The following is a 288,358-nucleotide window of genomic DNA, read 5'->3' on the forward strand; positions in this document are numbered from 1 at the left end:
CGTGAACCCGAAGCGTGGCGAGCGCAGCGAGCCCACGAGGGGCGGCGGTACGCGTCCTACGACCTTTTCATGCCCCCACTATCCACGTCGGCGTGGAGTTGAGAATAGAATAGTGTGGCGAGCGCAGCGAGCCACCGAGCCCGAAGCGTGGCGAGCGCAGCGAGCCCCGCGAGGGGACACGGATACCTTCACAGGTAAGCGCGTCCCTTCGCGGGCTTCCAAGGTGTCCACGTCGCCATGGACACCTGGGAAGCCCGCGAAGGGACGCGCTTACCTGTGAAGGTATCCGTGTCCCCTCGCGGGGCTCGCTGCGCTCGCCACGCTTCGGGCTCGGTGGCTCGCTGCGCTCGCCACACTATTCTATTCTCAACTCCACGCCGACGTGGATAGTGGGGGCATGAAAAGGTCGTAGGACGCGTACCGCCGCCCCTCGCGGGCTCGCTGCGCTCGCCACGCTTCGGGTTCACGTTGATAGTGGAGTGGCGTTCACAATGGGGATGGGACTGACATTGTGTCACTTTTTGTGACACTTTCTGGGGGTTTTGCACTGCTAAAATCGGGTGCGATCGCATCGCATCGCATGCCATGTGGTTAACATGCGATGCGACGTGATCACTTTACATGGTACCCGATGTAAAATCGGGTTCGGGTGGTCATCTCGTCGCGTCGCATCGCATGCCATTTGGTTAACATACGATGCGACGCGATGCGAAATCGGGTTCGGGTGGTCATCTCGTCGCGTCGCATCGCATGCCATTTGGTTAACATACGATGCCATGCGATGCGACGCGATGCGTATACGACCAAAAATCGGGCGCCCGGATAACTCACAAGTACCTGTCCTTCATACCAGTATGTCCCAAATAATACCACTGTAACTCAGCAGTAGCATTTCCCTCCTGCTATTGCTGTGAACTGCAGTGCATTAGGGCACACGCTGCCTGCACAGGGGGGCAGCACTCAGTCTTAGGGCATATGTCCTGCTTATTATCATGGGACACAGCAATTAATGATGGGCTGCAATGTGCCAGTGCACACACACACACATAGGCAGAGAGTTTGACACTTACCCGCTCTGATGCGTCCACTCCAGTCTGAGCTGCTCCACCACCAAGGACACAGCTGCGCTCTCACACAGGCGCATTTCCCCCTCCCTCCTGTGAGTAGCGCTCCTTGCACTATCCAGGAGTGGGGGGCAGAGTGCTCCCGGTCACTGTGCAGTGCACACTCAGCAGTAAGTGACCTGGAGCGCACAGCAGCAGCAGCACCATTCACCACGACGGACCTGCTCTTTCCTCTCTCTGGCTCCTATACAGCAGGTGGGAGCGGAGGAGGGGTTGACGACCGGCGGCACTGCGCTAGAGGGCAGACGTTCTCTGGCTTGTAGGCTGCCGCGCATGTGCTGAAGAGGCGGCTTTCTTGTTTAAAAAAAAAATTGAGGGGGCGTGGTCTGACCACGGAAGGAGCAGGTAGCCCAGTCTTGCAGCTGCTGCAAGCTTTACCTTAAAAATCCTGCTCACAGCCCTTTTCCACCACCTGGACTCACTTACCCTCGTCCAGCTAGCCGGCGGGGACACTCCGGATCCAAGCGGCACAAACAGCGGAGCCTGGGGACGATTTTACCACCCTTCCGAGTTTGAGGCCTACACTGAGCTCCAAGCCGCGGCCTCGATTTCTGCGGGCACCCGGCGGCGGAGCTCCGGAGCCGGATCACGGCAGTTCTGGGCGCCGGGACCCCTGGAGACCCCTGAAACGGGGCACAGAGGTAAGCGGACCCCCCCCCCCCCCTGACCCAGCACCGCTAAAGGAACCTGGGTGAGCGGCCTGGGAGCCCCCACACAGCGGAGGAGCCCAACTCACCCCCAGCCAGCTTACAAGCGGCGGCCATCTTGGATTATTCACTACAGCTGCAGCATTACAGTAGTGACTCCTCACTGAGACCCCACAGTGCCTGGCAGTCATCAGGGGCTATCCTTATGTGCAGGACCCCACACAGCACCCCCATAAGTTTTACTCCAGCTGCCCCTCAGTCCAGGAATCCTGTGGGGGACATTTACATAGCGGATGCTACTTGTTGCTGGTGGCCAGTGCTGGCACGACCACCCCATCTGGTCCCTCGCTAAACAGTAACCATCCTTACTACACTGTCCCCCAAGCCCTCCACTCCCTCAAAATAACACCTTGTATGCTCTTGGAGATGCTGACACTCACCTCCATTCCGCCATGATTTGTATCTAAACCGCGGTGGCAGTATGTCAGCGGGCCTACTCTAACTTTCCGACAGCTTAGCGTATACCTGTCTTTGAGCCTCCTCTAAGTCTAATCATCCCGTCATCTGCCCCTTAACCTGCGGCAACCATGCCCCCTAAAAAAGCGAAGGAAACAAGTGGCGTCACCCCAGTCAGCTTTTTTAAATCCTCATCTCAATCGCCTAACCCAAAGCAGGCTGCAAACAAAGGTTCCTGTATGCCTACTTTATCAGCACACAGCGCACCATTTGAGCCTAACATGGCGGGCAACAGTCAACAATCACCAGTAGGGGATGATGCCCCCCTTACATTGGGACTGATGAAACAACTATTGGCCTCATTTAAAACAGAAATCTCCACAGACTTTAAATCTGCTCTCCAATCCTGCCAGCAGGATATAGAGGCGGTCGGACGCCGCACGGACCACATCGAGAACAAGATGGATGAAGTGGTCAAATCCCACAACGAACTTCTCGCCCTCCACGAAGGAGTCCAGGATGAAGTGAGGGCACTACAATCCAAGATTTGCGACATGGAGGACAGATCGAGACGCAACAACGTCAAAATAAGAGGCATTCCTGAATCTGTTTCCAACTCAGACCTAACGCAATATGTTACAGATGTGTTCTCCAAACTGATGCCAACCACACAGATCGCAGACTTTCTTTTAGATCGCATTCACCGCATCCCAAAAGCCCGGAACGCCCCCCAAGATGCCCCGCGGGACACGCTCATGCGCCTCCACTATTTCCATATCAAGGACTCATTGCTCAGGTCCGCTAGACCATCCAACCACTCCGCTTCAGCCCTTGGAGATCTCCAGATTTTTGGCGATCTGTCCGCGGGTACTCTGTCTCTTCGCAGGTCGTTTGCCCCGGTGACAAAGGCCCTCAGAGAAGCGGACATTCCTTACAGATGGGGTTATCCCACAAAATTACTCATTCGGAGAAATGGTTCTACATTTGTTGCTTCTACACCCTCTGAGGGCTTACAGTTTCTGGCTTCCTGGAAACTAGAGGTGGGCCCCGCGAGGAGCCCTGAAGATCTGCGCCTCACCCAGGACTGGTCGGTGGCAGGCAGACCCAATTAGCATTACGCCATGCCCTGAGGCTTGACCCTGTCTCTCAACTACAATGGATGCCCACTCTAGAATAGTCGATATTGTTCTATGACTGACTATGTTCTCTTTCTAACAGTTTGTTTTGACTCAAGTTGTGTGATTTGGAATTGTTTGGGACCTTTACGGCCCAGTTAGTTTATATGCTACTGCTTAGTTTAATATCAATATATAGTAACTCCTGATGAGTCCTGGGTCGTGGCTCTCCTATAGAATAGAGCAAGCTCTTAATGCCTACGGTTACCCGCTACGGCTCAAACACTCTACCGGCAGCAGTCCCTTCCTCCCCCGGTCCTCGGGGTCGGTGGAGACCACGACTCAGGATCGTCTTACCGCCCTTATTATGTCTCATCTCTTTCCCTATGTTCCCACAGGAGTGTTGGTGGTGTTAGCTACCCCCTCACGCCCCCATTGTGTCACCTAAGTTGGTGGCCCTCGATAGCCCCTCTATGGAGCTATTTTACCCCTGTCAACCCTCCCCCTCCCTTTGTTTACTTGGCTCCTTTTTATACTTCCCCCTTATTTTCTTTTATTTATCTTTAAAATGCACACAGTTGTTCTACTATTACATGATGAGATTTGGCTGTGAAGTAACATGCCTACCTTACTGCTTAAATGGTTAAACTTCTATCACTGAACGTCAAAGGCCTTAACTCGCCTAACAAGAGACAGGTGGCCCTGAAGTACTTTAGCAAACAGAAAGCCCATATTGTCGCCCTTCAAGAAACCCATTTCCTCCAATCATCCCCTCCCCAATTCTCCAGCCCCCTCTATCCCCATTGTTACCAATCTAACGGGCCTAGCAAGAAGGCGGGTGTCGCCCTTCTGATCTCCAGGTCCTGTGACTTTGTACTGGAACAACAGTTCACTGATCGGGAGGGCAGATACCTCATTGTCACCGGGAAATTAAACAGTAAACAAGTAACATTAGCAGTCCTCTATGCCCCTAACTCCAAGCAACTCCCTTTCCTAAGGAAGTTCTGTACCACTCTCTCAACATGTCGGAAGGGGCTGCTTATGGTTTTGGGAGACTTTAATCTAGTATTGGTCCCCTCTATTGACAAAACTGTAAAACGCAATAAACATGGTAACCGCACAGAGCCCACTCAGTCCTCCGCTTTCCGGAGAATTATACACGAATACGATCTCTACGATGTCTGGAGAGCCAAAAATCCTAATGTAAGAGACTACACCTTCTTCTCCCCAGTCCATGGTACTTATTCCCGCATTGACTTAGCTTTCTCTGACAAATGGGCCCTACAACAGATTACTAAAGCTTCCATTCTGCCAGTGACATGGTCCGACCACGCCACATTATGTATACATTGGAACTTGTCCTCAGCCCAGATCCCCCCTAGCACCTGGCGCCTTGGCGAGTATCTATTGCTAGACATGGAGGCACAACAGATTATTTCCGAGTCTCTTTCTCAATACCTAGAAACCAACTCACCTGATGACACGTCACAATTTAATTTCTGGTGCGCGTTAAAAGCAGTTGTCCGGGGATCCGCAATTCAGGCGGCGGCCCGCATACGTAAGAGAGCAGCTACTCACCAGTTAAATGTAGAAACCCGAATGGCAGATATGGAGGCAAGACACAAAATGTCCCCCTCTGATCCTAAGGTTTATAAGGACCTCCTGCGGGTTAGGGAAGAATGGAATGTCATAGCCTTACAGGAAGTGCATAGATCCCTATCCAAATTGAAACAGAAATTCTATATACAAGGTGACAGGGCGGGTAGACTCCTTGCCAGAAAGCTAAGGGGGAAACTAGCCAAAGACCGAATACGATCAATCACAGACAACAGAGGTCTTAAAGTGTCTAACCCAGCGGATATAGCTAATGCCTTTGCTGAATACTATTCTACCCTATACAACCTGAAGGCAGACTCAGCAACCCCACAGCCCTCAACTTCCGCTATAGAACAATTCCTTGCCCAGATTACTCTCAGCATGAATGCCCTCCACACACTCTCCCAGCCCTGGTCAGCGGAGGAGATCAACTCTGTTATTGAGACACTCCCTGCCGAAAAAGCCCCCGGCCCAGATGGCTACCCCAACAAATTTTACTCCCGTTTTAAAGATACCCTTTCCCCCATTTTGGCCCAAATGTTTAATGAAGCATCCTCGTTGGGTAGCTTTCCAAAAGAAATGCTTGAAGCTAGGATAGTCGCTTTCCCTAAACCAGGAAAGAACCCCGCCATTATAACCAATTATCGACCCATAGCATTGCTTAATTCGGATGTCAAAATTTATGCCAAATTGATAGCCAACAGACTTAATCCCCTGCTCCCCACCCTCATTAATCAGGATCAAGTGGGGTTCGTGCAGGGAAGACAGTCACCAGATAACACTAGGAGAATAATTGATTTAGTCGAGGCCTTCTCTGGGTCGGGCGAACAGTTGCTGCTGCTGTCCTTATATGCTAAGAAGGCCTTTGACAGACTACATTGGGGCTATCTACATGCGGTTCTTTGTAAATTCGGTATAACGGGACGCGCTTTGACATCCATATCTGCCTTATATTCTTCCCCATCAGCGAGAGTATTTGTGAGCGGGCTACTGTCCTCCCCCTTTAGAATCTCCAATGGAACTCGCCAAAGCTGCCCCCTGTCTCCCTTAGTGTTTGCTCTGGCTATTGAACCGCTTGCCGAAACAATAAGATCATCAAATACCGTTAAGGGCCCGGAGCTATCGGGCGTGACGTATAAAATATGTCTCTTTGCAGACGACGTCTTACTCTCCCTCATTTACCCAGAGTATTCCCTGCCTAATCTCCATAAGATCCTGGATGAATATTCAGCTGTATCTTATTACAAATTAAACGGATCCAAAACTGAGGCTCTTCCTATAAACTACCATCATGATCTCCTACAATCACTAAGAACTAAGTATCAATACTCCTGGCAAACCAGTAGTCTTAAATACTTGGGAATTCACATTACCCCTTCAACTGGGGACCTAATCCAGGCTAACTATACCCCGCTCCTCCATAAGATCTCACTGATGACAACCGATTGGATGATGTTGCACATCTCTTGGCTTGGCAGAATTGCGGCTCTGAAAATGATGATATTACCTAAAATTTTATACCTATTTAGAACCATTCCCCTCCTGGTTCCCATGTCCCTGTTAAATAAATTCCAATCCGCATTTACTAAATACATTTGGAAAGGCGCTAAACCCAGATTGGCCCGGAGGATTCTATCACTCTCAAAATGGGAGGGGGGGGGTGGCATACCCTGATCTACATAACTACCAAATCGCTAGTATCCTCTCTCAAATAGGTGCTTGGTTCGCGAAAGAAGACCCTAAAGTGTGGGTGACCCTGGAACGTAACCTAATGTCCTTTTGCCCACTCACAGACTGTCTGTGGTTCCCCATTTCTGTAGACATCCGTTCCCTGACACCAATTTCTTCTATCATACACACTCGCAAGGCATGGCTGGAGGCGGCAAAATTAGCCTCAGATATATCACTTCCTTGTTCCCAGCTGTCGCTCCCGGCCATAGCCTCCCAGATACCAAATCTCTCCTTCACCTCATGGGTCTCTCAGGGGGTTTCAACACTCGCGGAAGCTACATCTTCGGGAACTTTACTAACATACGCACAACTCCAATCCCAATTCTCCCTCTCCCATAGGGACTTCTACAAGTTCCTGCAGCTCAGACATTGGCTGTTTACGGTAACCACAACTCCCCATGTCGTCCCCACACTCCCCCGGTATATTATGAATAAATTGACATGTGTGGGTAGTAGGGGAGGTATCACCTGGTGGTATAATTTCCTGATGGCGCCATCGAGCTTCAAAAAACACCCATCCTTGATAAAATGGGAACAGGATTTGAAGGAATCCATTAGTGAAGAAGAGTGGCACCAAATCTTTCAAATCTGTTTTAAATTGTCTAAATGTATTTCACACTCCGAACAATTCTATAAACTACTGCACCGTATGTATATGACTCCTGTATTACTACATAAATTCAGTCCAGCTAACTCGAATCTTTGTTGGCGAAACTGTGGCCATGTAGGCTCCCTATTCCACATATTCTGGGAATGCCCATGCATCTCTGGATTCTGGGCCTCGGTTTTTGCTCTTGTCTCAAAGGTATTGAAAATACCCATCCCTCCGTCCCCGAAAGTAGCTATATTCCATTTGATAGGAGGGCTTTCCAGCAATGATAGATATATCATGGGTCATATACTAATCACCTCCAAAACTCTAATTGCGCAGTGCTGGCGCTCCATCAGAATCCCAACAATATCTCAAATAGAACAAACTGTTCAGTATCACTGTGAATATGAGACCGCAGGAGTACGCTACTCTTCCTCGACTACCAACTCATTAATCAAATGGCTTAGCTGGACTGAATACTGGACCTCTAAAACATGACAGGCCATGCCAGAATTCACACTGTGATGATTATCTATGCGCTGTTCTCCCCCCAACAGCTTACTATATGTATGCCAATTACTGTATTTGAACAGTTCCTATAGTGATAGAAATATTGATTTGTTATAGAACGTCTGTTTCAATGTGTGCCCCCTTTTTATTTTATTTTTATTTCCCCCCTCCCCCTAATACCTGTACTTCCCTACCCCCCTGTAATTTAATGTGTAAAACTAATAAAAATTAATCTTTAAAAAAAAAATTGAGAATAAAAGGTGAAGGCTGGGGGCGGCTGCGCGGGCCACATGAAGAGGTCTGGTGGGCCGGATTTGGCCCACGGGCCTTGTGTTTGACACCCTTGTTCTAGAAGATAATACATAGTATCTGATTGGTTTCCCATAGCAACATCCCATGTGAAATAGAATTCCCATATAAGTAAATTTTCCCCTTTGCATCTATCTCAAAGTCAGCTGCTTTTGTGTTAGATATTTTTTCAAACAATAAAAGAATGCCATCAGAAATCTGTAATAGCCTGGCACCGCTATTTACACATCCATTACAAACAAGTCCCAATAATCAAGCGGTTGTAAATCATTCCACTACTGCTTAAAACTACAGATTCTGGGGACAAGCAAATGACAGGTGTATCAACAAAATCTTGTTTATCATCATCATCATCATCGTCATCATCATATATATATATATATATATATATATATATATATATATATATATATATATATGTCCACTCCTACAGAGACTTCCTACTGAGCACATCTCCTGAAGGCGAGAACTGTACCCTGAATAATCCCAGACTCTGTATTGAGGTTTTATATTCATTTCCAACATTGCCCTAACAGACATAGCAGTCTATTTGGGAACCCCGGCAGATCTGGGAGAAACGGCCAAGCTGGTCCATTTCAAATGAAACAGAGCTGTTAATATACTAACCTAATTAAGGTGTATCTATGTGTGAAAATTGAGAGGCTCCTATGCTGACCTATGAGTGAAAAAAGCGATAGAGTACCCTTGAACAAATTCTTTATAAGGACCTAACAAATAAACCAACTCATTGTAGACACTCCCCCTACCAAAATCGTTGGATTTGATTATAATGACATCCGCGAACCCCTGATGAAGTCCCACGTATGGACGAAACGCGCTGGGAACGTTCTGTTTGCTATCCTGAAATAAAATAAATATCGTGAACCTTTTAATAAGTCTGGAAAAGCCACCTACATTGTTGTGGAATAAGAGACTTTTTAATAAATGTTTATAAACTTTGGACTTTACTTTACTTGTTTTGAAGTTTGATTACAAGGCATTATTGACCCAATTGCTGAGGTCATAAGAAGGGCGCCATCTTACAATTGTCACCTATATATATATATATATATATATATATATATATATATATATATATATATATATATATATATATATATATATATATACAGGTCGAGTATCCCGTATCCGAATATCCGTTATCCGAATTATTCCGAAATACGGACATTCCAGAAAGTGAAAAAAAAATTTTTTTTTGCTAAAAACTCACTGGGGACATATGTAACAGCATCACTGGGGACATGATATGTAACTGGCACTATATATGTGCAAGACAATGATTGCTTGGCATTCAAATTCAGTGCTGAGATAGTACACACATTTTGTTTCACGTTTTGAAACCTTGTTTTTTGAACAATTAAAATATGTTTGTGTGTATTTTATGTGGTAATAAAATATATTTGTGTGTATATTATGTGTTTATACAGCATAAATGCAAGATACTTCAAAATACATCATTGAAATATTAAAATATTCCGAAATACGGAATAATCCGTTATCCAAAATTCTCCTGGTCCCGAGCATTTTGGATACGGGATACTCAACCTGTATATATATATATATATATATATATATATATATATATATATATATATATATATACAGTATGTCTAGTGTCTGTGTGACTTCGAAACACTGCCATCTGTTGGCAGTTTAACACGGCTAGGTATAACAAGAATTTGTTGATAAACAATAACATTCAAAATTTAGCATGCATGATTGATAAAATAAGAAAAGAAAGGGGTGTTGAGCTGCGCTTGGTATAACTTTGTAAAAAGTGAGGTAATGAAACCTGTAAAGTTGGGTGAAAAAAATGAGGGATTGGTTGATCTAGTACAAAAAGATTTAATGTCTAAAATACATATAGCCAGAATACATTGATAATTCTCTAAAATCACATAAAATTCATATCTCACCAACCAAACTGGGGAAAATGTATGGCCCGGAGAGTCCCAAGAGTCCTGTATAGGGCTGAGATGTAAATCGTCCTGTATGGAGCTGCAATGATATGCCCAATTGGAGCAGTAGGGAGGGAGGACTAGATGTAAGAATAAGGAGCGGCTTAAGTTGACACAGATTGCCGACTCCCTCCGCTGGATGGACTGGAGCGGGATGGGTCCTCTACCTCTACCTTACTGTAGGAATTTGTAATCCAAATGGAACCAGTGGAGGTGGTATTACCGGACTGGGATCTGTGCGTGGCCCAAAATGAGCCTTTAGTTGGTAAACAAATAACTGTTTGTATACTGCACCTCCACAAGAATGATTAGGAGCAGAGGGAAGATCACATGGAAGTCCGGTCTAATACCCAGCTGGTGGGGCAGAGTCCAGGCAGTTTTTGTATCCGTGTTCAAACAAACTCGGTGATGTTTAAGCAAGGGGTCCACAAGGTAGAGTAGGAATAGACGGTACCTGGAAACTTTCTTGCTGGTCCGGAACTACAGTAGCTCCAAGGATATTATGTCAAGGATCCTTACAAAAGCCATGATGGGGACTGGGACAGATGAGGATATGTTAATCCAAATTCTTATCACCAGGGCAGAGGTAACAGGCTATAGTTTGAGAATGGACATTGTGCTGCTAGGAGGACGCAGAGTGTTTCTCACTGATAAGATCACAACATGTGCTGTAAGTGCACATGAGAGTAACCATTTGCTCCCAAACACAGACAATGGGCATTCACACAAATTAGGGCCCTTATTCAGATCTAATCGCAGTACAAATTTGTTCTCAAAATGGGCAAAACCATGTGCCCTCCAGGTGGGGCAGATTTAACATGTGCAGAGAGAGTTAGATTTGGGTGAGTTATTTTGTTTCTGTTCAGGGTAAATACTGGCTGTATTATTTTTACACTGCAATTTAGATTTCAGTTTCAAAACACCCCACTCAAATGTAACTCTCTCTGCACATGTTACATCTGCCCCACCTGCAGTGCACATGGGGCATTATTCTGATCGGTGCGTACTTTCCCGATTTCCTACGGAGCGGTCCGCACGCCACGCTGTGCGGTGGCGTGCGGACATCGTCCGTAGAAACGCCCACCGGTCCTCCGCATTCGGACGGACTCACTCTTTAAGAACAGGGTGTGTGTACGGACGACATACAAACCATGCGTGTGCGGTGGACACGTACAGAATCTTGCATGGTCTTGCAGCGTAAGCACGGTCTTACCGCGTTAGAACGGACGGGAAGCTGGCCGTACGCACCGATGCGGAGTATTTTCGCTAAATACAACACGATTTTTCTGACCACACACAGCGATCACATGACCCACTTAGGCAATTAGGAAACCTCATTAAAAAGGGATTGTTATCTATTTGAATCAATTAAATCCTAATATATACTGAACCACATTACTACTACATTCATTACACACATTAACCCTTACAGCATGTGAACCTAACATACATCTATATACAGTATTTACATTTTGCTTATTTAAAAGATTATAAACAAGTTACACATATACTTTTCCATTTTAAATAAACACACAGACAACTTCGAACTGTAATAAACAATTTATTTACAATTCAAAAGTGTTTTTTAACGAAAAAAAAAAATAGAAATTAAATATCCCCATCCACGAGCTGGTCTAATTCCGCCAGGACCTGGCGCAAGTGGCCTCTTATACGTAAGAGGGCCCCACGGAGACCCTCTTGTGCTTGGGCTGGCTCATCTGTGGACAAAATAAAAATGGTAAAATTACTAATGATATTCATGCATACATTTAACATAGTCATACCTAAATTTTAAACATGCACCGTGACAGGTGTATATATATATATATATATATATATATATATATATATATATATATAGACACATATATAACTATATATATGACACATAGACACATACATCTATACATACATGCATACATACTACATGGAAAGCCTGTTTTTTCCCCTCTACCCTTTACTCTGTAGAACACCTCACAGTCATAGTGCTCCTTCTGAATCCAAACCCACCCATGACTAAGCTCTGAGAAGCATGTCACGCGCTGCACCAATCCCAATTCTGCAAACAAGGTTCAGTGTCTGTTATATGATGGAGCGTGGCAGGGGAGTTAGTCAACTCTCAGGAATGCTCAGTACATTTGTGCAATCAAGCATGGCTTGCCTGCTGATGGTCTGCTCCATAAATCATTGTCATAATGCCAGTTAGGTGAAGCTGCAGCACTAACCCACTCCCATGCACAAAATCATTACTAAGACCAAATCAACACACAATTATGGTGCCAAACATACATGCAGACCGCAGGTGGTGGTTAGCTAGAGGAGGGCCCAGGGGCACTGACCACTTGTTACTCCAGTCTAAGGCACGCCTGTCCATACTCCATTTATGCCATACTGAATCTAGTTTGGTCACATTAATCACCTGTAAACTCTACTCACCTATATGAGGCTACAGATTGTACGCTTGCAGTAGGGACATGTAACCCTTACATGAGCACGTCATCCCTTTCTTCCAGGATACAGATTAACTACACTGGTTCATTGACACTTAAAATCGACCTGAAAGACATCCCCACAACCTGTGTCATTAATATGTGTCCTGGATGAAAGGGATGGTTTGGCCACCCTATCTAACCCCTAAGTGTGTCTGTTGGTACCCAGTTTGTTTTATCACTTTATAGTATTTAAAAACACAATTGAATCACCAGTGCTACATAGCAAATAGTAGATGACAAAAGGAAAAATTAATCCTTATGTATACATACCAATTTTGGCCGCCTGGACGACCTCACAGGCCTTCACCTCCTCCTCTTCCTCAGGGGCCTCCTCTGGTGGCACCTCCTCCTCTGCTGGCAGCGCCTCCACAGCCCACCCCTCCTCCTCCACTTCCTCTGCCACCTCCTCCGCCATCCCTTCCTCAGGAAGCACCTCCTCGGCCCTTGGTTAGGCAAGCTCCTCCTGGGCCACCTCTGCCTCCTCCCGGGCCTGTCTTGCTCGATCCCGTGCTGTGTTTGTGAAAAAACAAAAAAGTGCCAATTAGGGGTCATTTGTATTTAGCCTTATCAAGCTATAAATGCAAAGGTTAAAAGTACAGATAATTGTACAGGCAAACAGCTCCTTAGTGCCCTTTACAAAACACAGCCTGTAACATGGCAGCTATGCTGTGACATTTGGCCCATTGCAAGCATCACAAACATTAATCCTCCCCAATAACATATTTTATGACCATTACAGGGTGTCAAACAGGAAGTAGCACACATATACTGTATGCCATGTTTAACTCATGATCAGGCTGGTGACCTTATTGGCTTAAATAATGTCATGTAAGCAATCATGTACAAATGGCCATTTAATGTATAAACACTCACATCTAGCAATCCTGGCCCTGATTTGCTGGAGCAAATCCGGCTGCCGACGCCTCAGGTCTGACCACCGCCGCTCCAGCTGAGCGATGGTCCGCCGCACCTGTGTGCGGGCGTATATGCGCCGGCGGGCCACCGCATAGGCATTCCGCTTCTGGCGGTTAGTGATAAATGGGCCCGCCCGCCCCAGCCTGGTCTCCATAACGGAGACCAGTGTCCTCAGCTCCGCAGCTGAAAACGGTGCTGCTCTGCCATAGGCCGCCATCTTAGCAATGGCACAATTCAAGCAATCATGTGCTGTCATTGGTTGATCAGAGTGATATTTGGTATTAACTTTATTGTTCATTTTTACACTAACAGCGTGTATGCGCCAGAACAGACGGCTAACCCATTGCATCGCAAACCCACACTTGCTGTACCTTTGCATAGTTTAGCACACCATGCCATTACTTACTATCTCCTAAACAGACAGTGTAAAATAAGATGGTAACCCATTATATATAATCTATTACATTCACCAAACATGGGTATAAGCAACAGGTGAAATAGTCTGCATCACTAGCCACTTATACCTAACTCAACAAGGTACTAAACAGCTTTATTATAGTGAAAGCTATGCAGCTGAAACATAGCAAATAGTGCCAGACCTTTTCCCAAAATTAGGCCATGCTGCCATGTGTACACTTACCTTCTACTGGGCCATACTAGAGAGGTGGAATGAAAAGTAGCTAGCATCAAGGCTGAATTTGGAGAGCTTTCACATGTGATTTGGATGCTAGCACTGATTACTTGTGCCTAAGTGGTGGAGTGGATTTACATATGGAATGGGTATTGTCATTTGTACTACATACCAAACAAGTGCTCAGTACAGATGTACATTCACATATACATTTCATGTCTGACCTCAGTTTTATTTGGTCATTGGTGTACAAATCTGCATTTACCTACTAAATCAGACTTACTAAGTTTCCCAGGTTTTTTTCAAATAATTTTCCGCAGCTAGGGGCGTGGCCTATGCGCTGCACGGTTGACGCTGCCGTACGGAACGCGGACGTACGGAACGCGGCCGTACGGAACGCAGGGTGTCGCTGATGTACGCCAATTACAGAAATAGTATATAAAGGTGTGTTTGACAAGTGCAATGTTGGAAGAGATGGCCGAGTGCTGCATTGCAGTCGAGGAGGTCCGGGGGGTGAGCACCATGGACAGCGAGTCCCCAGCGGAAGTCATGGCTTCTTTGCTTGAAGGTAATTATTTGCCATGCCATAAGTAGCTGGTTCTAATTTTGCATGGAATGTGTTGTAATTGTAATGTTCTCTTTCACCAGCATCCCCACCGCTTGGTCAAGAATCTCTTGAGGAGGTTGAGGAGTCTGTGCCACCTGGCCCCAGTAGCAGGCCCGTGCAGCAGCAGCAGCCACTGACCGCGGCTGAATTGGCCACGTGGGGGCATGTGCTTGGCAATATTCAGCAGCAGGGAGAGTCGGCATCAGAGCGGGTGCATAGGACCGAGGAGGTGTTGCAGGGTTTGATCAGCAGCCAGCAGACTATCGCTGAGAGCCTGCAGGCTATGACTGCCACCCAGCAATCAATTGCTGCTAGCCTGCAGGTGCTGGCTGATCAAGCCCTGCGGCAAAATGACCTCCTCCTCCGCCATAATGATCTTATGGTGGAGCTAGTTGCCAGCAATAGGGTCCTAATGTCATCCGTTTCTGGTGCATTACCACCATCAGCACTCCCTGCTGCCAGAGGGGGAAGACGAGCCACCCCCTCCCCAGCATCTGCTCCACCTGGCCCACCATCTGACCGTGGCCGTGGCCGGAGAGCTGCTGCACGTGGCAAGGAGCCTGCCAGGGGCAAACGTGCCCGTAAATGAACTTGTGTCCGCATTAATCTCCACCGTTATGTCTTCCCAAATCTTTCATTGAGCTGTGTGTGTCAGCTTCCTGTGTCCAATTCCGTGCCGAAAATGTTTCCCCCAAATGTGTGGTTTAATTGATACATGTAGAAGTGACATGTGTATTTGTATTATTAATATGAAGTTATGTTCATTATTTGCAGTGTAAAAGTGTGTGAAAAGTGCAGCATATATGTGTGTGTTTAGTAATGTTCCATTTAAGCTGCAATGGTTCCAATTGAAGCAGTGACAAGCGTGTAATTAACAAGTAATGAGTAAAGTAGGTGATTGTATTGTGTTCAGCTGACATTGGTTGAGGTGCGTCCGTCCTGATTAGGCGTTCCGATTGCCTAGCGCATGACCGAGTGGTGTCCGCAAAGCAATACTTGCTTATGGACACCGCATATTTCTTCCCTTTTTGTTCGCGTGCATTCGGTGTGCTGTCCGAATGCACGCCCACCAAAATAAGTGCACTCCCCCGTGTCCGCCCATGTTTCCGCCCAGTTTAGCCGACTTTGAAAGTACGCCCCTGTGTCATTCCGAATGACGCCCATAATACGCCCATATTTCCCGAGTGATTGCGGTGCACATTTCTGTATGGTATTAGTGAGTACAAGTACGTAGACCATGCGTGGCACATGCACATAGCGTTCCCCACGCATGCGCAGACGGCTAAAAAACGCCATCCGAAAGTATACGGAAAAGTACGCACCAACCAGAATAAGGCCCAATGTTGGGGTGCCTGATTCTCTATCTCTGATTCTGAATCAGTGGGGATTCCAACAGTCAGTACTCCTGGTGCTCCGACAAGGGGGATCCCGACTCACAGGGCTATTCTCCCTTGTGGGGGTCCACAATGTCCGCAAGGGGCATCTTTGTGCTCGCCCCCCGATCGGAGCACCAGCAGTCAGGATCCCGACGTCGGGATACTGACTGTTGGGATCCCCACTGTTGGAGCCCCATACCAGAGGCGTAGCTATGCTGAGGCAGCCCCCGCCATGGCTTGGAAGAGCCAGCGCCTGCTGGGCGCACTGAGAACTGAAGAAAGGTCACTGACTGCACACAGAGCTGGCGCTGGCTCGCTCTGCAGTGCAGGAAGGCACCGACCTGGACAGGCGCTGTCCCTGCTGCTCTTGTCAAACATCTGACAGGCAGCAGCAAGCTACAGAGGTGGAGAAGAAAGCTCTGCAGCCCGATCCCCCTGGCCGGTCCTCTCCCCCTCAGGTAAACACACACAGGCACCCTGCTCACTGCTGCAGTGTAACCTTGAGGCTGTTATAATCAGTTCCCATGGCCCCCTCTCTGGCAGGTTGTATACCCTCCCTCCCCCACTCTGGAGTCTCACACTTACGCACTTAAACCTCCAGTCCCAGCAGCTCCCTCAGAAGCTTCCTCTATGCATTTCCTCCTGTACGTGTTACTCCGCCCCCAGATCTCCTGCTACAGCTTCTCAGTTCTGCTGTCCTCCCCTGCTTACTGTAAGTCTAGATTCTATCCCTAGCTGTGCCACTGCCTCTACCTACCCCATGTGTGCCCCTGCCCACCCCATGTGTGCCCCTACCCACCCCATGTGTGCCCCTACCCACCCCATGTGTGTCCCTGTCCATCATATGTGTGCCCTTGCTCCTACCTACCCCATGTGCGCCCCTGCCCACCCCATGTGTGCCCCTACCCACCCCATGTGTGCCCCTGTCCACCATATGTGTGCCCTTGCTCCTGCCCACCCCATGTGTGTCCATCCCACCCCATGTGTGCCCCTGGCCACCCCATGTGTGTCCCTGTCCACCCCATGTGTGCCCCTACCCACCCCATGTGTGTCCCTGTCCATCATATGTGTGCCCTTGCTCCTGCCCACCCCATGTGTGTCCCTGTCCACCCCATGTGTGTCCCTGTCCATCATATGTGTGCCCTTGCTCCTGCCCACCCCATGTGTGCCCCTTCCCACCCCATGTGTGCCCCTACCCACCCCATGTGTGCCCCTGTCCATCATATGTGTGCCCTTGCTCCTGCCCACCCCATGTGTGTCCTTTCCACCCCATGTGTGACCCTTTGCCATCTCTACCTCTGACCCCCCATGTGTTCCTCTGTTGCTTTCCCCATCTGTACCTCTGCAGCTCTGCTATGTCCTTATGTGTACCCATGCCTTCTCTCCATGGCTGTTTGCTGCAAGACCAACACAAGACCATGTACAGCGCCACACATTTGAAGAATGCAGGTAAGCACAATTTTTTATTGGTAAAGCACTGGGGAGGGTCTGTGTGGATGTGGGGAGGGTTCTGCTCCTTCTCCCCATGGTGACTTACTGCCTGACATCTATTGAGTGTTACCTTATGTCTAGCGTACAGTGTAAGGTGCATTACAGTGTGTGGTGTGTAGTGTAAGTGGCATTATATGTGTGGCGTACATTGTAAGTGACATTACGGTGTGTGGCGAACAGTGTAAGTGGCATTACGGTGTGTGGCGTGCAGTGTAAGTGGCATTACGATGTGTGGCGTACAGTGTAAGTGGCATTACAGTGTGTGGCGTACAGTGTAAGTGGCATTATGGTGTGTGGCGTACAGTGTAAGTGGCATTGTGTGTGGTGTACAATGTAAGTGGCATTATGTGTGTGGCGTACACTGTAAGTGGCATGTATATGTACAGTCTCTGTATTATCTGATTATTATATGTATATTTCTCATTCAGTGTGCAATTGGGATACAAACTGTTTTTTTCCCTAACCAGATTTACCCCTCCCTGTTGGCACCTGAATGACATTACCTCTGATTGAGCAGCTTGCCAATAAAAGTGTTGTGCAGTTGAGAGAGGCATAGATGGGTCAGCATTAGGAGGGATTGCTGACACCTTAATGCCATTGGAGAAGCCAGGGGTATCTCCAGGTAAGCTGGCTCTCAGATGTTGTAAGCCATTATCATGTGGCCTTACACTGGGCTATTAGGCCCAAAAAAATTTGTTATTGTGCATGGGATGGGTTTGGAAGTGTGGTTCCCTCTTTGTTGGTATGGCTGGTCTGCTCCAGGTTAGCACACCCTAACACTTTATTAACATTTATGTTTTTCCCTATCACATTGTATGTATTATTTTAACCACACCTTCACCTCCTTACATAGCACTTATGTGCTTCTTATTAACCCCTACTAATTTTCATTTGTGTGCTGCCCTGGAGTAGTCAGCCTGTGCCGGCATATTGGGGGCCCACACCCCAGACCCATACCCAGTGTTAGGGACCCCCAGTGACAGAGATGCCTTGACGTACGGCGTGGGGGCTTAGCCCTATATCTGCAGATATATGCAACCAAGATCTCTGGGTACTCTTTACCTAGCACGGCGCCCACGATTTTAATCGTGGTCATCGTAGGTAAAAAATCGCAGCCATCGCGGGCATTGAATGCACTAAAAAATCGGGTGCGATGCGACCGACGCGATGCCCGCGATTTCCCATAGGGAACAATGTTAAATGTCTCAATTGACCCGATTTTCCTGTTCAATACCTCAATTGACCCGATTTTTCCATAGGAAACAATGTTAAATGGCCCACAGAGGCCAAATAGCCACCCTGAAGTGTGAAATGGCCCCCACAATTGTTAACGCCACCCCACGATCAACGTGAACCCGAAGCGTGGCAAACGGCGGTGGTACGCGTCCTACGACCTTTTCATACCCCCACTATCCACGTCGGCGTGGAGAATAGAATAGTGTGGCGAGCGCAGCGAGCCACTGAGCCCGAAGCGTGGCGAGCGGATGCGGATACCTTCACAGGTAAACGCGTCCCTTCGCGGGCTTCACAGGTATCCGCGTCCCCTCGCGGGGCTCGCTGCGCTCGCCACGCTTCGGGCGCGGTGGCTCGCTGCGCTCGCCACACTATTCTATTCTCAAATCCACTCCGACGTGGATAGTGGGGGTATGAAAAGGTCCTAGGACACGTACCGCCGCCCCTCGCCACGCTTCGGGTTCACGTTGATCGTGGGGTGGCGTTAACAATTGTGGGGGCCATTTCACACTTCAGTGTGCCTATTTGGCCTCTGTGGGCCATTTAACATTGTTTCCTATGGAAAAATCGGGTCAATTGAGGCATTGAACAGGAAAATCGGGTCAATTGAGACATTTAACATTGTTCCCTATGGGAAATCGCGGGCATCGCGTCGGTCGCATCGCACCCGATTTTTTAGTGCATTCAATGCCCGTGATGGCCGCGATGGGCGCCCTTCTAGGTAAAGAGTACCTCTCTGTATTATCTGATTATTATATGTATATTTCTCATTCAGTGTGCAATTGGGATACAAACTGTTTTTTTTTCCTAACCAGATTTACCCCTCCCTGTTGGCACCTGAATGACATTACCTCTGATTGAGCAGCTTGCCAATAAAAGTGTTGATCTATTGAGTGTTACCTTATGTCTAGCATACAGTGTAAGGTGCATTACAGTATGTGGTGTGTAGTGTAAGTGGCATTATATGTGTGGCGTACATTGTAAGTGGCATTACGGTGTGTGGCGAACAGTGTAAGTGGCATTACGGTGTGTGGCGTGCAGTGTAAGTGGCATTACGATGTGTGGCGTACAGTGTAAGTGGCATTGTGTGTGGTGTACAATGTAAGTGGCATTATGTGTGTGGCGTACAGTGTAAGTGGCATTACGGTGTGTGGCGTACAGTGTAAGTGGCATTATGGTGTGTGGCGTACAGTGTAAGTGGCATTGTGTGTGGCATACAGTGGAAGTGGCATTATGTGTGTGGTGTACAGTGTAAGTGGCATTATGGTGTGTGGTGTACAGTGTAAGTGGCATTATGGTGTGTGGTGTACAGTGGAAGTGGCATTATGGTGTGTGGTGTACAGTGTAAGTGGCATTATGTGTGTGGTGTACAGTGTAAGTGGCATTACGGTGTGTGGCGTACAGTGTAAGTGGCATTGTGTGTGGTGTACAATGTAAGTGGCATTATGTGTGTGGTGTACAGTGTAAGTGGCATTATGGTGTGTGGCGTACAGTGTAAGTGGCATTGTGTGTGGTGTACAGTGTAAGTGGCATTATGTGTGTGGTGTACAGTGTAAGTGGCATTATGGTGTGTGGCATACAGTGTAAGTGGCTTTATGTTTGTGGCGTACAGTGTAAGTGGCATTACGGTGTGTGGCGTACAGTGTAAGTGGCATTGTGTGTGGTGTACAATGTAAGTGGCATTATGTGTGTGGTGTACAGTGTAAGTGGCATTATGGTGTGTGGCGTACAGTGTAAGTGGCATTGTGTGTGGTGTACAGTGTAAGTGGCATTATGTGTGTGGTGTACAGTGTAAGTGGCATTATGGTGTGTGGCATACAGTGTAAGTGGCTTTATGTTTGTGGCGTACAGTGTAAGTGGCATTACGGTGTGTGGCGTACAGTGTAAGTGGCATTGTGTGTGGTGTACAATGTAAGTGGCATTATGTGTGTGGCGTACAGTGTAAATGGCATTATGGTGTGTGGCATACAGTGTAAGTGGCATTATGTGTGTGGCGTACAGTGTAAGTGGCATTATGGTGTGTGGTGTACAGTGTAAGTGGCATTATGTGTGTGGCGTACAGTGTAAGTGGCATTATGGTGTGTGGCGTACAGTGTAAGTGGCATTTTGTGTGTGGCTTACAGTGTAAGTGGCATTACAGTGTGTGTCGTACAGTGTAAGTGGCATTACAGTGTGTCGTACAGTGTAAGTGGCATTACAGTGTGTGGCATACAGTGTACGTGAAATGATGGTGTAAGCAGCATTATGGGGGGGGGGGGCAGATACTGTTTTGGCAGGGGGGATCAAAATTTATAGTTACGCCACTGCCCCATACCACACCCATAATGTTGTGCCTAGGGGCAGCCAGACTGTTAAATCCGCCTGTCTCGACAAGTGTCTCCATTCTTTAAACCAGGGGAATGTCACCTCTGTTTAAGCAGACTAAGGGGCAGATTTATTAAGCTTGGAGAAGAGATAAACTGGAGATAAAGTGGAGAAAAGGTACAAGGAGATAACGCACCAGCCAATCAGCTGTGTTTGAAAAAGGCAGTTGGGAGTTGATTGGCTGGTGCTTTATCTCCTTTTACCTTTTCTCCACTTTATCTCCAGTTTATCTCTTCTCCAAGCTTAATAAATCTGCCCCTGACTGAGGTCTGATAACATCACAAGGACAGTCCTGTGCAGAATAATATAACTCAGAGGCAGAACTACCATTGGTGCAGCAGTTGCAGTGCATCGGGGTTCCTGAGGACTTAGTGGCCCACTGCTGCCCATGTCACCTTCTGCCGCTTCCTTTCACCCACTGCTGTGTTGAATATTGTGAATTTACACCCCTTTCACACCAGAAAATGCAGGGACCCACCCGGGAACACAGCCCAGGGATCATGCAGGAGGTTCGATGGTGGCGGAGGCGGTGGACAGTACTCACCCCAGGTTGCCGGTCCTCGTTGCAGGCTGGGGATCCACACAGACGACGGGGCGCAGATGACGCAGCTCTCCGGCTGCAGTGAGGGCCCCGGAGAGCTGTGTCATCTTCATCTGCCGCCTGTCCTGTCATCTTTGCCTGCTGTGTGTGTGTATCCCCGGGCCTGATGCCCGCACCTAGGACCGGCAACCCGTGTAAGTACCCCTACCCCTTTCACACCGGCCAGGACCACGGGTTGAACCCGGGAACAACCCTGCCCAGCAAATATTCCAGGGATTTTGGCCCGGGAACCTTTCACACCAGCGCTAGTGGCCCGGGAATTTAAGCTGGTGTTCAATGGGTATTAGGTTGAGGTGGAGGAGGGGGGCCCAAATTGCATTTTTGCACCTAGGCCCACAAGTCCTGCTAGCGATGTAAAATATGCATAATGTATAATTCAAATGCACAGTCTAGAACCTGATCCCTAGTGGAAAATGTAGCCTCCAGGCAGTGGGGCCCACCAGATCTCCTGAAACCTAGACTGGGGACCTGGATTTTAATTTAAAGACAGCCACAGACCACAAAGTAGATAAGCAGTCATATAGTCCAAGTTCTGTGTCTACATCCATAATGTTGACACCAAAATGTTGACTCTCGTCTACTTAAAAATATATTAAAAATATTGATATCTCAAATGTTGACATTAGGCATACAGCCGAAATAGTGTCAGCATGACGTGGTCACTGTTGACCTAATACATAGATCAGGGTTGCCGACTTTTTCTGTCTCCTCTCCGGGAGAAGCCCGGAGAGGAGACTTCCAGCTGCAGGTCGGGGGGCGGGGCTTGAGCTTTACATCATTAAGCCCCGCCCCCAGAATGGTAAAACCCCCAATTCACGGATCTCCGTGGAGGGGGCGGAGCTAAAATGCCGCGATTTTAGCTCCGCCCCTCCTCTGACACCCGCGGATTGACGATTTCAATCTAAAAGGTATGGGGAAGACGCCGCAATCGGGGGGTGGCGTGGGGGTCCCCTGGAATCCGGGAGGGTTGCCCACCTTTCCGGGGGGCCGGGAGGAGGACCCGATTTTCGGGATCCTCCCGGTAATTCCGGGAGGGTCGGCAACCCTGACATAGATCTCGCATATGTAAATACAATTGTTTTAAGCTCTGTCAGGGTACAAGAAATTGTCCATATTTATTAATGTTTTCAGTAATGTTCAATATTCTTTAATGTATGGAAACTTATATTTTAGGTTGTATAGCCAGTGACTATTAAGAACTAAAGCATACTAAAGTATGTCAGTAATGTTGGTAGCAGAAAATAACTGGAGTTGCATACATGCTGTCAATGTACAATGCAATAAGTTGCTGGCCCCCAGGGCACTTTGGGGTCAGGAGCAGTCTCCTTACATGTCCCATTGATATTGAAGCTGCTAGGATCTTGGGAATTCTGAGGATGAGCCATACTTGTCTGCCTCATGGGGCCTTAACATCAAAAGACCTCTCACCTTTTGATAACGTTCCAGCTCTGGGAGCCCCAAGGTGATTGTACACAATTGTCTGCCTTCGAAAGGAATCTTGCAGCTGGTGGAGGGTTCTGTATGTAAGTCTGTGCTCAGCCTCACAGGAATTTTCTTTGCCTATGACAGGTGTTCCAAAGGGTCTGTTCCGGAGCATTCAAAAATCATAGTAAAGGGCCAGCATATAAATCAGCTACCAATTAGAATCTACATGTTGTAAACTCTGCTACTTCAGTTGATTTATTGGCTGACTTCCTGGTAAAGATTTACAGAAATTATTGAATTTACAGCATGAATAGAGGACAAATCATTTCCAGAGACATTGTGCTGCTGAGTAGCATAGCATGCAGGGCAGGTATCAAAGGCGTAACTACCATAGGTGCAGGGGGTGCAGCTGCTATGGGGCCCAGAGCTGAGAGGGGCCCACTTTGCCTGTCAAAGTATCATGTGCTATATACGTTTTTCAGCCTTAGTTGATGAATAGGGGCCCTAACAAACTTTTGCTATGGGGCCCACATGTATCTAGTTACGCCACTGGCAGGTATATAGGATTATGGCTTATACTGTCAGTGTTAAAGGAGCATGCACTGGTGTAACTAGGGCTCCACAGCCCAATCAGTTGTAGGGTGTAGCAGCCACCATGGGGTGCAGGGTCCCGACGATGTAACCTGCGGGAACCAGAGTCAGACGCATGTGTAATAGCTACACACACCCAGGAGACATGACTCCCGCAGCTTCCTCACTGACACAGGGCGATCGTCACCCCCCGGCCAGTTGCGTCACTAGGGGGGACTCCCACCTGAAGCCCCAGTGTCAGGATGTGGTGCAGCCCCTGCAGCGCCTCATAGGGAACTGGGCATTTGCTGAGCTCCGTGGGAAGCAAAGTGTCAGAAATCTACACTTTTACCACCATAAAAAGGATTTCTTCACCGCTTGTTGTACTGCCCTACGATGCTTCCTCCAGCGGTTTTGTGGGACACCGCACCACCAGTGGGGTCATTTGGGCCAAGTTGGGGTCTCAAACATCTTGATACCTCCACAGATTACTCCAGCGGCACCAGTTCAGGACACTGTACCAATAGAGAGGACCTGTGTTACTCCAATTCTTTCAAGAGAGAGCACCCTAGCTAGTAAGGAAATATATTTGGATAAGATTCCTTTCAGGCGGGTATTTATCCATCCACAGATACATAATTTTTACCCATTATATGGGGTGGGTCTCTCCCACCCTTTCTTTCTCAAAGACTACAGATATATATATTATATGGGGGGCACCAGTGACCTTTAACAGGGGGGAGAATTTTTTTTAGTTACGCCACTGGGAGCATGGCATACACAGGCACCAGACGGGAGTAGTGCCCCGGCACTCAACTGCTCCACGAGGGGGGGGGGGGGGCGGTTGGAAGTAAACCGCAGCCCCCCGCTCATGATGCTTTGGGCATACTATTCTATTCTCCTACCACACCCTAGTGTGGGGCATGAAATACCATCTGTCGGCAGATGTCGGCTCATAAAACTGTGAAAAAAACCATGTCGACCTCACAACCTGTCGACCTAAAACCAGGTCAACCTTGTCCCATGTCGACCTAGACACCTGTCGACCTTCATCCATGTCGACCTTGTTGCCTGTCGACCCAACGGTGTCGATCTAATGACTGTCGACCTAAGTCGTCGACAATACGACCGTATCCAATTAAGACAAACTGCACTAAGCCCAGGCCATAATTAAGGACCATGGACATTCTAGGGATAGCATTTGTAGGTACAAGCTTTGTAATTGTACTATTTAAGCATCAGACAAAATACAGCGTGGAATGTCCGGAATGTGCTCAGAAATGTATGCAGGACAGGACCATGTGAAGGGTTTGTGGCTATGTCTGCCATTTAGCTGTTTTTGCAAACAAAAGTCTGATTTGTAGTCAGGCTATCAGATAGAAGCGGTGCCTGAAATCTTGCATCATTGACTACGTGGGCCTTATTCTGGTTTTCTCTCAGAGGCAAATTCCTTCTCAAATGGACAAAACCATATGCACTGCAGTGGGGCAGATGTAACGTGCATAGAGAATTCGATTTGAGTGAGTTATTTTGTTTCTGTGCGGGGAAAATACTGACTGCTTTATTTCTACACTGTAATATAGATCTCACTTTGAGGAAAAACCCCACCCAAATCTAATTCTATCTGCACATCATACTTGCCTGCTTTTGAAAACTAGTTTTAGGGAGATTATAGTTGGTAGTAGAATTTTTCAAAGTGCCCCGTTGAGGGGGCATGTCATGCTACTCCCAAAGGGTGTGTCTAGTTCATGGACGTGCGGTGAGGTAAATGGCTCAAGAGTCCCTGGCAAGTACCAGAGCCAGATATGCACACAATATATGAGCCATGGGGTACATACCAGCATTATACACATGTGCAGCAATGTGTACTGCTGGAGAATCACTGAGTTTTGATAAGAGATGTGCAGAAAAGGTAGCCAGGTGAGGCACTGCCTCACCTGCCATAGACTTTTTACTCCAGCGTTTTGACTATAAAAATGATTAGAATAATAAAAATAAGATTTTTTTTATAAATTATTTGTATTTTTGACATACTTTATCAATTCAATACACCGGCATATGCGCTAGTATGACAGGAAAGGCTGTGCCTCACCTGCCTCACCCCACCGCAAAAGAGATTGTGAACGTGGCACATAGAAGCATGGGTGTGCACTGCTACATCTGAGAGGAATCTTTTAAAATGACTGTGGGGCCCATTTATCAAGTAATATTTGCGGCTAAATCCCCGAAAACGGTTAACCGCAAATACTAAGTATCACCTAAATGTATTAAGGGGAACCGCAGCAGGAATCTCCAATCCCTGCTGCGATCCCCCCCTGCAGCGCCGCAGGCCGCATCCCCCATAGGTTTCTATGGGGGATGCGAAGCTGCCCGATGTATCAACATCGGGCAGCCCGGCATCGCACCCCTGGGCTATCGCTATTCTGATATGGCAATAACCCATTGTAGCCCGAGCAGGGTAGTGTGGTAAGAGGGGTCGGCGGGGTCAGCGCATAACCACGCAAGCGCTGACCCCCCGGCTTCCGGGTTAGGGCTTCGCATGGACAGGCTCCTTTCGGAGCCCTGTCCCTGCGCCCTGCAGATAATACATTGGGGCGAAATGATCTCATTTTACAATGCGATCCTGGGCGGTAATATTCCGCCCAGATCGCATTGTAAATGCAATCAATGGTAAATGGGGGCCTGTAGCTGTGTACACACGGGGGCAATTTCAGCACATATCGCTGGCAATATGGTCGCTGAGCGACCATATTGCCAGTGATTTCATGTGCTGTGGGAGATAAATTGCTGGGAGCACGCTTCCGCAGCCAGCCCTTCATGGTCGCTGGTCGCAGGAGCATGCTTCTCCGATTATGGCTAAAAATTTGCTGGTCGCTGTGCACAATGCACTGTGCAACAGCGACCAGCGATTTCTAGTCAAAATGTGGTGCTTTGATAAAGCTACAGCCAGTAGTGAAACGCATCAGGTGTTTCTCACTCCAGGACTTGGATCCAGCCTTAATTAGATCACTGCTCCGATTGTGGAATCCTCCACTGGACTCAGTGTGGTTTTCCACCAAACCGACTCCACTTGGATGTCCCCAGGTGAAAAACTCCAGGTGAAATGTTCCATCCAATACCACCATAAAAAGGATTTCTTCACCGCTTGTTGTACTGCCCTACGATGCTTCCTCCAGCGGTTTTGTGGGACACCGCACCACCAGTGGGGTCATTTGGGCCAAGTTGGGGTCTCAAACATCTTGATACCTCCACAGATTACTCCAGCGGCACCAGTTCAGGACACTGTACCAATAGAGAGGACCTGTGTTACTCCAATTCTTTCAACATTCAGGAACAGCGATCTACATTTCAATTCCTTTGGTAAAGTGCACTTACCTTCAATTTACTTATTATTGAGCAAGTAACATCCATAATTTCATCTTGTCCTGGGAGTGAGCTCATTAATCAGTTTTAATAACCTTTATTGCAATATGTATTTTCTAGGGCCCTTACACTTGTGAGATTTTGTCAGATTTGACCCAATTCAGGTGGATTGGGTCAATTTATCTGATGTGCCTGTCTGACAAAATCTGATGTACCTGATGTGTAGGACCCAATGCACAATCCCGTGCCATTGGGTATAACCAAGAGAATGATCCTCCTGCACAGGATAAATCTCAAGTCAATCACGTCCAACTTGTTGTACACTATGCGATTTTCGGCCGATTTCATCCGATTTCGGCCCTTTGGGCCGATAAATTGGGTGAAATCGGCCCAAAATCGCATGTGTTTGACATCTGATCTGATCTGATGCGCGGTCCAGCGCGCATCGGATCGGATCACGGCGTCGGACCTGCAGAACATAAGATATATCGGAATCTGAGCCATCATCATGGGTGCTTTTTACACCCACGATGTTCAGATCCGATATATCTTTATATACAGCCCCCCTGTCTATAAAGCAGCGCCCCCGCATTGACGGCTCCCGGCGGAGGTATTGCAGGCGGGGACCGCAGGCGTCGCAGAGCAGAGACCGTCGGCGCGGCGGGAGAATAGGAAGAAATCCTATTCAAAAGACTGGGCGGCCGCTGATTGGCTGAGCTCAGCGGCCTCCCAGTCTTTTGAATAAGATTTCTTTCTATTCTCCCGCCGCGCCGACAGTCTCTGCTCTGCGACGCCTGCGGTCCCCGCCTGCACTACCTCCGCAGGGAGCCGGGAGCCGTCAATGCGGGGGGGGCGCTGCTAGTAAGACAGGGGGGCGCTGCGGGGGACACAGAGTTGGCAGTACAAGAGCCGGGCAGGAAAAGCTGTCAGCGCTGGAAAAAAAAAGCCCATACAATGAATGGGCAGCTTGTGATTGGCTGAGCGCTCTCTCAGCAATTGGCTGAGAGAGCACTCAGCCTATCACAGGATGCCCATTCATTGTATGGGCTTTTTTTTCCAGCACTGACAGCTCCCGCCTCCCCCTGCCCGGCTCTGTCACTGTCCCCCGTAGCGTCCCCTGCACGCTGCCTTAGCAGCGCCCCCCACCAGCAGCCCTGTTCTGCAGCCCCCCCCTGCTCCCCGGGTTTACATGTGATAAATCGAGACGATTTATCACATGTAAAAAATGGCACATCAAGTGTCAATCTTATCAAGCTCCCCCGGGGAGCTGCCGGGGAAGCTCAGGGGGAAGTCGGGGGCGACTTGTCCTCAGGACAAGTCGCCCTAGTGTATGGGGGCCTTTAGTTGGACAAGTGTAAGGGGGCCTTTGTTTTTTATATATAAACAATTTATTACCTTATTTGTTCAGTGTTATTCATTGTAGATAAGCGCTGCTACATTTGCATTTTTTTCTTTAATCAACGTCATACACTAGTGAGATTTGGTCAGATTTGACCAGAATCCGACGGATCGAGCTGATAAATCTGACCAAATCTCTTGTTTTGACATCCCATCCAACCCGATGCACATTGGATTCGAATTGGAGGTCGGACGGGCTGAACATAAGATAAACCTTATGTGCTGTCCGGAGCCAGGCAGGGGGAAGCTGGGAGCTGGTGGGTGGGTGCAGAGAGGCGGACGGAGGGATCCAGGCAACATGAAAAACTTGGCCTAATCATATTTGAGCCCTTCCTTCAGATAAATTGACCTAATTTATAGGGCCTTAACTGTCATTTTTCAGACACAGCTGATTGACTAGTACATTATCAAATTAAATGGGGCTGCTGCCAGCTTCGGCTGTTTGCGGACACTTCACGGCCAGAAGTTCCCACTATACAGAGGGCGACCCGGGTTTAACCCTTCTTATAACCCAGGTCAAATTGCCGGGTTGGTCAACTCAGATTATAAACTGTGGTACTTTCACACTGCTCCCAGACCTGGGTCAATACGTCACCAACCCAATATAATCCAGGTCCTAGGTGATGTGAAAGGGTTATAACTGTAAGCCAATGCCTGAGGATGACAAAGAGTGGTGGCTTTGTGGTGGGGGGACAACCTGACCACAACATATCCAAAGCCCATAGCTGCTGCATCCTGTGCAACCCTATACACTTCTTGCCTGAGGATATGGAGATATAGGGCCAGATGCACTAAGCTTCATAAGTGATAAAATGGAGAGTGATAAACTACCAACCAATCAGCTCCAGCCTGACATTTTTCAAACACAGACATGGCAGGTAGGAGCTCCATTTTATCACTTTTGAAGCTTAGTGCATCTGGCCCATAGTGAGAGCAGGTTTTTTTATTTAAAAAAGAAAAAAGTGGTAATCATGTGACATTGCCCCACCCCCAACTTCACTGGGCCTGCTGCAATACTGTGATAGAAGAAATAGAACCATCACTTGTGCATTGTAAGAGTTAACAGTTTTAAAGGTCATGAGGTCAGCTCTGTCTGCAAGTTCCCAGGTATAGTAATCAGATGCAGAAGTGGTTGCGCTGGGGGAGTGGAGCGATTAGTAACAATTTCATGCACTGGAGCAGCCTGACAGACCCCCTGAAGTTGGGTCTGTAAATTAGGAGAACAAGAGTTTTCTTATCATTATGTTTCAGCAGCTCTTAACTGGGACTTGGCTGGGCGACCCTCCGCTCACCCAGCAGTCCTAAAACATAAATACATTAAAATTCTTCCACTGAGCTAAAGAATGCAGCAAGGCAGGGAAATAATGGTTTTATAATTTATAACAACAAAGTAACAAAGGAAGAAGGGTAGAGGCAGGTTATAGAAGCAATGGAGGACTGGCCTTCCAAAATCACCATCCACATATGCTGTCCACACTGCCATTAATCAGTGGAGTGCATCACAGAGTGGGATGTCTGTCGCTATCAGACCAGAGACTACAGTGTAAAGCCTCACTTGGTGTATCCACAGCAAATATGTAATACATTCATAGTTACCTACCCTCCTGCATTCTGTAGGAGACTCCCTGAAATAGCAGCAATCTCCCTCTCTCCCTCATTAGTCTAGCAATCTCCCTCATTTCACCTAGCCCATATTACACTGTCATGAGAATGAGAGACAGATACATTTACATTGAACCATCAGAACCTTTTCCCGGCACTTTAGCAAATATAGTAGCTCTTGCTAACTGCTTTGGGGCTCATCTACATTCAGGGCAGGCGAGAGCTATGCTGGGCCCCAGTAAAATTGGAAGGCGTGGCCAAACAGCAGGAGGCGTGGCCACATCCCACTATAAGGCCACACCCCACAATTATTACAGGAAGAGTTAAAAAATCCTCTGAAGTGGAGGGGGGAGTGCTATTATCCACCCACCCATTCAGCAGCAGCACACACCTATAGCATGTGCTGTGCTGACAGCAGGCTCAGCAGGAACTCTCACGCTGTCAGTGAGACGCCCATGCTGAGCCTGCTGCTATACATGTGTGCTGCTGCTGCCCGGGAGGGATGGAGGGGGTTGGACCAGGGCCCCTCCAGCAAGCCTGGGCCCGGGTAATTAGTACCCGCTCCCCCCCCTCTCGGCAGCCCTGTCTACATTTGGATATGTCATTTAAAAAGATTCCTCTCAGATGTAGCAGTACACACCCACGCTTCTAGGTACCACGTTCACAATCTCTTTTCACAATCTCTCCATATATGGAACTAGACACGCCCTTTGATTGGAGCATGACATGCCCCTCAATGAGGCACTGTGCAAAATTCTAGGGCGTAACTACCATAGGTGCAAGGGGTGCAGCTGCTATGGGGCCCAGAGCTGAAGGGGGCCCATCTTTGCTGTCTAAGTAATATGTTTTGCATACATTTATCTAGTTGCTAAATAGGGGGCCCTTACAAACTTTTGCTATGGGGCCTACAGATATCTAGTTACGCCTCCCTTATTGCTCGTGCCTAACAATAACCACCAGTATATTTCCACCTATAAGTAACCCCCCGACCCTGCAGCCTAACAATAACCCCCTTCTAAGTGCCTAACCCTCCCCACAGCCTAACCCTGAGTCCCCCTAGTGCCTAAACCTAGCCCCTGATCATCCCCCTCTTTCCTATGGCCTAAATCTAAAGGTGCGTACACATGGGTATTTATCGCTGGCAATATGGTTGCTGAGCGACCATATTGCCAGCGATTGGAGTGTGCACCGGCGATAAATCGCTGGGTGCGCACTCCCGTTTTTAGCCCCCTTATGATCGCTGGTCGCAGGAGCTTGCTCCTGCGACCAGCTGATTCCCTCTGTGGCTCCCCTGGCAGAGGTTCCCTTTCATCAGCGACCATCTCTGGTCGCTGATGAAAAGGAGACACTGAGCAATATATTGCTAGCTGATGAAAAGAAGACACAGCAATATATTGCTGAGCAATATATCACCCCCGTGTGTACACAGCTTTACTCTTCCTTCATACTTGCGTTTGGCATCCCGGCAGTTGGGATTCCAGAGCTGGCATCCTCATTGATGTTGGCATAATCTTGGAAAAATAATGATACTATAGAGTGCCGTGATTTAAGAAAGTTTGATAACCACTCAAATAAATAATAAAGACCCATACAATTACACACTGGAGGAGTTAAGAAAAGATATTGGCCCTTATTCAGATCTGATCGCAGTACAAATTTGTTTGGTAAATGGGCAAAACCATGTGCACTGCAGGTGGGGCAGATTTAACATGTGCAGAGAGAGTTAGATTTGGGTGGGGTGTGTTGAAACTGAAATCTAAATTGCAGTGTAAAAATAATGCAGCCAGTATTTACCCTTCACAGAAACAAAATAACTCACCCAAATCTAACTCTCTCTGCACATGTTACATCTGCCCCACCTGCAGTGCACATGGTTTTGCCCATTTTCCAAACAAATTTGTACTGTGATCAGATCTGAATAAAGGCCATTGTTCAGTAAGGAGCCTTCTGAGCGATAACATTTTAAAATTCATCTAGTGTGTGTGCTCGATATCGTTAATGATGCACACTCAAGCGCATCGTTAACCTTCATGTTGTCTGTGCATGCAGCTCAATGTAATAACATCATCAGCGGCTGCATGCACTGCAGGGAACCGGTGACGTCACCAAACAATATAGTTCACTGTGTATGCGCTATATTGTTATATAGTTAACTACTGTGTTGACCTTTTCACCATGTCGACCTAATGCATGTTGACCTTTTTCGCATCTTGACCTTCTGCCTGTCGACCAATAGTGGTTGGCCTATTGAATGTCAACCAGTGGTGTAACAAAAGCCTTCAGGCCCTGCATTCGCAGGGAGGCGCTGAGTAAGTGTGGGCGCCGGGGGTCTGCGGGGCTATCGATGCGCTGTACTGCTGCTGAGACTAGTCTGTCTTACCCCTCTGCTTGCTGCCACCGAGACCTGCAGGTCTACTTGTTTGCGGTCCTGGCGCTACTCCAGGCTCCTGCTAATGAAAAATAGCCCACACAAAATGTCCGCCCACTTACAGCAGACACTTTTTGAGAATGCTAGAGGCTGCGGCCTCCTCTAGCATCCTCAAAAAGTGTCTGCTGTTAGGGGCAGCCTCCTCTAGCATCCTCAAAAAGTGTCTGCTGTTAGGGGCAGCCATTTTGTGATGGTCATTTTCATTATCAGGGACTGCAGACAAGTATATCGATGAGTCCCGGACACACGGCTGGGTAAGGCAGGGTTGGGGGAGGGGGATTTATTTTACAGAGGGGGGGCTTGATGAAATTTTCACGGGGTGGGGGTTCACGCACATTTTATAGTTACGCCACTGATGTCGACCAGCCCCCCCCCCGCCTCATGCATAGAGGAATGTCTATTCTACACAGCTAACACTCATCTCAGGTTGTTGTTATCTAGTCTATGATCCACACACTAATCCTCTGTTCATACAGGGAGCAGACGGGTGGCAAGAATGAGATAATTTAGGCAGCGCTGCGTGTGTTATTAGGATTTGGCAGCACATTTGTTTTCTCTCCCCTGTTTAGTTTGGATTGCTCCATTTTACTCCAGTTACTGACTCTGACCCAACTCCCTCAGCATTGTTTGCATTGTAGGATAAAATAACGGTGTGATCTTATAATAGCTTTATTATTTACATTAAAGCTTAAAGGGAAATAATAATCTTATCTAAAAATGAAAGTGTCAGTAACAATAAATATTAATGAGTGATGTCTTCCTCAGTAATTGCACAGGCCTGCAATGAAAAAATAGTTTTTTGTGTGCTATTTTCAGAAAACATACTATACCAAAACACCGTACTGGTGTGTTAATGTCTTGGAGAATTGTATATGTAGTTTCCACAGACACTGGTAAGATGAGGATGATGATGAGAATGATGATGATTATTATCTTCTATATCTATGACCTGACAAGTATAACATAGGGCTGTACATATCAGAAGGCACCTACAGTATTACTTAAGCAAGTCAAACGTGAGATTTAATAGGATGAGAGATTCAGAAAGTGAGAGATTTGGTAAGAAATCTCCAGGTTTTTTAAAGTGGCAATCATTTACACTTTAAAATCAAACTGGTTTTGCAGTGTAAATGATTGCCGCTTTAAAAAAACTGGAGATTTCTTACCAAATCTCTCACTTTCTTAATCTCTCATCCTATTAAATCTCACCCATTGTCTGAGATAAAAATAATACTAAGATATGTGAGTGTGCTATGGGCAGTGGCGTAACTATAGCCCCGCAGCCCCCGCGGTGGCGGGGAGGCGCTGTGGGCGCCGATCTGCGGGGCTATAGTTACAAATATATATAACAACCCCCCTTACTCCTCTGCATGCCGCCGCCAGCGCCGCCGCATTCAGGGTCCCGGCCGCAGCGCAGATCTGGTCATGGCTCTGTCTCCTCCTGAAGTACTTCTAATGAAAAATAACTATCAGAAAATGGCAGCCCCCTAACAGCAGACAGTTTTTTGGGATGCTTAAGGAGGTGCGGGCCTCCTCTAGCATCCTTAAAAACTGTCTGCTGTTAGGGGGCAGCCATTTTCTGATGGTCATTATAGAACTGCAGGAGGAGACGGAGCTGGCTGCGGGACCCTGAATGCGGCGGCGGCACGCGGAGGGGTAAGGGGGTTTTAACTTCACTTGGGAAGGTGGGTGGGAGGGCTAGGGGGAGGGGGAGGGCGGCGCTGCTGATATCGGCGGGGGGGCACACAAATTCTAGTTACGCCACTGGCTATAGGTGTGATTCAGGTGATTTTTGCACTGTTTGCACATTAGCCGTCTCCTCCAGGAAGGAAGTGATTGCCTTTTCAGCATTGGTTGGCAAAGGGTGGGGGCTGACGAAGCAGCAAGGTGTTGGGAGGGTGCAGTCTAGACAAAGCATGCGAGTCTGGACCATTTGGGGATTTTGGGGCTGTTCGTGGAGGCTGTCACGTGCAGCTGCTGCGAGATGGAAAATGGTGGCCCTACGCCTGTCTTCACAACAAGGCTGTGCAGGCAAGGGGCTACCATAGAAATGCAATTGCATCACAGGGAGGAACTCTGCATGCTGGGTGGCCATGTCCTGTGCTGGGAGGCCTTCAGACTACACTCGCATTTTGACTTTTTTAAACAAAACTGTGACTGAATCAGACCCAATGTAATAACTGAAACCAGATATTGATCAGATTTTATGCACAAACTGAGAATTTTCATCATTATAGAAAAAATTTGACAATATAATTAAATTGAATACCAGCTCTGTGTCTGAACAGAGGTGGGAGCACTCTGTCTCCCTCTGGTGGCATTACAAGAAAAGTGTGGTTTATTTGTTTTTTGACACATACAGCATTTTTACAAAAGATATACTGTATACTGTAGAAAAGACAGTGGGCCTTATTCTGGTTTACTCTCAGAGGCAAATTCCTTCTCAAAAGGACAAAATCAAGTGCACTGCAGGGGGGGGGGGGGGCAGATGTAACATGTGCAGAGAGAATTAGATTTGGGTGAGTTATTTTGTTTCTGTGCAGGGAAAATACTGACTGCTTTATTTCTACACTGCAATATAGATCTCACTTTGAAGTAAAACCCCACCCAAATCTAATTCTCTCTGCACATGTTACATCTGCCCCACCTGCAGTGCACATGGTTTTGTCCATTTGAGAAGGAATTTCCCTCTGAGAGTGAACTAGAATAAGGCCCTATGTTAACTGGGCAGTGGTGAAACTACTGTAAAGGTTCTCCGCTGTTGTACAAAATCTGAATTTATCCATCTGGATATATGGAAGTACCAACCCAGCCAATCCTGTAGCTAATAGCGAGATGTCGGTCTGTCTCAGTGGTGTAACTATAATTTATGCGCCCCCCCACCGAAATTTTTGCAACCCCCCCAGTAAAGTTAGACACACTCACATTCCCCCCCCCCCCCCCCGGCCGCCCATGCCCCCCTTGTGCCGCCTTACCCCTCTGCTCAGCAGAGACCCGCAGATCTTCTCTGCGGGGTGGTCCCGGCTCCCCTCCTGCTTCTGCTATAAAAATGGTCCACCACAAAATGTCCGCCCCATACAGCAGACAGTTTCACAGAACTGTCTGCTGTATGGGGGCGGACATTTTATGATGGTCCATTTCCAAAGCAGCAGAGAATGAAAAGTTAATGTCCCAGATGTTTGGGGTTTGCGCAAGTGTGTGCGCATTTATGTGCATGTGCAAGCCCCAGAAGCAAACAGCTTTGACGAGTTTCACACTCGCTGGGCCGTTGGCTCCAGAGTGGGTGGGTGGGGGCAGACATGGGGCTGGTGCAGGGGAACACCCAGCATTTTATGGGCGTCCCCGTAAAATGTTGGGAACGCAGGTGGGTTGATGCCTGCTCGGGGTGAGCGGCTGATGTCACTGACTTTTATTTCAGCCGGAGATGGCTGAAAAACTTCCCACGGCCCGCCTGCGAGAGCGTTCCCCTGCTCTGGCACGATGTTCACCCCCCTCCGGTGAGTGTGAGCATTATTACATTGACCCCGTTTTGTTTGATTGACAAATCGCAACCCCCTTCCCTCCTCCTTCCCTGCAACCCCCACTCCCACTCTTTTTAGGTTCTGAGCATGTTGTTTCCATCTTCTTCATATCTTATGCAACCAGGGGTTTGGACCACCCCAGGAGAAGCAGCACCTACCCCTCTCTCCCATCCCCTCCCACCCACCTCAGGTAGAGCACAGTACAACATCGTATTTTTCAGACCTGCAAGTCTTACACAAATAGTCAGGAAGCTATTGGAGGGTATATTAAGATATTTATAATTATCATTATCATTTAGTCATACTAATACCCCTTTCACACCAGAAAATATAGGGACCCACCCGGGAATATGGCCCAAGGATCATGCCTGGCCATTACCGGGTTGGCCCCTTTCACACTAGAAAAGGAGGTGGGGAGGAGGCGTGCAGGTGGCGGGTAGGCGGCTTGATGGTGGTGAGTACTCACCCCTGGTCCTCGGTGCAGGGCGCGGATGAAAGGTCAGGCGGCGGGCACAGATGACGCAGCTCTCCGGCTGTAGTGAGTGCACTGGAGAGCTGCGTCACCCTCCCCTGTCCCCCTCTCCCTGGCATCACCCACTGCCTCTCCCTGTTACCCTATTACTGGCATCCCCCATTTTTGTGAGTTATTTTGTTTCTGTGCAGGGTAAATACTGCCTGCTTATTCTTATGTTGTGTACACACTGTGAGATTCCTTTACTATTTCACTTGCTATGCAATTATTGCTAACTCATGTGCTATTTACATACAATTCATGCTATCTGCATTAGATTTCCACTATATAGGCATTGCAGCCCTGTCTATCTGGGTTTCGATTTGTGCTATCACGGGAGCGCGCATCGGGTTCACAAGGTAAAAACCTGTGCGATCTGCATGCGATCCAGATGCGATTTTGACTATTATATAGTCAAAATCTCATGCTGGATTGTACCGTGTGTACACACCATTGCACTGAAATTTTGATTTCAGTTTGAACACAACTCACTTAAATCTAACTCTGTCAGCACGTGTTACATTTGCCTCACCTGCAGTGCAGCATGGTTTTGTCCATTAGAATCCATGCTGAATCAAGCCCTGTATCTGTTAAAATAATCTCTTTGTAGATAAAGACAGTGACTTATACATTGCCAGCTACAGGAAATAAGGAGTGCAATAGAAAACTGTATCATTTATAATGTGAGTATATTTTTGGGGTTAGGTTAATGTACTTTTCCACATGGAAGACGCTGTTTACATGCTTTTAACCCATTCAATCCCTCAATTCATTCCATTCCAGAAGCAGAGAAAATGACATGACAGCCACAGTGATGAGATTCCTTAAATCAGCCATGATGATTGGTAGCCACCCAGGGTCTTCTGCACCTGCTGTGATCTTTGGTTCTGTAGTCTTGTCTTTTCAGCCCCCTTACCCCTCCTCTCAAGGTCCCAGCATAAAAGGGATTATTTAATTTGGCCCCACTTTCTTGCCTGCAGATCTGATAAACTTTTACACCTGTCCTCCTGTCTCTAGCCATGCTGCTCTCTCGAAGGGGAAGCAAAGCAGAAGATCCGGGCATTTCAGCACTGGCTACTCTGGCACCATGTCAGGGCTGTCTGTCAGCAGAGCAGAGATATCTATTCAGGTGCACAATGAGGTTTTACGAGAAAGGGAGGTTAGCCCACCCGTAGCCTTCAATCATTTATTGTTCCATAGATCCTTGCTCTATCCATTGCTACTATCACATCTTATCCAATGGACAGCTGTACATGTGTGCACATGAGACAGCAGATTCATCTAATTAGAGAATGCGGTACAGGTACATTGTACAGCTCGCTGCTGAGGCGGCAGGTTCATCTAATTAGAGAATGCGGTACAGGTACATGTAGCAAGTAGCTGCTGAGGTGGCAGGTTCATCTAATTAGAGAATGTGGTACAGGTACATTGTAGCAGTTCGCTGCTGAGGCGGCAGATTCATCTAATTAGAGAATGCGGTACAGGTACATTGTACAGCTCGCTGCTGAGACGGCAGGTTCATCTAATTAGAGAATGTGGTACAGATACATGTAGCAAGTCGCTGCTGAGGCGGCAGGTTCATCTAATTAGAGAATGTGGTACAGGTACATGTAGCAAGTAGGTGCTGAGACGGCAGGTTCATCTAATTAGAGAATGTGGTACAGGTACATTGTACAGCTCGCTGCTGAGGCGGCAGGTTCATCTAATTAGAGAATGCGGTACAGGTACATTGTACAGCTCGCTGCTGAGACAGCAGATTCATCTAATTAGAGAATGTGGTACAGGTACATTGTAGCAGTTCGCTGCTGAGGCGGCAGGTTCATCTAATTAGAGAATGTGGTACAGGTACATTGTACAGCTCGCTGCTGAGACGGCAGGTTCATCTAATTAGAGAATGTGGTACAGATACATGTAGCAAGTCGCTGCTGAGGCGGCAGGTTCATCTAATTAGAGAATGTGGTACAGGTACATGTAGCAAGTAGGTGCTGAGGTGGCAGGTTCATCTAATTAGAGAATGTGGTACAGGTACATGTAGCAAGTAGCTGCTGAGACAGCAGATTCATCTAATTAGAGAATGTGGTACAGGTACATTGTAGCAGTTCGCTGCTGAGGCGGCAGGTTCATCTAATTAGAGAATGTGGTACAGGTACATTGTACAGCTCGCTGCTGAGACGGCAGGTTCATCTAATTAGAGAATGTGGTACAGATACATGTAGCAAGTCGCTGCTGAGGCGGCAGGTTCATCTAATTAGAGAATGTGGTACAGGTACATGTAGCAAGTAGGTGCTGAGGTGGCAGGTTCATCTAATTAGAGAATGTGGTACAGGTACATTGTACAGCTCGCTGCTGAGACAGCAGATTCATCTAATTAGAGAATGTGGTACAGGTACATTATAGCAGTTCGCTGCTGAGGCGGCAGGTTCATCTAATTAGAGAATGCGGTACAGGTACATTGTACAGCTCGCTGCTGAGATGGCAGGTTCATCTAATTAGAGAATGTGGTACAGGTACATTGTAGCAGTTCGCTGCTGAGATGACAGGTTCATCTAATTAGAGAATGTGGTACAGGTACATGTAGCAAGTAGGTGCTGAGACGGCAGGTTCATCTAATTAGAGAATGTGGTACAGGTATATTGTAGCAGTTCGCTGCTGAGGCGGCAGGTTCATCTAATTAGAGAATGTGGTACAGGTACATGTAGCAAGTCGCTGCTGAGGCGGCAGGTTCATCTAATTAGAGAATGCGGTACAGGTACATTGTACAGCTCGCTGCTGAGATGGCAGGTTCATCTAATTAGAGAATGTGGTACAGGTACATTGTAGCAGTTCGCTGCTGAGATGACAGGTTCATCTAATTAGAGAATGTGGTACAGGTACATGTAGCAAGTAGGTGCTGAGACGGCAGGTTCATCTAATTAGAGAATGTGGTACAGGTATATTGTAGCAGTTCGCTGCTGAGGCGGCAGGTTCATCTAATTAGAGAATACGATATAATGTACATTGTAGCAGTTCGCTGCTGAGGCGGCAGGTTCATCTAATTAGAGAATGCGGTACAGGTACATTGTACAGCTCGCTGCTGAGATGGCAGGTTCATCTAATTAGAGAATGTGGTACAGGTACATGTAGCAAGTAGCTGCTGAGATGGCAGGTTCATCTAATTAGAGAATGTGGTACAGGTACATGTAGCAAGTAGGTGCTGAGACGGCAGGTTCATCTAATTAGAGAATGTGGTACAGGTATATTGTAGCAGTTCGCTGCTGAGGTGGCAGGTTCATCTAATTAGAGAATGCGGTACATGTACATTGTAGCAGTTCGCTGCTGAGGCGGCAGGTTCATCTAATTAGAGAATGCGGTACAGATACATTGTACAGCTCGCTGCTGAGATGGCAGGTTCATCTAATTAGAGAATGTGGTACAGGTACATGTAGCAAGTAGCTGCTGAGATGTCAGGTTCATCTAATTAGAGAATGTGGTACAGGTACATGTAGCAAGTAGGTGCTGAGACGGCAGGTTCATCTAATTAGAGAATGCGGTACAGGTACATTGTACAGCTCGCTGCTGAGGCGGCAGGTTCATCTATTTAGAGAATGTGGTACAGGTACATGTAGCAAGTAGCTGCTGAGATGGCAGGTAATCTAATTAGAGAATGTGGTACAGGTACATGTAGCAAGTAGGTGCTGAGACGGCAGGTTCATCTAATTAGAGAATGTGGTACAGGTATATTGTAGCAGTTCGCTGCTGAGGCGGCAGGTTCATCTAATTAGAGAATGCGGTACAGGTACATTGTAGCAGTTCGCTGCTGAGGCGGCAGGTTCATCTAATTAGAGAATGCGGTACAGGTACATTGTACAGCTCGCTGCTCAGATGACAGGTTCATCTAATTAGAGAATGCGGTACAGGTACATTGTACAGCTTGCTGCTGAGATGGCAGGTTCATCTAATTAGAAAACGTGGCCATCTAGGGGTGGCACTGCCGCGGCAGACAGGATGGCAATTTGAAAAAACTAGGCCCCAAAGAGCACATAATGCCAAAAAAGAGTTGCAAGGTGGAATTGTCCTTGGGCCCTCCCACCCACCCTTATGTTGCGTAAACAGGATATGCACACACTGTAACAAACCAATCATTTCAGCGGCAGGGTCTGCGACACGACTGTGGCTGAAATGATTGGTTTGTTTAGGCCCCCACAAAAAAAAAGCAATTCATCTCTCCCTGTACAAACTGGCTCTACAGAGGCAAGATGTCGCCCTCATTCTCCGATTCCTCACCCCCTTTTGTGTGTACATCCTCATCCTCACAGATTATCAATTCGTCCCCGCTGGAGTCCACAAGCACAGGTCCCTCTGTAGTCTCTGGAGGCTGGTCTTCGTTGTAGAATTGATAATTAATTTTAATGAACATAATCTTCTCCACATTTTGTGGAAGCAACTCGCTGACCAAGTTCCCGGCTGCACTAAAAACGCTTTGGGAGTACACACTGGATTGGGGACAACTCAGATAAAATAGATACAGTTTGTCCAGAGGCTTCCAAATTGTCTTTTTCCTGCCAGTACAGGTCTGACATGCCTACCTGGATGCTGTCACCAAAGTAACCCTCCACCTTTTTTTCATGGTGACAGCATCGTACGCAGTGACAGCGGACATGTCAGCAATTGTTGGCAGGTCTTTCAGTCCAGACCACATGTACAAACTCGCTCTTACCTGCCCTGCATCACCGCCAACAGGTTAGGTAGGAAATATGAATTGTTTGCTCGCAGCCACAGGTGTGGGAGAAAATGAAGGAGGAGCTGTTGCCGTGTCGTGGTCCGCTTCAGATGACAATCTCCCGACTAGCAGGTCTTTGCACCCCTGTAGACATGTGTCCTCCAGAAACAGAGACACAACATACGCTTTAAACCAAGGATCGAGCACGGCGGACAAAATGTATTCCTCTGACTTTACGATACTGATCACCCTCGAATCCTGGCAAAGAATATGAAGGGCTTCATCCACAAGACCTACATGTTTTGTGGAATTGCAACAATTTAGCTCCTTCACTTTCACTTTCTGCAACAGACTGATCAGGGCAATGACCTGACTGAAGCTGGCAGTGTCCAAACTGACTTCATGTGTGGCAAGTTCAAATGGCTGGAGAGCCTTGCACAACACGGAAATCGGTCTCCACTGCACTTGGGTCAGGTGCATCCCCCTCTTTTTGCCTATGTCATAGGTGGCTGTGTACCCTTGAATAGCATTTTGCTTGTCCTCCATCCTCTGCTGCATATAATGAGTGGAGTTCCAGCACATCACAACCTCTTGTTTGAGGTGATGGCAGGGCACGTTCTGGAGGGTTTGATGGTGCTCCAGTCGACGGCAGGCAGTGACAGAATGGCGAAAGTGTCCCGCAATTTTGCGGGCCACCACAAGCATCTCCTGCATGGCCCTGTCACGATTTAGGAAATGCTGCACCACCAAATGTATTGTGTGGGCAAAACATGGCACGTGTGGGAATTTGACAATATGTAATGCCCGCACAATGTTACTGACATTGTCCAAAACCACAAGTCCCCTGGAGAGTCTCTAAGTAGTTGTGAAACACAGCATAGCCTGCCTTGGAAGGAGCTGGCATTTCAGAGATGCTGCTGCTGCTTTTGCTGCAAAAGGTGATGCATCTACCCAGTGGGCTGTCACAGTCATATAGTCCTTAGTTTGCCCTGTACCACTTGTCTACATGTCTGTGGTTATGTGGACAATGCGTACAAGCACATTGTTCAGGATACTAAGGACACTTTTTTGGATGTCTCTGTACATCCTGGGTATTGCCTGCCTAGAGAAGTGGAATCTTGAAGGTATTTGGTATCTGGGACACAATACCTCCATTAATCATCTAAATCCCACTCCACCAATGGCGGACACCGGACGCACATCTAAAACCAACCTAGCTGTCAAGGCCTGAGTTACCCGCTTTGCCATAGAATGACTGCTGTCGTACTTTGTCCTCAAAGCAAACGACTGTTGGAAGGTCAATTGCTTAGTGCAGTGGTTCCCAAACTTTTTTGAATCACGGCACCCTGTAAGTATCAGAATTTTTTAAATGCCCCCCTGATATTCGAGAATTTGTTTATATTAAGTAAATTGTGTTAATATTTCATCTTTAGGTTTAATTATGTGAGAAGGGACTGGATTCACTTCTGCTTGTCCACATAGTTTAGGATTGGCAGCTACCAGCAGTGGTTTTGCCTATTACAATGACCGTTAATAAATTGCATTGGTCCTGGACCCCAAACCAGAGGCACCCCTGCAAAGGTCCTGAGGCACCCCAGGGTGCCACGGCACACAGTTTGGGAACCACTGGCTTAGTGAAAGAATTAGTGGTGTTCCGACTTCCCCTCTGGGATGATAAATGACTCCCAGCAGCAGCAGCAGTAGGCATAGCACTGTAGGATCCTACAGAGGAATTCCGGATAGAAGAGGAGTCAGTCATGCCGGTGACATGGCCTGCAGGACTACCTTTGGACTATATACATTACTATCACTGGACTGGACAGCACTATCACTGGACTGGATGGCATGACAACGGGACGGCGGACGGGCAGGCAGGTGGCCAGGACGCACTGCTTCTCCACTCTCCATGTCTGGAGTGAAGATGGCTTCCCTCTGCCCACCCCTTTAAAGGGTCCGGCTTTTGAGAGATCTGATGGAGGGATCTCGTGAGGTCCCGAGACCCGAGCGCCAAGCCTGGGCGGGCATTCCCAAATAGGCTTGGAAAGCGGTTTGGATTGGGGGTGTCTGGGGGTATCTGAATTCCTCTAAATGGAACCCACTCATCCTGAATTATTAATAGCTCATGTATCTAAAGCAACCTGTATTTTAGGCTTTTAGTGGCCCTTTAAGGAATCAAGTCTGCACACCTGGCATCAACACATGCATTGTCCAGCCTACACTAAAGCAGTCATGAATAACAAGTGGCCTATATCCTGACCGACCCTCTTGCCATGGCCAAATCCAGCTTTATTATAAGATGTATTTGTTAGAACTTGGAACTCAATATTAAAATCCTGTATACTATATTGTTACATACTGTAGAGGTGTTTGTTTGTCTTAAGTTTTGTTATTACCAAGGGAGGCTCCAGAGAGGGGGGCTGCACCACAGTTCAACATTAAAATAGCGGAGGCTCAGCAATTGCCACCAAACTACCATTCCAAACTGACTCATACCCCTTTCAGACATATGACCTGAGAATTTAGGGTGCTGGGTCATTTTGCCAGGAGCAGCCTGACCCCCTTACACACTGAATAGCAAATTCCCGGGTTAAAAATTTCGCACTGGGACATTTTTTGAATAATACGGGTATTTCTTCTGTGTCAAAGAGTCAACCTGGGTCATAAATCCAGGTCCTTAAACCTGGTAAATTCCAGGGTTGGGGACCCGTTATTTTTGACCTGGGTTGGCCTTTTTCACACAGAAAAAGGACCCATGTTGAAATTGCCAAATTATCAGGTAGAACTGCTACACCCGGTAATTTGGTTTTCTGTATGAAAGGGGTATCACTGCCATATGGTGTGACTCCCCATCTGAATTTTAGACTGTGCTGCAGCCCCGCCTCTGGACCCACCACTGCTTATTACTGTAATTAAGGGTAATGTACGGCCAATTTGATGATCAGTGGCCCACATACTGTACTGTATGCAGCCTCTGAAGTCTATCAGGTTGATTGCCCTATATTTGAACTCAGCGGCGTAACTAGGTTTTGGGCGCCCCCCCCCCGCCATTAAAGGGAGGGCGCCCAGCGCCCGCCCCGCCACACCAATCCCCGCCTCGTCGCCCATGCAAACCCCCCCATCCCCCGCAGTCTTACCTACGTTCAGTACGCGCTGGTCCCGGCTCCCTTCTTCTGCTATGAGGACCACCACAAAATGTCCGCCCCCATACAGCAGACAGTTTCAGAGAACTGTCTGCTAAATGGGGGCGGACATTTTGTGGTGGTCCTCATAGCAGAAGAAGGGAGCCGGGACCAGTGCGTACTGAAGACAGGAAAAGACTGCGGGGGATGGTGGTGGGGCGGCAGGGTGTAACTATAGCACTGCAGCTCCCGGCACCCGCACACTTACATAGCCCCCCCCCCCTCGGTCGCGGGGGCTGTGGTGCTATAGTTACGCCACTGTTTGAACTTCTAATGATATTAAGATTATGGATGCAAGTTACACCTGAGACCAGAGGCGGATTTAGACCTCATGGGGCCCTAGGCATGATATCAATATGGGGCCCTCCTGCCTTAAACAATCTTTGCACTATATGTTTGCTGCTGATTGCTGGCAGCATCAATAGAGTACATAGTCCACCTATAAATGGTCAGTTCCGTGAACATCTGCATTGCGTACAAATCTGAATCAGGATTGTTTGTTTGGAAGTAGGTTTAATACCTGTGTCACATTTAAAGTAAACTTACTGCCCACATATAGTGGATGAAACCATTTTTACATGTCCAGAACATTTTTTATACTATAATAGAACATGAAAGGGACTTTGAGAGTGTGGGTAGGGAGTGTGATGTCACAACGCCACGTGGTAGTCAATGCTCCTCTGGAAGTGTTTTTGATAGCCAGGATATTTTTGGGGGGCTCCTTGGGACCTGCTGAGCCCTAGGCAAGCACAAGTCTCAGCATGTCAGGCATTCATGGGACTTGTAGTCCCACACACACCTGTAAAAATAAAACTTTAATACATACTACCTCTGGTCCAGTATAATCCACATCGGTACCTGTCAATAAAAATCATACTCACCATCCTATCCCAAGTACCCTCGGTTGCCAATTCCCACCATAGAAGCCATGTTATATTAGTAACATGAGCTTCTATGGAGCCGCGCAGAGCCTATCAAGTGCAGAGCTCCCCCAGAACCTGCTCCTGAGTGGCATACGGGAATAGCCAGTGATCCGGTCATCCCCAGGGATTCCTTTAATATCGGGAAGGGACTGCAAGTGTCAATACACTTGCAGTTCCCTCAGTCCGCTGGAGCAGGGTATTCTGTTTATATATTCTTTGAACCCTGGATGTTACTTGGACCGAAGAGGACGTGATCAGATGGTATGAATTTTATTCACAGGTACCAATGTGGATTCTACTGGACAAGAAGACAGGCCTATGTTGGACCCTTTAGGTAATTATGTATGAATGTATGTAGTATGTATTAAAGTGTTATTTTTACAGGTGTGTGTGTATGTGCAGAGGCGTAACTAGATATTCGTAGGCCCCATAGCAAAAGTTTGTAAGGGCCCCCTATTTAGCAACTGATGGTGATAAATGTATGCAAAACATATTAGTTTGACAGCAAAGATGGCCCCCCTTCAGCTCTGGGCCACATAGCAGCTGCACCCCCTGCACCTATGGTAGTTACGCCCCTGTGTGTGTGTGTATATGTTCTTGGGGTATTGGTTCTGTAGTAGGACTACATGTCCCAGTGGGCCCTTTAAAGCTCTGCATGCTGGGACTTGTGGTTCTTCAAGTCCCAGCATGCAGGGGAGGCTTGCTGGTCCTTGTAGTTCTACTACAGAACCCAATATCTATTTTTAACATTTTATTTATCTATTTTAACACAATCAGCCTGGTATTTTAGTTTCGTACTTGTTTCCTAGCACGGCGCCCATCGGGTCCTATCGCAAACCTTAACTTAAGGTATGCGATGGGACCCGACGGACCTGATTTCGGGCTTTTTTTGAGGTTTCCCTACAAATGTAAAATCGGGTCCATCGCATGCCATTATAATAGCATGCGATGCGACTGACCCGATTTTACATTGTAAGCATTGTATGTAATGTTAAATTCCTATGTAAAATCAGGTCCATTGTATGCCATTATAATAGCATACAATGCGACCAATGCGATGGACCCGATTTTACATAGGAACCATTGTTAAATGTCCCCCCATACCCAAATTTTTATTGTATACCCACCCTAATGGGTAATTTCCATGTCAAATGCCCCCCATTGTTAACGCCACCCCATGATGAACGCGAACCCGAAGCGTGGTGAGCGCAGCGAGCCCACGAGGGGCGGCGGTACGCGTCCTCCGACCTTTTCATACCCCCACTATCCACGGCGGCGTGGAGTTGATCTTATATAGTGTGGCGAGCGCAGCGAGCCACCGAGCCGGAAGCGTGGCGAGCGCAGCGAGCCCCGCGAGGGGACGCGTAATACGTCTGAAGTAATGCGCGTGCGCTCGCCACGCTTCGGGCTCAGTGGCTCGCTGAACTCGCCACACTATATAAAATCACCTCCATGCCGACGTGGATAGTGGGGGTATGAAAAGGTCGGAGGACGCATACCGCCGCCCCTCGCGGGCCACTGTGCTCGCCACACTTCGGGTTCACGTTGATCGTGGCGTGGCGTTAACAATGGGGGGACATACAATGAAAAATGGGGTCTGGGGGGCATTTAACATTGGGGCCAATGAAAAATCGGGTGTCAAGGACCATTCAACATTGGTTCCAATGTAAAAAATGGGATCGGTCGGGTCAATCGCATTGCATGCAATTTGGTTGCATGCAATGCGATTGACCCAATTTTTTCAACCCGATTGCATACAATTAAAATCGGTGGCGCCGTGCTAGGAAACAAGTACCTTTAGTTTATATAATATATTTCTAGGAATGGGGTGCAAACAGCGCACACACTCTAGTAAATATAAACACAGGGGGCCCAGCATTCACTACAACAAACTAACTCACCTTAACATTCAAACAATCAATAAATAAATAATGGGGTTTTAGTTCATGAATTGATCAATATATATATATAAGCACATTTAGCATATATATATATATATATATATATATATATATATATATATATATATATATATATATATATATATATATATATGCTTAATGTGCTTTAATGAGATAGAGATAAGTATTAGTTAGCCAGGTATAGGCTGTCTAGTTCAGGTTAATCAATGCAGCACTATAAATATCTTACAATTGTTTTGGAAACTTGGAAATGAGGAAATGGAAAAATAAAACTCTTTGATTCGGATGTGAGAAAAGTCACCAACTATCACAAACAGAGCAATTCATTGGGGTGGCTGCATTTACTTGAACCCGTGCTTTTCGGAGAAATGAGGGACACATTTCTCAACCAGCCCATTTGGCAGCAAATTCTTTTTTCCATGATTTTTTTTTTTTTGTTGCAAGCTGGTGATCTTGATGAATAAGCTTTTACTACAAGGCAGATAAGGATTCACCTGCTTGATTGATGTAGGTTTACTACAAACGGTGAAAAAGAAGGTAAAACCCCTTCCTCTTTTAGGGCTGCTTTTCAAAGAATTATTTCATATTATCAGACAAAGCAAATACTTCCATTAGTCACAATAAATAATACTTAATAACAGCAAAAAGATGCGGGGTCCAAATGAAATGTACATTTTTGTCTACTTTGTTTAACCTGCAGCTCTATGAAAATGGGACTCTATTAATCATCCCTATTCTGGGATAGCATCAATTATTCGGTGACCTGTACAACTAAGAGCCTGATTCCGACCAGTTTGCTAGGTTGCTTACACTCGCAACCTAGCGAACAGGTAAACACCATCAGTCTCCTGCTGAGCAAATCCCCACATTTGCATGCAAGGGGATGTGTACGCTTACAAATTCCCTGGCATGTGGCTGTATGAGTGTGTAACATATATATATTCTCCTCTTTTGCCGGCACTCCCAAACAACTTGATCCGGTGCACTCCAATTCAATTTCATATAGATCCAATAATAGAGGCACAAGGACACAATCCAGCTTTAAATCAGTGTATTTAAAGGGCCTCTATATTGTGCGCAATTAATATTGTTTTATATTCCAGAATGTCCAGCAAAATACCGAAACACCTTATTTACAAAAATAGAAAAGGTGTGTTAATGTAATATCATTTTATGTCACAATAAAACTTGCAAAAATGCTGTATACTTATGATGTCACAGGGGAAAGAGATCATGAGTCACATGTTTCATCAGCTTGCTTGGCTGGCATTTTTTTCATTATGCATAGGTGCCACAGGTCTGCATTCACACCTTGGCTGATAGTGGTCCACTATGCATGCAAAAAGTCGCTAATGCACATGTGCAGGGCCTGGCAAATTTTTCTTTCGTCAAGGCGCTCACAGCCTGACTGACAGGCATTGGGCACTCCTGGGTGGACCCCCAGCGTTACATGGGATTTCAGCTATTCGATTACATACAAATACATTTTATGATGTCCCAATTTAACGCCCTAGGTTTGTCGGCTTATATAAATGTTTGTTTATTTATTTAAAATTAAACTCTGACACTACTGGTATCCCTATGAGGATTCTCTTTTTGATAATATTCAGGCTGGTCATGCGACCGGAACCAGGAAGTAAATTCTTTAATATTACCGTATATACTCAAGTATAAGCCGACCCGAATATAAGCCGAGACAGCTAATTTTACAACAAAAAAACTGGGAAACCGCATTGACTCAAGAGGGACCCTCACTCGAGTATAAGCCGAGGGGGGGCCTTTTCAGCATACAAAATGGTCTGAAAAAGTAGGCTTATACTCGAGTATATATGGTACTTCCTTATTTTTCGTTTTTACTTTTGCCCAAAACGATATTTGTACAATAAAAACTATTATTCATATATTGTTTTTAGCATTGTATTTATACGTTTGTCTTCCAACCTTTCTATAGTTTTATCATTTGTATTATTCATGACAATTGAACAAGTGATTGATTGCCTATTGTAGGATTGATTGCTTATTGGCAGGGGTATTTATAGTATACCAGTAGCTGCCACAGCACAAGCCACCTTTTAGAAAGCTACAGCAGGTGGTGAAACGCGTTTGGTGTCATTGCCACATTCCCAGGATTGGTCCATATATTTGGGATCAAATCATCTATACCGGGTCTTCCACCCATTTCCAACTTGGAGTGACCTATTGCTGCCATCACCCATACCAGTGCCAGCCTTATCCCTCCTCCTGTGGACATTCCCCGGTGGCTCAGATCCACCTGCAACAAAAAACCCAAGTTGCACGGGGTGCTGAAGTGACACGCTAGACAATTAAAATCAATAAAATTGATTGGGTACAAATAACATATATTAAATTTGTGCTGTGCAAATTGCACAACAATATTCACAATAAAAATATACACAAAATACAGCAATAGAGAAATATGAAAAATAAAGAAAATAAAAAAAAATATAAAAAAATAAATAAATAAATATGAAAATAAAATTAAAAGAAAATGAACAAAACAAATACAAATAAATATCTAAATGGGTGGGGAATACTCTGGAATTGAGAAAGCCGCCCTGTGAGCAGAGAAACGCATTTTCCCCGGAGTCCATCCCAGAAGTTGGCCGCCCGGTACCTCCACATCACTTGTCTGACCCGTGGGCATCTCCAATCGGCAGCACACTTGGAACTGTGGCAGAGTTCTCAGGTGTAGCTGCACCACGCGAGTCCAGTGATCAACGGAACACCGGCGCCGGGAGAGACTGAGGGGTAGATTTATTAAGCTCGGTGAAGTGATAAACTGTCTGGTTTTTATCACCAGCCAATCAGCTCCTACCTGTTATTTTTCAAACCAAGCCTGTAACTTCACAGGTAGGAGCTGATTGGCCGGTGATAAAAACCAGACAGTTTATCACTTCACCAGGCTTAATAAATCTGCCCCTGAGGCCAAAACCCTACACGATAACACTGGAGAGAGGCACCCACGCCAGGTGCGAATTCCACCGGAGCAGCACCAATAGCCCAGAGCGGCGCAGCCCTCCAAGAAGCACCGTGCACCTCCAGATTTCCAGCAGCGGCACCACTCAGGTTGAATAGCCGCACGTCTGGGATGGGTAATATACCTCTTATTGCCACTATCTTAACTGTTTGGACACACTGACCCTTTGGATAGTAAAAACATTGGTAGTTAGAACGATACCTTGCCTAAAAGTTCTAGCAATTTCTATTAAAAAAAACAGGATGCGGGTAATTGCACTTATTGTTGGACAGTGCCTCGCGCCTCACTCAAGGCTGACTCTCTATTCACACTAAACACGTGTTTAGCTTGTACCTAACCAGGCTAATATTTCCCACCCATTTAGATATTCATTTGTATTTATTTTGTTCATTTTCTTTTAATTTTATTTTTATTTTTACTTTTATTTTCATATTTATTATTTTTTTTATATATATTTTTTTATTTTCTTTATTTTTTATGTTTATCTATTGCTGTATTTTGTGTATATTTTTATTGTGAATATTGTTGTGCAATTTGCACAGCACAAATTTAATATATGTTATGTGTACCAATACATTTTATTGATTTTAATTGTCTAGTGCAGGGGTTCCCAATCTTTTTCCAATCACGGCACCCTAGAGTATCAGAATTTTTCCAAGGCACCCCTAGGCCCCAAAAAATATACATCAAATGAAGTAGATTGTGTTTATATGTGCTTCTTAGGTTCAGTTATGTGGTAAAGGGCAGGATTTGGTTCTGATTGTACACATTTTATGATTGTCAGCCACCAGCACTGGTTTTGTCCAGAAATAATTGATCATAAATAATTTGAATTGGTCCTGGATGACCAACCCAAGGCACCCCTGCAAGTGTCCCGAGGCACTCCAGGGAGCCTAGGCGCACAGTTTGGGAACCACTGGTCTAGTGTGTCACTTCAGCGCCCCGTGCAACTTGGGTTTCTTGTGGTATTTTTGGGGAGGTTGGCATTCCTCCAGCACGGTGGCTGCAGAAAGTGCACTGCCCAGTACACACTACCCTAGCCCCGAGCGCCGTAGACACTTGTTGTTCCACCTGCAACAACTCTCCAGGGAGGATGGTTGTTTTCAGCTGATACCACTACCCCCTTGGCACTTCCATCTGCACCCCCACTCTTATCTCCTCCGGTGGCCCAATATCATCTGTAACCACCTTGAGAGAGGGCGCTTGTATCCAGTGATTGGGCCTGCCAGCATAACGTTTCCTCCAGCGGCTTTACAACAGGACACAGCATCAATAGTGAGGACTCTGTTACCCACTTGGGGGTCTACTTCAACCTACCTACTATTGAGGCAGCAAAAAGTCACCTATGGTAAATTGTGTTACCTCTATTCATCTGACTTTATCTCACTCCAATACTGGATGTTCCATATTAATTATTCCTCAAAGTGTGGCATTTATATTATATGTATTTCTACTCCTTAGTGGTGTTTTTATATTTTGTATGTCTAATAGGAAGTAAAGTACTGTCCTTTATTTCATTCACTTGGTTTTATTTAACAGTAGCGCTGCTATTCTTTCTATCTTTTTTCCTTTTGGTTAATCTGTATCGACTAACTAACTCTACCAGGCAGGCAGGAGGTACAGGCCGGCAGCAGGGGCAAGGGCAGATGGCAGCAGGTAACTATAGCCCTGAAGACCCCCCGGCGCCCACATCTTCTCAGCGCCTCCCCACCACTGCGGGGGCTGCGGGGCTATAGTTACACCACTGAACCGTACTCCCTAGCGCCCGACCTTATCCTTAATTGAATAAAAATCTTGTAGTTTTATGGTAGTGCCCACAAAAACAGTGGGCATGCCCATAGAAACACGGGGTGGGCGCATGACATTTGGGCAGCTACAATCAGCCACTGAATGACTCCTGGTTTAAAAGTATTGAGCAAATTTGAATTTTTTTTTTTAAGTATTTTCATTTTAATATTTAAATTTTTTGAACTGCACTTCAATATCAATCTATTATAATCACTGTACTGCTTTCATTAGATTGTATGTTCTAGGTTCACATGCAGTGCTCTGCGCATAAATTTATTAGAGAAACAATACCAGGTTCTCAAATCATAAACTTTATCCTAACAGCAAACGTAACTCTAAGATATAAACATTTATATTAATATTTCATAACACTCGACTATGGTCTATAAATCTTTGACTGGTGAAATAATGGGCCTGATTCTGGTTCACCTGCAAAAGCAAATTCTCTCTCTAATGGACAAAACCATGTGCACTGCAGGGGGCAGATGTAACAGGTGAAGAGGAAGTTATTTTGTTTCCATGCAGGGTAAATACACTGCAATATAGATATCAGTTTGAAGCAAAAACTCCACCAGATCTAACTCTCTCTGCACGTGTAACATCAGCCCCACCTGCAATGCACATGGTTTTGTCCATTAGAGAGAGAATTTGCTTTTGCAAGTGAACGAGAATCAGGAACAATGGTTCTCATTCAGATCTGATCGCAGTACAAATTTGTTCTGAAAATGGGCAAAACCATGTGCACTGCAGATGGGGCAGATGTAACATGTGCACAGAGAGTTAGAATGCCCACACATACAAAAATGAATCTCCAATAAAACCAGATTTCTAAACATGTTTAAAAATCTGATTCAGCAATCGATTGGCAATCCCTATTAATTTTTGATTGGGATTGCCAAAAGGGGAGCCCACACATTAAAGACTAATTGTGACAATCATCACCAGAATGGAGGATTGTCACAATTAATTGCTGATATATGGGGCCCATTAGATTTGTGTGAGTTATTTTGTTTCTGTGCAGGGTAAATACTGGCTGCATTATTTTTACACTGCAATTTAGATTTCAGTTGCAACACACCCCACCCAAATGTAACTCTCTCTGCACGTTACATCTGTCCCACCTGCAGTGCACATGGTTTTGCCCATTTTGAGAACAAATTTGTACTGCGATCAGATCTGAATAAGGGCCAATGTGACGTCGTGAGTTAGAATTTACTTCTATTCTCTGCACTGTTTGTGGAAGAGACACGTACTGTACAATTCTAATTTCTAAATGGTTTGAAAAGGAAAGTGGAATCTCTGCAGGTTGGGAATCTCTTGCGATTGTGAAAGCATACCTCCCAACTTTTTAAATGTAAAAATAGGGACACTCGGAGCACTCGAAAAGTGGGTGTGGTGAACGCAAATGAGGGTGCAGTTTATGCAAATTAGGCCGCACCCTAATTTTCGGCCACTGCGCTGCTGAATAGACGCTGTCAGATTGGAGGGGCTCCCAACTGCCCCCCCCGCAGCGACCGCAGCGCCACGGGAGGGACGCGGGAACGTCTCCAAAAACCGGGACGTTCCCGCATTTAGCGGGACAGTTGGGAGGTATGTGAATGCCTTTATTGTATCAATGCATTAGAGGTGGAAGTGTGGGACTAAGCTACAAAGGAGCTGGGCTTTTCTATTGCTATAAACTGATCATTTCACACCAATTTCCTTTGTAAAAGCCTAGTCTGATATTACCACTACCTCACAGTGTATTGCTCACAGGCACATTCAGTTAATTATTAATCATTTAGTTGGAGAATATCTTTAAATCTTTGAGTGTCAAGGGAATTTGGCTAAATCGGCAAGCAGACATTTTTATTCATCATAATGACCTGCAATGTTTTCCTTATATAGGAAATATAATCATTTTTTACACATTTTTTATTTGAATTTATATAACAAACGTGAGTGACGCTGGCGTGTTTAGCGGATATTTTTTGCGCATCTCTCATAGAGATGTCGGCACTCAATGGGTTAAAAAAACATGGGAAGGAAAAAGGCAAATTTTTCTTTATTTCATAATACTACAAAGATTTGTCCAGCATTTCATACTATTGAACAAGGGTTCATCAATAAGTTAGCAAAAGCATAGGAAGAGGTTCTTTCCTGATCACCTGAGGTGGTAATAGCACATTCGAAATTTAAAAAATGTATTGTATGTCTTTCATACAATAAATGGCATCTGTAGCAAGTGGCTAATATATGGTCAGCCACCATAGCAGTGCAGATACCCCCTTCGTAGTGAAGCCGCAAACATGATTTAATTGTGCACACAATGGCCCAAACAGGTTTGAGTGCACATCCACTGTCCTACAGTATACGCATGCTTAGAAGAACTGAGTTGCGGGCCTATGGAAGTATGGTATACCACTGCAGAAATTCCTTATACAGAAGACTGAACTAACCATTCATCATTTAGAATCAGCTGCTCTGTATAATTTTATTGTACTGAGCCGATACAGCTGATTGGTTCCATGGGCCACTTCTCCACTGGCTCACTTCTCCTCCCTTATCACTGCTTCATACATCTGCCACTAAAACAGCTGGCAATCCACAGGGTCCTAAGTGGATAGCAAGGCTAAACTACCAGATTCAATCAGACTCAAATTCTATTTTGTTACTGACAATTTTCAATTATTATAATAATAATACCTCATTAAGGGCGGGATGTACTAAAGGTAAAACGGGGGTTTTACCGCATTTTTCTATGTACCATTACCCGTCCGCCCCATCTCCGCCTGGCACCCAGAGGGTGGCGATACCCTATAGAAGCCTATGGGCTTCTATCGCCGCCCGCCGTCCGCGCGACCCCCCCTCCCGTCCTCCATCGATCTCCTCCTCCCCCAGCAGGTGTCACAGCCGGGAGGACATCCGGCTGCAGGGGGGAGGAGGAGATGCAGGGGAGCACTGACAGCCGCCAGGATGTGACGGAGACCCCCGCAAACCACATTACAGGTATCCCGGGGGTCTCCGTCACCGCAACCCAATGCTAGCTGCCACCGGAGAGCTGCGTCATCATCATCCACCGGCTGTCTCGTCATTTGCGCCCGCCGCCTGCATGAATTCCCGAGGGACAGGACACGGAGGACACGGCAACCCGGGTAAGTATACCCTGTACCTTTCACACCAGCCAGGTCCCCGGGTTGAACCCGGGAACAACCCTGGTACCTAGCCGGGTTGAAATTTGCCCGGGATTTTGTCCCGGTACCCTTTCACACCAGCGCTAGTACCGGGTTGTTCCCGGACTCAAACCGGGAATTTAGGCTGGTGTGAATGGGGTATAAGGGGTCAATACAATTTGTTCTGAGTCTGTGAATGTGAATATTTTTCATGGAATTTACAGAACTCGGGTGAATGCACACAGCTGAGAATTATTTTATCCAATTAGAAATACCTATTCATTGTACTTGCAGCGCTGATTTACAAATTGTCTTCCAAATGTGATCTGAGAGAAGTGAATGACATAATGGGGATACCTTCCTGGACCCTAAAAGAAAGTGACAATTGCCTTAGCAGAATCATACAGAAGGCTGTTAGTAGGCACAAGGAAAGTAATGATTGATTTATTAAAAGTGTCAAATGGCTGATTTTGGCTTTTTTTTAAGTAAAAACAGTATATTTAACAAAGTTTGTTCTATTACAAATGAATTAAATGGAAAATGCAAACAAAAAGAAAAAAAGGTGATTTTGGTGTCATTTCATGTGACTTTTACATTTTGTACAAAAATTATAAAAAACAAATACTTTCATTACATTTGGGGTGCATAATAAAATAGTGATTTTGTCTGATTTTAGGTTATTTTTTTAACCCAAAAGTGTAATTATTGGCCCAATTAAGCAAATTGAAAACTTCCAAATGACTAATTAGTTGTTAGAAGGGTTTGGCAAGAGTTTCTGAAGCAAGTCCCAACATTTTTACCTTAAAGATGTTCCTGATATTTTCACACCCTCAGAACAAAATCTACAAATGACTGAAAATGTTTTAATGTTTGGGCACATAAGGGTGGATTGTGGAGTTACTTAATCGGGAAAAAATGCAAGTAGAGATTTAAAAAATATATATATATATATATGATGATCACCTGCACGATCTGGAGATTGTAAAAGTGCCAACAGACATTACTAGGGAGGCCACTCCTGGTATATTTAGCATAATGCAGCCCATACTGTAGGTTACAATTGCAAATGCATGTCTGAGCCTGATGTATTTGTCATTTTTGTAACCACAAAGAAACCTACAGTATAAGGTCTGCTTTTGCATTTGAAAACTTGGGATCTACCACAAACAGACTCCACATCCAGAGGGTCCTTTGTATTTCTGGGTAGCCCCAAAATTGGTGTTTTCCATTAATATCCTACGCTATCAGTCCCTGCCCCAGTGGAGCTTACAATCTATATTCCCTACCACATGTACACTCACACAAACATTCTTAATTTTGTTGGGAGCCAATTATCCTACCAGTATATTTTTGGATTGTGGGAGGAAGTCAGAGGATCCGGAGGAAACCCACACAAGTACAGGGACAATATACAAACTCCACACTCCATGGTAGGAATGAAACCCATGACCTCAGCGCTGTGAGGTAGTAATGCTAACCATTACACCATCTGTAGTGCCCCAAAGCACTCAGACTTTACAATATACATAAAAATATGGTGATGTAAGTTAACGAATGTAAATGGCATTTTTATTTTGGGGGAGGGTTTATTTTGCTAATTTGATATATTACAAGTTGGTAATGCATATATTTCATACATTTATGGGGCAAATTTAGTAATACCGTGTTCTCACTGTGACTTAGAAATACACGGCTTTTACCCAGCATTAAAATCCCGGGGACTGCAGGGACGGACCCCCGTTCTCACTGCAACGCAAATTCCCGGGTGAAGAAGTTCTACCTGGTAATTTGCCTTTTAACACGGGTTTTTATGTAGTGAGAATGGGTCAACCCGTGTCTGCATACCCGGATCTCAAACACGGGTAAAAAGAAGGGTTTTACCCGTGTATGAGATCCCGTTATGCGACCCGTTCACACTGCAAAAACCTGTGTTAAAAGGCAAATTTCCGGGTCGACGTGCTAGACCCGGGAATTTGCCTGCAGTGAAAACGGGGTATAAGATAGGATTTCTAGTTCACATGAGATGTTGCTATTGGCAACCAATCAGAATCTACTTCTTCTGCACCCTCCAGAACAGGCATGTCCAAATTGTGGCCCACCAGATGTTGTGAAACTACACATCCCAGCATGCCTTTCCATATTTTTAGCATTTCCTAATAGCAAAACTGTGGCAAGGCATGATGGGACAGGATCTGATTGGTTACCCATAGCAACATCCCATGTGAAATAGAACTCCCATCTCAGTAAATTTCCCCATAGTATTTTACACTGTTACTGGGTTTTAAATCCCTTTAAACTTAAAAAAAAAAATAGTTTTAAACTTTTTTGTGTGTTGTAGTTGCACTTAAATTCCTTCTGTCTTCATATTCCAGTGCATTGTGTGTGACATCCTGCTGTTATCTCTTCTGTCCTTCTTCCATCGGGAGATAACCTCTGCCCAGGAGCTGCCACCTGCAGGGGCTTTATCCCAATAATCAGGTCTCTCCCTCCTCGGCTATCTCTGCAGCCACCCATTACCTGCCGGGTCTCTGTCCTCACTAGAATACACTGATTATTGGCCGAACACCAATCACTGGAGACCCACATTATTTCCTTTGCCCTCCACCATGCAGCGCAGTGCTATGTCTGTCCTGTGCTATCACTCTCCCTTCTCCCAAGCCGGATCCCTGCCCTGCCCGCTCTGCATGCTTGTGCACAGTTGTGTGAGTCACAGGAGACAGTTCGGGTCAGACTCAGGGAGCGGGTGATAGGAGCTTGGCATCTGCCATTGCCAGGCTCCATTGGCTGCCAATGCTAGGGCACTGCAGGGACCAAGTTATAGAAAGTTCCAGCCAGTAGCCAAGGTGTGCCCCAATCCCACACCTGCGCTGTACCCACAGCCATTCCTATATACTGTACCGCATCTGTGCAATACAATGTGCAGAAATGGCTATATTTATTAAGGAGCCCTACCACCTCCGCCGCAGGTTCCCATTTCGGGTAATGCACAATTTAGAATTCTGGTAATTCCTCCTAACCCCCCTCTATATATCCCAATCGTCTTCCCCTCCTCCCCGTCTTCCCCTCTCCTCACCTCCTTCTCTCCACCCCCGACCCTTGTGTGTTCCTCCCAAACGGCTCTTCATTCTGTACTCGCAGCCTGCAGGACAGTGTTTGCCCGCTGACTGCGCTCTGGAGCCACAGGGATCCCATGTGCCCCAATCATTCCCCACTGTCCCAGCTCACGCTGAGTGGTGCTACTGTCCTCCCACCTCTCATCCATCCCCATAGGGAGAAAAGTGAACAATCCAGGCATTCCTCGGAGTTTTCTACTTGTTGATCTAGCTCCTTGTGTGTTCTTGGCTGCCTCCCCTGATTGCACTGAAGAAGCAGAATCTATGTGCTCATCTGTCTGGTGAAGCCCCTCACTCACCTTGTCAGAGAAAGCATGATGCCCCTGTCCAGGACTCAGCTGGGACTCTTCTTCATCCTCCTGTGTCCTGCAAACATCATAGGACTGTGGTGGTGAGTAGCCCCAGACTACGATCCTAGATGATAAGCCTGGCTGACTCTATCTCACAAGCTCCCACTTGCCCCACTCCACATGCCCAAGATATTTGATGAAGGTTATACACGGCAAGCAGAGATCTGTTTGGGGTTAGACTCGTCCTAAATGTTTTGTCAGGAGCACAGTGAAATCTCTAGGCGATTGTCAAGTCAGTGTAACTGGTTGCTGCCACAGATCAGTGACATAATGCAAAGGAGTCAGACAGTGGGACTGATGACAGACTGGGGAGCAATGCTCTGCTGCGCTGTGACAGCCATGGGATTACATATGATTGCTAAAAATAACAAATGTGATGTGTAGTTGATGGAAAGGAAGCAATACTCTGCAGAGGCTTTTCTTGTGATAATCGCTATAATAATGTGCATATGGGTTGAAGAAAGGTTAATAGCTGTCGCCGAATGTTAAATACAGTAACGCAGGTTTGCGCAGAAATGTTAAAGATCGACTGATTTATCACACATCGCATTCCATATTGTTATGGAACTACAAGACCCAGCAGGCCATAGCAATCCTTGGTTGCCAGTGCATGCTGAGACTCTAGTTCTTCATCAGATGGCAGCAGGCAAAGTGCACTGAGGACAACTGTCAGGTGGTAATGTAGCTTGCCAACTACTGTGGAGCTACAAGTCCCAGCGTGCCCTGCCATGGACTTACATAACGGCACTGGCTGCCCAAGCCTGGTATGCAGGCAGGATACTGTACTTAGGACAACGTCTGATAGAACGCACTGTATTTTTGCTTTTGAGATTGTTTTGTCTTTGTATGATCTTGAGCTCAGTAAATTAATTATTATCTAACGAACTATATAAAAAAGTTTATAGTGCAGACAAGTTGTACATGTCTTGGAATAAACGAGTTAATCAGCTCCGGCAGAATTAATGCATCACTTTGTTTTCCCAGTTTCTGGCTGGGGATGGGTTAAATAATTGCACAACCCAAAAGTTGTAGCTTTGCTACTGACAGTATATTTTAGTGTGTGACCCGGGAACAGAGTCTTCCTCAATCAGCAAGAGTTCATTTGGGATCCAGATGGGGCGCCCCAGGTGGCTCCAGGTATTGACCATCAGCTAGACTGGATGTATTGCCACCTTTGTAGCTGATATGTTAAAGTATCTGCGTTGTATTAATGCCCTCTAGCATCCTTTCTGCAAGAGCTTGCACTTTTTTCACCATAAACATAATTCCCCTGCTTATAGATATGTAAAACAAACAATTTATATAAGCCCCAAGTATCTTTAGGAGCATGTAATGTGTCCTCTTATCTAGCACATGAGCTTATTGCGAGATATTCATTGTAATCCGCTTATGTCTTTATTGTTTGCGTACTGTATATGTGTGCTGCAGCATTTACACTACTAGGAAACAATTACTGTGCATTGCTAATTATGTAAGGATGCAGCACCTGGTGATGTCTGATATTTTGTTGTGAACATTAACTCTTCAAGGTCCTGGGGTCTGATAATTGATTGGATGCTGCTTTAATATATTCCATGCGTTATTTTATACTACAGCGTTAATTACACTATCATCGGGTTAAAAGGTTCATAAAGTTACAGTTTGTAAAAGCAGCTAGCTACTGTATTACCTGTGTCTGAGAGGCAGATTTATTAAGCTCGGTGAAGTGATAAAGTGTCTGGTTTTTATCACCGGCCAATCAGCTCCTACCTGTAATTTTTCAAACCAAGCCTGTAACTTCACAGGTAGGAGCTGATTGGCCTGTGATAAAAATCAGACACTTTATCACTTCACCAAGCTTAATAAATCTGCCCATGAATTTCATAAGGAAACAAAGTATTACATAGATGTTTGCTCAGGAACGTAAATAAAAGTACCAACAAGCATTAGAAACATACAGTATCTGTCAGGGAGTGCGGTTGATTGCAGTTTTACACCAGTGGGAAAGTCATAACCTACAGTATTACTTCTGTTCTACTACCTTGGTACTTACAGTATGTTTCTATTTCCCTCTCCATCCTGCAGGTGTCACTGTAGTTATTGCTGTCAATAAAGTGGTTTGGATGGTGCCTGATATATCCTATTAGATAGCAACAGTTAAGGGTGGAGGATAGAAAAAAGAAACTAAGTAGAATTTTACTGAAATATAATAAATGTGCTAAAATACTTGTATTTAGTGTTAACCCCCCCCCAAAAAAAAAAAGTCTGCATGACTCTAGTCCTGTTCATCAAGTTGCATCTGTTCTTTAGAAATGTGAGCCATGTCTCATGAATAAAGACAGCAGGTTGCAAAGGAGTCACTTTTGAAGCAAAGTTACCATACTGCGGTGCAGGACAGTCATTTCCTGGTGTAAATTTGGTCAAGAAGAAATGATAAATTGTACTTTGCTAATAGTTAGCCGCAAGGAAGGATATAACTGCTTGTGAATACAAAGTGTGCAAAATGTGCTCAAAATGAAGGATCAGAATTATCAACGCTTAAAGAGAGATAAGTGGAGAGAGATAAAGTCAGCTTTTGCAATTTTACAGGCTGTGGAGCGGGACGCACTAACACAAAGATGCGGTAAAAATTGGAGGTTTTACTGCATTTTGTATGCACTAAAGCCCACACACTGGGGTACCGCCAGAAAAAGATAGCAATACCCTATAGAAGCCTATGGGCTTCTTTCCGCAGCACTGTGTGAAGGATCCATCACGGATCCCTCCCAGCATGCCCTGAGGCTGGCTTTTTCACTCTGCGCATGCACAAAGGGACTCCCGGGTCTCAACCCCTTAAGTCCAGCAATGGAGCCGCATCACAATCTCTTATAGCAAGAGCTGTCCTTGGCGCTAACAGTCGCATGTTAGTGCATATGCAATGGTTATGGATGCGGTAGCCTAGCGTATGCCGGTCAAGTAGGACTGCCCTGTGTTGGAAATCTATAGAAGCCAAGGGCTTGGTACGTTCTTTCTTCACTGTATCTTTCTCCAAGCTTTGATAACTCTCCCCCTAAGACCATTTTAATTCAGCGGTAATTACCATAAACTGCTTGATGCATTTATGGGCCCATTTATCAATCCCATTTGCAATGCCAAAATTGCTTTGTAGGATGCAATTCTATCATCTGAATATTCTAAATAGCAAATGCAGGGGCTCCAAAAGTAGCCTGTCCCTACATTGTATTCACTTCAGTGTCTGGACTCCTGCACACATGGTCTACTGACCACACATGTGCGACAGCCATTGCTGGGGCATGTTCCGGGGTGTTTCTGCAAAGTGAAACAGGTGCCATTAGCTGCGGGGGCCAAACTCCGGAATGCCTAGCATTCCGGAGCCTGGTAAATCCCACAGCATTACCCATTGAACCTATAGGGGCTACAGCTGCAGTTGGTAATGGAGGCATTGCTGTAGAGATCGCTGGTCTCTGTCATACAGTGAGATTAAATATTTGCTGCTATCAATGTTTTTAGGGAATTTTCCACAAATATTCAATGATCGGTGGACCCTGTACTCACAAAGGCTTTGTGATTAGAGCAATCGTTTACCCTATAGACCTCTGCAACATCAGGATCTGCAGGTCTTTCATTGGCCGATCCATCGCCACCACTAGATTAAGCTTTGGTACTGATATTTGCATCACTTTTTGGCATCTTCCATCATGTACAGTATGCAAGAAACAGGTGGTATCCAGGGCATCACAGACGGTATAATGCAGGGGTGGGGAACCTCAGGCCCGTGGGCCGTATGCGGCCCCCATAGCCGGTCTGAGTGTCCCGCCCACCCACCTGGTGGCTTTGCCTGGAGTCAAGCACAGAATAATTCTCGCGAGAGGTCGGTAGTTCTAGCGAGATTCCTCTTAATCAACAGCAGCCGGAGACTGTCAGTCCTATTCAACGGCAGCCGTCGGAGAGTGGGACTCTAAGGGGAATTTCTAAGAGAAATTTTTATATATGGCCCCCAAAGCATTTTTTCCCACTGGGGCAGGGACTGATGTGTGTGTTCAAATATCCTCTGTAAAGCGCTGCAGAATATGTGTGCGCTACTGTATATAAGAAACTGGTAATAAATAAATAACTTATGTATTTAGATTTCCCTGTTAACTTAATTATAGTAAATTGCTTTTCTGTAAGCACAAATTAAGTAACCTGCGATACACATGCATCAAAGCTGTGCAATAAGCTGCATACCTAAAAAAGATTAACACTTGTTAGTTATAAGGGCTCAATTATGGAAGACGTGCTACGCAGGGACAAGTGATTTGAGTCTCACTCGCCAGATAAGAGCAGCAAGAAATAATAATAACAGTGTTGGTTGGGAATCTGTTCACCACTTCCACTGATCTCTGGATTTAAAAGTGGCAGAGGTATTCATATCAGAGTGAAGGCCCCCACACTTCAACTGAAACCCACCTGTGCAAGAGGATGCCGGAGTAACTAATAAGTACCTAACATCCAGCAGAAAAAAGTAATTCTTCAAGCTCGCTTGGTCATTTTAAACGTTTGGGTTGGATCAATATTAAAATTGTTTCCTAGATTAAATTTACAACAAAGTATTTTGTTTCCATATTTGGTACACTCTGTGCATGTATTAAATACATTAAAATTTTAGTCAATTTATATGCTGGAGGCTGTGTTCCTGCATTTACACGCCATCTCTGTTAGTACAAGTAACAATGGGTTGTTACGGGAAAGGTGTATTCTGGAGAAACAAGACAGGGAATCTGTTCCTGAAATGTAACCACGGAATGGAGTGTAAAGACATATACTGTCCAGAAGACGTATAGATAATGTATAGATCTGTTTGTTGGTGTATTTATTGATGCCACTTTATGCCCTGCTAAAGTATTGGTAGCTGTACTGTTGTCTAATGAGAAGCAAGTAGACTGTGCAGGGAATTACTTGTCATGGTGTAATGCATATGGGGGTGATTCTAATTGACTTCCCACACAAATACCCACCCGCACAGCAGCCCTGCACATGCGCATATGCTATTATACCCATGAGCAGTACTTAACATCGGTCCCCATTGCCAATTCTCCGGGAACCGAATGATTTAGAATCACCCCCATGGTACGCTGAGCACAGCACATTTCAATTATTGGTGTATGTTGTACAGTATCATTTATACATTTCCTGCTGTTATAATAAATAGATGCTTTTTATTCGGAGACAAATAAATCTAATAGAATGAAGGGTGAATTCCACGAGATTTTGTCATGTCACTAATTGCTGACTGCTGGGAAATGGCGAACCAAGTGATTTATGCAGCGTTTCCCCTTATAGAACTACAAATTGAAAACTGTAATGATAACACATGGTCTTTATTAGACAGGATAACTGGGGGATGTACTTCTAGATAAAGCTTTATCATTACTGATCACTAAATAACCACTAAGGGCAGTATTCAATGCTCTGGATTCACCGTTTTTTTGGGGGTGCAAACCAGGCTGTTTTCATGCTCTGCGGTGAATCTCAACTGAAAATCTGATTCACCCTATTCAACGATCACTGTTCGCCGAAAGCAAACAGTGAATGCGGGACAGTTCTCCGTTTCATGCTCGCTGCAATTTACTGGTGTATTTCAATGGGGTTTTCACTGTGATTCGCCGAGAGTGTATTCAATGCTAGGATGGGGAATTGCTTTCACCCTGATTTTCTCCATGATTCACCGTTTTGCATTCACCATCTTTTTTTGATCAACTTCCGCCACATGAATTTTCCGAAACCGGAAGTGAGGTTGCGGCACCCTCCGCGAATGATAGAGAAAGAAGGAAAATCTCGCTGGAGATACACTGAAACACCAATAAACACTGACTTCCGGGGAGGTCCCGGTTTTTGACATACATCCCGCCCCTCTTTTTTCCCGCACTTTTCTACTATAAAGAGCAGCATTTCAGTAGCAATCATTAGCATTGATAAAGAGTCCTAGAGACTTGAAACGCGTTGGCCCAGGATTGCTACCATACCTAAGGACCCAACCCAGTGTCAAGCCTGTGGAGCCTGCAGGGTGGATCTTTTTGGACACTCTGCTTATACCATCTGTGGCTCCACCACCTACACTGGGTGAGAGAGAAATATTATGTTTTTTGTCTTTTTTCTTCATTAATGTTTTTATTGTGATGCTTTTACTATTTTACTAATAAATACCCACCTTGTCAGTTCACCCTTTGCGCCCAAGGTTTTATTCATCTTTCCCTTACTAGTCTTTCACTTGGGTGTCCTGGAAAACACCCAGAATAATTCCAGGGCTGCATAGGAGACCTCAGTTCATCTATCCAATCTCACATATCATTTACACTAGGATTTCTATGAATTTACAGTTTGGCGGAAGTTCCAGTGCCATTTCTAAAATAATACGAGAAAGGCCAATAGGTCTGATTCTAAGTGGGCTTCTAGGGGAAATGCAGACTGATCTGATTTTCAGCATAAGAAAGAAAATGTTGTGTGCACATGTGCCATATCTGGTATATTCACATGGACGGAGTTTGTTAGTGCATACTTATTAGAGTGCTCCATCACCAGACAGATCGATAAGTATGTGTAAAAAGGAAAATGGGTGTAACTGGATGTTAACCATATGAAAATGTGTAACTGCATGGTGGGTGGTGTGTGCTGGCTCCAAAGCTCGGTCATAGTGTGCTAATAGCAATTGGATCATACTTACTTACTTCTGAAAACTAGTTTCAGGGAGATTATAGTTGGTAGCAGAATTTTGCGCAGCGCCCAATTGAGGGGGAGTGTCATGCTTCATCCAAGGGGTGTGTCTATTCCATATATGGAGATATTGTGAAAAGAGATTGTGAACGTGGCGTGGGTGTGTACTGCTATATCTGAGATGAATCTTTTAAAATTAATTATATCCAAATGTAGATGAGCCCCAAAGCAGTTAGTAAGATCTACTATACTTGCTAAAGTGCTGGGAAATGGTGCTGATGTTTCAATGCAAATGTATCTATCTCTCATTCCTTTTTCTCACAAAAAATGTACCAGTGTAATGTGGGCTAGGTGAAATGAGGGAGATTGTTACACTAATGAGGGAGAGAGGGAGATTGCTGCTATTTCAGGGAGTCTCCTGCAGAATGCAGGATGGTAGGCAACTATGAATTGGTTGCCTGTTTCAGACACCCGGCATGAAGAAAGGCCAGGTATACATTACAATGTCCTGGATCATGGCTAACAGGAAGAATGAAATAAAAATACATTGGTTGCCCGTATACACAGAATGATATAGCGCATGAACTAGGGCACTATTATGGCTCAGAAATAATCAAATACACTATTATTAGGCATAACATTAAAAACTTATAGAGCAGGGACTCCTTCAAAATGTTGCTATAGGGCCTGACTACACCCCTGATTCACATGTGTTCTAATGTTATGATTTGTGTATATTGTGATTAATTCCCTAGTTGTAGGTAACCATATAGAAGTCAGTTGAAATTAGGAAATTATCATGTGTTGTAATGACCATTTGTAACATAATATGGAAGCAGCGGGCGTAACTAGAATTTTTGCGCCCCCCCGCCGATATCGGCAGCGCCGCCCCCCTCCCCCTAGCCCTCCCACCCACCTTCCCAAGTGAAGTTAAAACCCCCCCTTACCCCTCCTCATGCCGCCGCCACCGCATTCAGGGTCCCGCCGCACATATCTTCTCCCGGCTCCGTCTCCTCCTGCAGTTCTATAATGACCATCAGAAAATGGCTGCCCCCTAACAGCAGACAGTTTTTAAGGATGCTTCATTAGAAGTGAACTGCAGGAGGAGACGGAGCCAGGACAAGATCTGCGCTGCGGCCGGGACCCTGAATGCGGCGGCGGCATGCGGAGGGTAAGAGGGGTGTGTAAATTTACTTGGGTGGGAGGGCTAGTAACTATAGTGCCTCCTCGCCACCGCGGGGGGCTGCGGGGCTATAGTTACGCCACTGTATGGAAGGTAGATTAGTCCCTACCACTTTAAAAGCGGGCAGCCACTTTAAAGCCTAAATAGAGAATGTGTTATGTAGTGCCTCATGCCTTAAAAACGGTTCTGATGAATTAATAGAATACCAATAAAAATAAGTGTAAACCCTACCTGGGCGTGAACCTTAAAAGTTGGTGATGGAAGGTGTGGTGAACAATAACACACAGTGGATTCACAGTGCCAATGCTCCTGTGCTGAATAACTGATTACAGCTGTAGCAGTAATAATAATAATAACAATTTTATTTTATATAGCGCGCTTTCTCCAATAGGACTCAAGGAGCTTAACAGATATAATGAATGTAATAAAGTACAGGAACAACGAAGTACAGAAAAGCTTTTCATAAACAATATTTAAGGAAAATGAAGGAAATGTTTGAGTAAACAGTTAAGTCTTGAGTCTGTTTTTGAAGGATTCTAGAGTGGGGGCCTCTCGAACTGTGTGGGGAAGTGAGTTCCATAAAGTGTAAGCCGCATGGCTAAAAGTCCTCATCTACAGATTGCAGTAATCGGGTGGGACAGTATGGAGTCAGAAGCTGCTTCAGGTACCTTGGGCCTTGGTCATGTAGGGCTTTGAAACTCAGTAAGTAGATCGTGAAAATGATTCACCATTTTATGGGCAACCAGGGAAGGGAGTAAAGAATGGTACATGTAGTTATGTGACTAGAACAGGGTTGGTTGTTTAACAGTCTGGCAGCTGTGTTCTTTTGCTGGGAGACCAAGGTAGAGGGCATTGCAGTAATCCAAACGAGATTATACAAATGCATGTATGATTTTTGGCAGATCTTCAAGTGTTTGATTGGTGTGGGATCTGCAGAATGTGGGTGGCAGACACTGGAGGAATGGTTATTGAGATGAGTGTCTGTAAGTGAAATGAAGCCTGAGCTGCTGGAGGGACCAGGAGGTGGATGAGTAGGAGATTGGGATTGTGAACCAAGGCGGGGGAAGTTATGGAGGACAGTGATGGTGGTGGTGATGAGAACCATCAGCTGCGTTGTGTAACTGCATGTCATGTGTGGTGTGTCATGATAGACATTCAATTTTATGGGGATCATATAGGATCACTGTGGCATTGGGGGTGTACCTAGTGCTGGAGGAATAAGCTGAGGCTAGCAGCAGGCAACAAAGTACTTTGAGTTAGAATAGTCATTGTTGCTGAAAAAGCAGGTACAGTATCTTGATTTAAAAATCCACTACTAATGTGTGGCATAACATGTATAAGAAGTACTTCTGTGTGGCATAAAGTGCAAAGGGCACTACTACTGTGTAGGTGTAATGTGTAATAGGTAACCCTCTGCCTCTCCCCTGCATCACAATCTCCAAATAACCTCTCTCTTGTCACCCACTGCCTCTCCAAGCCATCACCCTCTTGCCGTTATATGCATACGGCATTCCCTTTGAGGCCACACTGCTTCTTGCAAGACCACACCCTTGTGAGGAGAAGCCCACTGCAGACACATATTGGGGAGGAAGGGTAGCACTCCAAAACTTCTCGCTCAGGGTGCTAGGAGGCCTGGAGCCAGCCCTGGTGGTAGTACAAGCTCAAAATACATAAGCATGTTTATATTGCTTAACTGTATTAGCCAGGTCATTCTGTATCAAATAAATATACTTTTAAACAATTTTTACCTCACCAGCTCAGAATTTTTTTCAAATTTGGAGTATGGAAATGGTATATTTATAAATAGAAAATATAATATTTTTTTACACAACATGTTTTATTTGGATTTATATAACAAATATGTGAGCGATGTTGGCACTTTTAGTGGATAAATTGCAGAGAGGTTGGCACTCAATGGGTTAAGCTAGAGAGGCGGTAGTGTTGTCATTTTCTTGTGATTGTATTGTGATTTCCTATGATATACAACACAATAGGCTTTGTGAGGAAACATATTCCTGCCAGCACTGGTTCTTATTGCTGGACTTCTGCTGCCGTCCTGCCGTTCTGTAAGTTAACTGTCAAGCTGCATTTTTCGTTTTGTAATTGTGATAAGCCGATTAGAATAATGTATGAGGGAGTAGTTGCGCTGTACATTTAGAGGGGTGTTTACACATACTGGGGCAGATGTATTAAGCCTTAACAAGAGATAAATGTAAAGGTGGCCATACATCAGAAAGATATTGCACCCAATCATACAATCTCAATTGATTGTAAAAGGGATTGTATGCAGATTGTGTGCACATTGTGTGTACACAATCATACAATCACACAATCTCCCGGGCAGGGAGATTGGAGGATTGGTCTTCTGATCTGACGTGCTGCACGTGAGATCAGTTGGGATTGGGGGCAGATTGCATGTGCTTTTAAGCACATGCAATCGGTCTTTAGATGGCTCATACAACTAGAGTCATGTGACACTCCCTCCCTGACTAGCAGAGAAGAGAGGTATAGCTGCCGAGTGGCCCGTTACAATGTAGATGCTGGGAGCCGCAGAAGTATCCAATCGTCAGATGGGCGGGATGCTGAAGAGAGCGGTGGATGTCCTTTTGCACAATTCTGTCACTACTCTGAAAACAGTTTTCAGAGGATTGCTGCATTCGGGCTATTTAATCATATCATAACACAGTAGTCGTGAGCAGATAGGTAGTTGCTGGCAACCTGTAAATCAAAAAAATAAATAAAAAAATAGATATTTGGTGCTCCTATCCTTTTGATCCTAGTAGGCCAGCCCCCTGTTGAAATGAAGCTTCAATCATACAATCATGCAGCAGATGGATTGTATGATGGATTGTGAGTACATTGTGTGTCCAAAAACCACCATTTTAAGAGATAATACAGATTCCTATATCAAGTTAGCGAACTTTGGGGGTGATTCTAATTTAATCAGTCTCCCGTGCGTTCGATTTTTGGCAACTGCGCATAGTTAATATTTAAGTCAGGGTGGTGGGGGGCGTGCGGTAGGTTTGTGAGCTGTGATAAGAAAAGCCACCAATAAACACTCCTTTTAGACAAAACGTGTTGGGTGATCCATTACTGGAAGTTCGCTAAGCGACCATATCACCGTGTGTACGGGGCAATTGTCGCCAAGAGCGCGGTCCTGAAACCAGCTCTTGGATGGTCGCTGGACGGAGGAGCATGCTCCTGTGATCAACTGTTTCCCCCGGCAGAGAGTCACCTTTTTATCTCTCCATCTCTGATGAAAATGGGACACTGAGCAATATATTGCTCCATGTGTACGAAGCTTAAGATGCATTTTTGAAAAAGATTAGAAAAATATGCTTAGTGCAAGAAGACTCTCCTGAGACCTGGCACGCCAAGAGGGGCTTTTTACCGCGACTGCACTAATAATGTATGAAGACACATCTGTAAACATCGAGTAAAATAGGAAGCAGAAAACTAGAACTGTGAACCTATCATTAATTAAGAGGAAAGTCTAGAAACAGAGTAATCTGTCCCTCTTGGAGAGGGTCATGTTGGGAGGTATGATCATGATAAGGTCCAGTAATACCTATCAAATATGATAAACTCACCATAGGTAACCTTTATACAAACCTATTTAAACCTTTAACCATAAACTTATCACTAAAATAACGAGACAGACACAAGCGCTGGAGTTTCAAATAGAATGTCAAATTTATTAATTGACAGCTATATCGGACTATAAATGGTGGTGGCACTAAAGAACGGTCATAGAAGAGGGGGGAAAGATCAACACACACCATTCAGACATCGTTGGTGTTCAACTCTCCCATCGCAACCCACCTGGGTGGATGGTGCAGCCCATCCCCTGTCCAGGGCATAGGCTAACGACATATCGATGTCGGGAGAGCGCACTCCTCTATCTACATACGATTTCCATATAAACAAGGACCGTTCTTTACCGCCGCCAAGTAATAGAAAAATAGGGATGGGAGTGTGGGGAAAAATGTTCCAAAGAGAAAGATCACCTGACTTCCTGCCTACTCCTAGCACATAGAACTCCTCCCCTGATCCCTAATTGGCTATTCCTATCCTTGAGAGGGGGGCCTTGCAGTAACATGCAAGAAAAGATTGATTAAGTCTTACCTGGGGCACGCTTTGATTTGATGTATTTAGTATTATTATAGTACTTTAAAACATAACATTTAATTGTTTTATTCTTAAAAAGGAGGGGTGATATTTGTCACTGTTTTTGGGAATATTCATTAAAGTAGTTTTGATATACCAAATAAGATTGCTGCACCTATTGATTAGGATGCAGGTATGAGTTAATCACATATATCTATCTGGTAACTTGCTACTTATACCCCTATCAGACCGCACTTACTATCCGGTATTTTGCCGGGTTTTTTTACCATTTCAAAATGGTAATATATGCGATCTGAAAGGTCCAGAGTGAATTTACCGTTTTAAAATAACTGGTATTTTAAAACAGTAAAACACAGGGTCCTACCTGTTTCAGACCCGTGTTTTTTGCTGTCTGAACGGGTCTGAAACGGTACCCAGGCAGCAGTGAGCACTATTGGTCCCACTCCTTACATATGTAATGAGCGGGACCTCTCATTACATATGCACATAGCCGATCATTAAATATGCACTGCGCTGGTGGGACCAGCTTATATTCAGACCCCCTACCCTAGCCTTACCCTCTGGTCTCCATTCAAAGCTTGCAGTCCGGGCTTATCTCTTCCCTGTTTCTGCTGCTTTCACACAGCAAATCTGTTTTAAACCCGTATTTACATGCGGTGTGAAAGGGGTTAAACTTGCTCTGGCCCATTTTAACAAACATTTTAAATACCGGGTCTAAGCAGGTTTTGCGGTGTGAAAGCAGCATTAGTGCCAGCATCTTGTACATATCACTGCCAATCAAACTGGGACTCTCATTGGTCATCCAATCAGGGGTGTAACTAGATATTTGTAGGCCCCATAGCAAAAGTTTTTAAGGGCCCCCTAGTTAGCAACTGATGGTGATACATGTATGGAAAAACATATTACTTAGACCGTGAAGATGGGCCCCTTTCAGCTCTGGGCCCCATAGCAGCTGCAATGCTTGCACCTATGGTAGTTACGCCCTTGCATCCAATGTCATATGACAAACAGCCAAAAGTAGAATCCTGATTGGCACTGTACTATATGTATGCTTCTTTCAAAAATTATTTAACTAGTTGCTCACCTTTCAGTTATACAGTACAGTATATCTCTGGATACCTGTTACAATTATGCCGACATGTACTGTATAAAGGGTGAAATAATTATCTGATTAACCCTCTATTCAATTACATAAGTATACCTTACCCATGTGACGGTTAACCCTCTTGTGTTCCAGAACAAGCCCAAAACTAATTGTTAAAACTGAGTTTTTTCAATTCACTGCATGCTTCCATCTGTTGGATAGTAGATATTGTTGATCCCAATAGTACTGTTGAAGACTTGTTTTACATCTAATAACAGGAGTTGTTTAATCTGGTTTTACATTTATAACACCATATTAATTGGAGCTGAATATGCAGTCCACTAATTTGCTCTGGGATCCCATTAGACAGTAAAAATAATGATAAGACCCCAGCAAGTTACTAAAGAAAATCAACACATCACATCACATGTAGTCAGTAGACAGCACATGCATGGCAGCATTGTGGAGACACAAAATGATGTGAGGAGTCTAAATAACAGACAGTTCAACTGATTTTTCAGACTCCTTGAATCACTGTCTGAGATTAGAAAAGTCATCAGCCTGATGGTCAGCAACATGGAGCCGCGACCCCATGCTGAGAAGGTCGGGACCCACAGTTTGAGAACCACTGTTCTAATCAGTTGTGCTTCCTTACTGAGGTTGGCTGATCTCCAGGCTCATCTACATGCATGTTTTGGTGAAATAAAATAAAAAAGATAATAAGAGGAGAAATCATGTTTGATGACAGAACCATTAAAAGAAAGTTCATCTGTAATGGTGCAAACACACGGTGAGATTTACTTTATATTAGACCACTATTAGATCTGGGTCTGGATCTGAGGGTACACACGGTGAGATATGCAATATTTTTCTATTCGATTTTGCTTACAGAAGAAAAATTTTCTAGAAATCTAATAGAAAAATAGTCTTGGCAGGCAAGACTATCTCCAGATCCAGACATAGACCCAAATCCAGACTCAAACTTGTGCAGAGAGAATTAGATTTGGGTGGGGTTTTAGTTCAAAGTGAGATCTATATTGCAGTGTAAAAATAAAGCAGCCAGTATTTACCCTGCACAGAAACAAAATAACTCACCCAAATCTAATTCTCTCTGCACATTTTACAGCTGCCCCACCTGCAGTGCATATGGTTTTGTCCATCTAAGAAGGATTTTGTCAGAAAGAGTGAACTAGAATTAGGGCTAATATGACTTTACAAGATTTTGTGCTTTTAATTAAATACATCCCTGATATAAAAAAGAAAATATAAATGTACATGAATGAAATGTGGATACAAGGATTTTCTGCACAGTATATTAAGAGACTGAGTTTACTTGGAGTAAAGAAAGTTCTGAAGCTCCAAGGTCAGCTCTTGTGATAGAATGCAGCTGTGCCCACTATATTATAGTTGCACTGATAAAGGTGGCGAACTGTGCATACTATTTACAAGGGAGTAAAACCTTGACAATCTATACAAAAAACGTAGATGAGCAAGAACCTGATTCAAGGTTATATATAATCATAAAAAGTGGATCCGTTCCAGAAAGATGAGACAAAACCTGTAAGTACTGGTTATCATTTACATAGCATGTGGTATGCACACTGCAACATGCTTCAGATGCAGATTGGAAGACAACCCTGTACAATCACCGTTGCATTAAAAGGCTGCATGCTCAAGTGAGGGAGAAGCTAATACCCCTTTCACAGCGCACCTAATTAACGGGTTCATACCGGTTCAACCTGGTAATTGGTGCGATGTGAAAGGGGTTTCCGGTTACAGCAAACCGGTAGCAACATGGCAATACGAACCGGTCAAAAAGAAGGGTTCTTACTAGGGATGTGCACCGGCCACTTTTCGTGTTTTGGGTTCTGATTACCTTCAGGTTTTGGGTTCTAATGGGTTTTGCCAAAACACCCCTAAACGTTTTGTGTTTGGACTTTTGGGTTCTGATTTGTTTTTAAAAAAAAGCATAAAAACGGCTAAAATCGCCGATTTTTTTTTTTTTTGGGCTCCTACGCTATTATTAACTTCAATAACATTTATTTCCACTCATTTCCAGTCTATTCTGAACACCTCACAATATTGTTTTTAGGGCAAAAGGTTGCACCAAGGTAGCTGGATAACTATGCTAAGCCACACAAGTGTGCGGCACAAACACGCGGCTCATGTAAGAGTGGCACTGCAGGATGGCAGTTTAAAAAACTAGGCCCCAAAAAGACCCCTATCTGGCTTGATCGTGCACTGTTTACCATGTGCAGCCAAGGAGCAGTGGGCATTTCGTGCAGCACAGAGTTTGTCTGCAAGTGTGTAACTGTGTCGATCAGTTTAACATCCAACAAGACCCCTATCTGGCTTGATTGTGTGATTATGATTATTAATTAATGTAATCTGATTGTTTAATTTTGTGATTATTATTCATTTATTAGCAGATGTCTCTTAAATCATTCTGAAACTGCCTTAAGCCCTCACAGGCTCCTTTCTGAACCACATCACCCCAATCAAAATATTGACAAGGGTGACACGGCTTTGAAAAAATTCCCGCAGCAGGGGACCCCTTTTAGGTGTATCAAAACACCAAGTAAAATCATCACTAAATTAACATTTTTTAACGCACACCATATAGCGTAATGAAAAAAAATAAAAATTCTTTACATATACTTTACTTTTTCCATCTCTTAATTTCCATCTAACTCTACACCAAAAATCAAGTACAGATCACACAGGTAGCATTTAAACTTGCCAGTTTAAGGGATCACAAGAGATAGGCAGCGCCAAAAGACCAACCAAATAATTAGTCTCTGAAATCATTGCCTAATGGGTGGAGGGGAGGGGGCTAATCAATTTTAAGGTGGCAGATGGAAGAGTTCCTCCACCTCTCTAGGACCCCTGGGTTGGAGATGTATAATTTTTCAGCAACCGGTGTCTTACTCTCTAACCGTACATGTATGGGTAAGCAGCCAACATGACACCTATCTGGTATGTGAGGGCTATCTGGCTGCTACTTCTCTCACTCAATTGATCGCTAGGGTGGATTCAGCTATCTGGCTCGCTAGGCGGGTATTTCCTTTCCTCCCTCACTGCTTCACATGCGTCAGGTGCAGCCCCGCTCCTCTGCCTATGTCGTAGGTGGCCGTGTAGGCTTCAATGGCCTTTTGCTGCTGCTCCATCCTCTGCAGCATATAGAGGGTGGAGTTCCAGCACATCACCACCTCTTGTTTAAGCTGATGGCAGGGCAGGTTGAGGAGTTTTTGCTGTTGCTCCAGCCTTTGGTAGGCAGTGGCACACGTCAGTGCACCAGCAGCATTTCAGTATTTTACAGTTCCACGCAGCACTGCAGGACAGGTATTATTTTTAAATTAAATTATATATAGCATACGATGTTTGGCAACTGCGCATATCCTTTTATGCGCATGTGCAGCCGCTATGTGCAAGCTATGTGCAGCCGCTATGTTTATATGCATGCGCAAGGGGAAATCAGCGTGTAAAGGGGGGGGGGGGCAGTCATGCGGGCGGCGGGCAGCATTTAGATGACCCGCAAAGCTGCAAATTTTGCAGCTTTGCGGGTCAATCAGAATGACCTCCTTAGTGTGTTGACCATTAAAACAAATTAGACTGGTGGGGTTCTTGGCTTAGTGGATTGTGTACACACATAATCCTGTACAATTTTTACTTACTAACTGGCTAAACTGCTGTGTCAGGTTGTTCTAATCTAGTGTTTTGCTTCTGCCTGTATGTATGGGGGATACGGACCCTGATAATTCTTTGTGGTGTAGCGTTGCCTTTCAAGAGCTGGGCATACCTGGCAATGACAATATTTGGCTGTTATATGTATCTCTTCTATGGCACAACTTTATTTGGATAGTATTTTTTATCTTTTGCACAATTCCGTAACAAGAGGGATATGGCCTCCCTCACATGAATTCTGTAGATATCTTCAGCTTCACTATGCTGTGATTGCTCAGTTTGAGTGGCCACTCGCATCATCCCCTTCTTAAGTCCATGTATCTACATCTGAGTCCTAAAAACAGGTATCCCCTATATCTACCTACCTGATTGTCTCCTCCCAATAACATTAAAGTGGGATGTGGATCTGAGACACTTTTATGAGGATTTGGGGCATGTTATTAGCTCAGTTAAAGACACCAGCCCTTGTGTAAACTGGAGATAAAGGAGATAACGAACCAGCCAATCAACTCCCAACTGTCATATTTCAAACACAGCTGATTGGTGGGTGCATTATCTCCTTCCACTTTTTCTCCAGTTTATCTCTTCTCCAAGCTTAATACATCTGCTCCCAATGAAAGGTATTTATATACTTATACAAATTAACAATCAAAATACTTCAGGGACTGCTCCAACGTTAAATGTACTCTTACTGTATCTCAGTTTTGTGCACCATCTTAAACAGATGTTTATGGATACATGTACTTAGGCCAGTGTTCTAGAAACTGTGTACTTAGGCTCGTGCAGGGGTACCTCAGGTTGGTGGTCCAGGACCAAATTATCAAAATAATAGGCAAAAATCAGTGCTAGTGGCTTCCAATCATGAAACACGTGAACAAAAATGAGCACACCTGTACACAACTACATAGCTGAAACGAAGGTTAACAGATCCAGTAGGCTTTTCACAAAACACGCAAGATTGTCTCCCTATTACAGTATTTTTACTTTTATTTTCTTTGCAAAAACTTATAAAAACTAGTTGAATAAAAAAGAAAATAGAAATATGATACCAGAAATGTAGGCATCCCGTCTCCTTTCTATAATACGTTAATATCTTAAAACAGAAATGGGGATCCTTTGGCTGTTGTGGAACTACAGATCGCGGCATACCCTGCTACAGTTTTGCTATTTTGCCACACTAAAACTCTTGCAAAGCATGCTGGGATTTGTAGTTCCACAACAGCTGGAGGGCCAAAGGTTCCCCATCCCTGATTAGGTCCAGATGTATCAAGCTTCAAATAGTGATAAAGTGGTGAGTGATAAATAACCAGCCAATCAGCTCCTGTCTGCCATTTTGTCATTGTCTGGCAGTTGGGAGCTGATTGGCTGGCTGTTTATCACTCTCCATTTTATTACTTTTTGAAGCTTGATAAATCTGGCCATTAAAGCTTCACTGCCATCTAGTAATTGTTATTTATTTTATATATTTTAAACTTGCCCATTTTCCCTACTGGAAACCCTACATACAGCCATTTTTTCATATTGCCAAAAAGATATTACGGCTTCTTACACTGCTCTCTGCCACAGTTTTTAGCTTCATAGATTAGCCAGATCCATATTACATATATACATAGGATTCCATAGAGCAGCTCAAGCAGTTCTGGCTCTAATGGGGCAAGTTAGCAAAATATTTTCCTAGAAGGTAAAGAAGTTTTAAAATGAATCTATTTGGATGTGTGAATTGTGGGAGGTCCAAACGTTCAGGTACTTAGGAAACTTTTAACTTTGGAACCCAGCACACATTAAAGTTACAAAATACAAAACGTAATGGATACTGTATGTAAAATCCAGGTTCAGTGGTGATAAACAAGTTCTTTTCTTTTGTTGCTCAGACATTATCTAATGGAAATAGAACATGTTTTTAATCTTTCCATCCGGATGCCGATGCGCACTCCAGTTCAGCTGAAATCGAAAAGCCAAATAGACAGTGCAGCAATGACTATATAGTGCAGATTGAATGTAGATAGTATGAATTTTTTGTAAATAGCTCATGAGATATGAACTATTATTCTATTCCATTTTGCTTATACTGTAGAAATAAAATGGAATAGAAAAATCGAATGGGCATTGAATGGTTTTTCTACATTCAATGCATATTCGATCCCAATGCGTGCTCCCATGTAGTGTAAATCTAATAGAAAAATAATCTTGGCAGCCAAGTGGAAATCTAATAGTAGATAGAGCAAATCTAATGTGTTCACTGCAGCATTAGATTCAAGCAGCATCTCCTGCTTGAAGCCATTGGAAAATCGAATAGAAAATAGTGGTAATCGAAAGGTGTAAAAAAAAAAAAGGTACTTGTGTAGTTTCACGGCGGCCGATATATCAATGTGATCCAAAGCAATTGTTTACCTGTTCATCACCCACTATCCATTACGCATGGAGTTGATTTTATATAGTGTGGTGAGCACAGTAATCCGCGTCCGCTCGCCACGATTCGGGCTCGGTGGCCACACTATATAAAATCCACTCCACGCGTAGTGGATAGTGGGGTTATGAACAGGTTAAAAAAAAATTGCATCGATATATCGGCCGATATCGCATCCGATATATTGGCCGATATTGCATCCGATATATCGGGCGCCATGAAACTACACAAGTACCGAAAAAAACTTCAGAGCAGGTTGAATAGTCCATATCTAATAGAAATCGAATCAAAAACGGAATCGAACCGTACGTATGGACTATGCACCATTAGTGGAATTGCAAAGGAATCTCACCCTTTGTACAAACCATGTGTTGACCTGAGAATTTTTTTTATTTAACCCCAAACAGCAAAAATTAATAAATACAAACCCAATTGTTTAACTCAATACTTGCTCTTGCCCTTTAAAAGGATAGCCATGGTGGTTTTAATTGTTTCAGTAGTTTATTGTGGCTGCAATGCATAATATGATTTAGCAGAATACAGTTTAGTGGGCACAAGAGAAGGAACACTCAGCTTACTCTATGACTAACTGAATAGCTAAAACAGGTAACAGCAGGAAAAGGATAAACGGATTAACTGTCAGTCACCCAGACCCTGCATAGGACAAGGCCATGCCAGGAATGTGGTCTGTTAAGAGGTCACGTGTCTGTGAATCATGGTAGGCTGAGAAGGAGAAGTGCATTAATGGAAATTAAATGCTTCTCAACACAGGTGGTAGAATATATAAATTAAACAATTATCCTTTATATAATTATTTTTCATCTGTAGGTCAGTTCTGCATATATATATATATCAACGTCGCCGCTCCACAATCAGTGGTGCTGTCGATAAAATAAAGTGGCTGCTGGAGTCAGGAAGTACTTTCTCTCCACTGTCATGAACTACGATAACTAAGCCTACCAGCTCAGGGATTGGCATGACCTGACACAAGGGCGTGGATTCTTACCGTGCCGGGGTTTTTCTGCCAGTGACCCCACCAAGTGGGATTTGGGCTTTTGCGGCACCCGAAATGCCGGTCGCGGACCCTTAGTCAGGTTCCCCTTCTTGAGCTGTTATATATATATATATATATGAGACAGGATATGGAGAATCGTAGTCGTCTAGCCGGGTCGAGATCTGAATGGACAAAGCAGGTACCAAAGGATAAGTCAAAGGGTGTCCAAGAGATTAGGTCAGGTGCAGAGGCAGAACTCATGGAGACAATGGAGTCATCTGCCACCAGGCTCCTGCTCCCAAGGGGTGCCCCAAGGGGTCTCCTGCCCTGCAAGTTTAAATCCATTAATTGAAAGCCAACAATATTGCTTCCGTGGCAGAGTTCTGAAATATGTGTTTTCATATATATATATATATATATATATATATATATATATATATATATATATATATATATATATATATATTTATATAGTAAAGGCAGGTAGAAGTCACTCTAAGAATTAGTTCAGAACTGCACGGCGGCAGTCAATGTAAAAAACGGGAAGACACTGGTATAGTGCAAAGCCAACGTTTCGGGCGGGTAGCCCTTTATCAAGACATAACAAGTGTACAAACATTACTCACATTTATAGCAGATAAACTGTCAAATCACTCTGTGCACACCACCACCGTGCTGGCCCCCGGCGGGGAACTGATGACATCATCGGCGCTGCTGCACCGACAGGTTCTGACTCACCGGGGGCGTGTGTCCATCACCGTGTACCTGGTAACCAAGGTGACAATGTAAACAAATGCATGTGAAACATGAACCACCGTATCGTGTGCACCTAAAGTGAGGGAGGTTAAAAATCATGGGAGACCACTGGGCGGCTATGAGCGGAGAGCTGCGGTGTGTAAGTCTGCGCTGCGGGCAGGTCACCGTATCGAGACAGTGTATTAAACTAGGCTGGATGAGCGGCTGCTGACAGCCGTGTCAGTGATCAGGCAGGGGCGCGAGATCACTGCTGTAATGTAGCCTGTGTGCTGGCCCGCAGGAGAAACCTGAACGCTGTGTAATGCGCACCGTAAGAGAACGGTGTCAGTCCCAAAGCTGAATGTGCGGCTGAAGGCTGCGGTGTCTGAGATGAATCCATGCTATCTGTTAGCTAGTGCGAGGGTGCCTGAATGGGAGCACGCAGTGCGTGTAGCCATGGTGCTGAACGGAGTATTGCCGTCCGGTGTGTGCCAGCCTTGTCATGTAATATGGCAAGGGTGGGTGGGCAACAATATGGAAAGTGCTGGCCGATATGGTGTGAAGGTGTACTAAGTGTGTCAGTGTGGGATATGCGTAGAGGTGGGTGAGAAAGAAATAAGCAAGCGTGAGATAGTGCAGAATAGGTCAAAGTGAGATAGTGCAGAAAAGGACCGGAGGGAGAACCAGGTGTGTTGATCGTGTACCAATGAATACAGTCGATCATGAAGGAGGCGGCCGTGGGAATGTAAAAGGCTAAAGGTGGAGGAGAAAGAAGGGGAGTTAAAGGGTGTGATTATAGAGGTGGGACACCGTGAATAAGGTGATCCAACCTGGAGTTGAGCGTGGGGATCGCTGTGTAGCCGTAGGAACAGACCCCTGTGCGCACCGGTGACAGGCAGCAGTAAAGATATATATGCGTCAGCGCACAGCTGTACACGTAAGACAAAGGATGTCATATACAGAGTGGTGGACTTCAATAGACAAATATATAACAGCGATGGGAGATCCAAATAGGTAGGCGGACCTCTGTCTCAAGGTGTAAGACTATATAGGGGGAACCCTAAAATACAGGGTGGGTGGGGGCTGTCCGACAGGGGATACACACTGTCCGAGTGTCGGATTGGCTGTCCAGAAAAGTTGGCTTGAAATGTCGACTTCTGTTAGACTGGAACAGTCTACATGCAACATGGATAGTTGGATCAGTCTCCGGGCGTCAGGTGAAGGGATTCAGAGGAAGCAGGACATGGGTAATAATTCGTTCAGTCCATGAGGTTGTACAGTGTCCAGGGCATGTATCCATTTTGATTCCAGTTTGAGCAGTGCTTTGCCTCTGTCGCCGCCTCTGGAATTGGAAGGGATGCAGTCGATGATTTTATATCGGATGCTCGGCAGGGTGTGATTAAGGGCTTTCCAGTGTCGGGCAACCGGCTGGTCGGAGCCTTTGTTGCCAAGTGCTGCTCGTATGCTGGATTTGTGGAGGGCAATTCTCTCCTTAAATTGCCTAATGGTCTTGCCCACATATAGGAATCCGCAAGGGCATTTGATGTAATACACCACATACGTGCTGCTACAAGTGAGGGGATGCCGTATGGGTATGCGTGTTCCTGTTCTGGGGTGCAGAAAGAAATCTCCTGTTTCTAACCCTCCGCAAGTGACACATTTTAGACACCTGTAATTGCCATTTTTTCTCTTAAGGAAAGTGGTGGGTGGGGCTTCCTTCATGTCAGAGATGTCATTCCGGACCACGAATTCTTTGATGTTTCTGCTGCGCTTGTAAGCTGGCATCAATGTCGTGGTTTTGAGACTGCTCAGGTGTGGGTCATTCGTAATAAGTGGCCAAAAACGTTTGGCGATTCTGACTAGTTCTGTACTGGCTGTAGAGTAGCTTTGTGTCCAAATCATTCTGTCAGCTTTAGATGCCTGGTTGTTGTGTTGCAGCAAATCTTCTCTGTTGAGTGCTAGGACTCGGTTCTTAGTATTGGAAAGAAGCTTCCGTGGGTATCCTCTTGTTGCGAATTTTTTCAACATGCTCTCAATTTCGGTTTTAGCCGCATCAGGTTCTGAGCAAATCCTCATTGCTCTCAGGAATTGGGAGTATGGAAGACTCCATTTAGAGGCAGATGGATGGAAGCTGCTTCCCAATAGGGCGGTATTCCTATCGGTAGATTTATGAAAGACAGAGGTTTCAATGCGCAGATCAGGAGTTAGCGTGATGGTTACATCAAGGAAGTTGATGGTCTGGAAGCTTGAATTCATGGTGAATTTTATGTTTACATCCTTGCTATTGTCAGCCATGCATAGATTAAAGCTTTCTTGAGTGCCATTCCATAAGACAATGATGTCATCAATGTATCGATGGTATAATTTGATGTTCTTGGCGATGGCAGGGTCAGAGAAGAATAAATCATTCTCCAGTTCGTACATGAATATGTTGGCCAGGCTGGGTACGACGCAGGATCCCATCGCAACCCCCGATAGCTGAATGAAAAATTTATTGTCGAAGAGAAAATAGTTATTGGATAATGCTTGATCGAGCAGATTAATGAAGAATTCTGTATCAGGGCCTGAGTAGATACCACTGTGCTGTACGGCTCTTCTTACCCTCTGGTTAGGGGAATGCTGGTGTACAACGAGATGACATCAATAGTGCATAATAGCCATTTCTCAGGAAGAGGTGAGATGTCTCGAAGTAATATCAATAATGCTGTGGTATCCTTTAGGTATGTTCTTTGCTTCTGCACAATGGGTTGAAGGAAAAGGTCTAGGAATTGGGCTGCAATGTAATAGAGAGAATCTCTTGCAGCTATAATAGGTCTCCCGGGCGGATTGACAGGGTCCTTGTGGATTTTGGGGAGGGTATACAGGATCGGGACTTTGGGGAAGTCAGTGGTTAAAGCATCACGAATGCTGTCAGGAATCAGGTTGGCTGAAACCGATTCTGCTAGGAATTGGTCGAATTTGCTCTTGAAGACAGTGGTGGGGTCTTTGGGTAATAGCCGGTACGTGGAGTCATCGTTCAATTGTCTATAGATTCCATGCTTGTAAGCAGACAAGTCTTGCACGACAATACCGCCACCCTTGTCTGCCGTTCTAATGACTATGTCATTGTAGCCACTGAGTGCTTTCAGTGCCAGACGTTCAGCTTCCGATATGTTGCTCTTGGTGTCATGTCCTTTGGAGTGAATTTCTGTAATGGTGCGATCCATGTGTCCCAGAAAGCATTTAATCGACATGTTTGAAGAAGTCGGGTCGAACGTGCTGGTTTTGTACAAGGGGATGGGCACAGGCGTGATGGGGTTGGAATTATTAAAGTGCTCACGAAGTCTCAATTTTCGACCTAATTTGTAAAGGTCAACTTTATCTTCAAAGATTAGTCACCAATGTTTCCAAGCCAATGCGGCTACTTTATCAGGGTGCATAGTCTTCTGCACCTTGATAAAGTAGCTGCACCGGCATAGTTCAAGTGCCACGGTATATATAATATATATATCGTACAGTAGCTCTAGAATTTGCGCTATACTGGATTGGTCACTTGATAACACTAGATCCCCTACTAGAGTGACCCCAACACCAATATCCAAAGCAATAGTGTTATATAGCGCCCATAGACAATTTACTGGGTAATTCCAGTCTTTCCTTTACTTTATAAGACCATAATCAACATAAACATTTTTCAGATATAAAACATTTATTTAAATCAAAACAAACTTTTTCTTGAAATTGAATCGGAAGTAATTTCTTTAGATTATGGATCTGTTGTGATTCATAATCTAAAGAAATTACTTCCGATACATGATTCAATTTCAAGAAAAAGTTTGATTTGTTTTAAATGTTTTAAATAAATGTTTTATATCTGAAAAATGTTTATGTTGATTATGGTCTTATAAAGTAAAGGAAAGACAGGAATTAGGAAGAGGAGGAACAGGAATTACCCAGTAAATTGTGTATGGGCACTATGTAACACTATTGTTTTGGATATATATACATATATACACAAATATACATACCTTTTTACCCCATATATGAAATTTGTTCTTGTATGCTCATTGTGATTTTTTTTTAAGTATTTATAATTTTTTACCTTTCAATCCGTGTTTTTATGTACACTTGTTGTACCCCTCCCCCTCATTGTATGAAATAAAATCCCGGTACTTGTGTAGTTTCACGGCGCCAGCATGGCGTCTGTGTCCAGCTGCGGGGCTGTAAACTCCATGCCAACGTGGATAGTTCACAAGGGGACACAGACAGACGGCGCCATGAAAGTACACAAGTACCAAAATCCCTTATCAATTTTTATACATTTATACCCATAGTCTCATTATTTATAACCTAAATCACGTCGCCGAGTTATACATACATACACACATATATATGTGTGTATTTACGTACGTACGTACGTACAGTAGTTCAGCACAACCTGTCCTACCTTTGCACTGCAGTACAGGAGGAGAGCCATTTTCACCATTTTATTTAAAAAGGCTGCATGGTCCGGGCATGTAGTAAAATCCAGATTGGTCCAGGCCATACGGGGTGGCTGTAATCTCTCCTTCTCCATCTCCCAGGAGAGAATTCAACAGCATGGCTTTCTCTAACAATGTCCTCTCCTCCGTCGGGCCTGAATGCAGGAACACGCATCGTCAGTGACAAAGTGCATACACAATAGACAATACGCCCGAAAATCTTGTTATGACAGGTCATTATCATGCAAATTGTTTAGAATACAGACTAGTGTGACCGTCAGGATCCCAACTGCCAGGATTTTATACCCAAACCTACAAATATTATTAACAGCTATAAACCTTATTAATATAGCTCCAACATATTTCATAACATTTTACAATTGAGAATAAAACCGTAATAAGATGAGACTGGGTGATAACAGACTGAGAACTTAGAGGAACCTGCTCCTACAATCTAGAAGGAAACAGGAATTTGATACATGAAGATAAGTGTTACATACTGCAAATGCCCAAGCCAGACAGCAAGATATACTGTATGTATTTATATATTTATTTATTTAATATACTAAAATGTCATCCTTTCTGCTAGAAAGGTTTTGCTTTCCAGAGCAGCATGATAAGGGGGAAATTGGAAAATATAGAGGGGTTTCCTTATGTGGGTTATAAAAGGTATATGCAGGTATGTGTTGAAACTTGAACTCTTTAAATCTATTAAGAATTTAAGCCACCCTTCCAAAGTAGTTCTATTCTAGCCAGAACCTGCAATTGTACACAATTTATTATCTAAAGGTGATCCATCTAGATATCCTGGCTCCATTTCACAGCTCCCCCCTCTTACCTTGCCAAATAAAGCCTGCTCTAAACCTTTTCGATGGCTCTTATCCCAAAATGATTTATTTAATGCCACATACAGTATACTGGTGTTGTTGCCAGAGGCAGTGTCATGGAAACACAAATATAAAGAGATGTAATCATATGTTGAGTATTGAGAGGAGTATAAAGCATGGTAATGTCTTCAGAAAAAAATACGTTTTTCTTTGCACGGATATTAAAGGTTAATCTTGAAGGGGTTTTAGACTCGGTGTATGAAATGGAAGGGTTAATGGCCAGATTCTAATCTATGCCCCGGCAGTAGTCTGCTTGGGGCCACCCAGCACAGAAATCCCGTGCTGCCCGCATCACTGTGTGAGTACGGTACACTGTTGAATATGTCTAAACCTATACATTTAGACACATCCTTAAAGATTCCTTTATATGAGGAAGTTACTCCACTCTGGTGTGAGTACGGTTCGCCATCTATATAGAACATCTTGCTACTGTTCCAAGGACCTCATTTCATACTATTTCCTCATTTGAATGTAGACATACAACACTACATTTTGCATTTTTCTTCTTTTTTACATGGGTTAATACCAACTACTGTATGTGGAGAAAAGAAAAATGAACCAAATCCATCTGTGTGATAAAGATAAGACATAATTTGGACTACTTGTGAACATTTTCTGTTAGCGCTGTGTGGCACATGCAAAGAATTAATTTAGCGTACATTATATTGTTTATAAGGTTAAGTGACCTTTCCTTTGCTGTTTTCATATACTGTAGCTGCTATTGAGATACAGCAACGGCTTTGTTAGCTTTAGAACATATTTGTAAAATATAGGTTGAGTATCCCTTATCCGAAATGCTCAGGACCATGAACATTTAAGATAAGGGTTTTTTGCGGATTTCTGAATAATTTTTTTTCATATTTACCTGGACCTTTGGTGGGGCCCCGATGTCAGCCGACATCCACAGTGTCCCCTGCAGTTGTTGTTGTCCCCCCACACCACCTCTCTTTTAATACTTACCTCATCCTCCCAGTGTCGATGGCGGTCATCGGAATACTCTTCAGCACATCCCCGGTCCCAAGGATGCATTGCACAGGCCGGTGCCATCACTGGTGCACCTGTGCAATGCATCTTTGACCGGGGATGTCGCTGAAGAGGATTCCGATGACCGCCGTGGACACCGGGAGGATGAGGTAAGTATTAAAAGAGAGGTGGTGTGGAAGGGGGGGGGGGGGAGACAACAACAACTCGGGTGTGTCCCTTTTATGCCTTTAGGCACCCATTGCAAATGCACCAAATGGCCTTTCTCCATTTCTCCATTGGAGCCCCCCCAATCACCAGTGTCCTTAGCTCTACACTGTATTAATCTACCCCCCCCCCCACACTATATTTTTATAATATCCACTCAACCGCTCTCCTACAGCAGTTCTCTTACCTACAACAGCCTATCAGCTCTTCAGGGAAGGAGTATAGCTAGATGATGAAGACTGACTTTTGTGGGTAGAGGAAGAGAAATGGAAGAAAACCTAAGAAGGTAGAAGCCATTGCAAATGTTGTCTTGAATGCCAGTAGAAACAAAGGTGCACAGGATGAGACGGTGGTCTACAATGTTGAAATCTGTATAGGGATTGAGACTAATGAAAATTGACCCTTGTGAATTTATTTATTGCAGTCTCATGTGGTGGACTGGACAGAAGCTAGGTTAGACTGCCAAGAGGGAATTTAGAGGAGAGGAAGATGGTGGGAGGAATATGAACAAGTTGTAATGCAACTCGCATTACAGGGCGCGAGCTTAACTATACATCACACAGAGTAGTAGCCTCCAGCTTAATACTTACAGGCTATATTCAATTTGCGAGTTGCGGTACCAACTCGCACCCAGGGCTGCCATCAGAAATTGTGGGGCCCGGGACTGATGAAATAGGCAGGGCCCCCTTTCCCCTTCTTGTATCCCCGGTATGCTTGGAGAGACCTCCGGTGTTCACAGCACTGACCACACCGCCCAAACTCTACATTGCTTCAAAGGAAATGTGAACTTTGCTTATGACAAATTATATTTGAAAGACTCCAGTCCTGGGCCCCCTTTCTGTCTGACCCCCCTGATGGCTGCCTGTTAAGCATTTGAGACAGCGTGAGTTCGGTTTTTACTAAACACTAGCACTCCATTACATCCGCCACAAATAGTTACTTTACACAGTTTTGCTCCTGACACAGGATCAACTCCTAAGGCTGGCCATACACTAAAACGAGATATTGCATGCAGGCTGGGTGGCTTTGGATACATTGTACCCGGTCCTTTAGCATACGATGTATTGTATGTGACCCCCAGCATCTAATAAAATCTTATGTGCAGCACTTGCGATCTCCGGATCTGATGCGCACGGGACCGTGAATCAGATTGGAATTGGAGGTTCCGATTCTCAGCCATGTAAATGTATGGGCACCTTTAGAGAGAGGCTGAGCAAGCAGAGGCGGTCGATGGCAGAAGAGATAATATGGTTCAGAAAGTAAAAAGCCTGTTCATGACAAATATGTAGGAGAGCTGTGCGTCAAGTAAAGTAAAAACCTTTGCAGAGTCAGGTATGTCAAGATGTTAGAGACAGGTTTAGAGAGATGGAAAGGGAGGAAGTGGAGATGGAAAACAGATCAAGTCGTACATGATAAGGAGAGGGTGTGGAAAATAATGATACCCTGACACATGAACCGAGCTGGTGAAAATGAACAGTAGGTCACTGGTAAAAAAAATTTATGGTATAAGAAGACTCAAGGAAAATCTAGTCCGACAAAGACACATATGAATTTCGAGCTTGGATAATTTTTATTATGTTACTGGTTTTGTTCAGAAAATGCATGGTGGAGACCGTGCATATATAAGTTCTTTCTTTGGGAAAAGGTCAACATGATTCTAGGTCGAAAGGTCATTAGTTCGACAGGTCGTTAGTTTGACAGTGTCTAGGTCGTCGACAGTCAAAAGGTCGACATGGGGTTTTTCACTTTTAGCCGACAGGTGATATTACATGCCTTACCATCCACTAGGGCAGGGCTGGGCAACACCGGCCCTCCAGATGTTGATGAACTACACATCCCAGCATGCCTTGCATCAGTTTCAGCATGGCCACATAGCAAAACTAATGCAAAGCATCCTGGGATGTGTAGTTCATTAACATCTGGAGGGCCGGTGCTGCCCAGCCCTGCACTAGGGCATGGTGGGAGAATAAAATAGTGTGCCGAGCGTAGCAAGGCACCGTACCCGACGTATTTTGAGCGCAGCGAGATTGCACTTTAAACTGTGTCCATGTCGACTGTGTTGACATTCAGGTAAAAAAAAACAGTGAAAAACACCATGTCGACCTTTTGACTGTCGACCTACAAATGGTCGAACTAATGATCTTTCGACCTATAACTTGTCGACCTTTTCCCATGGTGACCTAATGGTGTTGACCTAATGACTGTTGACCATCATGCTGTAGACCCAATGATCCCAACCCTTTCAACCATAACATAAACCACAAATTTTGATACCAAATATGATATTGGTGATCAACCTGATGCACTAAAGCCAGGTAAACACCTTAATGCAAGGGACAATTTAGATGTGGATCAAGTCCAGGTGTCCATTACAAAGTAGATTATCGTTACTTTTTGCATGTGTAGGACCCTTTTTGTACCAATGAATGCAAATAGGCATCAGACTGTCTAATGCTGTTTGGGAGGTGGCAAGGGCCGCCGTTTCTCCAAAAAGCATGTTGTCATCATTGCAAGGGACAGAAGAGACTAGGGTCTCTCAGAGAACAGGACTTCGGACTTCCTAGCCTCTAGGTAGCAGCTATGGGAGCTGGTTTGTGCAACCCCATGGGACACACAACTGGCTGATATTGCCAGGAAGGATCTCATACTGTGTAATAGGCCACATTTTGGATCAGTAATTCAGCAGGAGGCGTAACGTCTCTTACGAAATTACCATATTAGTGCTAATGTATCGTATAATGTGTATCTAGCTTAACTTTCAAAGGGCGACACTACCCTTTATCTCAGTAATAATGTAAGAAAAAATACAGATAGTCACAGTTTTTTAACAGAAACCCCGAATACAAAAAGGACATGTCAGCCGCATGTTTTTCAAGGTGCACACATACCCGGCAAATAACCCAGGTGCTTCTCAGACCACTCACACACCATTTAGTGACCCCTCCCCCCTAACACCACCACCACTCACCCCATCCAGTGTACACCAAGGTCTACCCAAAACAAATATGACTATTTGATCACTTATACAGTATATAACTTGGTAATGTTTTAATATTCAAGGGTTAACAATAAATGTAATGTCATCATGCATGTAAACAGTTGAGAAAGAAACTGAAGTTTTGTGCTGGAGATATAAATGCCTCAGCTGGGTCTTCTTGCAAGAAACTCAACCTGATAAAATTAATAATGAACATTGAGGGGGCTGAACCACACCTGACAAAGGAGACAATTCAGAAGCACTATGCAGATGTTTGGGCTATTTGCCAGAAATATGCTCCATGAAATTACAACCTGGAACATAAGCATTTATACACCCACCGAGAAGATCTCCGATAGCTGTTACAGAAAGAATTCAGAAGGGACTATGTAAGAAAAACGAAGTGCAATTGTGAAGGCCACCAATCTATTGGTGTTGATGGATTAATAGTACCAGTGGAAAGAAAGAATATATTACAGACACTCATAATACAGTAGGGAGCAAATGTATGAACTAGCGTTACGTACATATGATGCACTTAACGCTAGTTAACAGTTGGGATAACTTTTTAAAATGTATTACCAGTGCACCTAATGTGCACTAGGGACAGCTCACTGATTAACACTTGGCGCGGCTGTCCTCTTCACTCTCCCAGCAATTAGCAGCGCGGGCGATGTATGAACAGACTCCTAGGCATACATCGCCCTTTAAGCCGCCCATGCTGCTGGCTCCTGATAGGGCTGCCGATAAGGAGAGCCATAGAAGCAGGACATAAGGTCTCTCCTTATCGGCAAGGGGGTCCTTAATACATTTAGGAAATACGGGTGCTCACTTTTCCACGTTATGGAGAAGCAGGACTCAATATTTCTTAAACATTAAAGGCATTTCATAGATCTACCTCTAGGTTACAATGAAATAGACCAGTACACTCTCATACCTCCCAACATGACCCTCTCCAGGAGGGACACTTTGCTCTGTTTCTGGACTTCTCCCATACTTATTGCCATTACCTGTGTTAAAGCACCTTTCTAATCAATTAACTTGTGTGAAACAGGTGATGGCAATCATATATTATGAGGGAAACAGAGCAATGTGTCCCTCCTGGAGAGGGTCATGTTGGGAGGTATGCAGTGCACTATTAACAGGGGATAACATTTTATACAAAATTCCTCAGTGCCCACTCTGGCTGCTAGGTTGGTTGCTGTGGGCAACATCCTACCTTTAATAGAACTCTCACCTTAGTAAATTTACCCCTTTGTACCTGAACAGACACCTCCTAGTCAGGAACACCCAATAGATTTCTGAGGCCTGGAGTCTCAATTGTTAAGGCCCCCTTACATTATGCGATTTGGGCACGATTTTGCCCGATTCCGATGAATCGGGCCGTGAAATCGTCCCAAATCGCATATGGAGACATCCCCTCCGACCCGATGCACGGCCCCGTGTGCATTAGATCGGAGACGGGAGGTCGGACGGGCTTCACATAAGATTTGCTAAATCTTATGTGCTGCCCGGAGCCATGCTCCCCTGCAACAGGGGACCTACCAGAGCAGAGGGATCAGGCGCAGGGAGCCGGGGAGCGGGGGGGGGGGGGGGGGCGCAGAGTACCAGGGAGCCGGTCAGGAGAAGACGCTGCAGCAGCACTTCCCAAAAAAAAAAGCCCATACAAACGCATAGGAAGCCATTGATTGGCTGAGACCTCTCTCAGCCAATCGCTGATTGGCTGAGAGAGGTCTCAGCCAATCAATGGCTTCCTATGCATTTGTATGGAGTTTTTCTTTTTTGGAAGTGCTCTGCTGCTCGTGCCACTCGCGCTGCTGCTGCATCGTCTTCTCCTGCCCGGCTCCCTGGTACTCTGCGCCGCCACCCCCCCTGCTCCCTGCTCAGCGGCTTCTTGCGCGGCTCCCTGCGCCCCCCTCCACCCCCCCGCCCGCTCTCTGGTTGCGGGCATATCCCCGCTGCTGTCCCCCGCTCCCATTGTCCCTGCAGCACCCCGGGAGCTGCATGTGATAAATCGAATGCGATCTATCACATGCAAAACTTGGGACATGAAGTGCCATCGCATGTGATCCCTCCCGGGGAGCTGCTGGGACAATCGGGTCCGACTTGTCGTTATAACAAGTCGGACAAATGTAAGGGGGCCTTTACTCTGATTACAGCAGATAATTAAAATGTACAACTTGCTGACTTTTCTTTCCGATGCGGATAAACACTCCAGGGGGCAAGGCAAGGCTCTACACATCACTAGCCCCTCCCCTCATGACAATACCTCAGGGTTGCCTACCTGACCCTCTCCTTCAGGGAGAAAATGCTCTGTTCCTGGACTGTATGATTGCCATCACCTGTGGCGCAACACATTTCTTAGCAATTAACTAGCTCACCACAGGTGATGGCAATCATATATTATCAGGGATGTCCAGGAACAGAGCATTTTCTCCCTGAAAGAAATGGTCAGGTAGGCAACCCTGTAATTAGGGTTACCACCTTTCCCCTTTAATTCCGGACACATATTAATTACACAGGTTCTGTGGCTGGCTGACTTTAAGACTCCATATCACCTGGTTTTAAACTTCCACAGAACCTGTGCAATTAATATGTGTCCGGAATTAAAGGGGGAAGGTGGTAACCCTACCTGTAATACCTCAGATAGCCCCATACTGGCTCTGCCCCCTCCAAGGAGATGGGCAAAACGGGTCACTTAAAAGAGCTGGGATCAAGTGATCAATCCGTAAAAAGATCCAGATCTTTTAGATGGATCATCGGCTCACATTGGTGCAGGTGTGCACTGAAAATAACTGCTGGTTTCATCTGCTCCTCCACCAATGGAGGGTTACACCTCCTAAGAGGAGGTAGCTGCAACATATTTACAAGCTATCTGCAACATACAGTTATTTACTTACCATTTTGTTTTGTTGATAAGTTTTTTGCCCCTCCACAGCTTCTGTAACTTGTAAACTCTAGTTTGGTATTTGAGCTTCTGGGCCCTAGGGCATAGATGCCTAGTCTGCTGGAATGTCCAATCTCCTGGAGATACTGTATCTGAATTAGGGGGGAGACCCTCTATGCGCAGCGCTGGGGCTGCCGATTATCTGCGCTCTGTGTGGAGTTTTTATTTTCTGATTGCATGGGTTTTCTCACAGTCTAAAAACATACTGATAAGTTAATTGCTGTCAACAAAGAACGTGTGTGTTACAGAATTTAGACTGTGAAGCTGTGTACACACAGAGCAATTTGATCGCTGGCAATATATTGAGATCAAATAGGTCATGGACTGATGTGCATGATTCATTGTTTTCTAAATAGCACTGTGTATTTATTTATTACGTTTCTTATATAGCGCATACATATTCCGCAGCGCTTTACAGAATATATTTGTACATACACATCAGTCCGTGCCCTAGGGTTACCACCTAGTCCCTTTAATTCCGGACACATATTAATTACACAGGTTCTGTGGCTGGCTGACTTCAAGACTCCACTTCACCTGATTTTAAACTGCCACAGAACCTGTGTAATTAACATGTGTCCGGAATTAAAGGGACTAGGTGGTAACCCTACCGTGCCCCAGTGGAGCTTACAATCTATATTGCCTACCAAATGTCCATGCACACACAGACATTCTAGGGTCAATTTTGGTGGGAGCCAATTAGCCTACCGGTATATTTTTGGATTGTGGGAGGAAACTGGAGTACCCGGAGTAAACCCACGCAAGAAAGGGGAGAATATACAAACTCTGCACAGTTAGAGCCATGGTGGGAATCCAGCCCATGACCTCAGCGCTGTGAGGCAGTAATGCTAACCATTACACCATCCGTGCTGTGTATTGTGGTGGTGCTCTTCGTATAAACAATAATAATAATGCAAATAACAGGGTCTCAGATATTGATGCACTGCATGCTCCTGGCATATACTGTATATATATATATATATATATATATATATATAGTGGGCAGTGGAGAACCGGCACTCCTAGTTCTGGGGTACAGATGCCTTGGGTGCCTTCGGTGGGGTGTAGGTAGGAGAAGAAATTTCCGCGACACTCCAAGGACTGATGAAATCAATATTTTTATCAGAATGCAAATAAGCAATAGGTACAGGTACAAGCACAGGTAGTCAACGTTTCAACACTCTGCGGTGTTTTTATCAAGACAGTGCAAAACCTGTATAAACCTTGCACGGCGGCAAGAACATAACCTTGCACGGCGGCAAGAACATAAACAAGAAGGCTCACGCAAGTGAGACTTAAATACATTACCTGCCTATGATCTCTCCTGTGGCCGTGTGTGATGCGCGCTGCTCCACGAGTGAGAGACGCACACCACTGACGTCAATCCTTTGCCATTGCCAGGAAACCCAGATCACCTAGGAAACCTAACAGACGCAGGCTGGCGTCCACGGCCACTGGGATCATACCAATGGCCAGGATACTAATGGAATGGCTGTCCCAATGTTGGAACATATTGAATATATAATACAGAATACTTTATGCAAACACGAAAATTGTAAATCACGTATAAGTAAAACATATAGGTAAATATATAGGTAAATATCTGAGGGCCAAAAAAGTCACATAAACACCTGCCAATTAAAGCGTTCATTAAGACCCATAGGTCTGATAGTTTGAAGCTTGTAAATCCATTTGGATTCAAGTTTAAGCAGCAAATTGTCTCGGTCTCCTCCTCGTCTGAGCGGGGGAACATGATCGATAATGACGAAGCGAATATCAGATATACTATGTCCAGCATCCGCCCAGTGTCTAGCCACCGGTTGATCAGATTTTTTGTTAATGATCGCTGCATTAATGGCTGAACGATGGAGGACCATCCGTTCCCTTACTGTGCGAATCGTTTTGCCCACATAATAGAATGGGCATGGGCAGAACAAAAGATACACAACATGGGTGGTAAGACAAGACATAACATGATGTAGTGAGAACTGATGTTCACTATGTGGGTGTTTAAAAGTTCTACAGACAACCAAGTTCTTGCATGTAGTGCATTTTAAACAGCGGTAGCATCCCGGTGGCTTCTGCAGGAAATGTGGTGTCTTCGCATGAGTATCAAAACCAGTGATGTCTGTGTGCATTATCTGGTCTTTGATATTGCGGCCCCGCATATAGCATGACAATGGTCTGGCAGAATGAAAGCAAGGAAGTGATGGGTCAGTCTTAACAATAGGCCAGAGTGCCTTTGTGGCCCACTGGACCACAGGACTTGCTGTGGTAAACTGCTGTTTCCATGGTAGAATATTAGCTGAAGGTTTAACACTGGTTGACAACAGTGTGTGTCTAGGGACAGCTAATACTTCCTTTTGGATTCTGCGCAGGGTTTTTAAATTGTAACCGCGTTGATGGAAGCGGTCCACAATCAGATTGGTGCTCGTAATTGCTGCTGTTTCAGAACTCGCTATGCGTGCCACTCGCATCAATTGCGATTTGGGTAAACCACCTTTGAGCGGTTTGGGATGATGGCTGGAAGCCAGTAATAAAGTGTTCCGATCAGTTGGTTTAGAAAACACATCTGTTTGTATTTTGGAATCAACTATCTTAACCAGCACATCCAAAAAGTTGATTGCATCGCTCTGAACATTAATGGTGTATTTTATGGGTGATGGGCTGGCGTTGATGGAATTAACATGTTCAACGAGGGCTGCTTCAGTGCCTGTCCACAAAAGGAATAAATCGTCGATATAACGGACGAACATGAGAACATGTTTTTTGAAAGCAGAAATGTTAAGAAATTTGTCTTGTTCTTCCTGGAACATGAACACATTCGCCAGGCTCGGAGCCACGGGGCTCCCCATGGCACACCCGTTAAGTTGTTGAAAATACTTCCCATTATAGAGAAAGTAATTTCTCTCTAAAGTCAGTGTCAGTAACTTTAGGAATAAGGCATGATCCATATCTTGGATGTTATTGGTTCGAAGGAAACTTCCCACTGCTGCTACTCCCGCTTGTTGAGGAATTGACGTGTACAAGCTACTAACGTCCATAGTAACAAGCTTGGTGTTAGGTGGTAGAGTATCAAATTCTTGTAGCTTGAGGAGAAATGCTGTGGTGTCCTTAATAAAAGTAGATTGCGTTTGGATGTGTGGTTGTAATATGATGTCTAAGACTTTTGATACTGGATGGTACAAAGAGTTGACGGCCGTGATGATAGGTCGGCCAGGTGGTCGGTCGAGTCTCTTATGTATCTTTGGCACGGTATAGATATGTGGTGTCACCGGATGATGTTGGGTGAGAGCATCTGCGAGGGATTTTTCCAAGACACCTTGATTAACTGATTGTGCCAATATTTGATCCAGTTCAGCTTTATACGTCATGGTGGGGTCTGATGGAAGTGGTGTATATGTTTGTTGATCCTGCAGTTGGGAGTCAAGTTCAGATTTATAGTCACTAAGGTCCTGGATAACAATAGCGCCACCTTTATCCGCCGGGCGGATTATGATGTGGCGGTACTCAGATAGTTTCTGGAGTGCATCCTGTTCGGCCCTGGATAAGTTTTTGTGGACGGATTTGGCAGCTTGAGTATATTTTGTAACCGATGCGTCGACTAAACGGGAAAATGTTGATAACGAAGTGTTGGTCGACTGGGGATCGAAAGATGATTTAGATTGAGTACGGACAAATTGTTGAATGGGTGAAATGGCGGTAGAGGCAGAATCCTTATGCTGAAAAAATTCTTTTAAACGAAGGTTGCGTTCGAAACGATGTCGGTCAATCTGCCACTGGAACTCATTGTGTGGATTGGTAGGTATGAAGGACAAACCCTTGTTGAGCACAGATGTTTCAGCTTCAGATAGGGTATGACTCGATAGATTGTAAATCAATTCCTGGCGAGGGCGCGCAGCTCGCGCGATCCGCGAGTTTTGGTCGCCCCTGCGGGTGGCCTTCCTCTTCCTCGTTTTGGAATTGTTGGTACCCCTAAAGGGACCTCTCCTCTTTGGGAAGGTTCATCAGAGTCTCTCATTCTGAAATCACTGTCTGAATTGGAAGTATGTGCTTCTCTAGATCGATTCTCCCGTCTCTGTCTGTAATTATCATTGCGGGTAAATCGCTGCTGTCTGGGTTCACCACCCATTAGCCAGCGATATACTTTATTTTCTTCGTAGTCTCTCTGGACCGTGTTAAGTTTGTTGGCTTTGAATTTTGAAAGTTCCTTGCGATAATTGTCGATTTTAATGGCGAGAGCTTGGCTCCAATCAGGGTTGTCCTCTTTGATGGTAGGGATATCGAATGTAGTTTCCAGAGCCTTGATTTTATCACGCACTATGGTGAGTTCGCGTGATGATTCCTCAATTACTAATAACATTAAGTCATTACTACATTTATTTAAAATCCCTATCCACTTTACGCAAAAATCGGGGTTGAACCTCCCGATTGTTGGGGTATTGCGTATCCTAAATCCACGTGGAATAAGATGTTGTCGATAATACTTGGATAGTGATGTCCCATGCATCTGGTAGTCGATTTCTCGTTTTGATAAATGATATAATTGGTGTGCAATATCCTCTAAAGAGGTCTCAGTTGCTCCTTCATCCTCAGTGGAGTCGAATAAGATTTTTGCTGCTTGGGCATCATTATAACTATGCGTGACACCTATGGTGGTGGGCATGGTACGTCCCCCAGCTGAAGACTGCATATCCATGGTAATCCTGGCTGGTATCCAAATAGGCAGTATAGGAATGTTAATAGTAGTATCAGTTGCGGGTGCCCTGTTCCGGGAGGACAGAAGACTGTCCAGAAAACAGTGGGCAGTGGAGAACCGGCACTCCTAGTTCTGGGGTACAGATGCCTTGGGTGCCTTCGGTGGGGTGTAGGTAGGAGAAGAAATTTCCGCGTCACTCCAAGGACTGATGAAATCAATATTTTTATCAGAATGCAAATAAGCAATAGGTACAGGTACAAGCACAGGTAGTCAACGTTTCAACACTCTGCGGTGTTTTTATCAAGACAGTGCAAAACCTGTATAAACCTTGCACGGCGGCAAGAACATAACCTTGCACGGCGGCAAGAACATAAACAAGAAGGCTCACGCAAGTGAGACTTAAATACATTACCTGCCTATGATATCTCCTGTGGCCGTGTGTGATGCGCGCTGCTCCACGAGTGAGAGACGCACACCACTGACGTCAATCCTTTGCCATTGCCAGGAAACCCAGATCACCTAGGAAACCTAACAGACGCAGGCTGGCGTCCACGGCCACTGGGATCATACCAATGGCCAGGATACTAATGGAATGGCTGTCCCAATGTTGGAACATATTGAATATATAATACAGAATACTTTATGCAAACACGAAAATTGTAAATCACGTATAAGTAAAACATATAGGTAAATATATAGGTAAATATCTGAGGGGCAAAAAAGTCACATGAACACCTGCCAATTAAAGCGTTCATTAAGACCCATAGGTCTGATAGTTTGAAGCTTGTAAATCCATTTGGATTCAAGTTTAAGCAGCAAATTGTCTCGGTCTCCTCCTCGTCTGAGCGGGGGAACATGATCGATAATGACGAAGCGAATATCAGATATACTATGTCCAGCATCCGCCCAGTGTCTAGCCACCGGTTGATCAGATTTTTTGTTAATGATCGCTGCATTAATGGCTGAACGATGGAGGGCCATCCGTTCCCTTACTGTGCGAATCGTTTTGCCCACATAATAGAAACCGCTCAAAGGTGGTTTACCCAAATCGCAATTGATGCGAGTGGCACGCATAGCGAGTTCTGAAACAGCAGCAATTACGAGCACCAATCTGATTGTGGACCGCTTCCATCAACGCGGTTACAATTTAAAAACCCTGCGCAGAATCCAAAAGGAAGTATTAGCTGTCCCTAGACACACACTGTTGTCAACCAGTGTTAAACCTTCAGCTAATATTCTACCATGGAAACAGCAGTTTACCACAGCAAGTCCTGTGGTCCAGTGGGCCACAAAGGCACTCTGGCCTATTGTTAAGACTGACCCATCACTTCCTTGCTTTCATTCTGCCAGACCATTGTCATGCTATATGCGGGGCCGCAATATCAAAGACCAGATAATGCACACAGACATCACTGGTTTTGATACTCATGCGAAGACACCACATTTCCTGCAGAAGCCACCGGGATGCTACCGCTGTTTAAAATGCACTACATGCAAGAACTTGGTTGTCTGTAGAACTTTTAAACACCCACATAGTGAACATCAGTTCTCACTACATCATGTTATGTCTTGTCTTACCACCCATGTTGTGTATCTTTTGTTCTGCCCATGCCCATTCTATTATGTGGGCAAAACGATTCGCACAGTAAGGGAACGGATGGTCCTCCATCGTTCAGCCATTAATGCAGCGATCATTAACAAAAAATCTGATCAACCGGTGGCTAGACACTGGGCGGATGCTGGACATAGTATATCTGATATTCGCTTCGTCATTATCGATCATGTTCCCCCGCTCAGACGAGGAGGAGACCGAGACAATTTGCTGCTTAAACTTGAATCCAAATGGATTTACAAGCTTCAAACTATCAGACCTATGGGTCTTAATGAACGCTTTAATTGGCAGGTGTTTATGTGACTTTTTTGCCCCTCAGATATTTACCTATATATTTACCTATATGTTTTACTTATACGTGATTTACAATTTTCGTGTTTGCATAAAGTATTCTGTATTATATATTCAATATGTTCCAACATTGGGACAGCCATTCCATTAGTATCCTGGCCATTGGTATGATCCCAGTGGCCGTGGACGCCAGCCTGCGTCTGTTAGGTTTCCTAGGTGATCTGGGTTTCCTGGCAATGGCAAAGGATTGACGTCAGTGGTGTGCGTCTCTCACTCGTGGAGTAGCGCGCATCACACACGGCCACAGGAGAGATCATAGGCAGGTAATGTATTTAAGTCTCACTTGCGTGAGCCTTCTTGTTTATGTTCTTGCCGCCGTGCAAGGTTATGTTCTTGCCGCCGTGCAAGGTTTATACAGGTTTTGCACTGTCTTGATAAAAACACCGCAGAGTGTTGAAACGTTGACTACCTGTGCTTGTACCTGTACCTATTGCTTATTTGCATTCTGATAAAAATATTGATTTCATCAGTCCTTGGAGTGTCGCGGAAATTTCTTCTCCTATATATATATATATAAAAATGTAGTTAAAAAAATTGCCATCCTTCATGTGAATTTTGAAAAGCATGTATCTCAGTATAAATACACAGTCATTTCTACATTAGGGTGTGGTAGATTAGGTCATCAATATATAGGTCAAAAATGTCTAAGTTGACACCAAAAGGTCGACATGCACAAGGTTGACATTGAGAAAAGGTCAACACAAGCAAAAGCAGTTTCATTTTTATGTATCAACGTCGACACCTGAGCACGTGGACCAACATCTAGTGCAGTGGTTCCCAACCCTGGTCCTCAAGTACCCCCCAACAGTGCATGTTTTTCAGGTCACCCAGGTCACTCTCCACCAGCACCCGCATGATCCCCTCTCCACAGGTGTGGGCGCCAGCGCTGTGTGAGAGGTGCTCACTAGGCTTGACTGGAGCTTAGGAGTAGCAGGGCTGGGCTGCCGCTACTCCTATCTATCTATCTATCTATCTATCTATCTCAAAGTTGCCTACCCTCCTGTATTCTGCAGGAGACTCCCTGAAATAGCAGCAATCTCCCTCATTAGTCTAGCAATCTCCCTCATTAGTCTAGCAATCTCCCTCATTTCACCTAGCTTACATTACACTGTTAATTATTTTTTTTTTGGGGGGGGGGGGGGATTAGAGATAGATACATTTACAGTGAATCATCTGCGCCATTTCCTAGCACATTAGCAAGTATCTTACTAACTGCTTTAGGGCTTATCTACATTTGGATATAAGTGATTTTAATAGATTCCTCTCAGATGTAGCAGTGCACATCCACATGTCTAGGTGCCACATTCACAATCTCTTTTCACAATCTCTCCCTCCATAATTCGACAACCAACTATAATCTCCCTGAAACTAGTTTTCAAAAAATGTGTGTGTTTTCTCCCCCTGCACTTACCATTGACTATTGATCCTGTAACCTGAGCCCCTTATGGTCACTTCCCCATTAGAGCTTTCAGATTATCAGCCTGTTGTACAGTGTAGAACCCACAAGACATCTAATACCAGCAAGTTTGTACGTACTCTCCCACGTAATTTTTCCCTATTCTTTCTGACCGACCCCAGTTGTAGACCACATATGTTATGGGTTCAACTCTTTGATAATCCAGATGCCCTGACTAGTACGCTTACCCATGGGGTTTACATGTACTCTCCCAACTATATTGTAGATTACATGTATTCTCTTATCTTATTGTTCCAATTGTTGCTTTATAACATGTCCTTACATTTGAACTTTCCTCCTAGTTTATTTGAACTAGTCAGTGACATTATACATATGTATGATGTACATGCAAGGCTTTGCTGCTAATATTGCCAGCGACTCTATGGACTGTAAGTTTATACTGCTTTTACTCTATATTTTGACCGTGTAATATTCTTCTGTGCAGTTTGCGGCCAATAATGACAAGAGGGAGAGGGCCCCCTGTCATCTAAAGTGACTCGGCCCACCGAAGGCTTAATCCGGCCCTGATGGGCAGGGCTACTGAGGATGTAATCACACTTATGTCACAGGTCCAGGAAGCAAGCTTGGATTGTAGAAAGTTATGCTTACCTATGCACCCTTTCTGATATTTTTATATGTCACATCTATTTCTAGTTCTATGCATACCCTCCAAAAGAGGCGTACCTAGTTATTCGTAGGCCCCATAGCAACTGATGATCATAAATGTAAGTAAAACATATTACTTAGACAGCAGAGATGGGCCCCATAGCAGCTGCACCCCTTGTAGCCTTCCACATCTTTGCAGGGGATGGCGATTCTATCTCCGTCCCCCGCCGGTAGCCGTCTTGCCCCATGGCAATGGAGCTTGGCGGGGGTCCCCGCTGCCTCCCCCTCCGTCGCCACCGGAAATCTGCCCTCTAGGAAAGGGCAACACACTAAAAGCAGACATTACCTGGACTTTTTACACACATGGGCCCTTATTCTGGTTCACTCGCAAAGGCAAATTCCTTCTCAAATGGACAAAACCATCTGCACTGCAGGTGGGACAGATGTAACTTCTGCAGAGAGAATTAGATTTGGGTGGGGTTTTACGTCAAAGTATGGTTGCCTACCTGTCCCTCTTCATGAGGGAGAAAATGCTCTGTTCCTGGGCTTCTCTGGTAATGTTTTTTTTATTGCCAGTGGCATAGCTTGAAATTTTGCGCCCCCCAGCCAAAAAAGTCTCCTGTGCCCCCCACATCAGATTTAATTATTAAAAAAATGTATATATATATATATATATATATATATATATAATAGTCACACCCCTTCCCCCCATAGTACTGCGCTTTACGACACAGATATATCATCCAACAGTGTTAGCCACCCCATAAAATACTGTAGCAAGCACTTGGCATGAGGCATGTGTGGTGGGCTACCAATTCCGGCATTTAAACACTGCTGCTACAGTAATTTGCACCCTTCGCCAGCTATTAAAATCCCCCCTTCAGCTGCTGCTGCTCCTCCTCCATTTTCTCGCCCCCCCTCGCGTGGACGCTCCCACCATGCCATGCGTAATTTTGTCCCACCCCTGCAACCAGTGGCGGATCCAGAGGAAAAAATATGGGGGGGGGGGGGGGGGTGGCATGGGGGCACCACGATAAGGGGAAGCATGGTTGTGGGGGTGTAGCCAGATGGGGAACTGCTGATGTGGCACCTTACATCTACTGAGAATATGTAGTGTCCACCTACAGTTGTTAGGATTTAGGCTGCAGGAGGAAAGATTATATTTAGGGGAGGTTAGCGTTTAGGCTGCGGGAGGGTTTTCAGGAAAGATTAGGCTGTGAGATGGAAGGTCAGGGATTAGGCTGTGAGATGGTAGGTCAGGGGTTAGGCTGTGAGATGGTAGGTCAGGGGTTAGGCTGTGAGATGGTAGGTCAGGGATTAGGCTACGAGAGGGATGGTCAGGGATTAGGCTACGAGAGGGATGGTCAGGGATTAGGCTGTGAGATGGTAGGTCAGGGATTAGGCTGTGATGATAGGTCAGGGATTAGGCTGTGAGATGGAAGGTCAGGGATTAGGCTGTGAGATGGTAGGTCAGGGGTTAGACTGTGAGATGGAAGGTCAGGGATTAGGCTACGAGAGGGATGGTCAGGGTTTAGGCTGTGGAAGATCGGGTTTTAGGATACCGGAGGAAAGGTTAGAGTTTAGGCTGGGGGAGGGGAGGATAAGGGCTAGGCTACGGAAAGGAAGGTCAGGATTTAAATTGCTGGCTGGAATGTTGGGGTTTAGGCTGTGGTAATGGAGGTCAGGGTTTAGTGTATAGAAACGAAGGTCATGGATTAGGCTGTGGGAGGGAAGGGAAGGTTTAGGGTTAGGTTGCATGAGGGGAGGGAGGTTAGCTTTAGGGTGCAGGAGGGAAGGTCAGGGTTCAAGATATGGGAGGAGAGGGTTGGCTGTGGGAGGGGAGAAAGATTAGGGTTAGGCTGTGGGTGAGGGGAGGGGGGGGGGTAGATTTATCTGCACAGCCAGCCTCTTCTCCCTCTATTCCCTGAGGCACAGCACTCTGTTATAGGTGATGCTGACCTGCAATACAGCAAGGCAGCTTCCTTTTTAATCATCTCCGGGATTCATCACAGTCACGTTCAATCCCTCCCTCTTGCAGCCACACAACTGTCCCTGTGCCCGCTCACCTCACTGTGTGGGAGCCTGCTGTCGGTTTCTGTGGAGAAGCCGCGCTGGGAGAGATGCTGGAAGAAAGGAGAAGGACGCACCTTGCAGAGCGGGAGGATGCGGAGCTTCTCAGCTTCCAGCGTTGCTGCTGCAGCTGCCCTGTATTTGGCAGTTGCAGCAATGACTTGGTGCCACGGTTGCCACCCCTCCTTAAATTCGCCCCTGCCCGCCGCGAAACGGGCAGATTGTAGTGGCTATATGGCGCTGGACGCTACTCTCGCATGTCACTCAGAGGATTTGAGGAAGCACCGGCACGACGTGCTCTCTGTACTTCACATCCACCGCTGATACCTGGCGTCGCTGTCACACAGGCAACGGATCAACACTGACGCGCAGCTGCAGCATTATACTCTCATGGGCACGCAGGCTCCCCCAAGCCACCGCGGGGGCTGCCTCAGCATAGTTACGCCACTGATGATTGCCATCCCCTGTGGGGAGCTAGGTAATTGATAAGAAAGGTGTTTCACCACAGGTGCTGGCAATCATACATTACCAGGGAAGTCCAGGAACAGAGCATTTTCTCCCTCATGGAGAGGGTCAGGTAGGCAGCCCTGCGTCTAAGTGAGATCTACAGTATATTGCAGTGTAAAAATAATGCAGCCAGTATTTTCCCTGTACAGAAACAAAATAACTCACCCAAATGTAACTCTCTCTGCACATGTTACATCTGCCCCACCTGCAGTGCATATGGTTTTGTCCATTTGAGAAGGAATTTGGGTCATTAGGTCGACATGGGTAAGGTCGACAGTGAAAAAGTCTACATGGTTTTATTTTTTTTGGTACTTGTGTATTATCATGGCGCCCGTTAAGTAGTTTACGTACTGTCCTATTCAGCGTAGTGTCCCTTCAGCGCCCCTCCAGCGTAGTGTAGCGGAACTGCTACTGTGTGTACGGAGCTTTACGCAGTCATCATAGTCGGTCAGAGGTGAAGGTAAAGCGACTGTGACTGCGGCTGTATTTCTGAAGCTCCTTGTTAAAATGTATTAGGAATGGCTGCTGAACCGCTGACAATATTTAACCTGCCGCAGACGGAGGAGGAGTCAGTGGCATTTTTTCAACAGCACCACTTGCTGCCACAGACACAAACCTGTCTCAATGGCCACCCAATGCGTTTGAGCATAAAGGAGTGTATGTGGCGCTGCCACATTAAAACATGCAGAAAGAAGGTCAGTATCCGTGCGTCATTGGTTTCACAGCTGTCGCATCACGTTTCTGACCATTCTGCGTTTTATTTTTTTGTGGGCAGAGAAGCTTACAAGCATTTCATTTTGTGAGCGACAAATGAAGTTATCAAACAAAACCACCATTGTGTATGACAATTTGATGCGTGAGGCCTGCACCCTTGATTTGCTGTCCCAGCCCCAACGCCGGATTGGCAGACTCGGAAACATTGTAGAGGTGGACGAAAGTCTATTTGTCCAGTGCAAGAATCATGTTTGACACGTCCTACCTCAGCAGTGGCTCTTTGGTGGCATATCCCGTGAGACAGGTGAATGTTCCATAACACCAGTGGCCATCCGTGATGCCAGCACCCTGATGTCCACCATCCAGACGCATATTAAACTGGGTACCACCATATACTCAGACTGTTGGCCCGCGTACAACAAACAACAACTTGAGCAGGCGGGGTACCATCATGTGCGCGTCAACCACCGCTACAATTTCGTGGACCCAGACACTGAGCTTCATACCCAAAATATTGAAAGGCTCTGGGGCTCATTCAAGTGGTGGAATAAGAGACAGAGGGGCACAGCGCAACAATACCTTGACTCCTACCTGCAGGAGTTTAAATGGCGCAAAACCCTCGGTGCAGAGAACGCGCATTTTACACGCACTAACTCTGGTCCCAACAGCCGACAAACCAGCCTACACAAATGTTGAGGCATCTGCTTTTAGAGTTTCTTGGACTTGTTATATGCTGTTATTGTTGTTAGGTTTTCTTCTTTCTTCTTTATTGTTCAATAAAATCCAGTTGCCAGTTAACACAGGTCGTCATTACGGTTTCAGATGGATGATATGCCAGGTGTGAATGTTTTCTTTAAACACCCCCACTATCCACGTCAGCCCGAAGCGCGGCGAGTGCACGCATTACGCGTCCTCCCGACCTGTTCATGCCCCCACTATCCACGTCGGCATGCAGTTGATTTTATAAAGTGTGGCGAGCGCAGCGAGCCAACGAGCCCGAAGCGTAGCGAGCGGACGCGGAATACATGAAGTAATCCATGTGCGCTCGCCACGCTACGTGCTCATTTTACGCATCCCCACACTAGGCTCCCTGCGCTTGCCATGCTTCAGGGTCAGTGGCTCGTTATGCTCGCCTCACTTTATAACATCTAATACACGCCGACGTGGATAGCGGGAGGACGCGTAATGCATCCCCTTGCGGGGCTCGCTGCGCTTACCATGCTTCAGGCCGACGTGGGTTTGAAATGGAGGCATTTGCCAGAATTTGACATGGAGCACTGGCAAATGCGTCCTTTTTTGTGCACAAGACACACGTACGCCACACCCCAAAACAATATCAGTCTACGACTACGCCGGGTGACGCTAACTACGTAGCTCTGATTAAGCCAACTAAGTTGCGCACAGCGGCGATGTGATAATACACAAGTACATTTTTTTTTTTTTACCCTTAAATCCTAGTGGATGGTAGGGCATGAAAGACCGCCTATCGGCACATGTTGTGTCAACATGGACACTGAAACATACCACCACGAAACATACCGCTACGCTCGTCACACTATTTTATTCTCTCACCACGCCCTAGTGGATGGTAGGGCATGAATTACTGCCTGTCGGCACAAGTCGGCTAAAAAAAAACAGTAAAAAAAGAGCATGTCGACCTAAGGACCCTGTCAACCTAACCCATGTCAACCTAAAGTCTTATCGACCTTACTGCATGTCGACCTAAAGTCATGTCGACCTATCTGCATGTCGACCTAATGCTTGTTGACCTACTTGGTGATGACCCAATGACCGTATCCCTGCCTCCTATGATTAAGTCATTTATAAAGCTTTGCTGGTAATTGTTTTCTTTTTTACCACAAACAAATTCCTGCCTATGCACTTTATATCAATTTGTGTAATCAATCTTTCGTTTACTGTATTTACCTGTTTGTCTAGTTTTGTCTGCAATTTATTAAAAAATAATTTCACTATGTCTTTGCCTTTCATGCTCTCTTTGAGATAAAAGGGGGGTATTCGATCCTGGGTCACGACTGTCGATCCGTCCCGACAGCTGTGACTCTGGCCCGTTTTCGCTTTGCTCAACTGCATATCACCAGGTGGGATTCAGTGTCCCGCCTGGCGATCGGCAAAAAGGGCCATGTCTGTGTAAATTGTCGAGATTCGAAATGTAAATTGTGGATTGTCGAGATTCGGCCGTGATCGAGACAATTTACAGCCGTTATCGACAAAACGTGCCCAACAACTTTTTAAGTCAGGCAATGCTGTCAGGCAAGACAGCATTGAATAGGCGCCTGCTGCTATTTCCCTCTTCGGAAATAGCGGCGAGGATTAAATACCTTCCAAACAGTGATGGAACATTCCAGGATGGGAAAGTGGGGAGTCATCATAACAGAGAAGGGGGTTTGCTATTCGCACAGGACCCTCAAATATATTGAGGAAAATGGGTGGACCCCCAATATGTACACACTGGATGTATTTCTTAAGTGGAACTTGGTAGGGGTGTGCTACCACTGGACATAAAGGTATAAATATAAATATATATAACAGGTGCACCACACCAGGACATACTTTTCTCTTCCTTGCGAGTCATCATAACAGATTGCTAACTTTGGGGCAGATCATTTAATTTAATCAACTCCTAACTGTCATTTTCTATAACTTGACAGTTAGGATGTGACTGGCTGGTGCATTATCACCTTCTGCTTTATCACCACTTTATTACTTCACCTACGTTAATACATCTGCCCCTTTGTTCTTTACTTGGATGAAGAACATTTTACGTAGGAGAAATTCACTATCTACATCTGACTAAGGAACATATTCATATTTTATTAATTATTTAATGAGCGCCAGTGGATATCATTGCCCATAATTTCTTAGTTTACAGGGATTAGAGAGAACTCTATGGAAGTGTTTTTTTTTTTAAATCTCTTGGCTGCTTTTATGTGCACAGAAGATTCCGGTTACATAATTTTCTATTTTCCAAATTGTGAATTATATTGGAATCAGGTTTTTTTTGTAGTTTTAGTGATGTGCAGTGAGAGCAGGGTTGCCGACTTTTAAAAGCTCCTCTCCGGGAGAAGCCCGGAGAGGAGACTTTCAGCAGGAGTTCGGGGGGCGGGGCTTAAATGTGACATCATTGAGGCCCACCCCCATGAAGGAAAGTTACTCAAGTTGCCTATCTCCGTGGAGGGGGTGGGGCTAAATGGCGCAATTATGACACTTTAGCCCCGCCCCCTCCCCGGAGATCTGCCGCGATAAGGTCATTTAAACGCTGCGGTCAGGGGGGGGGGGGAGCCGCAATCAGGGGGGGGGGCCGCAATCAGGGGGGGGAGCGGGGGTCCCCCAGAATCCGGGAGGGTTGGCCACCTTTCCGGGGGGCCGGGAGGGTGACCCGATCTTCGGGACCCTCCCGGCCATTCCGGGAGGGTAGGCAACCCTGAGTGATGCCGTTTCCGAATTTGGTGCCCTAAACCAGAAACTAAGGTTAACCCTTGGGTAGTACTGAGAAACTAAATGGTGTCCCACTGGGACATTTCCTATGTCATCCCTTCCCATCAGGGGTCTGCATCATTCTTCTGCTTGTCACACTACAAATTCTCTCTTGCTTGAATATGGCTTGACTTAACCGGCTTTATTGACTCTTGCCTCGAATTCTAGGTAATTTTCACCCATTTTTGCCCATGACGATTCGCCCGCCGCCAAAAAAGAAAGATGAAAGCAAAAATGTACTCAAAAACACACGTTGTTGAATACGAATAGTGGAATGATTGCCGTTGTTTCACCTCGTGAAAAACTTGGCCAAGATTGAATACACCCCAGTGTATACAGGGGATTGTGCACTCCTACGGTTGACAGCAATGGAAGCTAGGTGTGATGTACTGTACATCACACCTAGTGACATCTCTGTTGACCTTGTTTGTGTTATTAAATGTTGGAACATAATTGTGCCATCCATCATTAAAGTTGTGCCAGTGTGTACACAGAATCTTGGCTGATGGGCATTTGTTCTAATGTCATATAAAGGACCAGTGGCGTAACAATTGCCCCACGGTAGTGGGGAGGCGCTGTGTTAGTGCGGGGGCTGGGGGTCTGCAGGGCCATTGTAATGCCACTGCCACAGACCCGCAGATTTACCTGTATTCACTGCGGTGGTCCCGGCTCCCCTCCTGGCTTCATTCTGATGCTATGGAGACGGACCATCATAAAATGTCCGCCCCCATATAGCAGAGTGTTATCTGAAACTGTCTGCTGTATGGGGCGGACATTTTGTGATGGTCTGTTTTTCATAGTATCAGAATGAAGCCAGGAGGGGTGCCGGGACCACCGCAGCGAATACAGGTAAATCTGCATGGGGATGGGGGGGAGGGGGGGGGGGGCGGCTTACTAGGCAATGAATATATGCAGCCTAGCGAGCAAGTCTGAATTGGGCCCTTAGTGACCTCTCCTACCCGCCCACACTGCCACATCTATCTATGATGACAGGAGGATGGGCAACTGATTGACTGCCGGAATCTGCCAGTTTTAAGTCAGTAACGCAACATCTTCATCTCAGCGCACACTGCCTGCTGCTAGCCAGTTTGTTACTGTAAACATTGCACTGCATGCATGAAAAAGAAAACCATTGGCTCATGGCTACAATCGATGGTGGTAACACCAGTATCGATCCACCTATCGATGGATTGTAACCCTAGGGACGGGCATTTATCCAGTATAGCATCCAAGATTAGGCTGGGATTTCACCATTAGCTGGATCTATAATTCTGTGACACAACATTTTTCCTTGTTTCATAAATGTTTATGTAAAATTAATTTTAGGATTAATTAATGAATATTGTACAACCATTTTTAAACATTTTAAAGAGTATACAATTTAATTTATAAATGTAATATAAATATAAATGTAATACCACTAGTTATTGGAGGGACACCTGTCACTTACAAGGGGTTAATTCACGATTACAGTGGTGGAAAGTCTCTGGGAAGGAGGCGTTGAGACAGGCTTGTCATGATAATTATAGATTTTCGATGGTTCCTAAAACTGTGTCATTGAGAACAAGCTTAGACAGACCCTGAGCTACTGGTAGAGAGGTAGAAGTTGGCAGCTGCACACGTATGCTAACAGCACATGTAGCTTCTTTCATATACAGCAGCAAACATAAATACAACAAACACATGTAGAAATATATGCAATGGAAGGACATTTACTGTACAAAACACACATAAGCGTAACACTAAGCCATTACATCTACATTACAGACATATGCAAACTTATCTACCCTCCCAGAATGGCTGGGAGGGTCCTGAAAATTGGGTGGGTGAGAAAGCACCCCACACCCCGCATTTAGCGGGTCCTGCACCCCCTTCCTCTGTCGGTCAAATACTGGCATGTGCAGCTCTTTTCGGAGGGTGGGGACTAAAATTACGCAAATTGCGTCATTTAGTACCAACCCCCCCCCCCCCCCCCCCCGAAGAGCCTTGAATCACGGCATGTACATGAAAGGGGTGGATCTTAATGCCGGCAAGCCCCGCCTCCTGGAAAAGCTGCAGAAGAGCAACTCCTCTCCGGGAGAAGCCTGGAGTGGAGACACCTAAAATAGGCAAGTTTGATATATAGATATAACTTTGTGTGTGTGGCATGGCCCCTGGGCATTTTCCTATTATGTGTGTGGCATGGCCCCAACACGCCGGTTGCAGGCACCTGCCTGTAGGCATTCCCTAGTGTTTGTATAGGGAGGCAGGGCCGGTGCCAGGTACGGCAGCACCCCAGGCGGGGGGAGCACGCCGCCCACCGCTCACGTACTCTGGGGGGGGGGGGATGCGCCCTCTGAGTCACTCCACGACAGGGGGGGGGGAGAGGAGGAGAGTTGCAGCGGAGGAAGGGGAGGGGATGCCGAGGCGCTCCACGAGGGGCAGGGTGTGGGGATGGTGTGGGCGCCGCTGCGCTCACCAGACTCCACGGGGGTTGGGGATGGTGCGGGTGCCGCTGTGCTCACCTGGCTCCAAGGGGGGTGGGAATGGTGCGGGCACCGCTGCAGCACTACCTGTCAACTGGCTCCATGAGGGGGGTCTCCCAAGTGCCACCCTCCAGTGGCCGGCACCCTAGGCAAATGCCTAAAGCTGCCAAGTGGTGGTGCCGGCCCTGTAGGGAGGAGCTAAGGTAGGCTGAAACCTTATGTGGCAGTGTATGAAAATTACACGGAGACGGCTTATAGTAAAGCAGATTACAGGGCTTAGAGAAGTGTGCCTGTGGGGAACCTGAATACAGGAATAACTTAATTTAAAATGCGATCAGTAAGGTGTAATTTATACAATATGCGGGGTAGTGGCGTAACTACTAATTTTGTGCCCCCCACCGATCCTGCCTTACCCCTCCGCATGCGGTATCCCCCGCCGGTCTTGTCTGCGGTTCCGAACTCCTCTCCTCCTGGCTCCTGCTGCTATTGAAAACTGACCCTCATAAAATGGCTGCCCCTAATAGCAGACCGTTTTTAAGAATGCTTGTATGGGGGCAGGCATTTTTTGAAGGTCAGTTTTCAATAGCAGAAGGAGCCAAGACCGCAGACAAGGCGGCAGCGGCAATACAATAGTCCCGCAGACCCCCGGCGCCCACACTTTCTCAGCACCTCCCCACTACCGCGGGGTCTATGGCGCTATAGTTACGCCACTGGTGCGGGGCATGGCAACATGGAGTTGTTCCCTGCTTAGAAAATGTTCATTATGCTCACCGACCATAGGTCAACAGTAATGTTAAAAAAAAAAACCTTCTGAAAAGTGCACAACCATTTGTCCAGCAGTTTGCAAGATTACCCCATTCGGACAGACAGACGGGTGTGACTTTGCTTATAATACTCTATGTAGGGATATACTGTACATATTTGCACATGAAAACCAGGGTATCCGGAAGGCTGACCAAGTCTAGGTCACCACAAAAAGGTCACTATGCACAAGGTCAACATTGATAAAAAGGTCAGCATTTTGGGGATTTTTTATTTTTGCCTTTTTCACTTTTTTCCCATACTTTAGCATGCACATGGAGTCCTATTGGGAATAGAAGTGGTTCAAGGCAGGCGGCGCACAGCAAGGCAATGTTGACATTGACAGCAAAAAAAGGGAAAAAAATCATGTCAACCTTTTCCATGACAATCTTTTGCTTGTGTCATTGTTTTCAATGTCGACCTTGGGCATGTCCACCTTTTGCTGTTGACCTAATGACTGTCAACCGAGATATTGTCTGTGAGCCATACCACATCAAAAAGAAGCCAGTATTAGTCATCTGAAGGTGGAAAACCCTTTTACTCATTTCCTGCTGCATGATCTGAATTTGCATCTGATGCAGCCAATAAGTCAACATTTACAAAGTCAACAGTCAACAGTAATGATGCTGCAATTGTTAAAATTGTACATGTCAGCATCTGAAATGTCGATATTCTGCACAGACTGAATTGTTAGGGTTATGCTGCAGCAGCAGGGTGACCGGGCAATGCTGCGACAGCAGAGGAGTATGGTTAGGCTGCAGCAGCAGAGGGTTAAGGTGCCCATGCATTAGTCTGATTTGGGCCGACTTTACCCGACCCTGATGGATGTGTTTGACGCCCCCCCTCGGGTCTGATGCGTGCACCTGCGCATATCGGAAACCTGAGCCGGAGGTCGGACCTGCTGTCTGTCCGACCTCTTAATTGGCCCCCTCCCGGCGGCTGGGAATGGGGTTGTATGCGATACATTGCATGTAAAAGAAGCGCATCAGATGTATCTCATGCAATCTTGCTGATCGGGAAAGTCTTGGCAGCTCAGGGGGATCGGATCGCCCATACACTGCTTGCTGGAGTGGAGTTTAGGGTTAGGCAATAGAAGGAAGATTGGAGATAAGCATTACTCACTGTCGGAACCACTTTAACAGTCACTGTTACTGTAGCTGAACCGAAACCTCAGGAGCACCATGCATAAAATATGATAAATGTCAACAAAACATATCAAACCCTATTCAGCATATCCATTTAGTTCATTATCACATAGGAATAAGATCTGTGCATGTGCGGGCAGTGGAACCATTTCCCCCCGGGCCAGATCCCTCACAGCACATCTCAGAAACGGACTCCTTTTGGAGATCCTGGGCGAGATGTACTAAGATTGAAAAGTGATAAAATGGAGAGTGATAAACAACCAGCCAATCAGTTACTACCTGACATTTTTCAAACACAGCCTGTGAGATCACAGGTAGGAGCTGATTGGCTGGCTGTTTACCACTCAAGTTTATCATTTCAAGTTTAGTACATCTGGCCCCCTGTCCCTATGAGTACTGGATCATACATTCGGCGGATATTGTAATGTGTTCCTGGCAGGGCCGGATTAACCATGGGGCGACCGGGGTGGTTGCCCCAGGGCCCCCACACCAGCACTGCTGCGGCAGTGGCAGGCAGCAAGGTCGGTCGGGCAGGGGGTAGTAGCGCTACTAGTTCCCATCAGCCGCAGCCCGCAGGGACCCTGCCGATGACTGACCATCCGCCGCAGGGATCCCGCTGCCTCGCCAGCGCTGGTTCTTGGGCACTAATGTCATGCCCAGGTCGCATTTTTTATGAAAGCTATGATAAATGGACCCCTTTGTATGAGACAATATAATATAGGGAACACAATCTATTCATTAACAATACTGATAACTTATATGTTACTCTATGTAGAAGAGATGCTCAGCTCTTTACACTATTGTGTCATGGCCGCCAACATTTTACAATATCTAAAGACTTTTTTTTGTAACATTTTGTTGTTCATTAACTTAATTTCCATGAAAGTTGATCTGGACATTAACTGCCAGGCTTCCAGTAGCACTACACATAAGGACACCATGTGTCCCCTAAAAGCTGCCATCTACTATAACCAGGGAGAGGAGCATCTCTGGGGAACTTTGCTTGATAAATTGTTGCGATAGAAGATTTTCATAATTATATATACTGTACCTCTTATGTATTTGTCGTCTGTTATTTGTTGTTTGTCTGGTATGCATTCGAACACCGTTGAACTGATTTGGACAAAAACAACATTAGGTGGCTAGATTCAGCCCAGCTTAGGTTTGCGGCTACTAAGACCCCCAATCCCAGCCCCATGGTTATCACTGGGGCCCAAAAAGGGTCTGGCCAATACACAAAGTGGGTCAGGGAAGCAATATACAAACCCGAGCAACACAATGGAGGGGAATGGAAGCCGCAGGAAGCCATGGACTGAGGGCGGGAGGTATTAAAATACATCCCTGCCCGTCACCCCCCAACCACAGTGATGCTAGCGCATATGTACTAACATATGCGACCGCCACATCCCTGGGTGCCTCCCCCCCCCCCCCCCCCCCTGCAGCCAAAGGACCTCCGGCTGTGTTGCTAGGGTAAGGAGGATTTTACCTTCCGGGTCCAGGGCCAGGCTTCCTGGAGCCTAGGAAGGTAAGCCAGGGTGAATGTGGATTGGGTCCAGATTAGGTTCACGCCCACTGTGGAGGGCACAGGGGCCCAAAAAGGGTTCCAGCCAATACACAAAGTGGGTCAGAGAAGCAAGATATGGCAAAAATGCATTACATAAAGGGGGTAGAGGACATGGGGCTTAAGTAAAAAAATGTGGTCAGATCTGGGAGCCGACCACAGAGAGGTGTATGCCAGCACACCATGGCCATGGGGAGCATGTTCAGGGCCTTCCGCTGGATGGATTTGGGTGAGACCTTTAGATGACACTAGGCAGCCACCTCCTGGGTCTGCTGGAAAAGCTGTCAAGCTTAAATTACAAGAAGGATAAAGTTCAAGTAATGCTAATTGCACAACCAAACCTGAGCAACGCCGGGTACCTCAGCTAGTACACCATAATTACTTTTATTTATTTTTAGTATGGGTTACTGTATATACAGTAATATAAACAGAATCAGAATGTTAGCTGTTTTGTCTGCACAGAGGCTAAACAGCAGTTGCAGCAATCTGTATACTGTAATAGAGGTTTTCCTGAAACCTCCTTAATACAAAGGCTGAATAAATGAAACCATAAATGATACTTTTCATAGATTGCAGTACCTACATACAGCCTACAGTTCTCACAGTTATCAGTATCCCATAAGAGTCTTCTACACTTTTGGAGACCTCAGTTGACCTTATCACAGACTGGAAATGTATATACGGTAAACATTAACACATACATTTTCTAGGTTTGTTTAATTGCCAGTTGCATTTGTGTTTTCAACTTCTTTCCCTATAAGGGTTAATCAGAGGGCTGAAGTTCACGCTGAGCGCCGCTCCTGGTCTTACGGGAAAACAGATGCATTTGTTATTCTGTAGTGGGCAGTGTGCCCAGCAGCAAGCATGGGTAATTGACTGCTAACATACGGCTGCATGGGCACACAAACAGATATGTAGTCAGCATTACTCATTTATTGCGGCCCTGGCTTCTCCAAGATTGAATCATTTCATACATCACTGAATCATTAAACAGAAGACTTAAAAAAAGAGAGCGAACATAATCCTTACATTATGGACTGTAAACCTGGAAATGAATTGCAGAGTGGGGCTGGAGCAGCTCTGGGTGCAGGGAGTGGCTTTTGGTAAAACGGGTTTGTACTGGAAAACCCCAGGTGAAGAGGTAACAGATAAGTCGGAAGTCAGCAGCAAATAACACTACGTCTGCATCTACTGTACATCTGCATGTCCTCAGCTCACTTTGTGAGCTGATGCCATTCAGATCACATATTACTGACACCAACTGGTGATATTACTAAAACCTGTCATATAAAGTGTCCTAGGCAATAATGATTATCTAAATTTATTCTGGGAGTTGTAAAGTATGAAATACCATGCAATGTGTTACTGCTGGGCTTGGTGAGGAGTTGGACACAAACTGGATGTAATCAAGGCTCCAAAAAGCCATATATAAAAAAATTTAACAAAAAAAAAATATTCTACATCATACCCTAAGTATCTATTAAGGATTATAGCTACATAATCTAATATCCAGGACATTAAAGAGAAGAAATGATGGAGGTGCATTATCCAAACATTAATAATTAGAATTGTAATATATTTAGTAATAAATTGTTTTTTTTTGCATGATCTTGGCAAGGGTTAAGGACTTACCCACCATGTCCAGGTAGCCTCATTGGGTAAGTCCCTAACATTCTGAAGCTGGGTACATACTACATAATGGCCCTTATGTAGATCTGATCGCAGCACAAATCTGTTCTCAAAATGGGCAAAACCATGTGCACTGCAGGTGGGGCAGATGTAACATGTATAGAGAGAGAGTTAGATTTCTGTGAGTTATTTTCTTTCTGTGCAGGGTAAATACTGGCTGCATTATTTTTACACTGCAATTTAGATTTCAGTTTTAACACACCCCACCCAAATTTAACTCTCTCTGCACATGTTACATCTGCCCCACCAGCAGTGCACATGGTTTTGAACATTTTGAGAACAAATTTGTACTGCGATCAGATCTGAATAAGGGCCAATGTGTGTATGTACACAATGACATGTGCAGACACACTTGGCTATGACAACGGAGATGAGCTACAAGATCATCTGTAGGTGCAGGACAGTGTTAATGACCCATGAGAGCGCACAACCTTAACGGTATAATGCATTCACTCTAGATGATATGCACAGTAATATCTTTAATGATGTAGTTATCATGCATATCGCTAAGGTTTATCATCTAGTGTATACGGACCCTTTAGGGTTTAAGTCTAGGTCATAGAATACTCCAATTGCCCCAATACACTTATATGGGGTCATAAGATGCCCATATGCTTCCATTAAATTAATGTATTCTTTGTGCACAATATATGGAACTTTGGAAACTACAGTGTGCACCAATGGCAGCTGCAGTTTGATGGATGTTTTGGGGTGGAATTTTTTTGAAATGTGGAGGTTTGTCACAGCAGTTTAAAGGTCTGGGGGCCATTAGACCATACCTCCCAACACTGTCCCGATTACAGTGAGACAATCCCACTAATTGGTCACGGACCTGCTTTCCCTCCCACGGGTCACAATGTCCTGTGGGTGGCGTGGGGTCAGAGATCACAGCTGGTGATTGCTCAAGAGATGCCTTATGTGCACTGCATCTTTTCACTGCAGGGAAGGAGCCAGAGGCTGCTCAGCTTCTAGGGCAGCGCTGGGTACGTTGAGTACACTCCCAAAGCTCTAGGCCATGGCCCTCTGACCGGGACCACGCCCGCTCACCTCATAGCTCTGCCCTCTTTTCTGACCAGCCAGTCATTTAGCATGACAGGTCCGCAATTCAGGAATAACAAAAGTTGGGAGGTGTGCACTAGACTGCCAAGCATATAGAAATAAAAAGGCTTCTACACAGGTGTTTTTGCCTACATTTGATTTTGTGCTGCATATGTAAAAGTCACTTTTGTAAAATTTTCCAGGACCACATTTAATTCCCAATCTGCCCATCTTTACACCTAATTGCATGTGCTCAGTAGTCATTCATTGCATTGTCTCATAACATGTGCTGCACAGCAGATGCCTAAAATACAATGAACTTATACTGCTAAATGCAGCCCGAGATGGTACATTGCGCCATCATCCACAGCATTGCGCAGTGTGTACGGGCGGTTAGATGTATCGTCCCATCGCTGGGCACACACAGGGCGGGATGTATTAAAATACATCGCCGCCCATCGCGGCCCCCCCGCCGCGATGCCGCCGCATATGTACTAACATATGCGGCTGGCATCGCGATGCGGTGACGGAGGCCCCCGCGATACCTGGAATGTGGTGTGCGGGGGGTCTCCGTCACCTCTCTGCCCCCTTCTGCATCCCTCACGCCGGGGACAGCTATGCAAGCTGTCCCCGGCGCCTCTTCCTCCCCCCTGCAGCCGGAAGGACGTCCGGCTACGTCACTAGGGGGAGGAAGGTGTTACCTTCCGGGTCCAGGAGGACCTGGACCAGGTAAGAGAGGGAGGGGGAGAGGGGGGTTGGCGGGTTTTTCGGCGGAGGCGTCGGGCGGCGAAAAGAAGCCCATAGGCTTCTATAGGGTATCGCCACCCAAAGGTGGCGATACCCTACACTGTGGTGACGTGGCGGTCGGGTAATAGTACATAGGAAAATGCGGTAAAACAGGGGTTTTACCGTATTTTCCCTTTAGTACATCTCGCCCACATTGTTTATTGTGTATTCCGCATAATAAGCAGCCCCCTGATAAAAATAAATAAATATGTACAAAGCTTTTGGTAAGCAGTATTACACTTCAGGGCACACGACTCTTTGTTTAACCTAGAACACCTTACCACTTGTATTTTTCCAATGAAAACTGCATTAGTGTGATTTATACATAGACAATGCCAGCAGTTACTGGGGAATTTCTTCCACTTGCAATTTGAGAAATGGAATCTAGGATTGAAGACATTGCTGCAGGCGTTCTGTGTGCTGCTATGTTTCATATATGAGTAATAAACACAGAAGAGTTCTCTTTGGTACAGTATTATTCCAAGGACAATTTAAAGGGGAAGTGTAAGCATTAGCAGGTTTGACTTGTAGGATGATTATATGGCATTGTGACAGGATCACAGTAATTGCTGAAAACAAATATACCTTTTTTTTTTTTTAGAAACTTGGATTATATTACTATGACGGGAGGGAAAGCTATGTAAACAGTTTATTTATGTTTATCCGCTATTTGATTGGGATTTTTGATGCTCTCAGTATCTATACTATAGCATGTATTACACATTTGAAGATAATTTGAGACTAAAGGTGCGTACACACGGATAGATTTGGCAAAAGATCTGTCCGTTCCCGACCCATTGAAACGACCAATCGCTCAAATCATTCCGTGTGTATGAACGATATATCGGACTTTGCACATACCCGCCGGTCGTTGGTAGAGGTCGATGATCTTTCCTGCATGCAGAAAGATCATAGATCAATCGTTAGCAATGTGTACCAATCGTTTCATGTGTATGCAGGATGAACGATTTGGTAAGGCTAATTGAATGGCTCCCTCTCCTTCCACCATCGTTAAAGATCAATTGTTCATGTGTAATCGTTTGCTCAATCCTTTGACACCAAATCGTTTGTGCAGGAGTTCAGAGGAAATTGTTTCTAGATTGAATCGTTGGCCAAATCTATCCGTGTGTATGCACCTTAAGGTTGGTGAGTGTTATGGATGGCGTACTGGTTAGTACGATGGACCTCAAGGCGGATTGCGCCTGCCATAACTGTGACCCAAGGAGCCTGGTCTGAGCCTTCCATTGGATGCATTTTGAAGAAAACATTACAGATTGGTAACATTGTATTCCAGAAGACATACTAAGGGATTGGGAATTGGTTGAACCACATGGGGAAATGCACCAGTAAGAACTTTGAGCCAAGTAGCCTGTTCTGGGCCTACCACTAGATGGATTTGAAAGAAAACTTTACAGAATGGTAACACTGAAGACAATCTAGTGGGCTATGGTCCCGGTGGAACCTTCCATTGGTGTATGCTGAGCAGAAATTTGAGATAAGGAGGCTGTTCTGGGCTTTTTACTAAATGGAATTGTAAGTAAACTTCAGAGAGCAGACATACTAGGGGCTGTGGTCCCAGTCAGACCAGCCTTTGATGTACCCTGGGCAGAACATTTATACAGAAAGCCTGTTCTGTATCTTTAACTGGATGGTTTTGGATGACAATTTTACTGAAGTGTAATAACCTACAGAAATAACTATAATTCAATGACCTTAAATAGCCATACTTCAATTAACTAAATTAACTGACGGAAATGGATGTGGGAAGAAAATACAAAGTTTTGTGCCCAAAAGCTTTGGAACAGCAACACTAATAACATAAGGAAACTTTGAACCCATCTTGCACTGGAAATGTGATTATAAAACTGAATACAGGTTGAGTATCCTTTATCCAAATATCCCTTATCCAGATTATTCTGAAAACCACAGTCTCCAAAGTTTACTTTTATTTTTTGCTAAAAACCTACTGGGGACATCTGTAACTGGCACTATTGGGGAAATAACATGTAACAGGCACTAAATATGTGCAAGAACATGCTTGCTTTGCATTTAAATCTAGTGTCTGAGATTGCACACAAACTTTGTTTCATGTTTTAAAACCTTGTTTCATCCACAAATAAAATATATTTGTGTGTATTTCATGTGTTTGATGTGTTTTTACAACATAAATGCAAGATACTTCAAGATACCTCATTCAAATATAAAAATAATTCCAAAATACAGAATATTCCGTTATCCAAAATTCTTCTGGTCCCGAGCATTTTGGATAAGGGATACTCAACCTGTCTATATTTAGGTTAGTACCCATACATGGGACTTTCTCTAGGTTACCGTAGTAAATTACAGCAGCCAATATGTGATAGTCAATTATGCTGACCTATTTCCCAATAATACAACAAGCATGGCATATTTGACATACCCTAAAACATGGGACTACCGGAGAGGCTAATCATAGGGGGAAGCAGGCCATGCCAACACATATTCAATACATGTTATAACAAGCTGTGCCATCTGTAGCAATAGGACAGTCCGTTCCCATTATGGAGTTTCCTTTATCTTAAGGGGTATACACACGCTGCGATTTTGACAGGTTTTCGATTCAATTTTGCTTATAGAAGCAAAATCGAACATTTTTTGAGACGCTTTCGATCAGCATTTGATTCGAAGTCTGTTCCCGTTTTCTCTATATTGAAAAGAAAAATAGAATGTGCAGGCAAGGCAAGGAAATATCGAATTCGATTCAGTGAATCGAATGTGTACACTGTGCCTTGAATGCACATCGAAATCGATATCGAATGCAAAAAAAGATCAAATGTGAAATCGAATAATGGAATGTAAAGCAAAGGCCAAATCGAAAGGGGGTGAAATTGGGGAAATCGAAAGCAAATCGAATCGAAAGTAAATCTATGCGTGTGCACACACCTTTAGCATTCAGTTTTATTCAAAGGCAAAACCATTGGGAAGGAGGCCATAAATACAACATTACGTAGGTCACAAACAACTATAGAAGAAGTACCTAAAAAATGAACTGCAGTAATCACAATACAAACATTATTTTAGATATGGTAGTTAATAAAAAGTGGCATCTCCTGGTGACAGGTGAGCACACATACAGTAGTAATTTATAATAGACTAGTTCCCAGTCCAACATAATGATGGAATGACATAACAGTAGTGTCAGCACTGGTGGCTGCGTGCAACCGGACAGAGCAACACTTGGTTTGCTCTGTCAGGTGCCAGCTAGTGGTCGGCGGAATACAAAACACTTGAATCCCCCCAAAAAGGTGAGGAGCAGCATTAGCATGTTGATATTTAGAATGTTAAATGTTATGTAATTAACTCGCTGAGTCATACAGAATGTAGTAAGCTGTTATTATATGACTATGACTACTGGAATGTTAAAACAACATTTTTTAGCTTATAAATATATTATTTATACTCACTCTTTCAAAGTGGTTAACAATTTGTTTTTATTATATAATGTTTTACTATACATACTGTATATTTTAAATGTCATTTGCTTCTTACTGGCAAGTCTGTCACAATATTGTACAGACCCAGCATCCAACATTCTTCATACAGACTCTTAATTCTGGTTTCCCGGATCAAAGAGCCATAACAACTGGTATCCTATTGGTGCAATCCTTTTTCTGATGATAAAAACGACCTTATAGCATGATTTTAAACAATGCTTATTATCGCTCTGTGCTATTATAGGCTGGTTTTATCACCCTAAAAGGATTTGAGATTGAAATCCAAGATAAATTCCCAGTCCCATATGTTATTGCAGCTCCGACAAAGTCACCCAGAGGCAGAACTCTGGTAGGCAATGGAGTCATCTGCCGCCGGGCTCCTGCTCCCAAGGGGGCACCTCTCCCCCCCCCCCTGGAAGTTTAAATCAGTTATTTAAAAGCCAACAATATTGCTTTTGTGGCTGAGTTCTGAAATATAGATGTGTTTTTCTATCTATCTATCTATCTATCTATCCATCTATCTATCTATCTATCTATACAGAAATATATATTTTTTATAAGGTTATATAGGGGTGTGTGTTTGTGTATGTGTGTGTTTGTGGGGGCACCAATATATATCTTGCCTCCGGGCAACTGAAACGAACTTACGCCACTGAAGTCACCTGAAGCATAATCCCCGATAAACGCCACGTATTGGATCTTATTGGATAGCCCTGGCCGAATACATTAGCTGTGGTAAATTACCGCTGGTATTTGGATACAGACCTGTTTCCAATATTCTGAAAATTCAAACCTATCTAACAAACCTATTTCAGATTAAAAAAAAATGTTTAAAAAAAAATGCTAAATGTTTGGTTGGCCATTAACCTTAAAGCACACATGACATTACAGGATCAAATCTATTAGATTACCACCAATTTATCGTATATAAAATTTTTATGGCCTGTTATGTTTGGAGGCTATATGTTAAAACACTAGCTAGTTATAAATAACACAATTTCAGTCTTTCAGACCAATTTAAATAGACTATTAAACAGATCTGAATTCAACTTTAAGGTCTATTGATTTGGGCAATTCATTTTAAATGCCCTTTAAAGTCCTCCTTTGCTCTTAACTGCCATTATGATCCTGCTCCGAGTCCTGACTAATTGCTACATACTGTAAGTGGGGCAGGAGCAGTTTGACAAAAAGTTGTCAACCCCTTCAAGGGAAAATGATAATATAAGATGTCTGTTATTTGTATCCTGAGTATGTTGTCCAATAAACTAGAACACACTTTCTGATTATAAGTTTTCGTAGTTTGAGATGACAAATGATGATTTTATTGTGCTCTGCACTGCAAGGGTTACCCGCACAGCTACTTATTAGTTGGTATACAGAACAAAGGACGAGTTCAGAGAAAGGGGAATCAACTCCTGAAAATAAATTGTTTTTAATATACTGGGAGCACTTTATCTCTGGCATGAGCTGCACTCCCAGTTTTTATTTTCATTGTTGTTACAGGTTTTTGCACAGTGCCATTAACCTATTACTGACTACAGTTGCATGACCTTCTCCAAAAACCCAAATAAATACTTTTTTCACAGACTGCAGATTACAATAGTTTATCCTGCGGTCTCAATGTTTGGGGAAAAATAAAGTGTGTTAAACTGGAGCCATGTATATGCTATTGTTTATAGACATAGTTAAGCCTTTTGTATCCATTTATCCACTATAATTGTCCATTTAAAGGGTGTGGTATACTAGTTCGATGATGTCCAGGTCGACACCAAAAATTCGATATGGGCAAGGTCGACACAAGCAAAAAGTCGAGACATGATGTTTTGTTGTCAATGTTGACACCTGGTAATGTGGACTCCCAATCAAGAGTACCGCTTCGCTCGCCATGTTTCAGGCCAGAACATTGGTTATCAGCCATCCGGACACCCTATCCAATTACTTTCTACCCATCCGCAATGCAGTGGGGGAAGTAGTGGTGATAACCGATTCCTTCTAGTAAATGTACAGCACTTGTATCTTGCATTCATTTTGTATATTTACATAGATTAATAACAATTTTCATGTTAAATGCTATGTCCTCATTACATAATCTCCATTGTAGCCTCATAAAGCACACTCTTAAATTGAATGTGATTATTCTTTTACCCAGGAGCGGATTTAAGCGTCTGTCCTCCCCTAGGCACCACTTTTTTTTTTGCTGCCCCCCCCCCCCCGCCCCCCCACACACACACAAAGGGAGGGGGTGTGGGAGAGAGATGCTGCCACAGCTGCCAGCATTCCTGCCGGTCATTGCCTGCCTGTGATTCGATGTCCTCGCCCTGCCAGGGGTGCAAGGTAGATGGGATGCTGTCCGATCGGCTGTTCTGTGCTAGCGGCTCTGCAGTGGCCAGGGAGTACCTGGAAGTGTTCCACCTGCTTCTAGGAGGTTACTGTACCTTGAGCCACCACTGTCGCCGTAAAGAGGTCCAGAAGGGATGAGTAGGTGGCGTAGCGGGGGAACCAGGCCCTGCATTTCCCTCCCTTTTGTGATTTGTGACCCCCCTTCCGGGGGAATCTCGACCAGTGTGAGGGGGGATGCCTTGCCGCCCCCAACAGGTGCTGCACATAAGCCCATGCCTCACGGGCCTAGTGGGAAATTCGGCCCTGCTTTTACCACCGCCCCCTCGCAACACAACAACATGTAGGCATGGCCTTGGGTCAGGTGGGATCGCATAAGCTTACTAGGTGTTGTACGAAATTATTGGTTAGTGCTCAGGGTCAAAAGTCCAAAATGACAGAAGGCAAAAAGAAAGTAAGCACAGAACTGGTAACTTTGTTCATAATGTAATATATTATTTGTGAGTGGCCAATTTGCCTGTACCATTGAATCCATTAAAGGATTCCTTTGTGTTTTCTCACTGAGTGTACTCACTCCAATGATTTTCGCTACCAAAGGTTCATTCGTGACCACTAATTTTGTATGTACTATTTTTCAACATCTATATTGTAATTGATATGTTTTGCCACGCGTACTGATTTTTTAGTATTAGTTCTTCATTAAAAGTTACATTTTAATATTTTTCATTCATCATCTTTAACAAGCGTGCCCCATAAACCTTTTTGGTTCTTCCTGTGTCCCACTATTGGGACAAAATACTTTTTCAGTTGTTTTGCTGAACTTTTTGGGAGCACCACCAACCAAACACCGCCCTTATCTCTCTTTTTTTGTGCGGTAAGAACGTTGGTACAATATATGTACGTCTAGAATTGTATATCATAAATCCTTCAACCTGCCAGTGCCAACCCACACCCATATTGTAACTTTGTTCATAACCTGTACAAAGAGGTAGAATAGTTATATGGATCATATATGAGACAAATAAATATATCTGGTTGGGTAAGATGTTGTTAATCTCAAGAACGCGGACAGTGTCATACTGTAGTTATCATTGCTCCGTCATTGCACTGAGGTCATGGGTTCAATTCCCACCATAGCCCTAACTGTGTGGAGTTTATATATTCTCAAACTGCTTGAGTGGGTTTCCTCCAGGCTACTCCAGATTTCACCCACAATCCAAAAATATACTGGTAGGCAGTGGCTTCATTTTAATGTGTGCGGTGTGGCTGCACATACAAATTAGCGTCTGAGCCCCCTAGTGTTCAGGCACTGCGTTGCTGCAGACAGAGAGTGAGGGACCCAGACAGAGGTTTCACTGGGGCAGAGACTGATGTAAATAGCCAAATATTATCTGTAAAGACCTGCAGAATATGTTTGCACTATATAAAAAACTGATGATAATTATAATAATAATAATAATAATAATAATAATAATAATAATAACATTCTATTTTCAAATATGCAAGTGAAACATCTTTTGAAATGTTAAAAAGATCTAGCATAGCACACTACACCACGTATTGGCTTCTTTTCAGAGCTGCACCTTCATACACCTAGCAAAATACTTATTTTTTTGCCCCTCAAAACAAGAGTGCAGCTACATTAGTTATAATCCACATTGGACAAAACCTATATGATATGCTTAAAAATATAACTAATATTTTGTATTAAATCAAACAGTTTTGTATGTTTGTGCTGCTAGTTGATCTAGATAAAGCTTTAATTCCATGAAATACCATCTTAACAAAGTGCTTAAGATGTTAGTTAATTGCTGGATTACCTGTGATGGAAATTGGTGTAGCTTAGAAATCAGAACGCTTCCCCCACTAGAAGCAAAAGGCAGTAAAATAACATTCAGAAAAATCAATGTAATAAGCATGAAAATAAGCGTTTTTCATAATAAAGTAACATAATTGCGGAAACAGACCATCAAACCACCGATTCCGCCTCACAAAATGTGCATTTTCCTAACATTTTTGTATTGTCTGTTCTTATTGTACGATATGCAGATAAAAATACTTTTTAGGAAAGGGCAGAGTTTGGACAGTAGGCAACCAGGCATGTTCCTCATTGGCCCCTTCTGCTCCCTCACAGTAAAACACAAGTACATTTGATAAGAATAAAGGGCCTGATTCAAATCGGTTTGGTCTCCTGCGTGTTCGCACTGAGGACCGCTGCTCAGCCTCTTTGCATGTACATGGTTGCATATGCGCATGTGAATTGCTGCTGGGAGTGCCTTCAGCGACTGGCGTAGTTACCGAGGCGTTCGCACAGGGGGGTGATCAAGTGGGCATTCACATGGGGACGCCCGGCATTTCCTGGGCATACCCACGAAAACGTCGGGTGCGCCCAGAAAATTGCTGCTTAGTTACGCTACTTAGCGAGTCAACCAGAATCACCCACATTGTACTTTGATCAACAGCTGGGAAAAATAGTGCATAGTAGTCAACATTTTCTATATGTTTCCAGGGACATTTTTTTTTTTGGAAAACACTGGTTACATGTGTTAGAATTGTTTGCTGCATCGCATGGTGACATACCCCCTAATACCCCTTTCACATCGCCGACACGTTTTAAAAACCGGTATTTTAAAACGGTAATTAAAACGGGTAAGAGCATTAACATTGCCGCAGATTACCGTTTTAAATACCGGTTAAGTCTCATTCAACATAGCAGTCAAACCGTTTCAACCCGAACACGTTTCAAGCCAGAGTGTCAACATTGCCTGTCATTTTAAAGGGGACAGCCTATCACTGCTCTGTAGCTTGTGTTGTTTGCCTGAAATACCGTTTCAGACACATTGTACACATTCACATTGCTCAAAAAACGGCAAGGAACCGTGTAGGACTCTGCTTTTTACACGGTTCGAAATACTAGTTAACTTTAAACGGTAAATCGGCTGTGGTGCATTCACAGTGCAGGCTTAAACTTTTTAAAATGAAAAAAAATCGGCAATTTACCGTTTTAAAAGTGCGATGTGAAAGGGGTATAAAACGTTATTGCTATTTTATTATTGTTTCAATCAGTAAAAGTAGGTTCATCTGGAACTATATGACCTGTTTAACAACAGAAATTAACATATTTTGCAGAAGAGACAATTGATAACATTCTACTGGGTAAGTCACACAGACACACAAAAATAAATTCCATGTATTTCCGTGGTTTGGTCATTTACCATTACAGTACTTTTACTATGCTGTATCGTGTGTGTCTCACACAATAACACAGATGTTGTCACTTAATCTTTGCACCCTAATACATCATCAGTTTACTGGTGACTGGCGGCAGTCACCCCTGCAGGTGGGATTATGTTCTTACAGGTGGTCTCTGGAGAGGAGTTGGTGCCTGCAGGACAATTGCTGCAATCATGTCATATCATTTTTTAAATATCATTTGCCAACAGAAACTCTTAACCCTTTGCAAGCATAGATATCTGGGGGGAAATGTAATAGGATGAGAGATTCAGAAAGTGAGGGATTTGGTAAGAAATCTCCAGATTTTTGAAAGCGGCAATTATTTACACTGCAAAATCAAACTGGTTTTGCAGTGTAAATGATTGCCGCTTTAAAAAAACCTGGAGATTTTTTACCAAATCTCTCACTTTCTGAATCTCTCATCCTATTAAATTTCACCCCTGGAGTCTATTTAAATCCTCCCACTAAATGTCCAATAAAATTCAACATAAACAGATTTACATATGCATACCTCCCAACTTCTTGAACATAGGAAGCAAAAAGGAGACATGACCTATGCAAATGAGGGCATGTCATATGCAAATGATGCCACAGACAGACCACGCCCCCTTTACACCCTCTGTATCTCTGAATAGACGCTGTGCACAGCGTCTATTCCTTCAGGCTGGGGACACTCCCAACAGTTAGAAATATGCGTGACTATGCCTTGCCCGTCTGTTGGTCAGGTAGCCCCCCATACACAGTGTGGGCACAGCCAGATCCTGCACTCGCTGTGCACTTATTTTCTGTTCCAAGTTCCCTATGGGCAGCTCCAGGTGTACTTCATTCTTAGCCATGAATCTGATCAGGTCGCTGGCTTCTGAGGCCAAAGAGAGGTCTGCTTTGTTTTTAGTAGCAGCCAGTGAGATGGGCCTGGGCTTGCTTACCTGTGCGGGGGGATAAGGGATCTGGAACATGATGAAGGTGAGTGTGGTGCAGCAGGCTGTCCCCAGCAGCAGCTACAGGGTCATCATGCCATCTCTTGGGGATAAGAGGGACACATGTCTGCTAGGAGAAATGCAGATCCATCATGACATGTACCAGTCACAGGGTCCCATTTTCCTCACCATGCAACAGCCAGTGCTGATGGGGCTTGAGGACAAGTCTAAAGGTGCCCACACACTAGAAAGATCTCTCGGCGGGGACGCTGCGTGTCCCTGCCCGTCTCCGCTTCAGGGAGATGGGCAGGGTTAGGGGGCACTCGGGGCGGCGAGGGGTACCTGTGGCGACGGCGGGGGACGCGGCTAGGACTGGAGGCAGGCTCTATTGCCAGGGGGCACGTGAGTGTCTCGTGCACGTGCGCCCCCTGGCAGGGATGGCGTGATGCCGGGGCTGGCGTATATATATATATATATATATACAAAGCTGTAATGGGGAGGCGAAGATACATAAGGTATGATGATGTCTGGTATATCTTTCCACCCCCTTTAAACCTGTAACCATGGCCTGATTTCTGCTAAAACATTGGGACAACGAGCATTGTGTTTCCCTACGCAAAACCTCTAACCAGCACTAGGGTTTGTAGCTGGCCTGGGCAAGTTGTAGTGTGATATATATCTCTATTGTCACCAGTACATTTGGGATGTTGTGTAAAGAGAGTTTTACAGCATGAATGTGAAGCCAAAAAAGCTGTAACAGCTGCATTTTGCTACTATGTGAACACAGACCAGAATATGTAATAAATGCCCCAAGCATATTGTTGATTAATATAAGCATATACTGTATGACCTCAGTGGGTTTTTGGGAGGTGGTGGCTGTTTTCTGTTGCCTGACAAAGCATCATGAAACTTGTTGCCTGACAAAAGAAAGTAAAAAACTAGAAATAAATTCCTTTATACTAGGGATGTGCACTGGCCACTTGTGGTGTTTCGTAAAACGTGGACATAACAGCAGTACCACTGGACTTAATGGCAGCACTAGACAGCACAGCGCCACTGCATTGGACTTATACAGCAGCACAGGACACCAGAACTTGACAACACAGGACACCATCACCGGTAGCAGACAGCACAGTACCACAGGACTGGACTGCAAAGGACACCACCACTACGACCGGCGCCACCCCACGACAGCTTCCCAGAGAGACACAACCTCCCTCAACTCTCTCCAATGCTGGAGTGAAGATGGGGGCAGGTAGAGGGGGATTTACAGTATATTGAGTTTGGATCTTGTGGGAATATGAAGCCGGGATGATGACTTTTTGCCTTGTTCTGCAATCTAAGTTTGGAGGGAATTTCTGAACAGCGCTCAGATTGCAGTTCGGATCCCTGATGTTCGGTAGTGTCCGAATTTCAGAAATCTGGAAGCAATCATTTCTACTTTATATAGAAGTCGATGCAGCACCAGTGAAGTGTATATTAGGTAAGGCAATATCCCAGCACTTGCAGGGTTACTTACAGCCACAACAGGTTGGGGATCTCTTTAATACTTTAGCACCTGACAGCTTATCTGTCATGTGTAATCAACATCATCAATGGCCTTAGGGAGCAGATAATTTGTCTGCATTTTTTGGGAGAAAAGGTGACACAGAGAGCAAAAAAAAAAATAGCTAGCTAAGACAGAAAAGGTGTGTGTTCTGGGGGCATTTAGGTTTGTGACTGACAGGGGAAGCAGGACTGAAATTATCATCAAAATCCTTCATACTGTAGCTGTACTTACAGTTCTGACAAACCGTATTATCAAGATTTAAAAAAAATGGTGCTCGTAGATTTGGATGGATGGCATAGTGCTACAGCAAATACGTTTGATGTCTAGAAACAGCAGGACTTTAATTTGCAAAAAAGGGGTAATAACCTTGTGGAGTTTGAATGTTCTCTCCATGTTTGTATGGCTTTCCTTCCTCATTCCATAAGCACTCTGGTTAGTGAACTGATTTCTGACTAATTTGGTATTTATATACTTAAAACTGTGTGAACATTAGCTGTTAAGATAGCATTGGTGAATATCAAGCATTGAATATGGTAAATCTGTCTTCTCTGCATCCTCCAATTTATAATTGTGCCTAATTTACAAGGGCCACCAGCATCTATGTATGGGCAATTCCAACAGTAATGGAATCACCTTTTTACGGTGATAAATTCTATTCATCATACAACTGCCACACTTTATTATACAAATCACCATAACACAACAAACCACAATAAACCGTATATAAAACACTATAACACTGCCAGTAGTGACCCTGCTTCATGTTGCCCAACATAGTGTAGTGTTGAACCTTATTTAGGTTATGATGCACAATAGTATAGTACTTTTTGTTATACAGTAGTTACAGTACACCACACATTAGTGCCCCTTATACAGATTATACCATACAATACTGCCCCTTATACACAATGTTCACAGTAGTGTCTCTCTTACACTTAGGTCCTAATTCATTACTGATGGGAAGGGGCGGGGCTTGATGACATCTACATCAGGCTCTATAGAAAATAGTTGATCATCTTGTAAAGTAACAATTTAAAACGCGCACTTCTGGAACCTGATCTTAGAGGGGATGCGGTCGATAAGTCGACAGTCAAAAGGTGGACACATGAAAAGGGTCAGCGTGATCAAAGGGTCGACACAAACAATAGGTCGACATGGAAAATGTTGACATGAAAAAGATCGACATGAGTTTTTTTAAAAAAACTCCCCTGGTTTCTCATACTTTACTATCCATGTGGGCATAGAGTGAGATTATAATAGTGTGCCGAGCGTTGGTGTGGATCATTAGGTCACCAGCATGTTGGTCGACATGAGTCTAGACTGACATACAGGAAGGTCAACATAAGTCTAGGTCGACATGGATTAGGTCAACAGGGTCAAAATGTCGACATGGGTTAGGTCGACAGTCAAAAGGTTGACATAGGGTTTTCACTTTTTTGTCCCAAATGTCGACACAGTCGACATGGACACTGAAACATAGCACCGTGTCCCCTCGCATGGCTCTCTGTGCTCCCCATACTTCGGGCACGGTTTTATTCTATTATATTCTCCCTCCCTAGTGGATTCTAGTGCATGAAATACCACCTGTCACAGCACATGTCGGCTCAAAAAAAAAAGTGAAAAACCCCATGTCAACCTATTGACTGTTGACCTAGACTCATGTCGACCTAAATGCATGTCGACCAACATGCTGTTGATCCAATGACCGTATCCCCCGAACGTAGTGAGGCACTATGCCGAAGCACAGCATTCGAAGCTGTACACTATAAGGTGTCTATGTTGACTTCTGTTGGCATAGATGCCAAACAAACATGAAGAACTCATGTTGAGCTTTCCATGTCAACCTATTGCTTGTGTCGAAAGGTCAACCAATAGTGGTCGCCCTATTGACTGTTGATCTAATTACTGTCAACCCTATGATTCATACCCTCTTAGAGGAAAAGTTGGGGTCCACAGGTACTGAAGCCCACTGGGGATTTCCTCTGGGTGTGGTGGGACAGAACAGCCCTTTATAAAGATGCAACATTTGATGTAACCCTAAGTGGCATGGTTGGCTGGCTTCTCTGTTTCCTAATGGGCCGCAAATATAAAATACGCTCAATACAGGTTTTGTGCCACAAATTAAATGGAGGCTGTTTTTTTACATGGAACAAGTAGACATACTGTACATCCAACTGCGAATCAGGTCATTATGTGTAAAGGGGCCTGCACGTGGAGTGACACTTCTGAGCAATGTAGAGTGTCACAGCGCTACATAGCGATGTGACAGCGATTTGAGCGATTTGTCGGAGCCAGTGTTCTCTTGTGAGAACACTGGTCCTGACCGGATATTAACTAGATTTATCCAGCATGCTGGATATTGATTGCCTGGAGATAGCACCGTGCGGGGCCTTGCACTTCTATAATAACTATGGCCCCTACACAGGGAGTGATAGAGTGGCATTTTCTAAGCAATCTATTGAGATCACTTAGAAAATGGCCGGAAATTGCCCATTTTGTAGGCCCCATAAAGCTGGGTACACATTAGACAATATGCTCCATGAATGAAATCGATAATGATTTACCTTGAAGTTGAACTCCCTGGAGCTCCAGGACAAAATATATTTTTTGGGAAAACTTAAGCCCCATAACCCTTAACATGATTTTTTAAAAGATATCGTCGCTCAGAAGGGCACTTCTAAGCAATATTTTTTTTTAAAAGTCTAGTGTGTACACTCAATATAATTAATCATCAGCTGGACATGCAATTTTTACTATATAGCTAATGACGTTGGTACTTGTGTCGTTTCACGGCGCCACCTTACGCTACGCTGTCAGCATAGGCCAATAGCAGCCCAGCGTAGTCAGCATAGTGTCTCCATCAGGCAGAGTAGTCACTGTACTGTCCCCGTGAGCTACAGCTCTGTCCCCGGTGTCCCTGGCAATCCTAGTGAGCGCCTCTTATACAGCGCCGGTAAGTGCAAGATCCATGGCGGATGCCAGTGGAGAGGCGCTCCATCTGCCTGGGACAGACAAGCGTCTCATATGCAAGTGCGTCTCAGTAATTCGTGTGGCAGGGTACGGCAACCCTGCCCATGTCCGCTTCAGGGAGATGGTCATGGTTAGGGGTTCGATTGCGCGTGCATCTCGTGCACAAATGGGGGGGTGCGGGCGCAAGTACAATAATGGATGCATTTGCCAGTGCTCCATGTTACATACTGGCAAATGCCTCCATTTAAAACCCCCACTATCCACGTCAGCCAGAAGCATGGTGAACCTCCTGACCTGTTCATTCCCCCACTATCCACCTCGGCGTCGAGTTGATTTTATAAAGTGTGAGCGAGAATAGAGAGGGGACATGGAATACAAGTAAAGAAATCAGTGTCCCCGCGCCACGCTTCGGGCTCGGTGGCTCGCTGCGCTCACCACAGTTTTTATATGATCAACTCCACGCCGACGTGAATAGTGGGGGTATGAACAGGTACGGAGGATGCATACCGCGTCCGCTCGCCACGCTTCAGGCTGATGTGTATAGTGGGAGTGTTTCAGGAACACATTCACACCTGTCATGTCAGGCAGGTTAAAAATGGTCAATGGTTCCCACACAATGTAATAAGCGGTGACACAATGCTGACTGACTACGCTAACTACGTAAGCTCCGGATAGGCGCAAATGTACACACAGTCGCAGACACAAGCTGACTATGCTGGCTGCAGGATCACAACGCTGATGCTGACAGGGACACTACGCTGACTACGTAAGTGGTGCCGTGAAACAACACAAGTACCATGACGTTCATATTCAATGGAGTCCCGGTGACGTCACTGAACTATATCAGTTACCAATGTTCATAGTGTGCACACCCTAATGCTAACCTCACACACTATTTTTTTTTTTTTTTTACTCAAATTAATGGCACCATCTAGCAGGGTGTGGGTTGTGCTGCCTGCACCCAGTTGTCACCCTTCAGAGGGGAGACACCATGCCTGTACTCAATGCCACTATGGCACTTCAGCTACAGGGCCTCTGGCGACTCGCATCCATTTGCAATGCTCACAAGGTGGCGCAACATTTTAAATGACAGAGGGCTGCCAAAGGCCCTGTAGCTAAAGCGCCGTAGTGGCAGGGGGAACAGGCAAAGAACTCAGCACTCACACAGTTGCTGCTCCCCACAGGCAGCTTCAAGGGGAGCCTGCCATGGCTGCTGTCAGTGAGTGGTCAGCCAGGGGACAGGAGGAAGCGACTGCTGCAGAAAGCTGATGCTGCAGACATAGGGCCAGATTCTCTAAGCTTCAAAAGAGATAAACTAGAGAGTGATAAACAGCCAGCCAATCAGCTCCTACCTGCCATGTCACAGACTGTGTTTGGAAAATGTCAGACAGATGATTGGCTGGCTGTTTATCACTCTCCATTTTATCACTTTTGAAGCTTAGAGAATCTGGCCCATAGTGGACACTGGAGGATTAGATGAGCTGCCAGGAGGAGAGCAGGTAACTTTTTGGTGGAGGAGGCCGGCTGCACATTAGAAAAGATGGAGGTCATTATGCGTATGGAACACTACTTAGGGCATTATGTGTAAGTGGCAATACTCTGGAAATTATGTGTAAGTGGCACTTTTCTGGGAAGTATGCGCATGGGGCATTGCTTTAGGCATTATGGTGTGTGGCATAATGTGTCATGTGCATTACAGTGTTTGAGAATGAGTAATGGGCATTATGGTATGTGGCATAATGCGTAATGGGGCATTATGGTGTGTGGTATAATTTCTAATGGGCATAACAATGTATGACGGTGTGTAATGGGCATTACAGTGAGCATAAGCCAGGCACAGTGTGTAATGTGCGTGGGTGTAAGCAATGATGGTGTTGGGCTGTGCCGGTGCCGCTGTTTAGAACGGCCATGGCGAAGTCCTACACTAACTCTGTTGGCCGTCCCGGGCTGGTGACCGCAGGCTGCAGAGTACCAGCCTTCTCCTTTAGTCGCCGCGTTCGAAGGAGTGAGTTAAGCCTGCTCCAACCTCGATGCAACCAGGTTTAATGTTGGGACAAACCCACGGCGACCGCCAGCGACTGGACCAAAAGGAGGATCTAACTAAAAGGGCCTACCTGGACTAAACACCCTAACTAACGGCACCAGGCCAAGGACGGGGAGCGCGACCAAATCACAGACACTGGAGCAAATAATAAACGGGGTGCCACCAAATTTAACACACGCCAACACAAAATGGTACAATCACAAAAATTGGTACCCCAAAACGGGTGTGCACCCACTAATGTGAGTATCTCCAGACCCTGGAGAGCTGAGTAGAAATGATAACAAAAGGGCAGCTTGCCCGCAGAAATGAAAGGAAAAGAACCAGGCTCCACTGGAGCACTTCCGTGACCAGACCGGACCCACCGGCAGCACAAGATGGTAACGTGCACGGGGTGACTTGGCAGGACCAGATGGGGATATCGCTGACCAAGATGGATCCGGACCAGGACTGGAGAACGACCACAGCAAGAGGGCAGCTGGGCCACGGCTGAACCACGGCTGGACAGTGGCAGCAGCACCAGAATTGGTGCACGGCTGCAACACAGCTAGGAAAGCAACTGGGGCAAGGCGGACTCGGAAATCAGAGTTCAGAAAGCCCTCTGCAGAGAACAATATCACCAGCGGGGCTGAGCTGGGCCAACTCCCTTAAGAGGGATGCACTGGCCAATCAGCTGCCACTGCCGTAACAATCCCCCAGCTATACTTAATTATTAACAGCTGACCGGGTTGCCTGGCAACCTCTGGGAGACGTGGCCCGATCAGTAAAACTGTCCACCGGGCGGAAGCGACGAGCCCCGGCCGGGCGGACCTGACGTCACCTGCCCGGCTACTGCCGGGCGGAAGTGCACGGGACGTCCTTCTCAGGGCACCCAGACACTGCTGAGGCAACGCTGCAGCAGCGCTATTGTCAGCGAGGCTGAGACTAACCCCCCCTTGAGGAGAGGGTTTGAGAGGTTTTGAAATTCCTGAAAGAACTTTCTCTTAAGACTAAGAGCATGAACATCCCCATCAGGAAACCACAACCTTTCTTCTGGCCCGGACCCCTTCCAGAGGACCAAAAAGTGAAGGGAACCATGGACAAATTTGGAGTCCAGAATCTTTTCAACCAGGAACTCCTGTTGCCCCTGTACATCCACGGAAGGAGCTCCTCTGAAGAGTTTATGAGGGAACTTGCGGGAAACAAAGACAGGCTTCAACAGAGAAGCATTAAAAGTGCTTGCAATCCTGAGGGACTTGGGAAGCAGCAAACGGAATGCAACCGGATTAACCCTCTTAATGATCTTGTATGGACCTATGAACCTTGGCCCAAACCTTGCGGATGGTCAATGCAACTTGATATTCCGGGTCGATAACCAGACCCAATAACCAACCCTGAACGGACAATGACATCTAAACTTATCCGCAAACACCTTCTCTTCAAGGGCGTCATGAATCTTTCTCCATGTGGCCTTAAAACGAAAAGCCCTAGACGGAGTTGAGGATGAAGCCTGAGAGAAAGAATTAGCCTGTGGATGGTAACCATAAACTGCGAAAAAGGGTGAGACTTTGGAAGCAGAATGTACCGCATTATTGTATGCAGATTCTGCTATGGGAAGACACTCCACCCAATCGTTCTGCAATTTAGAAATGAAACATCGCAGATACTGCTTCAAAGACTGATTTAGCCACTCAGTTTGTCCGGCTCAGTTTGATATTGAGTGAAGCACAGAACGATCTCCAGAACTGTGCCACAAATTGCGGGCACCTGTCGGACACAATGTCATTGGGAAACCCATGCAACCTGAAGACATGCCGCAAAAATAAAGAGGCCAATTCTTTGGCCGAAGGCAACTACTTCAGGGCTACAAAATGTGCCATTTTTGAAAACCTGTCAATAATTACCCAAATGGTTTGACAGCCGGCTGACACTGGCAAACCTACCACGAAGTCAATGGCAATGTGTGACCAAGGCCTCGACGGGATGGACAAAGGCATGAGTTCCCCAAATGGCCTGAACCAAGGCACTTTATGTTTGGCCCAAACAGGACTGAACAAATTCTGTGACATCCCTGGACATTCCTGGCCACCATACGACTCGGGGACAATAAGTCCAAAGTCTTATAGATCCCAGGATGCCCTGCAGTCTTGTCATGAAAGTCCATAAGCACTTTCAGCCTAAGCGTCTCAGGGACAAATAAAACTAAGACCGGCCTGTATACAAGAGGCAGGAAGAATGGGAGCAGCCGTCTCTTGGGTTGAATGCTGTGGAATAAAGCACCATGACAGAGCATCCGCTTGAACATTTTTAGGACTGGGTCTATAGGTTATCACAAAATTGAAGCACTTAAAAAATAAAGCCCAGCGGGCATGCCGGGCATTTAGCCACTTGGCTGCTTCAATATATTGCAGGTTCTTGTGGTCGGTTAAAACCAACACTTGATGGTTAGCACTTTCTAGCCAATGCCTCCATTAATCGAAGGCTCACTTGATGACTAATAATTCTCTGTCACCTACGTCATAGTTGGTTTCGGCCGCAGAGAATTTCCTTGACATATATGCGCAAGGATGAAGGATCTGGGTTTTGGGGTTGCTTTGCGAGAGCACTGCTCCTGCTCCCACATCGGAGGCATCCACCTCCACCACAAAGGGACGATCCGGGTCAGGATGCCTAAGGATAGGAGCAGAAACAAATGCTTCTTTAAGAGCTTGGAAGGCCTGCTTGGCTTGGGAAGGCCAATTAGCTGGATCCGCCCCTTTCTTGGTAAGAGCAACCAGGGGGGCTACAATAGAGAATAAAGAATGAATGAAGCGTCGATAGTAGTTGGCAAATCCAAGAAACCTTTGGATTGCCTTAAGATTGGTAGGCTGTACCCAATCGACTACCGCCTGAAGCTTCTTGGGATCCATGCTGAAGCCTTCAGCTGAAATAATATACCCAAGGAACGAAATCTGGGGTACCTCAAACTCGCACTTCTCAAGTTTGGCAAATAAAAATTTTCTCGCAATTTTTGCAGAACCTGCCTTACTTGGGCTCTATGTGAATCAAGATCCTAGGAATAAATAAGGATGTCATCCAAGTAGACAACCACGAAACTCCCCAGAAAGTCTCGTAAGACGTTGTTAATAAAATCTTGAAACAGAGCTGGGGCGTTGGACAGCCCAAAGGGCATAACTAAATACTCGTATTGCCCAGAGTGCATACTAAATGCCATCTTCCACTCATCCCTCATCACTCTCAGGTCAGTTTTAGAAAACACAGTGGGGGAACTCAATTGGTCATGGAGAACAGAAATAAGAGGGATCGGGTACGCATTTTTCACCATGATTTTATTTAAAGCCTGGAAATCAATACAAGGATGCAGGGACCCGTCCTTCTTGGCCACATAGAAGAATCCAGCGCTAAGTGGCAATTTTGACGGATGAATAAACACCTTCTGTAAACTTTCTTGAATGTACTCTATTCATGGCCTTGGTCTCTGGGATAGACAAGGAGTAAAGCCTCCCCTTAGGCAAGGGGGCGTCGGGTATATGCTGGATAGCGCAATCATATGGACGATGGGGTGGAAGCTTATCCACTTTACCCTTGGAAAAAACGTCCGCAAAATCAAAGTATGCCACAGGGACAGCAGACAGCGATACTGAGGCCTGAAGAAAAGAGGTATTAACACATGAACCAAAACAAGTGGGGTTCCACTGAACAATGCCCCCTGTCTTCCAATTAATCTGCGGGCTGTGTTGGACCAACCATGGATGTCCCAAGACCAGCGGTACAGCAGGGCAAGTAACCAAAAGAATGAAATTTTCACTTTATGCAGAGAGCCAACAGTGAGCTGCAGGTTGGGAGTACGAAAATAAATCTCCCTATTGGGCAATGAACTACCATCTAAACCTCTCATGATAATACATTGACCTAAAGGAATGGCGGGGATGCCGAGTCTCTCGGCTAAGGTGGCATCCACGAAATTGCCGGCTGCTCCACTATCAACAAAAGCAGAACGATCAAAACTAATCTACCTATATGTAAGGGTAGTGGGAATCAATAGGGAGTTACGGGGGGGGAGGGGGGAGAACAGCTTCAGACCCAAGTGAATCTCCTCCTCACTCACTTGGCCTGACCTTTTACTGCCCTGTTTGGACAAGAGCGGTATTGGTGACCCCTACGGCCACAGTACAGGCAAAGACCAGCCCCAATCCTACGAGATCTCTCCTCGGGAGTAATCTGAATGGATCCCAATTGCATGGGTTCTTCGGCATCCTCCGAGGAATCCATGACGAATGGGACGGGACGAGAGAGTGAAGCTCTCTCGACTCTGTGTTCACGGAGCCGGCAGTCTATTTTGATAGACAACTCCATGGGCCAAATGTAATAGGGTGAGAGTTTCAGAAAGTGAGAGATTTTGGGAGAGTTTTCCCATGTTTTTTAAAGCAGCAATCAAATACATGGCAAAATCAGCCTGGTTTTGCAGTGTAATTGATTGCTGCTTTAAAAAAAAGCGGAAAACTCTCCCAAAATCTCTCACTTTCTGAAATTCTCACCCTATTACATTTGGCCCCATGAGTCTATCTAGCGAACCAGGCACCGGGTATTGGATCAAACTATCTTTAATGGTATCCGACAATCCACACCGGAACTGGCTATGCAGAGCTGGATCGTTCCACCCACAGTCATTCGCCCATCGGCGGAACTCAGAGCAATACACTTCCACAGGATCTTTTCCCTGTTTTAATGCCTGTAAGTGAGACTCTGCAGACGCCTCTCTATCAGGGTCATCATAAAGCAAACCCAGGGACTTAAAGAAATTATCCCCAGAGGCCAACACAGGACTATCAGAGGTCAAGCCAAAAGCCCACGTCTGTGGGTCCCCCTGCAACCAATAGATAACCAAACTCACCCTTTGGGCCTCTGACCCAGAAGACTTTGCTCGGAGCCGAAAGTACAACTTACAACTTTCTCTAAAGTTAAAAAACTCCTTTCTATTACCTGAAACCCGGTCGGGCATGTTCATTTTCGGTTCAGTTGTCATTACCGGGGGAGAACGAGAACTGATTAGTTACCCAGAGTGACAATTGCTGCACCATTTGTGTTAAACCCGCAACCTGGGCGTCTAACGGAGGGGAAGTAGGATTCACAACGAGGACTCCGTACAAACCCTAACACCCACGGACAAAAAAGGTATATTATATAAATGAGATTGATATAATCTGTTTGGCCGGTGATAATGTAACGTGAGTGGGTGTAAGCAATGATAGTGTTGGGCTGAGCCCTCAGCCAGGACCGCTGTTTAGAACGGCCACGGCGAAGCCCTACACTAACTCTGTTGGCTGTCCCGGGCTGGTGACCGCAGGCTGCAGAGTATTAGCCTTCTCCTTTAGTCGCCGCGTTCGAAGGAACGAGTTAAGCCCACTCCAACCTCGATGCAACCAGGTTTTATGTTGTGACAAATCCACGGTGACCATCAGGGACTGGACCAAAATGAGGATCTAACTAAAAGGGCATACCTGGACTAAACACCCTAAATAAAAAATGAAAGGAAAAGAATCAGGCTCCACTGGAGCACTTACGTGACCAGACCGGACCCCCCGGCAGCACAAGATGGTAATGTGCACGCCCGGGGTGACTTGGCAGGACCAGATGGGGATATCGCGGACCAAGATGGATCCGGACCAGGACTGGAGAAAGACCACAGCAAGAGGGCAGCTGGGCCACGGCTGAACCACGGCTGGACAGTGGCAGCAGCACCAGAATTGGTGCACGGCTGCAACACAGCTAGAAAAGCAACTGGGGCAAGGCGGACCGGGACAGCAGAGTTCAGAAAGCCCTCTGCAGAGAACAATATCACCGGTGCTGCTGAGCTGGGCCAGCTCCCTTAAGAGGGATGCACTGGCCAATCAGCTGCCGCCGCTGGACCATGCCCCAGCTATCCTTAATTATTAACAGCTGACCGGGCGCGCGCCGACCGGCGTCCCCTGGTTGCCTGGCAACCTCCGGGAGACGCGGCCCGATCAGTAACACTGTCCCCTGGCCGGGCGGAAGCGGCGTGCCTCGGCCAGGCGGGCCTGACGTCACATGCCCGGCTACTGGGCGGAAGTGCATGAGACGCCTTTCTCAGGGAGCCCGGACGCTGCTGTGGCGATGCTGCAGCAGCGCTATTGTCAGTGCGGCTGACACAGTGTGGCCAAAGGGCTCTACCAGGCACAGTGTGTCCAAAGGGATGTACCAGGCACAGTGTGTCGGAGGGGCTCTACCTGGTGCAGTGTGTTCAAGGGGCTTTACCTGGTGCAGTGTCTCTAAGGAGCTTTACCTTGCACAGTGTGCATAATGATCTACTCAGAGGCAGAACTCTGGGAGGCAATGGAGTCATCCGCCGCCGGGCTCCTGCTCCGAAGGGGGCACCTCTCCTCCCCTTCATGTTGAATCAGTCAAATGTAAGCAGTTGATATTGCTAATGAGGCTGACTCCCCCTCCTAACATCATGTTTGCAAGTGTCCAATGACCCTACTGGAGACAAACACCTTACTCAGGGGTAAATTTATTAAGCTCGGTGAAGTGATACCCTGTTTCCCTGATAATAAGACCTACCCCAATAATAAGCCCTATCCTTATTTCTGGACAACGGTCCAAAATAAGCCCTACCCCGAAAATAAGCCCTAGCTTAATCCCCATTTTGCCCAGTCCCTGTGCTAAACTCCCAGCTCTGCTAATGCCCCCCCACCCGCCTGCATGAAATGGATGCTGCTGCTACGGTAGCAGCTCTGGTACCGCTGAAGCCTCTGCTCGCATCAGCGGTCCCAGGGATGCATTGTGCATGTGACGTCACTGCGCACCTCAAGGACTGAGTGGCGTCTGTTCACAGATGGGAGCGGAGTGACTGAGCGGCTGCGGAGGAAAGGCTGAGTGGCTGAAAAATGCAGAAGGAAAGGAAAGCGGCAGTTGTGCTTAAAGTATAAGGAGATTGAGGGGCATGATGTAGCTAAAAGAAGGACTGAGGAGCTAAAATAAGCCCTACCCCAAAAATAAGCCCTTTGGTGTTTTTGGACTGAAAAAAAAAAATAAGACAGTGACTTATTATCGGGGAAACACGGTAAACTGTCTGGTTTTATCACCGTCCAATCAGCTCCTACCTGTCATGTTTCAAACCAAGCCTGTAACTTCACAGGTAGGAGCTGATTGGCCGGTAATAAAAACCAGACAGTTTATCACTTCACCGAGCTTAATAAATCTACCCCTGAATGAGCTATGTGGGGGGGCACCAATACTTATCTTGCCTCCGGGCAACTGGGATGAATTTACGCCACTGGATCTACTGTGTAGTGTATTGTAAATTTGTACTATTATGTGACCATGCCCCTTCTCCATCAAGCCACACCCTCATTTTTCAATGTGGGGCTTCAGCACGCACTGTACCAATTTGAGTGCCGGGTTGTTTTTCTGGTCCCAGTCCGAACCCCCTTCCCTCTCTCATACAGAAAGGCAAATTATTGGGTCAAGCATTTATATTAATATGTGAATGCTTGGGTTTACAGCTAGAATGTTTTTCCAGAGGTGCATACCCCAATGTAATGAGCTGCGCATGCCTATGCCAATATTGTGTATATTCAGTGTGTATGCACAAGCAATATCTTCAACGGACATATTCCGTGGTATGCTGTCCTTGATGATATACCTGTAGTAAGGATTTTACTGCTTCTACACAGAACAGAGGGGGGGCATTACCGACCCATGTGGACACACTTCATTAAGCATATAGGGCCTTATTCTAGTTCACGCTTTCTGACAAAATCCTTCTTAGATGGACAAAACCATGTGCACTGCAGGTGGGGTAGATGTTACTTGTGCAGAGAGAGTTAGATTTGGGTGGGGTTTTACTTTAAAGTTAGATCTATATTGCAGTGTAAAAATAAAGCAGTCAGTATTTACCCTGCACAGAAACAAAATAACTCACCCAAATCTAATTCTCTCTGCACATTTTACATCTGCCCCCCTGCAGTGCACATGGTTTTGTCCATCTAAGAAGGATTTTGTCAGAAAGAGTAAACTAGAATAAGGCCCATAGTGCATACACATTTTATGATATGCACAGAAATAATGTTAACGATATCGTTATTATGCATTTCATTGAAAAATCTCATTTAATGTGTATCCAGCTTAATATACCACATCTGTTCAAGATTTGCACATGTGCATAAAAGTGCAGGGCCGCCAATAGGGGGGTGCTGTGGGTAGAGCTGTCCTGGGCCCAGCCTCTGGAAGGGCCTGAGCAGCTAATTTTGCCCACCACAACCCCCCGACTGCGTCTGCTACGCTGCACTCAGTGCGCTGAACAAAGCAGGTCCTGGAACGCAGGCTTTTTACCAAGGTTGATGGCGGCCAATTAAAATGATCCACAGGCTTTTTAACCAATCAGAGCTCGGGTACTGGCAGCCAATCAGAGCAGCTGCTGGTATGCAAGCTTTGATTGGCTCACCATCATCCTGAGTTGAAGAAGCCTGCATCCTGAGTTGAAGAAGCCTGCACTCCGGGCCCTCGGGCTGCAGCTCACCGGAAAAGGAGCTGATGAAGCAGGAGCCGGGTTACGGTAAGTTAAATGAGGTAGTGGTAGGTGGGGGGGGACCCGGACTGGAAATGAGTCCCAGGCCCCAAAATTCCTGAAGGCAGCCCTGTAATTGTGAATGCGCAGACCTCCCACCATCAGAACGGGGTCGAACTCGGCCAATAAGGTAATACATTTAGTAAATGGCGACTTTTCAGAAACCATCTGAAGATGGGAAAAACCATTTAAACAAAAATCATGACAATTTAATTCTGATGTGGTCACATAAGTGAAACAATTGCTGGACTCTCTTTCAATGCTGAGTTTGCCATTGCAGACAGAGAAAATATTGGTTTGTCTTTATATACTTAACTAATATTATTGCTGTGCTCCCAAATAATACAGTGCACTGTCCACTTTGTTGTGCTTTCCTCCTTCAGAGACAAGAGATGGGGTGTAGTCTCAGGGTGAGGAGGGAAAGAGGCAGCGGGATGTGCTGTTTCTCCGGCCACAGAGATCAGAGGTCCCTTGGCAGGTTACTCCATAGTAAAACACTGGGCAGCTTGTAAAGAACATTGAGTCAGATCACTGTAACAAGTAGTGCTTTGTATGACAGTTTTAAGTTAAACTCTTCCCACAGATTTACAGCAGGGTTCTCATTCTCTCCTTCACTTATTTTCTCCCATTATTTACAAATCTGGCAGGGCAGTTGGCAGCCCCTTGGTGATGGACCCCAACAGCATCTGCAGGAAAACCAAGCGACTGGCTGGAAAGCAGGCGGAACTGTGCCAGACGGAACCAGAGATCGTTAGCGAGGTGGCAAAGGGTGCCAAAATGGGAGTGCGCGAATGTCAGTACCAGTTCAGGTCACGGCGGTGGAACTGCACCAGTCACAACAAGTACTTTGGAAAGATCCTTCAGCAAGGTAACCGCATGTCATGATTCCAGGAGGTGTCAGCTACAAAGATTAGCAATTGAGTTGAACTATAGTTCCACAATGTTAATTACTAGCAGCAAGACATATTTCAACATTATTTATATGGGATCTGATGTGGCCCCAAGCTAGAATAATTCACACTATTTCTGGAAGTGCTTTTGTTATACTGTATATTTATACTATTATCATAATTAAATACTAGAACAGTCCGTGATGACATGAGATTTCTTGGTTAGATAAAGCCTGTTGAGATAAACAAAATCATCACATTAGAGCAGGTGGGGATTTAGTTTATAGAGTTATTGTTTCACAGATATTATTAGTTGATTTAAGAACTTAATAAACAAATATTCAGCAATTAGTGATCAGACTGTCAACAGGATAATTCAATTTCTACATCTATGGTGGTGTTCCTATCAGTTTTTCTGCTAAAACCCCAACAATGCACTCTGTTTTTATATTCCGTAAGCACCCAGGGTCAAATGTAATAGGGTGTGAGAATCATATTTGCCTACTTTTGAAAACTAGATTGAGGGAGATTATAGTTGGTAATATAATTTTACACAGTGCCCTATTGAGGGGGCGTGTCATGCTCCACCCAAAGGGTGTATCTAGTTCCATATATGGAGAGATTGTGAAAAGTGATTGTGAACGTGGCACCTAAAAGCGTGGGTGTGTACTGCTACATCTGAGAGAAATCTTTTAAAATGACTTATATCCAAATGTAGATGAGCCCCAAAGCAGTTAGTAAGAGTTACTATACTTGCTAAAGTGCTGGGAATGGTGCTGATGATTCAATGTAAATGTATCTCTCTCTCATTCCTTTTCCCCAAAAAAATGTAAGTGTATAGTGGGCTAGGTGAAATGAGGGAGATTGGTAGGCTAAAGAGGGAGAGAGGGAGATTGCTGCTATTTCAGGGAGTCTCCTGCAGAATGCACGAGGGTAGGCAACTATGGTGAGAATCAAAGTGAAAGATTTTGGGAGAGTTTTCCCATTCGTTTTAAAGCGGCAATCCTTTACACGGCAAAACCAGTTTGATTTTGCCATGTAAATGATTGCCGCTTTAAAACAAATGGGAAAACTCTCTCAAAGTCTCTCACTTTCTAATTCTCACACCCTATTAAATTTGGCCCCCAGTCTTTTTTTTTTATTTTATTTTTGTTGCATTTGTCTCCAAGGGAGAAATGTAATAGGGGGCAATTTTTTAGATATGTGCGATTTGCGGTAAAAAAATCACACTTTTTGCTGCGAAATCGCACATTTTGAAGTGGTGATTTTTAGTCACACTTCAATTCGCATCCATTTTAAAGTATCTAACTCGCACATGTAATAGGGTGCGATTTTTGGTAAACGTTACCAAAAATCGCCCAAAATTAGACTGGCGAATGTGACAGAACCATGCACATATCATTGTGATCTGTGCATGGTTCTGTCCAAAAGGGTTAAATACAAAAAAAAAACAGCGTGGGGTCCCCCCTCCTGAGCATAACCAGCCCCGGGCTCAAAGAGAATAACAGGGACAAACAAGTCCGGGCACTCCTGATTTTACAAAACCAGCACCAGGCTCAAGGGCCAGTCCTGGTTCCCAAAATACAGGGGACAAAATGACTAGGGGTCCCCCGTATTTCAAGAACCAGCACCGGGCCCAGCCATGTACTCATACATCTTATTTTGTATGTTGCAGTGAGCACAGATGATTGGTGTACTGTATGTAAAAAAATGTGTTTCCCCCTGGAACAGGGATGGACTGGGCATCCGAATCGGCCCTGGCATTTGTGCACATGAGCGACATGAAGTTGCATGTATACACCGGGCATGCGCATGCATGTGCCGGGCATGCGTGCCCTGCTGATCTTGACTTGCAGGAGAGAGGGGAATAGCCACATGTGATGCCCCCCTTTCTCCTGGACTCAATCTGCACACAGACAGAGCTGCTGGACCCACCTTTCGTCCAGCAGCTCTCTCTGTGCGCTGATCAGGAGGCAGTGCTTCCATCTTGGAGTGACAAATCGGCCCACCTGGCCATCGGCCCCCCTGGCATTTGCCAGAAGTGCCAGATAGTCAGTCTGGCCCTGCACTGCAATAACTGTCAGCAGCAGGTATACTCTGGAGAAGGAATATATCTACACCTCCTCTCAGTCTGTATAGTTCATCTGGTCAGTCTTTGTGCACTGTACAGAAAACCCAGTGACTGTAGGAGGAAGTGCAGCTGAACTTTGTCTCTCTGCCGTATTGAGAATTAGGATGTCTGATGTTAGCTCATCACTTCCCAATAGGAAACCAGCAGAATGTGGAGTGATAGCAAGCATTGTTAAAGCCAATTTCAAGGTATTGATACATTTCTCTCAAAGGGAAAATTAACTGTAATCAAAATGTACAGTATAGTAGTGATATCTTAGGTGCCACTATGCAGCGCTACAAAAGATGTTAAGGACAGGAAGTACTATTTTTGTGGCGTACATCCCGGCACACATTGCGTAAGAGCTGTCCTTTGTGTTGCACTCCGATCCCTGGATTTACAGGTTTAAGACACAGGAGTCCCTTTGTGCACGCACAGAAGGATGTGGTGGCCGCTGGGCATGTTGGGAGGAAGGCAAGCAGTGTTATAAGATGTCCATAGGCTTCTATAGGATAATGACAGCTATAGCTGGTGTTATCCTCTGCTTTGAAGCCCTGACAGGTGCCGGACGACTCACCGACAGTCAGGATTCCAACAGTCATTACTCCGACATCGGAATCCCGACTGCTCCCTCGTGGGGATCCATGACCTCCATAGAGGGAGAATAAAATAGGTGGCGAGCTCAGCTCGCCACCGCGCCCGCAGTGTGGTGAGCGCAGCGAGCCCGCAAGGGGCTTCATTGCGCTCCCCCCGCTGTGCAGTTGGGATTCCAACGTCAGGCTAATGACTGTCGGAATCCTGACTGTCGGTGTGTTTTACCACACCCGCCCTGGCATCTAGGCTTTAGTACATTTGTAAATGCAGTAAAAACACTGAAAACTGGGATTTTACTGCATTTCTGCTTTAGAACATCATGCCTTAAATCCATTGCTGGACAATTCTATCAAAGACGTGTACAGCTATGCTACACAATATGACTAAAATAGATGAAGTTTTACACCATCTAATCAGATTGATAACTGTCCTAGATATTTGAATACTAGCATTATTACTCACTGGAACTCATTTTAAAAAACAGTAGTGCCATCTAATATTGTGATTGTCTTGGTGTGCCATCTAGTAGATTGATGTGTAAACTGAAACTTCATGAGTCAAAATAACCTGCCCGATAATACATATTTCTAGGTCACTAAGCTATACAATAGTGAAACCGCTATCCAGATTCATTCAGTAGTTTTTATGTGATGCCGTAATGAACAAAGGGTGAAATTTAATAGGATGAGAGATTCAGAAAGTGAGAGATTTGGTAAGAAATATCCAGTTCTTCTAAAGCGGCAAATTTCTTACCAAATCTTTCACTTTCTCTCATCATATTAAATTTTACCCAAAATTTCAAGAAAATTTTTTGGTACTTGTGAGTTATCCGGGCTGCCGATTTTGTCCTTAAGTTTGGTTAACTTAAGGACACCCGACCGACGCGATGCCCACGATTTAGCTCCAAATCGGGGGCATCGCGTCGGTCGTGGCCGTTATAAGGGGCCGCGATGCCCCCGATTTCCCATAGACAGTAATGTTAAAAGACACGATATCGGGGGCATCGCGTCGGTCGTGGCCGTTATAAGGGGCCGCGACGCGATGCCCACGATTTCCCATAGACAGTAATGTTAAAAGACACGATGGACCCGATTTCCCATAGACAGTAATGTTAAAAGACGCGATGGACCCGATTTCCCATAGACAGCAATGTTAAAATAAAATTACAATGTGAAATTGTGCAATATGTTTTAAAAAAAAATGTTTCATGGCCCCCCACCACCGTTAACGCCACCCCGCTATTGACGCCAACCCGAAGCGTGGCGAGCACAGCGAGCCCGCGAGGGGCGGCGGTACGCGTCCTCCGACCTTTTCATGCCCTACTATCCACTAGGGCGTGGAGTGAGAATAGAATAGTGTGGCGAGCGCAGCGAGCCACCGAGCCCGAAGCGTGGCGAGCGCAGCGAGCCCCGCGAGGGGATGCGGACACCTGTGAAGCCCGCAGGGGCACGCGGATACCTGTGAAGGTGTCCGCGTCCCCTCGCGGGGCTCGCTGCGCTCGCCACGCTTCGGGCTCGGTGGCTCGCTGCGCTCGCCACACTATTCTATTCTCACTCCACGCCCTAGTGGATAGTAGGGCATGAAAAGGTCGGAGGACGCGTATCGCCGCCCCTCGCGGGCTCGCTGCGCTCGCCACGCTTCGGGTTGGCGTCAATAGCGGGGTGGCGTTAACGGTGGTGGGGGGCCATGAAACATTTTTTTTAAAAACATATTGGCCAATTTCACATTGTAATTTTATTTTAACATTGCTGTCTATGGGAAATCGGGTCCATCGCGTCTTTTAACATTACTGTCTATGGGAAATCGTGTTGGAAATCGGGTCCATCGTGTCTTTTAACATTACTGTCTATGGGAAATCGTGGGCATCGCGTCGCGGCTCCTTATAACGGCCACGACCGACGCGATGCCCCCGATTTCGGGCGCGATGAAAAAATCGGCAGCCCGGATAACTCACAAGTACCCATTTTTTTGTCTCCATATTTCATACATACAGGTACACCACCGATAATGTGACACCTTTGGTTCCAGCACTGTACCGGATTCTCCTTTTTGCCAGATCGGTGGTATTAGCAGCCGCCCCTCCTGCATCCCAACTCCACCCAACAGGGCAACTCACCCCCCTCTTACTGCCCCACTAAACCTTCCCACTGCCCTTCTAAGCCTCCAGCGGATCCTCCTACCAACAGTTAATGTTTTCCAGTTCTCCTCACAGAATCACAAGTGAAGCAATTAGCTCCATCTGTGGATCTTTCAAAATGTGTTAGTCAGTAATGAGTGCACCTGTGCAGCAGCTAGGTGGTCTGGGAAATGTAAACTGTTGGTAGCTCTCAAGGACTGGAGTTGGCTATCACTGCTCTAAGCCCACCCACAGCATAACTCCCAACTGATTCCTCACTTATCCCGGCTCCTGGGTATACGGTCGTTAGGTTGACATGCATTGGGTTGATCCACTGAAGGTAGACATGGTCTAAGTTTGACACCTCAGAAGGTTGAAATGGGCTTAGGTTTACAGGGTCATTAGGTCAACACAAGCATCCACTAGGGTGCCGCGGCAGAATAAAATAGTGTACCCGAATCATGGCAAGCGCGGCGAGGGGATGCGGTGCACTGATACAGTGTCCATGTCGACTGTGTAGACATTCGAGACAAACAATGTTGACCTTTTGACTGTACCTAGCCCATGTCGACATACTGCTTGTGTCAGCCTAATGACCCTGTCGGCCTCACCCCATGTCAACCTTCTGAGGTGTCGACCTAAGCCTATGTCGACCTTCAGTGGTCGAACCAATGCATGTCAACCTTAGTTCTGTCGACCCTATGATCCATACCCGACTCCTGACTTGATTAAAAGAGATGCCAGGACCATTAGTTGAGGGTATACCTGTAATCCCTAGATGTATATGTTTAAAAAAGAAATATCTATGTACAGACACAACCCTTATCATTTTATTAAAATGCATGTATAGATTATCAAGCACCACCTTTCCAGTGATGTGTCTCTCAGAGATCTAATACTGGGCGGAATTCCCCCAAGTTTGACGCATCGTACAACTGATTGTATGTAAAAGCAGCAGAATTGTGCATGTTTTCAATGCGATTCCAAACCAATGCGCGCCCCCACCGGTCAATTGGTCGTTTTGGAGATTTTACCTGCTGCACTAAAGAATCATCATCTACATTGGATTGGGTACAGATCGTGTGCAGATCTTGTACTCCAATCCCTCAAGCGACCATTGGAAATCGTTTCACGGTTGTCGCATGATCGTCGTTGTGGTGTGTACCCTACATAAGTAGTCTTGCTTCCTCTCAATTTATGCTGCAGATAATAATAGGTAATAATTCAGTCACACTGACTATAACTAGAATTCATATACATAACATTAACATAAGAATATAAATATCACAGTAACATTTTATCCTGATTTTATGTTGATTAAAGCTGGATACACACTATACAATATCGTGAGCGGACTCCCAAGCAAACGACACAGGGCATACCCACTGAGCGATATTGTTCAATGACGTCACCCGGCTCCCTGACGAACATGCAATTGCTGATGATAAAGTCAGATTCGAATGCATGCTCGAACAACAGGGGTGAATGTTAAAGGCCTGTGGGAGCGTGCCTCGTCATAGTGGGTATACACTAAACTATGCTGAATAATATCGTTATCGTGCATATACCTGTAGTTAGCAAAAAACACAAAGTGTGTACACAGCTTCAATTACCAAGATGTAATATTGTATCAAGTGCATCTGTTTAGATGAATAAGACAAGTGGTAGTACTACTGACTTTCTATTGGTTAGTGCATAAACTACATTGTACAGGGGCGGGTAGTGCTATAGAAGGCACCATGATCTCATCACTTGGGGATTCCCCCCCCCCCCCCCCCCGAAAGGTAAGCAAGCCTCCCAAGACCTCAGACCACTGCACACAACCCTCGTCCAAGCTCCATCCCCATGGGTCTGTCATTAAGGCCCTGCCCCCTGCTTCACAATGCTGTTCATCTCCGGCCACTATGAAGTGGTTGCACATATACACATTTATTGCCACCCCTATTTAGCAACCTGGTCCACAGTCCAGGGTCTTCTGGCCCAGCATAATGGCCGTAGAATTGTGGGGTCCTGGACATCTGTTAAGGCTGCCCTGTTCAAGACAACTCATTCACCGGTTAAAAGAGTCACCCATATACAAAGCAGAATGTCCAGGAACTTCATCCATTGCCTGGTAAAACCAACACCAATGGGTACAAACCATTAATTATTTATAACCATTGCCCATTTCGGCTCCAGAGTGCAAAACATAATGACTGCTGGCATAGCAGAGAGCAGGGCTGGTGTAAGGCTTCTCAGCACCCTAGGCAAAACTTCAACCTACTCCCCCCCACCCCCATTTTTTTTAGATCATGTGGTCCCGGTCCCCCTCCCCCCCCCCCCCCCCCCCCCCCCCCCGACGGGAAGGTGGCCAAGTCCCCTGCTTTTCCTGGAGGTCCTCTGCACCCTCCCCTTTGCCACCCACAACAGAGTACAAGGAGAAGGGGCAGCAATGTAGGAAGTACGACCCAAGGGAAAGTATAAAGGTGAGGTCTTAGAACGTCCACAGCCTCCGCCTGCATTAAATACTACAAGGATCCTCATAGACATCCTTGATTTTTGATTTGCAGACTTGGTGGCGCCCCCCAGATCCCGGCGCCCTAGGCAGATGCTTAAAGCTGCCTAATGGTAGAGCCGTCCCTGGCAGAAAGCATACTGTGTGTAATCATATGTATCATACTACACCACAGCAGAAGGAATCATGTATACATAAGTCCATCATTTGCAATTTGGTAAAATGAAGCCTATGGCTAAATGGACTGCATGTGGTATAGTGTCTGTCCTCCAAGTGTAAGCACACTGACTACGCAGCCTGTTGGGACACTTGGAAGGCTCGCTTCTTCCTCACTATTTTTGTTGAACTGGTAGAAGTTATTTTGCTGCTGCATCTTTCTTCCCTGCAGGCAGTAATAAGATTATTGCTACATTTTGCATAAATCCTCAGCTTTACTGCTTAGACATGTTCCCCCCATGTTGTAATGAAGTAATTATGAATGCTCCGAGACAATGTGTGGGTTTAATATAGAAAAAGAATGTTTTCTTGTCTGCTGTGTAATTTACTGTTCCCCCGAGGAAGTGTTACAAGTTAGTCTTTGTAGCAGACGTGTGGTGCTCCTGTCTTGTGGTCTCCATCTTTTCTTTGTCCTACATGACAGCCTTGTGTTCAGTGGGAGGTAGTCATTATGGCTGCTCCTTACTGTCCCTAATACGTTTATTAAGTAGCTCTCAGCAGTCATTAATGACTTTTAAAAACACTAATTTGGGATAACTGGATTTCTGATTTGTGAACTTAGATATTAAAGTCTTAATTATAGGCTTCTAATCTAAACTGGGATAGAATTAAGCATATTATGATGTGAAATATCCTTAAAGGATTATATTGTTACACACATTACAAGACAAACATAACCCTTTACTTCAGTGTTATGTACCCCATTCTAATCTCATGGGAAATGTTAGTTTTACTTCTACCAGATGAGAAGTGTAAACAACCCCCCCCCCCTCCTCTTACTCCCCTTCCAGCACTATCACAAAAATATGGTATCACTAGGATTTATGCCCAGTTATATACCTGTAGTAGTGCAATGATACTCATATCCAGCAATTGTAGTTCTGAGTAATATGCTAGAAGCCATTTATTTGAATCAAGAGGGGACAGTTTAAACAATCTCTGCATCTGCTGCAGCTGGTGTATCTCTGTACGTTGCCATTTATTGAAAGTTGCTTAGCTCATGACATACTGAGGGGATAATACAGGTTATGGAAAAATTACATGTAAACCGCAATTTCACCATGTATCTGATTCAGATATAGCTTCATAGCGGTACTTTGCCACATGCACTGCATTAACCACCGGACCTTTATTAGGCCTCTTGTGGCATTTAATCTACCAATTTGTGGGAGTGTGCAGGAGGGCTGTAGTTCCATTTCCATAACAAAGTAACTCAAATGGTGCTTGAACAACATTACTAGGAAAACACTGTGGGCCTTATTCTGGTCGGTGCGGCCGGATCCGATTATGCGGCCAGGACCGTGCGTGCGAAACCCCGCCTTCCATACGGATCGCCAACTCCGTCCGTACGCGGTAAGAAGCTGGCCGATCGGACCGCACGTGTATTTTTCATGGAATACGCCTCCTCCATCTAAGGGAACCTCCCCCATCATTCGATGGTCGCAGACCATCGAATGCAGGACCGAGTGGTCCACCAGCTCCCGCAACCTCAGACCACACGGACATTTTTCCGTGCAAAAGCAGGGATCTGGGCGGGCAGCTGACATCCGGCGATGTCATATGTCCTCCCCCTACACGTGCGTCACGGCCGCATTACCATACGTACGCCCAGCGTTTGCATGGGAACGCCCATGAAACGCGGGGCGTATGCATATGGTAATGAGCACAAATAGCCCTTCACACCCCTCTCCACCCCCTGTTCGGAGTGTTCACATATCATGCGGGATTTGGCCGTACGCCACGCTCGCACATGCGCAGAGATGCCTCTGCACATGCGCAGACACAAAACATCGGCGGCCCGAACGCACGCGGATATATCCGCACCGACCAGAATAAGGGCCTGTATTACATGTTGTTAGAGAATTTTCCATACATATGTACATTCCATACATATACACAAATGTACAGTATATGGTTTGATGACAAGTGCCATGCTCATCAAACAAAGAGGACATCACTAATAGTCCATGGATTCACAAAGACAAACCTAATCAGCAAATAATTGCTGACTCATGAGGAGAACATGATTACTTGCAATACCATTGACTTTGCCTTCTAAAATGACTAGCTGAGGCCAAACTATGCCAGGAAAATGCATCTCACAACAACATTGAACTACTTCAGGAGTGGCCAAACTGGTCCTTGAGATCTACCAACAGTTCATGTTTTCCAGACAATGGGCCTTATTTTGGTTCATTCTTTCTGACAAAATCCTTCTTAGATGGGCAAAACCATGTGCACTGCAGGTGGGGCAGGTGTTACTTGTGCAGAGAGAATTAGATTTGGGTGGGGTTTTACTTCAAAGTGAGATCTATATTGCAGTGTAAAAATAAAGCAGTCAGTATTTTCCCTGAACAGAAACAAAATTACTCACCCAAATCTAATTCTCTCTGCACATGTTACATCTGCCCCCCCTGCAGTGCACATGGTTTTGTCCATCTAAGAAGGATTTTGTCAGAAAGAATGAACCAAAATAAGGCCCAATCTGTGGATCTGTAGAATATCTCAGCTAGGAATGAATGCAGAACGTGAGTCAGCAATGACTATCCCTGTGCACCAGCTAAGTGATCTGGAAAACGTGAACTGTTGGTAGATTTTGAGGACTGGTTTGACCACCCCTGGACTACTAGAACTCTTCATTGGTGGGAAAAACACTCCGAGTTATAAAGTCCTTAAAGTCAATGTCTGTTTTTTTGGTACTTGTGTACTAGACCGGCGCCCATTGCATCGCAGACCATAAGGCATGTGATGGTATGCGATGCGATGGCAGCCGATGTTATACAATTTTAAATTGTATACCATCGAATTGTATGGCATTGTATGCCATTGTATCGCATATACAATGGTATGCGATTTAAAATTGTATAAGCACCCTAATGGGGGCTTACAATGTTAAAAGCACCCCCACGCCACCCCCACTATGAATGTGAACCCGAAGCGTGGCGAGCGCAGCGGTACGCGTCCTACGACCTTTTCATAGCCCCACTATCCACGTCGGCATGGAATTGATTTTATATAGTGTAGTGAGCCACCGAGCCAGAAGCGTGGCGAGCGCAGCGAGCCCCGCGAGGGGACGTGGAATACATGTAAAGTAATATGCGTCCCCTCGCGGGGCTTGCTGTGCTCGCCACGCTTCGGGCTCGCCACACTATATAAAATCAACTCCACGCCGACGTGGATAGTGGGGGTATGAAAAGGTCGTAGGACGCATACTGCCGTCCCTCGCGGGCTCGCTGCACTCGCCACGCTTCAGGTTCACGTTAATAGTGGGGGTGGCGTGCATTTAACATGGTAAGCCCCATTAGGGTGCTTATACAATTAAACATCGTGTAGGGGGCTTATACAATTTTAAATCGCATCGCAGTAGTAGTAGTAGTAGTACGTTTATTTATAAGGCGCCGCAAAGTGTCCGCAGCGCCGTACATAGCAAACAAAAAACAAATGACAGGGTAACGTACAGGGTGTGTTGAAAAATACAGTATAAATAGGGATATAGCTGGTAGAAATAAAATCAGCATCAGTTCAGAAGTAGGTGTCAAAATTGTCGAGGAGACTGAAGATGAAGTAGAGGAAGGGAAGAACAGGACAGGAGGACAGGTGAGGTAAAGAGGTAGGGTGAGTATGTGAGGCAGGAGGACCCTACTCATAAGAGTTAACATACTAAAAATAGGTGGGTGGACGAACGAAAAACAACAGGATAAGTAGGAACGGAGGGGAACGGAGGCAGGATAGGAGGATCAAAAGAGGTTAGGAGGAGGGATAGGCTAGTCGAAAAAATTGGGTTTTGAGGGAGCGCTTGAAGGAGGTAAGGGAATCAGAAAGCCTGATGGGTGGCGGGAGGTTGTTCCAGTGCAGGGGGGCAGCGCGAGAGAAGTCTTGGACACGGGAGTGGGAGGAGGTGATTAGGTGAGAGGTCAGTCGGCGGTCAGCGATGGAGCGAAGAGGACGGGAGGGAGTGTGGATAGAGATCAGTGAAGAGAGGTAAGGAGTGGTGGAGGAGGAGAGAGCCTTGTAGGTGGTGGTGAGGAGTTTAAAGAGAACTCGGAAAGGAATGGGGAGCCAGTGAAGAGATAGACAGAGGGGGGAGGCGGAGGTAGAGCGGCGGGAGAGGAAGATGAGCCTAGCAGCAGCGTTAAGAATGGTTTGGAGAGGTGCGAGGCGGGTGAGAGGTAGCCCAGAGAGAAGGATGTTGCAGTAGTCAAGGCGGGAGATGACAAGAGAGTGAATGAGAATTTTGGTCGCGTCAGTGGAGAGGAATGGTCTGATGCGTGAGATGTTGCGTAGGTGAAAGCGGCAAGACTGTTAGAGAGCAGTGCATCGTGTGTATGGCATACGATGCAATGCGATTATATGTAGTGCGACCAAATATCGTGGGCGCCGTGCTAGTACACAAGTACCGTTTTTTTTATAACATGTTGACATGTTGAAGTAGATATGATTGATTCATGCTTCATCTGACCACAAATCTTTCCTCACTGCTAAGTAGTCCATTGTCTACACACCATATTGTACTGAATCTGCAAACAAGCACTGCCAGATGTGATGAACATTTTATGCATTGTGTTATGCTTTGTAGTTTTAGTCAACCCATTTTCATTTAAACTGTTGCCATAGGTTAAACTTTGCAGTCAGTTGATCAGTAGTTGGTTTCCTCCTCTGCCCATGACATCAAATGAATATATTTATATCTCTATCATGGACTAAACATTGGCCCTGATGGCTGCCTAGGCGCTGTGCAGCTCGGCGTGTATGTGTTCCCTGTGTGATAAACTGTACTGTCCCTGCTTATATTATCACCTACCTGGCTGCTGCAACGACCAGTGGCACCGCAGATGGCTGCCTAGGCGCTGTGCAGCTCGGCTGGTAGGTGTTCCCTATGTGATAAACTTTACTGTCCCTGCTCATATTGTTAACCACCTGGCTGCTGCAATGACCAATGGCTTTGCTGATGGCTGCCTAGTCGCTGCGCAGCTCGGCGGGCATGTGCCCCCTGCATGTAATGGGCCAGATTCTCTAAGCTTCAAAAGTGATAAAATGGAGAGTGATAAACAGCCAGCCAATCAGCTCCTACCTGCCATGTCACAGACTGTGTTTGAAAAATGTCAGGCAGGAGCTGATTGGCTGGTTGGTTATCACGCTCTATTTTATCACTTTTGAAGCTTAGAGAATCTGGCCCAATGTCTTAATGTAATGTATGTAATGTCCTCCCCCCCCCCCCTTCATCCCTTCTTGATGCTGCACTGTAATCTGCAAAAAATTCCTAGTGTGCGCAAGCACACATGGCCAATAAAGTTGATTCTATTCTATAGTGAAGATGATATTCCCTAAGAAATCTTTGCTGACATCTATACCATACTTGTCTACTCTCCTGAAACCCATGGGAGACCGTGCCAGATTAAGGTCTAAATGGAACTGGAGCTGAAAATTATCAAGGGCCTATTATGCGCAATAATAGGGGTTGTGCCCAGCACCTAATAATGTGGGAGGCATTCTGTTTGTCTGCTCATGGGTGTGTGTCTATTTGTGTAAATACTTTCAACTAATTATATATGCCTCGGAGATATATTACCCATTACATGTTAAGCCACACACAATAATGTCCATTACGTATTATGCCAAACACCATACTGCCTATTAAAAATTATGCTACATAAGTGCTGCTTACCTACATGCTCATTGCCAGGGGCTCCATGCTCATTGCCATGTGGGATTACATGCTCATTGCCAGGGGTTCCATGCTCATTGCCATGTGGGATTACATGCTCATTGCCAAGGGGGAATACATGCTCGCGGTAACTGGGGGACAGCCACCACCGGGCAGAAATGACTGGGCTGGGCAGAGAGCGGGAGGCTGCCTGGCTGTATTCAGAGCACTTCAAGTCCTGGCTATTTGAAATAATACCCCTTTCACGCCAGAAAATGCAGGGATTTACCTGGGAATATGGTCCCAGGATCATGCAGGGATGGCCCCTTTTACACCAGCCTAGTCCCTGCATTTTCTGGGGTGAGGGGGAGAGAAAACCACCCCCCTTTAAACAACCAGCTATATCTTCGGAACCAACTGACCCATTTACATGTGGGCTTCCAATGATATTGGTCTGGTGAAACTGGGCCGTTTGGTTCCAGGGAAATCTGTCCTCAAACAACATGAACAGCCATGAAATTACATTTCAGAAATCAAAAAATAGTTTTACCTACAATATCTCTAGAAACAATGAACCCATATGGGCCAGCCTGGTATCAGATTGAAGGCCCACCGATTTGGGTTCGACTGAGATCAACCTCGAGCTTCTGTGATGCCGTAGGGGGAACTGGCAGCCATTGGAGCCAGGTGGGGGTCGGAATTAGCGGGTCTTATGTAATCCTATGAATCCTATGGGGAAAACGTTCCAGCATTGCCTGGCCTTATCTCCGGTTCCCGGGGGGCTAGTGACGTGAGGCCAGGCTCGTTGGAAAGCTCTGGCCATCAGCTACAAAATGGCCCTATATCGGGAGTGAGCCTGGAGCTGTATCAGGCCCATTGTAAATCCGGCCCTGATGGGAGATAACACAATTTTTAAAGCAGTCTCATGCACCCCCAAAACAGTGGGCACCCCTCCCACATTCCTTTTACTTCCTAGTGAAGAATGGGGCCCTATAGACACGATTCTATGATAATCACATCATTTTAGCCCCACTATCTATTTAAATATACATGAATGGTGGCATTTTCCACAAGGGGCTTGGCTTAGTGACACAACTAGTATGGTCCCACCCCAATTTCTGCCTACCTGAACCACCTCTTCAAGAAAATTAATTTCAGAGGTAAGTATGCCTTATGCCTTTGCCAGAGGCATAGCTAGGTGACATAGTGCCCCGTGCAATGGTATGTTTCAGCAACCCTCCCTTTGTCATTTTACCTTCTTGGTACTTGTTTCCTAGCACGGCGCCCAATTTTTCATCTTATGGCATCTTATGCCATCGCATCGCATTGCATGCCATATAGTCGCATACGATGCATGGGATGCAATGCGATTTTTTATTGTGTAAGCACCCTAATGGGTGCTTACAATGTTAAAAGCAGCCCCAATACGATTTTTTATTGTATAAGCACCCTAATGGGTGCTTACAATGTAAAATGCACCCCCACGCTACCCCCACTATCAATGCGAACCCGAAGCGTGGCAAGCGCAGCGAGCCCCGCGAGGGGCGGCGGCACGCATCCTCCTCCCTTTTCATACCCCCACTATCCAAGTCGGCGTGGAGCTGATTTTAGATAGTGTGGCGAGCCACCGAGCCCGAAGCGTGGCGAGCGGATGCGTATTACTTACATGTATTTCATATCCGCTCGCCACTCTTCGGTCTCGGTGGCTACCTGCGCTCGCCACACTATATAAAATCAACTCCACGCCGACGTGGATAGTGGGGGTATGAAAAGGTTGGAGGACGCGTACCGCTGCGCTCGCCACACTTCGGGTTGGTGTTGATAGTGGGGGGGCATTTCACATTGTAAGGACCCATCTGGGTGGTTGTACAATAAAAATGCCATACAATTTTTTATTGTACAACATCGCGCAGCATCGCATCGCATACCATATTTAGTCTTATAGTATACAATGCAATGGGCGCCGTGCTAAGAAACAAGTACCACCTAATGTAATGCCCCTTACACAATATGCCACACACCATAATGCTCATTTTGCCACACACTTTTATGCCCATTACACATTATATCACAAACCGTAATGTTTATTGTATGCCACACACCGTAATGCCCATTACACCGCACATTGTGGGGGAAATTTACTAAGGAAAATACGTGTAATATAGGCGTATTCGTATTAGAAAATAAGCCTATTTTATTCGTATTCGTATTTTCAGCATTTACTATGCCAAAAATACATGCTTTCATATTCATATTAATGGCACATTCATATTCGTATTTACAAATACAAATGTATACGCCATTGTCAGAATATGAATAGGAATCACCAATGGTGAAGAATCCTCTTCTTAATTCAGTACGGAATTTCTTTTCCTCGAGCCTCAGAACATGCCGCATGTCCTAAGTATAGGCCTGTTAGTGAACAAATCATCTCCCAGTTCCATATGATTTCCAATCTTGTATTTGAACATGCTAATCATATCTCCTCTCAACCTCCATTTCTCCAGTGAAAGCATATTCAGCCTGGTTAACCTAACTTTGTATTCTAGTGATTTGAGACATTTTAGTAGCTTAGTCGCCCTTCTCTGTACCTGTTTCAATTAATTTATGTCCTTTTTAAGGTGCGGAGCACAGAACTGAACACAGTATTCCAGTGTTTCCCTCTGAACCAGCAAACGATATTCAGTGTACACTGTAAACAATATTGGTAAATTATATCATTTAGTGAAGTCACCAAGACCTGCTGAACATGTGGGTCATTAGCTTTATAGCCAAAGTCGACCTGCATCTTCAGCAGACGGGGGGGGGGGGGGGGGGGGGGGATTTACTAAGATGTGTATTCTACTTCACATGTCATGTTGCTATGGGCAAACAATCAGATCATGTCTACTATCTTCTAGAGGGTGCAAAATAAATAAGAAGTAGCTTCTGATTGGTTGCCCTTAGCAACATCACATTTGAAGTACAATACACATCTTAGTAAATTTCCCCCTGGGTCGTTAACAGTGTGCGGGAGCACACATCATTAACTATATTTAGTGTACACACTTGAATTTTTTTAGAATATATTTCTCAGAAGGTTCCTTTTGAGTGATATCTTCTATATGGGCAGTACGTATGGTGTGATGGTTAGCATTACTGCCTCACAGCTCTAACTGTGTGGAGATTGTATATTCTCCCCATACTTGCGTGGGTTTCCTCAGGGTACTCCGGTGTTACAATCCAAAAATATACTGGTAGGTTAATTGGCTCCCAACAAAATTTACCCTATGGGTGACATTCTATGGGATGAGATAATCTGACTTTGGTGAATTTTATCGCAAAAACGGCCGTTTTCGCACTTTTTCCCGAATTCGCATATTTAATGAGATGCGAAAATCGGCAAAAAGTGCGGTTTTGCCGCGAAATCGCACTTTTTAGAAGTGCGATTTTTAGTTTTCGCCAGAACTCGCATCCAGATGTTTTCACATTGAAAAGTATACAATTCGCATATTTAATGAGATGCGAATTTGAAAAATGTGTCTAAAAATCTCAAAAAAATCTACAGAGGCTGAGAGCGTGATTGGCCGATGCGTCTCCATGGAGACGCATAGCTCAGCCCTGATTGGCTGAGCTATGCGTCTCCATGGAGACGCATAAGCCAAAGACGCTCTCAGCCTCTGTAGCGCTGGGACAGCGCTACAGAGGCTGTTAGCGGCATCGGAGAGAGCCGGTTGTCCCCGCTGTCAGTGCGGGGGTAGCCGGCTCTGCAGCAGAAGGGAGACCAGCGCTGGATCCTGGATCGGTGAGTATGTGGGTGTAAAAGTGAGGTGTGTGTGTGTGCAATAAAGTTTTACTTCTCTGTGTGTGTGTTTTTTTAAACATTCTTTTTACAGGTAGACTACAAGTCCCAGCGGGCCCATTAATGCCCCGCATGCTGGGACTTGTGGTTCTCCAAGTCCCAGCATGCGGGGGAGGTCTGCTGGCACTTGTAGTTCTTCTGTATCAAGCAATGTTATTTATAGAAGATTTAACCCCATCAGGCCGGCGTCCACTGGCCACGGATGCCGGTGACAGCCCCGGGCTTCAGCCCTGGACGGGTGAAGCCTGGGGGGGGGGACCCCTTTATGGGGGGGTCCCCACTCCTCCAGGTACCCCGTCCAAGGCTGACCAACCACGGTGCTCATGTTTCGGCCGGGGGACCTTATATAAAAGTGTCCCCCGGCTGTGGCATGACACCGAGTGCTGTTGGAGCCCGGTGCTGGTTTCAAAATAAGGGGGACCCCCAGATTTTTTGTCCCCCGTATTTTTGGAACCAGGACCGGTCCAAGAGTCCGGGGCTGGTTTCAGAAATACGGGGGACCCCTATGCTTTTTGTCCCCCGTATTTTTGGAACCAGCCCTGGCTCAATGAGCCCGGGGCTGGTTATGCTCAGGAGGGGGGACCCCACGCCATTTTTTTTTTTTGATGAACAAAAAATCGCACATTTCCTTAAATTCGCACTTTTTCATGCCTAAAATTCGCACATTTTCATGCCTAAAATTCGCACATTATCGCACCTAATCGCACTTTTCATTCCAGAATTCGCACCTCATTAAATATGCGAATTCGCGGCAAAAATGCGATATTAAAAAAGTGCGATAATGGGCGATTTTGAAAGTGCGAAAAATTCTCATCCCATAGAATGTCACCCAATATGTCTGTGTCTGTGTGTGCGTGTGCATGTGGTAAGGAATATAGATTGTAAGCTCCACTGGGGCAGGGACTGATGTGAATGTTCAACTATACTCTGTAAAGCGCTGCGGAATCTGTATGCGCTATATAAGAAACTGTTAATAAATAATAAATAAATTCACGTGTAATGTGTACCTTCCTCCTAACATTGCATATTGTTAAATAGTAAAGTACACTAAAGGGCTAAAAGTCATAGGACAGCAGTATGTAAAGGTAATGGTAGGTGGCGCAAACATTCTGTAATATCATAGAAATGTCCATAGGTCCTCTGCACACTTGTGGAATCAGTTCCATGTTGAGTTGCTGCACTTTGCTAGACTACAGCCATGTGGTATTGTGGGAGTAAGGCAGGGGTGGGGAACCTTTTTCTTACAAGGGCCATTTTAAATGGATAAAATCCTTACGGGGGCCATATCAAAATTTGCAACTTTTAAAGTACCTTGATTCCCCTCGTCCCATGCTCCGGCCGCCGCTGATTAACTGCTGTCGGCATCCTGTCGTGTGAACTCGCTCCTGGCGGTCTGTACGGGAGACAAGGGAGTCTCGCAAGAGGTGCTGACACGAGACTCCCTTCCTTGTCTCCCGTACAGACTGTTGAGTGTGTGGACGGGCCACACAAACTGCCTACGGGGGCCATTTATGGCCCGTGGGCCAGAGGTTCCCCACCCCTGGAGTAAGGATACACTGCTGCAATACAATTTGGTTCATCATGAATCTGGAAGCATCCAATGAAGTTTGGCAATCTCTGGTAGCAGGAGCTACTGTAGCATACTGTAGTTGTCTGTTCAAATAAATGTTCTGTTGCAGCTTTGTGGAAGTAACGGCAAGTCTACATTAAGCAGTTAAAATTAATGAAAAAATATGTGATAATAGGTAAGCAATGAAAAAATGAAAACGCATGATAAATAAACGTTCTTTTTAGGAGATTCTTTTGGCCCTGTTTAATAAGAGGACTATACATCCGTACCATGTGATAGTCTGGCAGGGAGTTCTGGGTGTCACAAAATGTTACTGTCGTTTTTAAATAGCATAATGGTTCCGTAATGTAGGGAAACCATTTGCTTTCAACAACCGCTTCCTCCTCCTCCTCTTCCAACATAAGTAATAATTTAAGATATATTTAGCAGCTCATACTAAAGAGTTTGGCAAAGGTGGTATTTGATTTGGATGACAAAGAAAAGGTAAATTGTATAAAGGAAACATTTTTAGCTGGCAGGATAGATAGCAGTAATGAGCAGAAGGTCTAATTCAGCTTGGATCGCTAATCAGAGAATTTGCAATGGACTGTGAGCATAAAGCTGCCATCCAGACCGGAAGAAAAAACACCCGTTGTAAATTTGTGCATCAGTTCACGAAAACGGAACCATTGAACATTTTATTCCATCTGCGCCAGTCTAGGGTTTCCATTAATCTGCTTAAGACCAAGGCTGGAAGTGGTCATCAAAGACCCATCTGAAAAATGACAAAAACACCCAGAAAATGCCATGTTTCCACCCTTAAACACTGGCTTCCTGTCAATCAATCTGCAGCCTGAGACTTTTATGGGTACGAATACACCCCATAATCTATACATTTACAGTTTATACCAGTGGTTCCCAAACTGTGTGCCGTGGCTCCCTGGGGTGCCTCGGGACACATGCAGGGGTGCCCTGGGTTGGTGGTCCAGGACCAACTCAAATTATTAATGGTTAATTATTTTTGAGCAAAACCAGTGCTGGTGGCTGCCAATCATAAAATGTGTACAAACAGAAGCAAATCCTGCCCTTTACCACATAACTGACCATAGGAATCGTATATAAACCCAATCTAATTAATTTTGTTTTGGCATAGGGGTGCCGTGAAAAAAATCTGATACTCTAGGGTGCCGTGATTCAAAAAAGATTGGGAACCCCTGGTTTATACATTGCAGACTCTTCTCAGCTTTCCACAATTGTAGTCCCATTCAGTCACTGTATATAGCATGTTTCTGTTTCATTGGGGAATTTGATGGACATGAAAAGTGAGTCTCTAAAGTGAGCATGATGGTAATGGAATGTCCCTGACGCCTTCCTATATGTCTGATTTGTGAGTTATATCTTTGCCTAGGGGCACCTGCTGAAGGATCCCTGCAAGACTTCAAACCTTTCATAGATTCTTCAGTGCACAAAATAATATACTGCAGTGTATGGGGTGTGGTCAAATGCGATGAAACATCGTGAGGGAAAAACGGGATTTATCCAATTAGAACTCCAATAAAAACAAAATTGTGTGAAAACTCACCAGTTCAGAGAAACCTTTTCGCTGCTGCAACACTGAAAAGCAGGATTTTGCTTAGCTTGCCCAAGGCAGGTGACACAAATCCCCCAATAAGCTGGTGCTTGTACGAGCTTATCACGGCTAATAGCCACCAGTGAACCAATTACCTGCAATCAATGACCGGGGGTGATTGGATACCGGCGATGAGTTAGGTTTATGGATTTCGTTTCCAATTGGTTGATGTTGATCTCAAGATTATTTATTAAGGGGCGAACTACCTTATATATCAAAAGGTCACTAATATCCCTTTCACACCGCACAAATACCACAGGTCGATCCCGGGTTATTGCCGAGACGGCCTGGTTGGGCGCACCGTGTGAAAGGACCATGTTGAATATCCCAGGTCCAGCAACCCAGCAATCTGAGCCGGGAAATAAGCAGTGTTATTCCTGGGTCGGACCCGGGTTGTTAGGGAGTGTGAATGGGTAACCTGGGTCAAATGACCTGGGTCCCTTTCAATTCTATGGAAGAGGCAACAACATCACCTCAGTGCTGCTTCATCCCCCGCCCCCACCTGACGCACCACTGCTCTGACCCCTGGATGATGTCAGTGACTCGGCAATAAGCCGGGTCTCTGAGTGCCAAACAGCGCAAATAACTGGTGAGACCTGGCATTTGCGATGTGAAAGGGGTATACAGGTAATATATGCTGGCCATGGCTAGTAATAGTAGCCTATTTAAGGATTTGCCCTTGTTCTGTGTTTTGCCATGATGTCGCTATAATCTGGACCACTCATGCTTGACACAGGTTTTGGGGCTGGCTTAATTCAAGCCTGTATTACACCTGGTTTTAATCAGCCACAGAGCAGCCACCTATAATTATTATAATATGACAAGCAAGGCAGTCCTGCAATATGTTATTACCATCTCAGGAACTGTCCCTGGAAATGATTCACAGTTGGAATCTCTGGCTGGAGGTCACCTTAGCTTGTTCTGATTTATTAGATGACTGTGGAAAAGCATAGGCAAATGCAGGGGGGGGGGTTCTGGTTGCCCGGAAACCCTCTCCTCTTGTCAACTGTCTCAAATTATGACAATAGTAATAGTATATGATATGATTACTAGAGCTGTCGCCCCATCATGCAGTATACGGGACAGAGTAGAACTGCTGCATATGACCAGTGGTAGTAGCTTCTTCTACCAAGGAGACCAGAGAGTAGCTACCAGGAAGAAGAGACAGAAACCTTACCATAAGGTGGGAGAGTTTATGTGCTTAGAAAGTGCAATACTGGTTCTACAGTATTATGTGTGTGTATTTATTATGGAATGATTAACCTTTTCCTGACCTGACCACTTATTTATATTATTTAAATGTTTATTCAGCCAATACTATAGACCATTTATAGTGTTAGCTATTATTACTGTATTCCACAGGTTCTCAAAGTCGGTGCTCAGGACCCCACACAGTGTATGTTTTGCATGTCTCCTCACAGTATCAAGTGAAATATTTAGCTCCACCTGTGGATCTTTTAAAATGTGTCAGTCAGTCTTTAATGAATCTGTCGGGTGACCTGGATAACGTGAAGTGTGTGTGGTCTGAGTTTAAGAACCACTGCTGTATTCCATACAGGATCCAGTGTATATTAAAAAAAAAATTACATTAATGTCCAGGGTCGCTACTGATTTCTTCTACCACTCTACCAGACTCCCACACTTGTTCCGATGTTCTGTAGAGTGGGTGATTGGGGACTATATTTGGTCCATTTCTAGAAATCCTGCATTTGCCACTGAAGAGGAGGGTACAGTATGCAAGATACATGTAAACCTAAGAATTGGTACTCATACATGTCTTTGAGTGAGGGGATACCCATGTATGTGTATGTGTGTAGGAATGTGGGTAATACAATGTAAGGCATTAGTACACAGAGTTGTATGCTAATGCAACTGCGCAATTGGTAGGCTACGGACAGGGCTGCCAAGAGGTATGCTGGGCCCCGGTAAAATTTTGGGGGCGTGGCCTAATAGCAGGGTGTGTGGCCACCTACCGGGATTAGGCCTTTCCCCCAAAATGTTTAGGGTGGGTAAAAAAAACAATCTAAAGTCGAGGGGGGATTGTTGGTATTGTCCCCCACCCAGCAGCAGCAGCACACACCCTGCATACATGATCCCATCTAATATCAAGGTTAAGCCCCAAAAACGGACATGACAAGCCTGCATTTATGTCGCCCGTTCTTGGTACCTTCAACAAATGGTCTATCCTGTCAATCACTCAACAATAATAGCCGCACTGCGATTGCGATCGGAAAGTCACCTTTACACTCCACAGGTTGTGATCTCCCACTCCCTAAACCAGTGATACCCCACTATGGGCCTGATTTAGAATTGCATGCAATACTGACACTTTGGTAATAAATGCACATTTCTACTTGTACAGCGTTGTCTGCAACACTTCCCATCAACAGCAGGGGGGGTTAAGTTTAGGCACGAGGGGGAGGATTAGGCTAATGGAGGAGAGGTTAGGGTTAGAGTTTAGCCAGCTGGAAATGCAGAAGTCATCCTGACATCACCGCTGGACCAGAAACATACTATGGGGATTAATATAGGGGGATTACTAAGGGGGCTGCTGTAGGGGACATCCAAGGGGGCACTTTGTTTAAAGTGTATAATTCCACGGGTGCCGCCATGTGTGCTCTATAATTCCAGGTGTACCACCATGTGTGAGGTATAATTCCAGGGGTGCTGCCCAGTGTCAGAATTACTATGGGGAAATACTAAGGGGGATTACCAAAGGTGATTACTATAGGGGCATACTATGGAGAATTATGGGGATTACTGTTGGGGACTAGTAAGAGGGCTGCTGTGAGGCACTACTAATACCCCTTTCACATCAGATCCGGTTTATTGCTGAGTTAAATAACCTGCTATTTCAACCCAGGGAAAAAGAAGGGTTATGTACGGGTCAGACCTGGGTTATCGCATACCTCCCAACCTTCTATGCTGCTGCAGCAACACTCACAAGCTTAAATGGCAGTGGATCAGTCAGTCCAAGATATTAAACACAGCATGCAGCCCAATGCATTTCGGGCCCATGTGCCCTTTGTCAGGGATCCCTGGACGGACTGATCTACTGCCATTTAAGCTTGTGAGTGGGAATAGGGAAAGACTGCAGACTCCCTATTCAGAGGCGTAACTATAGTACCGCAGCCCCTGCGGCCACGGGGGGGGGCGCTGTGCATGTCTGGGCGCCGGGGGGCTATGGTGCTATAGTTAGCCCCCTCCCGTCCGCCCATCTGCCGCCAGCCAATCCGCTGCCCGCAGCCTTACCTGACTTCACTGGTGGTCATTCTTCTGCTAGTGAGACGGACCACAATAAAATCTCCGCCCCATATAGCAGACAGTTCTCTGAAACTCTCTGCTGTATGGGGGCGGACATTTTGTATTGGTCCGTCTCACTACTAGAAGAATGAAGCCAGCAAGGGAGCCAGGACGGGACCAGCAAGACAGGTAAGGCTGCGGGCGGGGGGTGCGGCGGGGGGCGCCCCCCATTAATGGCTGAGGGGCGCCCAATTAATAGTTACGCCACTGTGCCTATTTTATGTACCCTCCCTCCTGACACTCACCTCCGCTGCTTGGTAGGACCTCTTTTCATTTTGTTATATGTTGAAGAAAATTATTTGAAGATACCTGACAATGAGGCCTGTGAGTGTCAAAAATAAGGAATAGTCATTGGCTCCCTATTATCTTCACCATTCCTTTCACACTAACCACCATTGCTTGGTAGGATATCATCGATGCCTTTCAATTTGTGTGATTAATTTTTTAAAGTGTCTATAAGTTTTTTTTTTATAAATTACTTGTGTGGAAGAACACAGTGTGCCACAAGTTTTTAAGAAATTTCCCTTTCTGACTATTTAACTACAGTCTGAGTATCTTTTATCCAAAATGCTTGGGACCAGAAGAATTTTGGATAACAGATTATTCCTTATTTCAGAATATATTTATATTTTAATGATGTATCTTGAGGTATCTTGCATTTATGTTCTACATACACTTAAAACACATGAAATACACATAAATATATTTTATTTGTGCATAAAACAAGGTTCTAAAACATGAAACAAAGTTTGTGTACTATATCAGGTACTGAATTTGAATGCTAAACAATTATTTACTTGAACATATTTAGTGCCAGTTGCATATGATGTCCCAGTAGTGCCAGTTACAGATGTCCCCAGTAGTGCCAGTTACAGATGTTCCTAGTAGTGCCAGTTACATATCATGTCCCCAGTAGTGCCAGTTACAGATATTACCAGTAGTGCCAGTTACAGATGTCCCCAGTAGTGCCAGTTGCAGATGTCCCCAGTAGTGCCAGTTGCAGATGTACCCAGCAGTGCCAGTTGCAGATGTCCCCAGTAGTGCTTTTAGGAAGAAAAATGTTGGTACCTGTTTCCTAGCACGGCGCCCACGATTTTCATCTTATGCCATAATTTCGATCGCATGTGACCAGAATGCATGCAATGTGATGCGATCAGACCCGATTTTTTAATTGTACAGGCACCCTGATGGGTGATTACTATGTTAAATGCACCCCCATTGTTAACACCACCCCCACTATGAACGCCAACCCGAAGCGTGGCGAGCACAACGAGCCCTCGAGGGGCGGTGGTACGCGTCCTCCAAACTTTTTATACCCCCACTATCCACGTCGCCGTGGAGTTGATTTTATATAGTGTGGCGAGCACAGCGAGCCACCGAGCCCGAATCGTGGAGAGCGCACACGGATTACTTCACATGTATTCCGCGTCCCCTTGCCACGCTTCGGGCTCGGTGGCTCGCTGCGCTCGCCATACTATATAAAATCGACTCCACACTGACGTGGATAGTGGGGGTATGAAAAGGTCGGAGGACGCGTACCGCCGCCCCTCGCGGGCTCGCAGCGCTCGCCACGCTTCGGGTTGCCATTGATAGTGGGGGTGGCGTTAACAATGGGGGTGCATTTAACATAGTAATCACCCATCAGGGTGCCTGTACAATTAAAAATCGCATCGCATTGCATGCCATTGTACTGGCATGCGATGCGACGAGATATTAAAATTGTACAGTGCGTGTCTTAGGACCCGAAAATCGGGTCCCATCGCATAGCTTAATTAGTGGTATGCGATGGCATACGATGGGCGCCGTGCTAGGAAACAAGTACCAAAAATGTTTTTCTTCACTTCCTGGAATGTATGGTTTTCGGAATAATGTGGATAACGGATATTTGAATAAGGGATACTCAACCTGTATTGGGTACTGAGAATACTCTAGCACTGCACTGCACTGTTTGGAGCGCAATAATTTGTCACAATACCCCCTTTTGCATATGCTATATGTTGTTTATTTTATCCCCTTATGGCTCTTATGGTGCATTATAAGATAACAATAATACCCCAGAAATAAATGTATGATATTAAAAAATGCATCTGTTCTGTGGGCCTACATTGTTGCAGCTTTGTAAATAGTTTTTTACCAGTTGGAAGGCCACAAAACCTGTGGACTCAGAGCCACTTATAATTTTATTCTATGTGAATGTTCTTGAGATGGTCTAAAAGGAATCCATACGAAATCCCGGCGTTCAAAATCCCGATGCCGGAATCCTGACATACGAAATCCCGACAAGTGGGGGACGTGGATCGTATACATAGATATATGTAGATATACGGTTCTTGTTTAGTTTCACGGCGGCAGCATGGCCGCCCGCTACTTCCGGGATTGGTGCTCGGCAAACTTTCTAAAATAAAGTCCATGCCAACATGAATAGTTCATACCCCCACTATCCACATGGAGTTGATTTTAGATAGCGTGGGCAAGCGAAGCGAGCCCCGCAAGGGGACACACGACTGAGACGCTGCCACCGTGAAACTAAACAAGTACCGATATACTGTACGTGAGTATGTACAGTAGCTCTGGAGTTTTGCATACAGTGTCTACAGTACAGCTTATACAGTGTTACCCATACTTGCCTCATTTTGAAAACTAGTTTCAGGGAGATTATAGTTGGTAGAATTTTGCACAGCGCCCCATTGAGGGGGTGTGCCTTGCTTCTCCCAAAGGGCGTGGCTAGTTCCATATATGGAGAGATTGTGAATGTGGCACCTAGAAGGGTGGGTGTGTACTGCTACATCTGAGAGGAAGCTTTTAAAATGACTTAGATCCAAATGTAGATGAGCCCCAAAGCAGTTAGTAAGAGATACTATACTTGGTATAGTGCTGGGAAATGGTGCTGATGATTTAATTTAAATGTATCTATCTCTCATTACTTTTTCCCCAAAGGATGTAAAAATGTAATTTGGGCTAGGTGAAAACAGGGAGATTGCTAGACTAATGAGGAAGATTGCTGTTATTTCAGGGAGTGTTACCTGCATTAGAAAATACAATAGAAGGAAATCTGCAGAATGGGATCGGGGGTGTAAACGTGGGGATGAAGTTTACCTGCCTGCTGGGCTTCGAACACTTGCAGCCCATCGAGCAGGTCTGAATTAGGCCCCATGTGTGTGTGCGTGTGTATATATATATATGTGTATATATACATATATAAATATATATATATATATATATATATAAATGATAAATAATTGTTAATATCCTGCTTACCTCAATCTTCACAAACGTTCATATTTGCATTGGGAACGATGTGACAGATGCTTTTGTGTTCTCAGGATGGACACTTGTTTATTAAGAAATGAAATAAGTCTATCATTGACTTAGGGTGTATTCTGTTACAGTGGTGTATATTGTGACTCGCAATGTCCTCTATTTGGCAACCCCAAAAACACAAGCTTGTGAACATATGCCAAGAGCGGAAGAGTGATATTGTAACACAAGAAGATATAATTTGCTTCAGTTTAGTTCGGAGCTTGTATAAAATATATTATTTCCAGTAGCTGATTTCCACTTTGAGTAAATGACATGTGAATATTTAGGAAATGTACTGAGTTATAAGTTAGAACCAGGATATTATAATGCTTACAGTTCATTTTATTTTCTGTGATCTGTTGCCTGCAGATATCCGTGAGACAGCATTTGTTTACGCTATTACAACCGCTGGGGTGATCCATGCAGTGACACAAGCCTGCAGCATGGGGGAGCTGATGCAGTGTGGCTGTGAGGTAACCAGGAACTGGGGTCCTCCTCCGCCTCTTGCTATTGGGCCAGGAGCTGACGGTTCGGCCTGGGAGTGGGGAGGCTGCGGAGATGATGTGGAATATGGGTATGAGAAGTCACGCCAATTCATGGATGCAAAACGGAAGAAGGGGAAAAGTGACATAAGGACCTTGATAGACCTCCATAACAATGAAGCTGGAAGGCTGGTAAGAAACTCAGTTAAGTCATTAATTACTTTGCATGGAAAATAAGTACAGGTACAACTGGATAACTTTACACTACAATCAGCTTAGACATAGATTGGCAACCTGTGAGGGGTGACCTCTAGCTGTGAAGACTGGTGAATGTAGTTAGCTCATTAGGTTTGCCAAAGGCTGCCTTACAATATTGTTAAGGGCCACATCCTGATTCAGAAAATGTAATTTTGTATGCAGTGGAAGGATTTTTTGCCATTGTGCGTACATTGTGCAGTTTCTGCAATGGTCTTGCAACAGCGTCACAGAGAGGTTTTGTTAATAAAGTTATTGAAAGCCAGTCAACAGGGTGAGGTAACAGGGGAATGGTGACTCAAACACAGGCGTGTTGTGACTGTATCAGGGGGTGTCACAGCTTGCAGCCACGATCCTGTAAGCCAGTGGTTCCCAACCCTAGTCCTCAAGTACCCCCAACAGAGCACGTTTTCCAGGTCACCCGGCAGGTGCACTCATTATTCAGACACATTTTCAAAGATCCACAGGTGGAGCTAATTATGTCACCTGTGATTCTGTGTGGAGAGCTGGAAAACGTGCACTGTTGGGGGTACTTGAGGACCAGGGTTGGGAACCACTGCTGTAAGCAGTTACATGGGCTACTAGCGGCCATGCTGCGTTGCCATAGATTTGCACAGAAAGTCAGGCAGTTGATGTTTGGTAATTTTGCATCCAATAGATGCATATCTGTATGCAAGCAACCATTCAGAGATGCTGCCAATGGAGGCTGCACTATTTTGGCAAAAATGACTTTGTCATATCTGTATTTGGTCTCAATCTGTATCATCTGGCTATAAATGATAAATGAATAGCTAATCCTTATTATAAATATTATATATAAATAAAGCTCAGTAGCAAGCCTGGTCTAGCACACGGCAAGACGTTCTCTAGAAACATATTCCACTAGGTGGGAACACATTCAGATATAAATGTGACACTATGTACATGGGTGGGGCATATTTGTTAAGTACACAAACTGTGAAAAGATTACTATGTTGCTCTGCCAAATGTGCTATCTGCATAGTAAAATAAAAATGTAGGTGAGATAAGAACACAAGGCACACCAGAAGTACATGCTTTGTGACCAGTCACAACAATAATGTCCTATATTTTAGGCATAGTGCACTACGGCCCTCGTTCTGGTTGATTCGTTATGCTGCGAAACAGATGCTTTGTTGCCCACCGAATTGCCGCCCCCTCTGCCCGCCGCGGGATCCCCTCACAACCATGTGAGGGTAATGTGCCATGTAGACACATCCCCTCGCATGTCCAGTTGCCGGAGAAATCATTCGGTAGTCGCCGACCATCGAATGATTTCTCTAGTACTTACAAACAGGGTGGGCGGCTAAGGTCATGTGACATCAGCCTCCTGCACCCAAGCACCCCACATCACAATGCTATTTGCATGGGAACGCCCATGAAATGCTGGATGTTCCCAGGCCCTATCCCGGCCACCGTCCTTGTCCGCCGTCCCCCTGTGTGAGCACCATGCCGACAGTGCAGAAGGCCTGCACAAGCGTATAACTCTTTATGCGCATGCTCAGGTCCCAACCATTCCCCGTGCAAACGCGCAGAGGACAAAATGGACTGTATTGAGCGTCTAAATTTCAGAGCAGACCCTTTTTCAGAAAACACTAATTGGGGGAATTCAATTACCAGCCTTAAATAATCACAAGTAAAAAAGGGAGAGAGTTGCAGGCTCAAACTCCCATGGCTATTCAATTGTGTTCTCTTTTCCCCCCTAAAGTCTTGCTAACTCTCATTTAATAAACATGTTACCGAGTGTTAACACTGGTTTAATAGGTGTTAACACTCAAAATCTGTGAACATTCACAGATTAGCATGTTAATAGGATAGCGGCACCCAAAAACCCGCTAATTACTGGGGAATCCCCCACCCCCTTCTTCAGGTGTAAAAAAATTGCCTGACAAGGACTGGGGCTAACTGAATAGCCCCGGTGGATCGGTTAGCATACGGTAAATTACCACAGATAATTGAATTTCCCCTTTATCTGCCCACACACTAACCAATCCTACTTTTTGCCTTGCAAGCCGAGTGACAAGACTGTAATTCAGTTCTGGGTATGAGATATGTTCAATTGGAGGTGAATTAACCTTTTGACTCTCAGGTTGCATATCTTCTCCAGTTATAAAAATTACATTTAAATATTTTATGTATACTCGGATGTAATAAAACTTTTAACTCTTCTGAAATACATTGTAGTATTCAATGTTCACATCATATTCCACAAATGTAAACTAATTTGCATTCTGTTATTCTACCTTATTTATTATCTCCTGCCACTCGTTTAAATGCACATATGGTACTTATGTAGTATCTGGGCTGCCGATTTTTTGATTGTATGCCTTAAGTTAAGGCATACAATCAGATGCGATGCGATGCGATATCGCATCGCATCGCATCGCATCCGATATCGGATGCGATGACCCGATTTTTCCATAGGAATCAATGTTAAAATGATTCCTATGGAAAAATGGGTCCTTTTCATACCCCTACTATCCAAGTGGGCATGGAGTTGGATATAAACCTGTGGCGAGCGTAGCGAGCCACCGAGCCCGAAGCGTGGCGAGCGAAGCGAGCCCCGCGAGGGGACGGTATTCGTCCCCTCGCGGGGCTCGCTTCGCTCGCCACGCTTCGGGCTCGGTGGCTCGCTACGCTCGCCACAGGTTTATATCCAACTCCATGCCCACTTGGATAGTAGGGGTATGAAAAGGACCCATTTTTCCCATTGAATTCCATGTTAAAATGGACTCAGTCCATTTTAACATTGATTCCTATGGAAAAATCGGGTCATCGCATCGCATCGCATCGCATCGAATCGCATGGTCGCATGCGATGCGATGCGATCTCCCGATTTGACCCGATTTAGAAATCGGCAGCCCAGATACTACATAAGTACCGCACATATAATAAAATATCTAAGTAAAATAGTCACTTGCACCAGTATCCTATAAGGTCCGAGGGTGGGTTTCAGGCTACCCTATTAAAGCCAGTTTTTTTTTTCAGCTGAAAAACGTGCCGCAATCAGGCACTAAGAAACGGTATATGAGATAAGTTCCTGGACCCATGCGCTATCTCGAGTCTGAAGGGCGGCTTACAGTATCTGGCATTATTGCTTTGCGTTCCTGAGGCATGCAAAGCATAATACCCAATAAGTTCCGGCATCGAGGGATCAGCCCCCTCTGCATCCTTGTTATCTTATGTACAGTTTAAGGTGATTCAGAATCTTAAGCCCCATACACACTAGCCCAGCGGTTCTCAAACTTGGTCCTCAGGACCTCACAGTTCACGTTTCCCAGGTCACCCGACAGGTGCACTCATTACTTACTGGCACATTTTAAAAGATCCACAGGTGGAGCTAATTATTTCACTTGATCCTGTGAGGAGACCTACAAAACATGCACCGGGTGGGGTCCTGAGGACCGACTTTGAGAACCTGTGCACTAGAGCATACACACTTGCCGATGCCTGCTCCGAGGTGAGCGACGGCAGAGGGGCAGCGGGGTGAGTGACAGCCGTGCTGCAGTATGGCCATCTTTAACGATGACCTCCCTCGTCCGGACATGCTTGGACGAGGGAGGGGGTCGTTAAAGAGGGGGGGGGCGTACACACCAGGCATTATTGTCCACAATATCACTCAGAAAGCCTTTTCTGAGTAATATTATGAACAATATCGCCTAGTGCGTATGGGGCTTAACACATTTCAGTTAGATCTAAGCTTACGACTGAATAGGTGGAACCAGGCTGGAGCTATGTAGTGTTGGACATAGACATACAGTTTTCCAAATATTTTAGGATAGGTGCACATGTGCACTGATAGTGTTCAAACAAACTAAGCAGAGAGATAGGAGGGTAGGCATTCCATAACATACATGCAACAAACTAGCTATTTATTGGTAAAAACACAGGGGAAAAGTTTTAAGGTTAGAGCAAACTTTCTTGAATCACGGCACCCTAGAGTATCAGAATTTTTTCACGGCACCCCTAGGTAAAAAAAACAAAAAAATTATAACATTAAGTATATTGGGTTTACAGATGTAGCAGACCTTATCCTTGCTGGCGATCCGCCAGCAGCATGCTGCTGGCAGATCGCCAGCAACACGGCGCCTCTATCTGACTGAGACGCACGTGCGTGGGGGACGGGCGGCGGCGGCGGGGCGGCGAGGCGGACGCAATACTGTCCGCCTCCCACTCGACAGGGATGGGGGGGACCTCTGGCCACTGTGGGGGGGTGCGGTCGCCCGGTGTGGGCACCGGGCGACCGAGGGCAGCACCGTCGGAAGGTGACGCGCGCGCACCTCATGCGCGCGCGTCCCCTTCCGACATACAGATGGCGGCGGGGCAGGGGATGGCGATGGCGACGCCATCGCCATCCCCTGCAAAGATGAATCCCGCTACATCTGTATCTGTGATACTTAAATTCAGTTATGTGTTAAAGGGTAGGATTTGCTTCTGTTTATACACATAGATTGGCAGCCACCAGCACTGGTTTTGTCCCTAAATAATTGACCATAAATAATTTAACTTGGTCCTGGACCACCAACCTGTGGCACCTTTGCAAGTGTCCCATGGCACCCCAGGGAGCCACGGTACACAGTTTGGGAACCACTAGGTTAGACAGTTCCATTGCACCAATATCAGAAAAATAGAAAACCTCACTGAAAAATCAGAAATCAACTATTTCATAACAGTACAAGTAGAAAGGTGGTGGGTGGCAAGTGTCCTCATTTATAACTTAGACCCTGCTGTCATTAACTAGTCACTCAGGATCAGCGAGGGCAATGGATCTTGGCTGTTTGCTCTGAGACCTGTGATTTCCTATCCATGATCATAGAAAACTATTTTAATTAAAGAGCCAAGAAACTCAAGAGCCTTACATGAATCATGAATTAATTAGCAATGAGCGATAGATCGTAGAGGCAGGCAGCCGTGTTGGCCATGCAGAATTCCTGGGGGTGGCGGGTTATGCCTGCAGGGGAAAAAAGATGCATTCCATGGGAGAAGCATCTAGTTTTATCTCACCAGTCTATCTCTCCACCTCCTCCCCTGGCTCTCTCCTCTCAATCTCTCACTCCCTCTGTCTCATCCTGTTCCTGTCTGTTCTCTCTTCAGCTAGTTCTATACTGTCAGTTTACATATGTAATTGCTATACATTAAATACTTGCGAAATCATGGAATCATCTCTAAAATATCAAATGTGTAGCTTTTTGGTGTAGGAGAACCACAAATGCCACAATTTGGTGAACATTCCCCTCATAGATTTATATACCAAAGTTTTCAGATCTTTGCTGTTGAAGAATCTCTACATCTCTTACGGCTAATAGGAAATCCGGAAATTCATGTAGCTGTATCACCTGTTACCAGGGGTGGTCTGGGCACTGCATATCACCTAAAGTAGATGCATAGGTTTCCCCTGCAGGGATGAGCTGTTGCTAAGCAATGCCTAATATTTATCACTCATCTGAAGTGCTATCTGTTTTGTATCAAGAAATGTCTGATGAAGTCAGCATGGTGCTGTCTATAAGATGACAAATTCATTTCCAAAGACAGAGGTTCCTTTGAACAAAAAGCTTTTCCCAAATACTTCCATTCCAAGATGTCATTTTGAGATCCCTATCCTGTACCTGTGGAATGGGTGCGCTCATTTGTCTGTATTGGAAGTATCCCTGAATAACTATATATCTCAGCAGCAATATAATCGGTCGTTAGCACAATTATATTTGAGCAAATATGCAGTAGGCAAGTATGACAACATATGGGTAGTATTTAAAGGTAGAAAAATGTTGTGCAATATTCTTCCCAATGGAGCAGATATAATAAGCCTTTTAAAGTGATAAAGTGGAAGCCAATTAGCTGTGTTTGAAAAATGGCAGTTAGGAGTTGATTGGCCAGTGCACCTTCCACTTTATCACTTTACAAGGTTTAATACATCTGTCCCAATGTTCAGTAAAACATGAATGTTATTCTAGTGTTTTTTTCTGTATAATGACATTAAAGTGTGGGAGATGCTATAATGGTCCATATCAGCAAAAAGCCTCACATAGAACATGGGGCCTGATTCAGCCCTGGCCTTCCGTGAGAACAAAGCCAGCGATTGATAGCCATCACCCGCCATTCTCAAGTTGAGTGACAGATGCTAGGCATTTGGAGGAGGTATGCTGGCGTTTTCTGGGAGTGTCCCGGACAGCGCAGGCATTGCTTGTTCATTGGGCATTGCCTGTTGATTGGAAGGAAGGTCCGCTGACATCAGCAGTGGCCTCTTTCTCCCCATGGCCATCACAGCGCTGAGTAAGTCTGCAACCATGGGGAAAACCATTAAATGGTGAGGGATTGCGAATGGTTTTCCTGCTGTGTACATGGCTGTGAACATTTAAGAAGCCATGCAAAGGGTTGGGGGGGGGGGGGGCCTCTGGCAGGACAAAATTTACCTGATTTGTTTCAAATACTTTGATAGATACTTTATTATCAATTGTTCTTTACTCACATAAGACTTACCAAAATGTACGTATCCCTCCTCTTTTTCTCTATGCTGGTGTGGTTGTAGTCAAAGATGTACCTTTATTTATATAGATAGTGCTCATGTCTGAAAATGTTACTCTTCTGGGACAAAGGGGGTTATTCTAGTTCACTCTTTCTGACAAATTCCTTCTTAGATGGACACAACCATGTGCACTGCAGGTGGGGCAGATGTAACTTGTGCAGAGAGAATTAGATTTGGGTGGGGTTTTACTTCAAAGTGAGATCTATATTGCAGTGTAAAAATAAACCAACCAGTATTTACTCTGCACAGAAACTCACCCAAATCTAACTCTCTCTGCACATGTTATATCTGCCCCACTCGCAGTGCACTTGGGTTTTGTCCATCTAAGAAGGATCTTGTCAGAAAGAGTGAACCAAAATAACCCCCAAAGTTACAGATCCGATATTTCCTCTCTCTTCCCATAGTAGATACAAAAGAGGACCACTCCCTGTTTGTACACATACTTAAAGGGACAATTGTACCCCCAATTCAAATTATGCCTTAGAGTAGAACCATTTTATTTACATTACACTGCACATAGTGCCCCTTTTTCATATTACAGAACATAGTAGTGCCCCTTGTTCACATTATGTCAATCAGTGTACCCCTTATTCATGTAACACTACACAGTAGTACCTCTTATATGTGTCATGCCACACAGTAGTGTCCCTTATACAAAATGCTCACAGTAGCGCCACACAAAATTCAAGTGTATCTGATGACCAACAAACCCTATCCCCCCCCCCTCACCTTTTAATTCTTCCCCTTTAAGTTTTGTATTGTGCCATGTCTTCGGTTTTTCAATGTGATTCCATTTCTTTTCTTCCAATTTATGTTTATAACCTTAACTTTAAAACAAAAAATTACAAATGTAAAAAAATAAATATATATATATTGAATGTTTTTCCTTTAAGAATGCTTATCATTCAGTGGAAGATTGCCCTAGAGATCTGATGTTATTCTGTCTAGATAGGCGTCTGAATAACGACACTTGGTACTGTAACTGCACCCCCTCCAGGCTGTCACTTTTTCAGTTGTAGCATATTCATGTCAATATAATTGTAGGTTTAAGATTGTTTAAACTTGTTGGACTGAAAATACAGTTAGTGCAGCAAATCAACTTTCTGCTGAGCATGATATACATCTTTAATGCATAGCTGTAAAGGTGATTTAAAAGGGATAGAAAATTAACATTTTTGAAAATATCATATAAATCAGGGGTGGCCGGACTTTTCTAACCCGGGATCTACTTTTTGAACACTTACTTACTGGTAATCTACCGGAATTTCCCCATGTGCAAAAAATATTCCCTTCCAAGTGCAATATGCCCCTTACACATTAGCCATACAGAATATGCCAAAATTCGCATTAGGACACACGGTATGAGCCAACGTTCACATTAGGACGCCTGGTATGAGCCAAAATTCACATTAGGACACAGGGAATGAGCCAGAAATTCACATTCTAACACAAGGAATATTCCAGAAATTCACATTCTGACAGGGAATGAGCCAGAAATTCACATTCTAACACCGGGAATATTCCAGAAATTCACATTCTGAATGGGAATGTGCCCGAAATTCACATTCCAACACAGGGAATGTGCCCGAAATTCACATTCTGATACATTGAATGAGCCAGAAATTCACATTCTGCCACAGGGAATGAGCCAGAAATTTACATACTGATGGAGCCATAAAACATCCCATTGAACTAGGACCAACAGAGGCCCTTTCTCTGTCATGTAAACTCCCCCCCCTCCCCCCCTCTGCACCAACCACATTACACACTTTAATGTTCAATTTGTCTGCGGCTGCCGCTCATCCTTCACGCCCACCATTAGAAGAACCTTATTAAAAAAAAAAGATATTTCTCACACTTTATTCTGGCCGCCGCTGCCGCTCCACCTTCCCGCCTCCTCGAGTCAACCGCACAGCTTCAGAGTTCAGATGAAAACTCCCCAGTCTTACATTGCACCGGTGCGTGGGTGCGCAGTGACGTCACCTGCGCAATGCACTGCTGTGAACACTGAAGCCAAGAGGCTTCAGAAGGGTAACGGGGGCATAAAACTTTAGAAAATGATCACGATCTACCAGCGGAAGGCCCCAGATCGACCGGTAGTTTGCGATCGACCCATGAAATAAATGAAGCCTAAAGTTATTTACTTTACTATAGGGACCAGAAGATGTATAAATCACATATATTTATATTATTATTAGATACTGTATTATTAAATTATATATATATATATATATATATTGTTTGTTATGCAGGCAGTGAAGAACTACATGAGGACAGAGTGTAAATGTCACGGACTGTCTGGCTCCTGCACTTTGCGAACTTGCTGGAAGAAAATGCCGCACTTCAGGGAAGTAGGAGACCGACTGCTTGAAAGATTTAATGGAGCCTTCAAGGTGATGGGTGGAAATGATGGGAAGACCATTATCCCTGTTGGGCACAACATCAAGCCCCCTGATAAACAAGATCTCATTTATTCTGCTGACTCTCCAGATTTCTGCCAGGCAAACAGAAAAACAGGCTCGCCGGGGACTCGGGGCCGTGTGTGTAATAGCACCGCTCTGGACGTGGGGGGATGTGACCTGCTCTGTTGCGGCAGGGGTCACCGGGAAGAGACTGTGGTGGTGGAGGAGAGTTGTCTGTGTCGCTTCCATTGGTGTTGCATTGTAAACTGCAATAAATGCACTGTGAAAAAAGAACTCAGCATGTGCCTGTGAGACGAACTCCACAAAGAGGGTGGCTCCAAAGCTGCCCAATCTAATTAATAAAGGTCATCTGGGCATTGCAGGCACCTACACGTGGACAAGGAACTCAGACACAGACCTCCCCCCCCCCCCCCCTCTTGAACAGAGGAGAGTTTTTGCTTGTTGTCTAGTGTTACACAGAAACAAGAATCAGCTCTAAGACTTGGAGAGTCACATGACTGCATCTCATTAGTGATTGGTTCAGGAAGGTTAAAGGTGCACACATTAATTCACAGTATAATCAAAAGATGGACTTATTAGCTAAGAATGAGGCATCAGAAGGCATTTAAAATATATAGATAATAAAATAAATACTGGGCATCATTTTCATATAATCTAGTTGAATTCATTCTGATGGTGCACGTTGCTTCATTCAGACCATTCTTCATAATCATATTTATCTCAATTCTGATGGGTTACATAACATTTTCCACACTCTTTAAATATACAGTAGGCGACTGATAAGAAACGTGCATGTCTTTTGTATTTGTAATGAGCAAAAGCAGCTTGGTTTATGAATTTAATATATATATATATAAATATATATAATCACAGGGGCTCAGAACTCATTAATTAACTAACAATAATAAAGAGTGGATATTTATTTAATGTATTGATCAATGCATTAAAGCAGGGGTGTCCAACCTTTCATCTTCCCTGGGCCACATTAGAAGATGAAAATTTGGTTTGGGCCGCACATAAATCAAAATAACAGTAACGATACCTGATCATCCAAAAAAAACCATAGAAAACATAGTTAACATATTAAACTTAATTGGAAATGAAGTTAGTGAGATGTTTGACATTGTTTCTCACATTCTGACACAGAGAATAAGCCAAAATTCACATTCTGACACAGAGAATAAGCCGAAATTCACTTTCTGACACAGAGAATAAGCCGAAATACACTTTCTGACACAGAGAATAAGCCAAAATTCACAATGTGACACAGGGAATGAGTAAAAATTCACATTGTGACACAGGGAATAAGCTGAAATTCACTTTCTGACACAGAGAATAAGCCGAAATTCACTTTCTGACACAGAGAATAAGCCGAAATTCACTTTCTGACACAGAGAATAAGCCGTAATTCACTTTCTGACACAGAGAATAAGCCGAAATTCACTTTCTGACACAGAGAATAAGCCGTAATTCACAATGTGACACAGGGAATGAGTAAAAATTCACATTTTGACACAGAGAATAAGCCGTAATTCACATTCTGACACAGAGAATAAGCCGAAATTCACTTTCTGACACAGAGAATAAGCCGAAATTCACAATGTGACACAGGGAATGAGTAAAAATTCACATTGTGACACAGGGAATGAGTAAAAAATTCACATTTTGACACAGAGAATAAACCGTAATTCACATTTTGACACAGAGAATAAGCCAAAATTCACATTGTCACACAGAAAATAAGCTGAAATACACATTCTGACATAGGGAATGAGTAAAAAATTCACATTCTGACACAGGGTGCCAGATAACACATATGCCCCCACAGTGCCAGATGACACAATGCCCCCACAGTGCCATATGACACATATGCCCCCACAGTGCCATATGACACATATGCCCCCATAGTCCCAGATGACACATATGCCCCCACAGTGCCAGATGACACATATGCCCCCACAGTGCCAGATGACACAAATGCCGCCACAGTGCCAGATGACACATATGCCCCCACAGTGCCAGATGACACATATGCCCCCACAGTGCCAGATGACACATATGCCCCCACAGTGCCATATGACACATATGCCCCCACAGTGCCATATGACACATATGCCCCCACAGTGCCATATGACACATATGCCCCCAGAGTTCCTCTTCTTCACCACCCCCCAAACCATGCCACCCCACCCGACCTGTATTAAGTCTGACTTACTATTTTTGCTGCGCCGTCCGCCCCTCCACATTCAGCACTGCAGCAGGACCCAGTCTTTATGCCGCCAGATATGCCGCCTTGTCTCCCTATGGCCGCCGACTGCACGTTAAGTGCCAGCCTCCACCAACTCCTTTTGGCGCCTGACCATCCTGTAAGCGCCGTACGTCAGTGCGCGGGTGTGTGGTGACGTCACCCGTGCACCCACGCACCTCCGCAAAGGACTGCTGGGACCGGGCTTCAGAAGAAACATCATGCCCCATTGAAGCCCGTTCCCAGCAGGTTTTATTGCATTGGGCCGCATTACTAGCGGACCTGGGCCGCATGCGGCCCGCGGGCCACGGGTTGGACAAGCCTGCATTAAAGGCTGCAGCCCCACCTTTAGGCATGCTATCTGGTCTAATACTCACAGCAACTATGCTTTCAAAGGTGAGGTAGTTATCAACAGACCTTTTGCAAAGCACATAGTGAAATTTGTTGACACAAGCTATAATAAATAATTTAACTTATTTTTCATAGCTTGTGTCAAATAGTTGCTGTGAGCATTAGACCAGATAGCATGCCTGAAGCATAACACTAATGTGATAGCTATGTTTATAGTAATTATTTTGAGCAATAGAGTAGGACCTACAGAACAGTGGGGTCCCGTGCTGGGGGCTGCAGGCTTAAATGCATTGATCAATACATGAACTAAATCTCCATTGTTTATTATTGTTAATTTATTTAGTGAATGCAGAGCCCCTGTGATTTCTATTTAAATAATGTGGTCACAAACCATATGGCACCTCAATTATATATATATATATATATATATATATATATATATATATATATATAACATTGTCACAGGGATAAAGAGCTAATATAAACCTGTATGTACCATCCAGCAGATCTGTATGCTCTAAGGCCCTTATTCAGATCTGATTGCAGTACAAATTTGTTCTCAAAATGGGAAAAACCATGTGCACTGCAGGTGGGGCAGATGTAACGTGCAGAGAGTTAGATTTGTGTGAGTTATTTTTGTTTCTGTGAAGGGTAAATACTGGCTGCATTATTTTTACACTGCAATTTAGATTTCAGTTTCAACACGCCCCACCCAAATTTAACTCTCTCTGTACATGTTACATCTGCCCCACCTGCAGTGCACATGGTTTTTCCCATTTTGAGAACATATTTGTACTGCAGTCAGATCTGAATAAGGGCTTAAGTGGACTGTACAGGTAGGATCAGGTTAGGTGGCCTTTGGCTTCCATTCACAGACAACCTACGCCCACATCAGAAAATGGTTATAATAATGTGATTACGCTCATGATGGACAAACAACACGGACGATACTATACTATAATGTTTTATATTCTGAAAGCATAGTACTATGGAGGGCATTCTAATTTGCTCGCTAGCATTTATGCACATGTGCAGCCGCTTGGTGAGAGTGGGCATGGCGAATTGCTTATTGGCTGTCCCGTTTGCACCTAGCAGTGTGGGCGTGGGGCGGCAGCGAGGGGCTTCACCTATGGGCGTCCCCATGAAAAAACTGGATGTTCCCATGGAATTTCGTCAGGGACGCTGGTGCCAGGGGATGGGCAGCTGACGTCACCGCAAGTCAGCTGCTCGCCCTCTTCCCTTACAAGGTAGCCGCAAATCTAAGACACTCTCTAGTGTCTTAGAGATGTGTACACCTTAGAAATCATTCGATAATCGGTGGCCATCAAATGATTTCCTCCCCTGCACGCAAGCTGAAAATGGATGTTTATGCAAAACATCCATTCGCATGCATGCGGGGAAACTCAGCATGCGAGGGGGGGAGGCGGCGTGCGGGCTGCCTGCATTTAATGCACGTGCAAAGCTTTGCGTGTGAACCAGAATGACCTCCACTGTGTATGTGCTACTGATAATCAGCAATAATGTTGGTTTTATATTAAATGATAGTGTATCAGTGTACATGGTACAGTCAAAAACTTCAGAATCCCAGACAGGACCGAGCCTGCAGTTATTACAGTCATGCTTACTGTACACATTGGAAACTTGTTCTGGTCCTGATTGTATAAACGTTTAGACAGCACTGCATACAGTTGTCTTGGAATCCATGAGAAGTATAACTTCAAAGCCCTATTTCTCCAATCTCAGCACTTATACTCCAGTCATCATACTGATACCTTGTTTCTTGAATGTGAATATGAACCTGAATATATACTTATCAGATGAAAAGGAGAGACCTTAAGACCTGCAATTAAAAGTCCTGTCCTTGGCGGGCAATTATAGAAGGACAATTGACTTCCGAGACTGTGGATCTTGCTTGTTGTAAAATGATCAACTTTCATCCTTGTACAAAGTTCTCAAAGTTCGGTATAATCTCCATTACTGATCATTGTACAGATTCACGCAGTATTGGTAGGAGGAAATGTGTGTATCATATTGTATTTTTTACTAATAAAGTTATTTAAGATGTTTCTGTTGGGTAAAATAAAAATATGCCAAGAAAAACAATTCAGATTAAAATCAATTATATGTTTGCTACAAAATCCCAATTATTACTCACTAAATAACAGCCAATCAAAATGACGGACACCATAGATGGATTATAGGGGGTTTTCTCCCCCACAAACATGACAGAGGAGCGGGTTAGAGCTTACCTTCAGATCCCTGTAGGTGGCTCCACCTGTCCAAGCAGTCTGCTGCCATAGGGTGCTGTCCCATATTCTGTCCTAGCCAATTGTGTCACTCTTAACAGATACATTACTGGGAAGAGGTGTGGCTGTGGTCCCGGGACCTCCCAGCAGGATCAGCATGGCCATTCATTCTTTCAGTAATGCATCAGTGATGATGACTCAGAGAGAGAGAGAGAGAGCCAGCTAGGACAGAAGATGGGGCAGCTCCCTGCTAAGCAGCTGTGTGTGTATCCGAACGGAGCACCGTCAGGTGCCCTCCAGCGGAACCACAGAGGTGAGGAGCATCATTAGGCTTTTATTATATATAGGGTATGCTTGTTCTGCTGAATTTATAATACAGAAAACATCGCAGTTCTTACAATAAAATATTTTATTATACTGTATGTGTTGTACAAAGGAATATTTAGGAAATATTTGAGAATGTATGTTACAGTTGACAACACAAATTACTGATCAACACAAAAAAATAAACCATGTTCTATAGTATATATTATACAGGAAATGTTTGTGATGCATGCAGTGGCCACTCCCTCATATCGATTTAGTCACATGGCTGATAGTGACTATATTAACATCACAATATTAATATGGGTCCTCAAGTCAACATGCTGATATCCTCAAAATGTCAATATGTTCACAATGTTGACATCTGAAAAGTCATCATGTGAAATTATAACATTCTGTGGATGCCAACAGTTAGGGTTAGACAGCAGGGGTAGATTAGTGTTAGACTATGATGGGAGCATAGGGTTAGGCATTAGGGAGAGGGTTACGGGTTGCAATAGTATATTAACTGAAATAGACAACTCCACTAGAACTCATGGTCACATGACCGCTCGGAACTGGAAGAAAACTCTAGAGCTGCTGCTAGAGTTACCACCACCCATCCAGGATTACTCCTGACAGTCTGGTAGTGGCGTTCCCGGACTATACAATGTCCAGGAATAGGAAGCTAGTAGCTAAATAATGCAGGTAACTAAATGTATGTGGGGGTGAGGGTGGGGGGGCAAAGAGGTCTGTATGGAGGGTGGGGGTGTCAAAAGAGGTGTTGAGGTAGTTACATCATTTAGCCCGTCCCATCTTCCAATTAGCGATTTGTAGTGTTTTACATGTAAATGGATGGGGTCTAATAATCCAGTCCAGGCTTCCTCCTGGACTGGAGATAATAAAGTAGGCAAGTATGGTGTACACATAAAGGTCCTGTTGCAATTGAGGTGGATGGTATAAGAAAGGCTGTGGAAAAGTGAATTGCATTACTGGGAAGTGGTTAGTAGGGCATGCATAAATTGTCCATTCAGCGGGCACGTAATAAGAGTGTCATAGACAGAGAGTGCACCTGCTATAGAGTAATGTATAAAGATGTACTGTAGTATTATAGTATGCATGGAGGCTAAAATTAGGCATCTCCGTCATGGCACATTCATTGAGCAGATTTACACAAGGAAAGGAGCTTGTTTCAGAATTGACATAAAATATTAGATTAACCGAAGCTGCATGCACCTCACAATCTGCCAATCACAGCATTACTCACATTCTCCCCTGGAAAGCCATGAAACCTGTAAAAATAACATCACATTATGGCAGAGCCAGATTAAAGTCTAAATGTGCCTGGAGCTGAAAATGATCAAGGGCCTATTATGCGCAATAATAGCGGTTGTGGCCAGCACCTAATAATGTGGGGGGCGTGACCAGTGTTCTGTGTGGGTGGTCTGCTCATGGGTGTGTCTCTATTTGTGTAAATACTTTCAACTAATTATATATGCCTGGAAAAGACAGGGTGCTGGCATAAGAAAAATGCAGGGAGATATATTGGCGGGTGCACTCCAAAGGTGCACCCGCAGGATACCGATGTCCTAAGATATTTGCAGGGTGAGGCGGCACTTCAGTCATAAAAAAATACTGAAAGCCGGAACTTGGTAGACAACATCTCAGCACCTTTTATGTGGTCACGTTAGTTTACCACACCATACAGTATACCCCTTATACAAATCATGCAACACAATAGTAACCCCCTTATACTGTACTTGCCTCTAACACATTATGCCACATGGATTGAGTCAAAATTCATGTCATGCCACACAGATTAAGGCAAAATTCACATTTTGCCACATGGATTGAGCCAAAATACACACTATACCAGGCATGTCCAAACAGTGGCCCTCCAGCTGTTGTGAAACTACACGTCCCAGCATGCCTTGACATAGTTTTAGCATTCCCTAATAGCAAAACTGTGGCAATGCATGATTGGACTTGTAGTTTCACAACAGCTGGAGGGCCATAGTTTGGACATGCCTGCACTATACCAAACAGATTGAGTAATAATGCACAATATGCTTAATAAAAAGAGCCATTGCGCGCCAAAGGCGCGCTTTAAAAATTTAAACCATAATGCCCATTACATGTTAAACCTCACACCATAATCTCCATTACGTATTACGCCAAACACCATAATGCCTATTAAAAATGATGCTACATAAGTGTTGCTTACCTACATATTCATTGCCAGGGGTTCCATGTTCATTGCCAGGGATTCCATGCTCATTGCCAGGGGTTCCATGCTCGTTGCCATGTGGGGTTACATGCTCATTGCCAAGGGGGAATACACGCTCGCGGTAACTGGGGGACAGCCGCGGGGCAGAAATGACAACCATTGACAGTCGGGCAGAGAGCAGGGGGCTGCCCGGCTTTATTCAGAGCACTGCATGTCCCGGCTATTTGAAATAATACCCCTTTCATACCAGAAAATCCAGGTATTTACCCAGGATCATGCAGGGACATTCCCGGACTGGCCCCTTTTACGCCAGCCTAGTCCCTGCATTTTCTGATGTGAGGGGAGAGAAAACCACCCCCGTCCCCCATTAAACAACCAGCTATATCTTCGGAACAAACTGACCCATTTACATGTAGTTTTCGAATGATTTTGGTCCCGTGAAACTGGGCCATTTGGTTCCAGAAAGAACAGCCATGAAATTACATTTCAGAAATGAAAAAAAAATTGGTTTACCCGCAATATCTCTAGAACCAATGAACCCATATGGACCAGGTATCAGATGGAAGGCCCAGCGATTTGGGTTCGACTGAGATCAACCTTGAGCTTCTGTGATGCCGGAGGGGGAACTGGCAGCCGTTGGAACCAGGTGGAGGTCGGAATTAGCGGGTCCCATGTTATCCTATGGGGAAAACGCTCCAGGTTTGCCTGGCGGTATCTCCGGTTCCAGGGGGGCTAGCGACGCGGGGCTGGGCTTGTTGGAAAGTCCTGACCCTCAGCTACAAAATGGGCCTATTTAGATAGTGGGCCTGGAGCTGTAGCTCCATCAGGCCCATTGTTAATCCGACCCTGCATTATGGGCAAATATATCAAGCCTTAACAAGAGATAAAATGGAGGGTGATAAAGAGTGAAAAAGGACCAGTCAATGAGCTCCCAACTGTAATTTCTCAAACAAAGCCTGTAATGTGTAATTTAGAAGCTGATTGGGGGTGTGGCCTGGTGGAAAGGAACGTGTTCTACAAATCACGGGAACGTCCCCAAAAAACGAGATGTTCCAATGGAAATCCGGACAGTTGGGAGGTATACTTTATCTCTTAATACATCTGCCCCAAACCGTGTGTTCTATAACTGCTAATGTTCACATAGTGTGCCTACTGCATAATATCTTGTACTCAGCTTTGATGTTTGCGGTAAGAGAAGTACCCCAATCCTCTATAGAGTTTAGTCCCTTTGGACTCCTCTATGGAAGACAGCCCAGAGGAATTCTAGATCTATTAAAAGAAGGGTGCCAGAACCCTAATGTCATTCAGTTTGTGTCCCAGTTATATGGCCATCTAAGGCAGATTGCGCCACTCCTGAACGAACACATGGAAAGGGCCAAACATTGTCAGAAGCAAAGGTAGGACATTACCTCAGTCAACCGGTCCTTTAACCCAGGAGACAAAGTGTTAGTGCTGGTACCCACCACAGAAAGATGTATGCACAATGGCGGGACCCTTACGAGATCAGAGGCGGTGGGATCAGTCAATTACAGGGTCCGACAGGAGGGTAGCAGGAGGGAGGTACAAATCTACCATGTGAGTCTGTTAAAACCCTGTAAGGAACCTGCCAGTCAGCCCTCTTTGGTAGCTAAAAAGGTTCCAGAATGCCAGGTGCCCGCTGAAGTCACGCTTACTCCTGAACAGAAATAGTAAGTGGTGAGCTTGGTTAAGCGCTACCAAGATGTGTTTTCTGCCATCCCAGGAAAGACACAAATCATCCAACATGATGTTGTGACTCCACCCAGGGTGGTCATTAAACAAAGGCCCTATCGCATACCCTTGAGTGGAATAATCCAATTTTCTAAGAACCTAAAGGCCCCCATACACTATGCGATTTGGCCCCAATTTCACCCGATTCTGGAGGATTGGGCCAAGAAATCGGGTGAAATTGGCCAAATTGCATACGGTATGACATCTGATCTGATCCGATGCGCGGTCCCGTGTGTATCGGATCAGATCCGGATGTCGGACGGTCTGCACATAAGATAAATCATGTGCAGCCGTCTGGGGGAGTGGCAGGAGCAGGCTGGGAGTGGGGACCGGTCCGGGGGAGTGGCGTGAGATGTAGCTGCAGGCGCAGTGCAGAGCAGAGAGACCGGAGGCGCGGCGGGAGAATATAAATAAATACTATTCAAAAGACTGGGTGGCCGCTGATTGGCTGAGAACTCACCCAATCATCGGCCCCCGAGTCTTTTGAATAGGATGGTTTCTATTCTCCCGCTGCTCTGCGGTCCCCACGGCGAGCGGGATAATAGAAACCATCCTATTCAAAAGACTGGGTGGCCGCTGATTGGCTGAGTTCCCAGCCAATCAGTGGCCGCCCAGTCTTTTGAATAGGATTTCTTTCTATTCTCCCGCCGCGCCCACGGTCGCTCTGCACTGCGCCGCGGTCCCCGCTCCCTGTCTGCAGCTACATCTTGCGCCGCTCCCCCGGACCGGTCCCCACTCCCAGCCTGCTCTTGCCGCTCCCGCCCCCCCTCGGACTGGTCCCCGCTCCCACCGACCGCCAGCTCCCCTGCAGCTCCCCGGATTTTTACATGTGATAAATCGCATCCGATTTATCACATGTTAAAAATGGCACATCAAGTGCCAAATCTTATCAAGCTCCCCCCGGGGAGCTGCCGGGGAAGCTCAGGGGAAATCGGGGCTGACTTGTCCTTAGGACAAGTCGCCCTAGTGTATGGGGGCCTTAAGCCTTCAGGTGCTTTAAGGTTCTGCAATGACTTCCGTAAACTAAATCAAGTTTGATTCTTACCCTATGCCCCGGGTTGATGAATTGGTAGAATATTTAGCCAGTAGTCAGTATCTCACTACACTTGATTTGACAAAAGGTTATTGGCAGATTCCATTAACAGAAGCTGCTAAGGTAAAAACAGCCTTCTCTACCCCAGAGGGCTTATTCCAGTATAAAGTACTCCCATTTGGTTCACATGGTGTCCCAGCAACCTTTCAGAGAGCTATGAATAAGTTGCTGCAGCCCCACAGGGAATATGCGGTGGCATATTTAGATGACATTGTTATGTAATGTTTTAAGAAACAGTCCCCAGACAAAATAACATGTTCTAGACCAGTGAAAACTGCTTGGCAGGATTTAAGACGAGCTTTGTGTACCAAGCCTGTTTTGCAAGCTCCGGACTTCAGAAAACAATCTGTATTGCAGACAGATGCCTCTGGGACAGGATTGGGAGAGGTCCTTTCCCAAGAGGTAGATGGAGAGGAGAAGCCCATCCTCTAACTTAGCCGTAAATTATTTCCCAGAGAGCGCAAGTACTCAACTGTTGAGTACTTGGCCATTAAGTGGGCAGTTCAGTCAATAAGATATTATTTATTGGGGCAAAAGTTTTGTTGGTCACAGACCATGCACCTTTACAGTAGATGCATACAAACAAAGAGGTGAATGCTCAGGTAACACATTGGTTTTTGGCCTTGCAGGGGCACAAAACACAATCACAGGTAGCAGCAACTGGGATGAATTGCACTTCTGAAAAAGACCCCCTTTCCCCTCTCCCCAGATAGCAGCATCTACCATTTTACGACCCCCCTCACCTTAACACAGCTGCCTCCGACCACCACCCCCCAAGAGGGCGCAATTAAATTACCTTTGAGCATTTGTGCTCTTTTATCTTTTGTTATGCGGTGCCGCTGAGGAGAGATTTGTTCACAGATGCTGCGTGGTGTGGGGAGTGGAGCAAACGCACGAGTGTGCATCAGAGCGGCACACCAGTTTTGACTGCCACTTTGGCTCCTGCATGCCACCCACCATCTCACATCACGGAGGAAATCACGGCTGCCCCACAACGAATGAGTCTTTCCTCAGCAGCGAGGCAGGTTGGGACTGCTGTACCGCAATGACAAGCAGCTCAGCCAGTCGGGCCATTTGTAATTGCGCTAAAGCATTGAGCAATGGGCCAGTCAGGATAATTTCGAGGGCCACCCACCCCTGGTCTAGATAGACATTCAATAGGTCGTACCGCATGGTCTACATGCAATATGATAAATGATAAAATGTCAACATTGGTTTAGGTCAACAAGAACAAAAGGTAGACATGACAATGGTCAACATAAAAACACCCAACAATTATTGTTTTGGCCTTTCCAGCTTTGCTTGATTTAATATCCACCTAGCCACCTTGCCCAAAGCATGGTGAGCAAAGCATGCCTATGAAGATATACATTTCGGTACTTGTGTAATAGCACGGTGTTCCTGAAACAACCCCACTATCCACGCCAGCCCGAAGCGTGGTCAGTGCAGTGAGCCCCACGAGGGGATGCTTTACGCATCCCCCAACCTGTTCATACCACCACTAGCCACGTCGGCGTGGAGGTGATTTTATAAAGTGTGGAGAGCAGAGCGAGTCACCAAGCCCAAAGTGTGGCGAGCGAAGCGAGCCCCACGAGGGGACGTGGAATACATGTAAAGTAATCTGTGTGCGTTCGCCATGCTTCGGGCTCGGTGGTTTGTCTCACTTTATAAAGTCATCTCCACGCCGACGAGGATAGTGGGGGTATGAACAGGTCAGGGGGACGCGTAACTCATCCGCTTGCCACACTTCTGGCTGGCGTGGATAGTGGAGGTTTGAAAAGGAGGCTCTCCCTGAAGCGGATATGGGCAGGGTTGCCGTACCCTGCCACAATAATACTGATACGCAGGAGCTTCTGAGACGCACCTGTGTCTCAGACAGATGGAGCGCCTCTCCTTCGGCGCCCGCATGACCCCTCTCCGCCGGCGTCCACCAGCACAGGGGATCTGGAGGTTACCAGCGCTGTGTGAGAGATGCTCAATAGGCTTGCCATGGACACCAGGAACAGAGCCATGGATGCTGGGGACAGAGCTGGGCTGCCGCGGAGTCACTACGCTAACTACGTTAGGCAGCCTTTGGGCTGCAGCGGAGTCACTACGCTAACTACGCTAGGCAGCCTTTGGGCTGCCGCAGAGTCACTTCGCTAAGTACTGTACGCTAGGCAGCCGTTGGGCTACGCTGACAGCGTAGCGTAGCCGGGCGCTGTGCTATTACACAAGTACCTACATTTCTACTAATGGTGGTCATAGAGCATGACACATACAGAGTATGACACATACATACAGGGGCGCCTCTCATTTTTGCTGGTACTGTGCCAGCACCAGAATCTGGCAGAGAGGCGCCCCATCTGACTGAGACGCGCGTGCGTCTCACACACATGCGCGTCTCAGTTTCCCATCGGCGGGGGGACGGGAACCCTGTCCGTCTCCGCTTCAGGGAGACGGACAGGGTTAAGGGGGGGGGAGGCAAGGCGGCGGGGACCCGGGGCGACCCTCGGCGAGATACGCGCACATCCCCTTACGGCGGATGGCGAATCTTCCGCCATCCCCTGCAAAGAAGAGACCCGCTCCATCTGTACAAAATGTTGCCAAAAGGGTCGACCATTTTCATGTTGACACTTGTTTATATTTCATGTTCTGTGACAATGTCAACCATCCTAGCTTGCCCAGGGTGCTAAAATGTCTGGCCATGGAAGTAAGGTACTAGGGTATACTTAGCCTGGGTACACACTAGAACAACGGACAATCTGTTGGATGGTTAGGATGAATTCTCTTTGCCCCAGGCCATTTGAGATCAGCTGTAATGAATGATTGAATAATATATGGTGGCCATAAGAAACTGTATATAAAATGCATGTAGACATGGATCATTGTGCCTTATAACCAATGCAAGGAACTGGCACTGTTGATCCCATTTCAATGTATTTATCTCTTATTTCTTTTTCAGTTTTTCAAAAATGTAACAACTGCATAATGGGCCAGATGTACTTAGCTTGAAAAGTGATAAACCACCAGCCAATCAGCTCCTAACTGCCATGTCACAGGTTGTGTTTGAAAAATGACAGGAAGGAGCTGATTGGTTGGTGGTTTATCACTCTCCAAGGCTTAGTACATCTCGCCCAATGTCAGTTGAAATCAGGGAGATTCCTAGACTGTTCAGGGAGACCAGGAGATTGCTGCTATTTCAGGGAGTCTCATGCAAAATGCAGGAGTGTAGGCAACTATGTGCTCTCTATGGGGTTATTTAGAGGTGTGACATGAGCTGCCGACAGGCATGATTCCAACTGCCGCTACTCCGACAGGGGGCAAGTGCTATGAAGCCCCTTGTGGGCTCCACAGGTTCTATTCCCCCTCTATGGTGTTCGTGGATCCCCATGAAGGGAGAATAGCCCCTGTACTGTAAATTGCCCTGAAGAAGACCTGCGAAGCGTACGCCGGCTGACCTAGCCGTGCGGACGTTCTCTCAGCATTACCTAGACTGTGTGTGACTGTATTTCTAGTCCTTTTCAGGACTCTAATGTATTTATTAGCTATACCGCCTACAACCCGAGTTAACCGCTGTGTTCAATACCAGCGGCACTGGGTGTAACGGCTGGTGCACGCTAGCCTGCATCACAAGAGCTCATCCCTGAACAGGGAGAGTCTGTGGATAGCGGCAGCACAGAGTTAGCGACATTGTATCTCTTATTATGCTCACATGTATGCCGAATATTATAGTTACATCAGTTAGGCATATGGCCACTTTGTAACTTATCTTTATAATACAGGCTACATGTGTCGTATGAGGTCCTGCAGTAACCTACTCCATATATACTTATGAGTATCCCCATACTGTAATGAATGGTTATATACTTGAATAACCAGATATTACCACGCACATAATCCCACGGACAATAAAGGAGTAATAATTTTTGATCTGCAGGACTCCGAATACAGTCCACACCAAGTATCCAAATAAGACACGTCTCTCCCCCAGATTTATTACCAAGAGGGATTATTTGAGTCGTGTTAAATTCATATTATAAGACAGGTAGCTGATTGTAGAACCCGCACAAGCTTTTTAAATCCACACTTGTTTTCACTTGTGTTTATGTTATATGTTGTTTGTCATATTTCGCAGATTTTTTTTTTTTTTGAGAAACATATTTATTGTTTTTTATAACATTAATTACAAATTAGGAAAGAGTACAATTAATTGACAATGAAGATACAAATATATTTAAGTAATATTCCTATATAACAAATATATTTAAGTTTAATTTCAGAAACAGAGAGAAATATTAACTATCATTTCTAGATTACATCAAACACAAAGTGAAAAAAGTGGGAAGGAGATATGAGGTTGGGGGAATGACAAGACAAGACGAGTTTTTAAAAGTTTTTAGAACTTTAGGGTCTATATTTATTCAATTTTTTTTGTTTTGTTTTTATATAAGCCGATATAGAATTAAAATAAAAAATAAAAATAAAGGACAGAGGAGTCGAGTCTCCTTAAGGGGCAATTGTTAATTGTCTAAATGAAAACCATGAAGTCGTTTCAAACAGTTTATAGATGAATGTTTGTGTGTCGCTATCCAAACTCTCAATGAATATTTCCCATTTCTTGGCAAATTTTTGCACCCCCTCTTCCACATCTGGTAAGGTGGCTCTTCGTTCAAAAAACAAGATCCTAAGTAGCATATTTTTAACTGCAGATAATAAAGGTGCACTTTTTTAATCCAGTGTATGAGGATTTGCTTTTTGGCTATAACTAAAATAATAGAAATCACTGAAGTGATTCTTTTTTTCTCTGGGCCAAGGAACCAATCTTCAAAGTCAAGAAATAAACAAGCTTTGGGTTCTTTTCTGACTTTAATCCCAAATGTTTGATTTATATATTCTACAACTTTATTTCGCAGATTTTAAACGTATAAATATTAAAAGGTATATTTTATGTCTCTTGTTCATAAATGGTGCACCAACATATGACAAACTTTTCTTTTTTTTCCATACTAAAGTCTCTACTCCTTTTGTCCGTGGTAGCACACCCCTAAAATTTAAATATATACAATTGTATTCAATAAATAATATAAAGAGGGGCCCAACTTAGCTAAAATCATTAATACCCAACTCCTAGTCTTGTGCAATAGATCACCCACGCTTGACCCACCTGTAAATTGGGATCCCAACTGTTGAGTTTTTAACAGTCAGGATTCCGACGTCAGTCTACTGGCCATCAGAATCCCGACTGTTGGGAGGCCATCCAGCACCCATTATTCAGGCCAGATCGCACTGCTGCTGCTACTTTGCAGGGCCCTGTGATCTGGTATATGCCGCCCAGCCATAATAATATTCCGCTCTGTGTAAGCTTGCAGAAATTTTGTAGCCCTTCGATTAGTTGCAAATCCATTTGCAATCACCATCAAATGATTTTTCCTGTATTTGCTTTCTGTGCATGGGATACAGTCACTAGGTTTACAAGCATTGGGTCGACACCAATAGGTTGACCTGCATGAAGGGAAAAAAAGGGGTTTAATAACTGCGCTTGTTTGAGGAAGAAATTGATTCACAACAATTTAAATACAATTTTGTATACACTTTTTGGTACTCTTTACCTAGAACGGCGCCCATCGCGGTGATCGCGACATCGCGGTCAGTACATAAACGGCCGCGACGCGATGCCCGCGATTTTCCCATAGGGAACAATGTTAAAAAGCCTGATTGACCGCGATTTTGCATTCAATGCCTCAATGCCCGCGATTTTCACATAGGAATCAATGTTAAATGGGCTACAGAGCCCAAATAGGCAGAATTAACCCTTAAATGTCCCCCCAATTTTTGTACGCCACCCCACGATCCACGCCAACCCGAAGCGTGGCGAGCGCAGCGAGCCCGCGAGGGGCGGCGGTACGCGTCCTCCGACCTTTTCATGCCCTACTATCCACGTCGGCGTGGAGTTGAGAATAGAATAGTGTGGCGAGCGCAGCGAGCCACCGAGCCCGAAGCGTGGCGAGCGCAGCGAGCCCCGCGAGGGGACGCGGATACCTTCACAGGTAAACGCGTCCCCTCGCGGGCTTCACAGGTGTCCGCTTTTCGCCACGGATACCTGTGAAGCCCGCGAGGGGACGCGTATAACTGTGAAGGTATCCGCGTCCCCTCGCCACGCTTCGTGCTCGGTGGCTCGCTGCGCTCGCCACACTATTCTATTCTCAACTCCACGCCGACGTGGATAGTAGGGCATGAAAAGGTCGTAGGACGCGTACCGCCGCCCCTCGCGGGCTCGCTGCGCTCGCCACGCTTCGGGTTGGCGTGGATCGTGGGGTGGCGTACAAAAATTGGGGTGACATTTAAGGGTTAATTGTGCCTATTTGGGCTCTGTAGCCCATTTAACATTGATTCCTATGTGAAAATCGCGGGCATTGAGGCATTTTAAAGTAAAATCGCGGTCAATCAGGCTTTTTAACATTGTTCCCTATGGGAAAATCGCGGTGATCGCGGGTACACGATTTTTATGTACCCGCGATTTACCCGCGATGACCGCGATTTTTTACCCCCGACGCCCGCGATTCTAATCGCGGGCGCCGTTCTAGGTAAAGAGTACCCACTTTTTTGAAATATCTATCAATAAAATAATAATAATATTATTATAACACATTCGTGTGTACACAAATTTATAAAATGGTGCTTAAAATACCATTATTAGGCAAGCGGTTAATGCACAAATTGCTAGTAATGGAATCTTCCACTTTGATTATGGCCAAAATTAGTTTGAATATTGCACCCCACTTTTCCTAGTATATGTGGATCTTGGTGCTTGACTCCACGGACAGTGTTATTGGGGGAGAGAAAGAAAGAACAGTCAATGTCACTCACATATCTGGGATTGTGTCCATTTGATCCAGGTTTTATTTAGGTTGTATTTAGGTGGTCCCCGTGAGATGGTGTGCTGTTTGTTATTCTCCTCTGAATATCCCCTGTTGGTATCCTGTTCCGATTCTGAGTCCCCGGGGAAGGGTAGCAACCCAATATTGTATTCCACAGTCCACAATGGAGGATAAACTGGGGATGCTGCGGCCTGACGCGTTTCGCTGGGGGGCTCCCAGCTTTTTCAAAGGACAGGGTCATTAGGTCGACATGGGGAAGGTCGACAGTCAAAAGGTCGAAATGGGGTTTTTCACATTTTTTTCAGCTGACATGTGCCGACAGGCGGTATTTCATGCCCTACCATCCACTAGGATGTTGCAGGAGAATAAAATAGTCTGGCGAGCGTAGCGAGGCGCCAAGCCCAAAGCATGCAAGCGCAGCAAGCCATATGAGTCAGTGTCCATGTCGGCTGTGTCGAAATTCGGGACAAAAGAATCTGAAAAAACCCATGTCAATCTTTTGACTGTCGACCTTCCCCATGTCGACCTAATGACCCGGTTGACCTAACCCATGTCGACATTTCTGCATGTCGACCTAATGTTTGTTGACCTACTTGCTGGTGACCCATGGGGTAAGGTCACTAGGACCATACCACTGTGCATAGCCCAGGACTTACTCGGTGGCTGCAAAAGAAACCGGCTAGAGCTTACGTCACACGACTTCCCCTCAAACACCTGGGCACACCTGCTTTTCCCCTTACACTCCCAGAACATCACCCCCAAACACTGACTTTATGTCAATCAACTTGCAAATGGCCACCGATCCAAAAAGTAGCAGGATTTTATTGCAGGATGGCAGTGGCAAATGCAGGATTTTAAAAGGGGGGTTTCCAAATGTAATCCAGAATCTTCTACTCTACAGCGCATTGGAGTAAGTACGGGAGTCTGGGTACTGGATACTGTATGGAATACATTATTTACATTTAACAGAACAGATGGTCTATAGCAGGCATGTCCAAACTGTGGCCCTCCAACTGTTGTGAAACTACACATCCCAGTATGCCTTGCCATAGTTTTAGAATTCACTAATAGCAAAACTGTGGCAAGGCATGATGAGAATTGTAGTTTCACAATAGCTGGAGGGCCATAGTTTGGACATGCTTGGTCTATACAGTATAGGCTGTTTCAAACATTTAAATAAGATAAGTGGTCAGGAAAATTGTTAAACATCATAAAAAATAAATACACAAACATAAGTTGGAGACAGAAATGCACTTTGTAAGCTCACAATCTCCCACTTAATGGTAAGGCTCCTTTCTCTTCCTCTTTGCAGCTACTCTCTGGCCCATTGTGATGTTTGAGGGCTCAGATTCACATATACAGTAAATGTGGTAGAAAAAGCTGGTATACTGGGCATGTGCAGCAGCTCTGCTCTGTCACTTACACTGCATGATGTGGTGGCAGCTCTGTTGATAATATTCTATACCAGTGCTATGGTTGTCCTAACTTAAGGCACTTGCAAAGAGGAGGGGTGTTTCTGGGCAACCAGAAACCCCCCTGCCTTTGCCTATGGATGGCCATGCATATACCATACTTGCCTACTTTTGAAAACTAGTTTCAGAGAGATTATAATTGACACTAGAATTTTGCAAAGCACCCCATTGAGGGGGCGTGTCATGCTTCACCCAAAGGGCGTGTCTAGTTCCATATATGGAGAGATTGTGAAAAGAGATTGTGAACATGGCACCTAGAAGCGTGGGTGTGTAATTTAAAATGACTTATTTCCAAATGTAGATGAGCCCCAAAGCAGTTAGTAAGTGCTACTATACTTGGTAAAGTGCTGGGAAATGGTGATGATGAATCAATCTCCTATATATTTGGCTACATCTGTCACTCAAAGTGGGTGTCTGTGTCTATAACGCTCTGTTCCTGGACTTTCCTCTTAATGTGTGATTGCCTTCATCTGTGCTGAACACCTTTCTGAGAAATTAACCTGTTTAAAACAGGTGATGGCAATCATACATTAAGGGGAAGTCTAGAAACAGAGCATTGTGTCCCTCCTGGAGAGGGTCATGTTGGGAGGTATGTGACAGAGAACCAGCCCAGTGAGCCCACAGACAGTGCCAGACACCCACTGCCTTCCCATGTTGCCCAGCACTGCTGCTACTCCACAGCCACCAGGTGAGCGCCCCCCTCCCGCGATTTGCGGCAAAACCTACCCCCCCCCCCGCGTGCGCCCCCCCCCTCCCGCGATTTGCGGCAAAAATACCCACTCCCCCGTGACCCCCCCTACCGCGATTCGCAGCAAAAACACCCCCGCGACCCCCCCTCCCGCGATTCGCTGCAAAAAGACCCCCCCCACGACCCCTCCCACAATTCGCGGCATAACCACCACCCCGCGACCCCCCCACTCCCGCGAATCGCTGTAAACCCTCCCCCCTGACCCCCACCCCGATTCGCGGAAAAAACACCCCCCGCGACCTCCCTCCCGCGATTCGCGACAAAAAGGACCCCCCCGCGACCCCCCCTTGCACGATTGGCGGCACCCCCCCTGCGATCCCCCTCCTGCGATTCGCGCCCCCCCGCAATTCGCAGCAGCCCCAGGATTAAATGGCACATGCAAAACACTGACATGGCTATGGTCGACAATGAAAAAGGTTGACATGAGTTTTTGAAGATTTATTTTTAATTTTTTTAATTTTTTCATATTCATTGTCATGTGTCGATATGGACACCAATGAATATGTGTTGACCTTTCTGTGTTGATTTTTTCTAGTGGCGATTCGCGTCACACCCCCCTGCAAACCCCCCCTCCCGCGATTCGCGGCACCCCCCGTGACCCCTTACCTCCCGCAATTCGCGGCAACCCCCCACCGGAACCCCTGTGAACCCCGCCCTCCCGCGATTCGCGGCACCCAACCCCGCGACCCCCCCCCCCCGCAATTCGCGGCACCCCCCGTGATTCGCGGCAGCTCCAGAATTAAATTGCACATGGAAAACACTGACATGGCTATGGTCGACAATGAAAAAGGTTGACATGAGTTTTTGAAGTTTTTTTTTCATTTTTTGAATGTTTTCATATTCATTCTCATGTGTCGACATGGACACCAATGAAGTGCCACACTTATGTCAACATTTACATGTGTTGACCTTTCTGTGTTGATTTTTTCTTGTGGCGATTCGCGTCACACCCCCCCCCACCCCACCCCGCAACCCCCACTCCCGCGATTCACGGCACACACACACCCCCCCGCGATTCTCGGCACCCCACCCCGTGACCCCCCCTCCTGTGATTCACGGCACACCCCCCGCGACCCCCCCTACCATGATTCGCCGCAACCCCCGCCCCCGTAACCCCCCTCCCGCGATTTTTGGCAACCCACCCCGCGACCCCCTTCCCGCGATTCTCTGCAATCCCTCCCCTCCCGCGATTCGCAGCATCCACCCCCCCACAACCCCCCTCCTGCAATTCGCGGCACCCCCCGCGACCCCCCCTCCTGCAATTCGCGGCACCCTCCGCGACCCCCCCTCCCGCGATTCGCGGACACCTAAGTTGCAATACAGGGCATCTTTCATACAATTCTAACCATATTTCTCATATACAAACGTTCACAAATTAAGGGGGCGCAGCCCCTTACGACGGTGTGAAGAGCGCCCGTAGGGCGCGATGAATCACCTAGTGTAAATATATCTGTCTCTCATTCCCTTTTTCCCCAAAAATTTAACAGTATATGTGGGCTAGGTGAAATGAGGGAGATAGCTAGACTAATGAGGGAGAGAGGGAGATTGCTGCTATTTCAGGGAGTCTCCTGTAGAATGCAGGAGGGTAGGCAACTATGGCATATACGTACTACGATCCATACGCTTGCGCAGTCTATCGATCAGGTCTGAATAATCCCCTATATCAGGGAGTCTACAATCATCAAGTTGGCAGCTATAATACAGTATATATATATATATATATACAGGGCTGCCAAGAGAAATCCTGGGCCCCGGTACATGAACTTCCAGGGGCCCCCATGGGGGGGGGGGGGGGGGTTGTGACCACGGCATGTTCCTGCCTCCCAGCAGCTGGGTTCTAAGATATATATATATATATATAGATAGATAGATAGATAGATAGATAGATAGATATATAGATATATATATATATATATATATATATATCTTAAGGGGATGCGGCAGCACTCAGAATGAAGGCAGCAGGCAATTTTGTCCACCAACAGTTTCAAAGCCACAAGGTTCCTTTATCAAGGTGCTTTAGAGAACACACATATATATATATATATATATATATATATATATATATATATATATATGTCTTTGCTGCTGTCTTTGGATGAAAATATTTTATATTTGTATATACATACAGATCCTTCTTACTATACAAAAGGCCTTTGCCTTTGTTTTATATCATATACTGGTGTACTCCAGAAGTCTGTACAGGTAATCCAATGAAGGAGGCAGACAAGGAATTACGCAGAAATTACTGTATTAGTGCCTAGCGCCTTTCAGGGTCTCTCTTGTCCTCAGGGCGATACAGCATAAATATACACACAAAAAGATATTCACCTACCCCTATAAATACCCCCACTGTAGTCCCATCTCTCCATCCCCGCCGGGCTCCCGGATCCGACCTACCGGAAGTGCTTTGCACCGTACTTCCAATAGGAAGTAAGGACACACTCACGTGCATTCCACTGATCCCCCTCCGCGTTCCACAGGCCGGCAGAAACCAAGCTACATCATAAAAGCGGATCCACGGCACTCATTCACTGGGGTCTAAAATCGCCTCTTCTGTTACAGCTGGGTGCCGTGGATCCGCCTGTCATGAGCTGGGTACTGCCAGCCAGTGGAACGTGGAGAGGGAGCAGTGGAATGAATGCGAGTGTGCCCTGACTTCCTACTGTGCGTGATACGGGAAGTAGGGTGCCAAGTACTTTCAGTAGGATGGACCCGGGCGCCCAGCGGAGACCACAGTGGGGGTATTTATATGGGAAAGTGAATGTCTTTTTGAGTGTATGTGGCACCCCAGCCCATTTCCACAGGGTCCCAGCAGTGGGACCTTAGGGGTTAATCCCCCGTTCGCTGAAGGGCGCAAAGGAGTGTCCCCAGGCTGACTGACAGCCAAAGGGGAGCAAATGAGAAGGGAGAAGAGGAGGGACCAGGGAGGTCAGAGGTCGCGGAAGCGCAGAGTGAGCGGCGTGTCGGGAGCGACTGGAGGAGGGAAGCAGAAGCGCGTGTGTGCGGAGGGAAGGGAGAAGAAGAGCTCGACGGCAGAAGACCAGCGGCGCGTACAGGACAGAGCCTGAACACCCGCCGACGCCGCAGGAGCAGATGAGGAGTCGCCGGGGAGAAGGAGGAGAGCAGCTGAGTGCGGCAACGCTGCAGCAGCAGCGCCCGCACTAGCGTGCCCCCCTGCCGACGAGAAGAAGGGCGCCAGTGACAAGAGCCAGTGACCGGAGGTGTGACTGAGTGCGGCAACGCTCCGGCGCCCGCACTAGTACACCCGCTGGCTGAAGAACCAAGAGAGACGGGCAGACCCTGGAGATGGGGATCCCACACCTGGCAGCGTGACGGGCAGGAGCCTGCAACATGCTCCGGTAACAGGTACCGTTCTTACGGGGGCCCCCACTCAGACTCACTCTCACCCGCCGCAGCAGGGTACCAGATCACTCCCCTGAGAGTGCACCCCACCAGCGCTGACCCCTATTTGGGGTGAAAACGTCCCACGCCACCCTCAGCTCCACCATCCAGATAAGTGGGCAGGAAGCCCTAGCTCAGAGAGCACCGGACCCCCCCCCCCTACTTCACGCCACCCGCAGGAAAGTTTAGGGGTGTTAGCCCTAAAGAGAATAGAGCCCCTGTAACCACGGGCACCAAAAGAGACCCCAAGTTAGGGTAGCGCAACCCCATCTATTATTGGAGATACCGAAGAGCCTCGCGTCCGCCCCATTCCACGAGGGGAATTAGCCCTCCATTTCAGGGCACCTGGATTGAGCAGCCTGCTTGTAAATTGTAAAGACGCCCCTGCACAGCAAAAGGGAGCACCCTGCCATCTTGTGGCTAAAATTCATATTGCTCAGAGCAAGTTTTTCCATTCTTACCTAGGACCTCAGTCTTTACCTCCCCTGGGACGTCATCCTAGAGTGTATACCTAGGCGGAACTCATTTAAGTTAATGTGGTAGGATACGTTTTAAGGTCATATTGTACCTCCAGCACTGTTTGTATTTTGTATGCATTATTTGACATGTGTATTGTGATTATATGTGAGCAGATGGCTAGGCCCACATCGGGTTGCTAGCATTGCTAGTGAGAGCATTATTTTTCCCCCCAGACCCAATTGACGGTCTGCGGGATTTGTACCCCCAGTCCCCAGTGACGTGGGAGATCGAGTTACATTTTTTCATGTCAAGTTGTTGGCCCTGTTTGGGGTGGTAACCCGCTAGGCGGGTAGAAGGTCATTATTGTAGAATTAAGCTGTCTTTAATCACTTAGTCGTTAAAAGGTGTGACAACTGTGTATTTCCACTCTGCCACTAAATAAAACTTAAGCAGTTATACCTACTGAACGCCTTGCTTGAGTTCCTAGGGTGGTGTGTTCTCTGCAGCCGACGCGGTGAAGAATCAGTGTGGAGCCAAGAGTATCCAGCGACTCAAGGTATTTATCTACCCCCACCGGCGGCGTATCACATGTATACAGTATTTATGCTGTATCACCCTGAGGACGGGGGAGACCCTGCAAGTGCTAGGTGCTAATACAGTCATTTCTGCATAATTCCTTGTGTGCTTCCTTCATTGGATTATCAATATATATCTATATATATCTATATATAGATATATATCTATATATACTGTGTGTATATATAGATATATATCTATATATATATATATACAGGTCGAGTATCCCGTATCCGAATATCCGTTATCCGAATTATTCCGAAATACGGACATTCCAGAAAGTGAAAAAAAATTTTTTTTTTGCTAAAAACTCACTGGGGACATATGTAACAGCATCACTGGGGACATGATATGTAACTGGCACTATATATGTGCAAGACAATGATTGCTTGGCATTCAAATTCAGTGCTGAGATAGTACACACATTTTGTTTCACGTTTTGAAACCTTGTTTTTTGAACAATTAAAATATGTTTGTGTGTATTTTATGTGGTAATAAAATATATTTGTGTGTATATTATGTGTTTATACAGCATAAATGCAAGATACATCAAAATACATCATTGAAATATTAAAATATTCCGAAATACGGAATAATCCGTTATCCAAAATTCTCCTGGTCCCGAGCATTTTGGATACGGGATACTCAACCTGTATATATATAGATATATATAGATATATATCTATATATATATATCTATATATATAGATGATCCAATGATGGAGATGGAGATGGAGATGGAGAGAGAGAGAAGAGAGAGAGAGAGAGAGAGAGAGAGAGAGATGGTTTGGCACAATTTGTGCATCACTGCTGCTGCCTTCACGGTATAGCACACCGACAGTCAGGATTCCAACAGTCATTAGCCTGGCATCAGAATCCCAACTGCTGGGACTCAGACAGCGGGGCGAGCACAATGAAGCCCCTTGCGGGCTCGCTGCGGGCACAGTGGCTCGCTACACTCGCCACCTATTTTATTCTCTCTCTATGAGGTCATGGACCCCCACAAAGGAGAATAGCCGCTGCCCGTCTGTTGGGGTTTTAACAGTGGGAATTCTGATGTTGGAGTAATGTCTGCTGAAAAACCGTATGTCGGTCAGTCATCCGGCACACCCTTCACTGGAGTATTAAAGAAATGGTGCAGCTTGTGCGGTGTGGGCCCCCTGGACCACACACACTGAACTCATTATAAATACAGAACTGCCTAACCGTCGCCCCAATACCTAACCCTCCTCTCCTGAAGCCTTAAGTTGCCCATACACTAACTGCGATGTATTACAGCAGTGTATAACCAATCTGACCACCCTGAGCCACCCAAGACCTTCCCACGCAGCAGAATCGCATGGGATACATTGCATGCAGTCCTTTCACAACGTACCACATGCGACCCTGCTCCCTGCTGCTAGGAGGAGGCCGTGTTGGAGGTCGGATGGGTTCAGACCTGATGCGCACAGGACCGTGCATCAGACTCAAGGGAGACACAATACACATCCTATTTGGGCTGATTTCTCAGCCCAATCCATCGGAATTGGGTGAAATCCGCCCAAATTGGACAAGTGTATGGGCACCTTTACACTAACCCTGAACTGCCAAAGCCTAATCCTCCAATCCATGCAGAATATAAACATTTCACATGGCGATGATCTGCAGAGGACTGTCGACATTTCAAAACAAGTTGACATCATAACTGACGACATGGTGGAGTCAACATGGTAACTGTCAACATTATAAGTTAACTGCACCCCAGCTATGTGTATAGTTATTACCAATACTAAATGACTTTCAAGCTTTTTGCAAGTATACTTTACTGTGATTAGTAAGATATAGTCAGGCTCACAGTCCAAACAGTAGGAATAAGAAATACAGTAGAAATATGAGTTGTTCTGAGATGGATAGCGATTCCTACTAATATGTACTGTCTGAAGAAACGAGAGAGAGAGAGAGAGAGAGAGAGAGAGAGAGAGAGAGAGAGAGAGAGAGAGAGAGAGAGAGAGAGAGAGAGAGAGAATTAAGACAGGCAGGGCAGAAAAAAAAATGCACTTACAGGGCAGGACTCGACTTAGACAGATTCAGGAGCTCCTCCAGCTCCAGCCTCCCCTGTCACATGCCGCGCTTCGTGCACCTGACCTTCCGACCTTCCCCTCTCACATGTTGTGAAAGCAGCTACACAGACACACGCAGGGCTGCCAAGAGAAATCCTGGGCCCCGGTACATGAACTTCCAGGGGCCCCCATGGGGGGGGGGGGGTGGGGGTTGTGACCACGGCATGTTCCTGCCTCCCAGCAGCTGGGTTCTAAGATATATATATATATATAGATAGATAGATAGATAGATATATAGATATATAGATATATATATATATATATATATATATATATATATATATCTTAAGGGGATGCGGCAGCACTCAGAATGAAGGCAGCAGGCAGTTTTGTCCACCAACAGTTTCAAAGCCACAAGGTTCCTTTATCAAGGTGCTTTAGAGAACACACATATATATATATATATATATATATATATATATATATGTCTTTGCTGCTGTCTTTGGATGAAAATATTTTATATTTGTATATACATACAGATCCTTCTTACTATACAAAAGGCCTTTGCCTTTGTTTTATATCATATACTGGTGTACTCCAGAAGTCTGTACAGGTAATCCAATGAAGGAGGCAGACAAGGAATTACGCAGAAATTACTGTATTAGTGCCTAGCGCCTTTCAGGGTCTCTCTTGTCCTCAGGGCGATACAGCATAAATATACACACAAAAAGATATTCACCTACCCCTATAAATACCCCCACTGTAGTCCCATCTCTCCATCCCCGCCGGGCTCCCGGATCCGACCTACCGGAAGTGCTTTGCACCGTACTTCCAATAGGAAGTAAGGACACACTCACGTGCATTCCACTGATCCCCCTCCGCGTTCCACAGGCCGGCAGAAACCAAGCTACATCATAAAAGCGGATCCACGGCACTCATTCACTGGGGTCTAAAATCGCCTCTTCTGTTACAGCTGGGTGCCGTGGATCCGCCTGTCATGAGCTGGGTACTGCCAGCCAGTGGAACGTGGAGAGGGAGCAGTGGAATGAATGCGAGTGTGCCCTGACTTCCTACTGTGCGTGATACGGGAAGTAGGGTGCCAAGTACTTTCAGTAGGATGGACCCGGGCGCCCAGCGGAGACCACAGTGGGGGTATTTATATGGGAAAGTGAATGTCTTTTTGAGTGTATGTGGCACCCCAGCCCATTTCCACAGGGTCCCAGCAGTGGGACCTTAGGGGTTAATCCCCCGTTCGCTGAAGGGCGCAAAGGAGTGTCCCCAGGCTGACTGACAGCCAAAGGGGAGCAAATGAGAAGGGAGAAGAGGAGGGACCAGGGAGGTCAGAGGTCGCGGAAGCGCAGAGTGAGCGGCGTGTCGGGAGCGACTGGAGGAGGGAAGCAGAAGCGCGTGTGTGCGGAGGGAAGGGAGAAGAAGAGCTCGACGGCAGAAGACCAGCGGCGCGTACAGGACAGAGCCTGAACACCCGCCGACGCCGCAGGAGCAGATGAGGAGTCGCCGGGGAGAAGGAGGAGAGCAGCTGAGTGCGGCAACGCTGCAGCAGCAGCGCCCGCACTAGCGTGCCCCCCTGCCGACGAGAAGAAGGGCGCCAGTGACAAGAGCCAGTGACCGGAGGTGTGACTGAGTGCGGCAACGCTCCGGCGCCCGCACTAGTACACCCGCTGGCTGAAGAACCAAGAGAGACGGGCAGACCCTGGAGATGGGGATCCCACACCTGGCAGCGTGACGGGCAGGAGCCTGCAACATGCTCCGGTAACAGGTACCGTTCTTACGGGGGCCCCCACTCAGACTCACTCTCACCCGCCGCAGCAGGGTACCAGATCACTCCCCTGAGAGTGCACCCCACCAGCGCTGACCCCTATTTGGGGTGAAAACGTCCCACGCCACCCTCAGCTCCACCATCCAGATAAGTGGGCAGGAAGCCCTAGCTCAGAGAGCACCGGACCCCCCCCCCCTACTTCACGCCACCCGCAGGAAAGTTTAGGGGTGTTAGCCCTAAAGAGAATAGAGCCCCTGTAACCACGGGCACCAAAAGAGACCCCAAGTTAGGGTAGCGCAACCCCATCTATTATTGGAGATACCGAAGAGCCTCGCGTCCGCCCCATTCCACGAGGGGAATTAGCCCTCCATTTCAGGGCACCTGGATTGAGCAGCCTGCTTGTAAATTGTAAAGACGCCCCTGCACAGCAAAGGGAGCACCCTGCCATCTTGTGGCTAAAATTCATATTGCTCAGAGCAAGTTTTTCCATTCTTACCTAGGACCTCAGTCTTTACCTCCCCTGGGACGTCATCCTAGAGTGTATACCTAGGCGGAACTCATTTAAGTTAATGTGGTAGGATACGTTTTAAGGTCATATTGTACCTCCAGCACTGTTTGTATTTTGTATGCATTATTTGACATGTGTATTGTGATTATATGTGAGCAGATGGCTAGGCCCACATCGGGTTGCTAGCATTGCTAGTGAGAGCATTATTTTTCCCCCCAGACCCAATTGACGGTCTGCGGGATTTGTACCCCCAGTCCCCAGTGACGTGGGAGATCGAGTTACATTTTTTCATGTCAAGTTGTTGGCCCTGTTTGGGGTGGTAACCCGCTAGGCGGGTAGAAGGTCATTATTGTAGAATTAAGCTGTCTTTAATCACTTAGTCGTTAAAAGGTGTGACAACTGTGTATTTCCACTCTGCCACTAAATAAAACTTAAGCAGTTATACCTACTGAACGCCTTGCTTGAGTTCCTAGGGTGGTGTGTTCTCTGCAGCCGACGCGGTGAAGAATCAGTGTGGAGCCAAGAGTATCCAGCGACTCAAGGTATTTATCTACCCCCACCGGCGGCGTATCACAATTGGCGTCAAACCGAACAGGATACGAGTCGGCTGAGAGGACAACCAAGCAGGGAAGATGGAGCAACAAGCTGCACAACCGGCGGTACAAGCACCGGCGCAACCAGCTGCGCCAGCGCAAGGCAGAGAGATACCAGCACCCGGGGATGAACAACAAGGACAAGCCGCCGCTGCACCAACCACCCAAATCACGCTCCCTTACTACTTCGGGGCATCATGGTTGCCCAGCTACAGCGGAGACAAAAAGAAGGCACCGGGAACCACATTTGCGGAGTTCAAGAGGGGAATGGAATCAACATGCCTACTGTATACCCTGCAGGAACAACAGAAGATTCAGATCCTAATAGGACAACTGACCGGATCTGCCCTCCGTGAAGTGAGGTCATGGGCACCCGAACACAAGACGACGGTAGCACAGATACTAAAGAAGCTATCCGCCACCTTCGAGACGCGAAGCCTCCCAGAACTAAAATTGAAGTTTTACGGAAGAAAACAACGAGCGGGCGAGACGTTGAGGGACTATGCTCTCAGCCTACTAGAAATGAGTAAGGCGATACAAGCCCTCGACCCAGAAGAAATGAGGAATGTGGATGAGACACTAATAGTTCAACTGATCGAAGGAGCCGGGCGAGAGAGCATACGGGCACCACTGAGGCTGTTGCAAAGGCAGATGTCGGGTGCGACCTTCGCCGACTTCAAAGACGCCGCCATTGGAGTGGTCGGGACACAGGATGAAGCAGGAGAGGAGTACCCTGAATTACTAGGGTTTCACGAACAGCCGTACTCACGGAGAGCCTTCCCTACCAGTCCAGATGGGGCAAAGAAGAACATAGACACAGCCAGATGGGCCGCACAGAACGTACCGGACGACCAGTTCAAGGTTCTACAAAAGCAGATTGAGAACCTTACCGTCAGCATGGCAGATCTGCAGGGGGAAATACGCCAGCGACCCGGAACACCGGGAGTAGACCCAGACACGAAGGAATGGTGGGCCCAGTACGTAGGACAATGCCCGAGGATCAAAGTGCTGATCAATGGGATAGAGACAGTGGCCATGATAGACACCGGGTCGCAAGTATCCATGATACAACTACCCACCCTCCAAAAATACTGGGGAAAAGAAGTACCATTTAGACCGCCCCCCACGCAGGTGAAAGTGGTCGCTGCCAACGGCCGAGAGGTCACCTGCAACGGGTACTGGGAGGCCGACCTGAAGATCGGACGAGCGCACTTACCCAAACAGGGGTATTTGGTGATCACCTGTGGAGAAGGAAAGGTTTCCCCCATCATCCTGGGTATGAACATCCTAAGAAACTGCCCTGAAGAGCTGATGTCGGCCCTAAAGCAGGAACTGGATGACCAAGATCAGGCTGAGGAGGTAACCCTGCAGCACATCATCTGCGTCCAGAGGAGTCAGGTGGTGAAGAAAGCACGGGTCCAAGGAACTGTCAGGTGGTTTAACGGCCGAAGGGGATATGGCTTCATTAACCGAAATGACACAAAAGATGATGTTTTTGTCCATCGGACGGCCATAAAGAGAAACCACCCGCAGAAGTTTCTACACGGTGTCGAAGATGGCGAGACGGTGGAATTCGATGTGGTAGAAGGAGAAAAGGGTGCTCAAGCGATAGACGTGACGGGCCCAGGTGGGGTACCAGTAAGAAGAAGCCGGTTTGATTCAGGCAGGCGTCGCGCCCGCAGGCGCTACCACCGGTGCCGAAGTGGGCGCTGCCACAGCAACGCCGATGCCCCCTCCCGCTTGCCTCTACACCCAGAGGAAGAGGTGGAGGATAACAGAGAGAAGATAGAAACACCCACTTTCGCCAATCCAGTACCGTCCCGCTGGGAACCATGTGCACCCTGGGTGCAAGAACATCAGCCCAGATTTACTAACACAGGAGCTTTGGGTGACCAAAAGTTGGCGCAAAGTAGAAGCCGCCAGAAGATTCACGGTGACCAGAATGTCCACGCTGACAGCATACCTGCTGGTCCCCCGGTGTTCAAAAGAAACAATCGTCCCAAGAGTAAAGTGGATGCGAAGTGGGAACCGGACCCCTACATTGTGGTAGAAGAACCGCGGGATACGGCAGCAGTCTACCGCATCACCAAGTGGGAGGGTGCCCACTCACAGCGGATCCATCGCGACCAGATCAAACCGTTTCCGAGTCAACCCCCAGTTCTTTCCAAGTCAAGCAGCAAAGAAATCCGGGACAACGATTATCCCCTCGCAAGATGGTCCCAAGACCCGATGGAGCTGATGCTGAATGTGGGATGGTCCACGCCGTTCTCTCCGGATGTACCGCCGCATACCAGTCTGAGGATCGATGAACCTGCTCCAGAACTCGTTGAGATCGCACCCCAGGGAGCTGGAGCGAGGCGTTCAGTTAGGAGCACGAGAGGCGTGTTGCCTCTGCGGTATAGGCAGTAGGTCCTCCGCGCATAATGTCCTGTTTAATGTTGTGCACTGTACATATTGTGTTAAGAATTGTAAATGACGACTTATGTATGTGGCCCCCTCTCCGAGGACAGTAGACATTTGGGGCCCAACTTCAAACCCAGAAGACTTTTTTTTTTCTCAGGAACATTTATCTTATCCAGTTCGATGCCCGAGGACGAGCATCTTTTAAGTGGGTGGATGTGTGGCACCCCAGCCCATTTCCACAGGGTCCCAGCAGTGGGACCTTAGGGGTTAATCCCCCGTTCGCTGAAGGGCGCAAAGGAGTGTCCCCAGGCTGACTGACAGCCAAAGGGGAGCAAATGAGAAGGGAGAAGAGGAGGGACCAGGGAGGTCAGAGGTCGCGGAAGCGCAGAGTGAGCGGCGTGTCGGGAGCGACTGGAGGAGGGAAGCAGAAGCGCGTGTGTGCGGAGGGAAGGGAGAAGAAGAGCTCGACGGCAGAAGACCAGCGGCGCGTACAGGACAGAGCCTGAACACCCGCCGACGCCGCAGGAGCAGATGAGGAGTCGCCGGGGAGAAGGAGGAGAGCAGCTGAGTGCGGCAACGCTGCAGCAGCAGCGCCCGCACTAGCGTGCCCCCCTGCCGACGAGAAGAAGGGCGCCAGTGACAAGAGCCAGTGACCGGAGGTGTGACTGAGTGCGGCAACGCTCCGGCGCCCGCACTAGTACACCCGCTGGCTGAAGAACCAAGAGAGACGGGCAGACCCTGGAGATGGGGATCCCACACCTGGCAGCGTGACGGGCAGGAGCCTGCAACATGCTCCGGTAACAGGTACCGTTCTTACGGGGGCCCCCACTCAGACTCACTCTCACCCGCCGCAGCAGGGTACCAGATCACTCCCCTGAGAGTGCACCCCACCAGCGCTGACCCCTATTTGGGGTGAAAACGTCCCACGCCACCCTCAGCTCCACCATCCAGATAAGTGGGCAGGAAGCCCTAGCTCAGAGAGCACCGGACCCCCCCCCCCCTACTTCACGCCACCCGCAGGAAAGTTTAGGGGTGTTAGCCCTAAAGAGAATAGAGCCCCTGTAACCACGGGCACCAAAAGAGACCCCAAGTTAGGGTAGCGCAACCCCATCTATTATTGGAGATACCGAAGAGCCTCGCGTCCGCCCCATTCCACGAGGGGAATTAGCCCTCCATTTCAGGGCACCTGGATTGAGCAGCCTGCTTGTAAATTGTAAAGACGCCCCTGCACAGCAAAGGGAGCACCCTGCCATCTTGTGGCTAAAATTCATATTGCTCAGAGCAAGTTTTTCCATTCTTACCTAGGACCTCAGTCTTTACCTCCCCTGGGACGTCATCCTAGAGTGTATACCTAGGCGGAATTAATTTAAGTTAATGTGGTAGGATACGTTTTAAGGTCATATTGTACCTCCAGCACTGTTTGTATTTTGTATGCATTATTTGACATGTGTATTGTGATTATATGTGAGCAGATGGCTAGGCCCACATCGGGTTGCTAGCATTGCTAGTGAGAGCATTATTTTTCCCCCCAGACCCAATTGACGGTCTGCGGGATTTGTACCCCCAGTCCCCAGTGACGTGGGAGATCGAGTTACATTTTTTCATGTCAAGTTGTTGGCCCTGTTTGGGGTGGTAACCCGCTAGGCGGGTAGAAGGTCATTATTGTAGAATTAAGCTGTCTTTAATCACTTAGTCGTTAAAAGGTGTGACAACTGTGTATTTCCACTCTGCCACTAAATAAAACTTAAGCAGTTATACCTACTGAACGCCTTGCTTGAGTTCCTAGGGTGGTGTGTTCTCTGCAGCCGACGCGGTGAAGAATCAGTGTGGAGCCAAGAGTATCCAGCGACTCAAGGTATTTATCTACCCCCACCGGCGGCGTATCACATGTATACAGTATTTATGCTGTATCACCCTGAGGACGGGGGAGACCCTGCAAGTGCTAGGTGCTAATACAGTCATTTCTGCATAATTCCTTGTGTGCTTCCTTCATTGGATTATCAATATATATCTATATATATCTATATATAGATATATATCTATATATACTGTGTGTATATATAGATATATATATATATATATACAGGTCGAGTATCCCGTATCCGAATATCCGTTATCCGAATTATTCCGAAATACGGACATTACAGAAAGTGAAAAAAAATTTTTTTTTTGCTAAAAACTCACTGGGGACATATGTAACAGCATCACTGGGGACATGATATGTAACTGGCACTATATATGTGCAAGACAATGATTGCTTGGCATTCAAATTCAGTGCTGAGATAGTACACACATTTTGTTTCACGTTTTGAAACCTTGTTTTTTGAACAATTAAAATATGTTTGTGTGTATTTTATGTGGTAATAAAATATATTTGTGTGTATATTATGTGTTTATACAGCATAAATGCAAGATACATCAAAATACATCATTGAAATATTAAAATATTCCGAAATACGGAATAATCCGTTATCCAAAATTCTCCTGGTCCCGAGCATTTTGGATACGGGATACTCAACCTGTATATATATAGATATATATAGATATATATCTATATATATATCTATATATATAGATGATCCAATGATGGAGATGGAGATGGAGATGGAGATGGAGAGAGAGAGAGAGAGAGAGAGAGAGAGATGGTTTGGCACAATTTGTGCATCACTGCTGCTGCCTTCACGGTATAGCACACCGACAGTCAGGATTCCAACAGTCATTAGCCTGGCATCAGAATCCCAACTGCTGGGACTCAGACAGCGGGGCGAGCACAATGAAGCCCCTTGCGGGCTCGCTGCGGGCACAGTGGCTCGCTACACTCGCCACCTATTTTATTCTCTCTCTATGAGGTCATGGACCCCCACAAAGGAGAATAGCCGCTGCCCGTCTGTTGGGGTTTTAACAGTGGGAATTCTGATGTTGGAGTAATGTCTGCTGAAAAACCGTATGTCGGTCAGTCATCCGGCACACCCTTCACTGGAGTATTAAAGAAATGGTGCAGCTTGTGCGGTGTGGGCCCCCCTGGACCACACACACTGAACTCATTATAAATACAGAACTGCCTAACCGTCGCCCCAATACCTAACCCTCCTCTCCTGAAGCCTTAAGTTGCCCATACACTAACTGCGATGTATTACAGCAGTGTATAACCAATCTGACCACCCTGAGCCACCCAAGACCTTCCCACGCAGCAGAATCGCATGGGATACATTGCATGCAGTCCTTTCACAACGTACCACATGCGACCCTGCTCCCTGCTGCTAGGAGGAGGCCGTGTTGGAGGTCGGATGGGTTCAGACCTGATGCGCACAGGACCGTGCATCAGACTCAAGGGAGACACAATACACATCCTATTTGGGCTGATTTCTCAGCCCAATCCATCGGAATTGGGTGAAATCCGCCCAAATTGGACAAGTGTATGGGCACCTTTACACTAACCCTGAACTGCCAAAGCCTAATCCTCCAATCCATGCAGAATATCAACATTTCACATGGCGATGATCTGCAGAGGACTGTCGACATTTCAAAACAAGTTGACATCATAACTGACGACATGGTGGAGTCAACATGGTAACTGTCAACATTATAAGTTAACTGCACCCCAGCTATGTGTATAGTTATTACCAATACTAAATGACTTTCAAGCTTTTTGCAAGTATACTTTACTGTGATTAGTAAGATATAGTCAGGCTCACAGTCCAAACAGTAGGAATAAGAAATACAGTAGAAATATGAGTTGTTCTGAGATGGATAGCGATTCCTACTAATATGTACTGTCTGAAGAAACGAGAGAGAGAGAGAGAGAGAGAGAGAGAGAGAGAGAGAGAGAGAGAGAGAGAGAGAGAATTAAGACAGGCAGGGCAGAAAAAAAAATGCACTTACAGGGCAGGACTCGACTTAGACAGATTCAGGAGCTCCTCCAGCTCCAGCCTCCCCTGTCACATGCCGCGCTTCGTGCACCTGACCTTCCGACCTTCCCCTCTCACATGTTGTGAAAGCAGCTACACAGACACACGGAGACGGAGTTTCTCTGCAGACGCTCCGCACTCAGCATTGGATGGGGCCTCTGTCACTGTCTGCAGCACTCCACACACAGTTAATGAAAGTGACACAGCCTGCCGCTGCTGACCCGCTCTCACCGGCCAGCCGCAACCCCTCTCCCCCCCCCCGCGCGGGTGCTCCAGCCCACGCTGCTACAGCGCTGCTATAAAAAAAAATGTAAGTGTGACTGTCGCCTGGCCCGGGCCCCCCTGACAGGCCCGGGCCCAGGTAAAATGTACCCGCCCCCCCTGCCTCTCGGCGGCCCTGGACAAACGGAGACGGAGTTTCTCTGCAGACGCTCCGCACTCAGCATTGGATGGGGCCTCTGTCACTGTCTGCAGCACTCCACACACAGTTAATGAAAGTGACACAGCCTGCCGCTGCTGACCCGCTCTCACCGGCCAGCCGCAACCCCTCTTCCCCCCCCCGCGCGGGTGCTCCAGCCCACGCTGCTACAGCGCTGCTATAAAAAAAAATGTAAGTGTGACTGTCGCCTGGCCCGGGCCCCCCTGACAGGCCCGGGCCCAGGTAAAATGTACCCGCCCCCCCTGCCTCTCGGCGGCCCTGTATATATATATATATATAAACAAATATATAATCCCATGTGCTATTTACAGCTATAATGTATACAGTTATACACCCTAGTTTCAATATATGTTCACTGTATTTTCGTTATTATATAATTGTCTCATTTATTGTACAATACTGCAGAGGATTTTATCTCCATGTGAGTGATGACCACTATATAACCTCGGAATCGGTACATCTGTCAGACCACACTTAGGTCTACAGTCATTAGGTCGACCCCACTAGGTCGACTGGCAGGAAGGTCGACCTGACTTAAGGTCGACATGGGCCAAGGTCGACATGACTTAAGGTCGAATTTGCATAAAGGTCGACATGAGGAAGGTCGACTGGTCATAAGGTCGACATGGGTTTTTCACAGTTTTTTTACCCGAATGTCAACACAGTCGACATGGACACAGTTGGCAATAAGAATCGGACCCTCGCATTGCTCGCTTCGCTCGCCACAGCTTTAATAACCTCCTCCATGCCCTAGTGGATGTTAGGGCATGAAATACCGCCTGTCGGCACATGTCGGCTCAAAAAACAGTGAAAAACCCATGTCGACCTTATGACCAGTCGACCTTCCTCATGTCGACCTTTATGCAAATTCGACCTTAAGTCATGTCGACCTTGGCCCATGTCGACCTTAAGTCAGGGCGACCTTCCTGCCAGTCAACCTAGTGGGGTCGGCCTAATGACTGTAGACCTAAGTTCATTCTAATAGATGACCGCTTCCCATCACCTCCCCCCCACCCCCACCCAATACTGTACAGGAACATTGGGAAGAAGGTTGTACAACGCAAGTCTCCCAACATATTATGACATTTTTAAAAGGATATAACCAATAACTCCAAATCGATTAGCATAAATCTTTTTAAAATTATATCTAGTAGAAAACACATCTGTAAGATAAGCTCTATTCTTATGCTGGGTACACACCAGGACGACTAGGGCCCGATCCCCTCAATCTAGATCCAATTCCGACCAATTGGATGTAGATTGTGTGCTGATTGGGCCCTTTTCTGTCCTGGTGTGGACAGATACCGATCCGATGCGCGGTCCCGCGGGTCGGTCGGTCGTTATTGAGATCCTACCTGCTGCAGGTAGGATCTCAATGATGACCATACAGCCGGGTGCGGGTCGCCATCGGATCGGACCCGCTCACGGTGCACATCGTGAGCGGGTCGTGCCCTCCCGCGTCACCGTGAGCGGGTCGGACGAGACACTGACGACCCGCTCACGATGTGCATCGTGAGCGGGTCGCCTTGGTGTGTACCCTACATAAGCCAGTTCTCTTGGGAGCAAATAAACACTTTAGGCCACTTATATTTACAGCAGATATCTTTAGTGTGTAATTTCTGCCTTCTCCACCAGAGGGAGTAATGCACCTGCTTATAATGCATGTTAAGGAGCATTGGCAAGACATTGGGACTTTGCAGAATGCAGACTACAGTACATTACTCCAAATGTGAAACTTCCGAGGTATAGAAAATTGAATATATAAAACACTGGAGCAATATTGAAAATAAACTGCTGCAAGCTATGTATCCTGGGGGCATGTTCTGTCAGTGGTGAGATATGAGGCTCTCAGTCAGTTCTGTTATTACAATTGAAATAAATATGGTTTGGAATTTTAATAAACATAATTGTGACTTACTATATTAATAGGGGAGGTTACACAATAGCGTGAGCAGTGCCAGCCGAGAACCAACAAACAGAATCTCTTATTAATGTCAGCAGAAGTTTTCAGGCGTTACTGCCAAATCAGAACAATCATGCTACGAGACAAGTGACATGTACAGTATTGCAATTATCCTGCTGAGAGCTGCTGACCTGGCTGGGAGGATCAGGACAGTACACACCAACATCATATCGGGTGGGACCACTGTGTTCTAGAATCACACAAGGGTGGGTCGGTCACTTGAAAAAAAATATCACGTGATCATGTTTGCAGTCTGTATCCTTGCAGATCTCATCTACTGGTTCCGGTTGAGAGGTTGACAGTGTCTAGGTCGACAGTCAATATGCTGACCACTATTGGTCGCAGGGCTGCCGTCAGAAATTGTGGGGCCTGGGACTGACAAAATATGCGCATATGTCATGAGCGGCCGGCTCATTAATATGCACGGCGCTGGGGACCAATAGTGCTCACTGCTGCCTGGGTACCATTTCAGACCCATTCAGAAAGCAAACAAAATGGGTCTAAAATGGGTAGGACCCTGCTTTTTTGCCGTTTTAACATACCAGATATTTTAAAACGGTAAATTCACTCTGGACCTTTCAGACTGCACAGATTACCGTTTTGAAAGGGTAAAAAACGGAAATATACCGGTTTATATGTACGGTCTGAAAGGGGCATTAGCTGTACACATAGGCAGATACTTCATTTCAAGAAATGCCAATGGACTACAACATAACATTAAGACAACCAAAGTTGGATTTGGCTGAACTGAATCCCACTGAACTGCCAAGGAAGTATACAAGTAATCAGTGGTATACATATATCACAATTCGCATATCGGCAGCCAAAAATAAAACTAAAGTACTGTAAGCAGAAGTAAAAGAAAAGTGATAAGGAAAGGTATGGAGGGATAAAAAAGCAGGAAGAAAGAATAAAGAAAGAGAGGGGAGAAGGAAGAAGGATAGGAAATCTCTGGGTAAGAATGAATTAGGAGATGGTGAATAGTCTCTGTGTGTGGAGACTGAGAAGATAGCCCGCATGTAAGGCTTAAGAGGGTAGGGGTGCAATGATGTCCATAAAGGTTTGGAATCCTTGAAATCCATTTGGCGGAACCATGTGTCTCTAAATACTGCATCTTTGTCATTCACAGAACACAAAATATCCTCCATTTCCATATAAAAATAGATTTTAGTAAACCAATATTTAACGATTGGAGGAGAGGGAGAGCGCCACCTTATCAGGATGACTGATTTTGCAGCATTATTCAGATGGCATAACAGAGATTTTTTTATATCTCGAGAGGGGTGCAGGGGAAAGGTGTAACAGCCAAAACAATGAGTCGGTAGGGACCGGTTTCCCCACAATGATCCCAGAAATTTTAAGAACATCAGACCAAAACAGAAGCATGCAGGGACATTGCCACCATATGCACAATGGGTGGCCAGGCACCATAGAGCACCACCAGCATATATTGGGAACCCTGATGCCCATTTTAGAGAGAGCATCTGGGCATCTGTACCAATAGGACAATCATTTGTATTGGGTCTCCAGGATCCCAACACTAGGGGTACAAGCGTGTGCTAAATGGAAAATTTTAACCCAATTGGTTTTCCCAACTTACTCACCTAATTCTCGATCCCAAGTTTCAGTAAAGTACGGGAGGAGGCTCGTATCTTCCAGAAGGAGATGATATATTAAAGAGATACTGTGGGAGGGAAGGGACTTACCAGCACAGAGGAACTCGAAAGGTTTAACCCAGGAGAGAAGCGATTATGTGCCAAATAGGGTTCATACTGGGAGGACCTAGATGAAATAGAGGGTGACTTCCTAAGAGACTTCCCTATAGTGGGGTGTGGAAGACTGGGAGGAGTGGGGAGCCACGGGGCCAAGTAGATGGGGACAGGTAACAACTGCTGTTCAATCTGGACCCACTGCTTCGACGTATTATTCTGTGACTACTCAAGCATCCGTGGTAGTAACCCTGAATATTGGGAAGCTGGCGACGTCCTCTGGGTGTTGTCCTATACATTAAATCTAGCTTTAGACATGGTCTCTTTCCTCCCCACACAAAGTCCCGGATGAGGGCCTGAACATTCAAAAACCAGCGCTGTCGTATTTTTATGGGTAAGGTTTGCAGAAGATACAGGATCCATTAAGGGAGTTCATTTTAAGGATTCTTAGTTTCCCAAACCATGAGATGGGCCAAGCTCTCCAGTAACGTAGATCGGTTTGCATCTTATTTAAAAGTGGGGTTAACTTAGCTTCAAATAAGTTGGTAGGATCTCTGGTGATGGCTACTCCAATGTATTTTAACTGGGACCCATTCCAGGCAAAGGGAAACGCAGTTTTGAGACATGCTAGCATTTGGGGTGGAATAATATTCAAGGCAACTGACTTAGAGTAATTAACTTTGAAATGAGAAAGATCTCCAAATAGCCGGAACTCTTCCAGCAGGTTGGGGAGGTAAGAGTGGCTAATAAGTCATCAGCAAAAAGGGCTAAATTATATTCCTGGCTTTGGAGGACATATCCTGAGATATTAGGGTTTGATCTAATACAGAGAGCTAGTGCTTCCATACAAAAAATAAATATGTGGGGTGATAGGGGACATCCTTGTCAGGGGCCATTATTGATAGCAAAGGGACTGGAAAGGAAGCCATTAACTCTAACGTTAGCTGACAGGGACCGGTATAGGGAGAGGATCTGCTGGAAAAAGACAGGGCCTAGAACCAGATGTTGTAGCACACCAGACATGAAACTCAAGCCAATCCAACCAAATTCCTTTTCAGCGTCGGTAGACAGTAAAATTGTGGGGGCAGTCGTTGTGGAGATATGATGAATGAGGGCCAGAACTTTAGAGGTGTTGTCCTGGGCACAGTGTCTATGTCCTCTTCTAACGTAACCACACGCGAGCCCAGATAAGTGATGTCAGCTTAAACTAGAGAAATCTGAGTCTGCAAGGATTCATGGAGCCGCGACTCCAGGGCCTACATATCTTGTTTGGAAGGTTGCGATCGAACATGGGAGAGAATCTCTGCAATTTCACCTCTCAGCTGCGACAAGTGGTCATGGGCATCCCTGGATTAAGAAGAAGCAGCCACCATGTTGGTAGTAGCGGTGATGACAGCTTCAGAAGGCACTTCAGGGGAGAGATAGGTAGGAGCGTAAGTTCTGCTGATAGGTGTGGTCTCAAGATTTATGGGGGGTCTTAGAGAGCCTTTCCCTGTTTTGCCCATTAGAGAAGGAAGATGGTGACAGTTACATGTGAAATGCGCTCTGTATATGAAGCGGAAGACGAAGGTCGCGTTCCCGTTAGTTGTTAGTATACAAGGAACCAGAATCAGAGTGGTAATGTCTGTATATGGCCAACAGAGGGAGTACTTGCCCAGTTAGGGTGTAATGATGTAAGGCAGTCACTCAAACCCAGCAATAAAAAATAAAAATAAAAAATTCAAAAGGTAGGACCAACCATTTTTTAGTGGAGGGCTTCTGTGTATGAGCCAGCAGGCCCATGGGGTCTTCTCAGCAAGAAAGGCAAAGGGGGTGCTCTGGGTCAGGCCAGGCACATCCCCAGTCTCCTGCTGTGTACTTTGCTGCAGGCAAGATGGCCGCCGCAGCTGTGTGGAGGCAGGAGAAGGAGGCTCACTGGGGGGTTGCTGGAGTGTGCAGGACTGTCAGCGGGTGATCTCGAGCCTGCCTCGGGCACCAGTCCATCCAGGGAGTGCAGAGAGGGAGAGGAGCCTCTGCCACCACACCAGAGTGTACGGCGGATCCGTTGGGCAGCCGCTAAAATCGAGGCCCCGAATTTGGGTGCTGTGTAGACCGCAACCTGCGGAAGCTGTGCAGGCGCTTCCTGGCTCTACAGCCTGTCAGTGCTGGTCAGAGTAGGTGAGGTGGAGGTGTGGGTAGATGGCTGGGGTGAGCAGAGGGGGAAGGCAGGTTGGTAGAAGGCCCAAGGAGCAGGAGCCTGGGAAACACGTCCTCTCTCCTCAGTCGCTAAACCACACCCTTCAACTATGGTGTATTTTTTACAGTTAATTCCTCTAATTAATCTGATACACTATCATACAGAAGTAATTACTAAATATATTTATCATGGGGCCCACTCCATTCATTCTCTTTTAGCCAAACCTCTGTGGTGACAGGTCACACCCTCTCTGGGAAATGGCTACACCCAGCTTGCGATCGCCGGCGGAGAGGAACTCCATCTGATGGGGACGCGCAAGTGTCTCACACATTCATGGGGATGAAGTCTAAATTAATCAGCCACTTTGGTTATTAACCCTTTCAGTGCCAAAGTTGCTGTGAGCAATCCCCAAAATATCTGCTAAGAATTGCTCATTAAATATAGTTAAATATTTCACCCAAAAAAAGAACAGTTCCTGTGAGCGGCGCTGGTATTTTTAATGGATATATGTAGGATCTCTCACAGCAATGTTGGCACTCAAAGGGTTAATGATAACACTGGCCCACCAAATCTGCATATCACTAGAGGGTCACAGCTTTTCTCATTTCTATTACAGTATTTACTAACCTGACTGCAGCATCAAGTTCTCCCCACCCTGTGGCAGCGGTGGTATTTTGCTGCATTAGTACAACACTCAGCGCTCTCATGCTGCTTTCACATCGCAAAATGAAGGTTTGCACAGGACAGTGTGGTGGGGAGTCGGCGCGTCATCGGGGAGGAGGCTGCACTCAGAGCTGGCGCTGCTCACAGTGCTGCCTCCTCCATAGAGTGAACGGGAAACGGGTTGCTCGACCCGTTTAACATCGTTCACACCACCAAGCAACAGGGCAATGAACCGCTAAGAACTCTTCTTTCTTACCGGGTTCAAATTGCCGTGTTGCTACCCGTTTTAGGGACAAGGTAACCCCTTTCATATCGCACTAATTACCAGGTCAAAAAGTCTTGTACCCGGTAATTAGTTGCGATGTGAAAGGGGTATCAGTGGAGGCTTGCAGTTTTTCATTCAACAAAAATGATTCTATTAAATATTTTATAAAGGCAGCTTACAGACAACCCTGTCACAATTATTTCAAAATGTAGCTTTTCTGTACCTTATTGATTTGGTTTGTTGTGTGAGGTCTCTGGACAGTCAGTTAGTATAGCATAGGAATGGACAGAGCTTCAAAAAGGTTGTCATAAATCCACAGATAATCCCAACCTCATAAAATGGACTGATTGACTACATATCATTCTATTCAATGCAATAGAAACAGAATACCTAGTGATGGCACAAGCCACATGAGTAAATGTGCTCCTCACAACCACCAACTGTGATCAGCATGACTAGTGAGCGCACAAGCCACATGAGTTAATGTGCTCCTCATAACCACCAACTGTAATCAGCACGACTAGTGAGCATACAAGACACATGAGTAAATGTGCTCCTCACAACCAACTGTGATCAGCACGACTAGTGAGCGTACAAGCCACATGAGTAAATGTGCTCCTCACAACCAACTGTGATCAGCACGACTAGTGAGCACACAAGCCACATGAGTTAATGTGCTCCTCATAACCACCAACTGCAATCAGCACAACTAGTGAGCGTACAAGACACATAAGTAAATGTGCTCCTCACAACCAACTGTGATCAGCACGACTAGTGAGCGCACAAGCCACATGAGTTAATGTGCTTCTCATAACCACCAACTGTAATCAGCACAACTAGTGAGCGTACAATCCACATGAGTAAATGTGCTCCTCACAACCAACTGTGATCAGCACGACTAGTGAGCGCACAAGCCACATGAGTAATTGTGCTCCTCACAACCACCAACTGTGATCAGCACGACTAGTGAGCGTGCAAGCCACATGAGTAAATGAGCTCCTCCCAACCACCAACTGTAATCAGCACGACTAGTGAGAACACAAGCCACATGAGTAAATGTGCTCCTCACAACCAACTGTGATCAGCACCACTAGTGAGCGCACAAGCCACATGAGTAAATGTGCTCCTCACAACCACCAACTGTGATCAGCACGACTAGTGAGCACACAAGCCACATGAGTAAATGTGCTCCTCACAACCAACTGTGATCAGCACGACTAGTGAGCGCACAAGCCACATGAGTAATTGTGCTCCTCACAACCACCAACTGTGATCAGCACGACTAGTGAGCGTGCAAGCCACATGAGTAAATGAGCTCCTCCCAACCACCAACTGTAATCAGCACGACTAGTGAGAACACAAGCCACATGAGTAAATGTGCTCCTCACAACCAACTGTGATCAGCACCACTAGTGAGCGCACAAGCCACATGAGTAAATGTGCTCCTCACAACCACCAACTGTGATCAGCACGACTAGTGAGCACACAAGACACATGAGTAAATGTGCTCCTCACAACCAACTGTGATCAGCACGACTAGTGAGCGCACAAGCCACATGAGTAAATGTGCTCCTCACAACCATAGGCGAATTTAGAAATGTGGTAATGGATGGTCCCAGACTACACAGAATGGATTTGCACGAAAAAGGGAGTGTGGCCTCATTTGAGGGGCGTGGCTTAGCAGGGGCAAGTCACTCCCCCATTTTTCACCACTGTGAGGGCATGCCCAGCGCTTTGTGACCTGCTGGCCATGCCCATAGAGTAATTCATTAATTATTAAAGCTTTGAACATTTTTTTCAAATGGCATTAGAACTGGAAAAGCTATAAATAAAAATACAACATTTTAAATTTAATAAATAACCTTGCACTTAAGATATATATATTTTACAAGAATCCGGCACTCCAATTGGTTGTGAGATATTTAGCGTGCTCTAGCTATAATGAAATAGAAAACGGTCCATGAGAATACATAGTATGCCAGTCACTGCTTAATTGCAAATAAGTCTTTTTACTACATACAAGGTCACCAGTGTACTTAACGTGTAGTCCATATATATTCACTGTAGTCCATATTCACTGTGTTACAGCCATAGTTGCTATGGCTGTATCACAGTGAATATGGACTTACACGTAAAGTACACTTGTGACTTTGTTGTATGTACAGAAATGGATAATTTAAACAACTTGTATAGAGAACTCACATATGACACAAATTTATCAAGAATTACAATTTATTTATTATCAACTTATATGCAAATATATAACAACAATGATAATAACAGTTACAATAATAAAAATATAGTTAAGATCCGTGGGGAAAAGACATCAGCCCCCTGTAATCACAGAGCACTCAATGATCATGATGTTAATTTAATTTGTAGTATTGTGATATCACAAAGCAATAATTATTTCAGTAAATAGTCTTGTTAGGTACCAATTAGTAGCCACATAGGAAGTCTTTGGTAAGTGATGGATAATACCTGTATGGCTGTTCAGGGCCACCAATGGGGGGGTCTGGGGGTACTTGAGTCCCGGGCCCAGCCAATCTGACAGAGGGTAGGGCCCAGGCAGTTCTATCCCTAGCACCCCGGCTCTTCACTTGCCTTCTACACTGCCGATGAGCTGCGGCCGGCGCACCAACGTCCCCTCATTCATCATCCGACATCATTATGTAGCCTGAGCTGGCTCTGAGCTCATTGTGACACACTGCGCACTGCACAGTCACACCTGCAGGAAGCCAGGACTCGCAGCCTCCACATAAGAAGCCGCGTGAGACAAACGAGGAGCTGCCTGTCTCAGTCATAGCAATCACAAGCCAAGTTGTCGCCCGCAGCCTGGGACTCAGTGGAGACCGGAGAGAGGAGCTGTACAGTGTGACAGCAGACAGGCAGCACAGTACAGCCCAGCCGCCCTGGCACGCCTGCAAGGACTGGTGATTGAGAAGGTAGTAAAACTAAAAATCATTAATACTATACATCAAGAAGGGGGGGGGAGTTGGGAACAAGAGGACAAGGAAGTTCTGTATTTACAGTATATGCCCAACAATGTTTATATGTTTATATATCCACTGCCCACCAACGTATATATTTTTATATGCCCACTGCCCACCAATGTATATATTTTTATATGTATATAAAAATATATACATTGCTGGGCAGTGGGCATTTAAAAATATATACATTGCTGGGCAGTGGGCATAGAAAAATTGGTGGGCATAGAAAAATATATACATTGCTGGGAAGTGGGCATAGAAATATATATGTGTGGAAAAAAATCTGACTAAAATATATATAATTTTTGGTACTTGTGTATTTTGGCGGCGCCCATCGCATCGTATACCATAACGCATGCGATGGTATGCGATGCGACGCAATTTCGTTGGTGAGTGTACGATGGCATACAATTTTCAAATTGTATGCCATTGTACATGGCATACAATGCCATACAATGCGATGCGATTAAACATTGTATAAGCACCCTAATGGGTGCTTATACAATGTTAAGCACCCTAATGGGTGCATACAATGTTAAATGCACCCCCACGCCACCCCCCCACTATAAACGTGACCCCAAAGCGTGGCGAGCGCAGCGAGCCCGCGAGGGGCGGTGGTACGCGTCCTACGACCTTTTCATACCCCCACTATCCACGTCGGCGTGGAGTTGAGAATAGATTAGTGTGGCGAGCGCAGCGAGCCACCGAGCCCGAAGCGTGGCGAGCGCAGCGAGCCCCACGAGGGGACGCGGATACCTGTGAAGCCCGCGAAGGGACGCGTTTACCTGTGAAGGTATCCGCGTCCCCTCGCGGGGCGCGCTGCGCTCGCCACGCTTCGGGCTCGGTGGCTCGCTGCGCTCGCCACACTAATCTATTATCAACTCCACGCCGATGTGGATAGTGGGGGTATGAAAAGGTCGTAGGACGCGTACCGCCGCCCCTCGCGGGCTCGCTGCGCTCGCCATGCTTCGGGTTCACGTTTATAGTGGGGGGGTGGCGTGGGGGTGCATTTAACATTGTAAGCACCCATTAGGGTGCTCAAAAGCAACCTTTAGGGTGCTTATACGATTTTTAATCGTATAGGGGGTCAAAATCGCGTCGCATCGCATACCATCGGGTACATGGCATGCAATGCGATACGTTCATCGTACGATGTACATCGGGGGCGCCGCTATAATACACAAGTATCTAATTTTTAACAATGAGGGGCGGCCCTTCATGTTTTGTCAGTCCTGGGCCCCACATTTTCTGATGGCAGCCCTGTGGCTGTTGGCTCCAATATATTTTGAAGCTTTGTGGAGTTTGAATAAGCTTACTGTCCCGGCCACCGGTGGTATATGAGTGGTGAAGCTGTGAGTCTTGTGCTGGCTGCCTTTGAAGATCTCCGGTCTGAAGATCGCAGTCTGAGAAAAGCTCACTCCAACACTGCATCTACGAGTAGACCATGTGCTCTCAGCTGGGGGCGGTCACTCACAAGCAGGTACCGGCAACTGGTTCAAGATAATACATAAGTTACCAGACACAACTCATAGTCCTGAATGTCAGAAACCATGTGAGCCCTGGATCCAGAGCCAGATTAAGGTCTAAATGGGCCTAGAGCTGAATGATCAAGGGCCTATTATGCACAATGATTGGGGTTGTGGCCAGCACCTAATAATGTGGGGGGCGTGACCAGTGTTCTGTGTGGGTGGTCTGCTCATGGGTGTGTCTCTATTTGTGTAAATACTTTCAACTAATTATATATACCTGGAAAAGGCAGGTGGCTGGCAAAAGAAAAATGCAGTGAGATATATTGGCGGGTGCACTCCAAAGGTGCACCCGCAAGACGTCAATGTCCTAAGAGACTTGCGGGGTGAGAAGGCACTGCAGTCATAAAAAAAAAATACTGAAAGCCGAAACTTGGTAGACAACATTTCAGCACCTTTTGGCCCTTATTCTGGTTGGTGCGGTCGAGCCGCATATGCGGCTCCGACCGCACCAGACGAATCCCCGCCTACAAGACGGATCGGCACGGCCGTCCGTACACGGACGGCTGCCGATCCGCATGAAAATGGCGGGGCGTACGCCTCCACCATGTTGGGAGCTGCCCCCTGCATTCGATGGTCGATGACCATCGAAGGCAGGGCCGCACGCTCCCCCCGCTCACGCAAGCTTAGAGCACACGGACAATCGTCCGTGTGAAAGCTTGTATTGGGGCGGGCAGCTGACATCCGGCGATGTCAGCTTTCCGCCCCCATCACTGGCGTCATAGCCTCATTACCATGCATACGCCCCGCGTTTGCATGGGAACGCCCATGAAACGCTGGGCGTATACATAGGGTAATGAGGCTATTAAGCCCCTCACACCCCTATACGCCCCCTTTGCGGCGTCTAAATTTTTTACTCGGCGAATTCCCCTGCACATGCGCAGAGTGACCTCTGCGCATGTGCAGAGTGTAAACATCGGCGGTACGGCCGCACGCGGGCCGTACCGCTCAGATCAAAATAAGGGCCTTTATGTGGTCACCTAAGTTTACCACACCATATACCCCTTATACAAATCATGCAACACAATAGTAACCCCCTTATACTGTACTTGCCTCTATTACATTATGCCACATGGAATGAGCCAGAATTCACACTATGGCACACAGATTGACTCACAATTCACGTTATGCCACACAGATTAAGGCAAAATTCACATTGTGCCACATGGATTGAGCCAAAATACACACTACACTAGGCATATCCAAACAGTGGCCCTCCAGCTGTTGTGAAACTATACATCCCAGCATGCCTTGACATAGTTTTAGCATTCCCTAATAGCATAACTGTGGCAATGCATGATGGGACTTGTAGTTTAACAACAGCTGGAGGGCCGTAGTTTGGACATGCCTGCACTATACCAAACAGATTGAGCAATAATGCACAATATGCTTCATAAATAGGGGCATTGGCGCACATTAAAAATTTACACCATAATGCCCATTGCATGTTAAGACACACTCCATACTCTAAATTACGTATTATGCCAAACACCATAATGCCTATTAAAATTTATGCTACATACAGTAAGTGTTGCTTACCTACATGTTCATTGCCAGGGTTTCCATGTTCATTGCCAGAGGTTCCATGCTCGTTGCCATGTGGGATTACATGCTCATTGCCAAGGGGGAATACATGCTCGTGGTAACTGGGGGACAGCTGCCGCAATGACAGCCATTGACAGCCGGGCAGAGAGCAGAGGGCTGCCCGGGCCCGGCTGTATTCAGAGCACTGCTATTTGAAATAATACCCCTTTTACACCAGAAAATGCAGGGATTTACCTGGGAATATGGTCCCAGAATCATGCAGGTCCTAGTCCCTGCATTTTCTGGTGTGAGGGGGAAAGAAAACCACCCCCGCCCCCCTTTAAACAACCAGCTATATCTTCGGAACCAACTTTCCCCATTTACATGTAGGCTTCAAATGATTTTGGTCCTGTAAAACTGGGCCGTGTGGTTCCAGAGAAATCTGTCCTCAAACAACATGAACAGCCATGAAATTACATTTCAGAAATGAAAAAAAATTGGTTTACCCGCAATATCTCTAGAACCAATGAACCCATATGGACCAGGTATCATATTGAAGGCCCACTGATTTGAGTTCGACTGAGATCAACCTCAAGCTTCTGTGAGGCCGGAGGGGGAACTGGCAGCCGTTGGAACCGGGTGGAGGTCAGAATTAGCAGGTCCCATGTTATCCTATGGGGAAAACGTTCCAGGTTTGCCTGGCGGTATCTCCGGTTCCCGGGGGACTAGCGACACGGGGCTGGTCCTGGAGAGTGGGCCTGGAGCTGTAGCTCCATCAGGCCCATTGTTAATCCGGCCCTGCCTGGATCCCTGTCTCAGTAGAATTTGGAGCCACGCATGACTAGTGAGCACACAAGATGTCTTGATAACACTCTAATAATAATGGTATTGTGAAAAGAAAATCATAAAAAAGTTATTTTGATTATCTCACAAAGGGACAAACCGTGTATGGGTAATAGGATCGACAGCACTAAGGTCAACACGCATTGGGTCGACCACTGAAGGTCGACATGAGCCGAGACTGACTCAGGGGAAGGTTGACATGGGCTTAGGTCAACATGACATTAGGTTGACACAAGCATTAGGTCGACATGGGCTAGGTCCACAGTCAAAAGGTGGATATGGGATTTTTCACTTTTTTACCCGAATGTCGACACTGAAAAAGTGCACCGTGTCCCCTCGCAAGGCTTGCTGCGCTCTCCATGTTTCGGGCACACTGTTTTATTCTCCCACCACGCCCTAGTGGATAGTAGGGCATGAAATACCACCTGTCGGCACATGTCAGCTCAAAATAAAAAGGGAAAAACCCCAGGTTGACCTTTTGACTGTCGATCTAGCCCATGTCTACCTAATGCTTGTGTCATTCCTGACAGTTGGAATCACAGACATTCCAACATCAAATTGACCAAAGTTATCCAAAGTTACAATGATCAGATTGCTGAAATCAACGTGTATTTGGCCGGAAAAGGCCATGAATTCCACAGACCAGTGGCCGTGTTCGACAATGCAGATTTGACTTTTTAGAAAGATGAATCTGACAGGCTTTAATGCTTTCGTAAATGGCTGCATTGATTAGATATGTGCAGATATTTCCAACTGTCGGAATTACATTTTAGTATACATGAAATCCCCCCTCTATGTCTCATAATGGCCTCAGTGTACATTATAAAACACAGTGCCCTCAGTCCATGTAATGCCGCACAATACAGATTAACATAGAGAGGAACAAGAACAAAGAAGCATATGGGAGAAAGGTTTACATATAAAATTAGAGACAATACACATAACCCCTATATGCTGTCAGATCACTACACATGCCCTTATTTGCCATCAGATCCCTCCACATACCCCTTATATGCCATCACACCCCCTTTTTGCCCCTTTTGACATCAGACTCGACTGCATGTCCTTTAATTGCCATCAGAACCCTCCATGTCCCCCTAATATGCCATTACACTCTCTGCATGCTGATTATACTCAGCATCACCTGCTGCCAATCTGAAGCCATGCCTAAAATATGGTAGCAGCATGCAGGAGAGTTTGCAGCGGCTTAGGGTTGTCAGTTAAATAGGCCTTTTGTATATCAACAAAAGTCACTCTTTATTAAATATTTAAGTAATTTTGCATTACATAGAGATATACTAACATCATCGGCAGGATGTATAGTCCTGGTTCACCAAAGGTGCATGATGTGGGTAAAGCCTTGTAATTGATTTAAAAAATGTCCGAATTCTTCTGGTGAATTATGGCCCTTATTCTGGTTCACTCACAAAGGCAAATTCCTCCTCAAATGGACAAAACCATGTGCACTGCGGGGGGGGGGGGGGGGGGCGGGGGCAGATGTACCATGTGCAGAGAGAATTAGATTTGGGTGGGATTTTACTTTTTCTATATATATATCTACGGGTGCTCTTCACACCGTCGTAAGGGGCTGCTCCCCCTTAATTTGCGAACATTTGTATTGTGTGAAATATGGTTAGAATTGTTTGAAAGATGGCCTGTATTGCAACTTGAGTTATACTGTAGGTGAAATGTGTAAAATAGAGAGCATATGATTTGGAAGGGGGTGTGTATTGTTTTGTTTAATTAAAAAGCGGTTACAATGTTAGATGTATATTGATAGTGTGGAGGGTACAGTGACATTTGTGGGGGTGGGGGGAGGGGTGCGTGTTGTTTAGGTGTGTCGTGTGTGCAATAGTATAGTAGGGTGTTTTTGAGTCAGTGGCTCCCCACTGGCGGAAATCACGACACAGGAAAACAGGAGGCTGGATAGTGATAGGGGTGTATGGGCATAAGGGGGACTAAAGAGGAGGGTGGGGGACACTGTGCAGCTTCTGCCAGTGGGTGAGGGTCCAGCGTGGCACCACAGGAGTACAGCACGGGGGCCCTGAGTCAGCATCTCCTCCTACTGGGTGGGAGTTAGGGTGCATGAGAGCAGGAGGCTGGGCTATGAGGCATGATAGGGGTATGTGGGCAACACAGTGTCAGCGACTCCCCAGTGGTGGAAGCTACGGTTCAGGAGAGCAGGAATCTGGGTAGTGATAGGGGTGTGTGGGTATGAGGGGGACTAAAGCTTTTGCACTGGTGCAGAGTAGGGATGTTTTTTGGTGCAGACGCCATTGATGGTTGGCATTGATGGCGATTTTGCACCCTGCCATCGATAGTAGTAAAATATTACTTGGATAACCATCGATTGTTGTAGCTATCGATTGTCATCCAATATATTATTATTATAATTTTATTTATAAGGCGCCACAAGTGTTTTGCAGCGCCGTACAAAGGAACCATACAGGGAGACAAAACTTGGCATAACATTGAATAAATAACAAAAATACAGTACAAATAAAGAGCACCACAGTTCAATACACATTACAGCTTAAATGTAAGTAGTGAGGACTCAATCAACATACAACTAGAGGCTTGAGGCCAATGATGGAGGTGAGTATGCAGACGAAGATGGTCACTGAGTGTTGGAGTAAAGGAGAGCTGTGAGTGAAATGTGAAGAGAAGTGGGCTTTGACAACAGGAGGGAAGAGGGCCCTACTCGGAGGAGCTTACAATCTAGTAGGAAGGGGAGACAGACAGATTACAAGAGGTGCAATCGAGGGAGTGGTAGTTAGATAGCAGGATGTAAACAGGCAGGGGGTCAGAGAACCAGCTGGTTTATGCAGTGGAAGGGTACGCTTTGATGAATAGGTGAGTTTTCAGTGCCCGTTTAAAGCTTTGCAAGGTCGGGGAGAGTCTAATGGAGCGAGGGAGTGCGTTCCACTGAAGGGGTGCAGCATGGGCAAAGTCCTGTACTCTAGCATGGGAAGCAGTGATCAGGGTGGAGGAGAGACGACAGTCGTCAGCTGACCGTAGAGGGCGGGAGGGTGTATGAATGAAGATGAGGTTAGAGATATATGGAGCAATGGAATTAGAGATGGCCCTGTATGTGAGTTTGAGGTGTTTGAAGAGGATTCTGTAGGGGAATGGAAGCCAGTGCAGATTTTGTTGAAGGGGAGTGGCAGAATTAGAGCGGCGGGAGAGGAAGATAAGCCTGGCTGCAGCATTGAGGACAGATTGGAGAGGAGCCAGTTGGGATTGAGCGAGGCCGGTGAGGAGAACATTACAGTAGTCAAGCCGTGAGATGACCAATGAGTGGATGATCAGCTTAGTTGCACTCTGTGAGAGAAAGGGCCTGATGCAAGCAATGTTGCGTAACTGGAACCGGCAAGAATGGGCCAGGGCTTGGATGTGGGGTGCAAAGGAGAGGGAGGAGTCAAGAGTGACACCCAGGCAGCGGAGTTGGGGAACAGGGGAGATGATGGTGTTGTTAACAGTGATAGAGATATTAGTGGGGGGCATAGCTCTGGGTGGGGGAAAGATAATAAGATCGGTTTTGTCCATATTCAGCTTCAGAAATCGCTCAGACATGCAGGTAGAGAGAGGCAGTTGGAAACTTGAGAGAAAACAGTGGGGGACAGATCAGGAGAGGAGAGGTAGATTTGGGTGTCATCTGCATAGAGGTGATATTGGAAGCCAAAGGAGTTAATGAGTGCACCCAGAGAAATTACAATGGTGGGTGAAGACTAGGTCAAGGGACTGTCCGAGATTATGAGTGGGGGTGGAGGTCCATTGAGAAAGTCCAAAGGAGGTGGTAAGGTCAAGAAGATTAGAGGAGGCAGCATTATTGATGTCAATAGGAATGTTAAAGTCACTGAGGATGATAGAGGGGAGGTCAGAGGCAAGAAAGTGTGGAAGCCACGCAGCAAAGTTATCAAGGAAAGGGGAGCAGGGGCCAGGGGGGCGGTAGATTACAGCCACAAGGAGGTGAATAGGGTAGAAGAGGCGGATAGTGTGTACCTCAAAGGTGGAGAATGTGAGGGAGGGCTCAGGTTGGATGGCGCGGAAGGTGCAGTTGTTGGAGAGGAGGATGCCGACTCCTCCACCCTGGCGGCCATCCGGTCTGACCGAGTGTGTGAAGGAGAGGCCTCCATAAGAGAGGGCAGCATGGGAGGTAGTGTCAGATGCGGACAGCCAGGTTTCAGTGATGGCAAGAAGGTTAAAATTGTGGGAGATAAAGAGGTCGTGGATAGTTGGGAGCTTGTTGCAGACTGATCTAGCATTCCAGAGAGCACAGGAGAAAGGAAGGGAGGGGACAGGTGAGATAGTAATTAGGTTGTGTGGGTTGTGGGTGCGTGTGAAAGGTGTGGAAGTTGAGAGGGGGTGAGGCCTGACAGCAAGGACTGGTATGGGACTGGATCTAGGAGCCATATTTCTGTGTAAAGTTGTTCAGAGTAGTGATATAGAATCATACCCTCCAACTGTACCGATTAAGCCGGTACAGTACCGTTTTTTAACGGACTGTACCGGCTAAAAATAAATGTACCGAATGTACCGTTTTCGCTGATACCGGGGGGCACCTCTGATTCCACCCATTCCCAGTGCTGCCTTGCGGTCCCGGCAGCCAGCGTGCTTCGTCAGAACGCAGCCCACGCACCGGCTTCCGCACTAAGGGGCTGTCTGTAAACTAAAGTAAGCCCGGCGCATGCGCGTTGTAAATTTCTGTCCACCGGAGGCAGTGCTATCTGAGGGCCGGGAACATGTCAGGGAATGGTGAGTAATACTCACCAATTTGCATATGTCCTTATGGCATGGCCAGCATGACAGGGTTCAAGCCCTCTGGTAACCTGTACATGCCTGTCTGTCCATCACCACAGCCCTGCAGCGCAGAGAGACTGGAGACACTAGCAGGAGGTCCCATGAGTTATCAACCCTGAAGCGGAGACTTAGATTCCATGCATGCAGCTAACCAGTGGAAATGTGTTTCATGTAGTGGTAACCAGCCCACTCCTGGTATATATATATATATATATATATATATATATATATATATATATATATATATATATATATATATATATGACCACGCCCCTTTACACATTGGCCACGCCCCCTTCCCGTATGTGCACCGATTTCTGCCCTTCAGATGTTGGAGGGTATGTAGAATGAGCAGTGAGAAGGTGATGTACTGGAAGTGTGGAGAGCCTACAGGAAGTATAGTTAATGTATAAGTAAGACAGAGGCAGTGTGTGACAGCATTAAGTTCAGCATGGAGATCAGTGTCCAGGTTGTGCAGACTGTAGGTGATGAGGCAGGTAACTCACTGCAGTATGTTGATTGCTGGGGTTGCAGATGGAGGACAAGTGTTCTTTGTCCTCCTGTTTCCCTCCTGTGCATCTCCTGTATATCTCCTATGTTACATGGTCCTCCCACATCGATGGCAAAAGTATTCAACATTCAACATTGCCCATAAACCATCGATGATTTGAAATCATTGATGTTCGATGGCTATCCCTAGAACTGGAGCAGGGTGGGGGACAGTATGCAGCTCCCGGCAGTGGGTGAGCATCCAGCATAGTCAGTGTCTCCTCCCACTGGGAGGGAGTGAAGATGCATGAGAGCTGGAGGCTGTATAATATTGGTATGTTGGAAAGACATTTGGCGGTATTCAATGGGAATACCGGCGACGTGCAGCGAATCCTGTTTAGGATTCGCTGCACATTCGCCACTGCTCGCTGCGTTCCGGAGCCTCGCCGGCTCCGGTATTCAACGAGTCAGGGGCTCGCTGCCCCTGACTGGCGAATTTGAGCTCCTGTGGCGGACGCCGCAGGGAGCCTGAGGACGGTGGCAGGCAGGGAGATGGAAGTTTTTTGACACCAATTGTAAAAAACAAAACACTTTATTTTAAAAGTTCACCTTCCACTTCACCATAAAAAGATAGCGATTGCTACTCAGTGAATCATGGCGAAAAAAAACTTGAAATGTATTCGCCATCTGGTCATTGAATAGGGTGATTCACCGTTTTAGTCAGAAATTCGCCTTACAGCACAAAATCGCCATAAAAACCTGGCGAATCAGCCTCATTGAATACCGCCCATTGATAAAAGTTATGGCGCTGGTGCAGAGGACCGTGGGGACACTTCTGGCTTCTGGCAGTGGAGGAACCTGCAGCGTGGCAGCCAGGGCTGGATTTCCCACCTAGGGGCGGCACCTGCTTGTGGCGGTACAGGATCCCCCATTCTCACGAGGGTTTGTGAAATGCGGGAGGGGGTCGCGGGCGTCTGAAAATTGCGGGAGGAGGAGGCGCGGGGGTCCGCGAATCGCGGGAGGGGGGGGCGCGGGGGTCCACAAATTGCAGGAGGGGGAGGTGCAGGGGTCCGCTAATCGCGGGAGGGGGGGCGAGGGGGTCCGCAAATCGCGGGAGGGGGGCTGGGGTGTGTGTGAATCCCATGTGGGGGGTCCGCAAATTGCGGGAGGGGGGGGGTTGTGGGGGTCCGTGAATCGCAGGAGGGGGGGTGGCAGGGGTCCGTGAATCGCGGGGGTGCCGTGAATTGGGGAAGATGGGGGGCGGAGGGTTGCATGAATCGTGGGAAGGGAGGGTCGTATGGTTCTGCGAATTGCGGGAGGGGAGGTTTTGGGGGTCCGTGAATCCCGGGAGGGGGAGGACACGCGGGGTTCCGCAGATCGCAGGAGGGGGGGTCGCTGGCGTGAATCGCGGGAGAGGGGGGTCCGCAAATTGTGGGAGGGGGGGTCGCGGGGGTCCGCGACTCGCGGGAGTGCCGTGAATTGCTGGGGGGGGGGCGTGAATCACGGGAAGGGGGGGGGTCGTGGAGGTCCGCGAATTGCGGGAGGGGGGTCCATGAATCGTGGGGATGGGGGCGCGAATTGTGGGAGGGGGGGTGCTGCTCACCTACACTATGGTGGATGGTGGGTGTGTACTGTAGCCCTGGCTGGGCGGGGGGAGGTGATGTCAAGGGGGTGGTGGTGTGTATAACATTGGTCTTTTCCCTAGGTGGGGGGGGGGTGTTTGTGTATAACCCTGGGTGGGAACTTTGTGTGTATAACGCTGTCAATCACTCTTCTTACCCCGCCCAGCGTTATACACACAGGGGATGAGTGACAGATCTGGCTAAATATATAAGAGATAGATCTATATTGCAGTGTAAAATTAAATCAGTCATTATTTTCCCTGCACAGAAACAAAATAACTCACCCAAATCTAAATCTCTCTGCACATGTTACAACTGCCCCCCGCTGTGCACATGGTTTTCTCCATTTGAGAAGGAATTTGCCTTTGCAAGTGAACCAAATAGTGCCTATGTCTGTATTACATCCCAACACATATTTGGGCATCCTATGACTCAATGGCTGCTAAATCAATTGCTATAAAAAGACAGGTTACATTACTTTTGGAAACATGTTATATGACGCAACTTGTTGTAAAGAGTTAAACGTTAGATAGGAAGCAGGTTTTCACCTGGCCTCAGGTTAGATTGGCACAGGAAGGAAAACCCTTAGCCCGCCTTCCTACAGATCTTTGTAGGATTGAATTCAGGCATACTGTACATCTAATCCCATCCTCGGCAATGAGCGATTGTACTGATGGAATTAGGTAATCCTCCCACTCTGCAAACAAAAATAGCACGAGAACAACCTTGGCAGCCGGTCCTGACTAATCTAACCCCTGCAGCTCTGGGCAAGTCTGCCAAGCTCTGGTACATGCAACCCGCTGGCTTTCTGGGGCCCAAGAGGTATAAACTGTATCTCATCTCCGGGAAAGCACTACTAGCTTGAGGTCAATCAGAAGTCTGAGTCAATTAAACATTTTATTGCTTGTAGACCAAATCCATTTTTATTGCTTATATAATGCCAGTATATTACACAGTACTGTGAAGAGAAAAAAATAAATAGCGCCACTTGTGAGTACTAGTGTTATATATATATATATATTTATTCTAGAAAGATAAATAAGAGCGCTCCATAGTGCAGTATGAAAAAGACATTTATTTCTTAAAAACAGCTTTGTCTTCCATAAAATCAGGTAGTTAGGACGTACCACAACACCCCTCTGATGAAGTACGTGACTACAAAACGCGTTGGGGCGTGGCCTGGCGTTGGAGTCCTATCCATCTGATGCGACTGAAGCATCGGCGTCTATGAGTGTAACCGCTCCAACTTTCAGTGTGTCCGAGATAACACTGTGTATGCTGTTGTCCAGCGGTTGTTGAACCGCCTGTTGTGGTACGTCATAACTACCTGATTTTATGGAAGACAAAGCTGTTTTTAAGAAATAAATGTCTTTTTCATACTGCACTATGGAGCGCTCTTATTTATCTTTCTAGAATTTCTACACCTGTGAATTCAGGTGACTTGGAGCAGCCGGGCTAATTGAAAGACCCATAGTGCATTTGAATCTATTATGGACGGATTATCACCCGTTTTTGTGTGCATAATCACACTTATCCTATGGTCTAAAGGTTTTGTTTTGCGCACTTATATTTCTCTTGTGTATATATATGTGTATATATATATATATATATATATATATATATATAAGAACAGGTTACCCCAACCGCGCTTCAATATATGTATGGCAGCAATTCTGGGGGGCCCTCTGTTAGGCAGGACCCAGGATAGAGATAGAAAGAAAAGGTTACTTATTTCAATATTCCACTTAATAGAAATCAGACTAACAGGAAGTGACGTAATCAGCAGTCCCCTATATAAGAACTGAACTGGTCCTTGGATTTCATTCAGTGTTTGGAATCCAGGAGAGCACATCCGGTTTGACTATCTATATGTAAGTAATCCTGTTCTACTCCTATTGGTGCTAAATCACTGTCACATAGATAAATAGATGTATTTTCATTGAAGTTCTCTGTATTTATATATTTTTAGAAAATTTCTGTTGGTGTCAATTCCTCAAATTGTGGTGCTGAGGTTATTCAATCTCCCTCAGAAGCTACATACGGGAATATCAGTGGACTGTATTTCCACATTAAATACTCACTCTTGGCATTATTCTATGGTATGTAACCTCTATTAGCCCTTCATCCCTCTGTTCTCCATTTGGAAGTATAGACAGATTACAACATGGAATATTATCTTTTATTCAGATTTTATCGTTGAAAATTTCTTCAACTTGTAAGAAACAGACCGCTATATGCGTTTCCCATTTAAGGACCCTATATCGGGTATGATAACCTTAGAAGATATTTTTCACGGGTCTTCTAATTAACTAATCAATCTCTGTTTACTGATTGCACCTCTCCTCTAAAAATTAATGATTAAGAGTGACCTTCGTTCTATCACATCTCCATCATCTCTCCCTCTTTTGATTCTGTTCTCCATCCTCATCATGTCTTGCATTTTTATTATCTATTTTTATCATTATGTGACACAGTTCTATTGTAATTTACAGTGTGAAATTCCTATGTTTTGTGCTGCTGTCAAAATGCCCCTGATGAAGTCAATTTGTTGACGAAACGCGTTGGGCTAACATCCTCACTGAGAAGACAACCTTTTAATAAAAAAAAGTTTCATCGTTAAATCTTTTTATTGTTAAAGAATTACTCTTTTGTACCGGCATTGTTAATTCCGTTTGGTGTTGGACATAACAATTATTATCCCATATTTTAGGAAGGGCGCATTCTGGGAACCCCCCCTTTTCTTTCTATCTCTATCCTGGGTCCTGCCTAACAGAGGGCCCCCCAGAATTGCTGCCATACATATATTGAAGCGCGGTTGGGGTAACCTGTTCTTGTATCTATTTCCTGTTAGACCACCTCGTACTGCTGCTTCTTATTTCTACATCTATTAATTAAACCTTTGAAAGTATGCCACTTTTTAAAGATCGATCTAAAAGATCTTATAATATGAAGAACATGTTTGCGGAGGGTGAACATGAGATAGACATGGAGGATGATGGAGATGATTACTATAGCTACCTAAACACATTGGAGAAACTAGCAACAAAAGAATTGAAAGGCTGGTATGACATATTTACTCTTGAAAAATACCTTGAAGTTGGCAGAATACCCAGAGGGTTGAGGCTACAAAAAACGCCCACCTATGGAAGTGACAACCCAGCCTTTTTGAAGTTATGGAACTCGGCCCTTGATGAATGTTCAGCTAAATTGATGACCACTCTGGTTAATGAGAGGAAGAAAGAACTCACCTCACTCGAAAGTGAAATGGGAAAAATTGAAGAGCTCCTGTCCAAATTTGATGAAAGCGAAGAGTTTAAAAAAGATATTATTGATATGCAAACCAAATTGGACACCCTGGAGAAAGACATAATCCAAAGAAAACAAAAGAAATTCCTGAGAGATAAAAAAAGATTACATCACTGGCAATGTCCTCATTTGGCCCAATGAGACCAGAAATCAAGAAATACCCATAAGGAGAAATAGACCAGATTATGGTAACATCCCCATCTGGGATAAACATCGAAGACATTCATACCGATCCATTGATCGAGAAAATAACGCATACCACCCTCAGTACAATCATTCAAATGGTCAAAACAACCAAAGAAACAGATATGGCCCGCAAATAAGGTCACGAAGACAGGACCATAGAGATTATGGAAACGAAGATAACTATAGGAAAACATTTAGAAGAAGAAGAACACCATCCCATAACTATGAAAGAGAAAATAGAAACCACTAAAGAAGAAATGAAAGAGGTAGAATTCCCTCATATAATGCACATCATCAATTCGGACGTGGTGAAGTGTTCCGGTCACCATCTCCTCACCAACGCCAACAACAGAATTTTTTGGACGAAGGACGAAACACAGATCATCCCCACCACACAGTGAGGGAAGAACTCCACACTCGACTCGACTCACCCCATGGTCTCAAAAGAAGACTAAACGGGGATGTCGAGGCTCCGGAAGGAGCAAACAACTCTCCGAAGAAGAAAAGAAATGTACAAGTTCCTGCATCCCAGGGTCTGGAATCATCAACATCTCAAAGAAAGAATTATCTGCAACAGAAAATGCGATATTGAGTAAAGGCCTCAAATTTGCCCCAGACAGTCATGTAAACAACTTTGACTTATTTATTGATTTAAACAAGTACATCCGGAACCTCACAGTACAGAGACATTTTCTAAGACATCAACCGAATCCAACAACTTCAATAAAAGATAAACCTTTGGTAGCCCCACCATCCAAGTTTTACCCAGTAGAATCCAGAGGCAGCCACCTAGATCTATTCTTTGAGGCAGTCAGTGAGGACTTCAGAACCATCAAAGCAAAGAAACATTTTTCAAGAAACATCAATTCCCAAGAGAGTAAAGCTCTACGCACACTAGGGAAAGATGAAAACATCATTATAAAATCTGCGGATAAAGGCGGAGCAGTGGTCTTACAAGACAGGAACAACTATCTGTTAGAAGCCAACAAAATCCTCACTGACGAAACAACCTATGGAAAATTAGAATCTAACCCCACTCCAGAATTCCAGCCGGAACTAACAAATTTATTAACATCAGGCTTACAAAATGGGGTCATCTGTAGAGAGGAATTTGACTACATGAATATTAAACACCCGATTGTGCCAATTTTCTACCATATTCCAAAGGTACACAAGAACCAGTCTGAACCACCAGGGAGACCAATAATTGCTGGCATTGACTCCCTGACCTCAAATTTGTCACACTACCTAGATTTGAAGTTACAACCATATGTACTACAAAATGATTCCCATCTGAATGATAGCACCTCGGTGTTAAAATTACTTAAAGGGAAGATTTGGTCGGCGGAATATTGCTGGTTAACAGTAGATGTCCAAGGGCTATACTCGTCGATACCCCACTCCAAAGGCCTCCAGTCAGTGGAAAGAATTCTCCAAGGTGACCCAGAGAAATCCGAATCCGAAACCAAATTTCTCGTTGATAGTATTAAATTCATCCTCAACCACAATTTCTTCGAATTTAATAATGATTATTACCTCCAACAACAAGGTACGGCCATGGGGACGAAATTTGCCCCGGCATATGCCAACCTCCATATGAGAACTTGGGAGGAGAAGTTTATCTATGGTTCACGTTTTGAGGATAAGATAATAATATACAAAAGATACATTGACGACCTCTTATTCATCTGGCGGGGAGATGAAACCAGTATCAAAGAGTTCATTTCCTACATCCACGACAACGATCTGAATTTAAAATTTACTTACAAGTCTGATCCTAACAAGATTGAGTTTTTAGACCTCGAACTAGAAGGAAAACCAAACCAAGAAATAACCACCCGAACACACTTCAAAATGGTAGACGCCAATAGTTACATACCGGCAAATAGCTGCCACTATCCAGCGTGGAAGAACGGTGTTCCATTTGCCCAGTTCTTGAGGATTAAACGGAATTGTAGCAATGAAAACGAATACTGGTCCCAATCGCAACTCTTAGTAGATCGGTTCTTAGAAAGAGGATATGGTGTAGAACAGATCGAAGAAGCCCGCATAAAGGCAAACCGTGAAGAAAGAAATAACCTGCTACAAAGACCTGAAAAACCTAAGATTGAATTTAAATGTAGACCATTCATTACACAATTCAATTGTGAGAATCGCCTAATTAAGAAGATCCTGGAAAATCACTGGAACACCCTCTTGCGTGACCCGGTATTGGGACAACATCTCCCTCCAAAACCCCAAATTGTGTTTTTCGTCGAGCAAAAAACTTGAAATCAATTCTGGCACCTAGCAAATTGAAACCTGTCATCACTTCAGTTCCTAAAAATACACATTTTTTAACAAAAAAGCCAGGGACAACTCCGTGTAACAAATGCATTTGTTGCCAATATATGGATAAAAAACAATTCAACCACATCTTAGATAGTGGAAAAATTTACAACATCAAAGAAGCTGTAACTTGTAACTCAGACCACGTGGTGTACATGATTACATGTAGCTGTAATCTAAACTACATTGGGAAAACTATAAGACAAACCAAGCTGCGTATCCAAGAGCACATGAGAAATGTAAAAAACAAGGTAAAGATACACAGTGTCCCAAGACACTACGCTGAAAAACATAACTCCACCATAACCAAGGACAACTTCAGATTCACTATCTTAGAACAAGTGCCTGCTAACCCCAGAGGAGGCAATAGGGACAAGGAACTTATCAAAAAAGAAAGTTACTGGATATATACCATGAACTCTCTGTCCCCTAAAGGATTAAATGAAGGAGTGGACATAGTGGCATTTCTTTGAATCTGATACCACTCTATATATACCATGAATTCTTAGTCTCTAAAAGGACCGAATGAAGAGTGGACATAGTGGTATCTCCTTCAATTTGATACAGAACATCCTATTTTCTATACCACTCTTTTTTCTATACCACTCCTATTTTCTTCTACCTGGGGGTCAGCTAAATAGGGTCACTATGTACCCCTTTCCATCTTTATTTCTCCTATTGAGTACTGTACCCTTTCAGGGCATGCCTATAGATCTTTTTTCGTGGTACACCAATATATTAACACCACACTAATGATATATATTAATCTAATTGCTTGCAAATTCACCTTGCTATAAGAAAATATTGTTAGCTGAAAAATATATTAAAACAACTGTATAATGGATCAATTTGTGTATATTTATATAAACTGAGGTATAATTAAGATTTGATGTACCCCATTGGGTTCAGGCATTTGGTATTCCCCACTACTGATATATTTTGATAATCATGAATTTATGATGTATGTACATCTTATCCCGAAAAATGTATTGGTTACCATTGACTTAATACAACTGTGTTAATACTTTCCAAATAATTGTAACCCCATCCCAAAAAAATCTGTAAATGTGACAGTGAAGTACGGCAAGGGGGTATCTGGATCAATAAAAGGGCATATGTGTATATACATCTTAATATCATACATACACGAAGTCACCACACGTATGCACTATATTTATTTTTAATATAATCAATCCAATTAATTTATTATATATATTTCTTATTCATTATTTATTATTTATTATATATATATTTATCCCATTTATTTCCTATGTAAATTATCACCATTATTATATGTATCTCACTAATCATAATTATGGTAATAAATATAAAAGCCCACTCAGATAATGGCCAGATAGATAATTATACATCAGGCCAGTCACATTTATTGCATGTTAGCTAAGCAAGATGTACATAGGCAAATTGGAACGCATTTTGCGCTCCATACACCCGGAAGACCGTCTGTTAAATAAGCACTGACACACTGTGGAACTCAAATCACATGGAGAAGTTCCCCTCCAACGTAGAGGACAAGCACGACGACTGCACCTTTCACTGTGCTCCTGACGTCTGCTAACTAAAGACGCGCATACAGGAAGTAAAATGGCCGCCGTTTGGAACGCATTACGCTGTAGCTATGCGTTCCACGGCGTTTAATAAGTCACACACTTTTTCTTAACACAGCGGGAGTCTATAAAAGCACTCCAGTGCATAGCGCACACATGATAAAGCCCTCCCCATTTATTAGCAACCTTTTTAAAGGTTACTTATTTCAATATTCCACTTAATAGAAATCAGACTAACAGGAAGTGACGTAATCAGCAGTCCCCTATATAAGAACTGAACTGGTCCTTGGATTTCATTCAGTGTTTGGAATCCAGGAGAGCACATCCGGTTTGACTATCTATATGTAAGTAATCCTGTTCTACTCCTATTGGTGCTAAATCACTGTCACATAGATAAATAGATGTATTTTCATTGAAGTTCTCTGTATTTATATATTTTTAGAAAATTTCTGTTGGTGTCAATTCCTCAAATTGTGGTGCTGAGGTTATTCAATCTCCTTCAGAAGCTACATACGGGAATATCAGTGGACTGTATTTCCACATTAAATACTCACTCTTGGCATTATTCTATGGTATGTAACCTCTATTAGCCCTTCATCCCTCTGTTCTCCATTTGGAAGTATAGACAGATTACAACATGGAATATTATCTTTTATTCAGATTTTATCGTTGAAAATTTCTTCAACTTGTAAGAAACAGACCGCTATATGCGTTTCCCATTTAAGGACCCTATATCGGGTATGATAACCTTAGAAGTCGTTAAATCGGTGATCGGATATTCACAGACAAGTCTAGATATTTTTCACGGGTCTTCTAATTAACTAATCAATCTCTGTTTACTGATTGCACCTCTCCTCTAAAAATTAATGATTAAGAGTGACCTTCGTTCTATCACATCTCCATCATCTCTCCCTCTTTTGATTCTGTTCTCCATCCTCATCATGTCTTGCATTTTTATTATGTATTTTTATCATTATGTGACACAGTTCTATTGTAATTTACAGTGTGAAATTCCTATGTTTTGTGCTGCTGTCAAAATGCCCCTGATGAAGTCAATTTGTTGACGAAACGCGTTGGGCTAACATCCTCACTGAGAAGACAACCTTTTAATAAAAAAAACGTTTCATCGTTAAATCTTTTTATTGTTAAAGAATTACTCTTTTGTACCGGCATTGTTAATTCCGTTTGGTGTTGGACATAACAATTATTATCCCGTATTTTAGGAAGGGCGCATTCTGGGAACCCCCCCTTTTCTTTCTATATATATATATATAGACAAATGGCAGATGGCGGCACTCATTACAAGAAAAGAAGAGTCAGGAGACCAGTCAGTGTCCAACGTTTCGAGATCGGGTGATCTCTTTATCAAGGTGCAGAATCTTCGAAACGTTGGACACTGACTGGTCTCCTGACTCTTCTTTTCTTGTACTGAGTGCCGCCATCCGCCATTTGTCTACATTACCCTGTCTCCCGGGTTCCACGGAGGGCACCAGCTCATGCATTTTGCTCCGTTGCACATTGGGAGTGCCGCACTATGCAAATTTATATATATATATATAATATATATATATACACACAAGAGGGCATGTGTCCCCGGCACTCTGGATAATGGGAAAACTCGCCTGGTGCCTTCCGAGCTGTCCACTGCATCCAGGCAGCGGCAATATATATGGGCGATGTGCCGCCACATCGCCCATATATATATATATATATATATATATACAGACTTATGGTCCGGCACTCCACGTGACAACAAGATACTTGACCCGGTGCCTTCACAATAGCAGACGCGTGATATAGGACAGGGGTGCGGCACTCGGGTACATCAAACACAGGAGACAAATCGTCAGGCCTGACGATTTGTCTCCTGTGTTTGATGTACCCGAGTGCCGCACCCCTGTCCTATATATATATATATATATATATGGAAACTTGTGGGGATAGCACTCATTAATACTTGGAATTTGGACGGGTGCAGATCCTTTTGAAAATAATTTTTATGGAAACATTATATGCAGAGGACATAGATGAGGCAGCACTCCTTTAGAAAATACAATTATTGTTTTTTCTAAAGGAGTGCTGCCTCATCTATGTCCTCTGGATGTAATGTTTCCATATATATATATAATCTATAGGGTTGACTGGCACTCTCTTCACTGAGGTATATGCCACGGTGCCTTCCTCGGATGGGTATACAAACAGTAGAGTTAGATTGAGGGACCTGGGGGGACCCCCAAAGAAACAGGCGGCACTCGATCAGCTGGATGGGTAGAATCCAAATTTTATGTGCAAAGTTTTTCAAAAGAATACAAGCATGTCTGCCAACGTTTCAAAGCCGGTGCGGCTTTATCATCAGGGCTTGTGTAGCATGAAAAGTGCGTGTAGTGCTGTGAAAAAGAACAGGAGCTATGTGTTTTCTTACCTTATATCTAGCAGCATGTTCTGTTCCCCAGCATCTGTGCTTCCCTGCAGCACTTCCTGAATCGTAGCTCCGCCCTCTGACATCATCGGGCCGTTGCCAGGACAACTGGAATGTTGCTGGGCTCACGCAGACACTGTGTGGGAGAAACAGAGTGAAGTGAAAGTAAACCATGTGTGTAAGACCAGCATGATAACATTGCTGGATATAAAGCATAAACAAAACGTGACCAAAGTGCTGATGGCTGTTAGAGGTGCCACTATGTACTGTATATCAATATCTTGGTGGTAAATAATAAAAGACGATTTTTATATGTCTACTATGCATAGGTAATGCTGTATATCTTGGAGTACATCTTTTGTAAATAGGGGAAAAAAAGCATAGCATACTTGTTTTAACAGAGACTATAGAGAATCCTGGACTGAATCTATGTATGCACGATCTGTACTAGCTGCTACTATGTACATTTACAAAGGGAGACTTTTCCCTAGGGACAAGATGTCATATTTAAATAAACATATTCCACGCTATTTTTTCATTTAACCCAATCGGGGCCATGGTGTTAAGTTTAAAAATCCACTGTGATTCACGCTGGGAGAGTTTCTTGAGTCGATCCCCTCCCCTATTCAGGGGGGGAATGTGGTCAATAATTTTGCTTCTGAGATCTCCCAGTGTGTGTCCGGCTTCCTCAAAATGTTTGGCCACCGGCTGTTCAATCTTCTCTCCTTTCAATCTGGCACTGATTGCTGACCGATGCAAAGCCATCCTTTCACGGAATGTCCTGGTTGTTTGCCCAATATAGTGTCTATTGCATGGGCATGAAATCATATATATAATGAACTGCGACTTGCATGACAAAACGTGGTTGATTTTGAACTTCTGTCCTGTCTGCGGATGTTCAACGTATTTAGCAGGAGTCATTGTTCTGCAAGTCGTGCAGGACGGGCATCTGTAGCAACCCGGTTGTTTTCTTTGAATATTAAATAGGGGATTGGGTTCGATGTTGGGGGTGATATTGGTGCGCACTAGCTGATCTTTTAAATTTCTCCCTCTTTTGTAACTCGGCATGATGTCATGATGGCGTAAGCAGGGCAACTGCTTGTCGCTGGTAACAATGGGCCACACAGCGTGTAGTGCCCGCGGTAGGACTTGACTGGCCGGAGTGTATGTGGTTACAAAGGGGATTTTCTTTTTAGTAGTGGTTTTCCTTGTGGATTTAAGTAAGGACTCCCGAGGTATTGATAACACCTGGTTCTTTTGTAAGTCGAGGGTCTTAGGGTCATACCCTCTTTGGACAAATTTTGTAATTAAAGTGTCCAATTTGTCTGCTAGTGTGGACCGGTCACTAATTATTCTGGCAAAACGAATCATCTGGGATTTGGGCAATCCTCGTTTGAGTGCCGGAGCATGATTGCTACTGTATTGTAGCAATGTGTTGCGATCTGTCTTTTTCTCAAAGACTGTAGTGTTTATCCTCCTGTTGCACATAGTGAGGGTGACATCCAGATAGTTAATGGTTGACTTATCAATTATAGATGTCAATTTGATGGGACCCTCCATCGCGTTGATGTTGTCAATGATGGCTTGTAGCTCTTCTGTAGTGCCACCCCATAACAGGAGGAGGTCATCTATGTACCGTATGTACATGATGATTTTGTGACTGATGGTAATGTCCGAGAAAAAGAAGGCATTTTCTTGTTCAAACATGAATACGTTTGCCAGTGATGGTGACACATTCGACCCCATTGAACAGCCGGTTAGCTGCAGGAAATATATTCCGTTGTGGAGGAAATAATTTTTGGTTAAGGTGAGCTCCAATAAGGTCAGAAACAAAGGAATGTCCAGAGCATCAAAGTGAGTTCTGTAGAGGAAAGATCTCATAGCCGCTATGGCTTGTGAGTGTGGAATGACAGTGTATAAATTTTTGACGTCCATAGTGCAAAGTATGGTGGATACGGGTAAGTCCTTGAGAGTTTCTATTTGGCAAAGTAACTGGGTAGTGTCCTTCAGGAAAGATTTTTGACGCATGATATATGGCTGAATAAGGGTGTCTAGGAACTGGGAAACTGGTTGATACAGGGAATGCCGGGCCGATATGATGGGACGGCCGGGAGGATTTATTGGGTCTTTGTGGATTTTTGGTATGGTATAAATAACAGGGGTCACCGGATGTTCTGTGGTTAAAGTTTGGAAAACCTTTTTACTGAACAGGTTATCCCGAAGTGCCTCTGTTAGGACCTGGTCCAGTTCCTTCTTGAACACCTGTGTGGGGTTTGCCACAAGTTTTTTATACGTAGTTGTGTCAGCTAGCATTTGGTCCAGATCTGACACATACTTTGCTGTATCCTGAAGAACTATAGCCCCGCCTTTGTCGGCGGGTCGAATGGTTAAGTTGGTGTTGCTTGCCAGGTTTTTCAAGGCTGCCAATTCGTTTTTTCTTAAGTTGGAATGCTGCTTGGGAGCATTGGCGTCAAATCTAGTGACTGCCTCATCCACAATCCTGGTGAATGTTTTGAGTGAGGAATTGTGCGATTGGGGGTCAAATGTGGAGTGCGCGTGCTTTTTTAAGAAGGTATCATGTTTATCGGCAAGTTGGGGTGCAGAATGCTGGAAGTGTTCTTTCACTCTGATGGATCTTCCAAATTTATGAAGGTCGACCTTCCAGTCGAACGCTTGGTGTCGGTTAGTGGGTACGTAAGATAGGCCGTGATTGAGCACTTTGGTCTCATCTGGGGTCAAGCAGTGGGAGGATAAATTAAATATCAAGGTCTCTTCTTGTTTGTACTCTTTGGAGGCTTTGAAGATACGGTGGGATTGCCCCCCTCTTCTTGTGTACCGGTCGTTTTTAGCCCGGTGCGAGCCCGGGTTGTGCGGCCTAAAGGGCGGGCACCAGAGGATGTTTCATCTGAATCTTCAACGATAAAATCGCTGTCACTTGTATAACGCTGGTGTTCTTTATTGCCCCGCTCTCTCCATTGTGGCCTGGAGTACCCTCTATTGCGTTGGCGCGATTGACCCTCGCCACTCAACCATCTGTAGACCCGGCCATCTTCATAGTCTGCAGCTACTGTGGCCCATTTTTTCTTTTTGAATTTTTCCAGATCTAGGCGGTGTGCCTCCACCTGGGCCTCCAGTTTTTCCCATAGGAGCTGGTTAAATGAAAAAATAGCGTGGAATATGTTTATTTAAATATGACATCTTGTCCCTAGGGAAAAGTCTCCCTTTGTAAATGTACATAGTAGCAGCTAGTACAGATCGTGCATACATAGATTCAGTCCAGGATTCTCTATAGTCTCTGTTAAAACAAGTATGCTATGCTTTTTTTCCCCTATTTACAAAAGATGTACTCCAAGATATACAGCATTACCTATGCATAGTAGACATATAAAAATCGTCTTTTATTATTTACCACCAAGATATTGATATACAGTACATAGTGGCACCTCTAACAGCCATCAGCACTTTGGTCACGTTTTGTTTATGCTTTATATCCAGCAATGTTATCATGCTGGTCTTACACACATGGTTTACTTTCACTTCACTCTGTTTCTCCCACACAGTGTCTGCGTGAGCCCAGCAACATTCCAGTTGTCCTGGCAACGGCCCGATGATGTCAGAGGGCGGAGCTACGATTCAGGAAGTGCTGCAGGGAAGCACAGATGCTGGGGAACAGAACATGCTGCTAGATATAAGGTAAGAAAACACATAGCTCCTGTTCTTTTTCACAGCACTACACGCACTTTTCATGCTACACAAGCCCTGATGATAAAGCCGCACCGGCTTTGAAACGTTGGCAGACATGCTTGTATTCTTTTGAAAAACTTTGCACATAAAATTTGGATTCTACCCATCCAGCTGATCGAGTGCCGCCTGTTTCTTTGGGGGTCCCCCCAGGTCCCTCAATCTAACTCTACTGTTTGTATACCCATCCGAGGAAGGCACCGTGGCATATACCTCAGTGAAGAGAGTGCCAGTCAACCCTATAGATTGTATCGTCTTGGAAACTCTGCACCCAGGAACGTGACAAGGCACCACTGCAAGCAAATACAAGTAACCTATTTATATCAGTGACGCTTGAAAATACAGGACTTTGTGTTTTTCTGCACCTTTAGCACTCGCCACTTTAGCACTTTGCCACTTTTTCTGCAAACAGTCACTTTTTTTGCATCAAGCACTTTTGTATTATCATGGATCCATCTTTAAGGGATAATATCTCCTTTGTGGAGATACAACAGCACTTAGAAGAGACCTTTTCATACACTCCAGACAGAGTGGAGTCTATTCTCTTTAAACAAGATGACAATCAGGCACTGTCCCCCAATTCGGCAGAGGACATATATAATTCGCTATTTAAACTAAGGAAGAAGGAAGTCGACTTTCACCTCCATGGTTCCACCTTGTCCGACTACTACCGGGCCCACCGCATCCCACGCGGGTTCAGGATTAACAACACCCCCACCATTGGCCGCAACAACCCCCAGTTTTGCCTCAGATGGATCTCTATTTTGAACAAATGTAGCCAGGACCTCATGGTCCTGGTAATAGAAGAATCATCTAAAATCCTACATGTAACAAGATCCAAGATCGCAGAGGTTAAAAGTGAACAAGCATCACTCCCCAACGATAAAAAAACCCAGCTCCTATGGGAAAAACTGGAGGCCCAGGTGGAGGCACACCGCCTAGATCTGGAAAAATTCAAAAAGAAAAAATGGGCCACAGTAGCTGCAGACTATGAAGATGGCCGGGTCTACAGATGGTTGAGTGGCGAGGGTCAATCGCGCCAACGCAATAGAGGGTACTCCAGGCCACAATGGAGAGAGCGGGGCAATAAAGAACACCAGCGTTATACAAGTGACAGCGATTTTATCGTTGAAGATTCAGATGAAACATCCTCTGGTGCCCGCCCTTTAGGCCGCACAACCCGGGCTCGCACCGGGCTAAAAACGACCGGTACACAAGAAGAGGGGGGCAATCCCACCGTATCTTCAAAGCCTCCAAGGAGTACAAACAAGAAGAGACCTTGTTATTTAATTTATCCTCCCACTGCTTGACCCCAGATGAGACCAAAGTGCTCAATCACGGCCTATCTTACGTACCCACTAACCGACACCAAGCGTTCGACTGGAAGGTCGACCTTCATAAATTTGGAAGATCCATCAGAGTGAAAGAACACTTCCAGCATTCTGCACCCCAACTTGCCGATAAACATGATACCTTCTTAAAAAAGCACGCGCACTCCACATTTGACCCCCAATCGCACAATTCCTCACTCAAAACATTCACCAGGATTGTGGATGAGGCAGTCACTAGATTTGACGCCAATGCTCCCAAGCAGCATTCCAACTTAAGAAAAAACGAATTGGCAGCCTTGAAAAACCTGGCAAGCAACACCAACTTAACCATTCGACCCGCCGACAAAGGCGGGGCTATAGTTCTTCAGGATACAGCAAAGTATGTGTCAGATCTGGACCAAATGCTAGCTGACACAACTACGTATAAAAAACTTGTGGCAAACCCCACACAGGTGTTCAAGAAGGAACTGGACCAGGTCCTAACAGAGGCACTTCGGGATAACCTGTTCAGTAAAAAGGTTTTCCAAACTTTAACCACAGAACATCCGGTGACCCCTGTTATTTATACCATACCAAAAATCCACAAAGACCCAATAAATCCTCCCGGCCGTCCCATCATATCGGCCCGGCATTCCCTGTATCAACCAGTTTCCCAGTTCCTAGACACCCTTATTCAGCCATATATCATGCGTCAAAAATCTTTCCTGAAGGACACTACCCAGTTACTTTGCCAAATAGAAACTCTCAAGGACTTACCCGTATCCACCATACTTTGCACTATGGACGTCAAAAATTTATACACTGTCATTCCACACTCACAAGCCATAGCGGCTATGAGATCTTTCCTCTACAGAACTCACTTTGATGCTCTGGACATTCCTTTGTTTCTGACCTTATTGGAGCTCACCTTAACCAAAAATTATTTCCTCCACAACGGAATATATTTCCTGCAGCTAACCGGCTGTTCAATGGGGTCGAATGTGTCACCATCACTGGCAAACGTATTCATGTTTGAACAAGAAAATGCCTTCTTTTTCTCGGACATTACCATCAGTCACAAAATCATCATGTACATACGGTACATAGATGACCTCCTCCTGTTATGGGGTGGCACTACAGAAGAGCTACAAGCCATCATTGACAACATCAACGCGATGGAGGGTCCCATCAAATTGACATCTATAATTGATAAGTCAACCATTAACTATCTGGATGTCACCCTCACTATGTGCAACAGGAGGATAAACACTACAGTCTTTGAGAAAAAGACAGATCGCAACACATTGCTACAATACAGTAGCAATCATGCTCCGGCACTCAAACGAGGATTGCCCAAATCCCAGATGATTCGTTTTGCCAGAATAATTAGTGACCGGTCCACACTAGCAGACAAATTGGACACTTTAATTACAAAATTTGTCCAAAGAGGGTATGACCCTAAGACCCTCGACTTACAAAAGAACCAGGTGTTATCAATACCTCGGGAGTCCTTACTTAAATCCACAAGGAAAACCACTACTAAAAAGAAAATCCCCTTTGTAACCACATACACTCCGGCCAGTCAAGTCCTACCGCGGGCACTACACGCTGTGTGGCCCATTGTTACCAGCGACAAGCAGTTGCCCTGCTTACGCCATCATGACATCATGCCGAGTTACAAAAGAGGGAGAAATTTAAAAGATCAGCTAGTGCGCACCAATATCACCCCCAACATCGAACCCAATCCCCTATTTAATATTCAAAGAAAACAACCGGGTTGCTACAGATGCCCGTCCTGCACGACTTGCAGAACAATGACTCCTGCTAAATACGTTGAACATCCGCAGACAGGACAGAAGTTCAAAATCAACCACGTTTTGTCATGCAAGTCGCAGTTCATTATATATATGATTTCATGCCCATGCAATAGACACTATATTGGGCAAACAACCAGGACATTCCGTGAAAGGATGGCTTTGCATCGGTCAGCAATCAGTGCCAGATTGAAAGGAGAGAAGATTGAACAGCCGGTGGCCAAACATTTTGAGGAAGCCGGACACACACTGGGAGATCTCAGAAGCAAAATTATTGACCACATTCCCCCCCTGAATAGGGGAGGGGATCGACTCAAGAAACTCTCCCAGCGTGAATCACAGTGGATTTTTAAACTTAACACCATGGCCCCGATTGGGTTAAATGAAAAAATAGCGTGGAATATGTTTATTTAAATATGACATCTTGTCCCTAGGGAAAAGTCTCCCTTTGTAAATGTACATAGTAGCAGCTAGTACAGATCGTGCATACATAGATTCAGTCCAGGATTCTCTATAGTCTCTGTTAAAACAAGTATGCTATGCTTTTTTTCCCCTATTTACAAAAGATGTACTCCAAGATATACAGCATTACCTATGCATAGTAGACATATAAAAATCGTCTTTTATTATTTACCACCAAGATATTGATATACAGTACATAGTGGCACCTCTAACAGCCATCAGCACTTTGGTCACGTTTTGTTTATGCTTTATATCCAGCAATGTTATCATGCTGGTCTTACACACATGGTTTACTTTCACTTCACTCTGTTTCTCCCACACAGTGTCTGCGTGAGCCCAGCAACATTCCAGTTGTCCTGGCAACGGCCCGATGATGTCAGAGGGCGGAGCTACGATTCAGGAAGTGCTGCAGGGAAGCACAGATGCTGGGGAACAGAACATGCTGCTAGATATAAGGTAAGAAAACACATAGCTCCTGTTCTTTTTCACAGCACTACACGCACTTTTCATGCTACACAAGCCCTGATGATAAAGCCGCACCGGCTTTGAAACGTTGGCAGACATGCTTGTATTCTTTTGAAAAACTTTGCACATAAAATTTGGATTCTACCCATCCAGCTGATCGAGTGCCGCCTGTTTCTTTGGGGGTCCCCCCAGGTCCCTCAATCTAACTCTACTGTTCATATATATATATATATATATATATATATATATATATATATAGATACTTGATCAGGGTCCGGCACTCCAAAGTAAACCTTGTAGTTGCTGCGGTGCCTTCCTCAGAACCCGCAGGTTCAAATGCAGAAACTTAAACAGATAGCACACTCCAACAGGCTTTTTCTTTGCAAGTAAAAAACTTTTTATTACGGTCTTACGCCGTTACGAGGTGGACACCTCGTCATCAGGGACATAACATAACAAATAAAGTGCACACATATAAATACCATATAACATTCCCGCCCGCCCGCCCGCCCACCTCACCCATTAACCCGGTACCTGCTGGTCATCTGCTACAGGTGTTCCGTCACTGCACCCGCCATCATCGTAGTCCTAAGGTTCCCCCAGCTTCCACGTGAGGACGCCGGCGGAAGTCGCTCTCACATGACTTCCAACTGGTATTACCTCACAGTCAGCTGGCTTCTCCCGGAACACGTGATCCAGGAAGTGCGGTATGCTGAGCAGAGACCGCCTGGTATCCAGGTTACCGTTTCTATGGGAACAAGATACAAATATGTAAACAACATTAAAAATTTCATTTAAAAACACAGGATCAAACAATTGCAATAATCCATCTGGCAATTATAAATATACAAGTAATAATTGTGAAACTAAACGAATAAACAACTATTAGCAATCAAGTGGAGCAATACAAAATTATACGTATGATCTTTTTATAAGAAACACTGGTGCCCCAGTGTTTCATTTAGCCCTCCTGGGGCAAGCGTTTTTAATTTAAAGATCCAATGGCTCTCCTTTTGCATAAGAACTCTGTTCCTATTTCCTCCTCTTAATGAAGGCGGCACATGGTCAATAAGCATTGTTCTTATACTAGCCACACTGTGTTTATACTGTAAACAATGCCGCGCTACCGGTTGGTCAGAATGACCTTTGTCCAGTGCCTGATGGATAGCTGACCTATGTTGGGCCATGCGTTCCCGAAAGGTGCACTCGGTCTTCCCAACATAGGTCAGCCCACACGGACAGGTCAAAGTATAAACCATATATTACACCAGTGTGGGGATGGCAAACAGTATTTCCCACCGCCATGGATCTACAGGTTATGCACCCCAGGCATCGGTGACAGCCTTTCCCTCTTGTCAGAAAATGGGATGGTTGTACCCGATCCCACCCCGTTATGTCCAACTTGACCACTCTATCTTTTACACTTCTACCGCGAGTGTAGCTTGGGAGAAGTTTAGTACCATGTAGCAAGGGTAAATCTTTGTCTGAAGCGACAATAGACCATAAATATTTCACTCTCTTGGTGTTATTCTTGGAATTGGCTGTATATCGATTTACCCAGGGAACTTTTTTATTCATTTTATCTGATTTTTGATTTTTGGGTTGTAACAATTGTTCTCTAGGAATTAAAGAAACTTTTTCTTTTAACGTATTAAGCTCCACCCTAGGATAACCACGATCCACAAATTTTTCCACCATATTTTGTAGGGCTTCAGGGACAGCTTCTGGGTTAGATGTAATTCTTTTTACCTTTAACATCTGAGAATAAGACTAAGACTAAGCTCCTGGCCAAATTACTGACTTAGAACAGCAGTAAGCCAAGGACCACGATTCATTTTTCAGAATTTATTTTTTCTGAGTCCACTCCCAAGCAATGAATTAATAATAAAACCCAAGCATTGATTCCACCTATGAGTAATATGACACATCATTATTTAGGTATTTACCATAATCTGGGACAGTGAATCCAGCCTTTCTGCAGGATCTCACTTCCCGTCACCTATGGGAATGTATCCTATAGGAGGCCTAAAAAATGCCACTACCTTTCCTCTTACAACCACATGCTCACTCCTCATTTATTATTAAAAATTAAAATTTAAATATGTTTTTTAATTTTTTAGACGTCATCATAACGTCAGAATAAAAGTTTTTTTAAAAACTACTCAAACCTTTTAAAGCTCAGGAAACTCGGTATGTATACATAATTATCCATACCACTTAAATACCAATCAAATTAAGACAAATATTTCAAGGGCTGTATATATTCTTTTAGAGTTCATCACCCCTGAAGAAGTCGCACAGCGACGAAACGCGTTGAGTCTCGACTCATCTATTATCTATGTACTAAAAATGTACAAATTATGCTGTAAACTGTGTCTGACATTGACCATAACATTTATGTTTTAATAAAACTATTTTACAAACTGCAAAAATTCTGTACCTCACTATTGCACCAATACACCAAGGTGGAGGTTTCTTTAACTAGCGCTCTCTATATCTCTTTTTCGTGCACATATCCATGGATACCGTCCTCCACTAACAGGGAGGTCTTATAGAAGAGCTGCTCATTCTAGCGCAAACAAAAGTCTTTCTTTGTCATATATATATATATATATGTCTATGTATTTTGGATGAGCGGCGCCACTTGTGCTCCTCTAGGAAAACAATAATAGCCCCAGCAATCTTCCCTTATAATATAGAGGGTGTCGGCCAATTCTTTAAAAAATAGTGTCGGTATAACACTTAAAAGGTATAAAAGAAATGGATAAAGATAGCGGCGACTAATTACTGGGCTGAGTATAAAATAAAATATTTATTAAGATGACAATATAAGACAAAAAAATATATGTATAAAAAGGAGGACAATTTTTAAGATGTAAAGGTAAAAATACAGGGAAAAAAAAAAAATGGAGGAGGTAAATAAAACACAATCTTCCTAAAATCAAATAAAAGCGTATAAAGATATAAAGGAGATTTGCTTAACTTAAAAGAGGATGGAGATCAGAGGTTGCCCAACGCGTTTCGTCAAGGGGTTGATGAAGTCACATCGACGAAACGCGTTGGGAAACCTCTGATCTCCATCCTCTTTTAAGTTAAGCAAATCTCCTTTATATCTTTATACGCTTTTATTTGATTTTAGGAAGATTGTGTTTTATTTACCTCCTCCATTTTTTTTCCCCTGTATTTTTACCTTTACATCTTAAAAATTGTCCTCCTTTTTATACATATATTTTTTTGTCTTATATTGTCATCTTAATAAATATTTTATTTTATACTCAGACCAGTAATTAGTCGCCGCTATCTTTATCCATTTCTTTTATATATATATATATATATATATATATATATATATATATATATATATATATATATATAAGAAAACAGAAGGAGCGCACCAAATGAGCAAAAGTATCAAAGTTTACTAAAAACAAATAATCAGCTCACATACATGATAATAAAAGACTGTCGGCATATCACTGTATCGTCCAACTCTCGTCCACATCAAGTATGTACTTTGAAGGTAACCCAGCAAGGTAAGGCGGTATCAGCGTACTCGTCGGCAGAAAACACCCAGCGGTGTACGGACAACAGCAGCTGGAGGCACGAGATCGGAACCGGACGGGATAATGAATGTACAGATCAGCACGTCGGAAAGCCACGCCAGCGAGTTTCGTGACTGGGGACTTCGTCAGGACAAAGTCCCCAGTCACGAAACACATTGGGGCGTGGCTTCAGCTCGGTGCCCCATAGCAGCTGCACCCCGCACTTATGGTAGTTATGCCCTTGCCCCCGCCGTCAGAGCCGGTCACCACCACCACCCCGACCCCCTCTAACCCTGCCCGTCTCCCTGAAGTGGAGACAGGCAGGGACCCGCTGCCCTGCTACCATGAGACTGGGAAGTGCGTGCACGTGAGATGCACATGCGTCCCAGTTTAATGGAGTCCCTGTCTGCCGGTGCTCGCCAGAGGGGATGTTCTGGTAGGCGCCGGGCAAGGACAAGAGGTGCTACATCTGTATATATTTATAGCAGAGTGATAGAACCGGTACTCCTCTAAGGTAATATAGCTGCCTGGGTGCCCTTGGAAATTCAGCAAAAATTAGAACAGGGAACAGCAGCCCCTTGAAGAGGTAGATCCACCACACATCACTACAGGACTTAAAACTTTTACTTCTTATTAAGTCATGAAGTGAGGTGTGGTGGATTAACCTCTTCAAGGGGCCAATAAAGGAGTTGTTCTGCAGATGGTGACCACAGACCACTTCTCAGCTCTTATGCTTTCTGGCTGATGTTTTGATCACTTTTGAAAGCTGGTGGTGCTTTTACTCTAGTGGTAGCATGAGACGGAGTCTACAACCCACACAAGTGGCTCAGGTAGTGCAGCTCCTCCAGGATGGCACATCAATGCGAGCTGTGGCAAGAAGGTTTGCTGTGTCTGTCAGCATAGTGCCCAGAGCATGGAGGCACTACCAAGAGACAGGCCAGTACATCAGGAGACGTGGAGGAGGCTGTACGAGGGCAACAACCCAGCAGCAGGACCGCTACCTCCGCCTTTGTTCAATGAGGAACAGGAGGAGCACTGCCAGAGCCCTGCAAAATGACATCCAGCAGGCCACAAATATGCATGTGAAAAGGGAATACACTAATAGATTGACCTAGGTCAGTCTTTTCTCCACAAATATGCATGTGCCTACTCAAACGGTCAGAAACAGACTCCATGAGGGTGGTATGAGGGCCCGACGTCCAAAGGTGGGGGTTGTGCTTACAACCCAACACCGAGCAGGACGTTGGCATTTGCCAGAGAACACCAAGATTGGCAAATTTGCCACTGGTGCCCTGTGCTCTTCACAGATAAAAGCAGGTTCACACTGAGCACGTGACAGAGTCTGGGGACACCAAGGAGAACGTTCTGCTGCCTTCAACATCCTCCAGCATGACCGGTTTGGCAGTGGGTCAGTAATGGTGTGGGGTGGCATTTATTTGAGAGGCCGCACAGCCCTCCATGTGCTCGCCAGAGGTAGCCTGACTGCCATTAGGTACCGAGATGAGATCCTCAGACCCCTTGTGAGACCATATGCTGGTGTGGTTAGCCCATGGATCCTCCTAATGCAAGACAATGCTAGACCTCATGTGGCTGGAGTATGTCAGCAGTTCCTGCAAGATGAAGGCATTGATGCTATGGACTGGCCCGCCCATTCCCCAGAACTGAATCCAAAAAGGGGCAGACTAGATGTGCCAAGTGGTTCTTATCTGCCGTCAAATTCTATGTTTCTATGTTTCTATAATTGAGCACATCTGGGACATCATGTCTTGCTCCATCCACTAACACCACGTTGCACCACAGACTGTCCAGGAGTTGGCGGATGCTTTAGTCCAGGTCTGGAAGGAGATCCCTCAGGAAACCATCCGCCACCTCATCAGGAGCATGCCCAGGTGTTGTAGATAGGTCATACAGGCACATGGAGGCCACACACACTACTGGCACTCATTTTGACTTGTTTTAAGGAGATTACATCAAAGATGGATTAGCCTGTAGTGTGTTTTTCACTTTTATTATGAGGGTGACTCCAAATCCAGACCTCCATGGATTGATACATTTGATTTCCATTGATAATTTTTGTGTGATTTTGTTGTCAGCACATTCAACTATGTAAAGAATAAAGGGTACTTATGTAATATCTGGGCTCCCGTTTTTCTTATGAGACCGCGTCCCCTCGCGGGGCTCGCTACGCTCGCCACGCTTCGGGCACGGTGGCTCGCTGCGCTCGCCACACTATATAAAATCAACTCCATGCGTAATTGGATAGTAGGGGTATGAAAAAATGGGGTGCATTTAAAATGGGAGCCCAGATAATACATAAGTACCGAATAAAGTATTTCATAAGAATATTTCATTCATTCATATCTAGGATGTGTTATGTTAGTGTTTCCCTTATTTTTTTGAGCAGTGTGTATATATATATATATATATATATATATATATATATATATATATATATATATATATTCACATCAGTCACTGTCCTACAGCTTACAATCTAAACCAGCCTGATTCTGGTTTACTTGCAAAAGCAAACTCTTTCTCTAATATACCAAAACATGTGCACTACAGGTGGGGCAGATGTAACATGTGCAACGAATTAGAATTAGATTTCGGTGGGGTTTGTACTTCAAACTGCTATCTATATTGCAGTGTACAAATAATGCAGCCAGTATTTACCCTGCACAGAAACAAAATAACTCACACAAATCTAACTCTCTCTGCACATGTTAGATCTGCCCCACCTGCAGTGCTCATGGTGTTGTCCATTAGAGAGAGAAATTGCTTTTGCAAGTGAACCAGAATCAGGCCCAATATTTCTGATGGCAGCATAGGTATAGAATGCATATTATTTTTGGCGACAGGTTTCTTATTGTGAGCTCTTAAAGTACACAAACCATTTAGCTTGAACTAATTATAAACACTACATTTAACAGCAAGAATATGTAAGACAGGTAGAGTTTCCTGTATCCGATCGCTTATCCAAAATATTCCAAAAACCGTGGTATTTTAGAATATTTCTGATTTGTATTCCCCCCCCCCCCCGCCCCTTTATACTAAACAAGTTCCCCAATGGCCTCGGTGGCCTTCAGGACTACCCCCAGCCCTACCCCTCATGGTGAGCATGGAGCTGTGAGGGGAAGCAGCAGGGTCAGCCTATGCACCAACACTTCACCCATCAATCCCTTGTAAAAGTGTCAGTCCCCTGCAAATGTGTGTTCATGTCTTTTCTCTCCCCCTCCCCTCCTCTCCTGCAGCACACATCAACCCCACCATGTGCTTTTTCCTGTATTGTGTACCTCCGCAGATTGCACACCCTGCCAGCGCTGACCTATGCAGTGCACCAAGCTGGTTGCCTCAGATGGTATCTCCGCGGACAGGATGTGGATCACGTGGATGTTTCTGTGCAGGGTTTATCATACTACTACAGAAGTATTTGCTTTCCAATATATGCATTGGGTCCTTGTATGGCTCGCCCCTTACAGTGTAACCTTCGTAGTGCGCCCTCCATGGCTGCCTCATCTGGTGCACTTGTGAATGGGATGAAAAATACATGGACCTGAGTATACATTGAAATCATCCATTTTGGGTAGTTTCTTTTAGGGGTGATCTATTTCACCCTGGGTAATCCTACGCAGAGCGCCTAAAATGGCTGCCGCACTTGGTACCTTGTCAGGGTGGAGTACACAACCCATGGAAGTTATTATCCAAAATGCTGCACCACTCCTGCATTATGCTTACTGTGTGCTCAGGGGCTTTTGTCTGTGACATGTCTGTTACTGTACCTCCAACATCCTCTGTATTATGTGCATTGTTTTTTTTAATGTCTGTAAGCGCCTTGAGTCCTGCTGGAGAAAGTGCGCTATATAAATTTTACTTACTTACTTACTTACTTACTTCTTCAGCATCTTCAGTGGTCCCTGGAGTGCATTGCGCGGGTGCGTGAGTTACGCCGGTGACATCACCGGCGCGCCTGCAAACACGCGCAATGCACCTATGGGACCACTGAAGAAGATCCTGAAGGCCGTCGTGGATGCCGGGGGATGCTGAGGACGTTGGGGGACACCATGGGACCAGGTAAATATGGTAAATAAAATCCAAAAATCCCTTATCCGAAATGCTCGCGGCCCCAAGCATTTCAGATAAGGGATACTCAACCTGTACTATGTTTTCATGAACAGGATTAAATGATGCAGTTAACAGCATAATTCTACATCTATTAATGGCAAGAGAACCTTTGTTTCTACACGAATGGCCGAGTTGTGCATACAATGGGAGTAAAATGCATGCCAAAAAAAAAAAACCTATATAAAAAACTGTACACATCCCAGAGATGCATCTGGCTCTGATTCTACGGAATTAAACATCTGGGGGATTTTTGTGAGTAATCATCATTAACAACATGTTGTAATTGCAACTATGCTCCAGTACAAAAGTTGCACCACCTACAGGAACATATGCGCACAATTTCTGATTGTTTGAACACTCCCTTACTGTACTCGGAGCACGTCACTTCCCTGTTCTCCGTCTTTGGTGGAAAGGAATGTCAGATATGCACAAGCCCACATTTCTGCACATTTCTGTGTGTTAGTTTAATGAGCTTTCACAGTATGAACATTTTCAAGTTACGCCATGTCTTGTTCACATATTGTTCTTACGCTGATTCAATATTAATAGCCACTAATACAAACACACCAACATCAGTATACAATGTACAGGCCTAGTTTTGAGTTGTATCCTCCGGGTTAAAGCCCATAGGAGAAATGCTGCTGACTGGAGGTGGGGGCAGTGCACAGCTTTACCATTAAGTCCCACCCCTTTGCAGGTAATGACACAATTCAGTGGATGCATGTGAAGGGTTGGGGCCAATATGATGTGACTTGCATAGAAATGCATTATACTGTATAAGACCCGCCCCCTCCCACGCGATCCATGAATCATGGCATTATATCCTGTCTGCAGTTCCCATACTTGGTTACTAATTTAGCAGATTGCAGGAGAACATCCAGCTCTTCTGAGGGACTGTACATACATTTATGTGTCTCCCGCAACTTCCAGGATAGTAGGCTAGTATAGTATGCAGTTGCATTGTCAAGAATCAAAATGTGGACAAATAGCAATGTTGACATGACAATGTCAAAAGCCACAATGTTGACACCTGTATTTAGGGTTGTTATTATTATTATTATTATTATTATTATTATTTTATGGAGTAGATTAGAAGATGGAACAAAGGGTTAGGATGATATTTGTTTGGGTTTGGTGAATGGGTCTTGAGAGTCTGTTTTAAGTTTTGTAGAGAGGTGGAGAGTCTGAGGGGGGAAGGTAGAGACTTTTAAAAAAATGGAGCAGCAAATGCAAAAAATAGACGACAGAGGACGGGTGCGAGAGTAAAGGGAGATAAGGTCAGAGATGTAAATAGGAGAGAAATAGGTGAGGACTGTGTAAGTGAGTGTGAGAAGCTTGAACTGGATCCTGAAAAGGAAGGAGAGCCAGTGTAGGGTTTGGAAGAGAGGGGAGGTGGATTTAGTTTAGATGAGAAAGGTGAGATGGGCTGCAGCATTGAGGATGGATTGAAGTGGACATTTCCAGGTTTACCACAGAGGTAAAAGAATACAGTAGTCCAGTCTGCTGACCAGTGAGTGGATAAGTGTCTAGCCCGATTGAGACCAATTCTGAACATTGATAGACCTTGCATGCGCATGGTAGGCTGTGCGTGTGATCCACTTGCCTATGGACCATGCAAAGGGTAACTTATGCTGGGTAAATGCCCGGGTCAATGACTGGCACGATGTTTCCAAGGACCCCCAGTGTTTCATGGGTGTGCCCATAAAAATGGTGGGCACGCCCATAGAAACGCTGGGCGGGCCCCAGTGAACACAGGCACTCCTCTGCCTGCTTGTGGCAGGTGCATGATGTTGGTGCCCAGCCCAAATTTGTGCCAAACCGTGCAGCCACTGAGTGACTCCTGGCACAGAAGGAAAATTCCTTTAATGGTAAGTAACCATCAAATGATTTATTCTCTGTGTGGTTGCATGCAAATGGATCCCTACATGATGGGGGGTGGTGTTTGCCGGAGCGGCGTTCACCTGCTCAATAGGCCGCAGGCAGGTCTGGAATGGGCCACATTCTGGGTGAGAAGGGTCTGATCCAGGGTATATTTTTGAGATGAAAATGGTAGGTGCTGAATGTGTGTTTTAGATGAGAAGGAGTAGTCAAGAATTACGGCAAGACAGCGCACATGGGGACTAGAGGAGATGGGTGAGATTATGTGAGAGGGTAAAACAGCCTTAAACATGTTGAGCTTAAGAAAGCCCTGAGACATCCAAGAAGAGATAGCAGCAAGACAGTTGGACATACAGTATGAGTGAAGAGAGCAATGGAAAGGTCAAGGTAGATTTGATTGTCATCATCATAGAACTGATATTACATCCCAAAAATCTATAAAGAGGATGCACAGAGTGAGAGATTAGGAGAGAACCAAGAACAGAACAGAGAATTAACGATCAAAGAGGTAGGAGGAAAGCCAGAAGAGGGCAGTATAACTTACACCAAGGAAGTGGAGGATTTGCTAAGGATACAGTGATCCACAGTGTCAAAAGCAGCAGAGAGGTCAACAAGAATAAGCAGAGAGTAGGATTTAGAATTTAGAAGCAAGAAGTTCATTGCAGACTTTTATGAGATCAGTTTCATAGGAGTAGAGGACAGTAGTCAGACTGGAATGAGCCAAGCAGTAAGTGGGAGGAAAGAATGGATATAAAACAGTTGTAGAAAATACACTCAAGGAGATGGGAGGCAAAAGTGAGAAGAGAGATGGGTCGGTAGTTGGAGAGAGTGTTTGGATAAAGGGTGGGAGGGGATAGGGTCAAGTGGGGAGGTAAGGGGACAGACGGATGAGGGCCATGACTTACCCACTAGATACATGGAAGAAGGATGTCAGAGTTGGCAAGAGGGATGGGAAGGATTGGTAAGGGAAAGGAGGTGGCTGGTTGCTGATGGATTGGTGGGATGTGATGACCTGAAGTATGGAGTCAATTCTGTATGTGAAATAAGTGGCAAAGAGCACAAAGTGAGGAGGGGAGATGAGATGGGGATGGGCAAATAAATCAGTTGGCAGTGGAAAATAGATGAGGTTCTTGATTTATAATGACAGAAGGGCAGCACTGAAGGATGAGAGTTTGAAAAGGAGGAAAAGGCACATTCGGCAGTACGTGAACATTTTTGCAGAATTCTGGTGCATTAGGTGTGCCAGGGTTGAGGTGTTTATAGTGGCTTGTTCAAAACACAAAAGAGAGAGAATAGAGAAGTGAATCAAATAGGGAGAGCAGAAAGTGGTGTCGATAGTGTCAATGTTACGCTTAGTGATTACATAGTTACATAGTAGTTAAGGCTGAATAAAGACTTGCGTCCATTGAGTTCAACCTTTAGCGAGTATGATCTATTAGCTTCATCCCTTGTTAAAGACAGATTATGTTTATTGGTTGTACCCCTGGATGTTTTTAACCAGTAGATGTTTGTCTAACCTTATTTTATACGTATTTAATGTGTCTGCCGCCACCACCTCTCCAGGAAGAGAGTTCCATAGTTTGGCTGCCCTGAACGTAATGTTAGCCTCAGGAGGTGGAGATGAGGAAGCAGAGAGAGATTACTTAAAAGGGAATAGGTGATGGTCCGAGAAGTGAGCTCCCATTCTCATAGGAGGTCGACTGGGAGAGACCAAGCAAAGATGTTAGGTTAAGGTTTAGAGGCAGGGGATTTTAGGTGGATATCAATAGGGATTTTAAAATTGCCTAAGATAATGGAGGATGGTAAATGACAGCTACTCGAAGATGATCAGGTTGGAAGAGATGCATAGCACGGACCTCAAATGTAGAGAATGCAAGGGATGCTTCTGGGAATATGAATTGGTAGCATGAGTTAAAAGGACCCAACAACACCACCATGGCAGCCCCTAGGTCAGGGTGTGTGTGAGAATGTGAGACCGATTGCAGAGAGAACAGCCGGAGAAGTGGTGTCAGATGGGGTAAGCAAGGTTTCAGTAATGGCTAGGAAATGCAGTGAGTTAGAGCTGAAGAGGCCATAAAGGGTTATTGTTATATTCATGTCAGAGTGCCATTAGGTTTACTGTTAGCCGTTCGTGTATGCCCAGGGGTTATACACTGTTATGAACACAGGTGGACTCCATCATTCAAGTACGCACAGCTAAGGAGCTGGGAAAAGCAGATGTAGCAGAGGCTGCATGTACATCTAAACACATAAGAGTCTTAAGTAAATCAGTTTAGCTGTCAATGTTTACTGTGAGTGATGGGTGAGGGGTGTTGACTGTGCTGTGAGAGGTGATATGCTGTGTGCTGCTGTTGTGATCTGTGCTGTGCTGGTTGAGGGGTGATGGGTTTTATGCTGTGATCCTGGCTGTTTGGCGGGCAGGGGATAGGCAAGTATACTTACTTGACCCCTGTCGGAAATCCCTCCATTGGAATACTGCCATTGGTATTTTGACTGCCAGGATTCTCACTGCTGGTCATCCATATGTATCCTGTCCATCCCTTTATCTCATTATAGTTATCTTGCTCTGCAACATAAAATTATATTTGCATGTAAAACAAGGCACCCTGTGTACCCCTCCATACTAAGCAGTCACTTCACTCCGATTTTTTTCAGCGATCATTTGTGTCGTGGCAGAAAACTGGAAGCACCTCAGATAAAAGTCTGTATTTGTCTGGTGGAGCTGCTGTATTATCCCACAATAATTACCTTCAAGCTGTTTCTAGACTATAAAAGTATCTTTGGGGATCTCATCTTCCAATAACTTGTGGATCTGTCTCAGGCTACCTTGTCTATGGACAACACTGTTTTTATTTACTAAAATGCGCTTTATCAAATCAACAATATTTGGGTACTTGTTTCCTAGCACGGCGCCCGTCTGGTCTCATCGCATACCTTAACTTGAGGTATGCGATGGGACCCGACTGACCCAATTTTCGGGCTTTAAAGACGTTTTTAACGCACTTTGAAAATCGGTCGCATCGCATACCATTACCCAATGTAAAAATGGTCCCTGAGACCCGATCTTACATTGGACCCAATGTTAAATGCCCCCCAGACCCGATTTTTTATTGTAAACCCACACTGATGGTTAATTATGTCAAATGCCTCCCCATTGTTAACGCAACGCCAGTATCAACGTCAACCCGAAGCGTGGCGAGCGCAGCGAGCCCGCAAGGGCCGGCGGTACGCGTCCTCCGACCTTTTGATTCCCCCACTATCCATGTCGGCGTGGAGTTGATTTTATATAGTGTGGCGAGCGCAGTGAGCCACTGAGCCCGAAGCATGGCAAGCGCAGCGAGCCCTGCGAGGGGACGCGTAATACGTCTGAAGTAATGAGAGTCCCCTCGCCACTCTGAAATCCAAAACACTGCTGGTCAAACAATATCATGCACACACAGAATGATTCTGTTAACGACCAGAGGATTATATGGGTTGTTTAACGACTGCAAATCATTAACGCATCATTAGCATATAATTCATCATGACTGTACATGAAACGAGGCGTGCCAAATTCTGAAAGGCAAGTCATTGTATTTCTGCATGCTGAAGGGATCAGCAAGCAAGATGAACGACCAGCAGGTACATGCATTGAATTGTTATCATGCAAACTCAGTTTTTTAAACAATAGGCAATAGGTCGTTCCAATTGCTTGAAACAAAATTGGTTGAAAACAGCCATATTGTTTAAAAAAAAACCTCAAATTTATAAAATAAATCTCAAATGAATCTCCGTTCAGAAAGTTAAATGGATAAGATTTAAAGAATGAATAACACTTTTTAGGCCATGAGTTGTTTAAATTAAATAGCCTGAAAAAAGGTTGCATTTACCTAAAATGTAAAATATTAGTTACAGAAAATGTGTAATAAGTAGTCTATTGAATCGTGACTATGGGGGAAATTTTCTAATATGAAAAACCTAGTTTTTCGTATTAGTATTTTCCCTACGACTGCATATGACTGTTTCAGTCGTATGCAAAGTCGTGTTCCGGAGGGGAATGTACAAAGCAGTCAGATACGACTGCTTTGTAACCCTCCGATGGTGTATCCATTCGTATTAGCTGGCCGTATATACGGCCGCTAATACGAATTAGTAGAGGCAGTCTGCACGGATCAGTCAGATCCGTGCAGGCTGCAAGGTGTAAAAAAAATTGAAAATTAAATAAATAAATAAAAAAACAGCGCGGGGTCCCCCCCACAGCCATAACCAGCACCAGGCTGAAAGAGCCGGGGCCGGTAATTAAAAATCAGGGAACCCGACAAATAGGGGTTCCCCGATTTTTAACAACCAGCCCCAGGCTCCAGGTCCGGGGCTGGTTCCCAAAATACGGGGGACAAAATGACTAGGGGTCCCCCGTATTTTAAGAACCAGCCCCAGGCCAAACCAGCCAGCAGGGTAATGCCACAGCCGGGGGGAGACTTTTTGTACAAGTCCCCCCGGCCAAAGCATTAACCCTCTGACCAGTCAGCCTATTTGTCGGGTTCCCTGATTTTTAATTACCGGCCCGGCTCTTTCAGCCTGGTGCTGGTTACAGCTGTGGTGGGTACCCCACGCTGTTTTTTTTATTTATTTATTTAATTTCCCCTTTTTTTTTACACTAAAGCCTGCATGGATCTGACTGATCTGTGCAGGCTAAAGCCAAATACGACAGGAACATCAAGGTGTATTTTCCTGTCGTATTTGCGTGGGTGTTTCACACCACTTAGCAGCCGTATTATCAATACGGCTGCTTAGTAAATCAGGAACCACCATTCTTTTGAAAGGTGATTCCTGTCATATCCTATCGATGGTGTAGACATTCGTATTTGTAAATACAAATACGAATGTTCCATCATTAGGATACAATACGAATTGTTGTATTTTCGGGATAGTAAATCCCGAAAATACAAATGTGTAAAAAATAGGTGTATTTATGCCTACAAATACACCTATTTTTTACGAATCCATATTGGTAAATTTCCCCCTATGTGTCCGGTACACAAAATATGTGGCTGCACCACTTTAATATGCTGACCATTTCCAGAACCACTGGGTGGGTCAGGCTCATTACTGCACTGTGGTTGTGTAAGATTCTCCCCAATTCTTGAAAGCTATTTCTGGTTAAAGACATGTAGATCACAGATATGCTGAAGTCTGCAAGTGAGGATGCCCCTATAATTGTGGTCAGTGCATCTGCTTCAAACGGATCTTCCCACTAACACAGCTGCGTACCCTGCACACTGGAACTAAACAACCAAATTAACAAGACTCCAAATGGAGAGTCCACAGAAGGATCAAAAAGGCTTCTGACAAGCTATGTGGGTATTTGTATAATTAAGCCACATAAGAGACACAGGGTAATTGTTTGCAAACATTGGCGTGCAGGGAAAGACGGTTCAAGAAATGTGCTGGCAGATCATGCACCCCACAGCTATTGATAATAATAACAACAGCATTTTATGTTCGTCATCTGGACACAAGATCCTATATCAGATCTTACTTGCAATGCATTTGTTTACTGTTTTGTTGCCTAAGCTTTTAAAGTGTGGGCAAGAGGCACGGATAAGGATAGGTTTATTTATTGGCTGCTATGACTGGGAAACTGACCCAGGGCCTGATAAAGAAGTTGATGCAGCTTTGGAGGACACAAGTTGGCGATGTTTTAATTATTTGCATGCGATTATGCCAGTAAACCTCTATGGGAGAATGGGAGGGGGGGGGGGGGGGTGGTTTTGATCAAAAGTGGGCAATTGTTCAGCCCGGGACTGCCTCTAAATGCACAGTAGCTCTGGCCTTAGAGACCAATCCTTGCTTATATTTCCAACAAGTGGAGATGTCAGCAGTTCAGTATTCAATCCCAGCCAGGATTCGCCTGCTACAGACTTGCCTCCCTGGCCCATTAGCCATACTTGCCTACTTTTGAAAACTAGTTTCAGGGAGATTATAGTTTGTAGTAGAAATTTGCACAGCGCCTGATTGAGGGGGCGTGTCATGCTCCACTTAAAGGGTGTGTCTAGTTCCTTATATGGAGAGATTGTGAAAAGAGATTGTGAATGTGGCACCTAGAAGCGTGGGTGTGCACTGCTACATCTGAGAGGAATATTTTAAAATGACTTATATACAAATGTAGATGAGCCCAGAAGCAGTTAGTAAGAGATACTACAGTATACTTGCTAAAGTGCTGGGAAATGGTGCTGATGATTCAATGCAAATGTATCTGTCTCTCATTCATTTTTTCCCAAAAAATGAGGGAGATTGCTAGACTAATTAGGGAGAGAGGGAGATTGCTGCTATTTCAGGGAGTCTCCTGCAGAATGCAGGAGGGTAGGCAGCTATGCCATTAGCATATATTTGCAGTACTGTTGCAGTACTGTTGCATAAAAATATGCAGGTATCCACCTCTGAACCCTACCTTAAGCATAGAATTTGACATAGAAACATAGAATTTGATGATAAATAAGAACCACTTGGTCCTATTTTCTACCTGTAAATAAACCCCAAAAGTAGTTGAGCCTAAATTCTTTGCACGAATATTCATATGCCTATTCCAAGCATGTTTGAATTGCTCTACTGTCTGCTATTCCACTTATCCACTATCCCTTCTGTGAAGTCATTTTCCCTTATACTGTATCTCCCTGCAGTCTCAGGGCATGTCCTCGTCTTCTAATACTACTCTTCCCACCCTTGGTGTATTTGAAAGTTTCTATCATGTCCTCACCTTTTCCTTCTCTGCTCCAAGCTTTTAGTCTTTCCGTGTAAGCGTTGTGCTGTAGGCCATTACCATTTTAGTTGGCATTCTTTGTACTTAATGTATTTACCTCCTTCTGAAGATAGGGTCTCCAGAACGGAACACAATGCTGTTGTACTGTATATTCTGTGAGCTAAAAATAAAAACATTTTATGAAACCCCAATTTCAAGAAAGTTACAACAAAATTCTTCCCACTGTGAAACAAACCTCAGTAAATGTCGACAAAGTGTTTTAAGCTGATTTTAGCCCTAAACCTGACTACTACTTAACCCTAAAATGGGCTGTTGACATCCACAATGTGGACATAAGGTTCATGTAGACATTGTGAATGTTGACATTTGGAATATTGTACTGCGGTATTAGAACAGAGGAGATAAAGGGCCTAATTCCTATTTGTATAGTTTACATATAAATATGTTTTCTGCAGGGCCACAGCATGATTGACATGGTGTGGTGTTTGGGGGCAAAGCAGGGTCGGAACTTGGCACCATTCTTCAAAAGTGTTGACCCTTTTTTGAAGGTGTGACGGGTCCAGGGTTTTCCTTATTGGACACAGACTTCGCATGCCAGGTGGAACCTCCCACATCTTTCGATGGTCGAAAGATGTGGTGCGTGCACGTATATATAAAGTGACTTTCAGGTCATTTATATATACATGCACATTCCAGCGAGTCAGCTGCCTGCCCACGGCGCCCATGTCACCCGACGATCTCCATGGGAATGCCCGGTGTTTATCATGAGCACAACTATCCGCCACCCATGCAGTCTTGGGTGCAAGCATATGGCGAGCAGTCTGTTTGCCATGGCCGCATGTACCCAACATTTGCACATGCGCAGAAATGCAGCTGTGCATGCAAAAAACACCAGTCCCCATGCGAACGAACGCTGGCTGCCAACAGACCAGAATAAGGGCCAAAATTTATTCCGAATTTGGATTGCTTCTAGAAATGCCTCTATCCTAAATGACATAAAGCTTATTATATGAATGCCAATGAAAATGACAGGATGAACCATATCATAAAGTGCCTTAAATTGCTTTGGGAATAATGAGATACTGTACAACTTAATCTACGATTATGTGACATGCTATCTGATCTAGACTGGCTGTTCCCACAGTCCAGACTTTGGGGCCCATTTATCAAGTAATATTTGCGGCTAAATCCCCGAAAACACACGTTTTCGGGGTTTAGCCGCAAATATTAAGTATCACCTAAATGTATTAAAGGGGACCGCAGCAGGAATTTCCGATCCCTGCTGTGATCCCCCCTGCACCGCCGCCGGCCGCATCCCCCATAGGTTTCTATGGTGAATGCGAAGCTGCCCGAAGTGTCAACATCGGGCAGCCCGGCATCGCAGCCCTGGGCTATCGCCATTCTGATATGGCGATAGCCCGTTGTAGCCTATGGCTACACATCGCACTGCCCGAGCGGCAGTGCGGTCAGCGGGGTCGCGGAGGGGTCAGCGCATAACCGTGCATGCCCAGACCCCCCGGCTTCTGGGTCAGGGCTTCGCAGGGACGGGCTCCTATCATATCATATAATATGTCCAAAAGCTATCATAACAGGCCCACCATCCCATCATTTCTACATTGGGCACAAGTTATCTCAGATGCTGCATAGCCCAAGACTTACTCAGGTTCCAGAGTTATTCATTATACACATGTTACATTACACTGCATGGGGCTATGGTGTACTCACTACAGTGCATTGCTGTTAGTAATATGGTACAATTACTCTCTATGCACTCTCTAATGGCTAGCCAAGTCTATGTGGAGTCTGCCCCCTTCCTAAATTTGGGCCTTTATAACTATATAAAATCTAACTCTCCCTGCACATGTTACATCTGCCCCCCTGCAGTGCATATGGTTTTGTCCATCTAAGAAGGATTTTGTTAGAAGGAGTGAACCAATAACCCCCTATGTTTCAGAGTTTGTTCGTGCCCCCAGCAGCTTTATCAAAGGTGTTCAAAAGCAGAAGAACCTATGTGAAATGATCCTGGGAATTGTAGCGCTATTCATCCCATCTGTGTGGGAATCGATGTGATTCCAGTGGAATTGTTATAACTGAGCAGCGCCTTCCTATAGGGTTTCCTTTCAGTCCGAAAGGTCTGTCTAGGAATAATCTTATATATGTTCCAGGTTGCAAATGAGAAGTTAAAATTACTTCTTTAGTAAGGCAGCAGTCCGGTCAAAAAAAGGACTCCACTTCATCATTAGACCAGCGCTTTAGTTAATGGTTTTGGGTTGCACATAAGTGCCCAAGTGCGCCTGAGTCCCCCCAAGCCTCCCCGAGAGGGGCATACGAATGCCAGGGTGAGGAGTCGGGAAAGGCCAGAGAGGGTGAGCAATGCCCCTAGAGGTGGTTGGGAGCAGGGTCTACTGCAGAAGCCGGCAGCTGCCCTTTAATGATAAGTATTTCTGGGGCAGGTCAATCTTGTTTAATTGCTTCCCTTTTATATTGATGCTGGAGATTTGTGACATTCAATGCCCTCCTACCCCTCCACCTCCAGTGTAGGATATTGTGTACAACCCCTACCCCTGTGTATGACACCCTGTACCACCCAACCCCAGTTCTTGTGACACCTTTAATCCTTACACTACCCTATTAGCATTTTGATATGGGGCCCACGTCGTTCTAGTTAATCCCCTGTCTGTTTGTGGAATGTTATTCTCAGTATTACAACTTTCTCTGCATGTATCGGTAACTTAGAATTGATACGCACAGCTGCAGAGTGCCCCTCTCTTATTTAGGATGCCAGCAGCCTAACTAGAGGTCCATACTGTAGTTCTGACAAACAACTTAATTCTAATCTTAGTAAATGTTAAGATGCACTGACATTATCTGAATAGTTAATTGTTTATAGAATGGAAGAAGTCTAGGAAACATAACAGACCAAGGATTTGTGAGCATAGAAGCTAATAAAAAAGGAATATTTGGGGTTAGTTTGGCATTTGTCCTATTCTCCCAGGGATAATAAGTAGAGATGTGCGGGCTCGGATATCAGAGATCCGAGCCCCCACGGACGTCATCATTCCGAGCCCGATTCCGAGCAGCGCTCGGAGATTCCCGCCTGACTCGGTCCGTCCGCGTGATTAGAACGTCATCTCCCGGCGTCGGATTTCGCGAGGCTTTATAAGCAGCTGCCGCGCCCCCGCCATCTTCACTCCAGTTAAGTAGTGGGTTGGGAGAGGGTGTGTTGGTGCTGCTGCTGGGGCTTAAACTTGAGCTTGTCCTTGAGCTTTTGCAATCGCTGGTGCTGTCTCTCAGTGCTGCTGTGTAGTAGTCTAACTGTGTACTTGTAGTACTACTGTCTCCTCTGTGCGGTCTACCTCTGGTGTGCTGTGCTGCCTGTAATTGATTATTTTATTTGCTGGGGCTGTCTCCCTCAGTGCTGCTGTGTACTCTGTTCTCAGCTTAGGACAACAGTCTAACTGTGTACTTGTAGTACTACTGTCTCCTCTGTGCGGTCTACCTCTGGTGAACTGTGCTGTAATTAATTATTTTATTTGCTAGGGCTGTCTCCCTCAGTGCTGCTGTGTACTATGTTCTCCTCTGCTTAGGAGAACAGTCTAACTGTGTACCTGCCTGTAGTACTGTCTCCTCTGTGCTGGGGCATACCTCTGGTGCTGTGCTGTGCCATTTATTATATATATAATTATTAATTAATTATATTAAATATAAATATATATATAGTCCACTGGTGCTGCACTGCTGCCTGCACTGAATCTGCCAGTCTGGCGGTCTGTGGTCTGGGGCTCACTGGCTAATAAATAATTAAATACTGCCTGCCTAATAAATAATTAAATACTGCCGTATATCTCTACCTTTGTGGTCTGGGGCTCACTGCCTATACTGCCGTATGTACCGTCTGGTCTGGGGCTCACTGGCTAATAAATAATTAAATACTGCTGTATATCTCTACCTTTGTGGTCTGGGGCTCACTGGCTATACTGCCGTATGTACCGTCTGGTCTGGGGCTCACTGGCTAATAAATAATTAAATACTGCCTGCCTAATAAATAATTAAATACTGCCGTATATCTCTACCTTTGTGGTCTGGGGGTCACTGGCTATACTGCCGTATGTACCGTCTGGTCTGGGGCTCACTGGTTAATAAATAATTAAATACTGCCTGCCTAATAAATAATTAAATACTGCCGTATATCTCTACCTTTGTGGTCTGGGGCTCACTGCCTATACTGCCGTATGTACCGTCTGGTCTGGGGCTCACTGGCTAATAAATAATTAAATACTGCCGTATATCTCTACCTTTGTGGTCTGGGGCTCACTGGCTATACTGCCGTATGTACCGTCTGGTCTGGGGCTCACTGGCTAATAAATAATTAAATACTGCCTGCCTAATAAATAATTAAATACTGCCGTATATCTCTACCTTTGTGGTCTGGGGGGCACTGGCTATACTGCCGTATGTACCGTCTGGTCTGGGGCTCACTGGTTAATAAATAATTAAATACTGCCTGCCTAATAAATAATTAAATACTGCCGTATATCTCTACCTTTGTGGTCTGGGGCTCACTGCCTATACTGCCGTATGTACCGTCTGGTCTGGGGCTCACTGGCTAATAAATAATTAAATACTGCCGTATATCTCTACCTTTGTGGTCTGGGGCTCACTGGCTATACTGCCGTATGTACCGTCTGGTCTGGGGCTCACTGGCTAATAAATAATTAAATACTACCGTATATCTCTACCTTTGTGGTCTGGGGCTCACTGGCTATACTGCCGTATGTACCGTCTGGTCTGTGGCTCACCGGCTAATAAATAATTAAATACTGCCTGCCTAATAAATAATTAAATACTGCCGTATATCTCTACCTTTGTGGTCTGGGGCTCACTGGCTATACTGCCGTATGTACCGTCTGGTCTGGGGCTCACTGGCTAATAAATAATTAAATACTGCCATATATCTCTACCTTTGTGGTCTGGGGCTCACTGGCTATACTGCCGTATGTACCGTCTGGTCTGGGGCTCACCGGCTAAAAAATAATTAAATACTGCCTGCCTAATAAATAATTAAATACTGCCATATATCTCTACCTTTGTGGTCTGGGGCTGACTGGCTATACTGCCGTATGTACCGTCTGGTCTGGGGCTCACTGGCTAATAAATAATTAAATACTGCCGTATATCTCTACCTTTGTGGTCTGGGGCTCACTGGCTATACTGCCGTATGTACCGTCTGGTCTGGGGCTCACCGGCTAATAAATAATTAAATACTGCCTGCCTAATAAATAATTAAATACTGCCGTATATCTCTACCTTTGTGGTCTGGGGCTCACTGGCTATACTGCCGTATGTACCGTCTGGTCTGGGGCTCACTGGCTAATAAATAATTAAATACTGCCATATATCTCTACCTTTGTGGTCTGGGGCTCACTGGCTATACTGCCGTATGTACCGTCTGGTCTGGGGCTCACCGGCTAAAAAATAATTAAATACTGCCTGCCTAATAAATAATTAAATACTGCCATATATCTCTACCTTTGTGGTCTGGGGCTGACTGGCTATACTGCCGTATGTACCGTCTGGTCTGGGGCTCACTGGCTAATAAATAATTAAATACTGCCGTATATCTCTACCTTTGTGGTCTGGGGCTCACTGGCTATACTGCCGTATGTACCGTCTGGTCTGGGGCTCACCGGCTAATAAATAATTAAATACTGCCTGCCTAATAAATAATTAAATACTGCCGTATATCTCTACCTTTGTGGTCTGGGGCTCACTGCCTAAATACTGCCGTATATCATTATCTACCTGTCTGGTCTGGGGCTCTCTGCCTAATACTGACGTACCTGTCTGGTGTGTGGCTCACTGCCTAATACTGCTGTATCTGTATAACTGCCTGCTGGTGCATACTCACTGACATATATAATTGCACACCAGTGGCGCTGTTCTGTGACATAACTCCACAATAATAATGGAGATCCAAAATATGGAGGTTAACAAACAAAGGAAAGATGAAGATGCACTTCCTCATAGTTCTGAAGCTGCTGCCACTAGTCATGACATAGGCGATGAAATGCCAACAACGTCGTCTGCCACGGCCGATGCCCAGTGTGAAGGCAGAGGGCATGTACAATTGAAACCAAACTTCCGTAAAAGGAATAAAACTATGAAATGTAAATCGTTGGAAGAGAAACTTAAACTTGGCAATATGCCATTTACGACACGGAGTGGCAAGGAACGTCTAAGGCCATGGCCTAACTTCATGACTAGTGGTGCAGCTTCAGATGACGAGGAAAGTCCTCCTCCTCCTCTCTCCCCGCCCAATAGGAAATCAAAGAGAGTTAGGCTGACACCGACTCAAAAAAGTCTGACAAAATTTCTGAAAAAGAAACAGAAAAAAATTCAGAAAATAAATCTGGAAATAACTCATCCTTCTAAAGACATATCCCAAATCCCCACAGAGAGTCCGAGGGTGGCGGTGGTTGTGATGCCGGACCTTCCTATCACTGTACGTGAAGAGGTGGCTCCTTCCACCATTTGCAGTATGCCCTCTGCATATGCTGGAAGGATGACCCACAGTCTAGTTCCAGATTTTATTAGTGAAGATGATGTTGTACACCAGGAGGAGGATATTGATGTAGCTGTCACTGAGGAGGAAGTTGTCGAGGAGGATGGAGACTTGGTTTGCTTAAATGACGCACCAGGGGGGAATGAGGCACCTGTGGTGGAAAAAGTTGTTGTCCATGGGATGAAAAAGCCCATCGTCATGCCTGGACAAAGGACCAATAAATCCACCTCTGCGGTCTGGAATTTTTTTTATCCGCATCCGGACAACAAAAGTATTGCCATTTGTAGCTTATGTAAAACTCCAATAAGCAGGGGTAAGGATCTTGCCCACCTAGGGACAACCTCCCTTCAACGTCACCTAAAGAAGCGTCATGGTTCAGTGTTTAGTCCAGAAAGTGCGGCTAGCAGTCCAGCGACACCTAAATCACTTGGTCCTCCTTTTGGAGCCAAATGCCTGAAAAGCACACCACCAACTCCCTCCTCGACAAATTCCTCCTCGATCCGGATAGGGGGGAGTCCTGCAGTCCATCTCACCTGCATGAATGACTCCATAGATTCCTCCGGAGGATCCTGCAGCACTACGCCTACTACTACTACTACTGCCGCTGCTGCTGCTGCTCCTGGAAGTCAGAGGGGAAGTCAGTCATCATCCCAGAGGGGAAGTCGTAAGACCGCTACGTCTTTCACTAAGCAATTGACCGTCCAACAGTCATTTTCCATGAGGATGAAATACGACAGCAGTCATCCTATGGCAAAGCGGATAACTGCGGCCTTGACAGCTATGTTGGTGTTAGACGTACGTCCGGTGTCCGCCATCAATGGAGTGGGATTTAAACGGTTGATGCAGGTATTGTGTCCCCGGTACCAAATCCCGTCTAGATTCCACTTCACTAGGCAGGCGATACCCGCGATGTACAGGGAGGTCAGAAAAAGTGTCCTCAGTGCCCTGAAAAATGCGGCTGTACCCACTGTACACTTAACTACAGACATGTGGACAAGTGGATCAGGGCAAACTAAGGACTATATGACTGTGACAGCCCACTGGGTAGATGCATCGCCTTCCGCAGCAGCAGCATCTCCTGCATGTCAGCTCCTTCTTAGGCAGGCTACGCTGTGTATCACCGGTTTCAAGAAGAGGCACAACGCCGACAACCTCTTAGAGAAACTGAGGGAAATCATCTCCCTGTGGCTTACCCCCCTTAGACTCTCCTGGGGATTTGTGGTGTCGGACAACGCCAGTAACATTGTGCGGGCATTAAACATGGGCAATTTCCAGCACGTGCCATGTTTTGCCCACACAATAAATTTGGTGGTGCAGCATTTCATAAAAAATGACAGGAGTGTGCAGGAGATGCTTGCGGTGGCACGCAAAATTTGCGGACACTTTCGGCATTCTGCCACAGCCTGCCGAAGGCTGGAGCGGGAGCAAAAACTCCGCAACCTGCCCTGCCATCAGCTGAAACAAGAGGTGGTGACGCGCTGGAACTCCACCCTCTATATGCTGCAGAGGATGGAGGAGCAGCAAAAGGCCATTCAAGCCTACACAGCCACCTACGACATAGGCAGAGGAGCGGGGCTGCACCTGACTCAAGCGCAGTGGAGGCTGATTTCCGTGTTGTGCAAGGTTCTACAGCCGTTTGAAGTAGCCACACGTGAAGTCAGTTCCGACACTGCCTGCATTAGTCAGGTGATTCCCCTGATCAGGCTGTTACAAAAGCAGCTGGAGAAAGTGAAGGAGGAGCTAAAGCGGAGCGATTCCGCAAAGCATGTCGCTATTGTGGATGAAGCCCTCCATACGCTTTGCCAGGATACGAGGGTGGTCAGTCTGTTAAAGTCAGAGGAATACATTTTGGCCACAGTGCTCGATCCTCGGTTTAAAGCGTATGTTGTGTCTCTGTTTCCGGCGGACACAAGTCTACAAAGGTGCAAAGACCTGCTGGTCAGGAGATTGTCATCTGAAGGGGACCGTGACATGGCCCCAGCTCCTCCTTCATTTTCTCCCCCACCTGTGCCTGTGAGGAAACAGCTGCGATTTCCCACACAACCCGCTGGCGGGGATGCAGGGCAGGCAGGAGGGAGTTTGGACATCTGGTCTGGACTCAAGGACCTGCCAACGATTGCTGACATGTCTACTGTCGGTGCATTGGATGCTGTCAACATTGAAAAAATGGTGGATGATTACTTTGGTGACAGCATCCAAGTAGACATGTCAGACAGTCCTTACCTGTACTGGCAGGAAAAAAAGGCAGTTTGGAAACCCCTGTACAAACTGGCTCTATTTTACCTGAGTTGTCCCCCCTCCAGTGTGTACTCCGAAAGAGTATTCAGTGCAGCGGGGAACCTGGTCAGTGAGCGGCGAAGGAGGTTGCTCCCGAAAAATGTTGAGAAAATGATGTTTATAAAAATGAATTATCACTTATTCAATGAAGAGCAGGAATTGCCTCCAGAGATTATAACGGGACCTGTGATTGTGGAGTCCAGTGGGGACGAATTGATAATCTCTGAGAATGAGGAAGTACACACTGAAGGGGGCGAGGAATCAGAGGAGGAGGAGGAGGAGGATGATGATGATGATGATGAGTGACGATGACATCTTGTTACTGTAGAGCCAGTTTATACAGGGAGATATTATGAATTGTTTTATTTTTTTGTGGGGGCCTAAACAAACCAATCATTTCAGCCACAGTTTTGTAGGCCCTGTCGCTGAAATGTTTGGTTTGTTAAAGTGTGCATGTCCTATTTTCGCAACATAAGGGTGGGTGGGAGGGCCCAAGGACAATTCCATCTTGCATCACCATTCATTATTCCTACTGCTGAGAGTCATTCATATGTGGGACTTGTCTTTTCAATGCATACAACTGTTTGCATTCCACTTGATTGCTGCACCTTCATGGGTGAGAATGTGATCTCCCTGACCTGGGGGACTCAGGGCTGGGGCAGGAAGGCTCAATTACACTTCTTTTTTTGGGCGGCTAACCTTTTTTTACCTGTCTGGTCTGGTGCCCACTGCTGAGAGTCATTTTTAATGAGGGTATTGTCTTTCAAATGCATATAGCTGTTTGCATTCCACCTCATTGCTGCACCTTCATGGGTGAGAATGTGATCTCCTTGACCTGGAGGAGTCAGGACTGTTGCCGGAAGGCTCAATTACACTTATTTTTGGCCGGCTACACTTTTTTTTACCTGTCTGGTCTGGTGCCCACTGCTGACAGTCATTTTTAATGAGGGTATTGTCTTTCAAATGCATATAGCTGTTTGCATTCCACCTCATTGCTGCACCTTCATGGGTGAGAATGTGATCTCCTTGACCTGGAGGAGTCAGGACTGTTGCCGGAAGGCTCAATTACACTTATTTTTGGCCGGCTACACTTTTTTTTACCTGTCTGGTCTGGTGCCCACTGCTGACAGTCATTTTTAATGAGGGTATTGTCTTTCAAATGCATATAGCTGTTTGCATTCCACCTCATTGCTGCACCTTCATGGGTGAGAATGTGATCTCCCTGACCTGGGGGACTCAGGGCTGGGGCAGGAAGGCTCAATTACACTTCTTTTTTTGGGCGGCTAACCTTTTTTTACCTGTCTGGTCTGGTGCCCACTGCTGAGAGTCATTTTTAATGCACATCAGGGTCAGGATCAGGCACATCATAATTAATAATCAATCAATCATAATCAATCAATCATAATCAATCAATCTATCATAATCAATCAATCATAATCAGAATCAAGCCTGGGCGGCTGCAATTAAAGTTCTTTGTGGGCGGCTAAAGTTTTTTTTAGTTTTCCAGTTACTGCAGTTTTATACATAGCTTGGTTTTTGTAAGTTGAAGACTTGTCAGTGCAATTTTCTTTTACAATATCCTTTATCTTTGCATGGACTTTGTGTATTTGGTTAGCATTCTGAGGTGTACACTGACTGCCTTCACCTTGAGCATGATCAGTTTCTGAAGCGGCAAAAATCCTTTTGTTTTGAAGATAGTCACTTTCTTTGCCGTTAGTTGTACAGGCTGACCTACTAACAGACACAGTTGCTTCGGAACAAGTTGTTGGAAATTTTTTAGGAGATAAAGCTGTACAAACCTTCTGGCCCCCCTTTTCAATTTTTAATTGATTTGCAAACATTTTGTAGTATTTGTCATATGTGCATAGCCTTTTAGAGAGAACTGCTTTTTCCTCATCAGATAACCTTTGTAATGATTTGACCTTCGCATCTCTCTCCTTTTTATTTAATGACAAGAACGATGAATACTTCTTTAATTTCTTCATCAACTGTTCTTTATTCATGAAATGGTCCGATAAAGCCTTTCCTCAAAACTTAAGTAAAGTTATGTTTCCTTGATAATACTTTCACAGCTCACAAAATTCTCATCACTGGCTTCCTTTTCTTTGCCACTTGATACCTTGTTTTCACAATAAAGATTGATTTATTTTTGATGACCAGTTGGGTACAATTAGTTACACATCTTTTTGGGCGGCTAAACTTTTTTGGGGGAGGCTGCATTTAAACTTCTTTGGGGGCGGCTGCAATTAAACTTCTTTGGGGCACAGGGGCACAGGGGGTATCCTGTAGTGGGCTGCCACACATTTTTTTAAATATGGATCTTTCAGCACAGAGACAAACTGCACATCAGGGTCAGGATCAGCCAGGTTGTTAAACGGGGTTTCGACCACTGTTGGAGCACTCCTCTTAAAGTAATCTTTTCACGAGCGTCCATCACTTTGATAGGCTTGTCTCCTGCCATGATCTGTTGCTTATTCGAATTCAGCATTTCACGGGCGTCCTGCACTTTACCCCTTATGCGGAAGCGAGCATCTTTGGCCACCAACTTTTCACGGGCATCTTTTATCCCTAGTTTTTGGCGTGCATCAGTCACACCAATTTTCTGACGAGCATCAAATGTTCTCTGAAAACTGGTGGCAAGTGGACGATTGTTCACAGATGGTTGGAGTCTGGATCTCACGTTTCCTATACCTCCCCTGTTACTGACCCTGCGGTACATCCCGGTGCCCACGGACATTCCCCGTTTCCTGATCAGTTCATCCAGCGACACGTCGGCCATATTCCTCCAACCACACAGCTGCTATATCTAATTTGATAAAAATAAAAATAATACTTGTGCTGTGTGGGACTGTAAAAAAGAATTCCATGCTGCTTGTGCACTGACGTCTGCCACTGAGTGCCACGGCCGAACAGTACCTAATAAGAAAATTAATTATTATAAATTCTGCTGGTGCACAATACTAGTATTGCTGACGTATCTACCTGTCTTGTGCCTAGTACTACTGTCTTATCTACCTGTCTGGTGCCTAGTACTGCCATATCTACCGTCTGGTCTGGGGCTCACTGCCTAATACTGCCGTATCTACCTGTCTGATCTGGGGCTCACTGCCTAATACTGCTGTACCTGTCTGGTCAGGGGCTCACTGCCTAATTTTTTTTGGAGCCTTGAGACTTTTAGGGATGCTGTACTAGCCGACACCTTTAGGTGGACTCTGGTCTGTCTTGTATCAAGCACAGTGGTCTCATGTGCATGAGATTGTTCTCTGTCCTCTTTTAAAATTGTGTCACCATCTTTATGGGTGAGAATGTGATCTCCCTGACTTGGGGGAGTCAGGGCTGGGGCAGGAAGGGTACAGGCTGAGTGGGGGTAGGGCACCCTTGTACTCTGCTGCTTTTGCCGGCTCCGGCCGGTAGCGTCTCCCTGGTGTCCCTGGTGTCTCCTCCGGCACAGTTTCATTTCACCTCTGACCTCTCCTTTTGCGCTCCTGTGCCAGTGCCCCTGTAACTGTGTGGTGCAAAATAGTACCTGAATCTGGAGCTGATTACGGCGGCAGCTTCTGGATTCCTCACGGCTTCCCTCTTGCCTCCCTCATGATGCTGGCTGCTGGCTCTCTCTGTGTGCGCTGCTGTCCATCACCGCCGGGTCTCCTGCACGGAAACGCTGCCCGGCTCTCTCCTCTCTAGCGGGTCTCACTTCTGCACGCTTCCAGGCTGCGCACTCTGCTGCTCTCCTCTCTGTGGATCTTTAGGGTGCCCAGCCTGTCTTCTCTCTCTAAGCACGTGTCATCCTCTCTCACGCTGCTGCAAACCCTCCTCCGGCACAGTTTCATTTCACCTCTGACCTCTCCTTTTGCGCTCCTGTGCCAGTGCCCCTGTAACGGTGTGGTGCAAAATAGTACCTGAATCTGGAGCTGATTACGGCGGCAGCTTCTGGATTCCTCACGGCTTCCCTCTTGCCTCCCTCATGATGCTGGCTGCTGGCTCTCTCTGTGTGCGCTGCTGTCCATCACCGCCGGGTCTCCTGCACGGAAACGCTGCCCGGCTCTCTCCTCTCTAGCGGGTCTCACTTCTGCACGCTTCCAGGCTGCGCACTCTGCTGCTCTCCTCTCTGTGGATCTTTAGGGTGCCCAGCCTGTCTTCTCTCTCTAAGCACGTGTCATCCTCTCTCACGCTGCTGCAAACCCTCCTCCGGCACAGTTTCATTTCACCTCTGACCTCTCCTTTTGCGCTCCTGTGCCAGTGCCCCTGTAACGGTGTGGTGCAAAATAGTACCTGAATCTGGAGCTGATTACGGCGGCAGCTTCTGGATTCCTCACGGCTTCCCTCTTGCCTCCCTCATGATGCTGGCTGCTGGCTCTCTCTGTGTGCGCTGCTGTCCATCACCGCCGGGTCTCCTGCACGGAAACGCTGCCCGGCTCTCTCCTCTCTAGCGGGTCTCACTTCTGCACGCTTCCAGGCTGCGCACTCTGCTGCTCTCCTCTCTGTGGATCTTTAGGGTGCCCAGCCTGTCTTCTCTCTCTAAGCACGTGTCATCCTCTCTCACGCTGCTGCAAACCCTCCTCCGGCACAGTTTCATTTCACCTCTGACCTCTCCTTTTGCGCTCCTGTGCCAGTGCCCCTGTAACAGTGTGGTGCAAAATAGTACCTGAATCTGGAGCTGATTACGGCGGCAGCTTCTGGATTCCTCACGGCTTCTTCCGGAGAACCTGTGGCAGGGAATGGCACAACCCAAGGAGAACCCACAAAAGACAAGGCTACTACGGCTAGCAGCAACAAATATTTATTTAAAGGAGATATGTAAATGGGTTGCTGCAATACACTCACGTACTTATGCAAAACAGTCACTTTATATCATTCAGTAATTAAAGCTATAACTAATCAATGACCAGATTAAAGAGAGAACGATTACGCAAAAAATTACATCACAACAATAACAATATGACAGAATAATATTACGTCACAACATGTCCGCCAAGTGGCGCTATGCACCCTATATACACTGCGCGGTAGTCCCTGGTGCAAAACAACACAGTTCCTGAATTTGAATAACGGTCCCGCGAAGGAAATCCTCACAAGGTGATTAGGCCATAACTTAGTGTGCACACTACTTTTATGTATAACAAAAGTGATCAAAAATCCTCTCTAAGAGGGGCAGGCAGATTCCCATCCCTTAGGGCAATCTCCTGTATCAGAGGCAAACAGGCAGTCCTGTTAGTGGGGGTATCCAACACCCCAGTACCTGAACAATCAGCTGCAGTTGCCAGCTCCTGCTGGTCACGACTCCTGGCTGGCCACTGCCTGTCTTGGGTGCTGTGTGGTCCTCTGGGTGACTCCCAGATGGGCGGCAATGTCCCTCTCTGCCTAGTTCCGTGCTGTAGGTCTCTGCAGTCACTCCTACTGGGCTCTATCTCCCTTCACATGCTGCTCACCCCTTCTTCTGGTCAGCAGTGCTGGCTGTCATTAACTGCTGGGTCCTTGCTCCCAGTGCCTGGTCTCAGATGTGTGCTTCTCTCTGCACAGCATCTCTGTCTGCATGCTTCCTGGCTCAGGATACAAGCTCTTCACCCCTCTGCACACTTTCTCTCTCTCTCACACACTGCTGCTGGGATCACCTCTGACCTCCCAGCTTCCTGTCTCATGTGCAGGGGAGCTGGGACACTAGGACACTAGCTGAGTCTGTTAACCCCTCACAGACCTGCAGCTTCCACAAGCAAAGGAGGTTTTCCTCTGAGCAGCATTGGCTGCAATTAAAATCTCTTTGGGGGCACAAGAGTACACCAGGGGTGGACTGCCACAATCCCTGGGCAGCCAATCGGGGGTGTCAGGCTCCCTGCACGTGGACTGAGCTGGGGCTGTTTAACCCCTCACATCCCTGCAGTTTTCCTCTGAGCAGCATTGGCTGCAATTAAACTTCTTTGGGGGCACTCCAGGGGCACAGGGGGTATCCTGTAGTGGGCTGCCACACAAGCCCATTCACATTTTTTGAAATATGGCTATCCACAGGTTGTTCAGTCTGCCATTTGAGATTGGGATCTTTCAGCACAGAGACAAACTGCACATCAGGGTCAGGATCAACCAGGTTGTTAAACGGGGTTTCGACCATGAATCAATCACATCAAAAAATTAATTAATAATCAATCAATCATAATCACAATCAAGCCAGATAGGGGTCTTGTTAAATATTAAACTGACCAAAACAGATACACACACAACTAATACTGCCTCATCTACCTGTCTGGTCTAGTGCCCACTGCCTAGTACTACCGTATCTACCGTCTGGTGCCTAGTACTTCCTAGTACTGCCTTATCTACCGGTCTTGTGCCTAGTACTGACTTATCTACCGTGTGGTGTCTAGTACTGCTTCATCTACCTGTCTGGTCTGGTGCCCACTGCTGAGAGTCATTCGTATGAGGGACTTGTCTTTTAAATGCATACAACTGATTGCATTCCACTAATGAGAGTAATTGATTGCTGCACCAATCGCCCACTGCTCCTCGGCTGCACTGTGTAAACAGTGCACAATCAAGCCAGATAGGGGTCTTGGTGCTTGTTTTGAGGTTGTAGCAGGGGAGTGCAGCTACGAGTCGTAACACCTTGAGAGAAGATCAGTACTTCTCTACCGGCAAAGGACATCCTCCTCGACAGAGCGCACAGCTTCACGAGGGACGCATGTGAAGCAGTGAGCAAAGGGAACACCCGCCTAGCGAGCCAGATCACCTGAATCCACCCTAGCGATCAATAGAGTTACAGAAGTCGCAGCCAGATAGAACTCTTCCAGCTGCCACCTAGTCATTGATTAGCCCCCTCCCCTCCACCCATTAGGCAATGATTGACGAGACGAATGGTAATAATAAATAATAAATGAATAATATTACTAATCACCAAATTAAAAATCAGATGAAATTAATTATAAATAATCATAATCACAATCAAGCCAGATAGGGGTCTTGTTGGATGTTAAAGTGATCGAAACAGTTACACACTTGCAGACAAACTCTGTGCTGCACAAAATGCCCACCGCTCCTTGGCTGCACATGGTAAACAGTGCATGATCAAGCCAGATAGGTATCTTTTATGGGCCTATTTTTTTAAACTGCCATCATGTCTGCCGCTGCAGTGCCACTCTTACATGAGCCACGTGTTTGTGCCGCACACTTGTGTGGCTTAGCATAGTTATCCAGCTACCTCAGTGCAAACTTTGGCAATAAAAACAATATTGTGAGGTGTGAGGTGTTCAGAATACACTGGAAATGAGTGTAAATGAATGTTATTGAGGTCAATATAGCGTAGGAGCAAAAAAACCACCAAATTCTGCCATTTTAGCTGTTTTTAGGCTTTTTTTAACAAAAAAATCAGAACCCAAAACCCAAATAAATCCAAACACAAAACACTTAGGAGGTGTTTTGCCAAAACCCATTAGAACCCAAAACCTCAAGGTAATCAGAACCCAAAACCCAAAACCCAAAACCCGAAAAGTGGCCGGTGAACATCCCTAATAATAAGTACCCATCAGTTTCTGCTGAGACTCTCACCCAATGACCAATCAAAAACATGCTATTATGTAACTTCAAACATCGTGACTGCTTCACGCTGCTCCCGGATAGCAAAACTGTTGCCAGATTTCAGCATCTGCACAGCCACAGATGCCAGAATAGAGTTTTAAGGAGGAGAAGCAACAGAGGTCTCAAATGGCAAAGCAAACATTATGTAATCAGAAGAACTGCCAGTCCCTTTCACTCACTCATCGGTACACTTACTCTGTCTGCTATCACCCTCTCTGATGCTGAGACACTGGATCCTGAACACTTTCTCCGACTTCCTTCTAGTTTCCCGCTGCAATGCAAGCTCATCTCTGGGACACTTTAATGATAGTACTCTGCAACAACTACCGTATGTAGAATATAAAGAATGTGCATTCTATTCAGACTTTGGCATAAGCAGGCACAGCATATTTTATTAGGGGGTGCATCGCCAATCAGAGTGTCTAGTCTACCATCATTTATTGGCACTCATTACAATTTAAAACATCTCTCAGCCACACCATAATCTCCTGCCTATTTCAGTCCTTGTAATTACTCCGTTTAACAGTACGCGCAGTACATGCAAATAAAGTCAAAAACATACATGAAGCTATTATGTAGAGATTTGGATGACACAGGTATGTAGTGATATGGATGACGTAGGTATGTAGTGATATGACAATGGTCTAGTACAATTAACAATGCAAAACACACAATATTGATTGAGGGACACTTCTCTTAATGGAATACAGTTCTAAAATGCAAAAGTCTTTGGTAAAAGGTATTGCTGGTATTGCTAGCGGCATATGCACCCTAAAAGCCACAAAAAATGCAGCGTTCCCCCGCCCTGCTGCACCTCCCCACAAACATAAAGCAGTGACAATAAGGAAACTAAAAAATGGGTTTTGGGTGGGTGGGCAACATAGGCATGCACATTTTATTAGGGGGTGCACCGTCAAAGGAGTGTGCATAGCTCCACCTATTGGGCGTGTCTAACACCGCCAAATAGGCGTGTCTTCCATCATCTATTGGCACTTGCTACAATATAAAAAGTCTCTCAGCCACACCAAAATCTCCTGCCTATTTCAGTTGTAGTCTTGTAATTACTCTGTGTAACAGTACATGCAAATACAGTCATAAACATATATGGATGACGCAGGTATTTAGTGATATGACAATGGTCTAGTTTAATTAACAATGCAAACACACATATAATTGATTGTTGGGCACTTCACAGTTCTAAAAAGCAAAAGTCTTTGGTTAAGAGCATTGCTGGTATTGTTAGCAGCAGAGGTGTTCATAAGGGTGGGGCACAGCATTAGGGGGTGCCTGTGCACCCTTAACACTCGATGTGCACACACCTATGGTGGGCAAGAATAAACTCCCAAGAGGCCTTGTGTCTTCTGGGATATTCATATATAGCCTAACTCCAGGTTACCTCCCCTGACCAGGATTGGCTAACCACCACTGACTGACAACCAAACCTAACCAGTTCCGACTCAGTGACAAGCTTGTCACCTGAGCGTATTGAAAAAAAACTAGAATTCTTAATTCCTCTTATGCCGATTTGGCCCTCGCTTATTCTACTCAGCATTAGAAGCATGTTCTCCACACTGTGTATCAATCCTAATAATAATAAACAAGATTATTACCATAGATTCAGTATGTAGAATATCAACGATATGTGGCACTCACAGCAAAAAGATACGGTATTTCAACGTTTCAATCCAGTATAGAATGTCTTCAGGATACACATTGTATCCTGAATATATTCTATACTGGAATGAAACGTTGAAATACCGCTTAAAGAGTCAGTGCTTTTGTTCACTGTGAGTGCCACGTATCATTGATATTCTACATACTTTACTTTTGAGGGGGGCACCGGGTATAGCAGGGCTGGGCAACACCGGCCCTCCAGATGTTAATGAACTACACATCCCAGGATGCTTTGCATTAGTTTTGCTATGTGGCCATGCTGAAACTGATGCAAGGCATGCTGGGATGTGTAGTTCATCAACATCTGGAGGGCCGGTGTTGCTCAGCCCTGGGGTATAGTATACTTCGTATTGGGAGTGCCGGAGCATTGCACATGTATGTATGTATGCAAGTGAGTGCTTCCTATAAATTCCTATGAATTTCACCACATGGATCGCTCCTAGCCAAACTCCTCAGCATTACTTCTGCCCTAATGGCCATACAGTATATTCGGAGATGTATCACCTGTGCTTTAGCATGGGGAGGACGATGTTGGGCATATGCGCATGTGCATTTCTGCGCATGTGCATATGCATGGTGCGTGTGGCCGCGGCAAAGAGACTTTTGCCAGGTGCACGCACCCAAGACTGCGGGCAGGGGGCGTGGATATGTTACCACATAGCCTGCAAATGGATGTATATGTTAAACATCCATTCTCAGCCAGTGCGTATGAACACAGCATGAGAGGGTGGCAGGCAGACCGGCATTTGCCTTGCGAATCAACCAGAATAACCCCCTATCTCACGTGATTCCTTTAATTATAATAATTCCGTTAATTAATTATAAGCCCTCCTCAGGGAATGTTTCATATAAAAGAAAATTTGAACAGCGTTGTGTACAAAAGAGTAATTACAAAAAA

General features: G+C 45.5%; 1 protein-coding gene across 2 annotated transcripts; it reads left to right on the forward strand.

The window, feature by feature from the left end:
• The first annotated feature begins 58,395 nt into the window (after positions 1-58,395).
• Positions 58,396-182,582, forward strand: WNT6 (Wnt family member 6). Of its 2 annotated transcripts, none has more exons than XM_083153728.1 (4): positions 58,396-58,752; positions 142,790-143,010; positions 170,199-170,515; positions 179,360-182,582. In XM_083153728.1, exons 1-4 carry the CDS (start codon positions 58,676-58,678, stop codon positions 179,819-179,821), a joined length of 1,077 nt encoding a protein of 358 aa, XP_083009854.1. In that variant the 5' UTR covers positions 58,396-58,675; the 3' UTR covers positions 179,822-182,582. The 2 variants fall into 2 exon arrangements, with proteins under 2 accessions (XP_083009854.1, XP_083009855.1); XM_083153729.1 differs by having other exon boundaries at positions 170,199-170,503.
• The last annotated feature ends 105,776 nt before the right edge of the window (positions 182,583-288,358 follow it).

The sequence above is a fragment of the Crinia signifera genome, chromosome 7, assembly GCF_055691185.1.
Source record: "Crinia signifera chromosome 7, ASM5569118v1, whole genome shotgun sequence".
Classification (NCBI taxonomy): domain Eukaryota; kingdom Metazoa; phylum Chordata; class Amphibia; order Anura; family Myobatrachidae; genus Crinia; species Crinia signifera.

Coding starts and splice junctions, on each gene's coding strand:
- WNT6 (XM_083153728.1), top strand. CDS start 58,676: ATGATGCCCCTGTCCAGGACTCAGCTGGGACTCTTCTTCATCCTCCTG. Junction 58,753..142,789: donor AACATCATAGGACTGTGGTG/GTGAGTAGCCCC, acceptor CAAATCTGGCAG/GGCAGTTGGCAGCCCCTTGG. Junction 143,011..170,198: donor TGGAAAGATCCTTCAGCAAG/GTAACCGCATGT, acceptor TGTTGCCTGCAG/ATATCCGTGAGACAGCATTT.